This window comes from Ctenopharyngodon idella, chromosome 24 (assembly GCF_019924925.1).
Source record: "Ctenopharyngodon idella isolate HZGC_01 chromosome 24, HZGC01, whole genome shotgun sequence".
Taxonomy (NCBI): domain Eukaryota; kingdom Metazoa; phylum Chordata; class Actinopteri; order Cypriniformes; family Xenocyprididae; genus Ctenopharyngodon; species Ctenopharyngodon idella.
Genome location: NC_067243.1, coordinates 26,393,408 through 26,681,765, shown reverse-complemented (window position 1 = coordinate 26,681,765; position 288,358 = coordinate 26,393,408). Strand labels below are relative to the sequence as shown.

At 37.7% G+C, this 288,358-nt stretch overlaps 14 protein-coding genes and 2 long non-coding RNA genes across 20 annotated transcripts in view; 8 read left to right on the top strand and 8 right to left on the bottom strand.

Annotated features, from left to right (window-relative positions):
* The window catches only part of mafb (v-maf avian musculoaponeurotic fibrosarcoma oncogene homolog b (paralog b)), a 93,548-nt gene extending 60,516 nt beyond the window's left edge, over positions 1–33,032 (bottom strand). Inside the window, exons 1-2 of one of the 2 annotated variants that reach the window (XM_051883607.1) lie at positions 31,294–33,031; positions 23,208–23,275 (exon numbers count right to left, since the gene is read on the bottom strand). In XM_051883607.1, the coding sequence (XP_051739567.1) occupies positions 23,248–23,275; positions 31,294–32,258 (993 nt within the window). In that variant the 5' untranslated portion in view covers positions 32,259–33,031 and the 3' untranslated portion in view covers positions 23,208–23,247. Of the gene's footprint in view, positions 1–23,207; positions 23,276–30,350 lie in introns of those variants that run through there. The other variant, XM_051883609.1, reaches the window with a different exon arrangement.
* LOC127506955 (uncharacterized) lies at positions 23,798–27,177 on the top strand. The gene is made up of 3 exons (XR_007928190.1): positions 23,798–24,141; positions 25,282–25,518; positions 26,900–27,177. It is a non-coding gene; the product is annotated as an uncharacterized LOC127506955 (long non-coding RNA).
* A 41,744-nt stretch (positions 33,033–74,776) lies between the features above and the next one.
* Positions 74,777–77,217, top strand: LOC127506951 (uncharacterized). Its single transcript, XR_007928186.1, has 6 exons — positions 74,777–74,993; positions 75,076–75,149; positions 75,240–75,313; positions 75,743–75,796; positions 76,005–76,099; positions 76,843–77,217. It is a non-coding gene; the product is annotated as an uncharacterized LOC127506951 (long non-coding RNA).
* Positions 77,218–132,809: 55,592 nt separating this feature from the next.
* Positions 132,810–184,086, bottom strand: ankrd27 (ankyrin repeat domain 27 (VPS9 domain)). 2 transcript variants are annotated; one of them, XM_051883561.1, is made up of 29 exons: positions 183,932–184,086; positions 173,423–173,545; positions 168,588–168,698; positions 168,345–168,501; positions 167,679–167,833; positions 167,303–167,362; positions 167,173–167,226; positions 167,014–167,079; positions 165,523–165,599; positions 165,176–165,303; positions 162,938–163,019; positions 162,677–162,809; positions 158,416–158,496; positions 157,914–158,038; positions 155,028–155,110; positions 154,756–154,871; positions 154,494–154,586; positions 153,226–153,423; positions 150,659–150,718; positions 149,757–149,876; positions 146,560–146,604; positions 146,318–146,437; positions 144,780–144,977; positions 140,450–140,569; positions 139,868–140,041; positions 137,869–137,965; positions 137,141–137,219; positions 136,560–136,611; positions 132,810–134,512 (listed from the first exon to the last, which is right to left on the bottom strand). In XM_051883561.1, exons 2-29 carry the CDS (start codon positions 173,522–173,524, stop codon positions 134,210–134,212), a joined length of 3,189 nt encoding a protein of 1,062 aa, XP_051739521.1. In that variant the 5' UTR covers positions 173,525–173,545; positions 183,932–184,086; the 3' UTR covers positions 132,810–134,209. The 2 variants fall into 2 exon arrangements, with proteins under 2 accessions (XP_051739521.1, XP_051739522.1); XM_051883562.1 differs by lacking the exons at positions 167,014–167,079; positions 167,173–167,226; positions 167,303–167,362; ... (1 more) ...; positions 168,345–168,501; positions 168,588–168,698.
* A 12,162-nt stretch (positions 184,087–196,248) lies between these two features.
* Positions 196,249–218,112, top strand: LOC127506842 (histone H4). 3 transcript variants are annotated; one of them, XM_051883677.1, is made up of 6 exons: positions 196,249–196,563; positions 196,656–196,661; positions 198,433–198,451; positions 213,887–214,227; positions 215,739–215,743; positions 217,737–218,112. In XM_051883677.1, exons 1-6 carry the CDS (start codon positions 196,271–196,273, stop codon positions 218,057–218,059), a joined length of 987 nt encoding a protein of 328 aa, XP_051739637.1. In that variant the 5' UTR covers positions 196,249–196,270; the 3' UTR covers positions 218,060–218,112. The 3 variants fall into 3 exon arrangements, with proteins under 3 accessions (XP_051739637.1, XP_051739636.1, XP_051739635.1); XM_051883676.1 differs by lacking the exons at positions 196,656–196,661; positions 198,433–198,451; positions 213,887–214,227; positions 215,739–215,743 and having other exon boundaries at positions 196,249–196,577; positions 218,055–218,112; XM_051883675.1 differs by lacking the exons at positions 196,249–196,563; positions 196,656–196,661; positions 198,433–198,451; positions 215,739–215,743; positions 217,737–218,112 and having other exon boundaries at positions 213,875–214,364.
* On the top strand, positions 197,421–198,302 carry LOC127506904 (histone H2B-like). Its single transcript, XM_051883748.1, has one exon. It carries the CDS (start codon positions 197,435–197,437, stop codon positions 197,807–197,809), a length of 375 nt encoding a protein of 124 aa, XP_051739708.1. The 5' UTR covers positions 197,421–197,434; the 3' UTR covers positions 197,810–198,302.
* LOC127506800 (histone H1-like) lies at positions 210,047–211,635 on the top strand. The gene has a single exon (XM_051883630.1). The coding sequence runs from the start codon at positions 210,108–210,110 to the stop codon at positions 210,726–210,728; it is 621 nt and encodes a 206-aa protein (XP_051739590.1). The 5' UTR covers positions 210,047–210,107; the 3' UTR covers positions 210,729–211,635.
* On the top strand, positions 212,270–213,649 carry LOC127506862 (histone H2A). Its single transcript, XM_051883697.1, has one exon. The coding sequence runs from the start codon at positions 212,321–212,323 to the stop codon at positions 212,705–212,707; it is 387 nt and encodes a 128-aa protein (XP_051739657.1). The 5' UTR covers positions 212,270–212,320; the 3' UTR covers positions 212,708–213,649.
* Positions 218,113–218,841: 729 nt separating the features above from the next.
* On the top strand, positions 218,842–219,279 carry LOC127506896 (histone H2B). The gene has a single exon (XM_051883739.1). The coding sequence runs from the start codon at positions 218,859–218,861 to the stop codon at positions 219,231–219,233; it is 375 nt and encodes a 124-aa protein (XP_051739699.1). The 5' UTR covers positions 218,842–218,858; the 3' UTR covers positions 219,234–219,279.
* Positions 219,280–228,779: 9,500 nt separating this feature from the next.
* LOC127506895 (histone H2B) lies at positions 228,780–230,409 on the bottom strand. The gene has a single exon (XM_051883737.1). The coding sequence runs from the start codon at positions 229,569–229,571 to the stop codon at positions 229,197–229,199; it is 375 nt and encodes a 124-aa protein (XP_051739697.1). The 5' UTR covers positions 229,572–230,409; the 3' UTR covers positions 228,780–229,196.
* A 3,209-nt stretch (positions 230,410–233,618) lies between these two features.
* LOC127506844 (histone H3) lies at positions 233,619–234,130 on the bottom strand. The gene has a single exon (XM_051883678.1). The coding sequence runs from the start codon at positions 234,103–234,105 to the stop codon at positions 233,695–233,697; it is 411 nt and encodes a 136-aa protein (XP_051739638.1). The 5' UTR covers positions 234,106–234,130; the 3' UTR covers positions 233,619–233,694.
* Positions 234,131–234,198: 68 nt separating this feature from the next.
* LOC127506860 (histone H2A) lies at positions 234,199–235,715 on the bottom strand. The gene has a single exon (XM_051883695.1). The coding sequence runs from the start codon at positions 235,685–235,687 to the stop codon at positions 235,301–235,303; it is 387 nt and encodes a 128-aa protein (XP_051739655.1). The 5' UTR covers positions 235,688–235,715; the 3' UTR covers positions 234,199–235,300.
* Positions 235,716–236,394: 679 nt separating this feature from the next.
* Positions 236,395–237,983, bottom strand: LOC127506801 (histone H1-like). The gene has a single exon (XM_051883631.1). The coding sequence runs from the start codon at positions 237,919–237,921 to the stop codon at positions 237,301–237,303; it is 621 nt and encodes a 206-aa protein (XP_051739591.1). The 5' UTR covers positions 237,922–237,983; the 3' UTR covers positions 236,395–237,300.
* Positions 237,984–247,063: 9,080 nt separating this feature from the next.
* On the bottom strand, positions 247,064–250,703 carry LOC127506884 (histone H2B). Its single transcript, XM_051883725.1, has one exon. The coding sequence runs from the start codon at positions 250,658–250,660 to the stop codon at positions 250,286–250,288; it is 375 nt and encodes a 124-aa protein (XP_051739685.1). The 5' UTR covers positions 250,661–250,703; the 3' UTR covers positions 247,064–250,285.
* Positions 250,704–251,368: 665 nt separating this feature from the next.
* On the bottom strand, positions 251,369–251,844 carry LOC127506912 (histone H4). Its single transcript, XM_051883757.1, has one exon. It carries the CDS (start codon positions 251,820–251,822, stop codon positions 251,511–251,513), a length of 312 nt encoding a protein of 103 aa, XP_051739717.1. The 5' UTR covers positions 251,823–251,844; the 3' UTR covers positions 251,369–251,510.
* An 8,639-nt stretch (positions 251,845–260,483) lies between these two features.
* On the top strand, positions 260,484–287,780 carry LOC127506773 (ankyrin repeat domain-containing protein 27-like). The gene is made up of 15 exons (XM_051883601.1): positions 260,484–260,601; positions 270,988–271,110; positions 275,835–275,945; positions 276,032–276,188; positions 276,700–276,854; positions 277,171–277,230; positions 277,307–277,360; positions 277,454–277,519; positions 278,934–279,010; positions 279,231–279,358; positions 281,513–281,594; positions 281,723–281,855; positions 286,037–286,118; positions 286,501–286,625; positions 287,620–287,780. The coding sequence occupies exons 2-13, from the start codon at positions 271,009–271,011 to the stop codon at positions 286,115–286,117; spliced, it is 1,206 nt and encodes a 401-aa protein (XP_051739561.1). The 5' UTR covers positions 260,484–260,601; positions 270,988–271,008; the 3' UTR covers position 286,118; positions 286,501–286,625; positions 287,620–287,780.
* The last annotated feature ends 578 nt before the right edge of the window (positions 287,781–288,358 follow it).

Below are 288,358 nucleotides of genomic sequence, written 5' to 3'. Positions count from 1 at the left end.
TTGTACCGAATGACCTGATGTTTCGGGACATGCGTATGAGCAAGTGAAAACATGAATTTTTTAAATAGTTAAGAGAGAGTTAGTTACTTTGCTTCATGACCATGTGGTCCTTTGCAGGCGTCTGAATGATGTCACATCCTGTCACATGATATTGACTGCATGACTTGATCCAAAATGGTCCCTTTATATTGGTTACTCCGAATGACATCCATGAAATTAATTTTTCCGGACATTCTTTCTCATAACAAAGCAACGACTTCTACACATAATTTTAATACCATTTTGCACTATGTTGATATATGATGTTATAAAATCATGCCAGAATAAAAAATATGTACATTTATTACATTTTAAGATATTTTAATCACAAATGAAATGGCTGTATTGGCCTTTGGACGGTTAAACCAAATGACCTTTTGACACTTCAAAATTTTTAAAATACTTTTATATGTAGCAAAATATAATTAATACCTTTTGGATTTAATAAAAGAGATCTATTTGTACTACCTTACATAATTTGGATGTCATATCTTTATTTTTTATTATTATTATTAAGGCTTTTGGACAAAAAAAAATGATCTGTTACGTCATTGACCCATTTTCATCTGTGTTAAATTCAATATGGTGTCTACCCTGACTGATGTCTATTGTGTCTTATTTATTTCTCTCAGGGAATTTTAGGAGAAACAGCTGAGACAAAGTTGATACACAGATGAAACTTAACTGTGAGTGTCATTAAGTCTACTAAGCTAACATGAAATTCTGAGCAATACAATTTTCCTCTGCGAGTAAATGCATTATTTTTCTCTTTTTCTCTCAGTGTGTGTGTGTGTGTGTGTGGGTGTGTGTGCGTGTGTGTGTGCGCGCGTTTTAAGGAGAATAAGCGAGCAGAATTTCTCAGTTTTCCTCATCATAATTTACAGAACTGTCACACTCAAAAGCCTATAGATGCACATATAGATGAGAACACACACAAATATACATATATAAAGAAACTAACCCCACAGTCAGTGCTCAGTGCTCATAATTCATCATATTTAAATAAATGCTCTTCGTGTGCATGTGTATACGTCTCTGCAAGCACATGCTTCTATAGTCTTTGGATGTAGAGCATCATCTATATTCAGTGTGGATATATATAATATATTTGTATGCAAAGGGTCGAGGTGATACTCACAGCTGGTTTCCTGTTGTTTATGCGTTTCTTTATTTAAATTCACACATGTACTATTTTTGTTTTACCTATTCCTACATTTCTCAGACTCTTCTCCCTTTGTAGAGTTACAGGAAAGCAAGCAAGTTTTTAACAAGAACTATGGGATTCAGACTTCATTTATATGTATATATGTAAACATAAAAAAACATAAATGTATTTATTTGTTAGACAAATTGTGTGATATGAAGATGAATGTTTTTCAAAATTAGCTGCATGAGCCAATATCCACTTATCTTTCTGTATTATTGTCAGAGAGAATTTTTGCTATTGATTGGTGAAGGAATACACCCAACACACAAAAGTTTGTTGTGACCTTTCTTCAGGTCTGAACAGAGAAAGTAGACATCAGACATGCAGAGTCTGACCCCTGCGACCTTATACATTTTTCCCCTCATATTTTGCTACCCATAAACGAAAGCCACAGTGTTATATGTGTTATACACCTGTCTGCTTGTTCTAAACCAGTATTTCTCTCAGTTCAAACGGTGGGCTCTTATTAAAAATCCCCCTGTAACTCTAAACTCCACCGAGAGCTCCTTCAATTTCCCTCTAATTTCACGTCGCAGGACTCCCCAGTTTTACTCACAGCGTTTTTCTTCCATTTAACTCCATCATAATGGCTTTCGCTTAAGTACGTCTGCAAGGCGACACAATTAATTGTGTTTCTATTTTGTGCAGTTAATTTCACACTGTTAAGCGGCGTGTAAAAACACATGAATGAGCGAGTAATTACACAAGTGAAACCACAGAGACAAATGCACATGTAACACTGATACGAGACATGCAGGGCTCGCAGATAAAAGAGAGCTTCATGCAGTGGATTTTCACTCGCTCGTGTCATACTTGAGGGTAATTTTTGAATTACAAGAAACACAAGTATGAAAGGAGGACAGCTATTGGGGGAAATAATGGGCCTTTGAATCATCAACACAGCAATAAAGCGTTGCGGTTTAGGAAGCCACAAAAAAACTTAAAATGGAACATTTAAAGGAAATGGTTCACCTAAAAAAATGTTTAATCATTTACTCACTTTCATTTTCTTTCTTCACTGAAACACCAAATATAAGACATTTAACAGTTTTCAAATCTCACTTGTGTACCTTCAAATATGGCACCTCAAAATATGTCGCACCAGGTTTGTTGCCAGTAATGTCAAAGGGTAACAGTTCACGAGTCTTGTAAACAACGGCGATGTGGAGCTATAATGTCCCTTTCACAAGATGTAATATAAGTCTCTGGTGTCCCCAGAATGTGTCTGTGAAGTTTCAGCTCAAAATACCCCACAGATCATTTATTGATCAGATCAAATTGCCCCTATTTGGGTGTGAGCAAAAACACGCCATTTTTGTGTGTGTCCCTTTAAATGCAAATGAGCTGCTGCTCCCGGCCCCTTTCCAGGAGAGGGTGGAGCTTTAACAGCTCAACAACAACAAAGCTGGAGAATCTCACGCAGCAAAAATAAGGATTGTCAGTAACGGTGTTCAGCCTTACATTGTTCAAACTAAGGATGGGCATTTTTGGCAATTTTTCGTTTCGATCATCGATAGGTTTCAAAATGAGTAATCGAGTACTTGGGGTGTGGGGCGTGTGCGGGGGGCGCGGCAAGGCTGTCATGGAGATAATGAAAATATCTGAAGACTGTTATGAAAATGAATGTTAAAAATAAAAACATGACATTAAAACTTTGAATTCATGAACACGTGATTAGAACACTGTTAGATTATGATTATGATGCAGCAATGTTATTAATAAGGAAGCATCTAAAAGGAATAGCCGCCTGAGGTGAGTGATGCCAATAAACTGAAGCCCGTTCTATGACACATCCTATGATATTAATCAAATAACTTAGATACATAACATAGACATAACATTACAACTTGTATCGGCACAAAAGGATGCAAATGCTGGTGAACTTTAAGTTACGAGCTATAGCGAGAGAGAGAGAGCTCCTGCCGTGATTCGCTTTCATGACAGCACGCTGAAACACACGCTGAATTTACTATAGACTTCTATAATGTTCTCATTATAATGCTGTTTATGGCAGATTTGTGCTATATTTTCATCTACATTATTAAGTGATTCTATAAATCGCCTGTGCATTTTCGAAGCCATACGAATTATACGTATTAGCCTATGCCATTGCAAATGTGACGAAAAAAAGCACTGCTGCATTATTATAACATCACAATTTTTTTTTTTTTTTAAAGAAACATCTAAAAGCAATATGCCTGTCTCAAATAACTCAGATATCGGGCATTGCATTTGAGCATGAAACTAAACACTGATATGCAGTGCATTCAGCATGTTAATAAATGTTGATATCCCAACGCATCCTACAGTTGCAAGAAAAAGTATGTGGACCACTTGCAGAATTTGTAAAAATGTGAAAAATTTTAACAAAATAAGAGAGATCATACAAAATGCATGTTATTTTTTATTTAGTACCGTCCCGAGTAATATATTTCACATAAAAGATTTTTACATATAATCCATAAGACAAAAAAATAGCTGAATTTATTAAAATTACCACATTCAAAAGTTTGTGAACCATTGATTCTTTATACTGTGTGGTTACCTGGATGATCTACGACTGTTTTTTTGTTTTGTGATGGTTGTTCATGAGTACCTTGTTTGTTCTGAGCAGTTAAACTGAGCTCTGTTCTTCAGAAAAAATCTCCAGGTCCTGCAGATTCTTCAGTTTTCAAGCATTTTTTGCATATTTGAACCTTTTCCAGCAGTGACTGAATGATTTTGAGATCCGTCTTTTCACACTGGGGACAACTGAGGGACTCAAACACAACTTTTAAAAAAGGTTCAAACATTCACTGATGCTTCAGAAGGAAACATGATGCATTAATAGATGGGGGTGAAAACTTTTTGAATTTGAAGATCAAGGTAAATTGTACTTAATTTGTCTTCTGGGAAACATGCAAGTATCTTCTGTTGCTTCCGAAGGGCAGTACTAAATGAAGAAAATTTAATATTTAAACGAAATAAGAAAAATTTCAAAAGTTTTCTCCCCCTGACTCTTAATGCACCGCATTTCCTTCTGAAGCATCAGTGAATGTTTGAACCTTTTTTAATAGTTGTGTTTGAGTCCCTCAGTTGTCCTCAGTGTGAAAAGATGGATCTCAAAATCATTCATTCAGTCACTGTTGTAAAGGGTTCAAATATGCAAAAAATCCTTGAAAACTGCAGAGGAGTCTGCAGGACCTGGAGGATTTTTCTGAAGCTCAGTTTAACTGCTCAGGACAAACAAGGGACTCATGAACATCACAAAACAAAAAAACAGTCATAGATTATCCAGGTAACCACACACAGTATTAAGAATCAATGGTTCACAAACTTTTGAACTGGGTCATTTTAATAAATTCAGCTATTTTTTTTTTTTTTTTTTTTTTTGTCTTATGGATTATATGTAAACATCTTTTATGTAAAATATCTTACTCAGGACAGTACTAATTAAAAAATAACATGCATTTTGTATGATCTCTCTTATTTTGTTAAAATTATTAACATTTTCACAGATTCTGCAAGTGGTTCACATACTTTTTCTTGCAACTGTATATTAGATTAATCAGATGTAGCTATTACAACTTTAATCTGCAAAAAGTTGGCGAATGCAAACGTGAGCTTGACCGAAAATGTAACTCTGATTGCGCTTTAAAAACACAGCCAAAGAAAGCACAACAAATTCACAATCTATTAGGCTACATTAGTGTCATTATTGTATTTTTTTTTTTTTATTATTTATTGTAATATTTCAGCAATATTTTGGATTCAATTTGCACTTTCTGATCAACCAAAATGTTATTTTACAGTATGAAAATCACTGATGATTACTGCTAAATTAATTATGAATAGAATGTTTAAAGGATATTTTCAGCACAAGATAAAAGCTTGGCGCTGTGCAGCTTGCATTGAACTGTATTTTCATCTTGTCAAAGTGAAACCAGACATCACTACGTGACTTCAAGGCCATTCTCTCTCACGTCTTTTGACGTATGCTGTTGCAAGCTAAACAATTAGAGCTCAGGGCACAGCCCAAAGTGCTGCTAACCAATCAGGAAAAAAATAAACAAAATAACACTCTACTACAACTCTTCCTCTTCTCTAAAGAAGCCCCACATGGCCTCACCCCCTTTGTTGTGTTCCCGGGGGAGGGGTTTATGTAAATTTTAGGGTTAGTGATGTCACTATCCCGGGAAGAAGCTTGTTGTAGTCCCTACCAGCCGTTTGTTGTAGTCCTTAAACAGAATTCTGTAAAAGTAAATATCTTTCTTTGCATTGAACTTTGAGCGTCGTAACTTTGCAGATGTTGTTTATGCTCAAACAGCAACATTACACACTAAATAAAGTTAAAAAAATGAAATCATAATCAATCACCCATTTAAAACAATGTTTTAAAATGTAAAACTTAATTTGACATTATTACAAAATGCCCTTAAGTCATGAAACAGTCTTGAAAGTGTACTCTCTTTAAGTACACTTTGTGTTACTCCCTAAAAAAGTAACTAATTCTGTTACTTTTTTTTTTTTTTGGAAAGTAATGTGTTACTTTTGCGTTACTTTTTCTTACCTGGACTGGGCTGGCTTGTTTGTTTAAAAAAAAGTTCTCTTTTTGCAAATGTTAAGACCTTTTCACACCAAAAGTGAAATTAATAAGCCTCAGGCTAAAAGGAAATGCAAATTCATGGCTGTACAGTAGAGGGCGCAGCTCAAACACACCATTCAGCTGTGCTGTCATACTGGATTAAAGAAGAATAGATACAGGAGAAGAAAGTTTAACACTCTTACTTCAGCAATGAAAAAAAAAAGTGAAAAAAAAAAACAACACAAAAAAGTGATGTTTATCTGAAATCATTTTTGCTTTGTCTGGTTGAATTGAATCATCGAAAGTCAGCAGCAAAGACATTTCTGTTATTTAACATATTTAACTATTGCAGGTTTGCGTAATATTCTGAGTTTGCATTTCACTGTTTTTATTCATTTTGAGTAATACTGAATCTGTTTTTGTGCCAGTGAGAGGAGTAAATTAATGTTCACATTTAGTCTAGATCTACAGTAACCACCATGTTCACACACAACACCTCTGCACTTACTCTCGATTCTCTCAACATGACGACAGGACAGCTGTCAGTCAATACATGGGAAAACAAAGTAACTTGATGAAAAATCAGTTACTTTAATAGTTACTCGAAAAAAGTAATCTGATTACGTAATTCAAGTTACTTGTAATGCGTTGCCCTCAACACTGGTCACTATAAACTGTCATTGTATGGAAAAGAGCAGCATGAACATTCTTCAAAACATCTCCTTTTTGTGTATTCATGACAATGAATAAATGAGGATGGAGCTGATCATTAGAACCCTTATGTGGCCTACAGTATATGGATCTGATCATCATTTATCAAACACAAACATGCATAAACACATAAAGAATATATACTGACAACAATGACCTGAAAAGCTGGATTTTGAATTGTTGAACTCACTGGTGAAGCAATTCTAAAGCCAAACCTGATAAAAGAGACATCAGACACCAGATAAGAAAGACAATCAGTGTTTAAACGAGACGGGGGAAAATGACCTCGTCCTCTTCAGAGAGGAAATGCAGGTCTGTCATTGGCAAACGTCCACCCTCGGTACAGCCAAAGACCCGAATAACCACGCGGCCAAAGATCAAACACACGCATGTGGGAGGGTTTACTTAGCTAGGTTTGATGACAAAATTGTTCCTAGAAGGGAAATAAATCTGACAAAACCTCCCCTGAGGATGTAACAATGTTAAAAATGATTAATAAAAATGCCAGATTTAACATATAGTAATTACATTAAAGAAAATGAAGGTGTCTCTATATAGATAGCTAAAGGTGTAAGAGCCAGATTGTACAGCTCACTAGTAAATACTCCAGTGAGTGTGAGGGTATATTTGGTATATTTCCTGTGTGCTATAATAAGACCATGCACGCACGTGTGTGTGTGTGTGTGTGTGTGTGTACGTGTGTGCGTGTGTGTGTACGTGTGTGCATGTGTGCGTGCGTGCGTGTGTGTAATAAAGGACACAGGGAACACACTCTCTGTTTGTTTAACCAGCACAGTATGTTCACGCTGTGTGCCAACTTTATGTGCTCAGCCTCTTTCTCTCTCTTACACACACACACACACACACACACACACACACACACACACACACACACTCTCTCTCCTCCTCAAATGCCCCAAAAGGTATGTGCACACTTAAAATCACACTCAGAATGTCACTGTATTAGAGAACAAAGTATCAAGTATGATCAGCAAACAAATGCTGCTGAGCTTTTCTTTGAATTAACTTGACTCACATGACTTTTGTTCACATTATTCATTATTATAAACTGGTTATTAACATAAATAGGTGCAGTGGCGATACTATGCTGTGATTTTACATATTATTAAGTCTGGTATTAGACGGGATGGTATGAACCTCATGAATATCTAATGACTATGTTTTTTTTTAATCTCGCATAGAAAGCAATGTAATTACCACATTCAAGGTCCAGAAAAGTAGTAAAAACCATTGTTAAAATAGTCAATACAGCATAAGAGACTGACAGGGGAGAGAAGATATTGTTGAATAAAGTCATTATTTTTGTTTTGGTTTTGCACACAAGAAGTATTCTCATCTCTTCATAACATTAAGGTTGAACCACTGCAGTCACATCGACTGTTTTAACAATGTCTTTAGTACCTTTCTGGACCTTGAAAGTGGTAATTTTGTTGCTTTATATATATATATATATACACACATACATACATAACACACACACACACACACACTCTTACCCAAAATGATATTAATTATAGATTATACAAGCAGAAAAATCCAAGGGAGAAAACGGAAGTAGTTAAGCTACGATATATTGCTTACAGCAATCTAATACTCAGGCTGTGCTATAATTAAACACAGCAACCAGTGTGGGTATTTTTAAATAAACCTCTATTATAGGCACCATATTGTTTTCACTGTTTCTCTGTTTCTCAATGGTCAAGCGGATGAGGAGTGTGTTTTTTATAGTCGTTGTAATCTCATCCCAGGATATCGGAGGCTGTGCGTTCAGATTATCACAGAGCTAATCTAACAAACCCTGCCGTCAGATTTCATTTCGACTGACGGAGGGGACGCTCACTACAGACAGAAATTGATGAAACAATGAAAGAGGCTGAAGGCAGAAAGGCAGCGCTTCTGGGAATTGGAGTGTTGAATCGTTAAAAAGCCTCTTTTATCCACAGAATGTTGTGGCTGTAAACGAGGTGTCCTAGCGGAGGATCTGTGCACACGTCCCACCGGGGGAATCGTACCCATACACACACTAACCAGCCCGCGGCCGCTCTTACAGCGCCGGCTGCCTTTGATTCGCCTGTTTAATGTGAACAGTGGAAGAGGCTCTTTCATTGCTCTGGGGAATTCATGGAGATTTCAATTAAGTTTATTTAGGAATCAGCTTTGCCTTGGAATTTTTTCCTAAAATTCTTTAACTTAAAAAAAAAATAATAATGTGAATTGCATGGCTCAGATCATTTGGTCTGTTTGTTAGACATAGGTTGGGTTCTGAGGAAAGTCCTTTTAAGACAAGTCATTTCAAGCGGCGGCCATCTTTGAAATGCCTCTAAGTGCAGCTTTGAATGGGGAAACATCAAATTCTCCAAAGCTGTTTGCCAAGCTTTCGATTACATTTCATATTTAAAATCACCAATGAAATCTGACAACAACTGTCTCATAAATGTTGTTCCTAAATGCTCAAATCATGACAAAAAACTGCATTTTTCCGACTGGATCAAGCTAATGCGCATGCGCAGTCCTAAGCAGGCGTCTCTATAGGAAGAGCGCGTCTGACTGTTTCTATAGGAACCAGAGCTTCTAACGGCAGTGACGTGATGACTTTACCAATCAGCGATTGGCTCTTATTTAGAAGGCGGGACTTATCCCACAATATTGCACGTTGCACTTTCCCCTATTCATAATAATATGAGTGACGTGTCTTTCTATATATAAAGTCTTTGGTTCTGAGTGGTTGCTAAGATGTCATGGGGGTTGCTAAATATATAAATGAGGATATATATGTAATTTCATGTGCTTAATATATAAATATGAAGATATATATGTAATTGCAAGTGCTAAATTTATAAATATGAGAATATATATGTAATTTCATGTGCTTAATATATAAACATGAGAATATATATGTAATTGCATGTGCTAAATATATAAATCTGAGGATATACATGTAATTTCATGTGCTAAATATATAAATATGAGGATATACATGTAATTGCATGTGCTAAATATATAAATCTGAGGATATTCATGTAATTGCATGTGCTAAATATATAAATCTGAGGATATATATGTAATTGCATGTGCTAAATATATAAATCTGAGGATATATATGTAATTGCATGTGCTAAATATATAAATCTGAGGATATATATGTAATTGCATGTGCTAAATATATAAATCTGAGGATATATATGTAATTGCATGTGCTTAATATATAAATATGAGAATATATATGTAATTACATGTGCTAAATATATAAATCTGAGGATATATATGTAATTGCATGTGCTAAATATATAAATCTGAGGATATTCATGTAATTGCATGTGCTAAATATATAAATATGAGGATATATATGTAATTGCATGTGCTAAATATATAAATCTGAGGATATATATGTAATTGCATGTGCTAAATATATAAATCTGAGGATATATATGTAATTGCATGTGCTTAATATAAATATGAGAATATATGTAATTACATGTGCTAAATATATAAATCTGAGGATATATATGTAATTGCATGTGCTAAATATATAAATCTGAGGATATATATGTAATTGCATGTGCTTAATATATAAATATGAGAATATATATGTAATTACATGTGCTAAATATATAAATATGAGGATATATATGTAATTGCATGTGCTAAATATATAAATCTGAGGATATATATGTAATTGCATGTGCTTAATATATAAATATGAGAATATATATGTAATTACATGTGCTAAATATATAAATCTGAGGATATACATGTAATTGCATGTGCTAAATATATAAATCTGAGGATATACATGTAATTGCATGTGCTAAATATATAAATCTGAGGATATACATGTAATTGCATGTGCTAAATATATAAATCTGAGGATATACATGTAATTGCATGTGCTAAATATATAAATCTGAGGATATACATGTAATTGCATGTGCTAAATATATAAATCTGAGGATATATATGTAATTTAATGTGCTAAATATATAAATATGAGGATATATATGTAATTTCATGTGCTTAATATATAAATCTGAGGATATACAGTATCTCACAGAAGTGAGTACACCCCTCACATTTTTGTTAATATTTTATTTTATCTTTTCATGTGAAAACACTGAAGAAATGACACTTTGCTACAATGTAAAGTAGTGAGTGTACAGCTTATGTAAATTTGCTGTCCTCTCAAAATAACTCAACACACAGCCATTAATGTCTAAACCGCTGGACACAAAAGTGAGTACACCCGTAAGTGAAAATGTCCAAATTGGGCCCAAAGTGTCAATATTTTGTGTGGCCACCATTATTTCTATGGTATATATGTAATTGCATGTGCTAAATATATAAATATGAATATTATATATATATATATATATATATATATATATATATATGCCATTTCATGTGCTAAATATATTTATGGATAATACCAGCAACACTTGTGGCATCAAGGGGTCAGAATAAACAAAAGATGGAGCTGAAAGATCAATATTTTATTTTGCTAACGCGTTTCGGCACACAGGCCTTCATCAGGGCTAAAAGGTTACAGGTGTATATTATTTTTATTATTTTAATATGAAAAAAATATTTATTTTTATTAATTTATTAATTTCATTTTTAGTCATTCTAGTACATCAAGTTAAACTAGATGATATATATGTCATTTAATGTGCTAAATATATAAATATGATGATATATATGTCATTTCATGAGGATATATATGTAATTGCATGTGCTAAATGGTATATATATCCTCATATTTATATATTTAGCACATTAAATGACATATATATCCTCTAGTTTAACTTGATGTACTAGAATGACTAAAAATGAAATTAATAATTTGATTAATGATTAATTTCATATTAAAATAATAAAAATGACAAAAACACAACAAAAATGACTAAAATGTTAACTAAAATTAAAATATAACAATAAAAAAGATAATAGTATCTCAATGAGGCTAAAATAACACTGGCGGCAAGTTTCTCTTTTTCTCCATTAGGTTATCAAAATCATGTGTAAGTTTTATACTCAGATTGTTCAAATCCCCCGCAGTATGAGCAACAGAAATATTGATGAATGACAAATGAAATGACATTATGATCACTGGCACTCTTGTCAAACTAGAAAAGACCAAAGCCTTTAATGAGCTTTGATGACTGTTGTGGTGACAATAACGGAATTGAGGTTAAAGAGGACGCTTTGGTTTATTCGTCCTATTTACGATGTCTGATTTGGACAGAAAGTGATGAGTGCAGTGGAAATGATGATTGTGTGCGACTACAAAAAGCCAAAAGCCGCCGAATGGCTTTCCTTCCTCTGTTTGACATTTTCAAGTGGGCGGCACTTGAGGTTACGAGACGCCGTGTGGAACAAAACACACCCAAAACACTTCCACAATCTCTCCATCGCTCTCAGTTTGGCTGCACTATTAGATAATTATTAGATTACTAACATAAACATGGCTGCTGTTGCTCATTCTAACATTAAACTTAAATTTAATACATTGAAAAGTATTTATGAATTGCTTTTTAAATATACAACGACTTGAATCTGACTATGATGATGTTTTTTTAATTTATTTATGTATTTATTTAACTGCTTCACTGCTTATTAATATATGAAAAACTTTATTTGACAGACTAAAGTCATGTGGTGCGACCAACAAACATGTAGAAAAGAAAGAAATCTTAAATTATCATGTAATTTGACCTTTCTTTGACAAGGCAAGTTTAGTTCAGCTCATAAAACGTCATGCGGTGTGAAAAAATAACTTAATAGTATTTATGGATTAATGTTTCATGACATTTGTATAAAAAAAATACTTTAAAAATATGTGTAAAAAATGTTTAAACAATTTTTACAAATAACAACCGCAAGATGTGTGATGGTTTTTTACTTGATGGTTACACCACATGACATTTTTAAAGTCATTAAATGAAAACTTTTCTTGAAGGTTCTTTTCTTGAAAATGCTTTTTAAAACCATTTGTATTATTACTTTTCTAACAACATGCTAAACCACTAAACAACACCTTAGAAATGCCCAGAACAGCCTATAGCATCACACCGTGAGTTTTGCACGGGCAAGCACAACATATTTCCTTCAGAAAATGTGAAAATCTAGTTATCTTTGTGGGGCAAGGGGAAAGCAGCGTGGACAGCGTTGATTATGTACGGCAGTGTGTGTGTGTGTGTGTGTGCGGGGTTAATACACCACTGCATTTTGATTGATGTGGAAGTGCTTCCACTATGCAGATAAGCATGCACCAGAATCCTCATATTAATTTGAAATTATTCTAATTGCCGCAGAGCCGATGAACCTCCCCCCATTCCCATCACCCACCAACCCTCCCGCTCTTTATACATGCACAAGCACACAATTCATTTTTCATCTGGCTTTTACGCTGCATCCATTCAGGTGCAGAGCCGCTCAGGTCAGCTGACTCCAGGCTATCAGATTTTCTCAAGGTTAAGAGGTCTCAGCATGTCACCAAAGGTGCGTCTACACGAGGTCACACGTCTGCATCACTAAAGACCAAACATGACGTGAGACGGAGAGAAAGAGAGACTGCGAGTGGTGCTGTAAAGATGTCACACCGAGAGGCCGGAGTGAAACAGCAGGGGATTGTGGGATTGCAGAGGATGAAGGTTTGAATGGCTCTGTGGACTAAAACACATCCCTTACTATAAACACTGGGGCTCTTATTTTTACTTTATTTTTTTTTTAAGATTTTAAATATATTTTTTAAGATAAAATGGTCATATATATTATACATACATATATCTACATACATTATATATATATACATTATAATATATATATATATATATATATATTTATATATATACATTATAATATATATATATATTTATATATATATATATATATATATATATATTTATTATCATTAAAAAATAAATGATAAAAATGTTTTAATTAAGTTTAATTAGTGTGTTAAAAACATTATCATCATAGAAAATGTGTATTCTAGACAGTGTATTTATGAATTGTATTTTTAGTCATTTTGAATAAATTAAGACATCCAGAATAACAAAATACAAAAGGTAATTGCGACTTTTTATCTAACAATTCTAACCTCTTCTCGCATTTACAATTTTATATCTCACAATCTGACTTTTTTCCTCACAATAATGAGTAAATATTCTGCAATTCTGAGAAAAAAGAGTCAGAATTGCGAGATAAAGAGTCACAATTACCCTTTTTTTATTTTATTTTATTTTTTATTTTTTTATTATTCAGTGGCAGAAACAAGCTTCCATAATTACACACTTTAAAAGTTCAAATGAAAAAAAAAAAAAAAAAGGTAAAAAAAGGTAATCTCTTTACACATCAACACCTTTAAAAGGTAGGGTAGGCAATTTTCTGATAGCAATCAATAATAGAAGTGTTCTAAATATTGAAATACTAAATATTTTAATATTTAGGACAGGCAGGTAGGACATCCTGAATGACACTTGGTCACACTACCTTCCTCTCAACATATGCATTATGTAAAAACTCACACGTCATCAGCGCGTTCAATGAGAATATGCAGAGTTGTAAACGCAGTCACCAGGTGCCACAAACAAACAGCAGTCATCTTTTACAGTTTCTCCTGAACCAAAACAACGAGCTTATGTTGTGTTCACGCCATGTCGTAACCGTAATAAAGAGATGGCAACCCGTGATGTTCTACCAGAAGCTGTTCATGTCCTCAGACTCAGATTTATGCATTTCTATGTCAACACTATCAATGCCGAAATTAATCTGCAGCAGTCAGGCGGTACAAATAAGAGCTCTGTAAAGGCATCTTTACACAGAAAAAGCAGCACAGAAACCAACTCTGAAGTGGCATAAAATCACAAAAATGTGCATATACACAGACTGTTTAATGCTTCTCTGAAGCGGCATAAATGCATTTACACAGGAATTAAAATCGCGGGAAACAATGCGTTGAACATAACTATTTTAAAACTACAGTTTTAACAAAATGAATTTAAAAATAATTAAATAATAAACAATGAAATAAAACTCGAAATTAAAAAATATGAAATTTTAAATTAATTTCGTCTGCATGCTATAGCTATCTCACGCTTTGATGTTTCTCATAATTCTGTGGTACTGATAGTTATTTTCTATTCCTTAATAAAAATTGCTACAGTTGGAACAAATGCTACAAATAACCTATTCATTATTACACCGGGTAGATCACTACAGGATTAAAAGAGGTCGAACATTTATTTATTTTTTTTGCCAGAAACAACAAATGATGCTAGCGTTTGCGTGTCAGGCAGGACAGCAGATGTCACCAGACCGTCGTGTGTGGGTGAAATATCGTCCTCAAGGAGATGATTTTTGGAATATAATATAACAATGCACAATCACAGTGACGCCAATTGTGTTAAACATTTACCTCATCTGAGAGAAATGTGGCAGCACGTTGATCTGACAGTCTCTTCATAGGAAAATTACAAACGGCGAAAGCCAATTGATGACACACGACGATTCTCTGCTGTTATTTTGGTGGTTTGCTTCACGATGTGAGTACAGGACTTTTACTTCACTGCCCCTTGTTGGTAGACATTTTTTTTTTATTTGCCCTATATGTTTCGTCTCCTGCTTCTTGAATCTTGCGCCGATGATATTACGCAGCGTCTCTCACAAATGTCTCCATAGTTGCAAGGCACGCTCCCAGTGCAAGCAGGGGGGTCACAGGCGCTGCGTAATATCATTGCGCCTGCTGCAGCCATGGTACGGCAGCAAAGTTCCTTGATTATTACGCCAGAATGACAGTATAGTTCCTAGCCATATCGGCCTAGAAAACCACAACTTTTCATTTTCCGTCGGTCTTTGTACACGATGTAACTACAGAAGAGTCAAGTTTTAAATAGGAAAAATATTGAAACTCTTTGGTCATTTTTTAACGAGATGCTAACGGTCTAATCAGATTCAATGAACTATGCTAAGCTATGCTAAAAGTGGTACCGCCAGACCCGGAGATCGGCTGAATGGATTCGAAAACGGTAAAACTCAACTGTTTAACTCTAGGGGAGTTGGAAAATGAGCCTATTTTCAAAAAAAGTGGAGTGTTCCTTTAAGTTGTACATATATAATGTGATGTGCTATTGTGACACTTTGCAGACTCTGCTCTGGCTGTGCGCGTTCATGTGTTTTGGAGGAGGCGTGTCTTCTGAAGGGAGGGTGGAATCTCACGCTTTCAAATCTAGCTTGCTATTGCTAGCCTCTCTGAAATTACCTACCCTACCTTTAAATCTGAATAAGACCAACACAGTAAAATCACTAAATTCAAATTAACATATAATCCTAATTGTTTTTAAATTTAGTCTCACACGTGTAATGCAAGCGATTCCTCGTGCCACATGCTGAGTCTGCCTGGTGTTTTTTCCGATTTATCCCATGTTCTCTATTTTGGGGTGTTTTTGTCTTGTCCAGCCTCACACCATTCTCTCTACTGCAGCGCTGAGGGTGAAGGAAAGGGGATTTCTTTTTCTATCCTCTTTTGATGTGGCATCATACTGTAGGCCATCTGACAAAAGCTCTTTTCCGTGTACATAGAGACCAGTGTTGGGTAAGTTACACACAAAAAATAATTAACTACTAGCTACTAAATACTGTACATCTTTAACAGTGTAATCAGACTAATCACTCTCTTTAAAAAGTATTGCATTACTTATTACTAATTACTTTCTAAATCCCACATCAACCCGGACCAGTTGAACAATACAAGGACATTTTCATTTTAATTCTTTCAAATAAATAATATTAAATTGCATACATTATTCTTGAACTGACCAAAGTATTTAAAGAGAGAGGGTTACATTAAAAATATACATTTTACAGAAAAATTAAGAGTAATCCCTTATTTTACTTTTTCAGAGGAAAATTAAATTGCAGTAATTAATTTCTCAGTAAAACATTACACCCAACACCTAGGCCTGGGCGATAAAACGGTATCAATATTTATCGACGGTACGCCTTCATCGATAATGATAGAAAAAATGTTCGATATAACTCTCCATATAGTTTCACTTAAATGCATTAAAATGTAAACATACATAAAGTTCGGTTGCATGAACAACTCTCAAGATCGCTCCATCCCTGGACCACAAACAGGAGCGCTACGAGTGACACAAACAAGTTGCTGTGGAGTTCAGTTGCGCAATCGCATATCAGCTCGTCAGTGTGGCAGTTTCATGGTTTCCTTACATCTTACAGTTGATCTACTTCAAAGTTCGTCTTGAGAGAGCAGTTGTCATGTCGGTATAAACAGCTGCACAGTATTTTCAATCACACAGTATTTTTATTTCTGTTACAAATATTCAAATTATCACAGAAGTACTGAGACAAAAGTTTATAGTTCAGATATAAATAGTAATGTCTATGTTATCGATCAAAAATAAATAAATAAAGAAAGAAATTTGGCTCTGAAAATGATGCATGTATCGATTACATTGTTTCACCACCAAGTGGTGACAAGTGACTGTTAAAAAATGTATTTGAATCTTCATTCAACAGATTCTTTCAAATACACTGATTCATCCAGTAATGAAACAAGAGTATTTATGAGTGAGTCATTGAATCATACACAGATTTTTAAAAAATAATTAATTCAAATGAATTTAAAATTTTAAAACAGACTGCAGCAATTAATATTTTGTCAGAACCTCTGGTAAAGTACATGTTATTTCATTTAGTTGTCATTCAGAATCATGATCTCAGTTTGGAACAAACAAAAAAAAGTGTTTCTCAATTTATCCAGAATTGTGCAGCTCTAAGTTTCTTTAACACTTATTTATTTAATCTTCATATAAAATATAAGAAAGATTTGTTTACATTTTACTTTTTTATTTTGTTATGTTTTAAAATTATTTGTTGTTTGCCTTAATTAAAAAATGCATTGGTTTTGGACTGGTCTTTTTAAAAAAAAAAAAAAAAAAAAAGGAAAGAAAAAAAAAAAGTTATTACATTTTTTTTAATAATTATCGATACCGGTCAATATGAAATATTATATCGTGATAATTTTTTTAGCTGTATCGCCCAGCCCTACCAACACCAATATATATTAAAATAATAGACTTAAGTGTGCTTTTTTGCTTTTTTTTTTCCAATTAAGTAAGACTAAAGTACATCTTCATATGTGATTTCATAATTACTTCTATTGTCTTTGAGAAAGCAGAGTATAGAGTATGATAAACTAAAAATATACATTAATGTCATTTCTATTGATACTTATATGTCATGTATTTAAATATTACGCATTAATGATGAAATTGCAATTTAGTGCATTTAAAATATATTAATTACACTACAGTTAAAATGCACTTTACATGCTTTTACTTTACATCAAGTACTTTACATGTATGTTAGTCATCACTTAGATAAGTGTACTTTAAAACAAGACAAAAACATAATAATTTAAAATATACTTAAAAGTAACACTTTTAATTTAACATTATTGCAAAATGACCTTTTTAAAGTCTACTTAAGTAGTCATAAAAGTGGACTATTTAATACACTAAAGTGGTCTTTTATATTCATATTAATATTATTTAATTGCATTATTTCATTAATTATATTATCTGCAGGTATTTTTTTAAATATATACTTTACATACTAAGATTTGAAGTACACTACAAGTGCACATATAACACAATTAAGCACACTTCCTTTTTCACAAGGACAGCATTTTACAGCTGAAACACATCCTGCCATCTAAGATACATTTAAGCCAAAATTTAAAACAGAGAAGGCAATCCCAGAATTCATTGCATGACAGTTGAAGTTCTGAATAATGTTAACTATAAATATACTCCTATTTCTTTCAATACTGCAGAGTATCACTAAAAATAGTTGAATCTAATAATAAATAATAAAAAAATACTGGTGTTAGCAATGTTGCTAACATCAAACTAAAACTTTGCCTCATATTTCCTGATGATAATGACTTACAGAAGTGTGAAATTCAGGAGCTGTATGCCAGGCTGACTGCAATTTAGCTACCGCATGTGAGCTGTGGTGCATTATGGGAGTTCACTCCACCTCCACTGACCGGATGAATCGGAGGTGGCGATTGAAGCAGACGTTTTGGGTCAGTCAGGACGCTAATAAGGTACAGCGACAGTAAACTCAGGCCTCTCTGTGAGGATGCGACTGCAACAAGCCTTTAAAATACCTGTAAAACATTTTAAACACGCTTTTTAAAATGTTCACAAGCCCCTCGCTCCTCTTAACGGCTCTGTTGCACTTCCTGACATGAAAATTTAAACAAGCACTTACAGTCTGAGCTGGAGCCAGTGCGGATATTGGATTTCTAAAAGCACACCATACAGACAGGTTTTGGGGGATTTTTCACATCACTGCATCAGAATACATCCAGAGAATTTGTAAATGTGTAAACAATTTAACATTTCCAACTATATTCATATCCAAAATACAAGTTTTGAGCCTGTGAATAATATTTTTTAGCAATATTCCATTACTGTATAAGTTACATTACTATCATGCTAAACTTCATTTGTCTTTTGTTTTTGAAAACAATTAAGAATAGTACCACAATCAATTACGAATTGTAAATTGAAAAAATCTATCAAATCAATTTTAATTATGACCAGATTTCATGATCCAATGAACTGTTTCTAATTAAACATAATCGTTATCCTGCCAAATATCAGTGTTACTTTAGTATAATAAATATAGTTTTTGAGTTAGCTTTTTATATTTTCTGTTTTCATTTTAATTTTAGTTACAGTTTTTTGAAATTTTATTGTGTTTTGTCATTTCTATTTGTTTTGTCAAGTAATTCATTTTTTTAAGGTTTTAGTTTTAGTTAACCATAATAACCCTGTCAATTTTTTTATGTATTTAAAGTCAATGAAGGGTTAATTTCAGATACATTTGTTATTATTACATTATTAGCTAACTGCATTCTCTAAATTGTAACGTTGACATGCATTCTCTGTAAAGCTGCTTTGAAACGATATGTATCGTGAAAAGCGCTATACAAATAAATGTGAATTGAATTAAAATTGAATTATTGGTGTAAACTAAATGTTTATATCTATATATCTATATATATCTATCTATATATCTATCTATCTATATATATATATATAGATAGATAGATAGATAGATAGATATTTAACATGCTAAAATGTTTTTAACCTGTATATTATGAGCTCAAACACAGATCCAGCGGATACAGATGTGCGCCACATCCGTCAGCACATGAGGCGCGGTGAACGCATGCGTGTTCAGAAACAGCCCCTGCCTCCTCAGCCCTGTTATTTCCTTATTTATTTATTTCTGATAGTTAGTTCCCGCAGAGCTCGCAAAATTAATGTCAGCCGGCAGAAAATAGACATCGAAAGCTAAAATTCAGCACTTTCTGCCCATAGAAGTTATTTGTCAAGCTAACAAGGAGGCGAAGAGGCACCCTGTTCCTGTGCCGCGGCCCTGGGAAAATATATGCCATCGAATCTACTGCAAGGAATAAAAGAATAAAAGCCAGGCACTCGTGCAGAGAAGGAGAGAGGGTTATGGATGCCACCTCTGTCACAGACACATTCATCCTTACAGCCTGTCCGCAGACAGATGAACTGACCAGACGACAGACTGAAGCCACTGTAAAACACCAGTTATACGAGCCCGTAAAAATACAGTTATATACTGTAAATATCTCTAAACACCAACACTGCCGTTTCCCTCGGGGGACGTCGTGTGAGGACTGTGTTGGAGCTGAACGCATCTTTAAAAGAATATGTGCCGCTTGTCTGAAATGTGTTGCATTGTAAAGTAAAAAATATGATCAATAAATCATGACAACATGTTTTTACATTGCTTTAACTCATCAAAATAAGTTGAGAAGTTTTCAGCTTTTTTATAACACTGTAAAAAATATTTTCATGATTTGTTATCACAACATTTTTTCTTTTGTCAAATCAACTTCAATAATTAATGTGGTTCAGATGACATAATATTTTGAGTTTCTGTTGATTAAATCAATCGCCTTCATTGTATTAACTCAAATTTTTATTTTCAATGAACTCAAAATTTTAAGGCAACCAGATAACTTCTTTTTTTTTTTAAGTTAAACCAACAATTCTTTTTTACAGTGAAGTTATATGAGATTCAAGTCAGTTTACTATAATTTAAGTTGAGATGACTTGTACAGCCAAGTTGACTGTACTTAAAATGTAAATGTAACATTTGCATTTATCTTAGTTCCATGCATTTTTTTGAAAACCTCTTTATTATTCTAAATAAACATTTAGAAAACATTTAATAATTAAAAAACATAAATAATTTAAAGCTTAAATAAACGTTGGGTCTCTAAATATGTCATGTGGTGTAACCAAGTAAAAAGTAATAATCAAAATATATATATATATATATATATATAAATAATATTCGACATATGTTTTATGTCAAAAAAGGATTTTGAAAAGTATAAATGAATTTTTGAATCATAAATATCATGATATTTTCTTGGGGTTATTCCATTTGACGGCCTGAAATAAACTTGTCATGTCATAAAAAGGCTAAATTAACTGATATTTTTAGAGACTTGATTACCTTGATTATTTATATATATATATATATATATATATATATATATATATATACATACACATATATAAATAATGGGGGATTTCTAGAATGTCATTTTGTGCTTTTCTTGCCATATGACAACAAAATGGCTTCCTGCATGTTGGTTATTCCACACTGACTGAATAAAATTTTAAACCAAAACTTTTTCCATATAAATTATGGGGTGAAAAAAATGATTGAAAGTGTCTGATGATGATCTTAGTATGGTTACTCCACCCTGACATCCATCAATCAATCTGTCTATTTATACATCTATAAAAAGGATGAGAAAAAAGACACTGACCCTCTTTCTCTATTGCTATTCAACAGTGTGGATTACTACAAGGTTTAATTAAACACCAGACATAAAACGCTACAGAGAGAATGTTAGAGGAAAGACCAGGGGCAAAAAAAAAAGAAGTAGAAACCACGGATGGCGGTAGAAGGAGAGAGAGAGGATGGATGCTACAGGCTACAGGAAGCATTAATGACTTTGAGTGCTGCGTTTTGGTGGAAATGTATGCGCTTTGATCAGAGAAACAACATTAATAATCTCATAAATATAAAGACACAGAATGAAGAGATGTTTAAACGTCCTAAAACCCACAGCACAGTGAAGTTTTCCTATTATTAGTTTCCCCTGGTGTTTACTGAAGCTGTGATAAGCGTGTGGCGGGAGGTTTTTTCGGGCCTGAACTGAGCTGTAGGTCAGCGGGGATGACAGCGGGCAGTACAGAACCAGTTCTCCTTGAGTCTGGCTGTATTTTTATCCACGCGGGTTGAGCCGGTGTCTTCAGGAGGTGCTGCTAAATATAACCCATATCCTTACTGGCTTTGGTTACATTCAACATACAAACACACACACATATTTAGACAGCGGATGGGATGAGGATAGAGAAGGAATTTGTGCGTTTTGTTAAACAAGAAGTAACAAAAACAAAATCACTTTTCACAATCGCTAATGCAACAACTACATCCCACCGACGACACTAAGGAAAGTATCTCTGTACGCAAATAAGACAAACATGCCATGTACTTCCTGTGCCCTGATTATGACCCTACCTGTGTGTTTCAGTGCACCGGAAATGTGTGGTTTAATGCTGGAGAATCAACGCAGAACATCGATACCATCCTATCAGATTCACCCTCTGCTAACTACAACAAGATCATGGACACACACGCGTACACACACACACACTTAAGGCTATATTAGTCTTACAGATGCAATGCAATGCGTCTTATAATAATTACCAGAACTTAACCTAATCCTTAAAATAAACCTTCACAAAACCTATTCAGCAGTAGATTTAAAGCACTGGCCAATTTAATTTGGAATAGTTAAACTCACATGTCAGTGTTTCACAGGTTTCAGTATGTTAGAAAGGACATTTTCTGGTGGTCGGTCGGTCAATTTACTGTATGTTGGGATAACCGGTGACAAGATCAATAACACTCCGTTACAACACACCTAAAAACAAAGACATTCATACACACTGAACCGCCAACAAACCTGCCACATCTCCAAACATCACAAACTAACCTTTCTTTATTTCTGTCAGTAATGCTGCTGCTGATTAGTCAACTGCTGACAATTTCATGCAACATGAATGCTATATAAATATATGAGAATATGACTGTGTGAGAATAAAGCACGTCACAAGCACGTCACAAAACACTGCACATCAGAAGTACAGTTTTCACTGACGATCACAAAACAAATGATAATGTACTCATTACATAAACAAACCATTATTACAAAATTATAACTGGAATTATAGTTAATTAATTATGCACAATATATTTAATATTTGTTCAGTATTCCTTTACGTATTACGTATAACATTTTAATTATGAAAAGATTCAAGTAAAATGTATTTTACTTGTCTTTTCTTCTTTTTAAACAATACTCTGTTCAATTTCTTAAGTCTAAAAATCACATTTATTGATATAGAAAATTCCACTATTATTATATATACACTAGTATAATAGTACTATTGTACTCATAAATAAGGATTATAATCATTTTCGTCTGCACAGAATGAAAATCTTTGCTCTTACCTCAGACTGCAGGGGCAAAGGGCAGGGGTCAGAGGTCATATCACAGGTGTAGAAACTTTCGTGATGTCCTTCCATGATGAACAAAATGTGCAAAAGACAGAAAGATAAAAAAGAAAAAAGAATTACTATAATATAATGACCCTTTTTTCTTCTTATATACACTCAAGTGTAGTGCTTGTGTTAAACAAAGTTAAAGTTAGCAGTTGTTCTGCCACATGTCCCCTACAGACCGCTAAAAAAAGCCCGTTAAATCCCTCGACTCGACCCAGTTCAGTTCACAAAGACATTCATTCTGTTCTGTAATCACTGTGGGCCCGGCTGAGTGAACTTTGACCTCAGACACATTCTCTGCGCGTGACATTTGTGTTTAGAGCAAATTCTATTAGAGTAGGCTAAAATATCTCCTGAAAGATTAGAGAGCAAACGGTAGCATCTATCCTGTACGATCTCCACCTCAGGATGTGAACAACGTTTAAAAACAGTGATAACAGCTTTAAAAGAGAAAGCTCACCCACAAACCTGTGAGAACTTCTTTGCTGTCGTGCAGCTAGACTCCTGTTTGTAGCTATCGTCAAACGAACCACATTTGAAATGCTTTGGAAACACGTTTCTGTGGAAAACAGACGGCTAGATCTCCGTTGTGTTTCGTCGAATAAAGAAAACAATATGGGGTTTTAACATGAGTGACAAAATAATCACAATTTCTTTTTCCCCCCTCAACACAGGCTCGCTGGAAAAACGTGACTGTGGCGACATTTCTGCGTAATAATATGACATTTCTTTTTGCATGTTTCGCGGCACTTTCGATTTGAAACGTCCAGTAAGTGGCGCTAAAACCTTCCAGTATTATCCCAAACAGAGAAACGTGTATGTGGAAACCTTTTATTAAGTTGGATGTTGTGTGTATCGCCGCAGTTCGGATATGAAATGTCTGGTGAGTGGCGCTAAAAGTTTCTCTTCTCCAAGATGCTCCAACGTTTGAAAATAACGTACCACCTTCACTAAACCCAACCGACAGTGTTAACAAAAGCAAACGTGAGGTAAAAACGCATTTGCTGAAGCAACTCGGCCATTTTAGCTGGCTATCAAGTCTTTGAGCTCTTTTTATCGAGTGTCTTTTCAATTGCATTGCTGTATCAGATGGACTACGTACGTTATATTCTTTTACAAATCATGCACTGTGGTAAAATTGTTTTGAGGCCATACTACTGGGCAAGAAGAAACCACGCGAAAATAATTATTATTATATATAATCAGTAATATTCATCTGTTCTCATAATTTGTGTAAAAAGGAATAAATGTTGGTGTTTTACTTACACTAGCGTTCATTTCAGCTGGAAACTGCAGAGAATTGTATGTGTAGGTCAGTTTTTCCACTGAGCATGCGTTGTATTATTTATTTATTTGGTGAACTGTTTTATATTGTTTTAAATTTGAAGTTTGTGTGGAAAACAGCAGCCTGGATATTCTGCTATGATGGAAAAGGTTTTTAAAGTCACCATGAAATCAAAATTGATCATTCTTATTTTTTTATTATTTTTTTTTTTGTGCAATATTGCCGTATCTATTTTAACTTATCTATCTGTGCACATCATTACTGTTTTGAATATGTGTGCCTCGAAATCTTGAATCAAAATTACTTGCTCTCGCTCATCTCTTCTCTGATGACTTGTTTACTGGCGCAAGGGCGGGGCAACCTGTCACTCACATGAGATCCACCAATAGCAAACCACAACCATCCAATCAATTCTCCATGGATAAAATCAAGCCCCGCCCTACATTTGTTCTTGTTCCAGGAGCCATTTCATTGGATATACGTCACAATAGGCAAGAAAAGATGAGCACAACTATTGTTTCATGCTGACTTTTAACAAATCGAAAGAGAAAGAAATGTTTCGAGGGTGAATACACATGAATGACAAAATTGTAGTTTTTGTAATTTTAAGATAGACTGTGGTAGAGTGTTGTGAAACGGGACGTTGTGAAGGCGCATTATTGATACGAGTGGCACAGAGCAGCTCAAGGACTTGCTTTTGTTTTCATATTCACCTCACTGCTGTGCTCTCTGCCACAGGACATGACATCACTCGCCGGGGTCACGGCCCGCCACTGACTCCACGACGGAAAAAAAGGAAAGGGGGAGAGATGAAGACGAGAAAAGAAAGACTTGGGAAGTGGTGCTCTGTAGGTCACCTTGCCTGGCTGAGAGATCAATGTCGCTTTGACTCGCTGGTTAAAGAGAGAGAGCACGAGAGACTGCAGCCGAGACACCTTGCCAGTAAATCACCTTGCCAGCTTCATTGAGATGCAGGTATAACACAGGATGGGCACAAGGCCAATACCTACAGTACCAACACACACACACACTCGTCTATGGTCTCTTCCTTAAACTCTTCCGTACTTTTGCAATTAACGGGATAGTTCAGGTAAACATTACAGTACTCTCATGTCTTTCAAACTAAGCGATTTAGCTTTATTAGACTCAGAAAATATGCACAAAACATATGGACTATTTTAATCAGCCATGCTTTAGACGTTGTGTGTGAGACATTAAGGTATAGTTAATCAAAAAAATGGAGAAAAATAATGAAATATATAATACAATAATAATAAAATAAATGAAAACTAGTGTAACTCTGCTATATGTCAATGATTGAAATGTCAATTTGCATGAGTTGGACTGTCTGTGATTTCCTATTGTTGACCTCGGATTCAAAAAACAATATTGTGACCTCTATATTATTTGTAACCAATGATTTTATGATACTTTTATGGTGTTTTTTTTTTTTTTTTTTTTTTTTTTAATCAGCCATGGTGGCTGATTCTCAAAAAAAAAAAAAACACCATAAAAGTATCACCACTTTCATTTTATGTAAAAGAGCAGCAAGAACCTTCTACTAAATCTCTCCTTTTCTAGTTTTCTTTAGTGTTTCACTGAAAAATAACAATCAAATGACATGAGGCTGAGTATTTTATTGCAGATTTATTTTTTTTCTACACTTTTGCTGCTTGTTCAAATTACTTAATTAAAATTAGCTAAAGCAACACAGTTCCTACACATTTTGTCCTAACTTAATTTCATTGTGTTCAATTCACTTAAATATATGTCTAATATTGAAGTTTACTTAATCCGTTTGTGTTGGGATTACATGAATGAATTTTGTTGCATTAACTGAAAATGGGCGGTGCTTGTTAGTTCCCAGCATGCATTGCATATGGCTGGATCAAGATGATCATGATTTGGTTGAATGAATCATGAATCATGAACCTCACAAAATTCACTTTGAGACTACTTAATTGGGTCACTTAAAAATTACTTGATTTCATCATGTTTAAGTTACATGAACAAATTTTATTTGTGTAACTTAATTGATTCATGTGGGACCGATGTACACTGTATTAAATCATGTAAATTCAACACACTTATTTTTCAGTGTATTTATGTATTTTATTATGGTTCTGTTATATATTTTATTATTTTTCTGATGAACTCTGCCTTTAACTCACACCCGTAACAATCTAACGCATGGCTGATTTCCCAAAACAAACACTAACATCACGCGTGGTGTCTCTTTTACTACAAGGAAAGCTTCAAACCTCAGGCAATCAACAAAAACACATCCATTTCCTCCATGTAACGGTGGAGGGAAAGTTAAATTATTATCTTTTCAAATAGCTGCTCTATAACTCAGGTTTACAGAGGCAGAGAGGGGTCGGGGATGATGGACGCACATGGCAGGGACATAAACTCCCTCCTCTAAATCACTCTAAATGGAAATGTTTAGCGTGGAGAGATGCAGATGAGCTCGGATCCAACAGCACAGAGCTGCTTTCTCTGCCTCACAATGAAAAATGCCTGCGACGCTTCAACACCACAGTGTACAAAACACAAAATGTCTGGAAAACGTTGTAAGGAACTTTTTTATATGTTAGATAACACATGGCCTTGATTATCAGTTAAATATTTTAAAATAAAGTATACACTGTAAAAAAGAATTGTTGGTTTAACTTTAAAAAAGTAAGTTACCTGGTTGCGTTAAAATTTTGAGTTAATTGAAATTAAAAATTTGAGTTAATACAATGAAGGTGATTGATTTAATCAACAGAAACTCAAAATATTGTTATCTGAACTACATTAATTATTTAAGTTGATTTGACAAAAGAAAAAAAAAAGTGTGATAACAAAGTGTGTGTGTATATATATATATATATATATATATATATATATATATATATATATATATATATATCCAAATTTGTTAGCCTCTTAAATAAACTTCCCAGAATGCATTTGTTCAAATTATTTTGTCAACACAGTCGACTCCATCTTGACACTGGCATATTTCTTTGCGTTGCGCGAGGCCTTGCAGTTACGACGATCATTTTTAATCCACGCTGTGAGAAAATCACTCTGAGCGGTTCAAAAAAAAAAAAAAAAAGCCTCCCAAGCTAAACATCGACTCCCAACAGAGACAACGTCTGATATGATTAAAGATATTACCCTGTAACGCTGCTGTATGTAAATGATTGAAATGTCAATATGCATGAGTTGAACTGTGATTTCCTATTGTTGACCTCGGATGCAAAAGGCCGATATTGTGACAGAAGACAACTATATTATCTGTAATAACCTAATCAGGATTGCCCGCTGCCAATGATTAGGGCACATATGGTGTCAATATGCCGCTGCTGATTGAATTAAGTGGAATGGCGATGTGTGTGTGTGTGTGTGTGTGTGTGTGTGTGTGTGTGTGTGTGTGTGTTTTGTGCTAGATGCATGTCGGTTATGGAGCCAAGGTGTGAAAATATACAGGCTGTGTGTAATGAAATCCACTGGCTTCATTCACAAGCTGAAATGACATGTTTGCTTCGTACATGGTAATGTGGTGTTTCATCAGAAGCTGCTAAACAGGATGCATTTCAGGACATCATTAAATGTTTGATTGTGTCTGATAATACTGGTTTCTGATCTGCCTCAGGGGAAAAAAGAGAGTAAAATGAGAGTTTTAAACAGATTAGCTGCACATTTAATCACTGTAAAAAATAATTGTTGGTTTAACTTAAAAAAAAAAAAAAAGTAAGTTACCTGGTTGAAATTAAAAATTTGAGTTAATACAATGAAGGCGATTGCTTTAAGTTGATTTGACAAAAGAAAAAATGTTGTGATAACAAATCATGAAACGTAATCAGTTTGCGATACATACTGAATTCATATTGCAACATTTGAATTTTTGAAACAATATTGTAGTGTGTGACCAAACGAACAAGCAAACAGGCAAATCTCTAATGTTATTATACTTAAACTGTATCTACTTCTAATAAAAACAGTCTGGTATAGTGTGGTACAGTGTGCTGTCTGGTACAGTGTGAGTCTTCAGCTCTGAGTTGTTCCGGTGATGTCATTAACTAGTTATGCGTTTTGACCTCATCAAACAGAAAAGCCATAAATTACAGGCGGCGCAGCCACTCAAACGCAGTCCAACCCCAGCTGGGGAAAATCACCAATGATTCATCAATTTAAAGGAGCAGAAACAAGGTCTTTTCTCCACTATTAATCATGCAAGAAATCATTGTGCGTTTTCCTCGGCCTGTTCCCTGAGCTCAGAGCCGATCCTGCCTGTGAACGCGGCGTGTGCGTCATCCGCTTGATATTCAAATGATCATTGTGCTGATGAGCCACTACCTTTTCACTGAACGCCCTAAATTCAGACGTCCCACACACACTTCTTTTCACTTTCTTTCCAGCTGTGCGCCCACATCCTGTTTGCTGTGACAATGAGAGAGGAAGCTTGAGACACTCTGCTAATTATTTTGGGGCTGATAATAGTGATGGTTTGAGAGAAAGAATGACTGGCCCGAGATTGAGAAAGGATAAGATAGAGAAGCTGAAAATGTTACACTGAGAAACAGGCAGTTATTTGTAAGTGGAGGTTATGATGTAAAATCATTTAAGTTTATAAATTTTGAATCTGAAACACAGATTACAAACTTATTTGTTTTGGTGAACTCTTAAGCGGAAGTATAGTTCACTAAAAGGCCTGACTGGTAGTCAAGGGTGACAGGTAGAAAATAAATAGAGGTTATTAATTGTTAATAGTCTATAATGTCACCGTCAATATATGATAGTCTTAACCGTCATAATTTATCGAACTAAATACACTTCACTTTAGAGGCGAATCTGTTTATCAGAATCACAGTTTTGTTTTGCGGAATATTCCCGTTATTGAAATGACAGTTTATGCAAACTCTCTCTAAATTAATGATTAACAAGGGCATCGAAACTAAACTGATTGTGTGTGATAAGACGTGTTTAAACTGCAGGTTAGACGAAATGAGATTTTATTTTTGCGGAGCAGAAAGACATTTTAAAAACGGAAAGGGGAAAAAAGGTATTTCCCCCTTCCTGAAATCAAGTGCTGTTTAAAAAGACGTTTTGGGTTTGTAAATGAATATTTCTAAAATATCGAATCTGTCTTCTGTGAATTAACTATTGAAATATTCTGATATAAACTCTAATGGCTCGGGCAAACAGGGTTATCGCCTTTATCAGGAAATGTTGCTGTATATACAATGTTATGTTGGCTTCTTTCAAAGAAAAATAATTGTATCTTTTTAAAATATTATTTTAATTTAATTACAATTTAAGTAAATATGATTTAATGAGAGAATATTTTCTTCTTGAAACTCGAACGAACAGTCACGCGGCAACAAGTGAATTCGTGAACTTTCCTCAAAACTATTAGACATTAAAAATCAAAAACGCTTATTTCTTTTCCCAATCAGCATGTGATATTAAATACTCTATTCAGCAAGAATGTCACATTTTAGGCGTACTCTAATGAATAACACGAGAACATTTGATTTTACATTTTTAACATTTATTGATGAACTACGATGCTCCAGTTTGTACAGTCAATATTTGTCAATTAATCGATATCAAATAATAAAACATATATGTTAGGATACACTGGTATTATTACGTTTATGAAAGGTTTTATTTGCCACCTGATGCAAGTAAAATGTTTTAAAGCAACGAGCTCCAAAATATTTAAATATTCTATAATGTAATAATTTGAGGCAAATCCTAAAATATGCTAAGTTTTAAGTGCAGTATTTCGAGCGCGTGCCAAGACATACTCTTCATTCTTCATTGATACAAGATTCCTCTCTTTAATGAGAATAATTATAAACACTTTAGTCCATTGAACAGTTTGAAATCGCTCATTTATGTCACATATTTATGTGGAGTGACATATTTGTCAAATTAATCAGTCTTAAGTGTAAGTTACAGTTGTTTCAGTGGGGTTTATGAAATGTCTCTTCATCCGAAACAGGATAATCATACACAGAATCATTCTTCTTGCCAAAAACACACGTTTCATCGCTGAAGGTGTTGTACAAAAATGAAAGGCAATGTTTCATGTAGGATATGAAAAGATGTCTCACACTTTTTTGCTCATAGTCCCAAAAAAGTGGACGAAACCAGACAATGAGAAAATGAATGTAATGTCGGAGCATTTCAGTTCAGTTCGTTCAGGTAAAAGAAACAACAACAAAAAAAAAGGTAAAACATCGTCAGCCAACATGACCAGCATGTGGGGTCGATATCATACACAAATAAATACAATATTGAATGAGTTCTTCACAACAACACAGAATGTGATGTAGTTTCTAATGAACACAATGTCAGTCAAACACTCATTCAGCCAGTGTGTGCTCATGTAACCAGCATGTGTCACTTGAACTTTACAAAAATGTGAACTTAAAAGTTACGCAAGACGAGGCATAGGACAACATGGGAAATATCAAATGAAAGCACGTTCACATATTACAGTTTCAACAGAAAAACAACAAAAAATGGAAAATGTCCTATTGTCCAAAAGCTAAACTCTAAAGCTTGATTTCTTCATTGTTATCCGATTAAATTTACAATGCACTCCGTTATCTAAATTTTGCGAAAAAATAATACGAGTAATAAAAAAAAAGTTAGGCTACTGCCCCGCGCGCGCCCAATCCAACACAGCGAGAATAAAGCGCGTGCGAAACTTTTGCACATCGCTGCTCTATTAAGTGCCGATAAACTCACATGAAAAACTCCGGGGACGACGGGTTGTTGTCGCTGCTGGATCCGTTTTCTCGGAAGCCGCTGCTGATGAGCTTCTCGTATTTTTCTTTGTACGCGTCTCTCTCGCGCACCAGTCTGGAGATCTCCTGCTTGAGGTGGTCCACCTGCTGCATGAGCTGGGTCTTCTCGCCCTCCAGGACGTGCCTCTGCTGGACCCTCTTGTAGCGACACGACTGCGCATAGCCTCTGTTTTTGAGGGTTCTCCTCTTCTGTTTGAGTCGGATGACCTCCTCTTTGCTGACCCCCCGGAGCTGGCGGTTGAGCTCGCGCACGGACATGGTCACCAGCTGCTCGTCCGAGAAGCGATCGTCCAGGTGCATGTGCTGGTGGCCGACGGAGTTGCCGTTGGACTGCACCCCGGGCGTCGGATGGTGGCCGGCCGGGTGGTGGTGGTGATGGTGGTGGTGGTGCGGTGCCCCGTTCTGGGCTGCTGCTGCGGCGATGACCGCGGAGACCACCGCGGCGGCGGATCCCATCTCCTCGCCGGCCATGGCGCCTCCCGGGCCGGCTGCGCTGGTAAACTGCTGCCCTCTAGCATAGCCGTCGAAGCTCTGGAGCTGGTGACTGCTGTTGATCAGCGCCTCCACTGCGTCCTCGGGGCTGAAGCCCAAAGCCTCCGGGTTGAGCTGCTGTTGGTAACCGGTCATCCAGTAAAAATCCTCCAGGTGCGCCTTCTGCTCGCTCCCGGAGCCCGGACTGGGCGCCGAGAAGCTTGGGGAAGGGGGAACCGAGCTGCAAGGCGTGCTCATCGGGGTGGAAGACAGGGATCCCCCGGCGATCAGGCGGCTGCACTGGCTGATGCTGCGATCGGGCTCCACCGGCTCCTTTTTCACTTCAAACTTCATCAGATCGAAGTCATTAACATATTCCATGGCCAGGGGACTGGTGGGCAGGTCGGAGCTGCTCATTGCCAGTTCTGATGCCATCCTTTTGCTGTTGACAGTCCTCCAAAGGGGGTGAAGAGCAGCTGTCAAAGTGGTCGGGTTCGAGACAGCGTGAGCCAGCTTGATTTCTTTATTTAATTCTTCAAAAGCAAAGAAAAGGCTTCGCGAGCGCCGGTTTATTTTTTAAATTGACGCGTTTTCGCCTCTCGCGCACAGACGCAGGAGCGCGCGCGTCTCCAGTTCCCCTCTCTTTGTACGCGAGTGTCGACGCGTTTGAGTCGCGAACATTTAACACTGCATGGCTTCGGGTTTTTTGTTTTTTTTTCTTTTTTCAATAGTTTCGTTGAAACGAAGACCGTAACATGTATGTGATTGGCAATTGGATGCTTGGCTGGGGGAAAAAAAGTACTCCGGGCTTGTTCTAGAGTTTTTAAAGGATCACCGAGCATAGGAGTATAAAAGCAATGCTGAGTTTTATAGCCGCCCTGACGTCAGGTTTGAAATACGAAATTGACTCGGACTCGTAGCCAATAGGCTCGCTGAATCGGAGGGTCAATTTACATACTAGAGAAGAAACAAAAGTTTTCCGAACTGTCAGAACTGACAGAGAGCTTAACGACGACTTTAACTCTTTATGGACATTTGTTTTTCTTTTTTTGGTATGTAAAGCTTCTGTATTTCTTGTATTTTTTTCATATAAGAGTTTAAAATCTAACAGTATGAAATGATGCATGATCAAAACAACATGCTTATATTATTTTATATATCAATACCTACTCTTTAAAAGATAATTTACACTTACTGTAACTATACAAAAACAATGCTATGTTTAAAGGGTAATATTATATATATATATATATATATATATATATATATTCATATTTATATATTCATTATATATATATATATATATATATATATATATATATATATATATATATATAATATATATATATGAATATTATTAATAATATTAAGATTGAAGAGGAAGAATTTCACAACGAATATGTTAATGACAGATGTAACTGAACCAATTAAAATGTCCACATGGTCTCAACAGAGTACGCTTCTTTATGTTGTTTTAATGTGAATATATTCATTTATTAGATGTTTTTTTTTTTTTTTTCGACTGTCCCACAAAACGTGGTCGGGAAGCCCTTACATATGAGCGGACATGCGGTTTCAAAACTCAACAGCGCCGCCTTTCGGCCAAGCTTAACTGCATCTGTCCATTAGGGCAGCGTTTCATCTCCGTGTGTCAGTCACATGTTTAGATTGTTTTAACGGCACTGCAGGCGCTTGGGGAGCAGTTTTATGATGACATATCAATGCATCTCTCCATCGCTTACAACAATGTACATTAAGTGCATAGGTATTTGCCATCAGTGGGATCAAATGATCGTTTATAGAAAAGTAAAATAATAATAATAATAAAAAAACATTATTTAGTAATATAGCCTACTTAGGGTTATTATAGTAAGGGGTGTGTTGATGTACATGTTGATTACTTATGTCTTTTTATTTATTTTCTTTTCGTTTTTCATATGGTCACATTTTCCATTAATGCTCATGTCACAGTGTAGTAATCATATAGTTAAGTACTGTGTAATATTAATGGACAACATATAATTAATGTGTAATTATCTGAGCAGCTTGTAATTACACATTGTTCTTATTATTATTATTATTATTATAGTAATTGCATGTCATATATGTAACAACATGTTAATGTAAAGTATTGCTTGTTATACTTATTTATTTTACAGTTAAATAGGCTGTGTGCTCAATCGCTGTGTGCACGTCTTTCTAAGTGCTCAAAAACGGCTCTCATTGCTGGAGGGTTTCTTAATAAACAGGGATTCTCTCCTAGAGCAGCATTAGCTCATGAGAGCAGACAATAACGAAGGCTATTCTCACAGGAGATATTGAAATGTGCTCCAGCTCTCTGTGGAAAAGCCACACAAACTACAAAGCCGCCAGCGTAAAAATAAAAATAAATACAAGCCCAAAGTCCCAAAAGGAAATAAATATTCTCTTAGTCTCAGTGACTGTTCTTGGGGACCCAAACCTAGAAAATAAACATATTATTTCATTAATTAGATCACCCAACAAAAGCCTTCGGAGGCCATTCAAAAGCGCTGAATAAATATTGAATTTATGTCCCTTCTGACTGTGTAACTGCTCAACAATCAAGAGAAATAAAGACTACCAGATATAAATATTTTTAGAAGATTTTTTTTATTTATCTGATTCTTTAGGGTGATGCTAATGTAGTTTGCATTGCCCTGATGTAACATTACTGTCCAACAATAAAGTTTTCTGTCGTTTTATTTTTTTTAAGAGGTGTATAAATGTATTATATGATCATACATTACATAAACTCAGTATAGAACGTGCAGTTTTTCTAATAGCTATACTGGTTTGTGTTAATACTGTAAATGGTGAGAGATTTGAGCTTCAGTTTGGAGTAGATGTGATCCCCACTGTGCCCTTGAGCGGGACACTCACCTCAGGTCACACCAGGGGACGCTTCCCTGCAATTAGTGCACTTCAGATGAAATAATCTGCTAATTGGCAACTAACAGCTAACACTGATGGCATGAAATATGTATATTATGCTTATTCTAAGGGATGAAACTCAACATACTGTTTACATGAACAAAACAAATGAGATTGAGAGTTTTTGTGCTGTCATGATTTATAATTCTACAGAGTGTATGTGTGCATGTCAAAAGAGCTGCGTTTACTAGGTTGTGGTTGTCAGAGGTTCATTCATTTCATATATAAGGGTGAATTCTGATTAGTCATCTCAAAGTGTTCCAATCACCCTGAATTCACCCAATATATAGCCCGTCGAGGCATGGACTCCACTAGACCCCTGAAGGTGTGCTGTGATATCTGGCACCAAGATGTTAGCAGCAGATCCTTTAAGTCCTGGAAGTTGCGAGGTGGAGCCTCCATGGATTGGACTTGTTTGTTCAGCACATCTCAAAGATGCTCGATTGGATTGAGATCTGGGGAATTTGGAGGCCAAGTCAACACCTCAAACTCATTGTTGTGCTCCTCAAACCATTCCTGAACCATTTCTGCTTTGTGGCAGGGCGCATTATCCTGCTGAAAGAGGCCACAGCCACCAGGGAATACCGTTTCCATGAAAGGGTGTACATGATCTGCAACAATGCTTAGGTAGGTGGTACTTGTCAAAGTAACATCCACATGGATGGCAGGACCCAAAGTTTCCCAGCAGAACATTGCCCAAAGCTTCACACTGCCTCCGCCGGCTTGCCTTCTTCCCATAGTGCATCCTGGTGCCATGTGTTCCCCAGGTAAGCGACGCACACGCACCCGGCCATCCACGTGATGTAATCATCAGACCAGGCCACCTTCTTCCATTGCTCCGTGGTCCAGTTCTGATGCTCACGTGCCACTGTTGGCACTTTCGGCGGTGGACAGGGGTCAGCATGGGCACCCTGACTGGTCTGCAGCTATGCAGCCCCATACGCAACAAACTGATGCACTGTGTATTCTGACACCTTTCTATCAGAACCAGCATTAACTTCTTGAGCGATTTGAGCTACTGTAGCTCATCTGTTGGATCGGACCACACGGGCCAGCCTTCGTTCCCCACGAGCATCAATGAGCCCTGGCCGCCCATGACCCTGTCGCCGGTTCACCACTGTTCCTTCCTTGGACCACTTTTGATAGATACTGACCACTGCAGACCGGGAACACCCCACAAGAACTGCAGTTTTGGAGATGCTCTGACCCAGTCGTCTAGCCATCACAATTTGGCCCTTGTCAAACTCGCTCAAATCCTTACGCTTGCCCATTTTTCTGCTTCTAACACATCAACTTTGAGGACAAAATGTTCACTTGCTGCCTAATATATCCCACCCACTAACAGGTGCCGTGATGAAGAGATAATCAGTGTTATTCACTTCACCTCTCAGTGCTCATAATGTTATGCCTGATCGGTATGTGTATATATATATATATATATATATATATATATACACACACACACACACACAAGCATATGAACACTGTAAAAAGTGATTAACAGCTAAGAGCTATTTCTATCTGATTTAGCCCATACATAAATTTTGTTGCTAAAAATTAATATGCAGTGAAATTAAATCAACATGTAAGCATAGCATTTTTTCGGTGAATGCTTGTAAAGATGGTATGGGGTTCAGTCAGTTACACCTCTATTCTGTATTATTGTGTAATCATTGTGTAATTAGGGACACAAGGACATTTTAATGAAATGGGACTTGATTTGTTAACATTTCGAGAGCATTTGGTTGCTTTCAGCGCGTTGGGGGCAGGAGACCCTCTCTGATCAATGAGAGAGAAAGAGAGGTACTTCCTATAATCTACTAAGATTCATCATATCCCATTTCCTGGCTCTTCATGTTCATATGAGCACATTACCAAGGTCTTTGTTAATGAGAGATTTTATGACCTTTCTGAATTCAACCCCCCTCGAGAATATTGATGAATATTGTTTAAAAATAACTGGCTGTATGATTTACAGTTCATCCACATACATTTAATTATTGTAACCATTACTGAGTTCTCCCATTGTTTTGAGCAATGGCCTCATCTGTGAGCGAGAGCTTGCTATCTGTTTTTCTGCGAGTCTGTAACCCTGCGGATGTCAATGGGCCTCAAAACCTGTAAATCTTTGTTTTCCTCTCACTTAAGCGGTGATGTCCTTGCTCAGATTTACAAAGATGATTATATTCTGTCTGAACTGAAGATGAGAAAACTGTTTCATCACATTCTAAAGCCTCAAAAGCCTTTTAGAAGCTGATTCATATTTAAACAGCAATCAATATTTACTCCATTCAAAAACAGTCTGTATTGCAGTGGGATTTTGTCTGGTCAATAAAAGGGACAATAATGTAACATTTGAAGAAATTTCAGTAGTGTTTGCTGTGAAAGGCATTGTTGGTGATCACCAGGGTGATGCTATGCAATTGCTACGGCATTTCTAGGTAATTGTTTAATTGGCAGTATAGAGCCCACCACAAAGTCTCCATGATCTTCTTGGGTCCCTCTCTATCAGTGCAAGTCTATAGGATGGTTTTGCCCATTCCTCTTGGTGCTGCTGGCCATACTGGCTCCACAGCCTATTGTTATAGTGTTTCTTGCCTGAGCAAATACCTTTAATAACATAAATATATTTTTATACTGCACTTGTTTTATCAGAACTCACCTGATGTAGTAAAAAAAATTTAAAAAAAGCTCAATTGACTGCATTTTTGACAATGTCAGTCATTGATAAGCCAGTCGTCCACTACGGAAGCTCTTACCTCCAAACTCAACCTGCTGGACAGACTACAACTCTCTTTCCCACCAAATGCCAGCGTGATGTACTCCGATCTTCAAGCAGAAGGAAATATTCTGAATGATATCAATCCACAATCTGACTTGTGATGAAATTAAACCACAACATGTTGGTTTGTTGGCCAGAGGAGAACTGAGCAACTGAGCCTGGTTTCTCCCAATGTTTTTTTTTTTTTTTTTTGTCATTCTGTCCCCTGATGGAGTTTGGTTTTCTTGCCACTGTCGCCTCTGGCTTGCTTAGTTGGGGACACTTAATATTCAACAATATTATTGACTTGACTGCACTGACACTATCGGATGAGAACAAAACTTGAACTGAATTGAGCTGGATGAAGACATCACTGCAGAGCTGAACATTGACACTGTTATTGAACTGAATCAACATTGAACCGACTCGAGCTGAATAACGACACTGTTGTCTTTTGTAGAGCTACTTATAGCTGAATTAAAGTTATTTCATAAATGACACTGTGTTCTTCTGTAAAGCTGCTTTAGCAGAATTTGACTCATTTGATGAGGTTTGCATCGATTGTTATTTTGATTGCTTGACTTCACAATGGAAGTGAATGGGGCGAAATTTTAGAGGATTTGAAAGCAGAAATATAGTTTTATAAAAGCACTTATATTAATTATTCTTTGAGCTGTAAAGCTGTTTAAATAATCAATTTTACAATAGTTTTGGGTTTATGATATCCTGTTGTCATTGGAAACAGTTTGGGTACAAGTTGGGTATAACTTTACCAAACTGGGTTTAATTTTACACAGAAAGTAATGGTTAGAGATTTTTTTTTCACACAAAAATTATGTTAAATGGTTAGCTTCCAAAAATGAAACATTTTGACTTCAATTACTCAACCTCGTGTCCATTTATCTTCGGAGTACAGTTGAAGATATTTTAGTAACACTTTGTTTTGATGGTCCAATTTAGACATTCTACGAACTATAAGTAACTTTGCAACTACATGTCAATTACTAGAGTATTAGCAAACTGTCTACTTAATATCTGCTAACACTTTATTTTCATGCTCCTCGACAGACATTCTACTGACTATAAGTAACTTTGAAAATACATGTCAACTTATTTTAACCCTAACCTAACTGTCTGCTAATACTCAGACAGTTAGTTGTTAGTTGACATGTAGTTGCAAATTAATGAGAATTAGTTGACATGTAGTTGCAAAGTTACTTATAGTTAGTAAGAATGGCTAAAGTGGACCATCGAAATAAAGTGTAACCAAAATTTTTAATATACTTTCATCATTTTTGCCTATCCATTGGAAGTCCATGCCAGCAAAATTTGCTCGCTTCAAAAAGTACAGAAAGAAAATTGTGGAAGTAAGTTTAATACAAGTCATATATAAACGTTGATCAACGCACGTACATAAGGCACATCAGATATGCATAAGAACCGTTGAGGTTTCTTCTTTTTGTTCTTCTTTTAAAATTTTGGTTGCATGGTCTTTCAATGGATGCAAATACTGTACCAAAAATACCTTCATTTATGTTCCAAAATGGCTTGTTTTCACTGAGCGGTACGGTACAGTACAGTATATTACGCAATTATTTCCATTTCTATTGTCAGAAGTTGCGAATGGTACCAAAATACCAAACCGTACCATACCACTTTTTTGGGACCCTTCCGTTGGGGTACCAAGCACAGTAGTACTAACAGTACCGGTACTAAAAGGGTGGAGCTACACTCACTGCAGAACGTTGATTGGTGGACAGAGAAACGATCATTTGCACGTCCTACAAGGGGAATGACAACACAATACCGTTGCAGCACAATGTGTATTTTTCGGCTGTTTTTCCTTGCAGCATTCAGCCTTTGCTCAAACAATGCTGCTGTGCGTCCTTCATTGTTGTTTACTGTCACTTTCTTCTTCATGCGAGAATGACGTTGATCGCTCTCCGGCCTATCAAGTAAGAGTAAGACTGTTGGCTGTGGAAATGGAAGCCGGATTATGGTTTACCGTCCGAAACGTACTGTACTGTACTGAACTGTACCGCTCAGTGGAAATGAGCCTAAAATGAACAAAAGTGTAATGGGATTGGAACAACATGAGGGTGAGAAAATGATGACAGAATTTTCATTTTTGACTGAACTAACCCAACATAATCTCATGGCAATTTGTAACTCTTTAATGTTTTGCAGAATTGGTTGCTAATTTGTATGAATTTGTACGATCTGTTTACACCCCACTGAGGTTTAGGGTCATAGACAGGTTAGTTTGAGGGAAGATGAAGTCTGTTTGAGTCTTGTCATGATAGGTGTGCTAGACATAAACATCCTCCATTGAACTTTAATAAAGCTATTCAATGAAAAGTAATCCACCATTATCAGGATTATGGCGACATTCATTCATTATACAATCCCAGTGGGCGACTAGCTTAATATTCACTCACAATCCCTGTTTAACAAAGTCTATTAAATCCCAAGCTTAGCACAAATGAACGCCATGATTTCAATGAACTCATTTGAAGAACATTTAATTACCAGTTATGGAAAAATGAAATGTTTCTCCATAGGGTTTTTTTTTTTTTTCTTAACTAAGTGTTGTATCTTTTTGTAATAGAATGAAGGGAACATAAAAGCTATTACTAGGTTGGCGTTCACCGTGGCGTCTCTCTCTGTGCGATGTTTTATGAAGGGAATAAAAAAATGCAGATTAACATAGTGAGCTTCAACTCATGGAAACAAAGTGCAGTAATTGAGCAGCAGCGTCTTGCTTTTTAGAGTTAATATTCTCCTTTCACCATCTGGACTTTAATGTGCTCTCATTTCATCTGCAGACATGTTTATCATCACACATCCACCTCTCCCTCTCTCCATGAACACTTTATTACACATAGACCGGAGGAGGCCTGAATGACTTACAGTATTAGATTGGGTATGTAAACTGATCGCTGCCTTTGTTTACCTGGTATAAGATCCATGTTTTACACTTCCAGTAAGAGAATCTCCTGTAAATATTGTTTTTTACATTTGCTTGATTAAAATAAGGATTACATAGTATATTGCAATTGTCAACAGTGTCAATTCACCCAAGATGGTGGACAAGTTGAGAGAAATGCTGGTTATGTTGTTCTGTAATTTAGGGTACATTTCCCACCAATATTTTATGCACGCTGTTTTTCAGTTTTCTTAAAATTGCCTTTATGTCCCTTAAATTAGTTTTTGTAATGTCCGCTTTTTGAAACGAGTAGGTCTCGAGTTCAAAATAATGGATAAAAAATGTTGAAGTCAGGATTGTCTATATTAAAATTATCTATATACCTTAGAAAAATAAATTGAGTTTAAATTGAATTTTCTTTCAAATAAGAAAAAATTACATTTTATTAATGCCGGCAAAAATTCTGTCAACTATGTTACTAACCAAACACCCCCTAAAACTAAAAAATGGTTTATCCCAAAACCAATGTGACCAGCATCATGTGATGTCATTTTCTTTATATATTATCAGATATTTTGAACACATTATGGTAAATATCCTCATTTGTTTCTATATTTTATCTTCAATGAGCTATTGTAAAGGAGTATATTAATTGCCTGTCAAAGTTGGGTAAATTGTTATGGTTTGCAATATTTTTAAGATTTTATTTCAAGTAAATATTAAAATGTGAGGTTAACCTGATCAAGAAAATATCAATTGGTTGACCGGACAAGGCCTGACATTGAAATTATGAGGCAAAATGGTAATATTGTCAACTATGTTACCTATCAGCTATGTTACTATGTTACTGTCATTGTCAACTATGACTGATTTTTTTACATTTTAAATATTTAGACTGTTTTTTAAAATAATCACTGTACATAGAGCAGAATAGGCCAAAAACCATTGAATACTTGAGTCACTTAAAGTGTAGCGTTTCAGTGTATGTAGTCGCATACAGTTTGTCTGTAGCATAGTTGACAAACTCACCAGGGAAAACATTTTTTATTTTTTTTTGTAATATCAAAATGGTGTTTGTTAAATGAAATGAAATTAAATGATTAAACTTTGCAACTGGCAGATATGTTACACCTGATAAAATATACAAACTGAAACCAATAGTTGTTTTTATTGAGAAAGCATATTGTTTTTAAACTTTTTTGCTGATGTGAAATGTCCCCTAAATTATTGAATGACTCTTACTTATATTTCATTCAATAGTGAAATAAAAAACGACTGGTTGACCAAGTATTTGTGTTATGCTAGTTAGTGTCACAGTTAGCTTAGCGACATGTTAAAGACAAACACTCTTATAATATAGTGTGTTATGTTTATTTATGCTTATTCGAGTGTAACACAGCTTAGCAACATGCTAACATCAAACACTATTTGAAAAACTGGTAGGTGATTATTATTCATTTTTATGTTTATTGGTGTCACATGGTTAGCTTAGCAACATGCTAATGCCTAATTCTATGCATGAGGAACTCTATTTAAGTGTTGTGAAATTTTTGCATTTCAAATCAACCACTTCTGAGGTTCCTTTTTAGTCAGTCTATGATATTCTGGTCTCTGAATATGGGTTGGTTTCATTCAGTCTAAGTCTATGAGATTTTTACACCTGTTTTATCATTTGCCAGGCAAAATTGGTAAGCTTGATCACTTAGAAAAGTAATAGCACACCTTTCCTTAGCAAACCGCATGTTTTGAGTCATCATTCATGTGCAGTATGAGTTACGTGCTAAAGTTAAATACTAAGGGTGAGGGGTTTGCTCGAAAACCCACAGTCTAATATTTCATATTACTCACAGTGTTATTATTTAGTTTACTCATTGTGTTAACCGCGACCCACTCATATAAAACTCCTTAGTGCTAGCGTGGGAAAGAAAGCATGCAGATGATTCATTTTGTGGAGATGGGAAGCAATGTGCCCCGCTCTGTTATTTATGTGCCACGCATCGCCACAGAGACGCTCATTAATAAGCATCTCCCACCTGAGCTATTAGAGAGCAGGAGAGAGGCGAGATCTTACGCTCTGACCCCGTCACCGCCGTACTGCTACGGCAACAGGACACCTCACACACTGCATCATCCCCCGGTACACATAAATCCACTCTCTCCTGCTAATTAGTCTGAAATGAGAGGCACTGACAGCACCAGGCATGGCTAGAGCTGGGCTGAGACGCCAAGAAGGACAAATCTGTTGCAGCATTTCTGATGCGATTCCATACCAGCAGTGGGAATCTAAGGTGTGTTCAAATGTACTAGAACCTTTAGAAATGATCTGAACAACCTGATGAAACATCAAGAACTTTTTTTGTCCATCAAAGAACCATACAGCATCTCAAGAACCATATAAAGACAAACATGGTTCTTGATAAGAAGAGGTGGTACAAAGATATTTTTATTTCTTTTAACCTGTTAACCTGCTAACCTGCAAGAGGACGCCAGCACACTAATGCCGTACATTAGTTCAAATTTACTGTTGGTTTTAATGTAAAAAAAATAATAATAATAATTAAAGAATGACCTCTGTTTTACTCTAAAAATCTCATGGTGACAATGATTTCTTAAATTGTGTCAGTTATGAAAAAAAAAAAAAAAAAAAAAAACAGTATGAAATATGAGCCTAAACTCCAGTATGGTCGTCATGAACTTGTTAGACTCAACAACGTCCCTCAGGGCTTTTAGTTCAAAAGCGTGCACATTTGGAAAAATATTGATAGATTCTCATATTTTTACTTCAAATTTCTATAGAGGAGTAATATTTATTCCATTTTTACCCAAAATGAGGTGATGTGAGCATTATGGAGAGCTAAACGCTCTCATGTAATGTATGTTTCATTCATACTGGAAGCTGGAGGGCGCTCTCATGCAGAAAGTCCACAAGTGAAACTCATAAAGTCATAAATCTTATGACATTTCAGGAAATCCCTTATATGGACAAAGGCATCCAGAAATCGCTGCAGCTAAATAACATGCAGAGGGAAACATTTTGGGTTCGTCTCAATCAGCTCTCTAGTTCAGCAGTCAGGGCTCTGATCAGGGAGTCAGCCATTATAAGGGCTGTCTCGAATACCAAAATCCTTCCAGTGCACTGGAACATTCGCTTCCTAAAAAAATCCCACAGTGCACCGCAAAAACCAGGGAACATCGATGTTCACTATGCTCCCTTATCCAAAAATTAAGTCACATTTCTGAAGCGCGAAACATAAAACACACAAGCCAACTTAATAAATATAATGACACGTGATTGAAGATTTTTCATACAAATACATTTCTAATAACTTCACAATACATTTAATACATTTAAGTCCTATATATATATATATATATATATATATATATATATATATATATATATATGACAAAAATTAATTCTGACCTAATGACAAACTGCCGAGCTTTCAGATGAGACCACACATATATGCTTATAGTGCAAAGGCTTCAAGACATGGGGGTGGGGCAGGCTAACAAGTTAAATAAATTTAAGACAAATATATACATATTTGCTCAAGAACAATATAAAGCCAAAATTATTATTATTTATTTTTTTTCAAAATTGTCAGTGGTTCTGAATATCCATTGACAGTCGACCACAGGAAAGTTGGCATTATCGAATGCTTTATTACCTTGCAAAAAGACTAGAAAAAAAGACCAAAGATGCCAGGGCACACCAACATTTTAACACATGGCAGATGTCCAAGTTGGTCTCACAAAGCCTGTGTTTGACTCACGCTCGGCTCATGTGCGGGTTAGCTGACCTAAACACAATAGCGCATTATGAGGCAGCGCTTCAGGAAAGAACCAGAAAGGCCTGTCCCATTCAGGGTATGGGTGAGTTTCAGGCATACAGGCTTACACACACACACACACACACACACACACACACACACACTTGCACACAGATGCAACATCAAACACTCACAAAATCACTGAAACAGACTTACAAATGGACTTCTACTGTTTCACGTAATGATTTGCTTATATCCTTATGAACATCCTATCAAATAAGAAAAGTACAGATTTTTTCATGCATCATGTTTATTAGAATTGTCAGGTAGTCGTTTACAGTATATAATAACACTCTCTGTCTTTCTAACACTCTGCAAAATAGAATATTTTGAATGCATCAAAACTCTAAAATTTGAAGTATTCTTGAGTATATTTCACTACTCTCTTTATGACATGAAGTAATAGTTACAAACTTGGCCTGAAAAGTTTTGAGAGTAATTAAATTTGTGTTATGGTAAAGGCCAAAATCTTTATTACAATTTTCTTTTCTTTCCCTTAAACTTAATGCACCACATTTATAAATATTATATGCAGGTTTAAATAGTGCAGACACAAATGGCAAGTGTGTGTTCTTTGAGTTTAGTTCATTCCATATGTCTAGTCCCCATGTCATTTGTCTCTGTAGTTACTGATTTGGTTTCCATAGTTACCGATTACTTTCACCTGTTTCTAGTTTAATTCCTCATTTTGTCCTGTGTATAACCCTCTGTTTTGTTTAGCTTTTGGTCTATTATTGTCAATGTTAAGGTTGATTTAATTGCTTTTCTCCTGCATGTTCCCTGTTCTCCTGCATTCCAGAGTTTTTAGTTTTGTTTAAGAAAAACTGCTGAATTTAGATCCTCGCCTTAAATCACTCCTTTGCCTGCAACAACTTTTGACAATAACTGACCAGATGATGGATCTAGCAGCAGCCACCATCCACCCTACCCAGAGGGCCAGCTACTCTCCCTCCACCAGAATAGCCGTGCACTGGAGTATAATGTGGCTGCCGTGGACCCTGAGCCAGCACAGCAAACCGTCGACACCCACCACATTGTCTGTTCTGAAATTCTGAAATTAGCCATTGCCTGCCGTCATACCTATTCCGGAGCTAGCGCTCTCCCGCTGCCGTGTCTATCCTAAAGCAGGCACTTATTGGTCTGGATTCCCAGGGATGGACTCTCACCCCTGAGGTCTCTCCTTCCCTGCCGGTCGCGTCCGGCTTAATGGACACTTTGGTAACAACCAGTTCCCTGACACTTCCTTGTCCTCTGGTCCTGTCCAGGCCTTCTAGCTCCGCAGTCAACACTGGTCCTGTCCAGCCTTCTAGCTGCCCAGCTGGTAGTTCCCTGGCTCCACCTCCTTGGCTGGTTCTGGCTGACTCTCTGGCTCCGCCTCCTTCACTGGTTCCACAAAGTCTCCTGGCTCTTCCCCATTCTCCTGCTCAACCGGCACTCCCCAGTCCACTGGATTCACTGACACAACCATAGTGTCCTAGTGAGCCACAACTATATCCTGGGACTCATGACCCTTCTGCTCCACCTTAAACTTCCAAGCCAGGACTCCAACTTGGCCTTTCAACCCATCAACTCCACCCTGGCTCCTCACTCCCTCTGGCTTCACTGGGGTCCCTCGTCCTTCTGACTCCAACTTGGTCTGGTCCATCCCCCTGGCTGCACCATGGAGCCTAAGCCCTATATTCCTTTGGCGCCACCGGGTTCCTCCATCCCTTCTGGCTCCGCCGTCATCCTCCCTCCCATTGGCTCCACCTCGGTCTTCCAAGCCCCCAGTTCCACTTCAGTCCTTCAACTACACCTTGACCCTCCTGTCCAGTGGTGTCACCCTGGTTCTCCAGTCCTCCAGCTCTGCCTTGGTCTTTTGTCTCCCTGGCTTCCCCCTGGACTGCACATCCTAAAGCTCTGCCATGGGCCTTCATCTCTCCGGCTCCATTAGGGCATCCAACTCCACCAGCTCCTCCATGGTCTCTTCCTCTGATCTCTCACTCCCTCCCTCCCTCCTCTTTAGTTCAGTTCTTGATCTGTTATTGTCAATGTTATGGTTGGTCTGCTTTTTTCCTATGCGTTTCCTGTGCTCCTGTTATTTAATGAAGATGGCTGCTTTTAGATGTTGACCTTAAATCTCTCCTTTGCCTGCAACAACCTGACAGTGGACTGCTAAAATGGAATAAAATGTACTGTTGAGAATAAAAATTACACATTAAATTTGATGTTTTATAAACATACTATTCAATAAAATTACATTTGAGTCTCATTGGTTATGCTTGTTTAAACATTTTCGTATTTTTTAATAAAATAAATGTATAAAATGTACAGTCATTGGGTCATTGCAGAATCAACCCCTTTAGGGTGATTTAACACCCCTCCTGAAAGGATGGACAGATCGATAGGTAGATGGGTAGACAGAACAGCTGTAAACAGAATACAGTTTAAGAGAGAGAGAGTTTGTGCATTCTCAAACCTGCTAAACACAGAAAAGGGAAATGTCTGGGCAAAGCCCTGCTAAAGCCATGAGGCTGTGAAAGTAACAAGTTTGTGTAATAAATAGTGGGCTAGAATAGCATTTGGCAGCTGCTGGCATTACATTAATGTTTCTGAAACGTTACGAGTGATTTTTCGCTCGGACTATCTGTAAGAGACCCTGTTTGGCCCACTGCCATCGAGGGCATTTTAAAATGAGACTGAGTCCACAGGGAAAGGGATTTCATCCACTGTGTGTGTGTTTGTGTGTGTGTGTGTGTGTGTGTGTTTGTGTGTGTGTGTGTGTGTGTGTGTGTGTTTGTGTGTGTGTGTGGATTCATTGAGGTGGTGCAAAAAGAGAATTCCCACAGATGTTGATTGACATGTAAAGCAGCAACAGTATGTTCTAGTTTCAGCAAGCCAAACTACACACACAGTCACGCCTACACAAAATCAAACACACACACAACTGCAGATGGTTTGGACAGATACACTGATGTCTGAACATGAATGACTGATGTTTGGGTCCCGTCCAACCTCTGTGTGTGTGAACCACAGAATCCCTGAAGGCAAAGCCTGTGGAGCTCTTGGGTTACGGCACTTCTGCATCTGCTTTCTGGATCCTCTGCTATTTTTTTTTTTTTTTTTGCAGGAGAAATATATGTGTTGTGGCAGCTACTTTAGTCCTTTAGCTCCTCTTACACTGCCACTCCTGATTGGCCAGAGGAGTTTGGACTATGTCCAGATTGGACACTGAGATATGACTCTGAGAGCTGGCAAAGATCCCAAAAAGTAGCAGAAATGTCGTCCAGGGTGGAAATAGACTGATAGAGAAAGAGATGTGAGGGTGTGTCTTTGGGATCACAACAAGTCTTTAGTGAAGCGTCTAAGTTTGTAATTGTTAAAATAATCCCAGTTTAATATGCCTCACACAATTTCACTTCATTGATGTCAAGAAAACCAAACAAAACAAACCTCTTAAAACAGCCTAAGCTGGGGTGGTAGACTTATTTGGTTTAACCAGGTATCCCAACCTGCTGTTTAGCTGTATTATGCTTACTCTTTCATCACAAATCATATATTTTACTACAAATTACATCATAGTAGTTATACAAAATTTATACTTCCTAAAATACTTATATTTTAACATGAGATTTGGTTAGAAAAGTACCCTAAAATCTCTATAAAACCAGCCAACAGACCAGCTGTATTTTTTTTTTTTAATTAAGCGCATATACAAAATAATTTTTGAGCTATTGTATGGCTTTAAAAGTCTTAGAATATAGCACACAAGTAATATATACAACTGTTTGTATGATACTTTTATGGGACTTTGAATCACAAAAATAGTAGCCAGGACATAATGCTAATCATACTCATTTGTGTTAGATAGCCTTTAAATTTGTCTTCAGCTCTGAGCCATATTTGCATAAAGACAGAAATAACCATTATTCAAACCTTTAAAAGCTAAAGAAGGGACCCGTTTTAGTCTTAAATCAGACTTTGCACTTCACCATTAGTGTAATCTTGTTCATTTGGACAATAAACGGCAATAAACTTGTTCCTTGGTCACCTCACTTACCTCTGAAAATCTCATCCATATTCTCATAAAGACTCTTGTAAGTGCTGCGTCAGACACATGGCCAAGCTCAGCATGTGTGGCCGTGTGGCGGCCATCTATCACCTGCTAGCATGTGAGACTGTAACAGGACACATAAACAGGGGAGATATACAATCCGCAAATGCATTTGTGTCAGTCCTCAAATACTCCCCCATCGGCCATTTGAGCGGTCATTTAAAACATGGACAGGACTGTGAACAACAGCAGCAACAATGCGAGATATGAATCATATCACGCAGCGTGGTGTAAACATACACAAAGCCATTATTTATGGATTATGTAAGACATGCAGAGATGATTTAGGGTCTTTCCAGTATGGTGGGCTTGCATAATTGGAGACAAATGCATGTATAAACTGTTATTGTTGAAATTTATATTTGAATCAACTTCCCGAGAGCGGTGTGGGTTGGGTTTATGAATGCATAAAGAGATTCTAAATAGGGTTCTGCAGACTGATGGCATACTGTAAAAGACCTTTTAACATTTTATTCTCTAGCTCATAGAAAAACATTCATGGACCGGTGCTTTATTATTATAATAATTTATTTATTTGTATTATTTTTCAAAACAAACCTCTTAAAACAGCCCAAGTTGGTGTGCTAGACTTATCTGGTTTAAGCTGGTAAACCTGGTTTTGGAATGAACATGAATATACCAAGTAGAATGTGTTTGGATCTGTTGAGTTTTTAGATATTTTATTGGTCCTGGGACAACAATCTTGTCAAACAAACAGTATTCTGTAAAAAGACATTTTGTTGTTTCAACTTAAAAAAGTAAATGTCCATGCTGCCTTAAAATTTTAAGTGTAGTCAACTTGGATATTTGAGTTGACTAAACTTGCAATTTTAAGGCAGCACAAACACTTACTTTAAGTTAAAACAAAAGAATTTTTTTTTTTACAGTCCCTAACCAAGTTGTTTTATATCTCAACTCAATCCCATTGATTGATTGACTGATTGGTTGATTTGATTTGATTTGATTTGATTTGACTGAAATGTTGTTCCACAACCAACATGTTGTTCTATGAACTGGATGTTGGAACTCCCCATTTCCTTTTTTTCCAAAATTATGGTCAGCGGTACTTTAGCCACTGCAATTGGTCAAGGACCACCCACTTTAACAGGAAGAGGCTGTCTGACTGACATGTAAACTGACCATCCACAGTTTTGGGGGTATAAATGTGGCAGTATCCCATATCCCGTGGGTAAATGTGGACACATCTTGTTCTTTCAGCCTCAAACAAAGCCATTACCTTCACAAACCTTTTTGAATCCAGCATTTAGTTGCTCACCTGAAGCGCTCATTGCTGAAGTCCAAGAATTTGTAAACACAGCTTTTGTTTCCAGGCGGTCCATTAAAGACATTTTTCAAATCGCATTCTATATACTACTCTTTTGGCACACTGTTTTTGCAAACTACATAGAAGAGAAGTATTTGATTTCGGACGCAGTGATCGAGTTTCTTATGCGTCAGACATTCAGTGAATGGAGTGGGGGCGGTCCTTGGGTATAACGCCTGAGGTTGAGCCTAGCTTCAAAGAAAAGTGGTGCTTCAAACCTAAGAAACCCATTTATTGATTTTGAAGAAACGTAGAATTTAACATCAAGATCTTTTTGACTCTATTGACTCTCCATTTAGCCAATTCTAGAACCCAAAACACTGTAAATTGTGTTTGATAAGATGCATTTTGTTTCTGCAAAAAACATTGAAGAACCTGTATTTTTTTAGACTATGTGATACGTTTACTTACTGTATTAAACTTGAGTTGGCTTGAGTTAAGTGGCAGAAAGTACAGGAAATGAAATTTCCTAAACATCAAGTAGAAAGTCAACAGTTGACTCCTCACTTCACAACAACCTTGGAGTGATTATTGTCAAATAAGAAAATGTTCATTGGTTTTCAATCTTATTTCACAAGGATTCTGTGCATATCTTGAAGGACATGGCCCAGTCTAGTGTTGCTCACATAACTCGACTCTGTCATTGGGTAATTGAACCGCAGTGCTGTAGTGATGTTTAAATGATGAACAGGTTGGTTAAAGCAGCTGACTGTTTGATGATGGCAATATTGAGCAAGGAAGAGTCAAGGAGCAGTGGCGGCTTCAGAAAGCCGTTTGTCTGGGAGGTAAATGGCTCTTCTGGCATGTTGCGTCTGGTTGGTTCACGGCAGAGATTATTCTGGGAAGAGTTCACACATGCATGTGCTCGTTTTATCTGCCTCATTTCCTTTTCAGGCTCTCAAAATGTCTAAATCCCTACTCTGGATAAATAAACATTAATCAGTCTTAACATTTTTAATGCTTGTGCCATTTCACACAGACTTCTAGTCTCCTATTATAGACTCCTATTTCACATGATGTTATGTGTGTGCTTATGAATAACCCTAGGTCAGAGCCGTGGCCTAACAGTTACAGTAGTAACAGGTTTGAATTTTTACATTTTATTTTGTCCTATAGTTTTTTTTTTTGATGGCCGAAAAAGATCACTCTAGCTATTAGCTACCATTGTCCCAATGTTTTGAAACTGGGATATGTGTACAAATGTGACAGGAGATAGAACAGGAGTCATAAGTCGGATGTAACAGCTGTTTGGGGAGGATATTTTGTTCAGCAGGATATTTATCAGCATCAGTGGGGATATCCGTTGCTCTTCATGGCCATCACACATCTCAGGGGGAGACAGAAGCGAGGAAGAGAAAGAGAGAGAGAGAGATCGTGGCCCAATTACTGGCTGATAACTAATCGATACGCTGCTTATTCCTGGAGCAGGAAGTAAAAGAGTGGACCCCTGGGACATGGAGTTCAAATTACTCCTCTGTCAATGAGGGCCGCTATAAAAGCTGACAGAATGGAGATCTTTGGAATAATCTCAGTGGAGGCAGTTTTAGTCACTAGCTTATATATTTTGTGGCACATAACTGTTAGTGAAATCTGTTTTATGATGTGATGTTTCATGTTGTGTTGTGATATTAGCAATTGGTAAAATACAGGGAGAAATAATTAGCATGCAATCTTCAAACCAAATGAACCTGACTAGTGGAAACTCTCCTAGTGATCAGCTAAGACCAGCAAACCATTAAAAACAATTCCTAATGTTTTACATTTTGGTGGCTAATTCATCTGATTTGTACATTGACATACTTACACCCTACTGACGGTCAAGTTTAGGGCTGGATCTTCATGCTTAATTACAATAGATAATTCGCACTTTCCATGTAATCATTGGTGATCTTCTTATTATTATTCTTCCGTTTCCGCTCTGGAAGTCTATGGCAGCCCATAGAACCATATGTTAAAAAGTTGTGAAATATGGCACACCGATAGGGGGCAGTCTGAATTGTCACTCAAGATGATTTGATTGCACCCTAAGACTGCATTCCGGTTCGTTTTTTAAATGCCCTTCCCTCGCTAACTTCCCTCAATCTCATTGACTTGGATGTACGTCATTGCTTACGTTGCATGAGTGCCCACTACTGGCGGAACCTTTGCAGTGGGCTGAATTGGAACGCCCTAAGCCTTTGATCACTTGGAATCGCAATGGAGCTGATTTATTATTTATTTTTTCCCCTTACAAAATTGTTTAAAGCAGCATTCTATATGTATATATGTGTGTTTTAAATATTTTTAAAAATAGTTAATATATCATAGAGTTGTTTGTGGTGGGGTAAATTAAACGCGATATGTGGTGACATCACAATCGTGTTGCATTGTGGGTTATGGAGCTGCCTGAAGTGTACATATGAAGTAGACTCGCTTCCTCAGTCAAAATTGAGGGAGCGAGGGTCTGTCCATATAAACTTCCCTCGTCCACTTCACGAAGTGGAACGCACTTCAAAATGGTGGCAAGGATTCCCCCGAGGGGAAGTGCTTAGGGAAGTTCACGAGTGCGTGTCTAAAAGTGGAGTGGAACGCAGCCTATGACATCATTTTCCATCATGAATTCTTTACCGCCATTTTGAATTTTCCGAAAAACATACTTTTTTGAACTTCTCCTAGGCCGTTGGTCAGATCGAAAATTGTCACTAAAATTGAACCAGATCATCTTCGGAGCATGCCGACAAAAAGTTATGGAATTCAAGTTGATTCGTCAAACCGTTTTCGAAAAACACACAAACTAATTTTACATAGCCCTTGCGAAAATAGACACAAGCCAAAAAATGGCTATTTTTGCTCATAACTTCTGAACGGTTTGTCCAAAAATTATAAAAGTGGTCTCGTTAGATATGGGGTGTCATGCCGAGTCGAAGTTTCAAGCCAGTGTCACCTAGTGGTAAAATGGGTGTTGTCGACTCATTTTCACAGGAGTCATCTCTTTCTGAATCCTTGCCGAGTCCAACCATACTAAACATGCTAGGTTTTGCCTTATGATTTGTGCAACGTTGTGATTTAGCGTTAAAACAACTTTTGCCAATATCTTCGAAACCTTTAGTCCGATCGAGATGAAACAACTGTAGGAAATTCATAAACATAGGTCGTTGGCTACACGCTAATGGCTAACTGGCAAAATTTTGATAGTAAGTGGCAAAAAAAAAAAAAAAAATGCAAACAAAGCTGGCCATGGGTTATTTTTTATGTTCTCATAGATATAAATGTCTATAACTCCCAAACGAAATTAGATATTTTCACTAAATTTTACACATGTATCGGCTCACTGTGATGACACATAAATTTTTTTTTTTTTAAAAAATGGTGGGATTGTGCCTCTTGGTGGCGCTATAATCGAACAAAACATGAAATTGCCATTAACTACAATACAGTATTATGATATAAAATGCTATACTTTACGAATGCATTGGTGTACCATTATGAAACTCGGTATGTGTCATCAGGACCTTGCCCTGAAGGTTTAAGATTTAAGATTTAAACCTATTGTCATGAGGTCAGTTTTAATAGATTCCTTGGGTCATGCCGAAAACATAGATACCAGTGTTGTCATAGTTGGCCAAGCTTACTGTCCGCCATTTTGATTTTCTTTAAAAATCTATGATTTTCACCAAATTTGTGTCAGATCGCCTTCAGACCATGCCGGCAAAAGCTATGGATTTCGTGTTGATAGACAAAACTGTTCTCGTATAGCGCAGTAACAAATTTTGATTTTACAGCTATTTTGCCTAAAATGATCTTAATAGGTCTTTAATTGCTCACTGTTGCAGTTGGTCTGATGCTCACAGCCATGTTGTAATTGACTACAACAGCATTTCTTCGTCAAAGTGAGGCATGCAGGAGTATCAACAGTCTAGAAAGGTAAAAGCAGGTAGAAACAGTTCTCCATTTTACAAGTACAAAGTGAAGGCTATGTGTTACTGCTAGCTTTGGGGTTAGCGAGCAGGTTGATGGTTGAAGGATTTGTGTCCCACACTGAACTCGAACTATTCGTCCTCATTTCCCTTGACAGGTCATTCCAGAGCTGGATTCAGCTGGAAGTGTTTGCTCTCATGAAGAAATATGGTAGCCACTTCTTCTCCTTGGCCTTCCGTACACATACACAAAAAAGCTTTTACTGTTGAAACTAGGCACAGGTTCATTCTAAAAATTGTGTTTCTTTATTTATACAAAGGTTAAAGACTGGAGAATTCCTGAGTTGTTTTATTAGCTCCATGTATGAATGAAGCAAACGGATATATTTAAGCTTTATTACGCTACGCACAAATGTAAGGGCAAAAAGAAAAGCCTTATGCTAATCTATGATTGACTACATTAAACTCAATTGGCTCTGTGGTAAAAAAAGCATTCAGAATCCACTATTATTCAGATCAGTAATATTAAAAACTAACCTGCCAAAACGACAACGCCAGGCTTTTCAGCTCTGTCGACAGCCTTTTACCCGCATCAGTAGAGCTACTTACAGAGTGTGAGACAATTTAGGAAAAGTTTGAAATCATCACGCTAAGTGCTAATCAGACGTCGATGAATCAGGGCTTATCGGCAATACAGAGCCAGAAAACAGCATTTTTTAACTGATTAGCTGCCATCTACATAGATCTGCCAGCAGCAACTGCTTTGCATGTAAAGTTTATCGCCCCTCATATTTTTTCTGCACAGTGCGTCCAGCTCCAAAGTTTGACTCGAAGGAGAACAATAGTTCATTATGAAAATCGATTTGTAATACTTCTCACTCTTTGATGGCACCTAATCCTGGGATTTGACAAAAAGACGGTTCAGAGACGAGAGTGAGGCACAGTAGTGTATGTGTTCAAAGCACCTTGTATTTTTAGGCATTTTGTGTGTTTTTTCTTCCTTCTTCAGATTGGCCTGTGTGTTGTTAATCACTTTAGTCCTCTTGGCTAATGAAATGAGGTGGAGGAGGATTACAACAGCCAGTCGCCATCGAGTCTTACAGAAGCTGAGGAAAGCTGAAATCTCAATGCAGCATTGTGAATCAGCTCTCTTGGCACGGACTGAAGGTAGAAGGCTTTAACCAGAGAGCTTGTGCTCATGGAAGACTAGAGACTGGTCACAAACTCAATCCCTTACTTGAGAAACAATTAACTTGTTCTTCATGTGAAGGACTGGTTGCATGCTGAAGCCTGTTCAAGAATGTTAATTTTCAGTCGGCCAAAAGTAGATGCAGGGCAATGATTGAAGTGAGAGATTGTGTACACTTGATTTCCCAGAGTCATAAACATAGCAGAAGGTTCTTAACTATCCATAAAATCTTTAGAGATAATTGAATTAGTTTTATAACTGCCCTCTTTTATTGTAATTTTACATTTTAGTGTATAAGGGAATGTAATAAACTCAATTTATGTAAATGCATACTATTGATTACAGTATAATCATGCGTCATATAATTATTAATAATTTATGTAAATAACATTTTAACAGACATAAATTTATTATAAATGAAGATGACAAAAACTGGTGCTCTTCTTTTGTGGGCATATGGGAAATTGAGTATATTGATATATTGATACAAATTAAGTTAATGTATACACATGCCAACACACATACAATGTCACACAACCTTATAAATCTGGTTTTAAAGAATCCTCCTGGCCTTCTTTTGGGGCGGGGCTTACTATACAGAGCTTCCATGTGATTGGCCGGTTGCAGCGGTGTCGTATATGATGATAAATTTCTCACAGGTGTCACCCTCTCTCCTGCAGGTGAGGATTGATGGGATACCAGAGAGCGATCCATCATCTCAGGCAGGTGGCGCCGTATTGGAATTTGGGAAATCTGTTCCCAATCACACCTACAGGCTGGCGGCCATGTAAGAAACCCCCACCTCCACATCCACTGTACGCTTTCCTCCCCTCATCTGTGTGTCAGAACCGGAAATCAATGCGAGCCACTCAAGGTCAATACGCTGTTCGCCAGCTCCTCCAGGCTTTGATGGATACATCCCACTCAAAGAGAGTCGACACGAGGGGGAATTGACAGTTGCTCCGTCTGAGCTGTTAAAGGTACAGTGAGTCTGAGATGCTTGTCATAGCGCTTGTCTGCTGTCATTTAGACAATGGGCATCTCCTCAAGACAGTCCCAACAAAGCCAATCCTCGCCCAGGTGCACAATGTATTGGAAACCTGATCAAAGTATGGAGCGCAGATCCTTGCCTGATACTCTTATGGATTACCAGAAAGTCACCTTGCGTTGATTGGTTTGAGTGTTGAGTTTGAATTGAGCTTTGATTGTTGCTTGACAGCTTAGATTTTTTTATAGTAGCTTTTATAGTAGATTTTTTTATATCACGCTGTCCTCTGGAACTGGAATCTGTCATTTGTCTTGGACTGAGAAGCATGAAGGTCTTTGGAGAAAGTTTTAATGCTGTAAAAGCTTCAGCTGCTGCTGAAGACCTGGAACTGAAGATGATCAAAAAAATCTGCTTAAAAGGAATCACTGTCCCACTTTATATTACGTGTCTTTAAAGGATTAGTTCACTTCAGAATTAAAATTTCCTGATAATTTACTCACCCCCATGTCATCCAAAATGTTTACGTCTTTCTTTTATTCAGTCAAAAAGAAATTAGGGTTTTTGAAGAAAACATTCCTATATTTTTCTCCATATAGTGGACTTCACTGGGGTTCAAATGTCAGTTTCAGTGCAGCTTCAAAGAGCTCTACACGATCCCAGACGAGGAATAAGGGTCTTATCTAGCGAAAACAATCGGCCATTTTCTAAAAGAAATAAAAATGTATATACTTTTAACCACAAATGCTCATCTTGCACTGCTCTGCGATGCGGCACGCATTACGTAATCACGTTAGAAAGGTCATGTGTGACGTAGGCAGAATAACCGATCCAGTGTTTACAAAGTGAACGTGCAAAGACTAAGTCAAATGCCCTTTACAAAAAAAAAGGTAAAACAACGATGTCGGATGATTTTGAAGTTGGAGGAGAAAATGAGATAGTGTTTTTCGCCCTACCGCGGTACTTCCGCCTACGTCATGGGTGACCTTTCCAACGTGATTACGTAATGCGTGGCGCATCACACAGCAGTGCAAGACTAGCATTTGTGGTTAAAAAGTATACATTTTTATTTATTTTAGAAAATGGCCAATCGTTTCGCTAGATGAGACCCTTATTCCTCGTCTGGGATCGTGTAGAGCTCTTTTAAGCTGCACTGAAACTGACATTTGGACCTTCAACCCGTTGAACCCCAGTGAAGTCCATTATATGGAGAAAAATCCTGGAATGTTTTCCTTAAAAACCTTCATTTCTTTTCCACTGAAGAAAGAAAGACATGAACATCTTGGATGACATGGGGGTGAGTAAATTATCAGGAAATTTTAATTCTGTGAACTAATCCTTTAACTATGTACTAAAATATAAATGAATCATTTGTTACAGTGCACTTGTTGAGTACATACATGTTTTTACATTGTACTTATACCTAAAAATACCTGCATGTAATTACAACTGTAATCACATCTATAATTACACTGTTGACCCATCCCTTACCCCTTAACACACCCTTAAACCTACCCATACCACCAAACCAGTCCCTAACCTTACCCGTATCCCACCTCAATAGCAGCACAATTGTTTTGAGTCTTTGTTACAGTGTAGTTATATATTTAAGTAATGAGTAATATTAATTAACATGTACTTATTACCATATAGGGTTAGGTTTAGGGTTTGGTTTAGTGTTAGTCGCATGTAATTATGCATTATTTACTGTTATTACTACAGTAAGTACGTTACATATGTTACAAGGACACTGTAAAACAACTTTCCAGAACTGCCTCACTCATAGCACTGGTCCAAAGCATTTTAGTTCATTGTTTTAGTTCTTTCAAATAAATCATTTATTGTTCATTTAGTTATTGCAAAAAGTTAATACATCTTTTTTTTTTCTTTTCTGTAATAAAATTCAATTATATGTATTCAGTACATCATGTTATGACATATAAAATAATGCGTTTTTTTTTTTTTTTTTGGTGTATTTAGTCTACATTAATCTGTTCAATTTAATGTTGGCACCATAAATGACATCTTAATTGTTTTGTGCAGATAAATTCTACTTGAATTGCAGCATTTATTGATTTAATCTTTTTTAGATAATTAAAATGTACAATGTTAGCTTCAGTGTATTTAGCTTCTTTCAGGTAAGCAGTTTTTTGTGTAGCTAACTACGTTAGTAGCTTGCAACCTGGGGAGCAGTTTTAACATACTGTAGATTATATTAACTCACCCAAACCTCCACTTAAAGCTTATAAGAAGCACACTAGCTCTTTTTGCAGTACTTATTCACCAAAGAAAAAAAAAAGAAAAAAACGCTTGACTTTGGAGATCTCTAAACCAAGGTCGGCTTAAACAAACAACAACAGCCTTTTCACAAACCATAACACATCCCTCCATCTTAACCCAGACCCCTGATCATGGCCAAATTCTGGAAGGTGACTTTAGAGCAGCACAATACCCTGCTATCTCTTTTCCTTTGCTTTAACACACACACACACACACACACACACACACACAAATTAATCCTTAATCATTTCCATTTCTCAGTGGATTCATGACTACAACTTAAATGCCATTCAAGAGATATTTACAGTTGATTATTAGAGTATATTTTTTCTGTCTTTCAAAGTAAGCAAAGATTAATAGAAAAGTAAATGGACATAGAATCCATCCGCTGAAGGTCAGGGCACTTGAAATACTTCTTGTGTAGAAATGAGGAATCTTTCCTCAAAGAATAGTACAATTACATTACAAAGAATTTCTTGAATTGTGTGTGTGTGTGTGTGTGTGTGTGTGTGTGTGTGTGTGTGTGTGTGTTTGGCGTATTTGGAGGAAACCGGACAATTTTCTGCTCCACTGACTTGTTTAACTCAGGCTAAAATAATGTCCATTTAAATGATGTAATTATACACCCACTTTGCAATTTACCTCTAACCCCACTCTGAAAAAAGACAAAAAAGAGAGAAAATCAGATATTCAGCTGATCACTATACTCAGCTACATTAAATCATACCTATTAATATGATTTCTTTCTTTTTCATTTTGATTATGTTTTGACAAAGATCATACCTCAAAACAGACAATAATTGACCAAGAAATACAAAAAACCAATACAGCTAAAAAAGAAATATAAATCTATCAATAATATAATGATTTTTTAAGCTTATTGATTCATCATCATTTAAGTAATAAATAAATCTATAAAATTATTAATTCAAAAAATAATTTCATTATTTCCCTGAATAATTTCAGTTTTTTTTTTCTGAGAGTTGGAAGTAAATAGCGTATGTGTGATCACATCTGAATTCATTGCTCTATAAAAACAAATATATTACCAGAAGAGATCATTTAAAGACTAATTTACACACAGAGATCCTTAAAACCTTTCTTATCAGGATAGATTGTTGATCATAAAGCTCTGCAGAAGAACATGCCTCACTTGATACCTTGTTTATCCATAAAGCCATAAATCATTGCCCTATATGGGTGATAAATCAAAACCAACATTACTGAATTGTTGCATCCATTAATTGCTTGAAGTCCTTTAATGTAGATTTATCTGTGGAAGTTTGGTTGCGTTAAATTCCGATGAATTTTCATATATTTTACTGAATACAGGGGCTGTAATCCAGAGACTATTCAGATGGGCTGCTGGCATTGTGATAGAAGCCAAAAGAGGAAGAGAGAGCAGGTTCTTTAATAGTCATTTGAATGTAATTAACTGCACATATCAATGGTGAAGCGGTCATATTTGGGTGCACTGGAGTGTTAATTCTGAGTTGGTCACTGCAGAAAGCCACGGTACAGGAAGCAAAGCTTTGATTAGGCTGAGAGGCCCTCACTCGCTGCTCTCAGATCAGCTATTAAGATAAACGGGCCCGACGTAACGCAGCTTAATGCTCGCAGAGAAACTGCGCTCCATACAGCCTTGGATTTGCATTCTTGAAAATTTCATTAAATTACTTACTTTTATAGACTTTTGGTTTTAACATTATTTGATGGAACTGAACTGTGTGATTTGCATATTAGCACTATGCATGAAAAGTCGTGCCATGGAGTATTTGCATTTTCCATAGAAAACACAAATCAAATTTGGCCGTGAGCCAAAGACAGACACAGCAGGAATGGCAGTGGCATGACTTGGAGAAGCTTTTTTATGAATAAAATATTGAAAGAGGTGAAATGGAGTAAAGTGTGAGGTGGAAAGGTAGTGGAAGTCCAGTGGTGCCAACAAAACAGAAGCGTGTATCTTGTACTATCTGAGGGAAGAGTCAGTGGTGGTTGCGACATGTCCAAAAGTGCTGGTCATTTGACAACTCACCTGTCTGTTTGTACCCCTATCTGTACCTGGAAAAAAAGTACCTTTAGAGGTTTACAACAGCTTGTCACTGGGACAGTATCCTTAAAGAAATAACTTATCTGTCCTTAAAATGTGATAATTAGTACTACTGCAAACCTTTTAGGGGTAAATGTTTGCACAAACCGCTTAATGTACAATGTTTGCACATTTTTTTTCCTGACAGTGAGTGTATCTCTACCAACGCCCCTACCTTTAGCACTACCAGTACCATTACCTTTGAAAATTCTTCTACCTCTACCAATATATATGCTTCTAACTCTAACTCTACCAATAACTTTAACTTCACCACTATCACTACATCAGCCAATACCTCTGCTTCTACCTCAACCACAACCTCTAACTCTAATATTAACGCTACCAATACGTCTACTTTACCACTGCCTCTAACTCTAACTTTAACGCTACCAATACGTCTACTTTACCACTGCCTCTAACTCTACCTTTAACGCGACCAATACCTCTAATTTACCACTGCCTCTAACTCTACCTTTAACGCTACCAATACGTCTACTTTACCTTTAACGCTACCAATACGTCTCCTTCACCACTGCCTCTAACTCTACCTTTAACGCTACCAATACGTCTACTTTACCACTGCCTCTAACTCTAACTTTAACGCTACCAATACGTCTACTTTACCACTGCCTCTAACTCTACCTTTAACGCTACCAATACGTCTACTTTACCACTGCCTTTAACTCTACCTTTAACGCTACCAATACGTCTACTTTACCTTTAACGCTACCAATACGTCTACTTTACCACTGCCTCTAACTCTACCTTTAACGCTACCAATACGTCTACTTTACCACTGCCTCTAACTCTAACTTTAACGCTACCAATACGTCTACTTTACCACTGCCTCTAACTCTACCTTTAACGCTACCAATACGTCTCCTTCACCACTGCCTCTAACTCTACCTTTAACGCTACCAATACGTCTACTTTACCACTGCCTTTAACTCTACCTTTAACGCTACCAATACGTCTACTTTACCTTTAACGCTACCAATACGTCTACTTTACCACTGCCTCTAACTCTACCTTTAACGCTACCAATACGTCTACTTTACCACTGCCTCTAACTCTACCTTTAACGCTACCAATACATCTACTTTACCACTGCCTCTAACAATACCTTTATTTTTACCTCTGTCTTATTTCTACCAATGCATTTGATTTTGCTTCTAACTTACCAATACCTTTAACTCTACCACTATCACTACCTCAGCCAAAACTTCCAATACTTTTACCAATACCTCTACTTGTACCACTGCCTCTACCAAAACCTTTACCATTACATTTGCTTTTACTTCTAACTCTACCAATACCTTTAACTTTACCACTATCAACTACTTCAACCAATACCTCTACTTCTACCACCTTTTCTTTCAGTACTTCTACTTGTGCCTCTAAGGCCGTGTGTCCACCAATGCATTTTACCCAGTGGCTAGCATACTTGTCCAATTGTTTTCAGTGGGAGCGCTGCGTATTTTAAACAGCAGGAGCATGACAAGGCACTGAGCGTATTTCACGCTGAAGCACTGAGCGCTCAGCGTTTTTTACCGGTCGACATCAACAAGCAGAGAACGGAACAAAATGGATGAGAAATTAATAGTGCTGGTCTCCGACCATACATAGCAAGTACTTTACATTGTGTCGACATTTAAACCAGTTAAAAGTACGCTTCCGAAATGCTCTCAAGTGCTCACAGCTAGGCATTTTCAGCAGAGCGCCTAGCGTTTTCAACTGAAATTTAAACTCTACCTTTAACTCTACCAATAACGTTACCCTACCAATTTATTTACCACTATCACTTCCACTTCCAATACCTCTACCAAAACATCTGCTTCTACCTCTAACTCTACCAATACCTTTAACTCTACCACTATCACTACCTCAACCAATACCTCTTCTTCTACCTTTAACTTTAGCATTACTTTTACCAGTACCTGTACCAGGGGCGTTTCCTCCGAGGAGGCAAGGGAGGCAGTGCCTCCTCAAAAAAAAAAAAAAATAGGATGAGAAAATAATCCATATTACATATAAAACAACACAAATATTACAAATTATGACATTAAAAAGAGCGCAAGTCACTCGTATTTCTTAAGGAACACTGCCCAATGGTGACACCCGCAGGTAAAGTTACAGCAGGAGTCATGCCTCCCTTTCCACTCATAGAAAACCATAGAAAACCATCAGACCCCTGGCATGCGGTGGGTTTTGTGGGGGGTAATTGAGAATGAATGCGGGAAATTCACGTGAGAGGAGGCAATGTCTCCATCACGCTATGATTGGATGTAATTAGTTATAGTTGGATATGATTGGTTTGCGCGATAAATCCCGCCTCTTGTTTATGTGCACGTTCCGCGCGTCAGTTTGAATGAACAAATGATGGCGTCAATGGGAAGACTAATTGAAAAGTAAGTAAACAGATCACCCAGTTAGATATCACCGCTTTATGTCACGTCAAAATCAAACTTGAAATGGACTGAAAACACGATGACTGCGGGGTTTTTAGTGCAATCAGCTTGGTGAAATTAAAAATACAATTTGTGTCTGTGACAGACGGTGTTTACGGAGCATGACTGATGATCCAAAATAGCCTAAGTTAACTATTAAAAAGAAAAACATCAATACACAAATAAAATATTGTTTAAATTATTATTGCCTTTAGTTATTATTTTGGAATGAATGTAGAAATGCTTAAAACACTAACTTGATGAGATTGACTTGGTTTTGATAAATAGAACATTTATTACAATACATTGTTAATGTAAAATTACAAAACAGAATTGTATTTGGTGTCTTTTTTTCTTTTTTGATGTAATGTAAAGTAATGTTCATTTAACAAGGAAGATGTGTCAACGTTAAGAGTAATGCACATGAATTTACATTGATTCATAAATAAATAAAAAATTTGCCTCCTCATTTCAGAACACCACTGCACGCCACTGACCTGTACTTATACCTCTACCAATACAAGTGCTTCAGCCTCTAACTCAACCAATACCTTTATCTGTATTACTAGCTCTAACTCTACATTTAACCTTACCAGTACCTCTAACTCTACCAATACGCTACTACATTTAACTTCAACCATTTACCTGTCTTGGATACCTCTGTATACATTTACTGCTACATATAATACAAGTCTGTAAAATGTAGTAATCTTGACCAGATAGTCCAGTTGTAAACCTGAAATTTGAAAACCTGGTAATATGAGGCTCAAGAAGATAATTAATGGAAGGGGTACATTCCTTATCAGAAAAAAAAAAATAGTTAAATAATAAGATATGTATGAGTACTTAGGTAATAGTTACCTTAGAGAGGATACATACTGATATATAGTATGTCCTACATATTATTTATGTATTAGTCAACTAAAAATACCATGAATGAACAAGACAGCAGTGAGTTTACAAAAACACACAGCCTGTAAATCATGCGGAGCAGTGTGGATCAAAAGACATCACTTTACACTGAATGTTAAAGCAAACTGAGAGTGAATAAAGGTGCACTGCTGTCCCTGACTCAGTTAAATTAACTCATTGAGAATGAGGAGAGGACAAGAGCGCTATATTCTCATTAGAAATGAGAGAGTCCACAGCAGAGCCATATTTCACTGTCACTTCGCCCTATTCATAGCATGTGCTTCAGACTGCGGATGCATGTTGGAGTCACCGCGAACATATGTGTGTTTTCTTGGAATAAAGGGCAAACCAGAGGGGAAACTTTGCTTAATGTTAACGCCATCAATCTCTCCGTCAGCTGACATCATTAGAGGTGACAAGAGCTTCCAAGATTTCCCCAGATCTATTGAGAATTGTGGGTATTCCAGTGAGTTTTGTGTTTATAGTGTAGGGTATATTTCAAAGAAAGCCCAACTTATGTAACTTACAAGCTCCATCACTTGCAAACGTCCTGCTCATTTTTTTCTCCATTCTTTACAGGGAGTGGAACATTTTAAACAGGTCACAACAATAAAGCTAACATGGAATGTTCTCAGAACATCCCTAACGTTCTGGCAAGTTATGAACAAACCTTTTTTCCAGTTACGTTAACGTTTTGTTCAAAGTTATCTGGTCTTTAATAACATTAGCACAAAGACATAACACATTGTTCATGGAACGTTTTATTTATTTATTTTTTTTCTGAAACATTTTAGTTGGATGTTTGTCTAACATTTTTTAAAAAGTTACTTTTGTTAGCTGTGGCAGTACTTTTGTTAGCTGTGGCAGTAATTTACCCTCATGTTAATATTGTGATTCACTTCTGGATTTATGTTTGGGGTCCTGTAGACCCCATGATGTATTTGTAAAACATAGTAATTTTGAAATGAACCTTATTATCGAACAATGCTTTTGTTTGGAGCCCCTTTCACCCCAGCAAAAACATAAATATTTAAATAAAAATGTTAGCATGTTGCTAAGCTAAAAAAAAAATGAGTGCAGTTAGCTAGCTCAGAACAGCCAAATGTTAATAAATGCCACTTAATTTGATATTTTGCAATGTAAATGTGGCCTAAATGTCCAAATAATTTTTGGGGCCACTGTGTGTCAATCATAGGAATACAAGTAAATGAGAGAATAACCATTGAAAACAGCCCAAAGGAAATTCACTCTGGAAATGTAAGGATGAATCCTAGAGCCGAACACACACAGGAGGCAGGCCACTTTTTTATAATAGCAAGCAACATAATGGATTATATAGGTCAGCCGAATGCTGGTGTATTTTTCATGATCACTTTTAGCTGGGTGGCTTATTCTTTTTTTGTTCAGTCAAATTAATGAAATGTAAAGACAAATAGGACATTCCTTAACGAGCATAACCTTGACATATCTTTTGAAATCCCAAATTGGTGTGAAATAAAAGTAGAGACTGTTTACTGTATTTTTGAGCTGAAGAAACCGCAGATATGTATAGCTGGGTAATCGTCAATAAATACGCTGTATATGATAGTCTCCTGCATTTAACTCAGTATAACTAATCTACATTTTGATTTTACTGTCAAACACAAATCAAAATCCAATATGAGGTGTGAAATGCTCTATATGATACGTCCTGTTCTCATCATTTAAATGGAGATGCAGCAGTGTTTACATAACATTAAATACAACAGACCATATGGAGTCTTTAATTCACCCTGTGCAAGGTTTACAGCGGCAAATAAAAAAGCTAGTCTATGATTTTTACGACAAGATTACCAGTGCTTTTTCACAACACCCTGGTGACTGGAGCCTCTAAATGTGACAATCAAAACAGTGCCGCTTGACTCTGCAATGTAACGGCATTAAAGGAATGTGAAGTGGGCGACAGTGGGAGCGTGATATGCTGTATGTGTCATTAAACAGTTTGACGCTGGCTTAAAACCATCTGTCAATGGGCGTTTTCACCAAATTTCAAGGACAAGATCTACTGTAAATCATAGTGGATGTCTTAATTGTTCTACCGACGGATGTCTAGAATACCAAAAGTGGTTGGAAACGGCTTGAAATGTGAGGGCTGCAAGTGATTTATGGAAAGGTTTTTGTATTCAGAAGTGCTTGCTAATGCTACCGTCGCTATTGCTCATACTTAGTGATTTGAACAAACACCTTTCACTTACCTGTGGGTGGCCAGTAAGAAATGACCCAGAACACCATAAAAACCATCTAGCAAACACTTAAAATCCACATAGAGACAACACACTGTGAAATACATGTAAGTCATCAGATTTTACTGTCATACCCAACATGACAGAGGCTGTGTCAGAAACTAGTGAACTATCTATCTATACAATTTATTTTTTTTTTTTTGCTTTTTACATGAATTGAGTGTATAAACAGTGGCCAAAAAATGCTGTCTCACTGAACACTGGGTCTTCCTGTTGGGGGTCAGGTCTCCCCCGGCTTTGTGCACAGCTTAATTTTAATGCTTTTAGCTCTCAAACGGGCCAGTAAAATATTGATAACTAATATCAGGCAGGTTGTGAGTGTTTCTGGCTGTGGTTCAGCAGAAAGCAATAATGCAGAGCAATGAGGCTGGCTGAACTCCAGAAACTGATCTGACCACATACTGAGAGAGCCACATGTTACATTTCATTGATACAAAAACAACAGGCTTCCAGAAACACACACATACACACACACACACACCCACCCCCACACACACACATATATACTAGTTTTCATGTTATATCAATATCAAACATGATTTTTTGGGATTTGAGATCGGGGAGGCTCTGACTCGATCGGGAGCAGTAAATAATCATAATAACATAATAATAATGGATTTTTTTGGACAAAAAGTCGGTTGCAACAAGCCTGGAATCAGGCTCACACCGAATCACGCAGAGTCATTGCATTGACGATATGGGAATGCCTTCAGCATGTGCCGGTGTCTGAGTCACATGAATTACATGCCAAGCCATTGGCCAGAGATGAAGTCAGCATCATCAGCTTCTTGTTTTCAGTAGCCACTTGTCTTTGTCATTGTGTGCAAAACTGTCTGTCTCTGTTTTTGAGCAGGAGTTTGGTTAAAATGTCATAAAAGAAGTTTAGTAGATGTTTTGCCATGCCCCCGACCTATTCCTGGGAACAACAGACATGAGTTTTGTGTTCTTTGTTTGAGAGGGGAGCAAGCTCAATCCACTCTCGAGGGAGCTGATTGTCCTCACTGGCCCTCTTCGATGACGAAGGAAACCTTGTCTCTGTACCCCGTAGTTTGGGTTCTGCGTCCACTGAGGTGGCACATCGACTAAAGGGCTTTCGCACTGAGTAGTTATAGGAACTCGGTTATAGGAACTAGCCACCAGGGCGGTTCCCTGAGAACTAAATGTTCCCCTAGGGTTATTTTCCTGATTGCATTCATGCTGCCAGTAGGAACTCTGAAGTGGCGTAAGCCGGCCGACAGTGACGTCATTTCAGCACTACATTCAACAATGTCAACAACTGGAGAATGGAGGAAGCCGTGATGAGAGCTGTGTTTTTGTTGTGTGTTATGGGATTTGTGATCATGGAGATGGAATGTAGATGTACAAGTTATACAATGGAAAGAGCAAAAAGGAGGACTAAATCTCTTACGACATCTTGCGGTGCTAGATATCATTGATACTGAGAAAAGAACACAATGCCGCAGACAAAGGTGACAAGTAAATGCCGTTAACATTAGCTTTCTGTATGCTAATGTCTTGTAACACTTTACACTTTAAACACTTTAAACATGGCTTTTTAAAAATGATGGGTTCTGTTTCGTATGGAATGGATTCAACCAATCATCTTATACTTACATCACTGGTAGTTCCTATTGTGCTGGGTTAGACCCTACTCTGAAGTAGGAGCTAATTTAGACTAGTTACTCGTGTGGGTGGCTAACTCAACAATGAACCAGAAAATGAAAGCATCACATAGTAAACTGGATGAATGCTTCCTCATCAGTGTTCAGTGCCAGCCGCCAAAGAGAAACCTCCCCTTCTTTCCCAACCTCAACGTGATCAACGTATTCAGCCCATGTTCACAATCCCACAACTTTGGATTATTCCACTATTGTGAGGTTCAAAGAGCACGGGTATAAGTTGATGCCTCGGGTAAAAGAGACACTTGCGGGCTATCTCTCTCCTGCATCAGTTTCATTATTGAAGAGGCCAGCCTTGCCTTGTAGAATAACATCATCTCTGATTGGAAAGGCCTACGAGGCAGCAGGTCAGCCTGCTCAAAGAACTGGACACTGGAGAGGGCCTTAGCCCCAACACTGTTAAAGAACTCTGCATAGCCACAGATTTGTCTCTTCAGGCCACTTGCCAAGCTAACTGCCCGTGTCATTGGCTGTTCCATGGCTCCTTGGTGGCTATGGAAAGGCACCTGTGGCTTAACCTGTCATGGATTAAAAAGAAAGAAAGCTCTGTACAGTTGTCTATAGATTATAGGCGGTGAAGAAACAATCAGAGGCATCCCAGCAGTTCTTCCCTCACCAGGTCCAGCAGGCTGGGCCTTCCTCCTCCTGTTCTGCGCCCGGCTTCTGTAAGGGAGGAACAGAAGGCCAATGTGGCTGCCAGTACCCCCCTCGTAAAGATTGGGGGTCTGGGTGCTGCACCCACTCCCAGCCTGCAGGGGGCAGACCTGACCTTAGGATAGTCATAGCCACTTCTGTGGCTAAGAAAAAGAAGTCCTGATGCCAGGCGCCCCTTAGGGGGAGAAAGGGAGGTAGTTTGTCATCAAGCCTCCTCTCTCTCCCATTCCCTTCCCTCCTCTAGTGTCTCGGGGAGTGGCGGTCACTGGCAAGGTTTCCACCCTGTCTCCGCTCATACATAATTCCCATTCAATTCAGTTAGCTTCTGCCAACGAGCTGTTTCAGGGCAGGAAGTTGGTTCTTCCCTCCCCTCCAATTGAGAATGTAAAACTGGTTCCTCTTTTAGAGAGTTTGGTATCATGGAGACATTTGCCAAATGTCTCTCCTTGGGTTCTTCAAACTATAGAAAAAGGTTATAGGATTCAGTTCAGATCCTCCGCAATTCAACGTCGTGCTCCCCACTACAATGAAGCCAGAGCAGATTCCATTGCTTACACAGGAGACAAGGGGGCCATAGAGAATGTTCCCCTCCCAATAAGAGATTACTATTCTGCATTCTTGCCCCCTGTTCAGGCTGGTGCAGCAGATACTGCTCTGGACGGATGGCAAACAGCTCTCCCTGAATACGGGAGCAGACATCCTGTCGAGGCAGGGGCTGAGGCCCGGGGATTTGGCAACGCCATCCAGTAGTAGAGTCCATATGGCAGAAGTTCGGCTGAGTGGAAGTGGACTTGTTTGCCTGTCAACCCACTGTCATCTCTGGTTTTCCATGGTACATGGTGATGCCATGGTATAGACATGGCCGAGGCAAGTTCTGGTGAGGGTCCGTCAGGAAGGGGTACGCCTACTATTAGTAGCCCAGTTCTGGTAGGCTCGAGTATGGTTTACAGACTTAGGCCCTGTCCCAAATGGCACACCTCATGTGCACTTTTGGGCTTGTGGACTTACAATGGCTGCTGTGTACGGGTGTCTGTTAAGTCCATGAGACCGTAAGGTGGCCCAATTTTCATTTTAGGTTTCAGAAGGATGCTCACGAGCACCCCCTTTGCGGTCAATATGCGCCCTTGATGTGCACTTTTGCCGAGACCACACTGAAGCAAGCTCCACAGCAGACTTCTTCCCAACAGTCAAAGCGGCATTGCGTCACAAAAGTGAGACCGCGAGAGTTTAGGGTGCTATTTGGGACAGGGACTTAGTGTCTCTACACTAAGTCTCTACACCCGACCGGAGATCCCCTCCACCTTTTGAAAATCAGGAGCAGAAGAGGCTGAAAAACTTTATGTCCAGTCCAGCCCTCAGGATTTATGTCCACCACTCAGGCCAGTGGTGTAAATCCGATTAACTTTTGAACTGCTTTTGGGGGCGCAGCCGAGGTTCTGCTGTTTCCAAGCAGACTATATCCCACTGTGTTTCAGATGTGGTTTCTCTTACCCATGAGGTGTGCGGTGTCGCTTCACCTCTAGGTGTCAGGGCCCATTCTACCCGAAGTGTGGCTGCTTCAAAGGTGCTAATAAGAGGGGCATCTTAGAGAGATGTTTGTGCTGTGGCAGTCTGGTTCTTTCTGCACACATTCATCATATTGGGTGGATGTGGGTTCAACCCCAGAATCCCATGTACTTTCAGGTTGAATCCTTGCTGAATTTACAGTTTTGTGCTTGTGTTTACTTTTCACAACCTGTGATGCAGGCATCCTATCAGTATGGCGGCATGGGTATTCTCGTTCCCATACCGTCAACACAATGACGCGGTGTCGATGTTCCCTCAAAGGGAACATATTAGGGTTATGTATATAACCTGGTTCCCTGAGAAAGGGAACGAGACGCTGCATTGCATTGCCATACTTCAAGTGCACCTGCACGGCTTTTTCAGACAAGTGAATCTGGTGACGCTCTGGCACACATGTAATTTATTGACTCACAATGTTGTGTCACCTGACTTCCTCTCTGGCCAATGGCTTGGCATGTAATACACGTGACTCAGACACAGCCTCAAGCTGAAGGCATTCCCATAGTGTTAACACAATGACACAGTGTCTCGTTCACTTTCTCAGGGAACCAGGTTATATACATAACTCTGAGACATTTTTCTCCTCCTTATTGGATTATCTTCTTTGGTTTGGGTTGTTTAATAAATAAATCTGCAATTATATCCACATCTCCTTGTCCTTTGCCTGCTACCCATGACACAGCAATAGTGACATACAACAATATTAAACTATTGTTTTGGTCACCAAAAATTTAATTCATATTTAATAAATAAAATCACGTTAAAAAGGAACAACTAGCCCCTGTCTCCTATAATTGTGATGTGTTTATATGTATATGTTACTTTTAAAGATGCAATCTCTGTCGTTTTTCATATTACACACATTTTGACTGCTTAGTGCTTGAAATCATTATGACATTATTTTGTTCAGCATTGTTCGACTTCTAATGTCTCAGTGAAGGCCTGAGGGTGTGAGTCCACCTCTATAATCCCAGCAGACAGACAGTCCATCACTGCAAAACCTTCACTAAGCCCCGGGACATATTAAAACAGCTCATTCCTCACTCACAATTAACTTCAACGTTGGCAAACTGCTCTTAGTAGCTGAATTCAGGTGATGGTCATCAAATTGTTTTGCTCTTTCATCAAAATAAAAACATAACTTTGTTACTCTTAATAAACACCACATAAGGATTTCTACTGGAACAAGAATAAGCTACATAGCTCATGTCATGTTATGTTGCTCTTTAATGATATAATGCAGTCTCAGGTTTGTTTAACTTAAGTATCAACTTTGTCTCAAATGTTTCTCCTTATCTTCCTTAGGTGAAATAAAAATAGATGGAAAACACTACGACAATTATTGATGTACCATAGAAGTACAGAGATGTAAAATGAATATGGATAACATAACTTAGATCATATGCTCTTGGGAGGATTGAGATTTTTTAAAATTGTATTTCATTATTATTTTTATTTATTTATTTATTATAATTAAAATGTAAAATTAATAAAAAAAACAGACTTTATTTATATTTCGACTGATCAGAGTTAGTGAAGAGTTTACGATAGGTGAAATATGAGTTAAAATCATTTCATGAATAAATCCACTCATAAAGACACATATCTGTTTCTATTTCATATTTATCAAACATGTTCCTTTGCATCCCACTGAGCTGTTATCTATTTGTGTGCAGCATTTATTAAGAAAAGAAAAAAAAAATCTCTGCTAGCAAAGGAAATATGTCAGCAGTTTTGGACTCCTTCTGTCTCTGTATCAGGTCTCTGCAGAACAAACTCAGAAAGTCAAGCAGATAGACAGAGTTAAGCTTCTCCACGAAGACAAACATATTTAAGTGCTCAAAGATGCTCACATTTAAAGCTGATTATGATTCCTATCTGCAATAAGAGCTTTACAGATCAACTATTAAGACGCAGCCATCACAGACATTGGTAATGTGAAATAAAAGATGAATGATTTTTTTGGTGAAGCACAATGTTGTCCTGCACCTCTTTTGTCATACGATAGAATGGCTTTTTGTTTGTTACAGTGTATACTTCTTGTGTGGAGAAAACATTTCTACCTGATCTAACATTTAAAATGTCATTGGTTGTAGTAATAATGATTTAGTCATATTAAATAATATATCTGACTTAAATAAAACCAGTTAATTTAGATGTTATATGAAAACAATTTTAGGAAGCTTAAATATATTTACAGTGTAGGTTTTTATTATTTCTTTGCAAAATATCTATTGTGTGTGTGTGGTCCTGGTAAACCCTATGTTATGGGGAGAAATGTCCCTACAATGATGTAACATCCAAAATCCTTCACCTTGCGGCGACATTTTTTGGTCCCCATGAGAAAAAGCAGCTTATAAATCAGTGATTTTCAAGTGATTTTTTGAAAATGTAAAAATGCAGAAAGTTTTCTGTGATGGGTAGGGTTAGGGGAGAGAATATACAGTTTGTACAGTATAAAAATCATTATGTCTATGGAATATCCCCATAAAACATGAAAACCCAATGTGTGCGTGCGTGTGTGTGCGTGTGCACTTTTATTAAGAGGATTATTTATCAAGAACGCAATGAAAGGAGTATTAAAATGTTTTGAATTATGAATATGTATCTCTAGGGTTTAGCCATTGTTTCTTTTCTTTCACATTAAGGCTCTCTGTCCTTTGAGGACAAAAACTATAATTACAGAAATCCCACATTAACATTTGCATTTTATCTCTGTATATCTTTGTAGTATAACTCTAATTATTTATTTTTAATTTTAAATAAATAAACAGTTTTCATATGCAAATACTGTGGTGGTGCATTTGAGACTGTCTATAATCGAGTATTTCCTCAACTATAGACAGATTTATGTCCCAGTGATTGATTTTTATTACAACTATTTATTTATTTATTTCCTAGACTTAAAATTCTAAATTCTTAAAATTCAAAAATCCAACACAAAAATATTAACAATCACACTTAAAGATGCCATAGAATGGGAAATTGTATTTATCTTGGCATAGTTGAATAATAAGAGTTCTGTACATGGAAATGACATAATGAGCCTCAAACGCCATTGCTTCCTCCTTCATATGTAAATCTTGTGCGTGCAAAAGACCACCCAACATAACACCGTTACGTAACAGTCGGGATCATTATTATTTACGCCCCCAAAATTTGCATATACCAGCCCATGTTCTAGGCAAGGCAGTATTAATGTCGTGGAGCTGCACAGCCAAATCATCAGACGTTCTGCAGGTATTATGACGCAAACAAGAAAGGACAATAGCGAAAAAGACAGATGGATCGATAATAACTGTTCATGATCCATGATATCGATATATTTAGTGTAATTTGTAAATTGTCTTTCTAAATGTTTCGTTAGCATGTTGCTAATGTACTGTTAAATGTGGTTAAAGTTACCATTGTTTCTTACTGTATTCACGGAGACCAGAGCCGTGTCGTTATTTTCATTTTTAACCTGAAAACGCTTGCAGTCTGTATAATTCATAAACGCATCTTCATTCTTATTGAGTTTCTCCAACAGTGTGTAGCTTTAGCCACGTTAGCTGTGCAGCACACTATCAAACTCATTCAGAATCTAATTTTAGCAAACATACATGCTATACTTACATGATCTGATATGCTGCATCATGAACAGTTTGTAAAGATCCATTTTGAGAGTCATATTTGCTGTGTTAACTTCTGAATTATTTATGCAATGTTTAATGGAGTCGCGAGCTTGGGGGCGGGGAGCATGAGCATTTAAAGGTGTACACACACCAAATCAGCGCATTTTTCCTCCCACCCCAAAATAGGCAGTTTAAACATGGTATAATAAAAAATCTATGGTGTATTTTGAGCTGAAACTTCACAGACACATTCTGGGGACACCTTAGACTTATATTACATCTTGTGAAATGGCCATTCTATGGCACCTTTAACTAATAAAAATGACAAACAGTTAAATAAACATAAACCTTTTCAATATTTATAGTGTTGAAATCATTATATATACATTTTGGCATAAATCAGAACCAGTGCAAAGAACGTAAAATAAAATAGATACATGAATATATGCATATAAAAATTAAATAAAATTCACTACTCTTGTGGTGTCATATTACATATATATTTGCATAAATTTTGCATAAATTTCAACTGTCCCGCTCTTGTGGATCCCTCACAACCAACAATTTAATAAAGTTTTTGTCAAAATTCAGTGTACTTGTTTAGCAAGAAGATAACAGTTTAGGTGAAGACCATGTTTAAGATGAAATACGAGACATGCGATGTGGAGTTAACAAAGAAAAACCAAATGCTAAAAGTGCCCATGGCTGAAAAAATAACATAATTATGGAAAATATTCTACAAAATAATGTCTATTCAAATATTTTGAATGCTAATAGTTTAATGAACATGCCATGCACAATCCTTCATAACAGGATCTCATTTCTTAATCTTATTGTTGTAAAAATATGACAATACTATCCATTAAAGTTAAGCACATTCTGAATAAATGCATCAATAGGTCAGAATCAGCTAATAGTAGCACTAATGAAGCTAATAGAGTGTTAGAGGTCATGGTAGAGGAGAGATCAGCCATCAGCCAATCACGTTCAGCTTCAGCAGCAGGTGAAAGCCGCTAATCTTAGAATTGTGAGGGATTAGGATATAACAATATTGTCTGTCTGATGAGGGATTATAAACGGTAAATCCAGTTCTTCATATGGGATTCCTCATGTGAGATAGCACTGACATTTTTATTGACAAGTAAAGTTTCTTCACCAAACCTCCTTCATTGCTACACATGAACACACACACACACACGATTTCCATGTTCCATGACAATAAAAACGCTTTCTTCAATGTACACAAAAAAATAATTAACAGAAAACGTGAAGCTGAAGATTTTAATATATATTCAAAAACATAGTAAATTATATTGAGGCGAGAATGTTGTAAATATACACTGTAAAAAGTGATTCGTTGGCTCAACATCTATTACTTATCAAGATAAATAGAATAAACTCAAAAATATATATATATATTCATAACATTTCAAGCTCTACTTAACATTTTCTAGTGTATGCAACACAAAAACGTAAATTAAAAGGTGAACATAAGTGTATTCGTAAAGTAAATGAAAAAACTTAAGTAACATCAACTAGCATTAAAACTTGGTTAAAATTAAGTAAACCTAACATAAAATTGTACGTATTTGTGAGCTGCGTGATATGCAAATATTCTATCCAGCCAATGAGCGAAGCTGGAGCCATTTTGAAGCGTGATGTGGTGAAGTCAGCGAGTACTCTGTCAGGTAAGCTGTCTTTAAAGAAAACTAAATAAAATATTAGAGTTTGATTATTTAAACATTCATAAACACTTGTTTATTGTGTTAGTGGGGTGTATTCCTTAACCGGAAGCGCAACACAACATTTTCTGAAGTTCGATGTGGTGAAGACGGAGATAAGAGGTAAGCTAAAGCTTAGCTTTATATTAACAAAGTAAAACATTAGATTTTGACTTTTTTTTAACATTCATTAACACTCATTTATTGTGTTAGTGGGGTGTATTCGTAAACTGGAAGCACAACGCAACGTTTTCTGAAGCGCAATGTGGTGACGATGGTGAAAGGAGGTAAGCTAAAGCTTCGCTTTTTATTAACGAAATAAAATATAAGTGTGTCGTTTAATGTCCACTCGTTTATTGCATTTGTAGTCACTGGGGATTTGTTAAACTTGTATTTTTAATTGATATGAATTATTCAACAATCAGAAACATGTTACTTATGAATACTTTGCAACTATTTCTATATCGAGTTATATAACGTTATATATATATTTATAAATGTGCGTGCTTCATTCGAACGTATTGAGTGCTTATGCAGTGTTTGTATTCACGAAGACTGCTTAAGGTAAAAGTATCGAGTTTGCACTAATGCATATGCATTAATGCATTAAGTTTTCACACAGCTCCAAAAATAATACATAATAAAAATTGAAAAATCTAGCCTAATCATTTTTTATGTTGTTTGATACTGTTTTTTTTCTCTTTCTGTCTTTCCAGTGCAAACATTTGTGGTGCAACAACAGAAGGATATGGTGCATCCTGTTTTTGGAGGTATACAATTTTGCTAATTTCACACTTGACTATGAATTGTTTTTGACAAATTGGCTTTGCCAAAATAAAAGGTGAACCTGGCATATTTTCTGCATTTTGGGTGATTTGTCTGCTTTTAAAGGCATCATATTTCAGTCAGTTAAGATACAGTATAAAAGCTTGTGTAAGGACCATGAAAATCAACTTTTTTGTTTCATGTACTTTTCAGTCCAATGCTGTCTGCGGAAATACACAGAGAAGTTGATTCAGTGTTTAATGGTGTACATCTCTGACAATGCTGATAATCTCATCAGGCATTACCAGGTGAGTGTCTGGAATACATTGAACGCTATACATAAGGCAGTAGTATTTAAACCTGGTCTTGGGGACCCCCTGCTCTGCACATTTTTGCATGTCTCCCTTATTTAACACCCCTGATTCAGATCATCAGATCTGATACGCATTCTTTTACAGAGCACTCGCAGAAAACACCTTACCTTTGCATTGAAAAATAAGGTGGATAGACTAAACACGTAATACGCATGTGTGTGCTATCACTGTTTTCACAGATTTGTGTTTTTGCAGTTTATATGGAGATGACGATTGTATCGTTTTCAAAAACTTTTTGAAACACAAACTTTTAAAAATGGGTTTTCAGGCCACCAAAACACTGTTGTGTAAATGAACGGCCATAACGGCTAAAAAAGTTTTCCATTTTTTGTTGGAAATGGTGTTGTGTAAACAGCCCCTAAGTTAAGTGTGTTGCATCCTGTTCGCCTGTCATTTGGATTATTGTTATTAAAGCTTTGTGTTGGCACCTTCTTCTTCATCTTCATCTGTTTGCCTGCAACCACCCGTGACAGTTGTTTAGAGTAAAATAAAATAAAACCGAAATGAAACGATAAACTAACATTTATTTTATTTATTAAATATAAATGTGATTTCTGGTTATTTCAAAACATTCTATCTCATTTTGTGTTATATAAATACATTTTCCCACTGTAAAACAATCTGAAACTACCACGTAATGTTGTAAGTAAATACATATTTGCTATGCTTTTCTTTAGGATAGCCATGGTGACCTAAAGGAACTGGAACAGCACACACACTGAGGATTATCACAAAGGTGGCTTCATGGACGATCCTTTAGAGACTGTAACTTTCTTTTGGTCAAATTGTCACTTTTTTCAGAAGTACTACAGTCATGATTTTTGGTTTTAGACTATTTAAGTTGCTGTTTCCAGAGTAGTATTGCAATCTCTGTCAGAAAAACTAAAATGCTTTATTTTTGTACTGATTTTACTAATTGTACTAATTGTGTGAAAACCTTTTGTTGAAATGCTGTCCAAAAATGAAGTAAAATGCTGTTTTGTGTTTATTGTATGTTTTGCACTTATTTTAAGACATTGAATGTTCTAGAGCAGTACAGTAAGTTTTAATCAATAGCTCAAGGTTAAAATTAATTAAAATGTTAAGTTTGTTCAACTCAATTGACTGTCTTTTTTTTTTTTAATGTAAATTAGCTTAAATGTTAAGTTAACACAACTTGCTATTACTTGGTAAATTCAACTTGTGTTTTTAAGTAAAGAATGTTGAGTAAACAAATATATTTAAGTGCCTATAACAAAGGATTTCTTGTTAGTTTTACATAAATTTGCTTCAAGTTGGATTTACTTAAAAAGTGTGATGCAAAAATGGTGCATATGTATTTTAAGTAAATCCAACACATAATTTTTTACAGTGTAGAGCATTAAAATGAGAGTAAATGTTTCAATTTTAAATGCTTAAATCAAGAGGGAAAAAAGCATATATATATATATATATATATATTTTTTTTTTTTTAGTATATAACCATATATTGTTACCAATGGTAGGTTATTGCACACTATCAGTCATTATTTTGCTTGGTAATACATGTAAAACTGTGTTAAATCTTGTACCAAGTCACAAGTCAACCCGTTTAATCCAATACCAGTATAATTTTAAAAAATAAAAGTAAACCTCAGAGGTGCTCATGGGTAATTTTGAGCACATACCATAAGCTCCACGCTGAGCCACGCAGTAAAACACAAAGCTAATGTAATTATGGGACTTTTCCAGTGCAGACGGAGGAGAGAGAGTGTGTCAAAGTAATGAATGAAAGCCAACGTTAAATCAGCCGGAGATATTCCACAGTCTGCCAACTCCTCTCCTGCAAGCCAGCGCATGTGTTGACACTTTTTCCTCTGCGCCATTTAGAGCGAGTTGGCATCATTAATTGATGGTATTGCCAGTAAATTGGCAACAATGAAAAGACAAATTATGAGCAGGCAGCGCGGTATAGAAAGAGGATTTACAGTATTTGAATAATTTAGGTGCCCGTGGTTAATTTGACAGGATTGTTATTCTCAGGGAAGGCCCCGCTGCTTGAAGAATGAAGCGTGCGGGGAAAAGGGCCGGGCTGCTCCGGTAATCAGCCGCTCTGCCAATCAATAAAGAAGTGCACGCTGCAAATTAAACAGTAAATTTGGTTAGGGGGTGGTAAATATTTAGAGAGAGAGAGACAGAGAGAGAAAGAAAGAGAGTGTCAACGAATAAATCAAGAATCGTTCCGAAAATTGAATGAAAAAATCAGTGTGTTGTATGTTGAGGGCTTTTCGCTCTGAGTACCTTTCATGGAGGAGCCTAAATAATAATGTCACAACATTATTTAAGAGTGCTGGAACCCCAACCCTAATGTCAAAACAATCGTTCGGTTGTTGACCTTGACAGCATGAAGTGAAATTAGTGCTGGATTGTCACGCTACTATCATGAATGGATTGTGAAAGACATTCTATATGATGGTTTATTCCAATTATGAGTTGTGGCCTATTTATAAAATGAATTTATATGCACATCTAATGATCTTGGCGCACGGCAATGGTAAACAGAGACAGTTACTGCAGCCTAATGAACTATATTGCTTGGCAGTGTTTCCACACCTTTTTGCTGTTATTTGTGGTCTCATCTCACGAGAATTTGTAAGTATTCTACGAGTTGGCGATTTTCTGTGAATTCGTACAATCTATGAAAATGTACAATTTGTAGGTAAAATGAAGTTCTAACCCTCAGAAGAGTGTGAGCAGATTGTACAAAAACGTACCAATAATTTGCCAAATTGTTAAAGACCCCCTGTGGTGAAAATCACATTTTTAATGTTGTTTATATGTTTATGTGGTGTTTTTAATATGCTTTCAGACAAACCATGTGCAAATTCATCAGTCAACACCATTGCTGAGTATTTTCTCCTGAATCAAAGACAGTTTCAAAAACGCGGTTTGAAATCGCTGGTCTTTCTGATGTCACAAACGACCTTGTAACCAATCACGTCAACGTGTGGGCGGGCTTTAGCATATCATTAACTATGACCGCTCTGAAGTAGGAGAGTCTCAAGAGAAGTCATACCAGTATATTTTTCTGTTGATATGAAAAATCATGTACATTTAGCAATATAGCGGGTGTATGATGTATATGATATATATTATACGATGTTATGATCCACTTTCTCCAATGAAGTTCTATGAAGTTCAAAGTGTTTCTAAGGATGCAGATTGTTAGAAGGCAGCTGTCTGACTTGCGAATGGGAACATTAGCCATTACATGGTTTGTGTAACATTAGCAACACATTAATAGATGTTTGATAACGTAGTCAAGCAAAAGGCTAATCATTTTAATTACCATCATGTGTCCGACATTGTAAAGAGTGATACCATTGTGCAGCATTTACCTCGGTAAGTTGATCGAGTGGATCTCTGAGCTGGCGTGAGCAAGTGGCGGTGGGGCTAATGTGTAACCATAGCACATGTCAGAGCGCTACCCACGAGGCCATCGGCTCCGAAACCCCCGCATTTTGATAGTGAGTTTTGCATAGGCTAGCACAATTATTGAAAATAAATCTTGCTATTTATTGACCATTGGTGCCTTGTATCATATTGCTGTTGCTGCTGTTCTATTAACGGCATTATTTCCATTATTGCATCATTTTTTTTTTTTTTTTTTTAGAATTACTACAAATTTTGATTGTCATGAAATGTCATTTCCATGCTGAGGGCCGACAGACATACTGTACATCCAAATGGTAATACACACAGAACTGAAATCAAACCCCAAACTGTAGCGTCAAACTGCTGAGTTTGTCTGGAATCAGTCAGATGAATAGAACTGAATAGAATAAGTGTTGAATAGAAAGTGTTGATTGTGAAGAAATACCATCAAGCCTGATGGATGCCATTTTTAAACACTGAGTGAGCAGGTGATCTCATTATTTTATATGGCTTCATAAAAGCCTATGAAATGTGAAATGTTGTGTCCATAAATACATTTCTACTGCATTTTAACTGCAAGCACATAACTGGCCCTATCATACACCTAGCGCAATGCGACACCAGGCATGATGCAAGTGTTTTTTGCTAGTTTTAGCCCGACACGGTTATCATTTCAGTTATCATTTCATATCTGTTATCACGTCTAGCACCCTCGTTGTTTAAATAGCAAATGCACTCGTACCCATCTGTTCGCCCATAGGCATGCTGGTCTGAAAACGAGGTGTGTTCAGGCGCATTGTTGGCGTGTTGCTATTTTGAGGCAACTGAAAACGACTGCGCCATCGACCAACAAAAACCTGGTCTAAAGTCAATGGCAGAGTATTTTTTTTGTTATTTAAAGGGCGCGTTAGTAATATGAGCCTATATGCGGGTGCCCAACGTGCGTACACTCTGCTTATTACACACACAGGGATATGCAGCAGCACACAAACATGCCAAATATTAAAAATAAAAGGTTTACAACGCTTTATCCGTTTCCTCTCTGGAGAAGCGTTCAGTCTTTCCCCTTGCAAATTCCGCCATGTAAATAACGAATCCGCCATGGTACAAGCGCAACAGGCTTTTAAAGGGAATGGGAGATGAGACTCTGACTGGTTTATTGCACGTAAGGCCCAAAACACACCCATGACTCATTAAGAGACTAGGTAGAACCCTTTTGGACCATGCTCCTGGAGTGCCGACCATTTTTTCCGTTGTTAAACTAGCAAAAGTGCATTTGGACACGCCCTAAGTGCACTTGCACCATGCGCTTCAGACCATGTGCTTAGATCATTAAAATAGGGCCCTTAGTGCGGCAAAATATAAGCTCAAAGCTGAAACTCTACTCACTTGTGCTACGCTCCTTCTACACAGTAACATTTTCTCCGGTTTAATAAAAAGCAATATGACTTACCTTAATCCATTGCAGTCAATCTTTCAGTAAGCCAGATGCTGGTACAATGATTCAACATCTGGGCTGTTAACTCAAAGATCCATCCAATCTCCACTTGTTCAACAGACAATTTTAGTGTCACCAATTCACCTATTCTGCATTTTGGGAACCCAGGACACCTTGAAGGAAACCCAAATCAACTAGGAGAGAACTTGCAAACTCCATAGAGAAAGATGTCCTGGCTCAGCCTGTACTCAAACCAGGGACCTTCTCGCTACCACGCAGCCCTAACTTGACGATTCTAGGTTCAAGCTCACTTACTAGCACTGTACCCTTGAGCAAGACACTTAACCTCAGGTTGCTCCAGGGGGGTTACACCTGCATTCAGTGTATTGTAATTCACACTGGATAAAAGCATCTGTGAATGACTAATAACCAAATGTAAAGCGAACACCCATCCGCCCTTTTGTCTGTTGGTTTTAATAACAAAATACCAAGTCGTCTCAACTTGTCAAAGGCAGTAACTTAAATCCCTGACTTTTCAGTGTCTTTGTCCAAACACAAAACAATTAAAAGACAAAAATTGTGCAATACACTACTAGTTTTTTCTCGGCTCTCCAAACCCTTATCCACAAACTCAGCGTAGGTCGCATTTGAGGAAAGTAGGTGCTGGATATTTTTCCCTTGTCAGAACAATTGACAGACAAGGTCTTCCAATCTGTCCCCTTTAGCACTACCTAGGGACCCTCAGTGAGAAGGACAGGGTGCGGGCCCCGGAAAATCGCACTTCTATCTTTGTTCACACTTTCCATTTCAAGGGCTATTTATCTAATAAAGTCCCTGACTCTGTCTCTGCTCACCTCTACCTGCTGCTGTGCTTCGGTTTCTACCTGGCACCTTTAATTATTTCATGCCTAGGAGACAAGTTTTAACCAGAAGTGGCAGGGAAGGTTGTCCCTGACAGCTGGAGATTATTAAAGTTAAAAACGCAGGGCTGAGGTGTTGTAACAGGTCTCCACACCGCTCTCCAGCAATGGGAACACCGCGCTGTCGCCCAGCAAAATAAGGGCCGAAGCTTAATTTATTGACTGGAAGGAAACATCAAGGAGCGTCTAGCAGCGAGTGTCTCTTGAACACACATGCTCACGCAGGAAATGACACGGGGCTGGGGGACTTCTGCAGATGTACCTGGGGAGTAGCTATGTGTGAGGAAGCAAACTTCACTTTATTTCTCTCAGACATGGCCTTCAGTACAAGCGCACACACAGACGAGCGTACGGACAGCCGTGCGGAAAGGTGCTTCATTAGAGCCGTGTTTTTTGGTAGCGCTCAACCCCCTGGTGACACGGGCAACTGCTCGGTTTGACTCTGTCAGAAATAACAACAAAAGTGCTTGTAGCATTTCCTGTAGATAAGCGCGTTGAAGGAGGGTACTACACACATATCATAAATTTTGAATTCATGTCCCATCTGTGCCTCTAGACTAGCTCACGCCATGAGACTAATGACAAACACACTCAAGCCTCAGTTAAGGCTAAAATAAATAAAAAAGTACATTTATAGCAGTTTGGCAGATATACAAACAACTATACCAGTGAGACGGCAGCACTGCCGTTTTTAAATGTTGCGCTCTCCCGTATATATCAGAGCCGGATATGTTTGCATCTTCGGGCCGTACAGCTACATGAGGGTGAATGTTACAAAACCTGTCAAGAACATGTTTGGGATATTAAAAAAAAAAAAAAAAAAAAAAATGTTTATTTTGTAGGTAAGTATTTTCAAGAGATTCTCTAAAGGAAGTGGAAGTAAAAATATAGGGAATTTGGACAGTAAATTGTCGCGAAAATAATGCAATAAAAGCTAATGATGCTAAAACTACACTCTAAAAAATGAGTTGTTTCAACTCAAATTTGGGTCATATTTGGACAAACCCAACTGTTGGGCTAAAAATTTAATTTAAAAAGTCAACCCAATAGGTTTTTTTGTCCATTTTTGACCCAAATTTGGGTTGAAACAACCCAGCATTTAGAGTGTAGGCTTAATTTTCTTAATGCACAATTTAATGTCTTTTTTTTTCTCTTGATTTTGGGGTGAAACATGACCCGGACCCTGCTTCATGAGATTTAGCCATGAGGTGAAATATTGACACCAGTAAACATGTGGAAACTTGAACATGTGGCACACAGTATCACAGGCACGCGTTTGCCCAGAGGCCAGCATGTCAGTGATTTACAGACTTAAGCAGCGATCACGACATTACTGCATTCCACATGTCATACAATTACTAAAGCCATGATTTCTGGAGATCAGATAAGTTCTATGTCCTTTTCATCCCCAACTCGCCTAACCGCTCTTGTTTTTTCATGTTCTACAGTCCCCCCTCAAAAAGCTCATTTAATCCTCACTTAAAAATGTCTAAATGTCATTGCTTTAGTTAAATATCAAAGCAAGTTTCATCTGCAGATTAATGCTGCTAGAGTTTTTCCTCCTCAAAACTAACTGCTCAATGTCTTTTAATCAGCTGGTGTTTTAATGATTTTTCACAATTCACACAGATGTCCTAGTAGAGTAACAACAGGTGTAGTTGTTAAAGGATTAGTTCACTTTCAAATGAAAATGACCCCAAGCTTTACTCACCCTCAAGCCATCCTAGGTGTATATGACTTTCTTCTTTCTGATGAACACAATCAGAGTTATATTAATAAATATCCTGAAGCATCCAAGCTTTATAATGGCAGTGAACGGGACCAATGAAGTATGAGCTAAAGAAAGCGTCTCCATCCACATCCATCCATCATAAACATACTCCACACAGCTCCGGGGGGTTAATAAAGGCCTTCTGAATTGAAACGATGTGTTTGTGTAAGAAAAATATCCATATTTAACAAGTTATAAAGTAAAATATCTAGCTTCTACCTTTTGTATTCAACTTGCGTAAAAAACGTAACTGACACGCTTGTTCCGTAAGTTGAATAGGGAAGGCGTAGGACGTAGCGTAAGCGTTTTAATCTGCAAGAGTTTTACACTTTCTTTGTAAGTTGAATACGGAAGGCGGTCTGGCGGAAGCTAGATATTTTACTTCATAACTTGTTAAATATTTTTCTTACCCAAACGCTTCACCCCCCGGAGCCGTGTGGAGTACATTTATGCTGGATGGATATGGATGGAGACACTTTCTTGAGCTTTAAACTCGCTGGTCCCGTTCAAAGCCATTATAAAGCTCGGATGTGTCAGGATATTTATTAATATAACTCTGATTGTGTTCATCAGAAAGAAGAAAGTCATATACACCTAGGATGGCTTGAGGGTGAGTAAAGCTTGGGGTCATTTTCATTTTAAAGTGAACTAATCCATTAACTATGAACATAATTTGTCTACAAAGTTTCAAAATGTAAAAAAAAAAAATCCCCATGTTTAACAGTACTGTATCTACTGCATTGTTTTATTACTTCAAAACTATCAATTAGTATTTTTTGTCAAATGTTTTGCTTAAAAATTTGTTTTTGTTTTGCAGTTTTGTTTTATAATGGGATGGTATTCAGATATTTTAGATGTGGCTCAAATGTATCAAATATTGACCCTATTCTACAAAATTGTAATTGTGCCTCAGGGGTTTTCATGTTTTTTTTTTTTTTGTTTTTTGTTTTTTATGCCCCCCAATTAAATGACCCCCTGTGGGGGAACCCCTTTCTAAAATATAAAGATAATAATATAATTTAATGCATAGAAACCAATTTATACTGTGTGATGAAAATATTAAGTGTGTAAATATAAGGACAGGTTGTTTCCGAAACTAAATAATTGACTTTACAATTGCAATTATTTCCCACTACAGCCAAAAGATATTATTAAATTATTATCTGGAAAATATCAATTTTTATTTTGTTTTCCCTTTGGATCCCAGTTTGAACCCTCTAAATAAGTCCACACAGACTATTGAATGATGTTAATACAGCCTTTCTACAATCTTGCCAATAGTTAACACACTTTAATGTTGCTAACATCAATGCAATAAAGTATGCAATAAATAGTTTTATGCAATAAATAGTACTGTGCAATAAATAGTTTTTATTTATTGCATAGTACTATTTTAAGGTGTCTGTGTTACAGTGTAATTATATAATTGCGTACTGAGTAATAATAATTAACTACATGTACTTATATGGTTAGAGTTAGGATTAGGGTTTGGTTTAGCTGTGTGTATTTATGCATAATTTATAGTTATTACTAGAGTAACTACATGTAACGTGTAACAAGGAGACTGTAAAATAAAATGTTACGCTAATACCAACATAATCACATTACAGAAGTAAAACGTGTTGCAATGCTGTTTCAAGTGGACTTTAAGTGTCCAAATACTTGCAAGTGTATTTTTTCCCTTTTTCTTTAATTTGTTTGTTAGAAGCTTTTATTATTTGTTCTATTTTATAGATTTATTTTATTTATCACGGTGTTCTATTTTTGTTAACTTTAATGAATAATGCTGTACTAAAGTGTAAAATTAGTGTCTTTAATTACATGTGCAGCAAAGGAATGGGTGTAGAGTTTCTCATTGTATAAAATATCCAGTGATTATGGCCGAGAGAGGGAGGGAGAGAGCTCTATGGCCGAGTGTAATTAGATTAAATATAATTTAGTGTTATGGAGCACTGTTCAATAGGTTTCTCACTGGCTTTAATGAGCTGTCATCAGTACAATACAAATCCGTTTTTTTCTCGGGCGAGCACAGAGTCACATCACTATATTTAATCCCCTGCAGTTAGGCTAATATTATCGCCCCATTCCCACAGCACTGATTTAGGTGTGTGTGGGGGTCGTTACAATGAAAAATAAAACACCCCCCGCGCCTATTCATTTCACCCCCACTACATAGACAACTAACCTAATCTGACTCAACTACGCATTTAATATGGCAACTTTATGAGGGTAGTTTATTCACAAACATGTATACAGAATGAGTCGATTGCTGTAAGTCCAATTCTTATTCATAAAATGCTACCAGATGTGTGTAAACCAAGAGAGCTTGCTGTGTACGTCCAGACAGCAGTCTGATTTGGAAACCAGCAGAAAGTCTCATAGTTCTGCCTGGGAATTTGTGTCAGAGTGAAATGTTGCGACTTGCATTTGCCCTTGTTTGCAGAGACGCACACAGCCTTAAAGAACATTTTCTTCTATAAACCTCTCCAGCTGAACTCTTTGACATGAGCGCTTGGCTGTATCTAGTTTTAGATTATATGGCATGAGGACAGAAAAAAAAAAATACCTTGATTGAATTCTCTGCAATATTTTCTAAGCTTGTGCTTTTCACAAACATTTTATTTCCCACGCAGCAATAGGAACCCCTGTTGAATAGCACATGATTTTTGCAGATGTAGACTAGTGGTTAATAGATTGTGCTGTGGTGCTCATGTGGGCGACAGTTTCCCACTTTTCTAGACGTTCTGTTTTCCTCTCAATGTCAGTAAAATGATACATAGTTAAAGACATGAATTACAAAATTACAAAAAAGCCCCATGCTTAATTTTAATAACAGTAAGTATGTGTGTAAAAAACTACGAAGCTGCTTCCATAACCCCACCCGTCACTTCGATTAAAGCACGAAATTTTACGAAAAATTAGGTCATACAAATTCATACAAATTTGCAACAAATTAAAATAGTTACGAATTGTCGTGAGCCGGTGTTGTCCCACCACAAAATCCCCAAAGCAGTTCTGTTAGTTGAAAAAATGTGTTTTGTATACTCTATTTGGTGCAAGATTGGACATTTCTTTCAACAACATTTCTTGATGATTTAAGCAATCCTCAAAATATTTTTATGCAAATGTATGCAGTTCATCAAAATGTTAATTCATCTATTTAATGTAAAATTATATATTTATATTTATATATTATCTATGCTAAATACGAGTTAATCTAAATTACGTACACTCTAAAAAATGCTGGGTTGTTTAACCCATGTTTGGGTCAAATATGGAAAAACCCAACTGTTAATTTGAAAATTTTAACCAGTGGTTGGATTTGTCCACATTTGACCCAAACATGGGTTGAAACAACCCAGCATTTTTTTTTTTTTTTTTTTTTTAAGAGTGTAATCATGTTAACTCTTCTGAAAAAAACAAAAAACAAAAAAAAAAAACATCTTAAACCAGTCTAAGCTGATTTGCTGGTTTAAATTGGTCACCAAGCTTGTGGTCAGCGGGTTTAGCTGGGAGGACAGCTGGTCCCCAGTTACAGCTTTTTCCTGTATTAAAATACTGTTTGATTAATACTGTATTCATAGCTACAACAGGAAATCCTGACAGACACTTCTGATCAGGCATTACAAACAGCAACCCGTTGGCATCTAAGAGGGTGTTCACACTTTGCAGGTTTGGTTCGATTAAAACGAGCTCTAGTGCGAATGCTCTGTTAATGTGGTTCATTTGAATAAGTGTGAACGCTGCCATCTGAACCCTGGTGCGCACCAAACAAGCGGACCAAACATATTTTCAGTAGGTTTCGCCCACTTTCAAATGAATTCTGGTGAAGTTTGACTGAAATATAAATGCAACTCGGACCAAAGACATCTAAATGAACCAAAACAGGACGTGATGTCATAAGATGTGATAAGCATAGAATGCTCAAACATACCTGGTTCTTCTCGTCATAACAGCTACGTTGCCCATCACAGTTCAGTACAGGCATCAGAAATGCTTTTTCATTGCAGCATATTTTTGTTTGTGTGTGACGGGGGAATTCCTGCCGCTGTGTACAGTGTAAATGCTAAGCGAACCAGGAATAAATGCATAATTTTCCTTTTTTTCCAAACCAAAAGACCCGAAATACAAGTGTGAACACGTCCTAAAGGGGGTCAGATTCCATCATGACTCCCTCTTGTGCGACTCCGGAAGGGTTTTTCCCATTTAGCATTTCAACAGCTTCTTCAATTAAGAGTTCGCCCTAAACCAAACCAACCAGATGCAACATTAGATTGAAAGCAAACAATGTAAAGATAAATGTACATGAATGGTTTCAAGTAAGTTAGAGAAAGGTAAAGACACACAAGTAATAGCATAATAGCTCCTGAATATCAGTATTATGGTAATTCTGAAATAAGGAGGGAGAGGCAGGTAAAGGTAGTGTGCTTTGCAGTGCAGTCGGTGTGCCAGGATACTCAAATCAGTGACAGCCTTTTGATGGTAAATCTCCTATGTGAAAGCGAGAGTGGACCCTTCACCAGAGTGTCTAACTAATCGTCATCTTCGTCCAATCAGCTGTCATCCCTCTCTGCGGCGGTCTTAAGAGCCTGAACCCCACGCCTGTAGTCAAATTGCTCAGCTTCACCGGACTGTCCAATTACATCTAATTGTTATCAGTAGGGGGGTGCTGGAAATCGTGGGGTTTGGTGCCTGTACCGGCTGACAGCGGGGCTTATCTCGAACCGCTGCTGTCATGTTCTGCAAATGCCCCCCCAGCCCACCTCTCACCAGCACATCACTTCACCATAGATCCTAAACTTTCAATGCTCTCCAGTGCACCGCTGAACACTTGGATGGGAGAGAGACAGTGATCTAATTGAAGAGCTCTAATGACAGGGTTTTGCATCGAGCATCACTGTCAGAATGAAGGTTCTCTCATATTAGGCTCTGTCTACATTTAGAGCTTCTCTTCTCTTGTTTCTGTGACTGCTGTCTTGAGACACTTTGTTTTAAAGAAACGCTTTGAGAATGGAAAACAGAAAATTACAATTCAAAGTCAAATTATGCTAAATATATCCATGCTTCATTAAAAACAAAAAGGAGAAGTGAAGCAATATTATGTGAATGAAATAAGAGATATTCACTTTTTCTTAACTTTTGAGTGATACCAGAGACTGTATAAGGTGGTGGAAACAGTTGGAAAATGAATATGGCGGCTGTAGGAATGGAAGTCTCGGCTTTCAGTTAAAAGAGCTGTGAGAGCGAGTTTTACAGAGGCCAGCTGGTTTGAGCTGAGCAGGTAATTGAGGTAAACCTCACTCCCCAAGCCTCAAAAGCTTAGCATGCCCCCCAGTCCCAGCTGTCGTTGGCTCGAGTTGGTGAACTGGCCATCGAATGTACTAACTTGCCTTTATGGGACCTTGTTACCATGTGGTTGTCTCAAGGTGTTTATTTACCAGAAAGAATAAAAAAAGCCTAGAGGCCTGGACCCCTCCATGAATGCAGTCTATAAGATTTTTATTTATTTATTTATTTATTTATTTGTCGTTCTCCAGATGAAAATTATCTTTTGTTATATTGCTGTTGTTGCCATTCTTAAAGCAATAAGCCACTCAAAACTGTGTATTACACGTGACTCTGTTTTGTTTTGTTTTTTCACAGCTAAGGAGGCTTCAACACCAAACTGTGGTAAAATCAGACATCTCTTGTGAGTACTGCTTTATTTTCCAAATATCTCAGGTAGCTACACGATCAAACTGCAGGCACGGAATGACAAAATGATTATAAAAAAGGCATATTTGGAATATAGAGCACTTTGGAATTAGTTTGGAGCTGGGCTCTAGTAAAGCAGATGAAAAGGGGGTCGCAGTTTTACATAAGCTACCATGTTACTGTATTAAAATGTATTTTTGAGAACTTCACTTTCAGAAAAATGCTGACAAAAGGCATAGGGCAAACATGCTTCTTTTTTTGTTTTGTTATTAATGAAAATACAATAAGAAATACTTTAGGGGGAAAGGAACTAATTAGAGCACAGATCAAAGACCGCATGTAATTCAGAGTCTCCACGAGAACAAGAGGAAGTAAACACAAAATAGTATCACTGTTTCCAACATCTCTGAAACACGTTTTACAGAGATGTTTGAGGTATAATGATGATGTCTGGGTGTCCCAAAAACTCCAAAGGGTGTAGCTTGGATGCTAAATCTATGTCATACAGATATGGTGCAGACGGTTGCATTAGCATAAACAAATAGCCTACAACAAACTTTCAGTTTTCCGACAAGCTGCTCTATAATATCTCTGTAAACACAACAACAATCAATCTCCTCAATCTCTGTTGTCTTAATCCATAGCTGGCAATCAAAAATTAAGATATTGTGTTACTTAACAATTCCATTAATTAGTGAAAACTAATTAGCATATCAATTAAGCAGAGATGCAGATGGATTCCTCACCCGCTCTGAGGGAATTGCACATTTAATCTGCTCCGTCATTCCCAATAATGGTGGTGAAAATCACACTATGTGAGGGGTGTGTGAGCTGTCAATTCACATCAGCACACACTAGCGTTAAGCTAACGTTGCAGAAACACTCAAATAACCCACTGCATTTCACTCCTGCATAAGTACTGTAATGCTGGAGGATGAATGCAGTCTTTATCATCAGTTACTAAATTTCTAACAGATTGAATATTGTACAGTTTATTTCTACATGTCCCGTTTGAATGTCAGATGAATTCAGGCATGAGTGTGCTGAATTTCTTCTCTTATTATTATTATTTTTGTCTTTTTATAGTTCTGTCATCTGATGTCTGTGCTAGACCAAAAACAAATAAATAAATAAATGATTTTGTTCCCTTTCAAAGTGCAACTCAACACTGCGTCATGGAGTTGACGATATGGGAACCCTCTGCGTGAGTCGAGAGAGAACGTTATCAGCTTCTTTGTATTCAGGAATCCGTTTGTTTGTCTGTGCAGTATGATTTTCTGTGTATGTAGTGAAAGAAAAACTATGTCTAGCACATTTAGGATATGTGTCATGCCATATATCACCAGCTGATTCTCATGATCTGTGTGTTATATGTCTTGGAGCGGAGCACGCTCAGGGAGCCCTTGAGGGGGATGAATGTACGCACTGCGACCGCTTCACAGTGAGAAATCTCCGCTCCCACCTGGCTCTTTTCAAGAGGGATGGATTGAAGGGAGGGATGAAGTGGTGAGATTTTGGGTCACTGTATTACGAAGATGCCCCGGGTTGAAGATTCGCACGTGAGCTATCTTGTCCTCGGTGCAGCGTCCTCGTGGAAGGATCCAGCCCTGCCATCGAAGCCATGCCAAATGACATCCAGGCTCATTGGCAAGGCTTATGTGGCAGTGAGCCATGCCGTTGGAGCTTTGCACATTATATCGGTGCTACAAGCTTACCAAGAAAACTTACTAAAGGAGAGGGTGTATCTCAGGAGCTCCGCCACACTACAGATCTTGCACTCCATTCCACCAAGCAAGTGGCCCATGCTGTGTGCTGCTTGACTGTTGCCATGTTAGCCACCGAGAGGCACTTATTGCTTAACCTCTTGGGGCTGAAGGAGAAAGAAAGAGCTTTTCTCCTTGATTCCCCAGTGTCGCCTACTGAGCTTTTTGGCACCACTGTTGAGGTTGTGGTCCAGAAGTTCAGAGAGGTGAAGGTCAAGTCAGCTGTGTATTGAGCTGTATATCCCCCACCACAGTCGAGTGAAACGGTGGGCGAGGTCAAGTTTGTACTCCCTCCCATGTACATATTTCACCCTGCCAGAAATGGATGTGGAAATTCTGTTGCAGGGGTTGGTCCTCATGTGACCTATATCAAGCATAATTGCTGAGAAGTAGAAGCATGAGCTCTTTCCAGCATTCAGCTAGGAGATTGAGATTCTTGGATGACAATCAGACTATTGCAGTACTATTGGCTCAGGTATCATCCTTCTCTGAGCCTGAGAAGTACAGTTGCCTTATATGAAATAAGTGGCTGCACATTTGCCCCACTTTTCAGTCGATTTCAGTTGGTTTATGGTTATAAATATTGTGCTTCCCTTGTAATCACACTCTTCAAGCAAAGTTGGGAATTAGGTATGTTCACATTAGTGACCCTCTTTTCTATATATAGATTGTGTTTAGACTATTGTAGAGGAGGCAGAGTGATTGTTACAATCACTCCCTTATTTGTCTCTCCTAAAGCTTGCGCTATGGAAATGATGTGGACATGCTTCCCCTAAGTATTAGGTGTTGCAGGTGTAGAGTTTGTGCTCTAACACTATTGCGTCCCACTTCAGGATGGGCGATACAGTGATGAAGAGAATATGACAGATTGCATTTCACTTTTTCATATGTCGCCTGTTCCAGTACTAGGAGTATGGAATCGATTTTGATGTGCCTCCCTGGTGGCACATAAATAGCAGACATAGACGAAGAAATTGGGCATTTCACGCTATCACCCATTTTTTCATCTGGTACCCTCCGGTAAACTGGGTATAGAGGCAGTTTCAATATCCTTCATATTTCATATACACAGAAAAAGGAAATATGGGCAATTCCACTGCTTGTGCCCCATGCCTCTGTCTGTTATTTCTGGTGTCGGGAGTTTAGAGGTAGTAGCAATATGCTCCTTCTATACTAGCTGGGCTGTGATAAAAGTGGATAATGGGCAATACTGCAAGTTTCGTCCAACTTTCTCATTGGTCACACTTCCCCCTCTGGTACCTGGAGTGCAGAGGTGTTAGCAATGTGCTTCTTGTGTGATCACGTCAAATAGGCTAGACAGGACATGAAGAGCATTAGCATCCCACTTCCTCTTCTATTGCCTTCTAGGCATGGGGCTTGGAGAAGTATCAATATGCTTCTCGTTGAATTGCATTCATATTGGAAATAGCATTTTGGCACTTCCTTTGGGAAGGGAAGGGGCAGTTCTCTGAAGCCCCCTCCTAATAGGAGGCTGCATCAGTCTCTTTCCTAATGCTGCATTCACGACAGTGACTGTTAGGGACAGAATGTAGGCGTGTCCAGCGACGTGACAAAGTTGAGACATGTTAAACTTTATGCAAATGAAGAGCATTTTATGTACTGATTATATGGATGGGCAGTATGGCAAGGAAAATTAGCTTTCCACTTTGTCGCCCCTCCAGTCTACACCTGGAGGTGATAGTGTGGACATAGTGGGGAACTATGTTAACACATTTCCTAATGGTTCTTGAGGAGTATTGGGACAGAGCATAAATGTAGACTTAATCGCAGTTAGTGACCCACTCTCTGTTGTTCACTAGAACTGTAGGAATGGGCAACCATCAACCGATAAGAGCTACTTGGTAAGGAGTAGTATGAGAGCGCTATGGCATTCTGCTCTCTTAGTAGCCCCTCAGGTTCATACTGGAGGTAGTAGTCGGACGGTTGTACATTGACTAGTTCCCTAGGAGACCTGTTTATCGGGTAGAGCACTTCCCTAGAGGTTCGATGGCGAAGTTTTTCGGCCTTAAAAGAGGTTGGGCAGTCACACCTCTGTAATGATCGGTGATGGAGAGCATGAGGATGTAGAGCTGATGTGGCGCTCCACCCCAATGCTCTCTCGCCAGGTCTCCCAAAGAACGTTGCCATGTTCCTTAGGTAGAGCAGGCAACTGAGAGAACAAGGTTCTCTCCTGAGGCCTCTCCTGGTCCTTAGGACGGGATGCTGAGTACTTCGCTTATACCCTTTGAGAAGGTTTCCCCTTTGGAGCTGATGGCCGAGGGTCCATGTAACAGTGCTCTTGTCTGCCCCTCCTTATTGTTTGGCAGACGCAATGAGTCTACCCAGTTCTATCCCCGGGTCAGTTTCAGAACAGGAAATATGGGTGGTATTGTGCTGCGAACTTGGCACTTCAGGCTATTTAGTTGCGGGTCACTAGGTGCACCGTATAGCTGTTTTTTTTGGCTACAGCTTAGATCGCTGGGTAATTTCACAGGACAGAAAGCAGGCATTTGTTCAGTATGGTGTAGTGGGTATTACGTTCCCATAGCATCAATTCCATGATGCAGTGTTGAGCTCCACTTCAAAGGGAGCGTCTCGGTTACATCTTCGGTTGCTTCAGACACCGGCCCAAACGGAGTGTTCCCATAGCGTCAACTTCATGATGCAATGTCTCGTTCTAGTTAACTAACTGACTTGACTGACTGAAAAAATAAATAAATAAACAAAATGGTTCTGTTTTTTGGTTTTCCTTGTTGAACTTTGACATATATCTATTATGTATATGTATTATATCCAGTGTTTCTCTTCTTCCACAATCACTCACTCTTTGTTCATTGATATTTGATATACAGTTGCAATCATGCTATGGTTTGTATGCAAATATACAAGAGGAAAAAAAAAATACATCAATAATAAAATAATACATCATAATAATAATAAAATCAAAATATGGTTTCTTGCTGCTAAAAAATAATTATGGCCACTAAATATTGTAATTTCAATTGCCATTGGTAATTTTAGACTGTGCCTTCAACGGTTGATTTGAGGATTGGTTGAAAGTATTCATGAGTATCAATATGGACACATTTTTGGGCTGACTTACACCAACCAAAAGAAGCTTTTATCTTTATAATTACTGTTATGACAGTCTTTACATATCTCTGAGCCTGTAGCTGGTTACGGCTGTGGCCCGGGCCATGTCTGCTGCTGACTTTAAATTAAAGAGATGGTTCTATGAGGTTATCGCACGGCACTAAGTGATGAGGTCTGGTCCTAAAGTGACACAGGATCGAGTGTCTCTTCAATAGGTCACATTTCCCTCTCCTTTCCCATTTACATCACATCCCTTCCACTCCCAAATCAATTCTACCCTTATACATACATTAGCATACAATTAAAGATTTCGTTTTAATCAAACGTAGTGATCACCAGAAGTTCTGACAGGAGTCCTTTTTCGTGTGCTGGTTCTGGAATGCAGACAGCAAAAGAAAAAAAAAAATATTATTTGATGATGTGTTTAATTAAATCATTAAAAATATAACTTTGTGATCTGTGATTGAGGAGTAGCCAGGGGATGTCTGCTAGAGCTCGAAAACAGTTATGATATGATAATATTCTGGCTAATTAGAATGGAAATGTTTGCCTCTTTTAAAGAAAATCTGAGTGATATTTGCCTATGCAAAACTTCAACTAAAATTACACTGTGTTTGGCTAATTGCCACACTCACACACACACACAGGTTTGTTTTGCTATCAAAGTGAGGACTCTCCATAGGCGTAATGGTTTTTATACTGTACAAACTGTACATTCTCTCCCCCTACACTACCCTTACCCCTAAACCTACCCATCACAGAAAACATTCTGCATTTTTACATTTTTAATAAAACATTGTTTAGTATGTTTTTAAAGCTATTTTAAATATGAGGACTCATAAAATGTCCTCATATTTCATGTTTACGTCGTAATACCAGTGTAATACCCATGTCATTATACAAATTTGTGTCCTAATAAATCACAAAAACGCACACAAGCACACACACACACACACACACACACACACACACACACACACACACACACACACACACACACACACACACTCCTGGATGTTATCAGTAGCGTGAGATAATGTGACGGAACCCCTGTGAGCAGGTCTGACCATCTTGCTCTATTTATCCAGCGCTAAATTCAATAACAGGAACCATATATAAGAGAGTGGAAATAACATGGCAAGTCCTGAGATGTATCATGGGATGGGAAGTCATTGTTGCGCTTATCTTTTCAATGGTGCGCTATTTCCAGCGGGTAATGACTTACAGCTCTCCCTCGCGTCCTCTCTCTCTTTCTCTGTCATTTCTGCACACATGTTGGTAACAAGTGCGGGTTCAATGTCAAGGGAATCATTTTGAGCGCTAGCATTAGATTGGGTGATTCTGAGGTTAAACTCGCAGTCCTACACTCAATGTCACCATGTGTTTAATGAGAGTTTCATACTGTGGACTTCCTGTACACACACTTAAAAGCATCAAAGTTCAATTTCTTTATGTACACTATAGTAAATCGAGTACAAGGATAAAATTAATGCAAGTGACATGTTATTCAGATATTAGTGTAGGAAATTACACCGTGAGGTAAACTAATCAGCTGTCTGTGTTTAGCTGTTATTAATAACAATAATCACAATACACAATTAGTCTTCCAGGTAATATAGGCTTAATTAATTAAACTGACTGTAGATGTTATAATTGTCGCATTAATAAGGAGATCTATTAACATGCAGTCACGTCTATGTATAGGATATTTTACAACTGCTTTGAATGTGGATTATCCAGTCGGATTGCAAAGACAGAACTATGCATTTTGTTTCTTATTTATTCTTATTTTGTTTCTTATTTTATTTTAAGCATAAACCTCACTAAATTTTGTTTACTTGTTTATTTAAAAACAATTTTAAAATGTATTTATTTATTTATTTATTTTCAATGAGTTAAATGCCACTTTTACAAGATGTAAAATAAGTCTCTGGTGTCCCAAGAGTGTGAATGTGAAGTTTTAGCTCAAAATACCCCACAGATCATTTATTATAGCATGTTAAATATGTCACTTTTTGAGGGTGAGTCTGTTTTTGTGTGTGTCCCTTTAAATGCAAATGAGCTGCTGCTCACAAGAAGAGGGCGGAGTTTCAAGAGCTCATGTTAGCACATAGTGTTAGCTCCAATTATATCAGACAGACTCACTGAAAATGTCAGAAACTGTTCAGCTTTTTACGTTCAAAACGGATCCGGACAATGATAGAGAGACTCAAGATGTGACAACATGTAGAATGCAACAGGACATTTCTGAACGGTTAGTTGATGAATTCATGTAGCTGATGTGGAGTTAACTATCTTAAAGCAAAGCCACTGGAAGGCAAGCCTGCAACCTTTAGCCAATGAAGCGGCGGTACACAGGGAAGGAGACCAGAGGCTGTTTTTTGAATGGATGTCAATGGATGAGAGGCTTCACTATGCTGATTAAACAGCTTTTGTGGAGAAATAGCTAATCATTTAATTAATCGACAGCCTGTTTGCTAATCTTCAGCATGTTTTACACTAAACAATACTTTCGTTGGGAACTATATGTAGATTTTAGCTTGATAAAAATGTATTTTTTTAAGAGAAGGCAGACTATTAAATGTTGCGACTGATGTCACTGCCATTACACGATAGGCTGAGAAGTGCCGCACGTGATTAAGTTAGCCGTTACGCTTTCTCCAATGGTAAGAGATACAGACCCTCTTATCTCCCTATTATATACAATCTCTGCTTAAAGTCATTGATTAGCATATTTTGTCATGATAATCTATAAATCGCTCATGTGGGAACTGTTGTAAGATCCTACAGAGCCAGAGAATATATGCTGCATGAAGACAGAACAGGTATAGTTTAGTTTAATTACAGTTATAACTTGTCATGTTATCACCTTGCTTTTATGACATGCTATTTCATTTGTGTTATGTACTGTATTGCAATAACATGGCCTCGCCCCCTTTGTTGTGTGTTCTCAGGGCGGGGTTTATGTAAATTGTAGGGTTAGTGATGTCACCAATCCAGGAAGAAGCTCGTTGTAGTCCCTACCTGCCGTTTGTTGTAGTCCATAAACAGAATTCTTTAAAAGAAAATATCTCCCTTTGCTTTGAACTTTGAGCGTCGTAACTTTGCAGATGTTGTTTATGTTCAAACAGCAACATTACACACTAAAAAAAAGTTAAAAAAAAGTCAAATCATAATCAACCAGCCCTTTAAGTCTCACATCTTCAAATTATATACACATCAAAACTGTGATCGTCATTATTTATGAAATAAAGGCACACAAATAATAGTTTTGTGTTGTAATCACACAAGTGAGGAGAATTGCTCTATTTCAGAGGCCAGAACAGCAGGAACTTGAACAGCAGAAGAGAGCGATTAGCCATTAGAGTAACTACTCCCTAGTGTGTGTGTGTGTGTGTGTGTGTGTGTGTGTGTGTGCAGCGCTTACTGGAATTTCAGTATGTCAAACAGGCCAGACATCCTGCCTCACTGTCGACTAATTAACCCTGACAATACTGCTGCTTAATTTCCTATTTATATGTATCAAAGCAAATAGGGCTCTTTTATTCTGTCTTGTCACTGAGGATTTATCAATCAAATCAAGGGCTGGAAATTGGCTGCCTGTGTCATCCCACAATCCCACAGGAAAAAGGGAGTTTATCTGTTTGAGATCTCAGTGACAACGCAAAGACAGATGCGCAATGACATGAAACATAATAGACATTGTCTTTGTGCGTGTTCTTTCTAAGTGTTTAGATTTTTTATCTTTAGCCATTAATGAGGCAAGAACATAATGTCTGTCTGTCACACGTTTTCAACACACGGCTTGTACTTACACACAAAAACATGCATGTAAGGTTGTGTTCGGAAGGTTGTGTACAGTGCACAGATTACACATGAAATACTCAGATGACCTACTACATTTACTAAAATGTGCAGTATATAACAAAGTACGTGGAATATTGTGTCCCAAAATGCTATGTGCACAACTTGACCTTTCACAACCTGAAAGTAATATCATCCATGAATATGAACATTTGAATCTTCTCGATTGATTATTTGGTCCGACTACCAGATGTGAAGACATTTCTACTAGGGCTAAATAAATAAATAAATAGTCAAGGTTTTGTCAGTCTCACTGTTTTTTCCTGTCTTGCATCATGAGCATCATGTGTTTAAAGGGACAGTTCACCCAAAATTCATATATATATATATATATATATATATATATATAATAAAACAGTTATTTAGAATTGTATGTATATATATATATATATATATATATATATATATAATGCTAAATAACTTTTATTTTCAGGTCATGTGACAACAATGTAGCATACTACTGTTTAAAACTATTAACTATTAGTGAAACATACTGTACTGGCATACTGTGATGTGTGTAGATAATGTCTGTAAATGTCTATAAGTACACAGCAGTCTGTTTTCAGCCTCACACTAGTGCATTAGACCTCACTAACCTCCAATTTGAAGCAGTTTAGTTCACGTGTCAAATTAGTGTATCGTGGTGACATGACAGGTTAAAATGGTGGAAAAATACCACTGATAAATGGTCAGCTACAAGAGTGGATACTCTCACACACACACACACACACACACACACACACACACACACACACACACACACACACACACACACACACTGCTCGGTACAGCACCGTAGTGTCACGACAATGTCGTTGTCACAGGTGTCAGGTGCTGCGCTGGGCTGTCAGTCACTCACTCTGTCTCTCTGACATTGCTGACAGACAGACAGACAGGCCGCTGTCTCTCAAAATGAGTGAAAGTGTCAGGCCAATCAGTGAGCAGAACAGTCATTGTGTCACTTCTGCTCTGACTCTCACATGTTTTGGCCCAGCGCTTAGTTTGCCCAGAGAACTGCAACAGAACGCCAGCGGTGACCACAGCAGGCCCGCAAAAATACAAAAATGTACACATAAACTGCAAAAATCATTCTCCTAATCTTTTTGTCTTGTTTTACAGTAAAATTACATTTTACTTCAGGAGCAAAATTGTATAAAACCTTAGAACTTCACTAAACTAAACACAATGTATTCCACAAGAGCAAGATACAGTGGCTGCATTTGAAATAGCATACTTTCCTGCTATATAGTAGGCGAAAAACAGTATGTGAGTCAAGTGGTATGTCTGAATTCACAAGAACTGGCAAAAATACCCGGATGACTGACTACTTCCGGTGAGATTCTGAAGTGTGCATATGATGGACACTTTACTATCCCATGAGGACACGGGAGAGGATTTGTGAATGACAGTGAAGTGACAACAACTGATGCTGATAGGCAGTGTTCCCTGTAATTTTTTTTCTTGCTGAGCAAAACTTTTCTTTATTGAGCGGACATTTTTGGCACCTGAGCAAAAACATTCTTTATACCAAACCTGTACAGTGTACGTAAACACACACAAAATGGTTTCATCATGCAATTGTAACTGGTAGGTCATATGACAATAGCCGTGTTTCCACTGTCGGGCCAAAAGCGAGCGTGCTAGTGCGTGCCAAGGCCAGTTGTGTTTCTACTGTCACGTCCGGGGCTTGATTGGGCCTTGTCAGGGCTTCCTCGGGGCCAACAGCCAGGTTTTTTGGCCCACCGAATACCTTGGTCCAAAGCGGGCCAACTGAGGCTTGAGGAGTGGTCATAAACAGAGGCGGAGTTTACCTGAGTCAGGAGACACTCAATACCGCTGCTCATTTCCCATTTTATTATATCAGGCTATCCGCTAACTTCAACATTTAAGACATTTTAAACAACTTTCAGCTCAAAGCTCACTTTTAGACACCAGAGAGTGTTTGAAATAACTTCCTTTTGATCCGATGGGGATTCTGATCACTGTATGAGGCAGAAATATATGCAATGTTGAAGGCTACTTATGCTAATCATTGCGATAATAAATAAACGTATGTTAATGGAAAATACCAGAGACTGCTTAATTAATAAGCTAAAATGAATAGAAATGCTCACTCTTTCTAAAGAAATGTGACGTGAACATGATATTTTATCAGTATTTTTCTAAGGGCCAGATTGCAACTTGCGCCAGCGAAAACCCTCTTTTGGCATTAAAAAACTACTGTCGGGATTTACTAAAGTCACGCAGTGTAAAATTAGCACTGAAAAGGCGTCGACTGAGTTGTTTTTGCGGCTGACCTTATTGGATATGCATTTGTTGGAGTTTCCCTTTCAGACGTGAAATTTATGGGAGGAGAGTATTTAAATGAATCACGCAACGTGATTTACTAATGTTTGCGCTAGTCAATTTACCTGTATTTGCGCCATTATTTAACGCCCAAAAAAAGCATGTCTTAACCCATTTTACGACATGGCTGCAATTGTTGCTGCTAGGAGGAGACACCGCAGAGAACAGAGGGCGCGTGGTAGAAGGGAGAAAATATTTTCCACTCGTATTAATTTATTTTGAATGCCAGAGGAAGATGTTATCCGTACATTACATGTAACAAGTTGCGCCTGTGTCAACCTGCACCTGATGAGAGCATGCTTATTTGTGACCCAACGCTAATTTGCACAGCTCTTGGTAGATTGCGCTGGTCATTATGTAAATGATTTGACTGCGTCTGTGTTCTTTCATTTGCGCGTAAGCAGTAGATCATGCGCAAAACTTGCCACTCCCATCGGGCGCGCATTTGTGCGCATTTTGAACACAGCCAAAATCTTTACTTTTTCTGCAGAAAATGTGAGTGGTGCTTTATGGTTGCCATCTTATGGTTGCCAGGGTGTTGCTATGCAGATAGCAGGTTGCTTAGTGACCCTTTAATTTCAATGTCAAAATCTATGTTTGTTTGTTTTTTTCCCCACAAGGCAAAATCTTAAGTGTGGTCAGTGGCCAATAGTAATATTGATGCCTTGGCATGCATTGACAAGGAGTAAATACTGTAGTAGGGTTTTCTGAGCATTCACCCTCAGATTTTAGCCCATACAAAGCCATTACATGAAAATAGGATACTTTATACAATTAGTCAGCGCTATTGTGCATTTAAATGTTACTTTTCTGGCTGAATTATGGTCCGGAGAAGAAGAAGTGGAAAGATTTTATTTCTTGTGATCAATCCTGGGGAAATTTGGGCACTTTTATTGAATAAGGGCTATACACACAGACCGCTGGAAGCTCTTTGCAATGTGCTAATGGGTGCTTAAGGGTGGATGCTGATGGACGGGTGCTTATATGCTGGTGCTCACAGGTGGCTTCAGATGTGTGTGTTTGCTGATGGGCAGGTGCTAGTATGATGGCACAACAACAGCTTCCTGAGACTTTAGGGCTCTACTTCATTTAAAATTAAAACGACTGCCACATTCACCCCATCTGTGAATCAAAAGGGCAAAAGCAGCCACTTTAAGCTGTCAGGGAGGAAGATGGATGAGCAGTCTGTCGGTCCACCGCACTACAGAGACGAGTGTTACTGCGTTCGCCTGGTGTTTCAACTCACTTAACTTCACAAACAAATCCTGTACATTTTAAAATGCCAAATGAACATCATACCTTAGTGCATCCTACATGATTCAGAGATGTTTCAAGAGTATTCTCAAAAGAGGTAATGACGTCACCGGAGAAACATCAGTCTCTCTGCTAAAAAGGTTTCGCTGGGGTCGAATCCTCCCCCTTGTTTGAACAAACTGATACAAAGTCATTAGAAATGCACATTACACGACAACTACTGCATATTAACAACACTCAGGAGCCAATTAATCATTATGGCATCAATATCTAATTAACATAAAATTATTCTCTTTTTAAAAGTCCATGTTGGAGGTGACAGGGTTACCTCATCGATAATGCAAATGATCCATTAGCTAGACAGAGTCCAGACAGAGCTCACAAAAAAAGACTGCTTTCAAGCACACGTTTTGAGCCCAGAGATGCCAGTATAACTTCTTACAATACACTGATTTTATTTATTACTTAAGTTTTAAATGAATAAAATAACACAAATATAATCATTTCAGAACGCTATTCAAAACCAACTTAATTTAGAATATTTTTGGTCCTCAGCTGTATACTATATAGCTGTTGGGTAACAAGTGAACATAACAAAACCACATTATGATTCATAAGACAAAGATCAACAATATAATGAAGGTGGATTGTATTTTTTCAGTTTCAGTTGGACAAAAACTGAAATCTAATACATATAAATGTCAGGTTCTCACAAACTTTACACATTTTTAATGAGCAAAGTTGTTACTTGTGCTTTAATGTTATAAAATTATACTTACAAATGTTAATAACAACCCCTGGTTTCACTCATATAAGCAATAGTGTGGTTTTAGAAGTTTCCTAGAGCCTCATACTGGCATGAGTGAGTTACTGCATCACCTCACTTCTACATTCCCTCATGTTATCACACCACCGCCCATCATCTCAGTTTGTTCTTGAGTCTGAGCGACAGGCGAGATCGCAGCTTAATACCAAACATGAAAAGGGTTTCCCAAGTTCAAGACTCCTCATTGATTAGCCCTTCCTCTCCCTCCTTCCCCTTTTCTCATATCATCTTCAGTTCTGCTGGCCGATCCAGTCCCTGCAGAAAACACTATTGATTGCCGTGTCTGAACAAGACAAGCAGAAGATCCTCAATGGCTTTTGAAAAATGTCAATGATGGTTTAAAGTCATGGAGTAGATAACGATGACACACATTATCAAGAACTTTTTAGCATTTAGCTTTTTTATATCTAGAGAGTGTTGATAGATGGGATTCTTTAATTACACGGGCTTACGCTTTTATTTTGACTTAGAATTAGGGGATGCACCGATACCATTTTTTAAGGAGTACGAGTACCGATATTTTTTTTCTGGTACTTGCCGATACCAATGAAATACAGATTGCAAAAAACGTTTTTTTTTTTTTTGGTGATGTGGCAGTTTTCTAGGCAGAACACAGTGAAACTAATGAATGTAGGGCAACTTCTTTATTATTACGCCAATGAAAAAAGTAATAATTTTTATGTGTTTGTCACAAACTTAAAGAACAAAAATTTCAGTGTCCAATAACCTTCAAAGGGCATAATTACCAAAGTCAAATTAAAAAACAAAATCAAAAAATCAAAAACAAACATCGTCTTCTGCCTTTAAAAAAAGTGTTAAACAAATATTAGGCTACAAAACAAATGTTTATAACATATTACTGTAAACCAATGTAAACACAACTTGGGGTTGACCAGTAGTGGTTCAGCGGATCACAAAACTCACGGTTCGGATCATATCACGGTTATTAAGTCACGGATTGGATCATTTTTCGGATCACCAAAAAAAAAAAAAAAAAAAAAAAAAAAAAATTGGGGGGTGGGTGGTAACTTTCCATTTATTACTTAGCCCACTTTAACTACTCCGATACCACAGCAGAAACTACTAGCCTAACTAATACATTATTAAAGGCAAGTGAACAGACTGTAAAAAAGAACAAATACTGTACACCAATTACAAGCATAGATAAATACATTATAAAGTTACAAATAAAGTATAAGGTCTAACTGTAGTATTAATTTTCGTGTACAGAAATGTAGTAATTAAATGTAAAATGACACTGATCACTCTATAAATTTAATATAGATTAATCTTTGTTAAAGCTGTGTTTTGCTGTTTGATTTACATGACACACAACTGCAGCTATTTTGTAGGTTGCTGTCACTTTAAGAATAAGACCCCATGCACGCACACATCCGATAGATACACTTCCGAATTCTCACCTTGTTCACTTAAGACATAACCGAACGTTTTTACGAGAATACTTGCTGAGAGGGGTATTTTGACTGACATAATGCATGTATGTGTCCATCCAAGTGCATTTAGGACGCGAAAGAGAAATCAATTTGGAGTTCGCGAACTATTTGTAGCGCGCCTCTCTCTGTGTGTGTGTGTGTGCGCGCGAGCCTTGTATGTATGTGCGTCTGTGTGCACCGATAACAGCGTGGCGTGCGATACCGAATTAAACCCTCTTTTGCCTCTTCTAGCGCTGGAATGGTTTTATATCTATTTAATGTGTAAACTATTAAGACAAAACACATGCAAATGATAACCTTTCACTCTATTGCGGTTAAACTTGCAATTGATCCGCGAATCACATGCGTGCCGAACCGTGGGTCTTGGTCCGTACGGATCACGGATCAACAACGATCCGTTTAACCACTAGTGACCAGGTTTCTCATGGTGGAATACAGGACGAGTGGGCAATATGACCATGATATGAGAAATTTTATTTCACTATATATATATATATATATATATATATATATATATTCATTTAACATCTTTTGTTGTTTTATTAACATTAATGACAGACAAATATTTAATTAGACTACTGTCATTTTAAGACCGCATTCATGGATGTTATATACTGACACATATCCTGTTTTCACCTACCTGTTTACATCCACTGAAGAATTAACCGACTGTATTTACGTGAAATACTCCACATGATGGACAGTTTGACAACTATTTGTGCATTTGACCATTCAGGCGCAAGGAGAACTGATCGCGCGCTTTCTGAGAGAACTGGGATTGTGCGCAAGAAAGAGAGAGAGCGCTTCTGGTCTGTGTCGTTCAGTGCGATTTGCATGCAGTTCGCAATATGTGTGTTGTCATCATTATTTTTGAAGTATCTCCACACCTCTGAGGCTGACATTGTTTCTGCTGCTGCAGCTGGTGTCACTTCCTATTCACACAGTTCATTTCTAAACTCCCAGTTAAACCATCATAATTCATTATCAACACCCTTGTCAATCTCTACAATCCTACTTCACCCACCAGTTCACCCTTCAGAGTCTCAGTTAATCTGTCCAAACCCAGTTCCCAATTTGCCCAACACACCCCAATCTCTCCCCCATCTCCTCACTCTCAGTCAGTCTCTACAATCTTTGTTTACCATCTGCATTTGCTAGTTAATCTTTGTACTCTTAATTCGCCATCTATTCTCAGTTAATCTTTTTACAGGCTGTTCTCCCTCTATACTCCTAGTTAATCTCTATATTCTCAGTTTACCTTATACAATCTCAGTTAATCTGTACACCCCCAGTTTATCTTCTACACATCCAAATAATCTTTGCACCCCAGTTTATCTTCTACGCTTCTAGTTAATCTGTACATTCCCAGTTTTTCTTCTATACTTCCAATTATTCTGTACATTCCCAGTTTATCTACTGCACTTCTAGTTAATCTGTACACCCCAGTTTATCTTCTACGATTCTAGTTAATAGGTACATTTCCAGTGTATCTTCTGCACTTCTAGTTAATCTGTACATTCCCAGTTTATCTTCTGCACTTCTAGTTAATCTGTACACCCTAGTTTATCTGCTACGATTCTAGTTAATAGGTACATTCCCAGTTTATCTTCTGCACTTCTAGTGAATCTGTACATTCCCAGTTTTTCTTCTATACTTCCAATTATTCTCTACATTCCCAGTTTATCTACTGCACTACTAGTTAATTTGTACACTCCCAGTATATCTTCTACATATCTAGTTAATCTGTACATTCCCAGTTTATATTCTACACTTCCAGTTAATCTGCATATTCACAGTTTATCTTCTGCACTTTTCGTTAATCTGTACATTCCCAATTTATTTTCTGTGCTTCTAGTTAATCTGTACATTCCCAGTTTATCTTCTACACATAGTGAATCATTTCAAAAGAGTCCATACACCATACTCCACCAAAGAAGAAAAAACATGAAATGCAAGACAAAAAAAACAAAATTTTACTGAAAAAAAACCAAAACAAAAAACATTTCGGTCACATGTGACCTTTGTCAATGCTAAACTTACAATGCTTAGTCCAGGAACCATCTTAATTTAAGGAGTCACATGGTTACATAGATGACATGATTAATTGAACCAAACTATAACAAATAATCCAAACAAATGATTTACCATATTGCATGAAAATAATCCAACATCAAAGAAAGAAAAATTAAAATTATGTATAACATACTAAATTACAAAATAAATCAACTGTAAGTCTAAAAATATGTATACAAAATTACTACAACATATTTTGTAAAAATCATCATAATATAAATAAATTACATCAAGTTAGGGAACAATAACTGTATTTTGGAGTAAAAAAAAAAATATAATTCATAGAAAACATGACAGTTTATCTTCTACACTTCCAATTAATCTGAACATTCCCAGGTTATCTTCTGCACTTCAAGTTAATCTGTACATTTCCGGTTTATCTCCTGTGCTTCTAGTCAATCTGTACATTCCCAGTTTATCTTCTGTACTTCCACTTAATCTGTACACTCCCAGTTTATCTTCTATGCCTCTAGTTAATCTGTACACTCCTAGTTTATCTTTTACACTTCCAATTAATCTGTAGACTCCCAGTTTATTTTCTACACTTTTAGTTAATCTGTACATTCCCAGTTTACTTTCTGTGCTTCTAGATAATCTGTACAATCCCAGTTTATCTTCTACACTTCAGGTTAATCTGTACATTCCCAGTTTATCGTCTACACTTCTAGTCAATCTTTACATTCCCAGTTTATATTCTACAGTTCACTTTAAGTTTAGCTTCTACAGTCCCAGATAATCTTTAGTTTAACTTCTACACTTGCAGTTATTCTCACAACTCACCCTCCACAAGTTAATCTTTATTCTCCAATTCAGTCTCCTACTGCCAGTTGATCTCTATATCCCCAATTTACTCTCACATTTTATCTAATCTCTTTACTGCCACTTTATTCTCTACACTCCCACTTAAGGTCCCAATATATTCTTGGCAAAGTTCTTCTTCGTTCTTCACTTATACAGTTATTCTGGGTAACCAGAAGTTACTAAATAAATAAATAGCTGCGCACCACTATACTACTTGCGAACATACAAGGTCGTCTACTGCTAGCAGTGGTTCTAAGAAGAGTATTTATGTGTAAGCGGTCACAAAAGAGCAGTAATGTACACTAATCGTCATGAACCAATGGTAGTGTGGAGGTGTTAAACAGCCGGCACAACATTTTCTAGAACATTTGCACTGCGTAACTGTTTTGAAACTTCCGATACAAACTCCAAAACATCTTAATTTTGACCAGATTTTGTTTGCAATTACATCACACCTGTTTATTCTTAAATTTAGTTTGAAGTATACTGGGACTTTTTATCTCCACACTCCAAGCTCACCCTTACACATTGGGCACAAACACTGTCATATTGTGTCGCGCTGCATCTGCATATTGTGACTGTCTCCACTGACTGACAAGGTGACTGTTGCTAATCCATTTGTCCTTCATGTCAGAAGTATCACAGGTGTGTGGAGTAAGTCATAAATATAAATACAACAGGGCATCAGTTTACTGACAGAATCACTGATTATAATGGGTTCTGGCCTTTGTTACCTCGCACTGCACTGTTGCGTCCAGTATAGACACTGGTTATACTGCCAGTTAATGTCTTTACTTCCTGTTCAACCTTAAGACTCCCAGTTGATGCCCACACTCCCGGTTATTCCTTACGGTCTCATTTCACTGTTTGCACATTCTGCACTCAGTTAACGTCTAAACTGCTGGTTCACCCTCAACACTCCCTGATGATGCCTACAGTACACTCCCAGTAAACCATTAAAACTCCCAGTTGATCTCTGTACTCCTGGTTAATTCTTCCACTCCCAGTTCGTCCCAAACATGTTCAGTTCAAATCACATCTTAATTCACTCTGAAGAGGGTTCACCTGTTCTTTGCTTTTGTTCAGTTATAAGGATCCTTCTGAGATCTCATTAGTCTTGTCTCGTAGCTGCGCAGGGATGACCCTAATGATGTATTCTGAAGAAGAAAAAAAGGCACCAAAATTTAAACGCAATATAAGTGAAATTGATTAATGAGAGGCACTTGCAGGAGGAAGAGAGTTACAATGATGCTGGAAATAAAAAATGATGTATTAATCCCCTACAATTACAGATGGTTCAATCCTCTCGACAACCGCTATCCATTTGAGATGCTATTAGCATGCATAATTATGCTAATTAAGCCGTAATTAAGTGTTACTCCTTCAGAGAGTCTACCCTTTCTTTGTGCGTAATTTTCTGCAAGATGGCAGTAAGCAGTTTTCCCAGGCTTTTCCATTTTCTGAGCTGTTCTTTAAGACAACAGAGATGGCTGGATATGATTCTTTTTCAATGGCACCTATTCTGCTTAATTGGTTATCTTTAAAAAGCCCTTTGAGGTTTCATTAGTTTGAAAAATCAATTGTCCTTTATTGACTTGATCCATGCCACCATTTTACAGTTCTTCTTACACACATTCATCCATTTAAATTATATTGGCCATTGTTCTTTTTACAGTAAACAATAATTATCTTGTATTATATCTTCTAATATGGTAATTTACAATGTAATTGGACATGCTGGTAAAATTATGATATTTTGAAAAATGTACAGTTTTATTTTGGTGAACTTTATCTTACCTGAAATTTTCAGTGTAAAGAATGCAATATAAAAGAATTAATGTAAGTCTAAGTCATAACCGAGTGAGGAACTGAACTGGCTGACAACTATTTATTTGTACATGCTTTGTAAAAGCAGCAGAATACCACAATCTAGCATACCCTAAAAATTAAATTAAATTAAAAAAAGAAAAACATGTAAATTGCAATTCATTGTAATAAGAACAGAGATATTACAGTGCAGACCAGGTACACCTCTCTAACTAAGGCCTTAGGGAAAGACAGATACCCTATAGAGCAACACAGATTCATTTGCATGACAATTATACACACATAAAAATGAAGCCCTTTTGTTTTAGGGAGCACTAATGAACTGTGCACATGTTTAATTACAGGCAATTCATGTACAACTTTAATTAGGAACAATTAAGCTGTATCTCAGGTGAGCTATAGAGCTGTGTGGGTGTGTGTTTGTTTGTGTGTTTGTGTTGACGAGCGACAAGAGTGCAGTGTGAGTTCACTTACACAGGAAATGACACGACACCTGGACTCCACTGACCTGTCGGGACCCTCACGGCATGAGAACCAATCAGCTCATCCGTTAAAACATTATTGGCCTGTAGATAACCATTAAATATAACTAAGAATATGACAACTAAGAAAGTATACTTCTCAGGTCCTGTAAGCACATAGTAAAAGGGAAAGTGGACAGACACTTTTTAAAAAAAAACAGAATATATATATATATATATATATATATATATATATATATAATAAATGAAATATAACAAACATTTTATCAATGGGTTTCAAAGAGGGAAAAAAAGCAGTGAGGATTAACCTAATTTACACCACAGTACTTTACTGTTAAAGCGTCAGTATAAAAATAATTAAGTGCAATGCTAAGTAACTTCAGAGTCCATGCCAAAATGTAATTAGAGATTCATCCGCTCGTATATATCAAAATTAGTGCGTGTCAACAGGGGGCCATGCATCAGAGCCAAGCAAAGAAGCTTCCGGACTGCCTCCCTCTCGCCTGTGAAATACAGCCTGGGGTTCAAACGCTGGAATTAAGGGATTTTAATTAAAGCTAGAGAAGTTTACCACCTGGTTTTGCTCATTGCTAATGCACACCCCACTCAGGAAAGCCCTCCTTGGTTCATTTAATGGACTGTTCTCAAACAAACAGCAGCTATACAGTTATGAGTTCCTACAAGGATACCAGCAGCCAACCGGGTACATTTGGATTCATAAAAAGGTATGAAAAGATACTAAAATTTAGTTAGTCAAGTCAATACCAACAATTATTGTGCTTGGTTAACCAGTTTCAAGTGGTGCATACTCTTCAGTAAATATCTAATATATAGTGGTTTTTACTCAATTAAAAAGACGTATTCCTTTGAGCCCATCCAAAGAGTGGCTCAATCCAATCACTGCCCATTAATACAGCAGAAAACAGGTTATTGATCCCTTGTTTTCTTTTATATATTCCAGTCATCCATCCTCTCCTTAAGCACCCAGCATCATGGAGTAAGGCAGAACTCACAGGTCAGAGTCTGCACATGGTAAAACTGAAGAAATAACTACAATTAGAGTCGTGCACAGAATTTTTTTTTTTGGGGGGGGGTCTACAGAAACAGTTTTTGTTATACTGGTTGAAAGTCTCCTCATATGAAAACTAGTGGCAGTAAAACACCAACAACTTTTATTCTTTTTCCACACAAAATATGGTTACAAGGGCAGACTATCGATTAATAAAGACATATTTTTGTGTGGTTACTTACACAATAATTTATGACCTCAAAACACTTTTACCATAGTGCATGATTTGTAAACTAATACATTTTGATGTTTGCATCACATAATCAGCTCCATATGTATGTATTTTCTGATGTAGTAAACTTGCTCAGTAAAACATGAGTCACGATAAAAAGAGCTCAAAGACTTGTAGAAGCTAAAATGGCATTGTTTCCTCAGAAAATGCATTTTTATCTCACGTTTGCTTTTGTTAACACTATCGGTTAGGTTTATGGTAGGGTGTAGTGTAGGTGCTACTTTATTTTCAAATGCGAGCATTAACATTTTAGAATTACAAACTGGACATTTAGGGCCCTATTTTAGCGATCTAAGCACATGGTCTGAAGCTCACTGCGCCGTGATTAAAATGCACTTAGGGCGTGTCCAAATCCACTAGTTTTACGACGTGAAAAATAGTCAGCGCGCTCGGTGCATGGTCTAAAAGGGTTGTCCCTATTCTCTTAATGAGTAATGGGTGTGTTTTTGGCATAACGTGCAATAAACCAATCAGAGTCTCGACTCCCATTCCCTTTAAAAGCCAGTTGCGCTCGCGCCATGGTGGATTCGCTATTTACACAGCGGAATTTGCAAGCGGAAAAACTGAACGCTTCTCTAGAGAGTAAACGAATCTGCTCGTGTGCGAGGTTAAAGCACACGAGAAGACCGTCTATGGGAAAAGTCGGATTCCACCAAAGCATTTTTATCTTTATGCACACAATAATAATCTTTTACATTGTAATCCTTTTATTTTTAATATTTGGCATGTTTGTGTGCTGCTGCCCTGTGTGTGATAAGCAGAGTGTACACGCGTTGTTCACCCGCACATAGGCGCATATTACTAACACGCCCTTTAAATAACAACAAAAAAAATTGTGTCATTGACAAAAAACAGGTTTTTGTTGGTCAATAGCGCAGTCGTTTTCAGTTGCCTCAAAATAGCAATGCGCCAACAATGCGCCTGAACACACCTCATTTTCAGACCAGCATGCTCATGGGTGCACAAATGGACGCAAATGCACTTGCTATTTAAACAACATGGGCGCTGGACGTGAAAATGATAACTGCGTTGGGCTGAAACTAGCAAAAAACACTTGTGTCGCGCCTGGTGCTGCATTGCGCCACATTGCGCCAGGTGTATGATAGGGTGCTCACACTCTTACATTAAGAATAAGGTGGTTATGACAAGTGTTTGGAGGCAAAGGGTTAAAAAATAGGAGTGCTTGTTGGAGCCAATAGGCTAATGGGCAGAAAACCGACACACTGTGGGGTTGCACTTTGGGTGACCAGAGTTTGAATCCCGGCATTACTTCCTTTCGACTGTAACTCTCCTCTCAATAAAGACAAAAAATGCCAAAAACTAATAAAAAAATAGGAATAGTAATAGTCAGAGGCAGAGCAAGTAATTGACCCTTCGCCAGGAGTTTAACCAATAATAATGCCGAATCCGCCATTTTGTCCGACAAAGCAGTCAGGGGAGTTAGTAGATTAAGGTCAGTGGACTTGAACTTGAAAAATGGTGTGTACTGACATCTTTCCGCGGTTGAAACAACATTCCTTATGATGTTCATTCATGTTTATTTGATGCTATAAATTAACTGAAGAGATGATTGGTTCATGAGCCACTTGAACTGAGGTGGTACAGCGATTTGTCATGACACATTAAAGAGCCACAAAACGGCATTTATTTTTTAAATTTCTTTAAAAATGACAATATTTGAAATTTGAGACTTTGTTTCATATCAAAAGTAACCTGCTCTGTCTTGTCTGTCGACGCGTTGTCAGTATCCTCTTTGCTCCGCAATGTATTTTTCACTGTGTGAGAACATGTGTGGTGTGAGAGCGGCATGGCTTGTCGGATGTAGCAACAGTAACTAAAGGGGGCGGGTCTTTGCGAACGGTCAATTATATTTCAACCATCAAAACTCTCTGAATAGTTTTAGCATGCTAATCGATATGACGATGTTAATGCATTTGACCTTTCAGACTATCTGCTACATATACCGCTGCTGTGAGCATGTAAGATATGTTGCTGCTGCATAAATAGGCATACATAAATTCCATAGCAGATCTAGACAGGTGGAGCTGGGGGAGGTGGAGGGGTTCAGAGGAACCAGGACCGCTGAACCAGAGTATTCAAGCAATCTTGTTAGCTTCAGGATTAGTAGAAGCCAGTCAACTTGTGCCATGTAGGAAATTATTGAGATTGCATGTAGGAGATTGCATGTAAAGGACCTATCAGCCTGTGCCATCTAGAGTTTCATGACTGAACTAGATATTTACAGACACAACCTTTATTTGGAATAACATGCCTAGTAGATGAATAAGACCAGGGGCCTCATTTATAAAATGTTGCGCAGAAACTGTCCTAAATTTGATCTTAGGATAATTTCTCAGATGTGCGTACGTGTGATTCATAGAATGAACGTACACACAGAAAACGAGCTTATACCTCTCTTTCAGATGTGAAATCTATAAATCGCAAATGATCTTGAACTTGCGCACAGCTGAATGGTTTCAGTTCTCCTCGTTGTAAACGACACCTCATCAGTCATAGTCCAAATCCTTTAATTTAGAATGGCGAGCTGCAAGAATAGCTTAGATTTCCAAAATCCTGCAGTAATCTAACAAGGAAAAGTGTGTACGTCTGCTCAGACCCTGACGCGGCGCTAAGCACTTTTCCACGTCAGACCATTTCTATAAATATGAGCGTTGGCGTGGACTTAAGCGTACGCATACTTAAAATCTGTGCGTACGCACACTTTATAAATGAGGCCCCAGGAGTGTTTACTACTAAACTAAGGGGCTGTTTACATGACTCTGTTTTCAAGTAAAAATGGAAAACTATTTATGTGTTATTTCTATTTCACTATTTCACATGTTTTGGGGGCCTGAAAATGCAAACTTTTGAAAACAGGTTATTTGCAAGTTATTGAAAATGATACCGCTAAACGGTAATGTCATATGCATGCGTATTACATGTGCATGAGTACTTGACAACCAAAACAACAATGACGGACTACATGACTGTGTTTGGGCTGCTCAAGATACTGAGTTTATTACCGCATCTCTAAACTATAGGTGAAATACAAAAAAAAAAAAAAAAAAGATTTTTCGAAGCTGTAAATTAAACAAGAAAAAAGATTATTAAAGTATGTTTTACAAGAAAATACTATTTCAGTTTTCTACCTCAAAATTTTAATTCAATGTGTTACTTGCAGTTACCTGCAATTTCTGAGTGAATTTTTTTTTTTGAAATAGTGAAATTTTTTTTTAGTATATTGTGATCTTTTTAAAAACAATCTCCAAATTAGTTTTCCAAACACTCCTCCTCTTTGCCGTTTGGACAAACAGCTGGTCCTGCTCTAAACTCTGGCCGCTCAAACAAACTGCAATGATTTGAGAACGCCACACAATCCTAGTGTTTACTTTTTCTTCGGGGGGAAATCAACCTACAAATGGCTTACATACATTTCTCTGCATTTTAAGCTAGGGTAGGAGAAAGTATTTTAACATCGAAAAATTGCACACATCACCTTTAAATAAAGCATTATACGTTTGTCCGAGTTGGAAAGTAGAGGATTATGGGGAATGAGCACATTTCTGCAAGGGCCCGAACAGTCCGGTGGAAGTTTAAGGGTACCATTGCTGCTACCGTAGGGAGCTATGTCTATCCAGAGTCCAGAGAAGAGAGCGAGAGAGGCCAAACCCCCTCCTGGGGCTACCGGCCATGCTGTAATAATGAGCCCTGGAGAGCAAGACAGTCCGTGCCACAAACCAGCCATGCCCACAGGTCCTGACCATAATAACTGCCCCTGGGAACGCTGAGGGAGAGAAAGCACACGAGTAATAACCAAGTCTCTTTTCTCATTCTCCTACAAACAGCATCCTCTAGAAAAGTGCTGTGCCCAAAACACATTGTCTACTGGATTCTCTGTCCTGTAATTGAAGTGAATGTCATACACTGTAGAGAGACAGAATAAGTGCCGCTGAGATTTGATCATTTCGGATAATAGATTTCCCCTGCACAAACAGGTGGAGGCTGGCACGGAGGAGGCTGTCGGTGTTGCGGAGGGGAACGATAAAGACACGACACAATCGTCTGAGAGTGCACTTAACTAAAACTAATCGATTAGAGAGACCTCAATACACAGGCATCAGAGAGCCCATCTGTCAAATCACATCAGCCCCCGCGTTGATCCCATCCGCGTCACCACTTATCAGCATGATACTCCGCTCTCGTGCGCGCGTGTGTGTGTGGTGGGAAAGCCCTTTTGATATGGCTCACCAGGGCACTTCATTAAGATCTGACTCTTCAGGTTGAGACACACACACAGGAGCTGTTCCAAATCTTAGTAAGCTGCCTATGTAGGCAACCTTAAAGGCATCATAAGCGTGCTCACAACATGATGAATGTTTCAAAAGGTAGGCCGCAACATTGCTTTGCATTTTCAATTGCGTTTGCAGTTATAATATTATAAGCTTCAAGTTACAATATTTTATAGTTTATAATATTCACATATACACACATATTTGGGCCATTCTACAGAATTGGTGCAAACTGCTGTCCCACAACCAAAAAACACATTTAAAAAGCATTGAAGTATTCAAATTTTAGATGTTTACTAAGATCCTTCTATTATCTATTGATAATACACAATAATATTTAAAGTATCATATTATATAAAATCATCTTTTATTGGGTACTTTCATTTGGGAGGTGGCTGTCCTAAATTTAAACTTGTGAAAATGATATTGAAATAATCTTTGCAAATTTTCCATTGTTGTTTTTAAAAAAAAAATTAGATTTTTTTTTTTTTTTTTAAAGTGAAGTTAAAAAACATATATACATTTATTTATATATATAATATTTATTCATGAAACTTTATGTAAAAAAAAAAAATGTGTCCCGCATTTGTCATGTCACTACTGAAACAGTGTATGTTTTAGTCCATTGGCTGAGACTGATTTTAACACACTTCTACATTTTGTGTTCCTCCCTCTCATAGCCTCTCTTTCATAGTAGATAGGGCCCATCGTTTTGAGTTAAATGTGTTCAGATGTCTGAAAATATGTGTGTAACTTTAAGGAACATCACTATCAAACACCTTTTTTCTGCAGTTAAGTAAACTTTGAGTGTTATTCCATAAAATGTAGTATTTATGTGTGTACAACAGTTCACTGCGCTAGCTAACCATGTGCTGATTAGCATCTTTGAGCTAGGCTCAAAAGTAGCTAAAATTGTCACTACCGAAACAGTCACAGCCGAAACGATATCAGTTTTTGGGGGGTTATTCGATCAAATTTAGTTTTTATGTGTGTACAACTGTTTAGAACTGTGCTAGGTAACCATGTGATGATTAGCATCTTTGAGCTACACTCAGTAGTATCTAAATTTGTATCTAAAATTGGCAAAACCGAAACTTCACCACATGTTTGGGTAGTGACACCATTGTTTTGGTAGTGACAAAAGGGAACACATAATCGTTTATTTGGGGGAAATAAACTAGATTTTAGTACAGTTATGCAAATCATTAGAATTTTAGCATGTTTTATTATGCAAATCATTAGTGTTTTAGTGATGTGAGTTAAAATTCTGTAATGTGATGTGGTCACTACCAACACATTACTGTCACTACCGAAAATGTGCAGTCACGACCAAAACATGGGATGTTTTGTCAAAAATAAAGTATATTGAATTATCAAATAAGATGTTATTATAGTGTTTGGTTCAATGTATATTCAAACTAATGAATCCTTAACTTTGAAATCAGTATGATAAACTTTCTGCCTTTTACAAAGAAAGATTGGATTAAAAAAACAACAAATCTCACAAATTACACTTGAAATATTGTTAAAATTGTAATTGTTATTGATTTACCTGTGAAAACTAAAAAAAAAAACTAACTGAAATAAGTTATAAAATGAAAATTAAGATACAAAAGTTAAACTTAAACTTAAAGGCAATGCAACATTTCTCAAATTCTTTTAAATTTGAAGAACCAAAATAACTAAAACTAAATAAATTAAAAATAAAAACTAAAACTTAATAATAATAATAAAAAAAAAAAAATACTACAATTTTTAACTAAAATTGAAATGAAAACAGAAAATATAAAAATACAATTTAATTCCAAAGATTAACATAAAATAGTACATCAATGATATTAAAATAACACTGTAATTGATCATATTCATCTGCATTATTTCTATTGTTATCTTAACAATATGCTAATGGCAAACTCTATTGAAATCTAGTGAGCTGAATCTTGTGTGCTTCATGTGAGGAGCGTTACATATATGACACACAAAGTTGCTGCCTATGTAGAGCACTTAAATTCAGATTTTGGAACAGAGCCACGCAGTAGGTGGAGGGGTTGATCCATACAATACAGCAAAGTCCCATTAAACATCTCCACAACAAACACCATCAGATAATTAAAGCGAGAGGGAGAGAGACAGAGAGAGAGAGAGACATGCTGTCTGTTTGCAGGCTTGTGTCATTTAATCTGGTTAATTGAATGCTTCAATAATTCTGAGCAGATTATACTCTGACAAAGTGGCACTTTAAGGTCAGGGTTAAGTAAGGCCAATTATCTATTTGTCAAATACATAAAGCTCTCGTCTAATTTCCGCTCATTGAAATTGATTGTGGTGTAAAAACGGATCCCAGATGGCTAATAAGATTTGGTGATGGAAAAAGGCAAAGCAAATATTATCTAAAGGTAAGGGATGACGCTTGATTATTTAGAATAACAGAATCCGCAAAGCTGATTTTCACGCAAGAATCGCCTTTAGCTGACAAGATCAGCCAAAGCTGTTTATCGGAGAAACCAGAAATGAGAAACACCTTGACATGAATCGAACCTCAAGGAATCTTCTGAACATTCTAGATGCTGATTGGTCAATGCAGCGTTCCAGGTGTCACAATATATATATATATATATATATATATATATATATATATATATATATATATATATTATTCAATTGAATTGAATAAAATTATTAACAGTAAAAAAAAAAAAAAAAAGTAGTGATGCAAACTTCATTAAATTCAAGGCAAATATAGTCATATACTGATACACTCCTCATAACTACCCATGACAATAGTCATCCCTTCAATAAGCACAGCAGGAAACAGCAGGACTGACAGACTCGCTGGAATTCTTCTAGATCTAATTAAATAAACAGCACACATTCAAACTGACAATTAAGCCAATATTTGGCGCCGTTAGGGTCGGTATGACACGGCTTTCACTGCCTGACGATGGCCTGCCAATCTCTACAGGAAGCCAGATATTGCCAAATCAGCCAGCAGGAAACAGCACAGTTAATAAGCATTCACTCAAGCATGAGGCTGACCTCTGACCTCACATTCCACATCACACACTGACCATACTGACCCTGAAGTAGCACTACACAGACTTATCAGGTTTAGCTTAACCAGATTTCAAATGTATAGTGAATAGTGTAATAGCTCTAGAGAATATGTTCACAGAGCTGGTGGCAATTACTGTACGATCTGAGTGACTAAAGCACAAATTTATTCCAGTAATCAATGATTATAAACTTTTCAACGATAAACCTTCAGAAATTATTAAATATATATATATATATATATATATATATATATATATATATATATATAAATATTATAAAATATTTTTTATAAAAAATAGCACTTAATGAGCTTTATATTACAATGACCTTACAAATACTCATATCACCATTTGATGACATCGTGTCAATCTCTACAAAAGCACAAATATTGCCCAATCACCCAGCAGGAAACAACAGTTAATAAGCATTAATTAAAGCACAGGGCTGAACTTTGACCCTTACATTCCAAATCACACACTGACCATACAGCACTATTTAGGCTAAGTTTTGCAAATTGATATTGGAAATAACATGTAAACCCTAACGCTCAAAATAATTAATTTGTTTGAGTAGGACAAACTTAAATTAAACAAATTAGTTCAGTCAAATTAACTTTTAGCACTTTCATTTTCTTTCAAGTTCACAGAACTGATATATTTTAAGTAAACTGAACTGTTTCATTGCTTTAAGTTTTATGAACTCATTTCTTTTAATTTAGACAAACTTAAGTTTAACTGAAACTGGGCTGGGATTTCTATTTCCCAGCATGCTTTGCCCATGGAATTCAAAAGAGAGAGTAAATGCTAAAATGAAGTGTTATATAACATTTTTTGTGCGAGATTAATATTAAGTGGCTGATTTAGTAGTTATTAATGTTTTGCTATGCTAATTTAGAAGAGTTTCTGTTAATGTGGGTTGTTGGAGAATTACCATCATGGTGACAAGTGGTGCATGTGGCTTGGTTTGAGAGCAAGTATGTTAAATGTTTTATATTGTTGTGCTAAACCATTCTATTATTAACATGTTAGCAAATTAGCAAGTTAGCATTTTTTGAATTAGCTTGTTATACCTAGCTAATTTTACACTAATAAAAATGTTTGCATTGGGGTTACATGATAATTTTAAGTTAAATGTATGAGTACAAAATACAAATCTGCAAGTTCTGCTCACTTAAACTTTGAATTTCTTAAATTAAAAAAATGAGGCAACTGATTGCCTCATTTTTTTTTTTTTTTTTTTTGAGTTTTGCCAACTTATACTGGTTTACAGTATATGTATACTATATATTTATACAACAGCCCTGACCCGTCGAGGCATGGACTCCACTAGACCCCTGAAGGTGTGCTGTGATATCTGGCACCAAGATGTTAGCAGCAGATCCTTTAAGTCCTGGAAGTTGCGAGGTGGAGCCTCCATGGATTGGACTTGTTTGTTCAGCACATCTCAAAGATGCTCGATTGGATTGAGATCTGGGGAATTTGGAGGCCAAGTCAACACCTCAAACTCATTGTTGTGCTCCTCAAACCATTCCTGAACCATTTCTGCTTTGTGGCAGGGCGCATTATCCTGCTGAAAGAGGCCACAGCCACCAGGGAATACTGTTTCCATGAAAGGGTGTACATGGTCTGCAACAATGCTTAGGTAGGTGGTACGTGTCAAAGTAACATCCACATTAATGGCAGGACCCAAGGTTTACCAGCAGAACATTGCCCAAAGCTTCACACTGCCTCCGCCGGCTTGCCTTCTTCCCATAGTGCATCCTGGTGTGTTCCCCAGGTAAGCAACGCACACGCACCCGGCCATCCACGTGATGTAAAAGAAAATGTGATTCATCAGACCAGGCCACCTTCTTCCATTGCTCCGTGGTCCAGTTCTGATGCTCACGTGCCACTGTTGGCTCTTTCGGTGGTGGACAGGGGTCAGCATGGGCACCCTGACTGGTCTGTGTCTATGTAGCCCCATACGCAACAAACTGTGATGGACTGTGTGTTCTGACACCTTTCTATCAGAACCAGCATTAACTTCTTGAGCGATTTGAGCTACTGTAGCTCATCTGTTGGATCGGACCACACGGGCCAGCCTTCGTTCCCCACGAGCATCAATGAGCCCTGGCCGCCCATGACCCTGTCGCCGGTTCACCACTGTTCCTTCGTTGTACCACTTTTGATAGATACTGACCACTGCAGACCAGGAACACCCCACAAGAGCTGCAGTTTTGGAGATGCTCTGACCCAGTCGTCTAGCCATCACAATTTGGCCCTTGTTAAACTCGCTCAAATCTAAACGCTTGCCCATTTTTCCTGTTTCTAACACATCAACTTTGAGGACACAATGTTTACTTGCTGCCTAATATATCCACCCACTAACCCACTAGGTGCCGTGATGAAGAGATAATCGGTGTTATTCACTTCACCTGTCAGTGCTCATAACGTTATGCCTGATCGGTGTATATATATCTTCACATTAATGAAGCCTGTGAAAAATTCTCTGCCAAAATGTTAGTTTTACAGTGGTTAGCAGCACTCACAAACACGAAAGAGTTTCAAAACACAAACAGAAAGCATTAGGCAGGAATAGTTACAGCAAACCACTCTTTTACAGAAACCTAAACACTGATAAGAACTGAACTCCTAAACAGAAATTATAGGGCTAAATATACAAGGGTATGCAAAGGAAACTAAAAGAGACACAGGCGAAAACAAACAGGGGCATAATAGGTAACATAGGAAACTGGAACTAACAAAGAGGAGAAACAGGAACCAAAGGAAGCAAAACTAAATGTCAAAATCAACAGAACTAAACATTTCCCTAACAGTTGGGGGGTTGAGGGTGGTTGCAAGTGTGTTGCTATGGCATTGCTAGGGTGATCTGAGTGGTTTTAGCATGGTTACAAAGTGTTCTGGGACTAAATTTTATCTGGGACTAAATTTTTTCCCCTTTGTTTTAGTAATTGTTATATTTGAAGTAATGATAACAATAATACTACTACTACTACTACTAATAATATCATACTGATATATAATCACAAAAGTATGGCCAAATTATGCAGCCCTACAAACAAGCACAGCAAACATGGATTGTTTTAAAATCAGAATTTTTATCAGAAAAATTGCAATTCGATTTCCCCCCAAATCATGCAGTTTTTGCTCTACCATAAAAACTTTAAACAACATTTTGTTGGCATAAAGATTGATTCAGTCATATTTAAATAATGTTTTGACCAGTTAATGTAGATATTTCAACATGACACTTTTTTTAGGTTACATGACAAATCATTTTTTGTGATGTAACACAAGCGGTGCAGGAGCAGTTACGATATACACCAAAAAATAATACTACTTTGGATTAGAGGTTTGTTCACATCCTACATATGATCAATACTTGACTTACAGCAAACAACACTTAAAATGACCAGCATGTCATGCGCTTGAGTTTTGCTCGTCCGTGTCTTTCACATCGGCCGGTGTTTTGTCATTGCTGCTCACTTCTGGAGTTTTGGGCAGTGACTCAGAGTCATTGATGATAGGTGGAGTGGACAGTGACTGCTCACTTTAAAGCCCGTCCCTTGTCTCCTGTTCTCATAATCTCCCACACAATCGTGGACGATCGTCCGTCTGCCGCGCTCGATCAGCCGTGACTGGCTAGGTTTGACGCATCACAACACGCCTCTCCCTGCAGGGCGCCCGCGTAGGTTCATAAGGTCAAGACCCCGGCTGGTGCTGTCGCTCGTTACCCATCATGCTTTGTACCGAATGTGCTCCTCTGCCTGCCTGATGTTCTCTTCCTCAAAGTTTGTATGCCGCCGCTACCGTGTCATGATCGGACAAGACAGCGGGGGGTGGACGGGGCGCGCCTGACTGCTCTTTTTTGACTTTGGAGCGGCTGGAGTGACGCTTTCACAAGCGTCGCGGGTCTCAGGCTGAGGAAGTCATCAGAGTGGCAGGCCTGTCAGATCACGGAGGGCCGGAGGTCTGATCACCGCCATGGCAGGCAAAGAGACAGCGAGCGCCGACTGTGCCGCACTGACAGGGAATATGTTCACACAATTGGCAAGCTGGTGGCAACTGAGTGACTGAGACTTCAAGAGGCATCATCGCGTGAGGATCGCTGCTGGAGGACAGGCGCTTTGAGAAGAGTACGAGAAAATACCTCATTTAACGCAAAATATCTTTTGTGTTCGAGTCAAATCAATCATATAATTACGCATCTGAACATTTAAGTGGCCTTTCGTTTTAATACAAATGCATAAACATATCTATGGTTTTTGTTAAGTCACTTATATCAGTGGTTCCCAACTTTCCAACACAATATTTGAAGGGGGGAAAAAAAGGGTCTGCATTTAGATTTTATGTGTTTTGTAGCGTTTTAATTTAGATTAGGGGTATCAGGGGTTTTATAACATCACATATCAACATAGTGCAAAATGGTATTAAAATTATGTGTAGAAGTCGTTGCTTTGTTATGAGAAAGAATGTCCGCAAAAGTGAATTCATTGATGTCATTTGGAGTAACCAATATAAAGTGACCATTTTGGATCAAGTCATGCGATAAATATCATGTGACAGGATGTGACATCATTCAGACACCTGCAAAGGACCACATGAAGGAAAGTAACTAACTCTCTTTTAACTATTTGAAAAATTCATGTTTTCACTTGCTCATACGCATGTCCCGAAACATCAGGTCATACGGTACAACCGCAATAAAACATGGAAGATGTTGTAATATTTTAAAAACTTGTATTAAATATAAAAGGTTTGATTGTCATTTTGCTAGCTAGCTAGATATCAGCCTGTTAGCATTGTTTGAAAAAATATCGTCATTCGGTATAACCAAAAGTGTCATTCGGTAAAACCGAAATTTTGGTTAAACCGAATGACTTTTTTTGGTGACAAATTTTGTCCGTCTTGTAAAAAATGACAAAAGCAGTGTTAATTGATTATAAAAACAACATAATCTCATTGTTAACACTTAATAAAACTTCAAAATTAATTATACCTCCACCTTTTTTACTTAAACTTAAACTATGTCTTTATAGTTTTTATGCACTTTATCACTTTTTGAATTCCTTATACCTTCACACTGCATCATTACAGTAATTAATTCAGCCGGCAACATGATTTAATTCAGGTGTAGCCAAACCTGTCTCAACTGCCAACCGGCCTTATTTAACATTACACACCGGAGAAACTTTTCCTGAATAATTAATACATTTATTTGCAATCATATATTTTCATCAGTCTTATAGGTGATATGAATTAGTTTTACCATTACACTAATGACTGACACCTCATTTGAATTTCCCAGCATATATTGTGACATGTTTGCAGTCTCTCTCCAGCATTGTGAAGTAAACCTCCGAACACTTTAACAAACATGACAGCCATGTAGAGAGAATAATGAATAATCATTACCTAAAGGTCCACAAATTATTGATGTAAAATAAGCAATGATATTTTTTTCCTCTATGCAATTTATTGCCATTAACAAGTAACTTGCAATCCAATAAATGTCAGTGTGGCTTTCAGTTAATTAAAGGAATAGATATTATATAGTAATGCAGGGTGGCACTTAGATCCCAATTGCCACAGACTGCAATTTACAGTCTGAGCTTTATTTGAAGGGAACCACAAATAATGACCATTAAGCTGTCAGCCAATGGACAGGAGATCACATTAATGAAATTAGATAAGCCGAGCGGTGATCTACACAGCCATCTCGCTAAAGAGACGAAGAGCCTGGAAAAAAAGGGTCAGGACCAATTAACTAACAAAACAATGCCGCGGTCCACTGGCGGTGTGCGGGAAATCTCCCTGTGTTTTCAGGCTGTAGTGGTGCGGTGGTGGTTACATGTGTGCATGGAGACGTGTGTGTGTTTGGTGTGTAGGGATGTGACATGATATGATTTCCTGGACCTCTGTGTGACGCTTCAACCTTCATGCCAAAGGGCTTCACATGCATCTGTACAAGTTTAGACACATACATCTTCCTGTTAAAGAAATCATTTACTCACCCACACGTCATTACAAACACACATGACTGACTGACTTCTGTGTCCGAGCAGCGCTTTTTCTTAAGAAATCCTACAAAAAGGACTTAAAAACAGCATAAAAGCAGAATAAAAATCATCCATATATGCCATATTTTTATTTAAAAATATCTAAACTACCATTCAAAATTTGTGGTCAGATTTTTAAATGTTTTTGAAAGTCTCTTCTGCTCACCAAAGCTATTAAAAGATAAATATTTTGAAATATTATTACAATTTAAAACAGCTGCTTTCTATGTGAAAATATAGTATAGTAAACTGTAATTTATTCCTGTGAATTTTCAGCATCATTACTCCAGTCTTCAGTGTCACATTTATGAGTATTATCAATGTTGAAATTAGCTGTGCTGCTTCATATTTTTGTAAAAAAAACATGATACATTTTTTTTCAGGATTCTTCAGTTAATAGAAAGTTCAAAAGAACAGCATTTATTTGAATTAGAATATAATAAATAACTTTTAATCAATTTAAATCCCCCTCTAGTAAATAATTTTATCTCTTAAAACTCATCTTTGATCCCCAAAATGACATATTTAAATGTTTTTTCCTGTGAAAAAAATTCTTCCTGCCTTAAAATAGCTTGAATGTAACTCTACACCCTTGCTTCATTTAGTATACGTGGATCTATGCATATGCAAATTAGCCCCGCCTCCACTCACTCGCATGAGCTCAGAGATCCACTTGGTCAACTTACTGTGGTAAACTCTGCACAATGGGATTGCTTTTTACAACGCTGCCTTCTAACAATCAGTATCCTTACAAACACTTAGAACAACTCAGAACGTCAGTGGAGAAAGGCATATAGTTCATCATAACATCGTAATATATATATATATATATATGAAGTCATATGATAGCTTTGTTTCAGAAACAGACCAAAATGTAAGTTGTTATAAAGTGAAAATCTCACTTACATATGCATATATTCAAACTTCTTATGCCACATTGCAAACGGCATTGGTTTCATTTGTCTCATACGAACCATTTTATGATACTTTTAACATTTTATGACACTTTTATGGTGCTTTTTGGCCTCTTTTGGAGCTTGACAACCCCTGATCATTATGCTTTATATATGGAAAAGAGCAGCGGAAACATTCTGCTAATCCTCTCCTTTTGTGTTCTACAAAAGAAAGAAACTCGTATGTGTTTGAACGTCATGATGGTGAGAAAATTTCATTTTCTTTTTTTTTTGGCTAAGCTTTTCCACAAATGTCTATTGTGGTCTCCTAGTGCCAGAGCTGGGTATACTTACAAATTGTAATCAGTTATTGATTCCAAATTACATGACAAAAACTGTAGTTAGTAACCTAATCCATTACATTACACATTTATGGTAATGTAATCTGACTACTTTTTGATTACTTTTAGATTACTTTTGACTAAACTCATTTATCACATAGATTTGAATAGGATAATCTTGTACCATATTGATATAAAAATACAAAGAAAATGAAAATATATTCCGCTCTTTATCAACATCATGTAATGTATTAAAAATTACATTAAGTGAGGGTTTCCCAGACTGGGGTTTGTGAGTTTAATGAAAAGCCATTACATAATTAAATCATACAAATTTAACTTTTAAAATAAATAATTTTAAAATAAAAAGCAATCAAAATAAAATACTTACTAAAAAGATTAAAAAAAATATACATTTTATTTGATTACCTGCATGTCACGTGACCATTAACTGACATCAGAGAATTTCATTATTATTATTATTATTAAATTAAAATTAAAATCTCAGGAGGTTCAGCTGACAAAAAAGTTGGCGAACCCCTGCATTGCATGTTAATATGAAATGATGTGAATTTGTACATTTTAATGTGTTTGAAAGACAAAAGCCTTCCAAAGACACTAATACATGATTAAATGACTGAGTGAGTGATAATTCAAATAATAATTAATGTGTTCGTCAGGAGTTGATTAGATATGCAGTGCTGCAATGTTGAGAATACACTTTTTAAAAGTGAAATGATTTCTGTAAATCCAGTGATCAAATGCTGTGTTTTGCTCAGTTTTCAGTGATAGACACGTGACTAGTGGCTGGTCACAAACCTGGAAGACCTTCTGAATGGATATAAGCAGCAGACTCTTTTAGAAAAAAAAAAGAAAAAAGAAAAGATAAACAAAAGAAGTTGTGGTGAGAATCAATGAATTATGAATAATTTACTGCCATTGTGGGAATAACAGGTAATCATGGAATCAATAAAAAAGTAACTGTAGTCTGATTACGAGTATTTTAAAATGTAATATAATCTAATTACAAGTACTTAATTTTAAGAATCTGATACGTAATCCAGATTACATGTAATCAGTTACTACCCAATGCAAATGCCACATATCTCCCATTTTTAGATGTGAAACAAGCCCAGGAAGTTAGTAGCCTAATTGTTTTGATTCGACCCTGACACTAAAAGACATGAGCCGGGCTGCAGAGCTGAGCAGAGGTTCATCCTGTCCTGTCCGCCCTTATAAGTGTGTACACAGCCTTGCATTCCTGTGTATGTGCCCCCCGGCACAATGCCATGGCTGGCACTAAATTAGTGATTAGGGACCCTCTCCTCCGCGTCCCTCCCTCTCCAGAGACGCCCCTAGACTGGACAGCTGGATGCATCAAGAACTGTCACCTTGTCAGAGAAAGTTTTCTCTCCGTCCGCCAAAACTTTCGTCAGTCCGTCAGCCGGTCGTGAGGGGCCGCGTGCTTCCAGTGACGGATGTGCGGAGGGAGGGGGAGGCAGCGCCGGAGTGTGTGACATTTCTGACGGCTCCCCCTCAAATGAGCGTCTCTGCTGCTGTCAGTGCAAGCCTCGCCCCCCGGCAATGACTGTCAAGCCACATGCTCACAGCGGCATGGAGAGGTAGCCGATCACGGAGACACACACACACACACAGTTTTTTTGTTGATGGCTTCTGTGGTCAAATGTTTACGCCGAGGAGGCTTTAGGTTACAAGGCTAATCTGTTGCAAATAATGAACTACTGTTTCATCATGGGGTGTTAAATCCACACATCTCTCCTCTGAAGATAAATGGCCAAAATGACATTTCCTTTTTCCGTCAAGATATTCCTTCCATTCTTAGAAAAGTTCAAGACTGGGACTAACAGTGTATGAATGTGAAATAAACTCAACCTTCAACATGAAGGCAAGTTTTGAGACAGGTTCACCCAAAATTAAATTCTCACCCTCATACCATCCCAAACCTTCTGTTGAACACAAAAGACAGCACTTTTGCTGCATGGAAGGATTGACTGGAAGATTATTAGTGAATAATGACTTAAAGGGACAGTTCACCCAGAAATGAAAATTCTGTCATCGTGTCTTTCCAAACCTATATGATTTTTTTTTTCAGATTTTGAAGAATATTGGTAACCAGTTTTGGTGCCTTCCATTTCTCAAAATATCTTCTTTTATGTACCACAGAAGAAAGAAGGTTACTCATTTTTGGAGCGACATGAGGGAGAGTAAATTATGACGGATTACTTCTGTGTAATTTGTTTCCACCGCAGGAACTTTCCTCAGGAACTAGGGACTTTGGGGTGGTACTTGGTGTGTTTCGACTGCAGGAACAAGGGTCTAAATGAAGTTCCGCGTAAAAATTCACCTCTCAGAAAGTCCCTGCTCACGAGGTAGTACTTTTTCAAAGTTCAGGAAGTTTCGGAAGCAGGACTTGGTTGCTGGACATGTTGATTGGTTGCGTTCACGCAGCTTTTTGATTGGTTGACTCCACGCAGCATTTTATATCAACCAGGTTTGCCAAGTCTGCGGTTTTCCAACATTGTTGCTGCAAGTTGAACAACCCCAAATAACATGATATTTATCCCATGGAATGTGAATTTTACCAGGGAAATCCGCCAAAAAGCAGATTTTACCCCCCGGAGCACGCTTTTTACCGGGGCACCCCCCACGAAACACAATTGGGCTAGTTTTGAGTAGCAATTGGGCAGGTTTTGTTGTGAAAACCTGGCAACCCTAAACCACTATTCTTAAAAGTCTGTTACGATGTGTGCAGTAAGAGTTGTTTGCTATTCGAATCAACGAAGGAGTTTAAAAAATACAACCAATGGAGGTTCAGGCTTTATTAAGCTTTATATGTGGAGGACGAAATCCAGCAGGAACTGGAAAGTCGCGCACAGTTCTACTTCACCGCCTTGCCTAATCTTCATGGTGTTTTAGACCGCGATGGAAACGCAGACAGCAACAGGTCTGGGGGGAAAAAGTTCCTGGGACAAAGGCTCCTGGGCTAAAGTGAATAGAGTGCACTGCTGGACTGCTAGCTTTGTGAGATGATTTTATGATTTCATGATACATTTATGGTGCTTTTGTGACATTTTTGAAGCTTAAAAGCTTCAGTGAACTGTAAAAAATGATTTTTCGAAGTTGTCAAAAGATTATTGGAATACGTTCAGAAAATACTACTTGAGTCATTTCATGTTTAATTTATTGTTACATGCTATTTCTTTGTAATTATTCGTGAAATTTACTATCAGTTTCTGAGTGAAAATTGTTTCAAAATCAGTTTTTTTTTTCATTGTACACATTTACTGTAACTGCATTGACAAGAACAACCAACACATTATTCACAATATCTCATTTTGTGTTCTACAGAAGAAAGAAAGTTATAAATGCTTTGAAGGACATGAGGGTGAGTAAAAACAACACAGTTTTAATTTTAGGTTGAAGTGAACTCTATTGACTGTGTTTCTGGCATAATGTCAGTCACCACAGAAAATCATTTGGATAGTAGATGTAAATGGGTCCAGCATGACAGTTAACCATTTGCTCTGCGAATTTGTTTAAATTATTCTTTGAAGAAGGGAATACTATTGAAAGAAATTGAAAGACTGTGCCATATTGTAACCATAATTAACCACACACACACACACACGGAACAGAACAAGAGTTAAAAGCTATAATAATTTTCTCTGGTAATCAACAGTATGGCATGAATGCTGTCAATAGAGCTTAACTGCACTGAATCTGGATCTTTCCTTAAAGAACAAATTTGGATTATTTGTTAGAACAGATACAAAATTAAACTACAGTTGTATAGCTCATATGCTTACAGTCCTAACTGAACTGAGAACATTTAAATTCATACTGAACTGATATGGAATTCTGCAAAAGTCTACGACGGATTTTCCAAAGCCTGAGATGAATTTGACATTTAACTGTTGAAATTACCATAACGTCAAGCATAACACACTGTGACTTTTACATGAGGTGTATAATTGAAATTCCTCTATCCATCTTCTCAGAGTTCCTCAACACATAACATGCAGCACTTAATGAACATATCATAATAATACAATGTTATTTTACATACTAGAATTTCTAGACATCACACTTTAGCTCCCTCAGGGTTTCAAACTTTAACCTATTGTAGCTGAGCTAAACCCGATAAACTTTAATGGGATTCTTCCGGGTGGATCTATGTGTGTCTGTCATGTTTGTTGGGGTAAACACGGATGGGACATATGCCTGGAGACGGGACGAGCTGCCAATACTCTGGTCATGTGACAGAGACTCGTGTCTGCACACTGAGATGTTGTCAATACGGGGCATGTTGACATGCTCTGCTCATTGTCATGTAATTCTTCTTCTTTGTTGGTGTGCTTCTGAAATGCAGTATTGCTGCACATCCTCCTCACATAAGAAGTAAAATAAGTATTTATTTAAAATCTATTTATATAAATTATATTTTTTAAATATATTGATTTACATAACATGTTTTGGTATTTAAAGGAATATTAACATTTATCTGTATCTTTTTTATATTGTTATTAATTTATCCTGAATATGCTGTCATAGCTGTGTAAGTTGAACTGAAGTCGTTTTTCAGGTAGCTCCTTTAGTCAACAGACGACAGTTCAAGGCTCTCGAGCGTCAGTGAATGTGTGTGTTGTTGTGCTGCTGTAATGTAATACTGCCCCCCAGTGTCTGCTTTCACACACTGATGAACAAACGAGAAAATAAGGTCTGTCCACCTATTCATTCTGTTCAGAACAAGATTTGCCGATCCGATCTGAAGGAAACATTACAACTGAAGGATAAAATATAAAGAAAGCAGCAATATGACATACTAGCCTACAGCATAATTACATAGGTATTTTTAATGATTGAATAATTATAATGCAATGTTAAGCCATGTTTTAATTTTTTTACACCATATTACCATTTAAAATCCTAAAAAATATGTGAATCCAAAAATATAATTATAACTGTGAATAAGGAAATAGTGACAGGACCTATAAGATGTACATTTTCTCTAAAGATTCATATAAATTTAAACCTAAAATCTTGATGTTAAATATACTACTACTACACTGTGAACCCGAATAAGGTTTTAAATGTAGGCAATCAGTTGCCTCAAAAATTTTAAGTTAAGAAATTCAAAATTTAACTGGCAGATTTTTATTTTGTACTCATACATTTTAATTGTTCTTAACTTGAAATAGGCCTATTTGAGTACACTAATTCATACATTTAACTTAAAATGATCATGTAACCTCAATGTAAACATTTTTATTAGTGTAAACTTAGCTAGCTATAACAAGCTAATTCAGAAAATGCTAACTTGCTAGTTTGCAAACATGTTAACATGGATGGATGGATGGATGGATAGATAGATAGACAGATAGATAGATAGGTAGACAGACAGACAGAGAGACAGATAATTTATCACAAAAAAACGAAAACTATGATATTACAGTAAAATAACAGAAAATACAGAAAGTGACATATAAAACAAGACTAAAAGAAAAAGCTGACACACAGGAAGTTTCCTGTTTCTGTTCTGAGTGCCACATTTCATCCTGATATTTGCCTAATGTGTTGATTGATGAGCCATTCTGCTTTCCATATGAACATTTACTGTACACTGCACCACCATCTCAAGCACACCTGAACCACCGCGATCCTCAAGGCGAAACATTTCTGGAAAATCTTCTAATCATTTAATGCACTTTTATATGCGCGCGCTCTCTTTTCTGTCCGTTTAGTGTAAGTGCTTTAATATCTCTCTGTGGTCTTGATGCATGGCTGCCTGTGAAACCGCTCCGTGCTTAATAATGGTAATGACTATATTTCCCTACATCTCTTTCATTAAATCAAGCGGGCTGTAAGTTTTCACATCTGTCCGGCTCCAGCCATCAATCCCTGCAGCTATCAGCGCCGCGCGAGCCCAGACACACTAGGTGCCATTTTGGCACGAGACGAAAGTTTTATATGTGTAAAGGAGCAATCCATTACTGCCGCAAACAGGAATACTGTCATCCCAAGAGTTAGATCAGAACCCAAAAGAAGATTTATGGCTTTAGAGTTAACACATAACATAAAACTGTTGTTATGGCAATTCCTCTAAAGTCCTGCTGGTTGTAGGATGTATTCAGATTTTAACATGAGCAGAATAGCTTATGACTGTTAATAATTGTACTACTTCTGCAGTATGTATAGGGGGAGACCGGGGAGTGTTTTAAGACGGGAAAGTCAGAAAAGATCTATGGTGATGTCATTAATATCATAAACTCCCATCACCCTTTTGAGCTCACAGGAGAAGTGGCGTGTGACTGTGAGCAACACTGTAGATTTTATGACCAAAAAAAAAAAAAAGAAAATTATAGAGAAGATTATATATATACACACAATATTGCCAAAAGTATTGGGACACCCCTCCAAATCATTGAATTCAGGTGTTCCAATCACGTCCATGACCACAGGTGTATAAAATTAAGCACCTAGGCATGCAGACTGCTTCTACTAACATTTGTGAAAGAATGGGTCGCTCTCAGGAGTTCAGTGAATTCAAGCGTGGTATCGTGATAGGTTGCCACCTGTGCAATAAGTCCATTCCTGAAATTTCCTCACTACTAAATATTCCACATCAACTGTTAGTGGTATCATAACAAAGTGGAAGTAATTGGGAACAACAGCAACTCAGCCATGAAGTGGTAGGCCACGTAAAATCACAGAGCGGAGTCAGCGCGTGCTAAGGCTCACAGTGCGCAGAAGTCGCCAACTTTCTGCAGAGTCAATAGCTACAGACCTCCAAACTTCCTGTGGCCTTCAGATTAGCTCAAGAACAGTGCGTAGAGAGCTTCATGGAATGGGTTTCCATGGCCGAGCAGCTGCATCCAAGCCTTACATCACCAAGTACAATGCAAAGCGTCGGATGCAGTGGTGTAAAGCACGCCGCCACTGGACTCTAGAGCAGTGGAGACGTGTTCTTTGGAGTGATGAATCACGCTTCTCTGTCTGTCAATCCGATGGACGAGTCTGGGTTTGGCGGTTGCCAGGAGAACAGTACTTGCCTGACTGCATTGTGTCAAGTGTAAAGTTTGGTGGAGGGGGGATTATGGTGTGGGGTTGTTTTTCAGGGGTTGGGCTTGGCTCCTTAGTTCCAGTGAAAGGAACTCTTAATGCTTCAGCATACCAAGACATTTTGGACAATTTCATACTCCCAACTTTGTGGGAACAGTTTGGGAATGGCCCCTTCCTGTTCCAATGTGACTGCGCACCAGTGCACAAATCAAGGTCCATAAACACGTGGATGAGCGAGTTTGGTGTGGAGGAACTTGACTGTCCTGCACAGAGTCCTGACCTCAATCCGATAGAACACCTTTGGGATGAATTAGAGCGGAGATTGCGAGCCAGGCCTTCCCGCCAACATCACTGCCTGACCTCACAAATGCGCTTCTAGAAGAATAGTCAAACATTCCCATAAACACACTCCTAAACCCTGTGGAAAGCCTTCCCAGAAGAGTTGAGGCTGTTTTAGCTGCAAAGGGTGGGCCAACTCCATATTAAACCCTACGGATTAAGAATGGGATGTCATTAAAGTCCATGTGCACGCAAAGGCAGGTGTCCCAAAACTTTTGGCAATATAGTGTATATACATATGGCTGTTAGAGTATGCAGATTCTGTTGACGTCACCAATAAATTAACAAAATTATTTTGTTTCTTGTTATATGGTTTTATTACATTATGTTGGCACAAATTAAATAAGGCACATTTACTGCATTGTTACAGAAAAAAAAATCATACAAAAATAATTGCTCTCTAGTTCTTTAGATTGCCACAAAGAACCCTTACATTCAAAGACACGTGACATTTGATCACAAACCAGCTGTTTTTATTTCATGGTCAATTTATGTGAAGATATTTAATTACTTCCTGTCCAGCATTAATCCTAACCTTGCCAACACACTCTTTCAGTAGAAAATGCACTTATGCCTGTCACTCAAAATGTGTTGTTAGTAAACTGCAGTCATATTGGTAAACCAAACAAACACAGTAACCTTGCAAGGGAATAAAGTGCATGATTTAAATAGGGCCGTGGTCCAGAATACTGCCCCTGCTGAACCCAGATCACATTTATTCTGCAGGAAGTCTTCACTTGTACAAATGCAACATTCTCACCTTGTGATAAAAAAAAAAAAAAAAAAATCCACAAACCAAATATAATTTCTCTGCATTATTATTAAAAGTGATTTATCAGCTTTAATATCAGAGTAATGAATTGTTTTGTTTGAGGGACAGAGTTTATAGAGATTCATACCATAAAAGACCAATGGAAGTAATCAAAACAGGAAAAAGGGAAGACATTAAAAGAAAAGAAAAAATACACTATTAACTACCCATTGTAACAGCATCTAATCATGTGAAAAAAGTCACCATTAGTAAAGTCACCTACAAACAGAGATGTTTAGCAAATGTAAATATGATTAAAGAAAAAGAAACACAGTTTTGTAAAGAACAAACTAAAATCTTGCTACATCATTTTATCCTTAATTATCCCTTTTATATTGTGACATTCTGAAAGAAAATTAAGTGCTAGTTTAAAAACAAAACAAAAAAACCTTCCACATTCTTTCTGTACAGGTTATTCTAAATGTCTCCCTTTAACCTACATGTTATAAAATACGAAAGTTTCTTCACACATCCGAAATATTCACTAAAGCTGGTTCCTGCCTTATACTTTTCATTGCTGTTTTTGTCATTTCACCCTTCAGTGTTGACACATGCAAAACACCGTTCTTATATATTGTGATTTAAGAGCAACATTTGTAAGTGGAATTAAAAAAGCAACTTCCTCTTCTTGCTATGGAGCACTTTGTGTTTTCCACATACAGACTCTTAAAACCTCTAAAACAGTTTTTTTTTTAACCATCTCATAAACCAAAGGCATGAGGAAACATGTTCACCTTGGAAACCATAGTTCTTGCATTGTCAGGTCAATCAGTTACTTCAACACTCAAACACAATACAGACCAGGACGGGGTGGCGGAACAGATTTACTATGAGCGATTTATATTTAGTCCATTAAGCAGTTGTTTGACATCAGGGGCATCACAACACAACACTGTCCATTTCTGTGGCAGCAGGGTCCACATGGCTTCCTCTGGACTGGGCGTCTTCCTCCTCCACATCCATTGCCACTGCAGAGTCACCGTTGACCTGTGGAGGGCTGGCTGAGGGTTCGGGGTCCTGTGGGGTGTGCAGCGAGTGCTGTGTCAGGTCCTGGCTGATGGTGTGGCAGCGGGTCAGGCTCCTGGACTGGCTGTGGGGCGACTGTGGGTGGCAGAACGGGCCGCTGCTGTCCACCGTTTCTCCTCTCGTCAGTCTCCGTCTGTCACTCTGACTGTCTGGAGTCTGTGATGAACCGTTGAATCAGGAGTCATGTTAGCATTAAAAAAAAGACAGACAAAACCTTGCTATTTAAAATGCCCTTATTATATATATTTTTTTCAGATATTTCCGCAAAGAGAAGAACACAGACGCGCCAGCAGAGCAAATGCTGTACCAGGCTAAGCTCACTGTTTGTGAAATATAGGAAGAAAAATAAATATTGAATTGGGTTTTATATGAATGTAACTGTCTTTAGAAAAGTTTCGATCTCCGTATAAGTAGCCTATTTTATAAGCGCAGTGCTGCTTTGTGTACAGTGGTAACCAAGGAAATGCTATATCGCTGCTGTTCCACAAGTGCCACCTACTGTTAGAGAGTGAATTTGCATTTTCATTCAGTCCATCTAGTTGTTTTGTGCATGTCTTATGTAGCATAATTCCACAAAGCTGTAAAGTCAGACCATGCTGTTTTTTTTCTGTAAATCTTGAAATTATACAATCTAATTTAAATCAAAAACAACTGCTCATGCTCAATGCAGTGGTGCCTATATACCAAATGGCTACACGTATTTTGTTTAAGGCCATTTTGGCCTGTTATAGAACAAATAAAGAAAATAAAGAAAGAAAAGAAACCGGAATCAAATTTGCTCCAAAAAAAAAAAAAAAAAAAAAAAAAAAAAAAAAATCAATAATAAAAAAAAATATTAAATAAAACATTATTTTAAAAATCTAATAAAGTCTTTTCACAGTAAAAACAAGTGCAGTTTTCAAAGAGCAGTGTGTTTTTCTCTCATGTGTAGTTTGTATGGTTAATATTAATGTAACTGTCAGCTCACGAAGGTTTATAAAAAAAAAAAAAAAAAAAAAATTCGGCCCGCACATGGTTATATTTTTTCCCATCCGGCCCTCAACCTAAAATGAGTTTGACACTCCTGATCTTAGCACATGGTCTGAAGCACATGGCGCAAGTGCACGTCCGAATCCACTTTTGCTAGATTAATGACGGAAAAAATGGTCGGCGCCCCCGGTACATGGTCCAAAAGGGTTGTCCCTATTCTCTTAATGAGTCATGGGTGTGTTTTGGGTGTAACATGCAATAAACCAATCAGAGTCTCATCTCCCATTCCCTTTAAAAGCCAGTTCGTTTTCAGTTGCCTCAAAATAGCAACACGCCAACAATGCTCCTGAACAACTTGTTTTCAGACCAGCACGCCCATGGGCGAACAGATGGGTGCGAGTGCATTTGCTATTTAAACAACGTGGCACAGGACGTGAAAATGATAACTGCGTTGGGCTGAAACTAGCAAAAAACACTTGCGTCACACACATTGCACCGGGTGTATAAGACCCTAGCTGTGTCCCAATTCAGAGGCTGCATCCTACGAAGTCCACGAAGGTCAGACCGAGCGTTGCTAAATGGGACGGTCTAGCCTACGGAGGACTGTTTTTGTCGCCTAGCAAATCGTGTCTTACTTACTTAACTTTATTTATTTGTAAAGGGACCATGTACAATTTTTAACATAAATGTTTCCATTCCATGCATTGTACCGGATTTAGCTAAAAGCTAATTTTCACCTGTAGTCACCCCATCTACCAGTATATAGCCCACCCCTAGGCTAGGCTGCAAAGGATCAACTCGTTCTATCCTTCGCAGCCCAGGAAAAGGACGACGCATTTGTAGGCCGCATCTGAAGGAGCCTTCGAACTGAGACTTCGAACTGCTGTGATGTATTTGGCCCTCGAAGGATGCAGCCACTGAATTGAGAAGCAGCTATTGTGAGAAAAGAGCTGGTGCTGCAATGTATATTATGAGAAGTGTTTTCGGACCTTGGATACATGTAAACGTATTATAGGAGACTCTAAAACACAATTAGGAACCTTTAAAATAGCATGAGGTAGACCAAATCATTTTTAAATACATTTTATTATATAAATGATTATGGTGAATAATAATAATAATAATAATATCTAAAAATGCATGATGACTATTATCTTCTTCTGCAAGATAGAATACAAAATAATTTTACTGAAGACAGTGTGAAGAGTAATTTGTGTGAATGAGGAGAACAGACCTGGTCTGCCACTGCTGAGGTGGTTGCTGCTCTATCAATCCTCTTCTGACTCCTGTCAAGAGCAAAAGCTTCTCATAAACAGCTTGAAATGATATTGAGGAGAATTTAATCTAGTCAGCAAGTGAATAATCACAATGGGGATCTTTTAAGATTTTTAAGAATTTAATCCTTTAATTCAGCAAGGATGCATTCAATTGTTCAAAAGCGACAGTAAAGACAATTATAAGTTTACAAAAGATTTTCTATTTCACATAAATGCTGTTTTTTTTTAAACTTTCTATTCCTCAAAGAATCCTTAAAATAATATTAGATATTAGAATGCTTTCTGAAGGATCATGTGACACTGAAGACTGGAGTAATGATGCTGAAAATCCAGCTTTGATCACAGGAATAAATTACAGTTTACTATATATTCACACAGAAAACAGCTATTTCACAATATTATAGTTTTTACTGTATTTTTGATCAAATAGATGAAGCCTTGGTGAAAAGAGACTTCTTTCAAAAATATTTTGAACAGTAGTGTATGTATATTTCACAATGTTATGTCTAAACAAGCCATTAATTGATAGTAAATGTACCTTTGTTTGGTGTGGTCTATGTCTCGTCTGCCACTGTTGGGACTCTCACGTCGTTTCACTCTTTGCACTATTGAGTTTCCTGTTGGAGATGATCATGAGATGCATTATGAATTCAAGTGATGTAATTAAACTGAACTCTATGTATGTCATTTAACACTTACTATGTTACACATTAGGGCTGGGACAATACATTTTTTTAATCGATTAATCTCGATTTGTTAATTTTTTTAATGCATCGTGATTCTCTCTCGAATCGTTTAACAGCAGATGGCACTCTGGGGTAGTTTTTAACAGCATGCTCAAATGCTCATGAAGAAGAGCACTCGTGTGTTCGGCTGAGTCTGAGAATGTATTTGCACCTCAGAATGCTTTTATGATGCAAAATTAATGTAAATACAGCTCACTGCAAACACCCTTCTGATTCACTTCAACCTTTTTGAACTTTATGAATGATTACTTTAGGTTTAAGTGGTGTGTGTCAGGAATTGGAAGCAAGCAGAGTACGGGTGTTTCTAAAGCATGCAGTACCATCTACTGTTAAAAACTAAGCTCAGAATCGATTCGAGAGAGAATCACGATACATTCGGCAAATCTCAGAATCGATCCGGAATCATTTCTAGATTCAGGATGCATCAATTTATTGTCCCAGCCCTATTGTACATCACAGCCTACTACAGCATTTCTGGAGATTAAATAAAACAGTACAAATATATTTCTCGGATTCTTACCCACAATGCCCTCTGGTCCTCTGGAGTGTGGTTTGACCAGACGGACATCCGGGGCATCAGCACAGGCTTTCTGCAGGAGTCTCTGAATCTCTGTGTTCTGCAGAAGCATACACATACTGATGAAACATTTATTTCCAGTGACACGATTTGCATTGTGTGAAAGAAATATCTAAAATAGGGCTATCAATGTATAATAATAACAGAGTTGCCAACACTCACACATTTATGCTCTGTCTCAAGCTATCACCCACTGGCTGGTACCCCTCAAGTAATATTAGGTAGTAAACATCATGCATTTGAATACCTAGAATATTAAAAATCAACCGCAGGCAGTAGATCCTTCTCCTATTTGGCACCTAAACTCTGGAACAATCTTCCTAGCATTGTTCGGGAAACAGACACACTCTGTCAGTTTAAATCTAGACTAAAAACGCATCTCTTTAACCTGGCATACACATAACACATTATCAATTTATATTTTCAAATCCGAAAAGGATTGTTGGGCTGCATAAATTAGGTCAGCCGGAACCGGAAACACTTCCTATAACACCAGATGTACTCGTTACATCAGAAGAAGAATGGCATCTACGCTAATATAATATACTCGGTTTATCCCGAGGTTTACCGTAGTCAGCCGGATCTGGGCCATATCCACGTGAGATCGAGGACCTGCACCTTGACACGACCACAACAGAGCAGAGATTGAGTCAACTAGATCATCCACTCTGAAAGCCTCATCGACACGACAGCCAGTGGCACAGTTCCTCAACAAACCGTCCATACCGGCATGATGAATACAATCCTCAACTGGATGGAACTGGAATAAATACTTTGACTGTTGCGATCCCATCGGACTTATTATGATTCAGGCAGCTATCATAAAGCACTGTTCGCTGTTGGCCAGAGGAGAACTGGCCCCCGACTAAGCCTGGTTTCTCCCAAGGTTTTTTTCTCCATTTTAACACCTGTTTGCCACCTGATGTCTGCTGCCGCTGTCGCCTTTGGCTTGCTTAGTTGGGGACACTTGACATTTGATATTCAACAGTGTTTTGATCTGCCTGCATTGTATGCAAACTGAACTGAGCTGGATGATGACATCACTGTTTACTCCAGTGATGATATAGACAAATTAACTAAATTAATAACTATTGATTCTTACATCAGAATGAATCAATACTGAATTTACTTAAGATGGATAATGACACCATTTTCTTAAAGAGCTGCTGTGCAGCCAAAATTATATACAAGTTATCACTTTGACACAATCTGCATTGTTAAAAGCGCTATATAAATAAAGTTGACTTGACTTGACTTGACGACATTTCCAAAAAAAAAAAAAAAAAGGAAGTGTCTTGTGTGACAATAACTTTAACCTGTTAACTGTCAGCCAGCGTTTTGATTTATAGATATATATAATGGTTTTAATTCCTTAATGCTTTGGAATACAGACCTAATATTGGTCTTTTTTTAAAGAAAACACTGAAATCACCAATCACACCAGACTGGGCTGTCTGACTAATCAGAGCAGAGCAGGCTCTCGGAAAGGAAGGTTTAGACTGAATCTTCAAACGAACCGTTTTCAGACTCTTTGAGAAATAAGGTGATGCTGCAATGTATATTATGAGCAAATTAAAGCGATTTTTGAACTTTTAATGCATCTATTGTAGGAGACTCTAAAACAAAATTAAGAACATTTAAAATAGCATAATGGGGCAATTTAAGATGAAATTAAAAAATGAGTTGTTGTATTTTCACAACCTCAAATGTCATCAAAATCTCACTCCACCCAGGAGATCAAAGCTATTATCAACCCTGATAATAATAATAATAATAATAATAATAATAATAATAATTTATAACAAAAGTTGAATTTACTAATATATGCCCCTAAAAATGTTTTTCTTTCAAAATGTAGTGCATCTTTTAACTAATTACTGTTTAGGAAAGTTTTTATTTTTCATTTTCCGAGAATTGCAAAAATAAATGAATAAACACACACCTTTCCAGCAGTCTCATGAGCGCAGTCGAGGGCGGTCCTCTGTCTCTTGTTGCGCAGGTGCACCAAAGCCCCCCTGTGCAGAAGCAGCTCCACCAGCTGGATGTGTCCCCCCCTCACCGCCTCATGCAGCCCAGTGTTACCGTGGTTATTAGCCAGATTCACCAGCGCACCGCTCTGATGGACAGCAAGGGTGTTCAAGAAGCATTCATTTGCAGAGTACAACAACAATTCATTAGTTATGCAAGTAATAAAAAAAAAAAAAAAACATGACAATGTATAGTAATATATTATAATACATAACAAAAATTATATTTCTGTAGATTAGACCCATATTATTAGTGATATAATATGATATAAATCTGATTATATATATATATTAGGGCTGGGACAATACATCGATTCTCGATACGTGATCCAAGTACATTCTCAGACTAAGCCAAACGCACAAGCGCTCTTCTTCATGAGCATTTGAGTGTGCGGTTAAAAACTAGCCTAGAGCGCCATCTGCTGTTAAAACTAAGCTCAGAATCAGAATCATATATATCAATAGAGAATCTCAGAATATACATATGAATAGAGTACCTCCAGCAAGACAGTGGCTATCTCCAGATTTCCCTTTAGACAAGCATGAATCAGCGCTGTATTTCCATAATGATCCTTCTTATTCAGTTTGGCATTACACTCCAATAGAGCAGACACCACCTGGAACAACACACACACACACACACACACACATTACACTTTTATGGTACTTTTGCATCCTTTTTGAAGCTTGACAATAGGCCTGTCGTGATAGTCGATATATCGACTTATCGCACGATATATGGACATGACAATTTTTGGTGATGCAATATATTGCCCATTATATTTACACAAAAATAAATGTCACCGACATTTTGCTGATCGTGCTGCTTGTCATCTCTCCAAGGCGAAAGCGGGGTTCAGGCAGCTCCTTCATACAGAGCTGACATCGACAGGCGGAAAAATGTGCCATTCGAGTCATCATAGTGTTTTCCTGACAACTACAGACAGTTTGGAAGAATAAGTGCAAATGCACTCAGTTTCCGCAATCCACTGGTGCAAATATAAACATGACAGCGCGAAATGGTGCACGCTCACAGCTAGTTTCACACAGGACGCGGCAGTCACGAGTGTCTAGTTTGTTTTCATAGAGAATGCGTTTTTGCATTCCACAGCGCTGTTTTTCCATGGAAACGTGTTTGTTTGACTGTCGGACTCTCGTCTTTTGCAGCATCTTGTGCATGACGCGGCGCTAAAGTTAAAAGAAGTTTTTCAAACACGCCTCTAGAAAAACAGATACCTCAACAGGCCATACCTGACTGCTAAATCTGTGTCTTTGTTCATATGGACATCTGACAAAAGCGTGCACTCTTACTTTACTGAGAAAATAAGGTCAGGGAAAAACCTATAGATGGAAAATCTCCATATAAGTGCCTTTTGTGCATTTGCAAGTGTTTTTTTCTGCTTGTTATTTAGCAAAGGTTTATTTATTATTTATTCAACATTATTATATTTTTGACGCCTCAATTCCAGTATCTAAATATTCTTAAGAGTTAAGTTCATTGTCATTTGAAAGTGTGTAGGGCTACTTGCATTATTATGCTGTTATGATTATATATTCAGTGGCATAAAATGGTCTTAATATGACAATAATATCGCATATCGCAATTATTTCTGGGGCAATATATCGCACAACAAAAAGTAGTTATCGTGACAGGCCTACTTGACAACCTCAGTTCTTACAGTCTGATATGAGTGAAACTGGATATTGAAACTGGAATAAGAAAAATGAAGGCATTTTATTAATCTGCATTTGATTAGATTGAAAAATATTATCAGAGTTGGGCAAGTTACTTCCAAAATGTAATACATTATATATTACTACACTGTGTTTCAAATTATTATGCAAGTGACATATCAGTAGAATTTCAGTACAATAAACATTCAGATTTTAGTTTTTCTAAGAAAGTGTTTGTTTGTTTATTTATCCATGTCTTTTTAGATAACTGGTATCAATCTCAGACAAAATAATTTGCCAGGTACTTAGGAAACCCTACTTAGGGGTCGTTCCACATTATTAAGCAAGTCACAGATCTCATGCAATATGATATGAAAGATCTTTCTGAAGATGAAAATCATGAAATGGTCCAATGTTGTGCAAAAGGCATGAAAACAACTAATATTGTGTGAAAACTGAATGCAGATGATTGAACTATCATAAGATTTGTGAGTGATTTAGAGCACAGCAGAACTCGGTCAGATAAAGGCTTATTATGTAAATTTTCTGTCAAACAACTTAATTGTATTAAAAGGGCAGCTATAAAAAAGCCAGTGTTGAGCAGCAAACAGGCATTTGAAGCTGCTGGTTTCTCTGGAGTCTTGAGAACCTCTCCATGCAGGCTGGCAGTTATGTATAAAATTGCGTTTTAGCCACCACTAACCATTTACACCATAAACATTTACAGTGGGTGTAGAAATACATTTTCATACAGTTTTATTGCTGTGGTGTTTTTTTGCAGCATGGGATAGTGCATAGTGCATTGTATTTCAGAAGGCACTATCCTCCTTTTTATACCATAGCTGAAAATGGCCAGTTATGAACTCCACATATCTTGCAAAAGTCATTTTAATACCCTCAGAGACCCTAAAGGGACCTTCCATCTCACTTCCCAATATTCCAGCCCAAATCATCACCCGCCAGCTCCCTGCTGACGTCACAGTCTTGTTGGAACGTGGTAGCCATTCACCAACCATCCAGAAATCCATCCATCTAGACCATCCATTGTAGTACGGCATTAGTCAGTGAATAAAACTATTTAAAAATGAGTCTTCATGTATTTCTAAACCCACTGTAAATGTTTCTCTTTGTGAGGTTTGGTTAGTGGTGGCTGAAATGCATCTTTACGCAGAACTGCCAGCCTGCATGGAGAGCTTCTTGAGACTCCAGAGACACCAGCAGCTTCAAATACTTGTTTTCTGCTCAACACTGGCTTTTTTTTTTTTTATAGCTGCCCTTTTAATACAATTAATTCTTTCCTTAATAAGCCTTTATCTAACAGAGTTCTGCTGTGCTCTAAATCACTCACAAATCTTATGATAGTTCGATAATCTGCATTCACTTTTCACACATTAGTTGCTTTCATGCCTTTTGCACAACATTGCACCATTTCATGCTTTTCATCTTCAGAAAGATCTTTCTTCCTCCCCATATTGCATGAGAACTGTGACTTGCTTAATAATGTGGAACAACCTCTTTAAGTAGGGTTTCCATAATTTGGAACACAGTGTAGTTACACTACAATATTACTGTCTCTGAATTGTAATGCGTTACACTACTTTTGTTTATTGCTACTGAAGGGGGTGGATTCTGGAATCCACTGCCGCTTAAATACATATATTTTGAGTGATTTATAATCAAGTTATTAATCAACATTTATCTTTCTAAATATTAAATTATTTGAATGACTTCTTCAACTTATGTTAAAGCATTTATTTTCCTTTTCATCTTCAAACACTAGAGAATAATGATGTATATTGTCTGTACCTCTCACTGAGAGAAGTACAACTTAGCAGTATGTTTTGAGAAACTTGGGCCTGGACCAACTTCAACCTTGAAGAAGCTGTGAATCATGTGTATCTGTGTATGTGCGTTAAGTGTTCTGTGCAGATCCTGTATTGGTACTGGTGGACAACTGGCACTCTGCTTGAGACCTGCAGACACCTTTTCATGACTTAACAGGACATCCTGTGCCTAAGTTCAGGGACCGATTGCCAGCATCCTGACGAATGGAGATATGCTTCTGACTATCTGTCCATGTGTGGAAGATTACTAATTTTGTCTATTTTTCTTAGCCAATCAGAATCGTTTAACCTGAAGTAATGATGTATTTAGTGGACTCTGTTAGAGTATAATTGTTGTGGAAATGTGAATGTACGCAGAGCGGCCTACGAACTTTTTGTGAGACTTAAAGCTGGCTTCTGCTGATGAAACTGCAAACTATTCTTCAGTAACATTTTCTTCAATTTACTTTTTTAAACTCTGACTCCGGGTCTTTATTTATCATATCTGGTCTTTTGGGTCTTTAACTGTAAAATTCCCCTACACTGCTCATTATACATCCAGCGGAGGACGATGTGGTATAGCGTAACGACTATGTAGGCCAGTGATCCTCCAGGGGGGCTTTTTTTTAAATAACTTAAAATTAATTTAAATATAGTAATATAATTTTTATATTATATTACATATTATGACTCATTTTCTCCTCCAACTTCAAAATCATCCGATATTGTTGTTTTATCTTTTTTTTGTAAAGGCCGTTTGACTTAGTCTTTGCACGTTCGCTTTGTAGACACTGGATCGGTACTTCCGCCTACGTCACACATGACCTTTCTAACGTGATTACGTAATGCGCGGCTCATCGCAGAGCAGTGCAAGATGAGCATTTGTGGTTAAAAAGTACATAAATTTTATTTTTTTTAGAAAATGACTGATTGTTTCTCTAGATAAGACTCTTATTCCTCGTCTGGGATCATGTAGAGCTCTTTGATGCTGCACTGAAACTGACATTTGGACCTTCAACCCGTTGAACCCCAGTGAAGTCCACTATATGGAGAAAAATCCTGGAATGTTTCCTCAAAAACCTTCATTTCTTTTCTACTAAAGAAAGAAAGACATAAACATCTTGGGTGACATGGGGGTGAGTAAATTATCAAGAAATTTTCATTTAGAAGTGAACTAATCCTTTAACATACTCTTTTAATCATTTACACTGCAAAATGGCACGTACACACAAAAACTACTTGTTAAATCCAAACTGTTTGCCGACGCTTTTCAGAGCAGTACTGTTGATCTGTAAGAGAGGTGATCTGTGATTGGTCAGGATGTGCCCACCTGTATGTGGCTGTTCTGGCAGGCCAGGTGAAGTGGAGTGGCGCTCTGGTTGTTGCGGGCGTTGATGTTGGCACTGTGGTGTGTGAAGAGAGACACCAGAGCCGTGTGCCCGTGCAGCGCTGCCACATGGAGCGGTGTGAAGCCGTCGGCACTGCTGCTGTTCACACCGAGACCAACCGGCTGCAGATGGGCTGCTTTCTGAACACACACAGACTCCAAGTTCAGTTAGCACACAGTGTTTCTCAGTTAATTTCATCGTCTTGCAATAGTAACCTACTTTTGTTTATATCAGAAATGGACTGCCTGGGTGCTAATCTTAAAGGGTCAGTTCACCCAAAAATGTCATTTCTGTTATTAATTACTCACCCTCATGTTGTTCCAAACCCCTAAGTCCTTTGTTCATCTTCAGAACACAAATTAAAATCTTTTTAATGAAATCTGAGATCTTTCTGTCCCTCCATTGACAGTCTACGCAACTACCACTCCATGTGACTCCATTTGTTTAACCTCAATTTTATTAAGCTACGCAAATGCTTTGTTCGTGCAAAACAACAAAAGAACAAAAAAACAATTTACAGCTGTATTTACAAAATATTAATCTCAAACGCATGTTCACGAGAGCACCACAACACATGCGTGTTGTGTTGATGTGAGAGCAGACGTTGTGGGAGATTAATATTTTGTAAATAAAGTGGTAAATTATGTTTTTTTCCCCTCCCGCAAAGCACACTTCATAAAATTGAAGTTAAACAAATGAAGTCACATGGATTACTTTAATGATGTCTTTACTACCTTTCCAGGGCTTGAAAGTGGTAGTTGCGTAGACTGTCAATGGAGGGACAGAAAAATCTCCGATTTCATTAAAAAGATTTTCATTTGTTCTTCATTAATGACAGAATTTCCATTTTTGGGTGAACTAACCCTTTAAAGGATCATTTAAGGGAAATTTTAACAGAGATACGTGTGTTGCACAAAAGACAATGTTACCATCCGTTAGTTTTAATTGTAGGAGGAAACTAGTTCATTTCAAGCTTTTTTGTGGTATTTTCATCTTCCAGATTTAAATTCAGCATCACTGACTGAGTCATATAATTATTCATGAGACTGCGTGTCCTTATCCTATGAGAAATGTCTCACTGAATTATTCACAGCAGCACGCTCTGATTTCCTATGACAGACGCTGCAAACTGTGATATCGCATACAGTCAGAGATACATTAATGGGTCAAAAATTAGTGTGCGTTTTTAGCTTTGTAAGAGTTTCTGCATCGCATAAGTTCTCTTCAATAGATCCTGAGTCTTGAGTCACTGATTATAACGGGTTCTGTGTGTCGCTCCGCTCGCGTAAAGGGGTTACCCTTTATATCAGGTGTCTAACTACTGTTTTATACTGTTTACAGTATAAAAAACTTAGGTAAAAACATGCATTTACACGATAAGTGCGCATTGCATCAAATAATTCATTTAAATATATATATATATATATATATATATATATATATTTGTCTGATGTTCAGGTGCATGAGTGTGTGTCCAGACCTTCTGTGTAGGTTCACAGCTGGAGCACTGGCACAGAGGATGGCACAGCTCTGTCTTAACTGGCACTGTAACTTCCTCTTCTTCTGGCTCCTCATCCAACCATTCCAAAAGATAACGCACCTAATATACACACACAGACACACATACTGCCATTCTGTGCTGAACTGTTATTATCATTAATAAAGCAAGATTATAGCAAGACTCCACTTTGGCAAGGTTTATGTGACCCGAAATGAGCTCACCATCTCCACATCTCCATCAGCCACAGCTCTCAACAACTTCTCCACCTGTTCATCAAAAACAAGACAGAAAAGGCATAATAACAGGGTTACATGAGTAAAATTTACAAAAAAAATTCTCCACAAACACATTGATAGTTAAGTAATGATGCATGCTTTTTTTCAACAGTCAAATTCCCATTATAAATTACACACCCACATTTTCTTTCACTTACCCTCTCTAATACTCTGATGCATCCATCAAGCATTGACTTTACATAATTTTCACAACTTTGCATTTGCGATAATTTTTGGTGCTTGAAGGGGAAATCAAATTTACCTTGATCTTTTGTCATGTACAGTAGGAGGTCTTTGTACCATTAAAACATCATTACATAGTTTAAAACAACATCTTCTGTACAAGCCGAGAATTTATTTAAACAAGCTCCAAAAATGGCTTGTTTAGATATTGTGGGATCTGTGATGTCACACAGGCAAATATATTTGCATATGACTGCCTCTAGAGCAAGACATTGACAAATACTTTACTTCATCACACCATATACCCCGCCCACTGGCTTTCAGTAACTGTCACCACATGCCCGTTCAATTTCTGACATATGCATGAGCTACTCCTGACAACAGGACAAATGGAAGAGTAAAGAAATGTTTGCTTGACGTGTCCGGTTTAAACAGTGTGTTTGTGTCTGTATTGTCTTCAGAAACAGGAAGATGGTTCATTTTTAATAAACCTCCACTCAGATTGTGTCAGAGGATATGTTTGTTCAGACCATTTGACTGCAAACTACTTTGTAAACGAGGCACAATTCGAAACTTTTACTGAAAGAAAAGAATCCAACTGTTTTGGACATCTACATCACAAACTGTAAGTTAACAATTTCATTATGCTTTGTCTGTAAATGATGGTTTTATTCATAGTTTTTAGTCATGTGACTGGCACGGAGACCTGGAGGGCAAAACATCCACTGAACTGCAGGCCTGTGAATTTCCTATCTCAAAGGAAGAAAAAACAAAACAAAGAAATGAACAAAATTTGAACAAAATGCAAGTCTTGGCCACTTGTGTTTGATATACAGCACCAGCTGCAGTATTTCAATCATTACAGCGGGACATTCTGAAACACTTAACGTGAAAAACACTTGCCTTAATGTACTAAAACAGTACAATTTAAATTCAAATGCATACTATATACAGGCGAGATGAGCCCAGAATATGAATGCAACATGCTAAATGGTTAAGCGTTTTCTTTTTTAATGGTTTTCTATGGAATAACGCTTAACGAGAAACTGCAGATTGGGTTCATCTGCTTGCCTGTACATAGTATGTGTCTATTGAATTTGGTCTTTTAATATCACTATCTTACTACATTAGTACTTTCTACAAACCTGGTAAAAATGACTGGCCGGGAATGGAGGAAAGCCTAGTTTTGCCCTTCAGGTGGGCCTGACATCACGTGAAAACTATGAACATGGATAATGTTTTCAAAACCCATACTCACATGCAACAGCGAGAGGCCTGTTGATACTGTATTTTTTTCATGCAATTGTGTCAGCCATTTACAGTGGCCATTCACTGATATACCCCCTAAAATTTCAGACCCAGGGCCAGAATACATTCATTTTTGGGATTATATGACTGTTTTTCTGTGCAAAAACAACTTCATTAACATTATGCAGTACTCCGCATAAACAAGTACACATCCTCTGAAAAAATTTCAGCAATTGTTCTTTACTGTTTACGTAAAAGACATATTAAGGTTCCTTAAAGATTTAATTTTCCAAAGCAATGTTTTTAAATGTAAAAATATAGCAAAAGTAACACAGAAACTCAGAGAGTGGACTTGTGACAAAGTCCCTGAAACACTCAGGCCTTCACTTTAAGATTGTAATATATTGTAGAAATGTAGAGAAATTCTGGAATTCACTGCTGCTTCAATATATATCTTTTGAGTGATTTATAATCAAGTTATTAATCAATATTTATCCTTCTAAATATTAAATGACTGAATGTTGATGGGTGTTGAGAACATGTTATCAGTATGTTTTAGGGAAGTATTCTGTTCAGCCAACTTCAACCTTAAAGAAGCTAAGTGTCTGTGTATGTGTGCTAGTATTTTTGTTACAGATCCTGTATTGGAAAGGTGGACAAACTGGCGCCCAGAAACGCATATCTGTGACCTAGGTCACTCCGTGCCTAAACCAGGGTCCTGGTGTCAGCCGTATAATCGATGGAGATGTGCTTCTGCCAAAAAATTCATTTAGTCTTTGCCAAGGCCTATATTAAAGGATTAGTTCACTTCTGAATGAAAATTTCCTGATAATTTACTCACCCTCATGCCATCCAAGATGTTCATGTCTTTCTTTCTTCAGTCGAAAGAAACACATGAACATCTTGGATGACCATGGGGGTGAGTAAATTATCAGGAAATTTTCATTTCAAAGTGGACTAATCCTTTAACAAAATATATACTTCTGGTAATCCATACTCTGGTCTCATGAGACCAAAGTCATTCATTCTAACAGCATCAGTGGTAGTGAAGTTCTTATATAGGGGTGAATGAGTGCTGAAGGAGTGGGAGTTGTGCTTTATCAATGCTGTCATAAATTCACACACCATTTTGTTATGTAATACAAAATCTTTGCACAGAATATGCTCCCTTTTCTTTATTCCCTGTGTTAGGCACTTTTTCAACATGACATTGACAATGACATTTTCTCAAAGTGGAAATCCTTCAGTGGACGAGTATTTCACCTTAACATTACACTATTGGGCAGCTGTGGTTGAGTTGAGCAACTCTTCCCATCACACACCAGGGCACTCAAGGAGGTCACACACCAGTTCAATAGAAGATATGTGAAAAAGATATGGAGAACATACGGTGTACTAGAATATTACATGTTTGTTGAATATAATCAACGGCGTACTCATTTTTGCAACCTTTCATTAAAGCAAAATTGGCTAATTTACCTATTTTACAGATGTTGATGACATTGATGTGTATATATATATGTTTAATACATTTCAATTTTGCCATCTTTCCATGAATTGTAATAGAAATAGAATTTAGTTTCCCATTAGTTTCAGATGGGGTGTGCTCATTTATTCCGAGCAGTGTAAGTGATCCTCAAGGAACATTAAAATGATCTCATCTTGGAGAAGTGTAATGCTAAGATGTGTCCTCCAGATGGCGATGCCAGTACCTCTTTGTGTCGGGTGCGTTCGGTCTCTGGCGGTGTGACCTCAACACTCCATGATGATGTGCTGGACATAGACGAACGTCTACTGCTGCAATCAGACGGCTGAGGAGAGCGACTCGGAGACTGCAGGAAGAAAGAGACTACAATTTGATCAACAGGTCTGCTGCTAAAATACTTTCCCTGTAAAGATTTCTTCTAGTCAATTGGACATCTTTCTCTGTTGCTCAAGACATTTTGAAATCTGTCAGAATGGGTTCATCGGTTGAGACATGGATGAGTGGCGAAATGTCTAGAACGGGGTTTCTCAAAGGGGTTTGTGAGGGAACTGCAGGGGATTTCTGTGATGATGAAACCCTAAGAATTCATTATTTTGAATGAAATTTAAATAATTAAAAAGGGATGCACGATAATTGAGATTATAGCATTTTACCAGTATTATACCAAAATAAAAGCTTGATGATTTAAAATGTTAAAAGCTCAAGGGTTTAAGAAATCAAGAATTTAAGACATAGATATTACTATTGTAACTTATAGTATAAAATAAAAGTATTATTATTATAATTATCAAATATTAATTTATTTTATTTTACAGTACAATTGTAATTTGCATCAGCAATATATTTCGGTCTTAAATTTTATAATTAGACTTAAAATATAATTGGACTTACAATAGTAATAAATAAATAATAACAATGATTTAATTTGATTGAGTTCCTAAAACACCAGTGTGAATGTGATGTAAACTGAGATACTATCACAACTAAAGAGAGGTTTGAGTCAGCTACAACGTGAACATGTCATTACATTTGTGAAATATTAACTTAAAATCTCAATGGAAACACGTCCAACTGACAAGAACTAACTTTACTACACATTTAAACAATTAGTTTCAATTTTAAGCTCACCTCAAATCCACTTTCCCTTTTACTGGAGTCATTCTGTTTGCGCTCCAACAATGACAGAATCTATAACATAGATAATACAGCATAATTTACAAAACTCTCTGATAAAAGTAAAACAACATAATTCTGTTAACTTACACAACCAATTCTAGTTACAAGCTGATGAGTAACCTAAATGATCACAGACACCTTCAATCTTTTTGCTCCACTGAGATATGTTTGAAGGTGATGCCATCAAAACCAAGGCACACAATCTAGACCAGGGGAGTCCAATCCTGATCCTGGAGGGCCACTTAACTGTTTATTTTATTTTTTTTTTTTGGCTATCCAGGCAAGTTCGAGATTAGTTTGAACAATCTTTGTTTTTTTCAGGCTCAGGAAGGTGGATTGGTGTTTAGCAGTGTTAATAATATATACATACAAATACAAGCTTCAATATATAAAGCTTTTAAAATGACTAAGTTTATGTTTTCTTTTGAGCTCTTTGTGGACCTATATAAATGAATTAAATTCAGTTAATTCACTTGCATTGACATAGTCAGACATTTTCTTTCAGCTGCCTTTTCGAACTCTTGCTGCAGCAGCAGCATTTAAATGCGTTTAAATTCACAATATTTTTCATAACAATCACCTAGTATCTTCAACAGAGAGGTGATTTGTGCTGGCTCTCTCATGAAAAGTGAATCAAACCGACTCTCTCCATGCTCTGTGTTAAAGATTAGTTCACTTTCAAATGAAAATGACCCCAAGCTTTACTCACCCTCAAGCCATCCTAGGTGACTTTCTTCTTTCTGATGAACACAATCGGAGATATATTAATAAATATCCGCCTTCCTTATTCAAAGAAAGTGTAAAACTCTCACAGTTCAAAAAGCTTATGCTACGTCCTACGCCTTCCCTATTCAATTTAAGAAACAAGTTTAACTGACGCGACGCCAGTTCCGTTTTTTTCATAACTTGTTAAATATGGATATATTTTTTTACACAAAAGCATCGCTTCGCTTCAGAAAGCCTTTATTAACCCCCGGAGCCGTATGGATTATATTTATGATGGATGCACTTTCTTCAGCTCATTCTCGTTGATCCTAGCTCATTTCCATTATAAAGCTCGGATGCGTCAGGATATTTATTAATACATCTCCGATTGTGTTCATCAGAAAGAAGAAAGTCATATACACCTATGATGGCTTGAGGGTGAGTAAAGCTTGGGGTCATTTTCAATTGAGAGTGAACTAATCCTTTAATGGCTGTTCGCTGCACATCACACTATCAGATGCACGCGCTTCAGAGTTAATCACTGAACCTAATCTAATCCAGGTTGGATTTGTCAATTCTAAACCTTAGCTAGCTTCATGCAAAAAGCCACTGCAGAGTTTAGCTCCAACACACCTGCCTGGAAGTTTCTAATGATCCTAAAGACCTTGATTAACTGGTTCAGGTGTGTTTAATTAGGACTACAAGTAAACTCTGCTGGATCGTAGCCCTCCAGGAGCAGGACTGCACACCGCTGGTCTAGACTGTACCAAAGAGCTTAGAACTCAAGAGGCAACACTTTGATACTTTTTGGGTAACTAGATGGCACTCCGGTAGCGCGGTCGCCATTATGGGGTGAAAATACTAACTGGACCATAGAATCCTTCACGTCTTACGCACCCAAAATCGGCGAATTTCACTGCCAAATCAGAAGCGCAAAAGAACATTTTTCAAATGAAATTATCAGTAAATTGTATGGCTCCTACAGTAAATGTTGTATTGTCTTATATGTTTTATTTTACTAGTTGTGGAATCCAACCATTCAACTATCTGAGGTAACGGATTAGCTTACTTGATTAAGTATTTCCATTTTATGCAACGTTATAAATTTATTAATAGTAAATTAATAATTAATAAATTTAAGATGATTATGTTTGCATCAAACAATATATTTCAGACCTAGTGGAGTAATAGTAATAGTATCTAGGTCTGAATTGAAATAGGCTATGTTGTACGTTTTAATGGATCACGCTACAAACATAATGATCTTCTAATACATGATGCATTGCTGTGTCTGTTATCGCATAATTCACACTTTTGGATACTTTTGCTTTAACGGACATTAGACAACACTGCAAAATCAAGCTGTTATATTCATATATTTATTGTCCAACATTCCCAATTTTTCTGATGCATGTCCTTAATTTAATTTCATATGTTGCTAATAATTCATTGTTTATAAGCCTTTTAAAGAATTTTAACCCAGACTGACTGGGTTTCTAGAGAGCAAAGGTTTTGTGAAAAAAGTGGAAGACTTAAACACAGTGTGTAAAATAAACTGTTAAAAGAATTTGATGATCACTAGTGATAGTATTTTATTCTGTGTTGTCATCATTCAGGTTGGATTTCAGCTTTAATGTACGTTTTTTTTAACAAAGCAGCTGATATTGCCATAGAAACTAGTGGACTGCCGACTCGCTTTCACCACAAAATGGCGGAAACGCAGGGCCGCTGCTGGGCGCCGGTGTTTCAATGGAACGTTCTATTGAGTGTCGCTTCTTGTTAGTGTATATTCTTTGACTGTACGTAATTCTAACCTTGGAGTTGAGGGCACAGTGTAAAGGAGTCTCCTTGGCTTTGTTATGGATGAGTGTTGATGCTCCATTCTCCAGGAGCACTTCCATGATGCCCTCGTAACCCCAGCGAGCGGCGATGTGGAGCGGCGTGTCTCCCTTATCATTCTGAACGTTCAGTCGACAGGAGTGCAGGTCAAAGTACACCAGTGCCTTCACACACTGAGACAGACATTTACATTAAGAATGAAATACCTACATTACATACACCACACAGTCTATCAGTTTTAAAACTAAATGTTCACAAATGTAGTTACTAGTTAGTTTAATATAATTTCTTCTATTACAGCTTAAAAGGCTCAGTTTAATATGATCTCTGGTTCTTTTTGGTCAAAAATGACAGAAAATTTTACGTTTTGAAATTTTTACATTTTTTGCTTCACTCACTTACACACACACTCACAGGCACACACATACACAACACACTATTATACACACAAATGAACTGGTGTGGCTGTAACAATGGTAAAATTGAGCCAAAAGACTCAAATAAGAGGTTGAAATCAGATCAGACCCAGATTTATTAAGCTGTGATAAAACATACCTGTTCATTTTTGTTACATTTTAATTGAATTTTGATGTTATGTGTAACAAAATGATCTCTGTGTTCAGGTTTGACTGTAGTAAAATGAATGCAAAAACCGACACTTCAAATCAACATTAACAAAAAAAATCTAAACCTTGAAAAAGGTAGTCTTTGAGAATGTCTGAGTATAAATCCAAATCCACAACTTAATAAAAATAAGTATTTATGTCTAAAAACGCTAGATAATTTATAAGCCACATTATATAGACCTATATAGGAATCTAGTGGTTACACAATGGCATTACATAAGTTTTTCTCTTTTTACTCCCACCAGATGGCACTAATCTACCTTCAAAAAACTGAATTTTAAATGCCTTGTCTCTATTTTAAATTGAATACTGTTTTAATTGAAAAATAATTTTAAAATATATTACAAAAAAATTGTGTATTATTTTCAATGGGGAAACATAGCTAATAAAAACTGTATAAATAGTGCATAGTATCATAAAATACCCTCAAAATTTTAAATAATAATCAAAAAAATATTATTGAGCAAAAATATATTACATTGGTTTTCCTGAAAAACAAAAAAGGTTACATATCAAGGCTTCTGTCATTTTTGACTGCGAAGGAGCCAAGTGTGACCCCTAAACGAAGAGGACCAGAGGGTTAAAAGATAATAAAACTACTATGTACTGTGTCTTACATCTTCGTGTCCATACATGCAGGCCAGGTGTAGAGGGGTGTTTCCATTGTTATCCTGAGCATCTGTGTTTGCCTTATAATCCAAGAGCAGCAGCTACAAGAGCAAACAGGAAGACCAATGAAACAACAAATATAGGACAATGTACAGGAGTTTTATGAAATATGATGAAAAAAAATAAAAACTAACATAAGATACTAGGAACTAAACACACAGTTCTGTAACTACAACATAATTATTGACACAAGCTAGATTAAGTTCTGACCGTGACCCCCTGGTAGCCCTTCTGGCAGGAGAAGTGTAACGGTGTGAGCGCATGGTAATCCGTGGCATTCACCACAGCTCCCTTTGACACCAGCAAATCAATCAGCAGGGACTGACCTGGTTACAAGCACAACATCTGTGTGAAATCTGAAGATTCATGTGGCAACATTTAAAATAAAAATGACAAAAATACAACAAAATCTACCCCATTATAAAATACCAGATCTATCATGTGAAAACAAATCAAACAAAAACAACAAAGACAATCCTCACCACAAATAGCAGCAACATGTAGAGGAGTATAGCCTCTGTCATCCCGAGAGAATGGAGTGACTATGGATGGGTCATTTAATCTCCTGAACCAAGAAAGTGACAAGAAAGACAAGCAATGCAATACTTTAACACTTCACGAGGAAAATAGATTCAAAGTACATTCATCACTTTGTGGTGGTCATCAGCCCAACATATTGTCATTTCTGTGTCAAAATTAATTTGATAACAAAATTAAAGATTGCAGTGTTAAAGGGGCTATATGTAATAATTTTCATGTATTAATCACGTTTTTATTGCCAATGTGTGAACAAGTACTAATGAAACTTAAAAAAACGAGACCTTCCACAACTTCCTAGCAGTGTTAATTTCGTTGACGAATAATTTGTGTCATAATTTTCGTCAACGACATTTTTTCACGGACGAAAACAAGACGATGACTAAATAAAAATGTGTTTTGAATGACTAAAACTATGACTAAAATCCACTCTAATTTTCGTCAACGAATAAAAAAGAGATGAAAATGATAGAGAGGGATGATTTGGGAAGATATCCAGTCAGGACTGCCGTCCTGTGTGGAAGATGAGCACATTTGAAGTGTAACGTGCTCATCTAACCACGGGAAAAAGCGGCGCTGTTGCGAGCTCTACAGGCTCGCGCAGCAGCACTTCAGACTGCTTCGCAATTAATGAATAGCGCACATTTATGCCAAGCGATTGCTTATAAGCTAATGTTAATGAATTCTGACAATGTTTACTACACAATGTTTATATGGTAGTATGTTTTAGATGGCTGTAAGAATGCATATTTTATCTCCCTCATCTGAACTTAAATGAGCAGCCTGCTACTGCTACAGTGCAGACTGCAGACATTTCAGAATAAGAGTCACGGTGTATTTCGGGATGGTTTATAGACCTAATGGCGCCAGAGAAACAAGCGCGCCGCCATCTTTATAATATTGTCTCTGAACTTCCGTTTTTGCGGTAGCTCTGTATATTTCTATGGCATCGCTGTCAAAGAATAACTAGCTGGCGAAGTGGATTTACTTGTTGTAGAGTTAATAAAAGTTATCATGAGCATTGTAATGTTTAAAGCAGATGTCTTAACAAATGTCAGTAGACCGGGAAGATTTTAAAATGAGCAATAAAAAATAAAAACTATATAGACATTTAAAAGCAAAAACAAAGACATAAACACAAAAAATTACTAAATCTTTTAACTAAAATTACAATGAAAGCAGAAAAACTAAGAAACAAATCTAATCAAAATTTTAAACAAAAACTATAATAGTACCTCAATTATAAGTGTCTCAATCCCTGACAAGTACTGAATTGAGCTCTTTCGTGTCTTTTTGCACTTGAATGGTCAAAAAACGTCCGCTTTGGTGAGTAAAGTACAGTTGGTTGTCTCAAGTGAACATAAACAGTTTATAGAGTATATCAGATGTATATCAGTGTATTGGATCTGTGAATTGTTAGAAAAATGCTTACTTAATGTATTACAATTTAACTAAATTAGATTTTAATTGAATAAATCTACTGTAGATTTAGTCGACTAAAACTAGACTAAAACTAAAACAATTTCCGATGACTAAAATATGACTAAAACTAAATGGCATTTTAGTCAAAAGTCTATGACTAAAACTAAATCAAAATTTGCTGTCAAAATTAACACTGCTTCCTAGTTTGTTTATGAAAGGAAATGTAGGTGGGGGGAGTGAATGAACAACGCTCTCTTCCACTCTCATTACCCACAACTGAGGTGCCCTTGAGCAACCCCCAATCACCCGTCGGACGTCACAGCAAAAACGGCTGCCCACTGCTCTTGGTGTGTGTTCATGGTGTGTGCACTTGGATGGGTGAGTATGGGACACCATACTTGGCTGTACGTCACTTCACTTTAAAAAAAAAAAAAAAAGTATGCCAAAAGAGCCATTCTGTACTGTAATGTCAATGTGTCATACAAAGAAAAGGGATTAATTCAAACTATAGTCACACATAGCCAGATCTGAAAGATTATGTGTATTTTCAGTCAACTTTAGTCAGATGCATTTACATTGTGACTGTGCCTCAGATGCAATCAACTCTTTCTGTGTCTGTAAAGGTGTAAACCAAATGGCCCATATTGACAGAAACTGATGGGTGTGAATGACAAAGAAACAGCATTGCTCAGAATAGATTGCAGGTACTGCCTGTGACCCTGCTTGCACAGGGAGCGTGCCTTGTAACCATGGAGACATTTGTGAGAGACGCTGCTTAATATCATTGCGCCTGCTGCAGCCATGGTACGGCAGCAAAGTTCCTTGATTATTACGCCGGAATGACAGTATAGTTCCTAGCCATATCAGCCTAGAAAATCGCAGCTTTTCATTTTCCGTCGGTCTTAGTACACGATGCAACTACAGAAGAGTCAAGTTTTAAATAGAAAAAATATCAAAACTCTTTGGTCATTTTTGAGCGAGATGCTAACGGTCTAATCAGATTCAATGAACTATGCTAAGCTATGCTAAAAGTGGTACCGCCAGACCCGGAGATCGGCTGAATGGATTCGAAAACGGTAAAACTCAACTGTTTAACTCTAGGGGGGTTGGAAAATGAGCCTATTTTCAAAAAAAGTGGAGTGTTCCTTTAATTGAAATGAACCTTCTTTTACCTGTTAAGACCTGCACAAGTAAGAGCTGTGTTTGTGATCTTTGAGTTGGGAGAAGCACACGGAAGGGGTGTTTACAAAATATGCTCTATTTTTGTAATTATGCTAGATGCCACTAGTGTCGCAGAAACTACATACTACACAGATCAGGTAATGTTTAAAAGGCATTCATGCAAAATTTCAGATCACTTCAAAATGCATTTATTCTGTGGATGATAAATATGTTTGCTCAGTACTGACCCTGAGATGTGGAGGTCACAGGCATCACAGGAACAGAGTGGGTGACATAACTTCCTCCCATCCTCCTCACTCTCGCTTTCACTCAGCAAACGCTGAACTTCTGCCTCATTTCCGCTCACAATGTGCTGTCCATACACATACACAAACACACACACACACACACACACACTTAGTATCAATGCATCACTGCTAATGTTCTCGTAAATCATATATTTATTCCATCAAGAACCAATTTGAGACACTTGTCTTGTTTTGCATCTAAACTAGTGTAAGGTTTTACTTCCTGTTCTCGATCCAGCCAAAAATAAGGCTGCCAGTCTTATGCCACTATCTGACACCATCTGCTTTAGGTGTGCAGGTCAATTATGAGAAACAGTTTTTGGCTTTTCGTGAAAGCTATTACTATGAGAACTAAATGTAATATTACTTAACATGAAGGGGGGAGTAAAGTTGATACTGTTAGAAAAACAGCCAAAGACACGGCATAAATAGTGGTGCTCACCTCAAACAGTTGATCTATAGGCGTAGCATTCTGGGACAGCAGGTCCACCTTCTGTCTGAAGGACAGTCTATCTCCTGACCCCTGTGGACCACAGCACACATTCACCAACAATCAGACTCTAGGATCAAGTACCCTTGTTTAAGGTTACATGGGGTGACTACTGGTGAAATATTGGTCCTGGTGCCTAAAATGTTTTAGGTTCAAGCCCTGCAGTGGTTGATCACAGGACTTCCAAATATTCAAAACAATTGCTCATATAAAATGTTAAATTAATTAAAGTTAATCTTGTTATTTAAATGAATAATAACTTAAAAAGTTCTTTGCACAACACTATTTTTGGAGCTTGACCCTTGCATGTAGAGCTGGGCGATATGACCAAAATTTCTACCACAATATGAGTAATTTTATTTCACGATAACAACATATCGCTTTAAAGTTATTTTTGCTTGAATTTATGTCTCTCCGTGCTGCGGTTGATCGGTTCACCCCACATTAAAGAGTGCCAAACTGATATTTGTTTGAATTTTGTTATAAAATTGACAGAAGCTAAGACTTTGTGGCATGCACTCTACAAATGCTGGGATTTAAAAATCAATATCTTTTCATCGAAATAAGAATCAATTAAATTGGATAAATCAATATTTTCAGGTCGGTATATTTATGAGAAATAAGAAATTCTACAGAAAAGGTTTGTGTGCGTGCACCCAGAAAATACCTCTCAGACAGCATGAGAGTACCGTACTAAACCGAACAGTTTAAAATCGCTTGTTTCACAAGACCAAAGTGTATGTAAATTAGGGGTTGTACCGACTAATGGACTAGTCAACTTTAATGCTCTGCCATGATGCTTTAAGTATGATGTCGACTAGTCGCTGGTCATGGCCTATAGAGGGTGCAACAGGATAAGAAATCTGTGAAGTCCACATTTACACTCCATCAATGACAGTTAACCCCCTGGAGTCGGCGGTATTGCCGGCGATACCACCTCGGTTTTTTTCTTACCAGTGTGAAAGAGACTAAACATCCTCAATTTTGGACATATCAATTAAGAGTTATACACCATTCTAATCTGTGAAATGTCCTCTTTTATTTGTGTACACTAAGAGTAAAAACAAAATGTTGAGCTTTTTGCAAAATAAAGAAAACTAACATGATGCGCGAGCCGCAGTCTCTCTTTGAATGAAGTCCAATCTGATGCTCCCTCAGAAAATTAATTGTAACGTAGTGAATACTAATGACACAAAAATGAGACATATGTCTAAAAAAAATGTTGAAATGTCAGGTTTTAAATCATGTAAGTCAAATCTAAAACAAATATTCTCTGTTTATGTAATCTGTATGAAAAGAGAGACATGTCAGATGTCGGCGGCTCAGCTCATTATCCGCTAATGCGGCCACACCCACGGACCGCTTGTGCTATTCAGACGCAAATTCTGAGGCGATCAATGCAGCATAGTGAACGCATCAACAGCTTGGAAAAACGCATCAAGTTTAGTCAGTTTCATACTTTTCATCGTTTTGAGATGCGGTGAGGAATAATTCTAAAAGGACTTACCTCAGAGGAAGAGCTGGTTTCACTTTCATTTCGAGGATCAACTATCGAGCCGATGATTGTGAAAGGTAAGTTGTTTTTTTATTCTTAAGTTCTTTATTCTAATCGCGATATAGTGTCTGTGAATATTAAATAGCAAAAAAACTGTTTAAATATGAATCCTGCAAGTTTTGTTTGTCTCAGTGTGAATTATTGGGGCAGATCGACGTGCAGTTCCGTTTACTGCACACAACTTACATTAGTAAACTGCCTATTCCCAAACTATATTGCTATACTGAGATGAGTAAAATCGACTGAAATACGTAATAAATACTGAAATAAAATGTGTTAGCAATGTATTATGTTATACATAAACATTTAGGCTCTATATATATATATATAAAATAAAATACCATAGAGGTAATATGAATGTTTAGGCGCTTTGCATCACAGAAATACATTATTTTTTTTAAAGTATATTAAAATAGAAAAACATTATTTTAAATTGTAATAATATTTCACAGTATTGTGTTTTTTTTTTTTCTGTATTTTTGATCAAATAAATGCAGGCTTGATGATTATGAGACTTCTTTCAAAAACATTATAAATAGTAATGTGTCCAATCTTTTGACTGGTACTGTCATTTTAAATTTATGCCTATACAATCATGTTTTCTTTTAAGAGTGGACGTTATATTAACGTGATATGATCCTGTTGCTCACTGAGGGTTTTTTTTTTTTCTTTTATCTCACAGATCTGAGAATCATAGTGACCAGATATTAGCCCACACTGGACATTCTGAATGAATATAATGGTGAGAATACTGACTGAAAGCAGGAAAGGTTTTTTTTTTATCTCCAGTGCAGAAACACCAGACACATTCGAATGCCAAGTAAGTGATGTTCACATATATCTTTGAACAGGATTTATTTTCAGGTAAAACTCTATATCAAAATGTGTCCTCATTTATTCAAAATGTGTCTCATTTATATTGTTAACTATATTCTGAATAAAATACCAAAAAAAAGCTACTTTGTACTTTGATTTTTTTAGTGTCCTCTCACATAGCCCACCTGACTGAAAGGGCTCATTATGCAGGTCATTATGCAGGTCATTATGCATGTTTTTATCTTCTCAGGTCTGAATCACAGCATTATTCATGAAGATTCACGCCTCCCGCATACGGTCTTTCTTGACAAAAAGTGTCAAAATTTAAAATCAATATTAAAAACAAAATTTAAATCAATATATTGTTTTATATGAACGAGTAGGCAGGATAATATTTACATCATTTTGAAGCAAAATTCTAGTCTACAACCTCCAATACCTAGAAGTCTTGCAAACACATATTTTGTATTTGTTTGGTGGACGTATTTCAGTGACTTAAGTTTTCTGTTTTTTCAATAACCACACATAAACGTTATTCTCTCAAAAATACAAACATGTACATACATGTTGCTCACATATTATGGTAGCCTTGTTTGTGCTGAATACAGTGTAATGACACTTTTTCCATTAATATGTTTATAAGCAACTCAAAAAAGCACAAATGTCAGGGCATGTTAAAACTTCTCCAAGGCCCCAAAAATCCTCAGACCCCAGAGGGTTAATGACAAATAAATGCATACTATGAGAGAGCTCCACAAGATGTTTGATTATACCATCTGGATTCTTAATATTCATCGGGTGAATGCACGTTTTAAACAGCTTATTGACAGGTAGCCTAAGTTAGTCACCATTCTAAACTGTGCGGCTACATAACGCACGCACACAGACAGTAACAGCAGTTTCTTAGTAACTAAAACACACAGCTTCACTATTACTAGTGAGAGGCTGCCAGGTAGAATTAATTCACACGCAATTGCTCTCTCACTAATGCATTCATATACATGTAATCTTACTGTGCTACTTTATCTGTATCTGATTTAGAACGAGCATAAATCTGTGAGAAATATAATGACATAAAGACAAAAGAACTGATAAAATAAACTTATGTAGGAGCAATAGGCTTGTGGGCAGCGCTGTGTCATGTGCCATAGTTGCGCACAAGGCAACCCGCGTTCCAGTCTCGAGGTCATTCACAAAGAACGATTTTTACTTTCAAAATCGCAAAACACAGGCAGTGGAATAGGGGAAAAAATGCAAGGTCTCAAGATGCGTTTTTTAAAAGTTGAACTGATTTGAATTTGAGCGACGCATATTTAGAACGCTGTATCATGCGTGAGACGTCGCAAAAGATGCAAGACGCGAATGCAATGGTCATATACATGTCCATCTAGCGCGTATTTACATAGAAAAACAATGGGAAAGGAGCACATTGGAATGGAAAAATGCAGTCTGTGTGAACGGCCCCTTATTTGTTCATTAATCACATAAATGTCAACTTTAAAAAATCTGAAGTCGTTCAACCCCTAATGTAAATAATAAACCTTTGTGAGGGCTCAGCACTAAATCATTACATGAATGTAACTGTAATAAAGACGATAATCCCAAATCTCTATAGGTTCACAAATTTCTACTGGTTTATCGCCCACCCCACTTACATTATATGGAATAGAGCAGTGTAAGCTTTCTGAATTTTTGGGTGGGTTGTTCCTTAAACCCCTTGTTACTGAATTATGAGGAGAACTTTGATCTCAGCAGCCCATCAGATGTTAGGTCATCGTCACTATTATAAACTGAACCAAAACTTGATTTTCACAAGCATTATGTAAGCACTGAGGCTCTTACCAGAGTGATCTGTGTGAGGTTCCCCTGGCTGATGTACTCCACAGCAGCCTCAAACGAGGTAAGACAGTAACTCAGATCATCCTTACTGGAGTTACGGAAGCGGAAGTTTTTTATATAACTCAGATTTGCCATCCTGAAGAACAAGTCAGAATATCAACATTCTGCACATATAATAAATGCAATCAATAGGTTGCTAAAAACATTCAATTAACAATACAGTCACTTTCCCTGAGACTATGATGCAGAGAATATAACACTCACCAGTTCGGAATTTCTGTTTTGATTAGCAGATAGAGAATGACTAACAGAAGATCATCAGCACACATGGCCTCAATGCTCACCGCTAAAAGAGACACAGACAATCAGGTCATCACAAACCTTCTGATGCATACCAAAGTCCCTTTAAGACAAGTCATTTCACTCGGCGGCCATCTTTGAAACGCCTCTCGGGCATGCAAGTGCAACTCCTATCTCTTTGAATGGGGAAACATCAAATTCTCCAAAGCTGTTTGCCAAGCTTTCGATTAAATTTCATATTTGAAATCACCAATGAAACCTGACAACAACTGTCTCATAATTTTTTTTTTCCAAATGCTCGAATCATGACAAAAAAACCTGTATTTTTTAAGCTATATCAAGCTAATGCGCATGTGCAGACCTAAATGCGCGTCTCTTGTGCCTCGTATCGGAGGCGCGCGTCTGACTGTTTCTATAGAAACCGGTGCTTCTAACGGCCGCTGCAGTGACGCGATGACTTTACCAGTCTGCGATTGGCTCTTATTTTGAAAGCGGGACTTATTCCGCCATATTGGGCGTTACACTTTCTCCCATTCAAAACAATACGAGTGACAAGTCTTGTGTTATTCTATAGTCTTTGTGCATAGTTTTTACGCGTCGGCACCGCTTTCTCCTTTCCAAAGCTTGTGCTCCGGTGGCGTCTGTCATTACTAAGCAACCATGAGCTGTGCTCTCCATGACGACGCGGTAGTTTGTTTCAGCAAAGGATCTATGGATTTCCAGCACCGAAAATCACTTGCAGTAGCTCTGCTACAGCAGATTTATTTAAAAATGGTTATCCGTGCACAGCTCTGATCAAATATTCCTACATCTTGCTGAGCTTTGTCCTGCAGATGGCGCCGCGTGGCGCGCTTTCGTGCAGCGCTCCCTGGACCATTCCGTCGATGACGTATTAGAAAACATAACCCATATAAAACATATAAAACATCTTTCAACAATTTTCGTCGCATTACCGCAAAAGATGCATTTAGACGCTCTGCGTGTGCGTACCGCTTTGATGCCCATTGTACCCAGTTTCAAACATTTTCTACAAACGGCGCAGTTTGCCTCGTAGACATTTCCCGGCACCGGCCTCAACCACCACGGGAATTCATCTTTCTCGAGCCATTTATCATTAAATTTGCACTTACCCATTACGGCTACCTGCTACCTCAATTCTCTCTGATGACGCAACGCAATAACTACCGCAAGAAATAAAATCCTCTGTCCAATGATCAGTCATTTGGTCTGTCAGACTATAGACATTTTTGCGGTAATGCGACAAAAAATATTTAAGACCTATCGAATCTGAATTTAAGACTTTTTAAGGCCTTTTATTAGGAAAAATATATTTAAGACTTTTTAAGGACCCGCGGCTACCCTGCTATAATAATCAATGTATATTTAATTCATACACTGAATACTATGTAGTGCTTCATTTTTATATTTTGATTACTTTATTCAACTTCTGTATTATTTCTTGCTTGAATGCTACTGTTAAATAGACCTGTACCTGAAAAACTTAAAGCATTGTTTATTTCATTTGTGTCTGTTTTATTGTATTTGTCCTGTTTTTTGTTACTTGCATCTATGTTCTTGCTATTAACAACTAAGATAAAATTACAAAAAGAACTATATCACGATATATATTGTTATCAGTATCTCAATAATATAAAAATAACACGGCATAATACTTGACCAAAAAGTTCTAAATAAAATCTTTCCTGAACAAAAGCAGCATTGAACACATGTATAAAAAATGGAAAGAATCGCCTGTGCCTGTTTTTCTGTCTGCCTTCAGTGCCCTGTTATGGCAAAATTGGGAAAATTACTAAACAAGCTGTTTGACAAACAGACATTAGGAGAGCATTCCTCTAGTTTACACATACTGGAAGTGTTGCTGCTCTGCCAGGGCTCTGCTGCATGAAAACTAAGTTGAAACAGAGGACTAACTGTTGTAAGAATAAGCGCAAGCTGGATAATCCGGATACAAGAGCCATGCAGAAGGAGCTCTGTTTGCAGGAGGAAATTTAGACAAACCTTCACACACACACAAACACCACGATGGGCAAAGTTCATCATCGTACTGAATAATTACAAGATTAATTTACCATGGTATTTCCATGGTACTCCTAAATAGTTGCAAAATTGAAAGTACCATGGTAATACCATGAAGTAAATACAGAATGTTTTGATAGAAAATAACGGATGTGGTCACAACACCTGTATCTCGGCGTCTGGTTGACTGCATGATGGTTAAAATAACTTTCCTTATGCAGAGCAGTTTCTGCAAGGGAGATGTGCAGATGTTCAGCTGACTCAATTCCCTCTTAGCCCGAGGAATATTTATACTACAAGAGAGAGAAGTGACATTTTTCATTTTTAACAGTAATTTATTTTTCACAATTTAGCATGTCTCTATGATATTCTAGTCTCTAAAAAATGCCTCAGGTCCTTAAATTGAATCTACAAGATATTTTAGCTGTCTGAACACTCAAAATATTAAACTACAGTAATTTGGCTAAGCAAACACTAAATAAAAAGACATACATACAGAGATAATAATTCACCTGAATTCTGACTTCACACCAAGTTCTTTCTGTTGTAGATCCTGTAAGGATCGTGTTGTTTTGTTGAAAGCTGCATCCTGTCAAGACAAATATAAACATATAAAACAGTGAACAGTGGGCGACATGCATGTAAGCTAGTAAATACATAAATAAAGGAGAATTATGGCAAAGTCATTTCAAAGTGCCCCACTTCCTGCTGGCAACAAGTGACGCTTTGACTGTAACTGAATATTGCAATGTAGACGTCTTCAGGCCAGGACGATTATCGAACGTGAAGTTTGGAGCAGATCAGACATTGTATGCCTGAGTTACTACAACTTCCTGTTTCATGCCGTTATTCGCATACATTAGCACTTAGCCAAGTGTTGCATGATTTAACATGTTTCTAGTATGTCTGGTACTTTGTGGCATACGGAAATGTGTTTCAGGGAGTGAATTACAGTGTAAAGCATGCCATTTCCTGTTGCCCGCAGGTGGCGCTATGACTAACTGAATATTGGCATGTAGATGTCTTCAGGTCAGGACTGTAATAAAACATGTGAAGTTTGGGGCAGATCGGACACTGTGCCTACAACAACGTCCTGTTTCATGGCGAAACATCAGACTTTGTCAGGCCGCCACGGAAACGCCCTTCAGCGAAAACTCAAGATCTTCGCAATTTAACGTCGCAAAGTCCTTTAGATTCGACTGACCAAATATGATGTTGATCTGATTAAAGCTCTAGGAGGAGTTAGTTAAAGTACAACATCTGGAAATGGCAAAAACTGCAAAAATTTTGCAGAGAAAACTCAAAATATCTCACTTCCTGTTGGGTTTACAGATTTTGCACCCAGGGCTTTCTTGTAGGTATTGGGCTGTTACATCTGTCTACCGAACTTCATACTTGTACGTGAAATGTAGTGCTTAATTAAAATTTTGTAGGTGGCGCCATCGAGCCATTTTGGCACACCTAATTCTGAAACCCATATCAGACGTAAATTTTCACCACTTCTGACGCATGTGCAAAGTTTCATGAGTTTTCGAGCACGTTTAGGCCCTCAAAAATCATTTTGGAGAAGAAGAATAATTGACTGAGCAATTACAATAGGGTCCTCACACCACCGGTGCTCGGGCCCTAATAACAGAAAATAAAATGCAGCTACAGCAATGACCAACTTTTAAAACTGTTAAAGTTTCTAACTTAAAAAACAAACAAAAAAAACTTTATTTTTTCTTTTTTTTAAAGCCATGCCATTATTTTCTGATAGTTTTCTCCTGATAGTAATAATTTGTGTGTTAGTCTTAAGTGTCCTATCTGGCATCTTGTATAAACAACTTGATTCCAGTGATTATTAAAAGGTAATATATGTTTTGTCCCAACATCCAGATTTAATTCATGTAATTTGTTATTTAAGAACTGATCCCATTCTGACTGCAACAATAAACAAACAAAATAACAAACAAACACATTAAGGTGAAGGTGAGGTAATTAATGGTATGGTTAATCAGTACCCGGCTTGCTTCAAGAGTCCCCACATAACTAAAGAGTAGATCATGGATGCCATGATGGATGTACATCTGAAAATGGAGGAAAGAAATGACAAATTAATTCTTAACTCAAGGTTAAGTTTAAAAGGCAGAGAACAACAGAATGATCGGTTTTTAACTGACCTCCACTGCTTGTTTGAGTAGAGTCATCTGTATCTCCTGTCTCGCCAAAAGCCTCTGAAATGAAGACATTTTACCCAATCAGCATCACAAGAAAGTCTGTATTAGAAAGATCCGTTCTTAAACAGCTTACCAGACGAGAGTCCCTCAACAGCCACTGAAGACATTTTGTGTAAAGGGTATTTACAGAGTCCTAAAGGATTGGGAGAAAAAATAAAAAAAATAAATAAACAATATCTAAAAGGGATTGTGGTTAAATATGATATTGTTACTTTAGACCAGGGGCTGGTTACACCAGCTGTGCGTAAGTCACAACTTAACCTAGTTTTGACATACAGTAAATAAGCACCAAGTAATGACTTACGCAGTACTACATATTTTTGCATACCATTAAATTTAGTTGAAGAGTAACTCTACGTATAAACAAAATATTTACGGAAAATATTGGAATAAAATAGCAGACTGACTGAACTGCATCAATAAGTTCTTGTTTTACCCGACAGACTCACTATGTGATGTCGTAGGCCCTTCCTCTCTTGTTCTTTGAAGGACTGACAGAAGGTTGCCACAAACTTGTCCAGTTTTTCAGCATGGCGGCCCAAGAATTCCCTTACTTCCTCAATATTCTTCAGACAGTACAGAGCAGAAACAGAACTCAACTCCTCTGCGAAAAAAAAAGAAAATCACCAAATTTATACATTTTGAACAGTTGATCAAATGAAATGAATCAGTCCAGCAAACAATCCATTTACATGAATACAACACTGACATCTGTAACGGTTTAGCTTCGTCCTAACCAGGTATGTTCAGACAAGGTGTCAAGCAATAAATCACTAAATCTCTAAATGTTAATCTACAATCTTTGTCCGAATCAGTTATGTTGAAGTGTGGTCACATTGGTGAAATTCAATTTAGTGATCTCAATAGAAATTCACACCATATGGAATTTTGCCAAAATATTCCACAGATTTAACATCGAATTTAAGTTTGTGAAACTTTTAATGCAAATTCTCTGCATTATCAATATAAATCTGCATGATTTGGAAGTGACCTCGGAGTAAGTGCATCATGTATTTTTACACTATTGACATCAGACCAGCTTTTTCTGCTAAAGTTCACTGGAGTTTTGCTAATATTACTGCACCTTTAGCTTGAACCTATTACAAACAAATTACCAGGGCTGTGGTCAGAATTGAAGGGTCTTGTGATGCATAGTATGCTGTAGGCCTGCTCTTTGTCATTGTAGAAAGTCTCCTCAAACAGGATGGGGACAGAGGTGGGATTGGGAAACCCTTCCCCCAGACGGACCTGGTTATTGTCTATAGACACTTCCTAGAAGACACGTGACACAAAACAGCTGCAGTCAATCAGTTACAGTCAGCATCCTTCTGCGAGAATACATGTGGGATTTTGCATACCTTTCCATCTAGCGTCTTGTAACCCTGTTCAGCAGGCTGAAGCACGTATTCGTCAAACTGAGCTGCTGTAAAAGAGCCCGTTGGTAAACTTCCACAACACGGTACCAGGATCTAAATTAAAGAGGGTTGTATATATTGAATTGATCAAGTACAAACAAACTCACAATAAGCTTTACTATGGCTTCAGGGGGCGTGGAAAACAGCACACAAGTCATATGGACTACTTTTATGGTGTGTTTTGTCCTCTTTGAGCTTGATATATTGTCACTATATGCTTCTTTTGAGTTCATAAAAGAAAGAAAGTCATATGGATTAAGAAAAACATGAGGGTGAGAAAATAATGTCAAAATAATAAAGCAATTAACCATGTGGATTATAGTGTTTTTACCACTCTGTTTTGAAAAGGATCTTTATACAGTACATGTCATTGTAAAGACTGTATGCCTATCCTTCAGCCTCGTTTTCATTCACAAAAAAATACACCCTGACTAAGGTCTATAATCAAATCAACAATTCTCCCGCTGAGTAATATAGTTCATTAGTCTAACTGAAAGCGGTTTATGGCTGTCAGGCAACACAGAAACTTCAATTGGACAGTATTATACAGCAGCTAGTTCTGATCCTGGGTTTTGATTGGTCGAGCAGTGTTCCAAGAGTGCTATTCAGTCCAACAGCACTGGCAGGGCTACAGACTGTGACCAAATGGTCACATTTTGCGACCTTTTTTCCCGCCTATATATTTGTGAGAGGTTGCACTTGTGCCGCCACCACTTTGCCCAAATGATAAGAGCTGCCATATGAGAAACATTAAGCGGCAATCGAAACTAAAGTAAATATTATCAAATTTTAATGTTATTTTTAATGTGATGATTTGTAAAATTGAAAGTTTAAAGATGTAGGAAAACTAACACTTTGTGGCAAATGAACACTTTTATTTAAGAAAAACAAAAATACATGAAATTACCACTATAACCAGTAGATGGCGGCAGAGGAGCGCTTATTGACTTATTAGCCATTTTCACTCCCTAATATATGGAATAAGTAGGAAGTCACAAAGTCTCATGAAAAACAAAAACTTTGTCAAATTGCGACTGAATTACACAGAAAGCAAGTAAAAAGCACTCTTTTTATAATCACTGAAGCTGTCGGTCAGTTCAGTATGATGCTATAAAACAGGGCTATTCAAGTAGTTTCATTCGAGGGACAGATTGCCAAATCAAAAAGTTGAGCTGGGCCGGGGACTTATTGGTAATAATTATTAGGGCCTGAGCACCGATGGTGTGAGGACCCTATTGGAATTGCTCCATTTATTATTATTCCACTGCATTTTTGAGGGCCTAAACATGCTCGAAAACTCATGAAACTTTGCACACGCCTCAGAAGTGGTGAAAATTTACGTCTATTATGGGTCTCAGAATTAGGCATGGCAAAATGGCTCGATAGCGCCACCTACAAAGTTTCAACGAAATGCCCCTCACACCACGTTTCACGTACAAGTATGAAATTCGGTACACAGATGTAGCAGCCCAATCCCTACAAAAAAAAGTCTACTGGTGCAAAATCTGAAAACCAACAGGAAGTGAGATATTTTGAATTTTGTCTGCAAAATTTGTGCACTTTTTGCCATTTCCAGATGTTGTACTTTAACAAACTCCTCCTAGAGCTTTTATCAGATCAACATCATATTCAGTCAGTCTAATCTTAAGGCCTTTGCGACGTTAAATTGCGAAGATCTAGAGTTTTCGCTGAAGGGCGTCTCCGAGGTGGCCTGACAAAATTCGATGTTTCGCCATGAAACAGGAGGTTGTTGTAACTCGGGTATACAATGTTGGATCTGCCCCAAACTTCACGTTTTATTAGAGTCCTGGCCTGAAGATACCTACATGGCAATATTCAGTTACAGTCATAGCGCCACCTGCAGGCAACAGGAAATGACATGTTTTAGATAAACACCATATGTTGTCAGTCTAATCTTAAGGCCTTAGTGATGTTAAATTGCGAAGATCTTGAGTTTTCGCTGAAGGGCATGTCTGTGGCGGCCTGACAAAGTCTGATGTTTCGCCATGAAAGAGGAAGCTGTTGTAACTCAGTCAAACAATGTCCGATCTGCCCCAAACTTCACATGTGTGATAAGAGTCCTGGCCTAAAGACATCTATATGCCAATATTCAGTTAGTGATAGCGCCACCTGCTGGGAACAGGAAACGGCATGCTTTACACGGTAATTCACTCCCAGAAACACATTTCAATATGCCACAAAGTACCAAACATACTAGAAACACGTTAACATTTACACTTAAATTTATTCACTTGGCAGACACTTTTATCCAAAGCGACTTACAAGTGAGCAATACAACAAGCGAATCATCATGAAGAGGCAAATAGACACAAGAAGTGCTCACAATACAAGTTTCAGACATTGCTCAGAGTATCATAAGCTACAATAGAGAGGGATTAAAGGAAGTGAAAGGATAGGTAATGAAAGGATAGGGCTTTTTTTTTTTTTTTAAGATGAGGTTAAATCTTGCAACACCTGGCTAAGTGCTAAAGTATGTGATTAATGCCACAAAACAGGAAGTTGTTGTAACTCAGGCATACAATGTCCGATGTGCTCCAAACTTCACATTTTTGATAATAGCCCTGGCCTGATGACATCTACATTGCAATATTCAGATAAGGTCAAAGCACCACCTGTTGGCAGCAGGAAGTGTGGCACTTTTAAATGATTTTGCCATAATTCTCCTGTATTTACTCGCTTAAACGCATGTTGCCTACTTTTCACTGTTTTTCTCAGGCCAGCGGGTGGCGGTGAGTCCAGGTGCGAGGGCCCTTTCATCGCTGCTTGCAGCTTTAATTTTATTTATAGTTATTATAGGCTTAAATGAAAATATTTTGACAGTGAGACTTGGTAACCACAGGTAAAACCATACATGACATGGTATATGGTATTTTGGGATTTAAAAGTCTTCTATCTTCATTCATGGCACAATGTTTCTCCTGTTTTCCTCATCAGTCTTGTTGGGAATGTTGAGGCTGTTTTATCCGATTTAAAACTAGTTTACTCATCGAGTGATTTGTGGTTCGTAACCGAGAGGTGTGTGTCGAATTGAAACGCTTCTCACTGGATGTCGCAACGCTGTTTAATAATGGAATCCCCAGGACCGGGAATAAATGCAGCTCCTCTTTGTTCTGTATTTGTTGTTACTGACCGAGAAACCACTTCAGATGATTCAGAGACAGAGCGGTCCGAACAAATCCAAATCGTTTCAGATCATTATGCAAGTGCGTTTGGTCAATTCACGGAAAAGAAAGAATCGAGCCAAAAGAATGATTAAATCACAAATGATTGGTATCGCTGGTTCAGTTGACAGAAATACGGGACACACATAATAACCGCTGAAATATTTGCACAGAAAACGTTTCTCAGGTCAGTAGGAGGAGCGTGCATGGTACGAACAGTGTGTATCGCCACATATCTAACCAAATTTAGCCGCCAGGAAAAGAGGAGGAGGAAGGTTGGGGTGCCCTCGGGCCGGATGAAGATGATAAGCGGGTCGGATTTGGCCAAAAGGCCGCCAGTTGAATAGCCCTGCTATAGAAGAACAATAGTACATTTAATAAGAGTAGAATATTTACATTTTCCCTATAAAAATTAGGTTTTTGCATGCTACTTTTGTTAATAAAAGTTCATTTTATCTGCTTCTCAATTCAAGCTCAAGTGCTTTACTGTCAAATTCCCAAAAAACAAACGTAATATTATTAGTAAGTGTACTTAATGCAAAACAATAGCTTTTTTTTATTATTAAATTAACTTTATGATTAAAATCCCCCCATTTGTAGAACTTAGTGGCACCAGTGCTACTGCTCTCAAATGTTAGTCTGGAGGCCTGACTGGGACGTTTCACTGTCACTCGGTTTGTCACTTTACACTATGGTTGATCATGTTTTGGATTTGTTTGGAAATACTATCACAGAGTGTTACAGGAATGAGTCCTAAAACCCAGAAATGAGTTCACTTTTTTGCATACCCAGTTCCATTAAGCCAAAGTTATTTTTTTAATTTTTTTTTTTTATGGGTTTTGGTTAAATTATATAAATAATACAAGCTTAAGTAAACATAAGCTCAATATAGTCACGTTTTATTCTACCCATAAAATATTAGGTTCCAAAATTCATAAAAGTTGTGCATATACTTTTCCATTGGCGGAGCAAAAATAGAGAAAGTAGGCTAACTTTAACTTGTGTTAAAATTCTAAATATCAACTTCTTGATTATTGAACAGTGGTATAAAAGCAATATCACACTAGTAATTATGTTGTTGGTCTAAATATCAGCACAGCTGCGATCTGGTCACACACATAAGGCTACAGCCCAAATGAAATCACAGATGAGCTGATACCCAGAACAATAGAACAATGTGATAATATAGAATGTGCATAACATGTTCACATTTATCAGCATTTTATCAGCATTTGAAACACAGCTCACTCAATCATTTTAGGAGTATTCATTTAAGCATTGTTGAATGACCTCAATACAGCATAGAGCACTGTCATTATCATCTGATTAGCAGAACTTCTAACATCTCCCAACATAAAAGAATCAGTTCATACACACAGAACCTCTTTCTGGCCGCATGTGAACTGACCACAGTCACATGAACGAATACATGACTAATTCTGTTCCACAAATAAATCCGTTCATCGTTTCAGTCATCAACACGCAAACAACATTCACTTTTGCTCTGTTTCAAGGCTGTTTAAATGAGTAAGAACTTAAACAGCATTACTGATAAAACACATACAATCCTGAGAAATGTGGAAGTGGGTGACTCACAATGCCATGAAGTTCTGCCACCCTGCTGCACAGGTCCGGTCGGTGTTTTTCCAGGGCCAGGTAAAAAGGGTTCTTTAGGATATTCTCATCATACACAGCCATATGTGTCCCAAACTCCACTTCCTAGGAGAGAGGCAGGAGGAGGCAAAAAGAAACAGATAAAGAGAAAGAATGACACGAAAAGTGGGAACATACAGAGAAAAGGAATTTTAGAAATGTCAAAGGACGTGGGGGTTGAACTAAACAGGATTAGTATTAATAACTACTTTTGCTCAGCTTACATTTTCTCTCCTGATTGTATTTTGAACTTTACAAAGCTGTATTTATTTCATTATAATTTATAGTGGCATTTTGCCAATACAAGCATGACTATCACTCATACTTAAGATTAGTGATTTGAACAAACCCCCATTCCTAAGCATTGAAAGCCTGTTCACACCAAGAATTATACCTATAAAGATCAACAATAACTATATTAGCGTCCACATTAACACATGATAACGTCCTGTTCATTATAACGAGCTGCAGTTTTTGTCGACTCCAGCTTTAAATGATTGAGTGCTTTAAGGCAGGATGGATTCTTATTGGCTGTCAATGTTTTTTTTTATCGTTCATCAGCTGGAAAAATTATTATTAAAGTGATTCCAGCGATATCGTTCCTCTGTGCCGTTATCGTTATAGTTGTGGTGTGGAGTCTGCTATGCTTTTACATTTAAAATGATTTTAAAAACAATATCTTTACCGTTATAGTTATTGTACTTCTTCGGTGTGAAAATTCGGTGCAATAAATGTTTAATTTGAATGAGTGGTAGTTAATGTGTCTGTTCAGACCAGCACAAACATTTGCATGCCGTCAATGCAAGACATTTTATTTTATTTAACGGAGAAATGTCCTTATCTCATTTCCATCTCACTGAGAAGAAAACTGGCCAACCAATATGATTCTCGCATTTAGTCACATGCCCAGAGCTGCTGCCGTTACATAAAACGGTGACTTGGTGGTGCTCACAAACAGACTATAGTGAATAGCAGAGGAAGAATCCAGAACCATTTCTCTTGTCACTGTACTCTTGTATTTGGTGTTATTTAATTAACACCATAGTGAATACAAATATCTGAACAGGTGTTTGAAAACATGTAAATACTGTTTGATTTACATCCTTCTGTCACAATTGGCTTAGAAACAGAAAACTGTGCAGTGCTGCATATATTAACCAGGGTAACCGCTGTATTTCTGCTTTAATATTCACCACCTATTGTCAAAAAAGTAAATGTGCATGTTAATTTAGCCCTTCTGCTGTTTTTATTTTAATTTTTTTTTTTTTATGCATTGGTCTGAACAGAAAAAAAAAAAAAAAAAAAAAAAAAAAAAAAAAAAAAAATCACAAACATTTGTGTTGATGTGAACAGGCCTTTAAACCTTGATGTGTAACCCATCCCACAAAGTGACATGAATGATACTCCCGATAGAAAAGTTCTCAACAAGCTGCACTAAGTGATTACATTTCTGAAGAGGGCCTGAGCTATATCAGAGACTTGAGGTCATTACTTTTGACATGGGCTACTATGTCTACATGGGCTACTCACCTTGCAACCACCTTAGTAACTGCATAGCAATGCCTCGAAAACTCTCTGAATGCCTTAACAACTGTATATCAATGCCCACACCATTGTGTTGGTGAGTTTTTTTTCAGATACAAGCACCACTTTACACAAACGCCACTCGCATTCACTCACCACTCACACAGACAGACAAAAAAGCCTTTCTTCTTCTTTCACTCTTTGTCCAATCAGTTGAAAAATTCAGCTGAACTCATTAAGGAATCCTGAAAATGAAATTAACTTCAAGACACTCCAACGTACAGTAAACATGACCGTATCCAAGTAAACAGAGGCAGACTATGAGGAGGCAAAGCAATTAACAAGAAACTTTCCTCTGACTGACTGATGAAGAAGAAATTCATGTAACTGAGGAAAATATATCTTGATTTCATCTAGACATTTCCACCCACAGTTGTATTTTTGAGCCAGTCTTGGTTCAGTATCTCACTGCAGGAAATCCCCACCATGTTCAGAGTGGGAAATAAATACACAGTCTATTCTGCTCGCTTCCTTAAAATGTGTGTGTGAATTCTGACCTGTAAGATTGTAGACCTCATTGGTTGAATCTCACAAAACATCTTAAGGACATGTCAAAGACATATCGTAACCCAAAATTAACAGAACAATTTAAGAAACTGCACTCAAGAAAATGAATGTTTTTAAGGCCATTGCGATTTTTTGCATTGTGACATTATTTTCATGACAACTACACACAATTTGCTTACCAATTCTTTTGCATTAATGTAATTATTTTAATTGTTGTTGACTCATTGTAGTATTTTTGTATTGCATTTACACTCAAACGCCATTGATTTACAGCAATTTGTACAGTATGATAAAAAACAAAAAAACAAAAAAAAAAACAACCAGTGCATCGTGTTCCACCTTATTATTCAACCACGAAAGATGATATTCACGTTACAATTAGTTGGAAAAAACTTCAAGGCCATGAAGTTTTTGTTTTACTAGGAACACCTTCAGTCTAGAACTCTCAGCTTCAAGTTTCAACCAGAAAACATGTAAAAACAGCTAAAGTTTGAACGATTCTGCTAAAGTTTTACTCACATAATTATGATGGTTAAAGAGAGTTTGCGACACCATTAATAATTTCATCTTCAAACCCTTCAAATGACGGATAAGGAAGAGAAAAGCCATGCAGATGAAGAGGCTCAGGGTGTCCAGGCGAAGATTAAAGAATCACATGGCTGCTCTGAGAGGTCAAGTCCAAAAGCCTGATAATATTCAAGAGTCAGGCCACCACCCCTCATTCTGGGCATCATAGGAAGATTGTCTGGATGACTGTCTGCTGAAACCCTCAAGAATGTGAAATCTGCCATGTGATCTGCTCCTTCAGGCCATAACAAACTGGGCTGAAGGGGAACCACACTCCTGTGATCCTTACAGGGATTTCATGGAGCGTGTTTTCCGGTTGACATTAAATTGAGCCATGCCTCCCAAATATCCAATCACTGGAAATGGGGCATGCCTTTCCATATAAAATTATTTCACCAAAGAACTTTTAGCTTGCCCAACACCAGGCCTCAAATGATTCAAGCAGAATGATTTATTTACTTTAAACAGATGAAACAAAAATGGGAATGTTATTTGTTTGCAACAAACACAGATATTGTCCAAAAATATTGAACATGTCTTAAATGTATTATTATTATCATTATTATTTAGAGATTCTCCAAACTATCAGCCACAGATTGGTATCGGTCAATAATCACATTCTATGAATCGATCGGGAGTCACAAAATTTGGCCATTCTCACGAACCAATTGCAATTTATTGGCGTAAAACTGGTGCCCATGTAAACAGTATACATATGAGGCTTTTGCGCCACGTTCTGCTTTGTAACTTTGTGAAACATTAGTAAACACATCTTTATTTAGAGCAGGTTGTCCCGATTCAAACGAGCCTACACACAAAATAACTTGATGCGTAGATCTTGAGAAAATCCTCATGGAGTAACATGACATGCTGCTTAGCTAAAGCTATAGGACTTCCATGGATCCAATCGCGTTGCAATCATGACACAGTGTTTTCCAACGTCATTTGAAAGTTCAACTAATGGTCTTGATTTACCGTGTGCCATAGAATAACTAATAATGACGCAAAGATGAAGAAGTGCAAATAATTCAAAAACCTCAAGTGTTTGTCATGTTCTGACAATAAAGGGTAGTTTAAAGCCACAATTAACGCTCTAATTTCTAGAACTTTCACTTAGGAGCAAAAATCTGCCTTTAAACTTAAAAAAAAAAAATAGATTTGACATTTATTGTGATAATTATCGATATCGACTGATATGAAAATTTTTATTGTGATAATTTTTTTTTTTTGGCCATATTGCCCAGCCCACTCTCTAATAGTCATCATGTCAAGCATAAATAATAAAATAAATCAATAAATTGCATAGCTTTTTCAGTGGTTTTCTCAGCAGTGTTGTAACATAAGAACATGATCAAAATCTATGCCACTTAGATGTGAAATCATTAAAAATGGGTGTAAGAGGTTAACAGTGACAGTCAACAGAGAGCTTATCACTTAGAGCTTGAATGATTGCAGGGCTCAACATTAAAGTGCCCCTATTATGCCTTTTTAAAGGTTCCTAATATTGTTTTGGGAGTCTCATACAACAGGTTTACATGCATGCAAGGTCAAAAAAACACTTTCGTTTACTCTTAATATACATTTAATTTCACCTCAATGAATTTCACCTCGTAAACTAATTGTTTGAAGCAGTTCAAAGAATCAGTCTCTCTAAACCCCTCCTTTCCGTGAGCTTACACTGCTCTGATTGGTCAGATGGCCCAATCCTTTGTGATTGGTCTACTGCGAGCACCGCATGCCCATTGCTATAACTGAATGACAGCTATCAATTCGCAAGACATTGTATACAATGTATGGACAGAAAAGATAGCATCGATTTTACCGTATCAATTCGAGCCCGACGATGAAACGTCTGAAGTAGTCGATCAACAAGAAACTGATTTGCAATCCCAACTGGAGTAGGACGTTTCTCTATGGTAAGTGTCACCTTTGTTTGCGTTATTATTTATAAGACGTGATAGCAGCGTCACTGTTATACTTTATGTAGGTGCACCTGTGGGAACTGGATCAGAATGCCAAGCGAAGCTGAAAACCTCTAACATAAGATACACATTTAGGCCAGATGTGTACACAGACTTTTTCGTCATAACTATTAACAAAGTAAAAAATGGTGACATTGTTAGACATTACAATGAGTGTTTACTGTTTACAGAGAGAATACTTCAACTAGTTAGGATGTTAAGATGCTAGTCCGCGCTATTACAATACAGATAGAGCTCCACACTACTGTAATAATAAAAACGCTGAGGAAAAAACAGTTTGTTTTACAGTTATGTAAGCGAACCGAGCCCACAGCTATGTTGTAAACTCCCACGTTAGCTGAGCACAAACGTGAATAGCTGATAATGCATTACACTTCATAAACAAAAGTTGTGCTCCATCCTTGATCATTACTCCAAGTGACAGACAAGCTGCATTAATCGACACATTTTTAGACAATATTGGACCCACATCTGAATAGCAGAACTACAGAAACATGAGTTTCTGTAGTTCTGCTATTAGCAGGTTAGCAGGAGACATACAGACTAAGGGTGTACATTATACAACATAACATACAAAACTACAAATTTTAAACGATCGCTAGAAAATATAAACATCAATTATTAATCATACTTAGGCTACAGGTTGAGATTCAGAGGAGCAAGCTGGTCCAAATAAACTGGGCATTGATCCATATTTTAAGACCAAGAGTTTTATAAATCCTGCGTTAAACTCCCCGAGGTTTGAGAAGTAGTCATCAGTAAAATGAAGGGAACACAACAAAAGATTGTACTATTTTCCATGGCATCTGCACGTGCAATAAGTGCAATATGCTAATGTTTCATTGTGACGTCACAACGAAACAGCTTGGGATTCGTTTTACAAATGACTCGTTTAATCAGAGTCGAGTCTTAGGCCGGTTTCACACCGCACGCGTCAGCAGAGAGTAAGCAGCATGTTTTTTTTTCGGCGCCCATGTTAACAGATGAGAGCATTCACACTGCACGCAGAGGCTGCGCGGCAGCACGTAGCAGGAGCAGAGCAGAAGCAGCAGTGCCGCGATCGTTTCGGCACTTGGTCTATTTTTGCTGCACTGCTAACGCTCAATTAAACTGAAAGAACATCTTTGATGGACAAAATAAATATGATTTCACACAAAAAGTGCTCAAAATGCACAGAATAAGCATATCTAGTGTGTTTTAACAAGAATTGGAGTATGTCAGGAAAAAAAATAATATTAAAAAATATTTATAGAAGATTTACTCATTTAAACTTGTTTTTAATTATTCAGTTTGGGTTAAAGTATGGTGTATTATAAAAAAAAAAAAAAGAAAAGTAAACTGGCCAGAAAATACGATACATAAACATTTTAGTTATAATACAGACAGCTGTATAGGCTCTTGCATACCCAAATCAAACCCGAGTTTGCCGGCTTTTTTCGCCGAGTTTGCTGTGTTGTAAACGTGCACTCGGCAGATGATGTAAAGCACAAAGCTTACCTCATTCGTGTCCAGCAATGGATAACACAAGGCGTTTATTTATTTATTTTTATTTATTTTACGTTTATATGCGAATGTTGTACACCTCCCCATGGTAACGAACTTTTAAGACTATCAATTTTATAAATGACCAACTTGTAAATACTAATTTATAGTTGTCTTTGTAAAGAAATGCTCACTTTATATGCAGCTTGTAGCCGCTGCTGTGACGCTACACAAACGCTTCCAGTGTGAATACTCGCGCGTCTCTGCAGCTGCAGTTCATGCTCACGCGCCGCTGATGCTTGCGGTGTGAAACCGGCCGTACTTTGAGAGACAATAACTTTATACAGGGCTCCAGACAAAAAAATTCATTAAGGGGGGAAAAACAGGCGCCAAATAATTTTTTTAAGAGCCACACAACAATGAACATAAAATTTTAAATCACTTACTTTTAGTCATCCTGTTGTGTTTATATATCTCCCCTTTACAGTTTCAGCTTTTTCATCTTGTGACTTTTCTGGGAAATGAATGTCACTATTTTCACTTAATAATATAGTTTTTGTTAATATTTTGAATCCGATTAGATTTTTGTATTTTCTGCTTTCATTTTTTAAGTTTTAATTTTTGTTTTTAGTTTTATTTTTTGTTGTTTTTAAACATGTCTGTTTAGTTTGTATAGAATTTTATTTTAGTATTAACATTTATTTCAAACAATAAAAAATGTTTTTAATGGTTTTAGTTGACAATAATAACTCCGATGCTAGTAAAATCTTGAATAATGTGTGTCAAACAATGTTCTTAGCCCTTACTTCCTGAAGCTACAATAGTTTACTTTGAATCAAATGAAAATAAATATAAATATATGGAAAAAATATATAAATATATTAAATTTAATTTGTGTAACCAAATAACAAACGGGCAATTGATATACATACTGCTTGACTTTGATTACTTTGAAATACAGTGGGACTCTTATTTTGAAATGTCTGTGCTTTACTTTTGCTACTCATTCATTAAAAAAATTACATAGCTACAACCGTTTACAACACAATATAATATAAATAATATAAGGTAAACTTTGTGATAATTGATCAGCATTAGTTCATAAGCAATCGTTGACAAATGTGCGCTAATCACTGAATGCGGGCTGCTCTGAAGAACGCGCAACAGCGCCATCTTTTGACTTTAAAACATGCAGTGCTCACATTTATAATAATCACATTAGGGAGTATCGCGATTCGTTTTTCCATCCACAAAATATAAGACGCCTTAAAATGATCGTTTATACTCTTGTTATACTGTTTAAGGCACTGAAGACTTTTAATGACCTTAAATTTATCTGATGAGCATGAGCGGAGTGGAATAATGAAAGTGATCAGCATGATTGATATTCGAAACGGTAAACACGTGATGCATTGTGTGTGTATCTGCAGTCTGTAGAGCCAGTTTCCCCTTTTGAATGACGAATATAGACAAATTTATATGAAGAAATAGGCAGTTGTCTCCTTTACGCAGGAGCAGAACGGTGTGTTCAAATGCAGCTGTTTTGCACCGACGCAGGCGATGTGAGGCAAGAGCACAGTCAGCTTTCATCACCTCTAGTTCTTTGGCGTCTGTTTGGTGTGTGAAATTTTTCCCTACCTGTTCATATTTCGCAGCTATAACTCAGTGAAACATTCACATGCAGCATCTCGTTTAATTACGTCAACACAGCAAATGATGTGATAGGCTACTGGTCACGGAACACGCAAATAACATGCAAATTTTACAGTCATAACGTGTAAATTTGTATGGTTGCCAATGGCGACCTCAGCAAAAATATCACTTGCAAATTAATATTTTTAGTCGCAAATGCGACCGTTTTAGGCGCAGTCTGGAGCCCTGTTATATACGGTGCACTATCAGATTTAAAACTTTGCAGGATGTTTTCATTCACTTAGAGCTATGTTACACACTACATGAAAGGTCATTTTCAAAAATCCATAATAGGGGCACTTTAAGCCTTGTCATGTGCTCAATCAGTCATTCACTTGTCTGAATAAAAATGTTAATATTAGTTAACTTAATACTAACTACTTCTTTATTGAACTATAAAAATCAATGTAACATTAGCAATCATGATAATATTCAGCAAAACAGTTCCCTTAGTTGAGTTATGTTAGGTAACTATATCATTTGTTATAAAAAAAAAAAAAAAAAACGAAACAGTATTTTTACCTCAGTGTGTTTCTTCTGTGAGTTTCTTTATGTGTGCTGTCACGCTCATTTGTTTTGATTTCTCCTAAAGTCTCTCACAAAGAGACAGGCAGCGAATGTAATGAAACCTGAATCATTCTTGCATTTCGATGCTTCCCTAGTTATTTTTTTGTGACTGAGGTTTTAATCAGGCTACTTGTCCGGTTGGGCAAGTAAAATTCTTTTTCGCTTGCCCGTTCAAAAAGTGGATAAGCATTAATGTCGAGCCCTGGATCGGGATTGGTAGTTGGTATCAACTGCAAAAATATTGATCGGAGCATCCCTACTAGTATTAACATTTTCTATACTTACAAACAATGTATGTTGTAAAACTGGGTAATTACCTATCAAATAAAAGCTATACCATCTTCTTCTGTCAGTGTGTGGTGTATGCTGCCTGTGCAATTTTAAAGCATGATACAGAATTTTGACTTTCAGCTCTTATAGGCAACTGCACTTTATTCAAGGCTGTTTTATTTGCTAGACTTTAAATGTTATCAAGTAAGTAAATGTTTCTAATTTTTAATTGGAAAAATCATCCTTCATAGCAGGTATCCCTCTAGCATTAGACACATTTTACTGCATGCTCTGGTTCCTGTTAACCGCATCAATGATTCTAAACGCAAGTGAAAGTGTTGTACTGCAGCTTGAGCTCGATTACAGTGCAGGTAGTGCTGATTCACTCTCACTCTTTTGTGAAATTACAGTCTAACAGAAATTATTGCTTTGATCTGTTCATCTGTGTATTAATTTACTAATTCAACCCACATCGCTGTAATGAATGTATTTTGGGGGAACTTCCTGCATTATAAGCACCAAACTCGCAAGAAAGCTTAAAATTATGTGCAATACTCGCAGTCCCATGCTAAAATTCAGGACCTGAATGTGGCCTGATACCATCTGAATTTAATGGCATTAAATAGGCAGCTATTATTATGAGTGGACCTCAGTGACTTGTGGAGTGCTCCAGGGATCTATCCTTGGACCTCTTCTGATCAATCTCCCACTAGGTCAAATAATGGCATTAATGTTAAAAGCAGATGAAACTCAAATCTACCTAGCTCAATTATCAAGCGACTACAGTCCCATGGACTCCATTTCAGACACAAACTGTGCAGTAACGATGCAAACTGACCACACTGCATAATTTAATTTTAAAATGGTTGCATGTTGCCCAACATTGTAAACAAAATCAATACTATTTTGTTAACAGTTATTTAAATGTGTGGGGGGATTCACAAAATCAATTTAAATGGACAATCTACAGTGAATTCTTAAAAATCTTGTCAATAAAGACTACAAATGTTGAAAAAGTGCATGGCAATGTCCATTTGCCAACAACTCAACCTAACTCCCTGCTGAATGTTTTTACAGATTTCTTTCTTTTTTTATTTCTAAAAAAAATAATTTTGCTCAGCAGTAATTCAGTAAATAATAAAAAGAAAACAACAGACAATTATGAAGTTTCAAAACATGATCACGTGCCTCACTACAAATCAATATGAGCATTACAACAGTTATGCTCATGTTCTACAATCATGAACACTGTATTTACTGTAAACACTTACATTCGTTAAAACAGATGAAGGCACTAGAATAAAAGGCTGATAACATTTGATAAAAGTAAGCACACAACTGACAATAACATGAGACTCAAAACAACAACGTTTTAATACTCCTATACATGGCATGCATAGGTTCAGTCTGGAATCCGTATCTGACTGATTCAGATCACACATAATTTGACATTCAACACTATGCTTAATAAAACAAGAAAACAAACATGATCTGTATTTCATGACTAATGGTAGAAATAGCAACCGAAGCTAACTAGCCATATGCGAACCCCAAAAAACACAAACTGCAGGGGTCAGTCGGTTGGTCAGGGGTAGTATTTGATTTGTTGCAATTATTTGTGTATAAATGCATGTTTCGTTAATGCAGTATACAAATAATGACAATATGAGTGCTAATATTAGTGCTCATTTTCTGTCAGTCTCTCAGACTTGCTATTGCTAACAGCTTTAAAACAATAGAGCAACAACACAGAAGACATAACTATGAAGCCGTTTTAAAAGAGGAAGGAGGTTAATCTTACCTCATATGATTATGTACAAGATGGTAAAGTGGTGAACAGAACATTTACTGGAGTTTGGCAACGAACGCAGGAACATTTCAGACAGCTATCGTCAGTAACAAACTGATGATTACACTGACATGATACACACCAATCAGAGCAGTACTCGATGAAGCATTAGCCAATCACAAATAGTCTTTCAGTTTGCGATCGTGACACAAGGAAGCGTCTTGTTGGTTGGGCAAAATCTTCTTTAAATTATTTACATTTGTGAACAGGTGCGCAAACATAATATTACTGAATTTTGCAGTCAAAAATAACAATAAAATAAAATAATTGGATTTTTTTTTATTTTTATGAATTACCTGGCATGAATCTAGACAACAGCGTGCTCTAGTGGAAAACTATAGTGATGGGAGAAACGAAGCTTTTCAAAGATTCGAATCAATTGACCAATGATTCACTATTTCGAAGCGTTCGGAACACCACGCTGGTGACCCCTGCTGGTCAGAACAGTTTAAATCAGGGGTGCCAAACTCATTTTAGGTTGAGGCCCGGATTGGAAAAAAATAACCATGCGCAGGCCGAATTAATTAATTAAAAAAACAAAAAACAAAAACAAACAAACTAGTACACTGCTCTTTAAAACTGCATTTGCTTTTACGGCGAAAAAAACTATTAGATTTTTTAAAATAATGCCTTATTTATTTATTTATTTATTTATTTATTTATTTATTTTTTATTAGTGATGCACCTATTTTGATTTTTCATGGCCAATTCCAATTTTTTTAGAAGCAAATTAGCTGATTCTAATACTGATTGCAGATTTTTTTTTTTTTTTTTTTTAAAGCAAATTTATTTGTTGTTTATTTGTTCAAAATATGTGTAGCTCTTTGATATTTGAGGCAAACACTGCATGTTTATCACAATCCCAACAAAGATGATATGCACATGAGCATGAGCAGTTGTTTTTAATTTAAATTATTGTATAATTTCAAGATTAACAGCAAAAACAGCATGGTCTGACTTTAGTTTTGTGAAATTATGCTACATAAGACGCTTGCAGAAAACACAATCAGCTGACGGACTGAATGAAAATGAAAACTCACTCTCTGACAGTAGGTGGCGCTTGTGGAACAGCAGTGATACAGCGTTTCCATGGTTACCGCTATACACAAAGCAGCATTGCGTCGATAAATAGGCTACTTTATACTGAGATAAGAGGAAAAGCCATCAAAACTTTTCTGAAGACAGTTCCCTTTAGAGATACACATCAACCCCAATTTAATATTTATATGATTCTTCCTATTTTTCGCGAACAGTGAGCTTGTGCGTGGTAGAGTATTTGCTCTGCTGGCGCGTCTGTTCTCCTCTTTGTGTTCGTATTCAGCTTGTGCCTGTATTAACGTCCTGTTTACGGACTTAATAGATATTTCCACAAATGAAATTTTGGGAAATTATTACAAAGCATTTTGTTTGCAAGCCCGGAATAAAGATTGACCAAAATAACTAAAAAACGTTTGGATTTATGACCAGTGGATCAGTGCATCTCTCTCTCTCTTTTTTTTTTTTTTTTTTTTTTTTTAAATATATATATAGTTCAAATCATCCCCCGGGCCGGATTGGACACCTTTGTGGTATGTTTGACACCCCTGGTTTAAATGGAGAAACATGCATAAAAACAGCTTTTACAAACCAATTGCAAATGTTTTATTGAAAGTATAATCCATCAAATGCAATCATGTAATAAAATGTAATCAACTAATGTCATTAAATAAGTGTCTGTATAATATGTGTTCATTTTATCATTTTATCAATTTTCAGGGCTTGTTTTGTTTGTTCTATAGATGGCTCATCTAAACAGGCCAATAAGAGACTATTAACTAAATGGCTGCCCACTGCTCGGTGTGTGTGTTCACGGTATGTGTGTATGTCAGTTCAATACTCACTGTTGTGTGTGTGCACACAAATTCCTAGAATGTGACACCATACTTGTCTACATGTCATGTCATGTCACTTTCACTTTCAGTTTTATTCCTTTTAATTATACAAATGTCTCGTTAAAACGTCAGAGATCAGGTAAAAACCAAATTGTTGGTGAGTTTCATGTTTTGTTCATGTGTTTGCCACACCACACCATGGCAAGCCAAGTTTATGTTATGTTTTGTTTATGTTAGATCATTTATCTGTAAAAGAAAACTTGCTTAATAATTATACACACCTGAATATGAGGTGTTTTTCACTTTCAGCCTTCATGAACAATTATATACCACTTATAAATGATTAAATACAAAATGAATAGTAATTATTAAGCTGATGTGGTTTGGAATTGGCAAAATGTGTTTGGAAAAAAAATATGATCAGAAAATCAACTTGCATAATAATTATGCACGCTCTGTATAATGTAGAGCAATTTCCTTGTAACTTTCAATAAAACTTTGAAAGTTTATAAAGATGAATATTGAAAGATTATACTTTAATGTCTGATGTTACAGGATCATTCACATACTTTACATTGTCACAGTTATGTCTTAGTTATCATGGCCGTTTAGTTTGTTTTCATTCATCTCATGTGCTCCTTTGTTTGATTTTCCCTCCACTGATTATTTACTATGGACACTAACCCAATCATCACAGCTGTTCATCTTTTAGTTAATCACCATTTGTATTTAAGTTCCTCTTGTTCACCCTGTGTTTGTCCGGTCACCTTTGCATTTAGTGTGTGTTGCCCTGCCTGTCTGCCTGCTATTTGGATTATTCCCATTAAACTTTGTGTTGGAACTCTATTCTTCGTCTTCTTCTGTTTGCCTGAAACCACCTGTACATACACACAAAAAAGCAAACAGCTAACATCTAAAAATATTTAAGTTTTTCCAAATTAATTTATTACTTTTTATCAACTTAATTTTATTAGGTCTGTAACGATGGGTCGGCAGAGCAGGGATCCATTTGCAAGCTTTATTAAGAACAGTATTTACACAGGTAGACAGGGGCAAAGGCAGGAACATAAACAAGGACAGGCAATGGTCGAGGCAGGCGGCAGACAAGCAGTATCGGGTCACAGGCAGAGATCAGGGCAGGCGGCAAACAAACACAGTCCAGTACACAGGCAAGGTTCAGGGCAGGCAGCAGAGAATCACAAAGAATAAACAATCCAAACGGAAACCAGGAAACAGTCCACAAGAAAACGCTTAGTAATGATCACCACGGCAAATCAAGACTTCGCAAAGGGTGTGTGTGTGTGTGTGTCTTAAATAGTCCAGGTAATGATCTGCAGGTGTGTGTGGCAATTGGTGATTGGTGCATGTAATTGGAAGGGAGGATTATGGGAAGTGGAGTCCAGGAACTGACAGGAACAGACAGTGATCGTGACATAACGCCCCCCTTCCGGAAGGCGCGTCCTCGCGGCGTAAATGGCACAGATAGGGAGGGGGGGTGGGTACATTGGAGACCTGTTGGCAGACGGGAACGGGGTCTCCAATGCAGGTCCAGGAACTCGGGCAGCCACGGGGGGTCAGGTGCCACGGGCAGCCACGGCGGGTCAGGTGCCACGGGCAGCCACGGCGGGTCAGGTGCCACGGGCAGCCACGGCGGGTCAGGTGCCACGGGCAGCCACGGCGGGTCAGGTGCCACGGGCAGCCACGGCGGGTCAGGTGCCACGGGCAGCCACGGCGGGTTAGGTTCCAAGGGCAGCCACGGCGGGTCAGGAGTGTCGGGAGGCCACGGCAGGTCAGGTGGCTTGGGCGACCACGGCAGGTCAGGGTCCGTAGCTGGCCACAGCAGTTCACAGGCGGTTGAAGGCCGTGGGCGTGTAAGGTCCCCACCCGCAAGCTCAAGCAGTTCGGAGGCTGCTGATGATCGCGGCCATGCAGGGTCCCCACCCACAAGCTCCCCACCCTCAGGTATATAGCCCCCCCCAAAAAAGTTCTTGGGGATTTCTACGGTGGCCCTGGTGGGTTCGTGGGCAAGGAGCTTGAGCGACGCCGGTAGGGCAGAAAGCTTGGGTGGCGCCGGCAGGGCAGAACAAGGGGGCTCCATGACCATATCAGGGAGAGCGGGCTGCTCGGTAACGGCAGCGGGCTGCTCGGTGACGGCAGCGGGCTGACAGACTGGTCCAGGGTCAAAAGAGCTCGAGTGCAACCTCCAGGCACGCAGGACCGCCAAAACATAGAAGGTAAAGACAGCCCTCTTGGCCATGACAGGACTGACAGGAAGAGCATGCAGGGTTGGAGCGGATTCCCAGGCTGGAGCGGGCTCTGGAGCGGGCTCTGGAGCGGACTCACTGGCTGGAATGACCCCTATGTTCCCCGACACTGGAGGGGCGGCCATCTTGTCCATATCATCCAGAGAGCTTGAGGGCGTCGCAACCGGCGAGCTTGAGGGCGTCGCAACCGGCGAGCTTGAGGGCGTCGCAACCGGCGAGCTTGAGGGCGTCGCAACCGGCGAGCTTGAGGGCGTCGCAACCGGCGAGCTTGAGGGCGTCGCAACCGGCGAGCTTGAGGGCGTCGCAACCGGCGATCTTGAGGGCGTAGCGGGCAGCGGGCTTGAGTGCGAAGCGGCCGGCGGAGGCTTAGGAATGCCAGCCGCTCGTGCTGAAGTCAGCGGTGGATCAGCCACACTGGAACGCAACCCACTCCGCTCCCAAACAGATCCAGAGACGTAACGTGACTCTAGAAGAACAGCAGGGACATGACGTTGTTCTGGAAGATCAGAGGAGACGTGACTTGGTTCACGGAGGTCAACTGTGACTTGACTTGGTTCAGGATAATCAGCGCTGACTTGACTTGGTGTTGTTATTATGGTGGCCGCCATTTTGTGAGCGTCATCTGGCGCGGCGGCCATTACGTGAATGGATGAAGTGTCGCATTTCTCCACGACACCCACAGTAAACGGAGAGCCAACAGTCAATAAAGCATAATCCAAAAACAGACTTAGAGATGAACGGGGTCCCTCACAAATGAGTTGTTTTTTAAGTGTGCTGATTGATGCCCTCACAGAAAAAGTCTATGAGCACGCAGTCCGGCAGATCTGACCAATAAGCAATGTTCAAATATTCAGTGATATAATCCTCTATCGATCGTGTGCCCTGCGTGAGTCCTAATAACAATTGTGCGATATTCCTACCGGGCCATTGTTCTTCAGGAAAGCCGCTGGATCCAGGTGTTGCCGAAGTCTTCTGTAACGATGGGTCGGCAGAGCGGGGATCCATTTGCAAGCTTTATTAAGAACAGTATTTACACAGGTAGACAGGGGCAAAGGCAGGAACATAAACAAGGACAGGCAATGGTCGAGGCAGGCGGCAGACAAACAGTATCGGGTCACAGGCAGAGATCAGGGCAGGCGGCAAACAAACACAGTCCAGTACACAGGCAAGGTTCAGGGCAGGCAGCAGAGAATCACAAAGAATAAACAATCCAAACGGAAACCAGGAAACAGTCCACAAGAAAACGCTTAGTAATGATCACCACGGCAAATCAAGACTTCGCAAAGGGTGTGTGTGTGTGTGTGTGTGTCTTAAATAGTCCAGGTAATGATCTGCAGGTGTGTGTGGCAATTGGTGATTGGTGCATGTGATTGGAAGGGAGGATTATGGGAAGTGAAGTCCAGGAACTGACAGGAACAGACAGTGATCGTGACAGGTCAATTGCAATTATTTGAGTTTGTTCAATCCTATAATTTACATTAACTTAGTTTTACTGCATTCCAACTTAACACTTTAAAGGGTTAGTTCACCCAAAAATGAAAATAATGTCATTAATTACTCACCCTCATGTCCTTCTACAGCTGTAAGACCTTCGTTCATCTTCAGAACACAAATTAAGATATTGTTGATGAAATCCGATGGCTCAGTCAGGCCTCTAGAGCAAAGCCATTCAAACTCTCAAGGTCCATAAAGGTACTAAAAACATATTTGAAACAGTTTATGTGAGTTCAGAGGCCTAACTGAGCCGTCGGATTTCATCAACAATATCTTAATTTGTGTTCTGAAAATGATCAAAGCTCTTACGGTTGTAGAACGTCATGAGGGTGAGTAATTAATGACATTATTTTCATTTTTGGGTGAACTAACCCTTTAAAGGAACACTCCACTTTTTTTGAAAATAGGCTCATTTTCCAACTGCCCTAGAGTTAAACAGTTGAGTTTTACCGTTTTCGAATCCATTCAGCCGATCTCCGGGTCTGGCGGTACCACTTTTAGCATAGCTTAGCATAGTTCATTGAATCTGATTAGACCGTTAGCATCTCGCTCAAAAATGACCAAAGAGTTTTGATATTTTTTCTATTTAAAACTTGACTCTTCTGTAGTTGCATCGTGTACTAAGACCGACGAAAAATGAAAAGTTGCGATTTTCTAGGCCGATATGGCTAGGAACTATACTCTCATTCTGGCGCAATAATCAAGGAACTTTGCTGCCGTACCATGGGTGCAAAAAAAGTGGAGGGTTCCTTTAAGGCCTGGACTGGGATCTTGGGTGGTTTGACCACAGTTGGATGGGCTGAACAGAAATCCGTGGCCATCTCCAGTGGAGTCAAAGGGCAGAGGGGAGCTGGTGAATCAGGAGGACGAGGTGGAGCCAGGAAGCTGGATGGAACCAGTGGGGATGAAGAAGTTTGGAAGCTGATGGTGACCTCGAGTAGCTCACCATGGTGGTGTTCATTATTTAGAAGGAAGTTAAAGTTTTTAATCTTTTCAGTAGATTACAGTAAACCTACAGTGATGATGTTTGAATGTGTTCATGTCTAGTCTGTGTTTGAAAGAATGTCTCAGAGTTTATTTGATAGATTATAATTCAGAAATAATACAAATATAGGCCTAATACTCTTAAGCAATATTAAGTTTGGGAAAAAAAAATGTTATGAAGTGACGAGACTGCTCTTTGTGCGCAAAAACAAAACAATAATGACTTTATTAAACAAATTTGTTTCTCCCCTGTCAGACTCGTACGCTATGTTCGTTGCAGAGCTTCCAGGTTCTACGTCAGAATGACGGCTCAGTATTGGCCGACGCCTGTTCACGTGAGCAACATGATGCATGCGTGTGTTGCTGACGCAGGAGCCGGCTAGTATTGAGTCGCCGTTTGGACATAAACACGGAAACGCTGCAATGAAATATAGCCTTCACATGGGGAGTGAAGGCTATTCTCTCTGGTCCAATCAAACAGAAGAGCTACTGTAGCTCAAACTGCTAAAAAAAACGTAATGCTGCTCATGATAGAAAGGTGTCAGGACATACAGTGCATCGCAGTTTGCTACATATATAGGGCTACATAGCCACAGAGCGGTCAGGGTGCCCATGATGACCCCTGTCCACCACAAAGTGCCGACAATGGTCATGTGAGCTTTAAAACTGGACAATGGAGCAATGGAAGAAGGTTGCCTGGTGTGGTGAACAACACATTTCAGGGCCCAGTTTATGGACAGGCCCCTCTCTGTCTGTAACAGCGGACAAAGGTTTGATTAATTTTGATTGGATCTTGGTGGACTAACACAAACAAACTGTCTAACGCCATGAGATAGAGATGCTAGGACAACATCCAGACACCTCTTAGAGGGCAAGAAGAAGACCTTTTAGTACCAAGCTCGGGAAGGACAGGACTTCTCATTGGTTCACATGCAGTTTCTGCCATTCACCTATTTACAGACTAACTCCTAAGGTTTTGGCCTGTGACCGCCATACAAATTCCTCAGGACCTCAGCATCAGTGGGTGAAACAAAGAGAGGCCACAGTTATTCATCCAAATCCATTCATAACTATGTTTGGAAACCTTAAAACTGATGAAAACTACACACATCCATTTCATACTTATTCAGAGAAATAAGTATTCTCAGTGACAGCTATCTGTAATGCAACATCTTACACAAATTCAGCTGTTAATGTACATGAATGCATGACAGTTCAATCTTTTCCCATCTTGAGAGAGGCAGAAGACACACATCTGCAACAAGGTTAATCTCAGGAGAGCAAACCTTCTCTTCAAGGTTCCTTTGCATGTTCCAGATTGTTAAAGACCTTCTGCACCTACTTCAGGGCCTCATCTGCGTGTTCCAAATTTTAGGACCCTTTGGTGCTCCAGGAGATCAGCATCCCACAGAGCTTTGTGTTCAAGGCTGTTGAAACAGATTTCAGCTCTTTTCCCCACTTCATTGTTATGCAGCAACCAGTGGAAGACGTCACTGCCATCAGACTGCTCACTCAAGTACGTGGAATGTAAATATCACTTTGCCAAACCTCTTTCCAGAGACCTTGGAATTGCTGTATATTGTCAAGATATAATTTTCTAATTTACATTATAGGTAAGATAGCTGATGATAGTTAATAACAAATAATGTTTCATTTATTTGTTTGGTGTATAATAAGATTCTTCACCTTATTAGTTTCAGAGAAACAATAGTTTATCTTTCCATAAGATGACGTAACTCTGCCATAGCCACACCCAACTTAATCACTTGTATTTTATGCATCTTATGCACTTTATTCATTTATCATTCATAGTACGCACCCATACTCATGTATGAAGCAAATGAGAACAGTAAATTACTTTATTGTGGACATTGTCACATAGTTTAAAAACTGCACCTTAACAGCTTTCATTCAAATAAATATAAGCCTAAATTCAATGTTCATCATATAGAGCAATTGAGTCTCTTCAGAAAATTTTGACTAAACCACTCAATTCATATGGATTAGTTTTGCGATCTCTTTATGAACTTTTTGAAGCATCAAAGTCATAGTTGCGTAGCTGTCTATGGAGGGACAGAAAGCTCTCAGATTTCATCAAAAAGATCTTCATGGGTGTTCCTAAGATGAACGAAAGTCTTACGAGTTTGGATCCCATTCCAACGTACACATCCTACACTGACACCTTATTGTAAATGTAAAGTTTGACCAAATTGTCTTAGTCAATATATTTATCTTTCAAGATATAAATATGAAGATATCTTTAATTATGGACACTTTAATAGAGTTTAACGATTGCTTTCAGATCAAAACTTAGTGAATTAATGCTTTAATAGAGCAAAAACATCTGCCAGTGGGTTATGAAAATTACAATAGAGAATAGTATATTGCTAATAATAATATTAGTAATAATAATAATAATAATAATAATAATAATAATAGAGAATAATAATAGAGAATAAACACTTTTCTGGGCTGGCATGTTTTAGTTCAGATTAAAATGCAAAAAAAGAAAAAAAAAAAGTGTAAACACATGTTTGAAAAGTATTTAAGTATTTAAATATTTGGAGTTGTTTATAAAAAAATCTGAATGGCTGTTTGAAAAATGTAAATGCTGGTTACCTTTTTTCCTTGTCCGTTACTAGCAGGCATAGATATGATGTATACATAGATGCCTCATTGGCGGGCGTTTCAATGGGCCACTATGTGTAAGTCGTCCGCCATATTGGAGCGGTCCATATTGGAGAGCAAGTTGACAGCGTTTGCAACCGTATAGATACATGTATAAATATCTTTCTGTTTATGAAGTAGACATTAGCAGATGATTTCACTAAACTAAACAATACAACAAGACAAAGGCGTCAGCTGACATGACATTAAAAAGTTCCTATAGTACAAATAAAAACCTTAAAAGTATAGTAAAAACATAATATTGAGTTAATACATATAAAAACATAAACCAACACATCCTCACATGTGAAAGGTTATCCCATCCCAATCTCGGCGGTTTCACAACCAGAAGCTGCGCAATGTTGTGCCATCATTCTTACTGTGAGTGACGACACCCGTGTCTGGAGTGGTGGAATGAGGCATATACATATATATATATATATATATATATATATATATATATATGTGGCAGGTATCACAAACAGAAAGTTGCATATGCTTTGTGTACAGGAGTAACCATGGTAACCGCTGTATTTCTGCTGTTCCATAAGCTCCACCTCCTGTCAGAGAGTGAATCTGCATTTTTATTCAGCCTGTCCACTGCTTTTGTTCAGATCAATGCGTAAACCAGACCAAATTTTCATGCAGCAAATACGCATTATTGTTTAATTTAACTGGTCGATGGAAAAGAAGCTAACATGTGTTCTAAAAATCTAAACAATGCGGATAATAAGGTATCTAGAATTATTCAAGTATTTTGAAGTGTCCACAATAACAATACCATGCATGGCACTGATACCGTTGTTACATTGGCTGAGCGTTTTCGAAGCACTTGCAAATGCCGAATTAAACCAATGAAACAGTGCCTTTTTAAAATTCATCATTTAACCTTATCTTGCTCACTTTTTTCCTATTTTCCTTTTCTCTTTTTCGTAAGTTGAATAAGTTGAAAGTGTAGGACGTAGCATAAATGCATATGCGGACCAGACAAGTAATTTGGCAAATATCACTTTTAAAAAAAAAAGAAAAAAAAAAAAAGACCAAGCTTCTGCGCACATACACACTCAAACACGTAAACCTATAGACTAAACATGTAAATGAACGGCAAGAATGCATTAAAGGTATTCGGTTTTCAGTAGGAAAGGTGTCATTTAAGTGGCCCCTAAAGTAATAATTAACAATTTTTACAACGGAAGTGATTCAATCAAAAACCAATTTTAGCTCGATAATAATTTTCCTATTGTCACTGTGAAGCTGCTTTGAAACAATATGTATTGCGAAAAGCGCTATATAAATGAAGATAAACGTTTTGAACTTGGAGAGGCTTTACACTTTCTTCATAAGTTGAATACAGAAGGTGGTCTGGCAGAAGCTAGATATTTTACTTTATAACTTGTTAAATATGGATTTTTTCTTACACAAAACGCATCGCTTCGCTTCAGAAGGCCTTTATTAACCCCCCTGGGGCCGTGTGGAGTATGTTTATGATGGATGAATGTGGATGGATGCACTTTCTTCAGCTCATACTCGTTGGTCCTGTTCACTGCCATTATAAAGCTTAGATGCGTCAGGATATTTATTAATATAACTCTGATTGTGTTCATCAGAAAGAAGAAAGTCATATACACCTAGGATGGCTTGAGGGTGAGTAAAGCTTGGGCTAATTTTTATTTTAAAGTGAACTAATCCTTTAATTGCAAAAAAAAAAAAGATGTTTGGTAGTGACGTTCCTTAAAGTTACACACAGATTTTCAGACTTTTGAACACATTTAACTCAAAATGATGGTAGATATCTACTATGAAAGAGAGGCTATGAGAGGACACAGAAATATTTCTTGAAATGTAGGGGTGTGGTTAAAATCAATCTCAGCCTATGGTCTAAAACATTCACTGAAACTTTATGTAATAAAAAAAAATAATTGCGGGACAATTATTATTTTTTTATTACATAAAGTTTCATGATACAAAGAAAATATAAAATAAATTTTTTTTGAACTTCACTTTTTAATATACATATGTATTTTTTTTTTTTTTTAGGGGTTAGGCTTCAGGACAGCCACCTCCCAATTGAAAGTACCCAATAAATTATGATTTTATATTAAGCTTACAGATATTTTAAATATCTTAGTAAATATCTAAAATTTAGATGTGTTTTTGGTTGTGGGACAGCAGTTTGCACCAACTCTGTAGAATGGCCCATTTAGTTGTCTTTTTCTGCTCAGACGGCTAAACCACCCTTGGAATTTTAGAAATGGGAGAATTGTGTTTGTCTTCATGAAACGCTATGTAGGACACTACTGTTCTGTAGCTGTATGTCAACCAATAGTGAATACCACAGCAGATATTTCATCAAGGGTCCATATGGGTAATACCTGAATATAACTTTACATATAAATTCACAACAACATATATATCACACGTCTGCTGTATATATGAAAAACTACTGAGAATATAACTAGGCTACAGTAGATCATATATCATTACATTGTCCATCTGATCCAATTATCTGTAATCTGTATTAGTAATTTTTCATTTCACAAAAACACAGTCAAATGCAACTCAATTGTCTATGTAGGCTATGCATGAAGACCAACAGTGAATTATCTACAGATATTTAATCCTTAGTGCAGCTCATTATACTATCTGATGTCTTAATGTAACGTTTATATTAATTTATAAAAATAAAAAACTCAATAAATCATCGTCTATAGACGGGACTAACGTGTAAGTTTCGAGCGTCGATTTAATGATGTTTTTCGCCTTATATCCTCCTCCTCTATTGTCTGCATCAGGAACAACAGAAGAACAAAACCGCTGGTTCGTGTATCTGAGAATCTGCCTGCTCCAGATCTGCAGCATCCTCAAACATGGAAAGACGGGTACCGTATGACGTTGTATAGCACCGCCTTTGCATGTTTCAACAAGGTCCTGTAAGCGATTGTAAAAGCTCTTCTTGCACAACCTACTGGCATTCAAACGTCCAGTGCAAAGAAATCTTGTTAGTTGCAGCTATGTCAGGAAGAGGCAAAGGCGGTAAAGGGCTCGGAAAAGGAGGCGCCAAGCGTCACCGTAAGGTTTTGCGCGATAACATCCAGGGAATCACCAAACCCGCCATCCGTCGTCTCGCTCGCCGTGGCGGTGTTAAGCGTATCTCCGGTCTGATCTACGAGGAGACCCGCGGAGTGTTGAAGGTGTTTCTGGAGAACGTTATCCGCGATGCCGTCACCTACACCGAGCACGCCAAGAGAAAGACCGTGACCGCCATGGATGTTGTGTACGCGCTGAAGCGACAGGGACGAACCCTGTACGGCTTTGGAGGTTAAAAACCTAAAATCAAGAAAAACTACTCAAACCCAACGGCTCTTTTAAGAGCCACCCACACTGTCACATAAAGAGTCCGACGTTTTAACCGTGTCGACCACACGTGTCACTATAAAAAGACTTGTTTTCTGAATCCAGCATGAACTTCACCAAAGTTAAATAAACTCGTAAATAATGTTTAACAGCATTGCATCGAGACTCTAATGCAAAAACATTTGTCGGCTCTTCTTTGACAGCAATGATTCCCGAAATATTAATGTTGCTTTAAATAGCGCACGAACACCATTTGTTTTTGTATTAAACAATCTTTATTAATTTAATAGATACTGTGTTTTACAAAACGAACAAAAGGGCATTAATGTGAAAATAATAGCAAAGTTAGCAGAAGTGGAAATGCAGAAAACAAAAATGTTATTTTAGACAAAAGGTTGTTTTCAAAGACGTTTGTAGGAAAAGGTGTTTGTAAAGGTGGTCTGACCATTATTTTATTTCCTCCCAAACTCCCTCAATGGCTCTATAATGGTGTTTTAATTACACGATGGTTCACGATATTTGTCTAGAACCGCTTGTTTTCTCAAACTAATAATAAAAAGAGCGGGAAACGAAACCAAGGAAACAGTCAGGGTGTAGTTCAAACATTGAGCGGTTGGCGGCGGCGCATGTGATTGGCTCTCATTCTGCTAGTAATGCTTTGAGTTGTCCAATGAAATACGAGTTTATGGGTTTGGCCTATTAAAAGAGGCAATCAGATAGTTCCCGTATCTCTTTGAAAATTAGCATAGGGCAGTGAATAAATATCGCTATATTGTTCTTGAGTTCACATTGCTTCGTGCAGTTTGAGATCACGCAGTATCATGCCTGAACCAGCAAAGTCCGCGCCTAAGAAGGGCTCCAAGAAGGCCGTCACGAAGACCGCCGGTAAGAGTGGAAAGAAGCGCAAGAGGTCCAGGAAGGAAAGTTACGCCATCTACGTCTACAAAGTCTTGAAGCAGGTTCATCCTGACACCGGTATCTCTTCCAAGGCGATGGGCATCATGAACTCTTTCGTCAACGACATCTTCGAGCGCATCGCCGGTGAGTCGTCTCGTCTCGCTCACTACAACAAGCGCTCCACCATCACTTCTAGAGAGATCCAGACCGCCGTGCGTCTGCTGCTGCCCGGAGAGCTGGCCAAACACGCCGTGTCCGAGGGCACCAAAGCAGTGACCAAATATACCAGTTCCAAGTAGAGATTTAACCGAGACTCTCAGCGACCCAAAGGCTCTTTTAAGAGCCACCTATCTTCTCGTTAAAGAGGTTCTGTTGTCCGTAGAATCAGTTGCCAAGTAAATGTTAAGTATCGAAACTTCCATGACCGTAATTTGATCCGAGTCTAATCCAAAGCTAGTTTTCGTGTTTATTCAGCGACCTGTTTTCCAAAAAGTATGGCAGTGTGGTTTTAAAAAAGCTATTTAGTTTACTTAAGATTAATTATTGCTAGGTTATTGAGGTAATTGAATGAAGAAATTTAAAGCGTTAGTTAACCCAAAAATGAAAATGTCACTTATTACTCACCCTCATATCGTTCTACACCCGTAAGACTTTTGTTCATCTTCGGAACACAAATTAAGATATTTTTGACGAAATCCGATGGCTCAGAGAGGCCTGCGTAGACCGCATTGGTACTTTCTCTCTAAAAATCTAACTTATCAACCTTAATATTATAAAGCGACGAGAGGTGGGTTGAAGTCTTTTTTTTTTTTTTTTTTTTTTTTTTTGTGCACCCCCCAAAAAAAAAAAAAAAAAAAAAAAAAAAGAATTCAAAAATACCTAGCGATGGGCGATTTCAAAACACTGCTTCATGAAGCTTCAGAGCTTTACGAATCGAGTCAGTGGTTCGGAGCGCCAAAGTCACGTGATTTCAGTAGTTTGGCGGTTTGATACGCAATCCGAATCACTGATCTGAGACAAAAGATTTGTAATGCTCCGAAGCAGTGTTTTGAAATCGGCCATCACTAGATATTGTTAAAAAGTCTTTTTGGCGCACAAAAAATATTCTCTTCGCTTTATAATATTAAGGTTGAACAACTGTACTCACATGAACTGATTTAAATGTGTTTTTAGTACCTTTATGGATCTTGAGAGAGGAAATACCATAGCTGTCTATGCAGGCCTCACTGAGCCATTGGATTTCATCGAAAATATCTTAATTTGTGTTCCGAAGATGAACAAAGGTTTTATGAGTGTAGAACGACATGAGGGTGAGTAATAAGTGACATTATTTTCATTTTTTGGGGTGAACTAACCCATTATGTCTAGTTAAACTCATTTCCTTGCGTTATATTTGGGAAAAAGAAAGATCACCCAGGTAAGTTATAGGGATTTGGGATGAAGAAAAAAAAAAAAAAAAAAATTGATGATGGACAAATTATTCAACACTCATGTGAAATCTCAATTTTAGTTCCAAATCGTGTACTTTTCCCACTGTTAAAGCACTTCAAAACTTGAGCCCATTAGTAACTGTTTCTACATCATGAGAATGTAATGTTCATAACGCCGCATTCACACGGGGCGTCAGCGTTAATGCTTCTCGTTTACTCTGAATTGGTGACATCATGCGTTGCCGAACTGAATTGTAGGTTCCATCGCGTCGCGATGCAAGTGGCAGAAGTTGAAGATTTCTCAACTTTTCAAGCGCCAACGCAGGCGTCAGCCAATCAGATCGCCATGCAAACACTCTACAGCAGTCGCTAGCCACTTGCATTCATGCAACACCGGAAAGTAAGTTGATTGGCTGTTATCGCTATAACGGTTGCGTCAACACAAGCTTCAGACACGCCCTCTGTCAAGTGTTGACGTTCCGCGTGAAAGCAGCGTTACTGTAGACAGGAGCATTTGGGTTTAGTCGATTTCTGATTCATTTTACTAGTCTCCGCTAATAAAATTATTTTAGCGAAATTCACTTGCCAGTAGGGTGTTTTTACAAGTCTGATAATAATTCTTTCAATTTTTGGATTTCTCATTGTCAGCTTATACGGACTAAAGCCCTGCAGCTGTCTGAATATGTTATTTTTAATAAAGTATCTTCCAGCTGACCTGTCAGATGATGATGACTGCAGCATCTACGACTGAAGGACAATAAGAAGAACTCTGAATATTACACAGCTGTCACTGTACTGGAGCAGCTATGATGCTTTTTAAATAGTACTTAACCCTCTGGTTGTGTTAATGTTATCGCAGTGGACTAAAACTTACCATGTGTGGTAATATTGGAAGGATGAATAGATATTGGGTGCAGACAGTTCAGAATAGGATGAAGTTAATCTCTGTGAAAAGAGGCTTACAATCATTCAGATCCAAAGAAATATAAAACCTGTGCTAACTGAAAGAAATCAAGTTGACAAATATTGGTAATAATATAGCATACTGAGAGGTTTACAAGCAATTTTGAGTATGCCGGTTATTTTTGACCTGGAACACCACAAGTGAGACTTTGTACCATTTTGTACAAAATAAAAGCATTTCAAAACAAACTTCCTAGTTAAACATTAAAACTAGTGCGAATAATTGTGTAGAATATTTTAACATTTTATTTAATTTTGCCAAAATTACCCTTATAATGCTTGTTTCAGTCCCTTTGTTGTGTTTTCTCAGGGCAGGTTTATGTACATTGTAAAAAATATTGCCTTGGTTTTGACTCAAAAATAAAAATAAATAAATAAATAATAATAAATTAAATAAAATTGAGGCAACTATTTGCATCAGACTTTTAAGTATTTTGAACTCATCTAATTTGTGTTTGACCAAATAGCCTTTACATGTCTTCAACATGCACACTTAAGTAATTTCAACTCAGTTTTCCTTGTAAAAACAACTCAAATTCAAACTCAAAGGGTTTCTCCCTTCTCCCACTGCGCTCCGTGTCCATGTTTTTGGCAGGGTTCTCCTGGTAAAATTCTCATTCCTGGGGCTAAATATATTATTTGGGGTCGCTTCAATTCGCGGCAACAGTGTAAAAGTAGCCCAATTGCGCGGGAAAACCGCACACTTGACAACACTGAACAGCTGCTCATTCATTAAAGCATTTCATATGATGCGATGTGCTACATCCTAATGTCAGGCTCCATTTGTCACCACAACGGTAACTCCCAAAACTCCCAACATGAAAAAAAAAAAACCTTTCTAAACCCCACCTTAATAGAACATTAAACAATAATAAATCTTCTTATTTATCTTGCTTAAAACACATAAAGATAAACAAATTCAACATTTTCTCTTCCAGTTAAATCCCATGCAAAGCATTCTGGGAACTAGAAATCTCCTTACCTCCAGTAAGTAGATTATACACAATAAAATTAAGTTAATGCTAATTTAAATATAATATTGAACAAGCAGCAAACATCCTTGTTTTGAGTGAGTGCTTCCATTTCAGCCAAGCGGCAACCTCCTTCAGTTTCTAATGAAGCCAATACGGAAGTGAATTAAACTGCAATTCATCAACTGGCCGCTAGGGACAAGCTCCAAAAGAGAGCCGAATCTCATTGAGTCCCATGTTAAAATAGCAAACTTTATAGCAGAAAAAAAAAAACATGTTTACAGTTGGTACAAATTGTGGTTTTGGCCTATACTGTTAATTTTGCCCTTCATCACAACTCTGAGGGGGGTGATTTTTTTTTTATAACTCATCCGTTTAAATTATATCAAGTCTTAAAGTTCTGCATAATTAAGGGCGTGGTCATTTGAGTGACAGGTCAATTGCCGCTGCTGTCTGTGAGCCGTCACTTTACCTCAGCTAATTCCAGCCGCTGAATTTGGCATCTCTGCTGTGTTTGTGCTTTTTTCTGAATTATTTTATACAATTATAAAATAATATGGTTTGCTGCGTCAATGGTCGAGACTCGAGACAGATGTGTGTCTGTGTACATGTGCATGCATGCGGAAGATAAACAGAACACACGTTGTTGGATCGTGGCATTGGCTAAAAGTTTTGTTCCTGAGATTTACTACAATGACAATGGCGGGAGAATATTAATTTGTTTGTGAGAGTCTAATGTACTATCATATACAGTTTTACATCATAAACGCTGCTCAGGTTGCATCATTTCTTGAAGAACGATGATGGAGAGCAGATCATTCAGAAGAAATGTGATGCAAACAATGGATAATATATCTATTTCATGCATTTAATGCTTTTGTGGACAAAAAGTACTGTTTTTTTGTTTTGCAATGGACAATTTTCATGTTATTTCCACACTCGACACAGATTAATTACTGGTGTTGGAGCATCTATATCGTAAAAAAGACACCATAGATTGACAGTAAATCTTTAGAACTTTCTAATGATATAACTTGTTATCTTTATTAATATTTTAGATAGTATAGATAGATAGATAGATAGCTCCTTTGCCTGCTAACATGATCACGTCGAGCTAGGCTGGCGGGCGTGGTTTCAGCAACCAGTCACCTCGGTTCCAACCACGTCCCGCCTCTATGGCCATTTTCAGTTATCCGGGAGTGACGTGCGGTAACGCGGAGCTAAGATGGCAGCGGCCTCATTTGCGCTTCAAAAATGCTATTCAGAAATCTACGGGTGACGTCACGGACACTACGTCCATGTTTTTTTAGTCTATGATTTCAGCAGCAAAACTAAAAAAAATCCATGACTTTTCAAACAAGGAAATAAATTAAGACAAGTTTTCGGCAAGGTGCGAGCAGCACATCGCTACGCGTCAAAAGCAAGAAACCATTACAATCAGTGAACTATACTGGATGCGATGCAGCGCGATGAGACAGTAAACGGATGCCCTGTATACCTGAGGTAATCCACACGGTTGTGAAGCTTCCAACAGCAGAACTAATGGATTTGTAAAGTTCGCTTTGATGCGTCCAGTATGTAGACTGATTCAAGCTGTTGCGGTGCGGTGTGAAACGACAACGGTCACGACTGTTGTAGACAACGCTGCTATTGAATTATAGTGAAATATGAAATATGAGAAAAATTGCTAGATTTATGTTGCAATATAAAAAGTACATGTAAACTTAATAAATGAAAATTATCATGACAGAATAATACAAACAATTATCAATCAAATTCTCTGAAATATTGAAGTCCAAAATACAAATAATATCAAATAAAAATGTTAGTAAAAATCTTAATAAAAGCTTAGTAAAATCTTAACCCAATCTAAATATGTTAATCAAAAATCTAAGTATAAATCTATGAGTCTGAGTGAAATGCTCTTGCCTACGAAGACTAAAGTTTGATGAGATCTCGTTGGTATAAAATGCAAAGAGCAATAAATTGAGAAGGTGTCAGATCGAGAGATCGAGAAAGGTGTCAGATCGAGAAAAGGTACCCTAAAACTAGACATCAGCAAGTTCCTCTTTTGGGCATAGCCAACACCAGTAAACCACAAGAGCTATTAAAGCAAATCTGCACTTTATCACCCTTGTATTTACATATGCCAATGGAAACTTTTAGACAATGTGTGCATGTGTGAGTACAGCTTTAGGAAAACACTCTGGTCAGCAATGTAACCCTAAAAGACTCTTCATGAGAGAAACAGTGTACATTTGGCATAAAAGAACTGTGTTTTGTCATAAAATCATAAAAACATAAAACAATAACTGATTACAATATAACTTGATTCAATGATTGATTATGGGCAAGAAAAACATCTTCATTTTCAATCTTCACTCAAAAATATATGATTTCTATAAAAATATAATTAAGATGTTAAAACATAAACATTAATCTTCTCATCAGTTTTAGTCTTTAAACTTCTTTGTATATCTCCCTTTGCACTGAACTTTGAGCGTTGTAACTTTGCAGATGTTATTTATGCTCAAACAGCAACATTACACACTAACTAAAGTTAAAAAAGTCAAATCATAATCAACCACCCCTTTAAAGTCCCCGTGAACCTGAAGTTGCAAACTACTTTTCTCCAGTGTTGTGACATTTTTCCAAGTGAAACAGAATATTCAATAGAGGGTGGGTTTTAACTTTAGCGCTCCTCCTCTCCATCTCTCGCTCATAGCAGACTAACGGTTGGAGGGGAGTGGTTTAAGCGTTTTCAAACCAAGCCGTCAAACTGACGCCATTCCAAACCGGAAGTAACTTTTCAGATTTTGATTATCATGGCAAACTTTTTTTTTTTCTTTGTATTAACTTGCAAGTATTAATTGTTCACCACAAGATTAGTATTATATGCTAACAAAGTAAATAGGGTCAATTTTTATTTCATGATGACTTTAAATAATGTTCTTAGTCTTTCCAACCTGTGACGGGCGGCCGCACGTTTACCTTGAGTGAAATGCCAGTTACGGTTTGTGTAAATATACTACAGTAATGTCCAGAAAAGGTTTAATTCTTTTCATTTTAATTATAAACAAGCCTGAAATTCACTGGGACTCTTATTTTGAAATAGCTCTGCTTCTCTACTTCCAGCTGCTCATTCAGAAAGATTAGGGAGGCAAAATATGCACTTTTACAACCATCTAAACCATATTACAATATTAAAACCATGAAGGAAACATTGCCATAATTCATAAACAGTATAAGATCATAAGTCTAATAATGACTAATGACTTATTGACTTTTGTGTTTTGACTTTCAATGAACAATGTTCATGTTTAATAAAATCATAGCCTTTTGAAGTTAAATGAAATTGACTCTGGTCTATGCTGTGTTCATATTTCAGTTGAACCACACCAAAGACATCTAAACAAACCAAAAACAGGACATGATGTCACAAGATGTGACCCTAAAATGCAGAATGCTCAAGCATACCTGGTTCTTCTCATCATAGTTGTGATGTTGTTTATTACAGTTCAGTATACAGGCATCGGAAATACTGTCTCCTTGCAGCAGATCTTTGTTTGTGTGTAATTCCAGCTGCTGTTTTGACTCCTTTACACATTTTATAAAATCGTCGCAGCTGGTAAAAAAATACCATCATATATGCGCATTTAGCCCAGAACACAGCACTGTTTTGGATGTTCAGCAAGTTCCGTCGCAAAAATGTCATAACTGTTTATTTTTAAGTTTTAAGTTTTTTTATTTTACTGTTTTATTTTTTTGTTTGTTTGTTTTGTATCTTTAGGTTTGTTGTTTAAAATGACAGTGTGAACGCTAAGTGAAACACAACTAAATGTCAAAATCATTTTATTTTTTGGTCTGGACCAAAAGAAGCAAGAGAACCGAACTGAACACACCATAACTCTACATGGCTTAACATTTTGGCATGGTTTACTTGGTTTATTAAAAGTTACATCCGTTGATGGGATTTCAACCCGAGAACATTAGAGCGAAAGCATGATTTATACCACATATTAGATTTTGTTCTCCCACCTCCAAAAATCACAATTCCTGGTTGTCACTCCCCAAAGTTATATGGCCATAAAGACTTCAGGCTGAGCTCCGTTGACCTGGCATAGTAAGCAACCAACGAAAATCCACATAGCAATGCTTTAAAACCCCTCAGAACATATTTGTAACGGGCTGACAACCACACACAATCCTTGTGGGGTAGTGGGTTTTTGCACCGACAAGCACTTCTTGCATTTTTCTTTGCAGAAAGTGTTAACAGTGTATCTTCTTGCTGTAGGGCAGGGGTTCCCAAACACATTCCTGGAGCCTCCCCAACACTGCATGTTTTCCATGTCTCCTTAGTCAAACACACCTGATTCAGATCATCGGTTCATTAGTTGAGACTCCAAGACCTGAAATGGGTGTGTCAGAGGAGACATGCAAAATGTGTAGTGTTGGGGAGGCTCCAGGAATGTGTTTGGGAAACCCTGCTGTAGGTGATCCATGCATCCTGGTCATGTCTCCAGCTCAGTCTCATGGCCTGCCAAAGTTCAGTCATCTAACTTCAGGCACACTCAACAATTCAATCCCCAGACTCAAGAATCGCAACAGCACCACAGGAGTGAGTTGTTTTTGTTAATAATAACTTTTAATAATAGATTTTATTTAAATACTTAAAAACTTACAGTTGATTTTGAAAATGCAGCAAAAAAAAAAAGGATGAATAAATCAATAAATAAAAATCTCACTTCCTAGCGCAGTGTTGGTGTTTTGGCTATAATTTCATGGGTCAAAATCCCACAATAATATTTAAAATATCAGTAAGCTTAATATATATAAAATCATAATTTATTGGGTACTTTCAATTGGGAGGTGGCTGTCCAAAACCCTAACCCCTAAAATTCAACTTGTGAAAATCATATTGAAATCATTTTTGCTATTTTTTTTCCATTGTTGTTTTTAAATATATATATTTTTTATGTTTTATTTTTATTTTTAAATGTGAAGTTAAAAAAAAAAAAAAAAAATCATGAAACTTCATGTAAAAAAGTGTGTCCCACTGTCACGATTGAGTCAACTGCACCAGATCTCCCGAACCGCCAGAGGGAGACGTCACCGGAGTATTAGTTTACATTGGACTTAATTTCCCATACACCCACATACCTGGGACTGATTAGTCTTGCACCTGCCACCAATCATCTCCACGCACACTCACTATAAAGCTCTCACTCACACTCAGTCCTTTGCGATGTCTTGATTAGCCACGGTTGTCATTTCTGAGCGTTTATTCATGATTGTTGTTTTGTTGCTGACTTGGACTATACTTTGGATTGTGATTGCTGCCTGTCCCGACCTCTGCCCGTTCATTGTTTACCCCTGCCTGCCTCGACCCTTTGCCTGTTACTGTTTATGCTGTCTGCCGCCTGCCACAACCCTCTGCCTGTTTCCTGGTTTATGTCATCTGTATTGTCTGATTTATTGAATAAACTGCAAATGGATCAATACACTTCTGACTCGTCACACCTGCATTTTCATGTCACTACTGAAACAGTGTATGTTTTAGTCCATTGGCTGAGACTGATTTTAACCACACTTCTACATTTTGTGTCCCTCCCTCTCATAGCCTCTCTTTCATAGTAGATAGGTACCATCATTTTGAGTTAAATGTGTTTGAAAAATCTGTGTGTAACTTTAAGGAATGCCACTACCAAACACCTTTTTTTCTGCAATTAACTGTTTTGGGTGTTTTTCCATAAAATTTAAATTTTATGTGTGTACAACAGTTCAGAACTGTGCTAGCTAACCATGTACTGGTTATCTTTTTTGAGCTAGGCTCAAAAGTATCTAAAATTGTCACTACAGAAACCATTGTTGTTTTTGGGGGGTTATTTGATCAAATTTAGTTTTTATGTGTGTATAACTGTGCTAGGTAACCATGTGCTGATTATCATCTTTGAGCTCAAAAGCATCTAAAATTGTCACTACAGAAACAGTCACAACCCAAAAAAACAACATCATTGTTTTTTGGGGTTTATTCGATAACATTTATTTTGTGTGTGTGTGTAACTGTTCAGAACTGTGCTAGCTAACCGTGTGCTGATTATCATTTTTGAGCTATAGGCTCAAAAGTATGTAAAATTGTCACAACCGAAACTTCACCACATGTTTTGTTTTTTGACTGTTTCGGTATTGACACCATTGTTTTGGTAGTGACAAAAGAGAACACATTATCGTTTATTTGGGGGAAATAAACAAAATTTTAAATTTTTTTTACAGTTATGTAAATCAGTTAAAATTCTGAGTTAAAATCAGTTAAAATTCTGAGTTAAAATTCTGTAATGTGATGTGGTGGTTGTAATGTGATTACTGTCACTACCAAAAACATTGGATGTTTTGTCAAAAATAAAGTATCGACTTTAAAGAATTATCAACTAAGATGTTATTATAGTGTTTGGTTCAATGTATATTCAAACTAATGAATCCTTAACTTTGAAATCAGTATGATAAACTTTCTGCCTTTTACAAAGAAAGATTGGTTTCAAAATACAACAAATCTCAATATTGTTAAAATTGTAATTGTTATTGATTTACCTGTGAAAACTTAAAAAAAAAAAGCAAAAAAAAAAAAAAAGCAAAAAATATATTTACAAGGTAGATGCAAACAAAATCATAATAGGTCAATGTAACCCTTCTTATTAAATTATTTATTATTGTGTTTCGGTAGTGACAAATTTGGGGAGAGGATGAACTGTACAATTACTAGAAATGTGTACCTTGGCTATGATACAATTTGCATACATACAAAATTTGTGGAAAAATACATTTTTTTTAAGACGTTTCCAGCTCTGACTTTGAACCAGTTCTGTAGAATGGCCCATAAAGTAGTTTAATGTACTGCCACTGAAGCTCTGTCAACCTTTTTTCTCACACAGTAAAATGGCTATTCCCTAAATTTAACCCCTTAGCATTCCTGTAAAATGTGCATGCTATTCTTGAACCATTTGGTGTATATGCATGGTTTTGGTCTCTTTTGAAAGGTATGTGTACCGTGGGCGGTACAGTGGAACGCTAACATGTTAAAGAGTTAGTTAATCCAAAAATTTAAATTCTGTCTTCATTTAGGCCTACTCACCCGTGTTGTTCTCATATGTCACACATGCACATACATTTGAACTTCCATGTTTATTACAGTATGTGTGTTGCTCAGTTTATCATATAAAGCTTTGTCTCTTCAGAAGACTTGGATTTTGCTGTTTAACTCTCTTTTATTTGTTAATGAACTTGTGAAAATACATAAGCTAAGATTTCTCTCAAGTTTATTGTCAAGTACATTAACCTGTTCTCACTCCACTGACTCCCAGTTGCTGCCAGATTTAAACTGAAGGCTTCGATGCCGACTTTCAGGACCGCCACTGAAACCGCACCTCCCTACCTCAGTTCACTCCTATTGTCCCTCCCTCAGCTCCTCATTGATTCATCACTGATGCACCTCCATACCATGAAAGATGTTTGTTTTTGCGCCTGTTGCTGATGAAAGTCTGGATGGTTTTGTCTTTGGGACTGAGAACTGGATTTCCAACTACAGCACACATTTCCACTGTCTTTTGGACAATCTAAGATGACCCCGACCCAGAAGATGCAGCATCTCTGCATAGAACAGGTTTTTCCTTGTGTAACAGAGATTCAAATTGCATTTCTTGATCCAGCGGCAGACTTTATTAAGTGACAACAGTTTTCCAAAGTACTCCTGAGCACATGTGGCTATTTTTATCACAGTAGCATGACAGTTTCTCATGTAATGCCGTCTGAGGGCTCGGAGGTCACACACATTCAGTGGAGGTCTCCCGCCTTGTCCTACACAGCCTGAGATTTCTCTGGATTCCCTGAATCTTTTCGCAATATTATATATGGCAGATGGTGAAAGACCTAAATACTTTGCAATCTTGCATTTGATAAATGTGATTTTTGAATTGTTTGACAATTATCTCATGAAATTTGGCACAAAGTGGTGAGCCATGACCCATCTTTGCTTGCAAAGACTGAGCCTTTGGTGGATCTTTTATACCCAAACACCCAAAGTTTTCTTACAGAACTTTCTGTCTCTGACCTGTTTGCATTCAGATTGTGCCTTCGCTTATCCTTATTATATATAAATATACGAAAGTATATATATATATATATATATATATATATATATATGTGTGTGTGTGTGTGTGTGTGTATATATATTCAATCAGTTTTAAGAGCAAAATTATATCTATTTAAATTCAGCAGTGTCCAAAGTATGTTGTTTTAGGCTGAGACCTTTTCTCAGTTTTGGATTAGGGTTAAAGAGAGATGGTGTATGTTTGGTTTTACGTGTGAGGCACAAAACATCAATCTTGAGGAGGCAATGACATAAGAAATGCTAGCGTTGCAATACAAAGTTTCAAACATTGTCCAGAAAATTACAAGCTAGAACAAGAAGAGAAAAAAGAAACAGTGATAATAAGTTGTATTTAAAGTAGATATTTAATAAAGAGAAACAAAGATGACGATTTACATTTTCATGGTGTACATCAGCTTATGAAAACGTATTTAACAAGTTAAAATATTAATACTTGAGTGATGAAACGTATATATTTATTATTATTATTATTATTATTATTATTATATGGACTGATCATCTGCTGGCAGAAGATGAGGGCCAGACAGGAGAGTCACAACACTCGGATCCTCAGGATGATGTTCGTGTGTTTCAAGCTGCCCAAAACAACAGCTGTATGAAAGCCTCCTCACGCCCCTCACTAATGCTGAATTCATTAAAGTCACCTTCAGGCTGTTTTCTGAACACACAGCGGACGCGTTCAGGCTTTTATCAACTTTTCCATTAAAACTATCCATCAAATTTACACGCGGCTTTTCCCCGTGGCTGATGGTCGCCTTGGATTTGGTCTGACGGAGGCAAAAGAAACATTTCCTCTTCGCGTATTTTAGTCTCCAGTGAAAGCTCAGTGCCTCTGCTCGGTGCTCACTTTGTTTTGACTGTGACAAACTATTTTACCGCTTCAGTTTTGTCCCAAATGTAAGAGAAGAAAACACAAGCGAGAGGAGCTCGTGGAGGCGCAGAGACACCGAGCAGAGCGGGTTGAGTCTATAAGGTTCTCATGTGTTATTTAAGAGCGCAGCGCCGCTCGAACGCTACCATTGTTCAAGCCAGACAGCGTTTGATACAGCACAGATCCGATTCGAGAGAGATGGCAGAAACCGCTCCAGCACCGGCCGCTGCAGCCCCGGCCAAAGCGCCCAAGAAGAAGTCAGCTGCGAAAGCCAAGAAAGCAGGTCCAGGCGTCGGTGAGCTCATCGTCAAAGCCGTGTCCGCATCCAAGGAGAGGAGCGGCGTGTCCCTCGCCGCTTTGAAGAAAGCTCTCGCTGCCAGCGGTTACGACGTGGAGAAGAACAACTCCCGCGTCAAGATCGCCATCAAGAGCCTGGTGACTAAAGGCGCCCTGGTGCAGGTCAAAGGGACCGGCGCCTCGGGCTCATTCAAGCTCAACAAGCAGCAAGCCGAGACTAAGAAGAAACCGACCAAAAAAGCAGCTCCTAAAGCGAAGAAGCCCGCGGCCAAGAAACCCGCTGCTGCCAAGAAGCCCAAGACCGCAGCGGCAAAGAAGCCCGCTGCAAAGAAATCGCCCAAGAAGGCCAAGAAACCCGCCGCAACAGCCGCTAAGAAGGCGACGAAAAGCCCCAAGAAGGCAAAGAAGCCAGCAGCCGCTAAGAAAGCAGCCAAGAGCCCCAAAAAGACCAAGGCGGCTAAACCTAAGGCGGCAAAGCCTAAAGCCGCCAAGCCTAAAAAGGCAGCGCCCAAAAAGAAATAAATTCTTAACTGTTTTTCCTCAACGGCTCTTTTAAGAGCCACCCAATAACTCTGAATAAAGAGCAAAACTCCGATGTTATTGATTTGACCTGCAATTTCAATAGCTAATGGAAGTAAATTTTTGTAAAAGCTTAAAATTCGTTAACATGCGTGTTCTGGGCGCAGTATTTAAATCACAAAAAAGCAAAGGAACATTCTACAATGCTTGACATTTAATTGCCTCATGTACTTACTGGTTTTAAAAGCTGAAATTCAGTATACACCTGCAAGCGGACAAGCCCGGAAATTTAGTATTAATGCTTGGTACAAAACTGTTTAATTTATATATTTATTTATTTTAAATAATAATGGCGGGCCTCGTTTACCCTTCGAGGTGGACGTAGGAAAAAAAAAAAGTTTTGGAGGGAAGTTAAGTGATTAGTTTAAAGTCTTAACAGGCTGTAAACCAATGGGCGACTGGCACTGTTTCAACCGGTTTGACCCCCGGATTCACAGACAAGGCTTAAGCTAGTCCTAGACTAAAATGCATGTTTGAGCTGTTAACTGAAAGTAATTTGCACTGACATATCTTAAAGTACGTCAGCGCCATTGTTTTGTCTTGAGATGCACACAAGTGATGTTTTTTTTTTTTTTTTTTTTTTCTAAGGTACATTTATAAAAGCTACTTAAATGTCCTAATAGAACCAAGGCCAAATCCTGGCTTAGTCTAAGCCCTTTCTGTGAAACCGGGCCTATATCTTGGCAAAGTAAATTATTTGTAAAACTTATGTTAAAATATTGTTTCACCACTTTAGTTTTACTGACAATGTTTTACACATGCTGACTGTGTATTTAGAAATGCTATAAACTATGACAGAGGTTATTAATATTTATCTCAATAACCTTAATAAATAATTAACCTTACTTTATTGAGGTTTACTGGTGTTTTTACTCCGCTCCTGTTAAATAATAAGGAGGTTCCTAGTTCATGGAAATTATCAAATATTATTCCGGTACATAAAATATCTAATGCCACTCAGTTATTGGGAGCATTGGTTGTTGTCAGAGGAGTTTTCTCATCCCTTACATTCTCAATCTCAGTCGTTACCATCAAGGAGAAAACCTCGGAAGAGTAAAACTGTGTACTAGATGTCGTTTGTGCCAACATACAGTTAGAATTTTAAATGTTGAGACATGAATATGAGTAGGTGTGGACATGGATGGATATATTATATATGTACACATGGGAATGTCATTTTTTAATTGTTTTGTTTCTTTTTTTATATATATTGTTGTGTTGGTGTCCTCGTGTATGGTGTATAGTGAAGCCAAAGACAAATTTCCACTTGTGGACAACAAAGGAAATAAACTCTTTCTTTCTTTCTTTCTTTCTTTCTTTCTTCCTTTGTCTAAAGTCTATACTGCATAACCCGGTCACTAAAAGGGGGTGGGGTTTGGAGGTGTGTGTTGGAGGGAAGTCCAGTGATTGGCTTGAAATCTTAACAGACTGTCAACCAATGGGCGACTAGAACGTTCGCTTAAAGGCAGTACCTCGAAAACTCACTACTTCATTCTCTCAGCGTTGTTTTGAAAGAACAGTTACTTAAAGTAAAAATGAGCGGCAGAGGAAAAACCGGAGGCAAAGCAAGAGCGAAAGCCAAGACTCGCTCATCCAGGGCTGGACTGCAGTTCCCCGTCGGCCGTGTTCACAGGCTTCTCCGCAAAGGCAACTACGCCGAGCGCGTCGGTGCTGGTGCTCCTGTTTATCTGGCGGCTGTGCTCGAGTATCTTACCGCTGAGATCCTGGAGTTGGCTGGAAATGCCGCTCGGGACAACAAGAAGACCCGCATCATCCCCCGTCATCTGCAGCTGGCGGTGCGCAACGACGAAGAGTTGAACAAACTTCTGGGCGGAGTGACCATCGCTCAGGGCGGCGTGCTGCCCAACATCCAGGCTGTGCTGCTGCCCAAGAAGACCGAGAAACCCGCCAAATCCAAATAAGTGGACTCAAATCTGTCTTATTGAAACCCAAAGGCTCTTTTAAGAGCCACCCACTTTTTCTGATATAGTGCACTTTTCTTTAATTGTTCTGGAACAATTATGTATCATGCACCAAATAGACTAGCTACTAATACAAACTATTCTCTTTTAAAGTGGACATAACTACATACAAGACAGGAAATACACTGGTATACTTCTATTTATAAAGCCTTGTCAGGGTTATTACCTAAATATCTCCTAAAATTGCTGAAACTTAAAACTAACACATACAACTAGATCTGATCATATCTTTTTGATTTTATCTAAAAAGAAAACTACTTATGGTAGTTTTTGAATTTACTGCCCCAAATGATTGGAATGTGTTACAAGCTGTTGTATGTCTGCGCATTTAAAACATACTGGTGAGTCCTTTTATCTGAAAATGTTTAAAATTGTGTATGTGTGTTTATATATATATATATATATATATGTGTACACACACAATTGTACTGTATGTGTATTGCAATGTATGGTTGTTTTTCAGGAGATCTTTACTCTTTTGCCAGGCTGTTACTGAAAATAAGAACCTGCTCTTAATAACTTCCCTGGTTAAATAAAGGTTAAAAGAAAAATGAAAAATAATTTAACACCATAAACGCAGTTGGTTGATTAAAAAAAAAAAAAAAAAATCGGCAAATTACCCTGAAAACAGTTGAATATACGATTGCAAATACAATAGCAGCAACAAAGTGTTACAAATGCATGATAATCCCTTGTTTGTTTGATAGAGATGTTTTTTTTCTCTCTCTCTCTCTTTTTGGCTAGTGTGTTCTGTTTGGTTGTAGTGCTTTTATACAGATGAAGCGATTTTGTTTGAATCCGAGATATGTACAACCATTAGGAATAAGGTGAATATTTCAGAACAAATAAATACAGCATGTGAGTAAAAGGCCTTTGGGTGTGTGTTACACGGAACAAAGTATTAAACAGATCAAAGCACATTGAGCGGGAAACCCTCTGCTTGTTTGAAAAGAGGGAGCGTTCAGTCATTGGCTAGCAGTCATAAGCACACGTCACACATTAGCCAATCACAAGCCTCGGCACCCTCGCGACACTGTGAGCTCGTGGCCGCGCAATGCCTTAAAAGCAGGCGTGTAACAGAAAATCGCATTTCCAGCTCAAGCAGGTTAGAGTAAGAAGTACACCGCAGCAATGGCAAGAACCAAGCAGACCGCTCGTAAATCCACCGGTGGTAAAGCCCCGAGGAAGCAGCTCGCTACCAAAGCCGCCCGTAAGAGCGCTCCAGCCACCGGCGGCGTCAAGAAGCCCCATCGTTACAGGCCCGGGACCGTGGCTCTTAGAGAGATCCGCCGTTATCAGAAGTCCACCGAGCTGCTGATCCGCAAACTGCCCTTCCAGCGACTGGTGAGAGAAATCGCTCAGGACTTCAAGACGGATCTGCGCTTCCAGAGCTCCGCTGTCATGGCCCTGCAGGAGGCCAGCGAGGCTTATTTGGTTGGTCTGTTTGAGGACACCAATCTGTGCGCCATCCACGCCAAGAGGGTCACCATCATGCCCAAGGACATTCAGCTGGCCCGCCGCATCCGCGGAGAGCGCGCCTAAACCCGCATCAGCCACATCAAACCCCAAAGGCTCTTTTAAGAGCCACCAAAATTACACTGAACGAGGGAATTTCCAGTTTAACGCTTAATATGGGTCGAAAGTTGCACTAACACTACCTCAAAATCTACAATTACTATTTATTAATAAGAAAAATTAAGATTTTGAAGCGTCAAATGTTCATTGTATTTGTTTTAGTATGCCTTTCAGAAATCGAGTTGATTATATATTTAAATGAATAATGTTTGTACAAATAGTAAAAAAAAGTATAATTACACAAAGTTTTTCACAATTTTTACAGACGCTAGGACACATTTCTCAATATTTAGGTCACTTTTGCAAAACTGTTCACACAGTGAGCACAACAGAAGTCTGTGGGCTAAACTGAGGATCAATTATCATTGCTTTGGCACAAAATGCATTCAATGACTACATCTCTCAAATTTCATGAATTCTTTTCTCAGAACAACTGCTAAAACTCTTTGTACGTACAGGCTAATTAGCAAATGCTTACATACTGTTTTCAAAACTGTTAAACTTAAGTTCAAAACAATAACATAATACAAAACTGAATAAGACAGAAATTTGCTACATTTCTACAGTAATATAGTTATGAAATATATTCTGAATCTAAACAAATCAAATACTATCAAAACAATTAGATGAAACTGAACACCTACACAAGCATTAGTCTTTCAATTTCATTACCATCAATTCAAAAGGGGAAACTTAGGAATAATTTTGTTCTGTAATGTAAACATGGATCATGTAATATAAACTGCAGTGAATAAGCAGTAGAGAGTGTCATTCTTGTTTTGTAAAAAAATTAAAAAAGAAAACATTGTATAATGCTAACTGATGTTAGTGTTTTTAGGTCGATGTTTTATGAGTGACAAAGTGTGTTTGCTCAGTGAAAACCTTTGCTAGTGTTCTGGAAGAATGAGTTGATTTGAAACATGTATGAAGTGTTTTGGTAGATTTAGTGCATTTTGAATGTGAAGTTAACCTCTGTGCCAAGATGAAAGTTGGTTAGGAGAACTGTGTGAAGAGTTTTGAAAAAGTGACCTAAGTATTGAGAAATGTGTCCTAGCGATTGTAAAAAACTGTAAGACATTTCTTGAAACCTTCACCCATTTCCTCAGCATTAAACACATATCCAAATCTTTAAATTACATTTACAAAACCCCCTGACTCTTCTGGCAAAATCAGTCGCCTCAAAATCATTTCACCTGTTCTCAAAATCAAACAATGCTTTCAGATCAATATATTAACACTACAGATCATTCCTTAGACACCACATAAACAGCATCCAGAGCAGCTGGTTTGATCACATCATTTTTGAGCCGTTGTTTGTAAACAATGATAACTGTGTTGTAGTTGTGTTTAATTTTGCCACTTGTGTTTACTGTTTTCTAACACAAGTGCATCACAGTGCGAGTGGGTCAGAATGTGTTTAGAGTTTTGCAAAAAGAGTGCACGAGATGTGCAAACAGCGTCTGTCTTACAGAAAGACTGATTTTTTTTTTTTTTTTTTTTCTTCGATAAATGGGTCTAGGCTGGGCCATTGAGCATTTGGTTCAGGTTCAGGTTAGTGTTTTAGCAATTGTGAAAAAAAAAAAAAAAAACTCATTTTTATACAGTTTTTAACCAGTGACCTTCTACCCAGGTGTTTGACACTTCTTTTTACAGTTTTTTTTTCAACTGCTTATACACAAAAACCTTACTTGTCACACAATTTCTGAAACCTGACACTCAAACACCAGAGCCACACACCAGTTCTGCAAAACCATACACTAATCCTCGGCCTTCGACTCATTTTTCAATTTCATAAAACACTTTTTGCAAAACACAACACATTATTCTCTACATAACACACACAAATCTAACAGGAAGTATCTTGATTTTCTTTTTCAAACACAACCAATCAAAATGCCACACTAATTCATCAGTGCCTCACACGAACTCCTCACATGTGCAAACACTCATTGCAGCAAATCATGGCTTTAGAATAGGCCTATAAATAGGCCAAAGGTCAAGTTTTAGGTTTTGCCCAGCTTATCTGTTGTCTACTTGCTTCCATACTCATTCTTTCTAAACCTTATTGAGGTTTTTTTTTTTTTTCTCCACATGGTGCTGGAAAGTGCATGATCGTCATCCCTTTGTCAACATAACACTTCTCCAGGCAATGGAGAAGGCATGTGGAGACACTGACGCTGCCTCCATCCAAGGTTGGATACGCAAGAGAGAACATATACCCAAACATCTCGCCCACCAAAACACACACACACACACACACACACGTTGGGTTTCCATGTTTTATGGGGACATTCCACAGGCGTAATGGTTTTTTCCTGTACAAACTGTGTATTCTGTCCCCATACACTAACCCTACCACGAGACCTTCACATGACATTCTACTATTTTTCAGAAAACATCATTCTGTATGATTTACGTATTGCTTGTTTCCTCATGGGGACTTGCTGTAAAAAATGTCCCTACAAAGTCAAAAAACATTTGGTCCCCTACCAGGACACACATACACACCATTCCTTTGGAATATTCACCTTTTTCAAATGATGCTAGTTTTTTTTTTCCTTTTCTTTTTTGGTCCAACTACACATGGTTGATGTATTTCTTTTCTTTCGTACTGTGCAATACTGTATTCACAACCACAAATGCTTACAGTAAAAAAAAAAAAAATAGTTTGGTTTCAGTCTTGCTTTCATGCTTACCATGAATTTTTCATCTCAATGCCAATTACTCTCAATCTTGTACAGAAATGTACATAGGAGCTCATGAAAGAAGAGCTTTAGGTTTTGAATATTAGTGTGTATATGATATATCCAAAAATATAATATTATGGTAAATGTGTTTGCAAAGTAAGATAAATGTTTGCTTTTGAGAGGTGTTTGTGATATTTTGAATGCAGTGCTTCATTTTGCAAGAGATGTGAGGCATTTTGCATTTTTGTGTGCAATTCTTGGATTTGTGTGTAAAGTTTTGAAAAAAAAAGAGACAAAGTTTTGAAAATGTGTGTAAGCAGTTGAACAAAACTGTATCTTCAAACAGTCTGCCGAAACATGTACAGTTGGCTACTGTACAACTCTTTTGAAATAGTTCAGTCTAGACTAACACATTTCATTGTCATTCAGTATCTCTGTATATGATATGATGATATTATAATATTCTCTTTGTAAATCTTATAAAATAAATCTTATAAAACTTGATTTTAATGTTTAACAAAGGACAGGCCTCGTTAGATCAGTGTTAGGGTTAAATCATATTGTTTTGTGCTCGAACCATATTGAGGAGAGGGGAGGGGCTTGTTGCGCCTTGTGACGCGGCGTTGGTTTCTCTCAGGTCCTGTAAGCAAATGTAAAAGGCCGCCTAGAAACGCTCATGCTCCATTCTTTATCATCATTTGATAGAGTTGTACTAAACATGTCTGGAAGAGGCAAAGGCGGTAAAGGGCTCGGAAAAGGAGGCGCTAAGCGTCACCGTAAAGTTTTGCGCGATAACATCCAGGGAATCACCAAACCCGCCATCCGTCGTCTCGCTCGCCGTGGCGGTGTCAAGCGTATCTCCGGTCTGATCTACGAGGAGACCCGCGGAGTGTTGAAGGTGTTTCTGGAGAACGTTATCCGCGATGCCGTCACCTACACCGAGCACGCCAAGAGAAAGACCGTGACCGCCATGGATGTTGTGTACGCGCTGAAGCGACAGGGACGCACCCTGTACGGCTTTGGAGGTTAAACTCTTAAAATCAGGAAAAACTACACAAATCCAACGGCTCTTTTAAGAGCCACCCACTCTGTCACATAAAGAGTCAATGAAAATTAAATTTTTAAGAATAAAAATAAGCGTCACTAACGAGTTTATAAACAGCGTACAGTGTGTATAGGAACTATCAGTACCTTTCCTTTCCGTTTTCATTAAACGACAAATGATACCTTTTGTGTTACACGATGTTTAGCGATGTAATGAACTTTAAATATGGTATTTCACAAAATAATAAAAAAAGGCAAGTTAGCTCAGAGGAGACCAAAGTTAACATAAGTGAAAATAAAGCAAACATTAACGAAGATGATATTTAGTTCACCCAAATGGGTTTATATTTATTATCCCTGTGGTTAAATGGTTCAACAGTTTTGTGAATGAGGCTCCGATCAAAAACTGCTTTTAAAGGGTGTCTGACTGTTAATGGTCTTTTTCCTTCAAAACTCCCTCAAGGGTTTCAAACTTATAAGATGGTTCACAATAGTTGTCTAGAACCGCTTATTTTCTCAAACTAATAATAAAAGAGCGGGAAACGAAACAAAGGAAACAGTCATGGTGTAGTTCAAACATTGAGCGGTTGGCGACGGCGCATGTGATTGGCCCTCATTCCGCTCGTGATGCTTTGAGTTGTCCAATGAAATACGAGTTTATGGGTTTGGCCTATTAAAGAGGCAATCAGATAGTTCCCGTATCTCTTTGAAAATTAGCATAGGGCAGTGAATAAATACCTCTGTGTTGTTTCTGAGTTTACGTTGTTTTGTGAACGAGCAGTATCATGCCGGAACCAGCGAAATCCGCGCCTAAGAAGGGCTCCAAGAAGGCTGTCACGAAGACCGCCGGTAAGGGAGGAAAGAAGCGCAAGAGGTCCAGGAAGGAGAGTTACGCTATCTACGTCTACAAAGTCCTGAAGCAGGTTCATCCTGACACCGGTATCTCTTCCAAGGCGATGGGTATCATGAACTCTTTCGTCAACGACATCTTCGAGCGCATCGCCGGTGAGTCGTCTCGTCTTGCTCACTACAACAAGCGCTCCACCATCACTTCTAGAGAGATCCAGACCGCCGTGCGTCTGCTGCTGCCCGGAGAGCTGGCCAAACACGCCGTGTCCGAGGGTACCAAAGCAGTGACCAAATACACCAGCTCCAAGTGAGGTGTGATGTGACTTTAACCACCACAAAGGCTCTTTTAAGAGCCACCCATTTTCTCAGATAAAGAGCTTTCAGTGTTTCAAATGCAGCATGTCTTATGACAAATTTAGTAAAAGTGTTGGATTCCATAATTTCATTTTGGTGGTACTCAAGGACCGGTTTGAGGACTGCTGCAATAAGTAGGCTAACATACAAAAATACAATAATGTACATATGTTGATGTGTTTATTCTTGATGTGAGTTTCTAATGGTTTACCAATAGTTTAGTGACTTGAACAAAAACTTCTAAAGTAAGCTATATGCAGGATAAAAGTATTTGACAATCACAGATCGCAAATGACAGCTGGCCCAGATGACTTAAACAATGACTGAAATTTGGGCTAAATATGGCTTGCATGTACAGGTGCTGGTCATATAATTAGAATATCATCAAAAAGTTGATTTATTTCACTAATTCAATTCAAAAAGTGAAACTTGTATATTATATTCATTAATTACACACAGACTGATATATTTCAAATGTTTATTTCTTTTAATTTTGATGATTATAACTGACAACTAAGGAAAATCCCAAATTCAGTATCTCAGAAAATTAGAATATTACTTAAGACCAATACAAAGAAAGGATTTTTAGAAATCTTGGCCAACTGAAAAGTATGAACATGAAAAGTATGAGCATGTACAGCACTCAATACTTAGTTGGGGCTCCTTTTGCCTGAATTACTGCAGCAATGCGGCGTGGCATGGAGTCGATCAGTCTGTGGCACTGCTCAGGTGTTATAAGAGCCCAGGTTGCTCTGATAGTGGCCTTCAGATCTTCTGCACTGTTTGGTCTGGCATATCGCATCTTCTTCTTCACAATACCCCATAGATTTTCTATGGGGTTAAGGTCAGGCGAGTTTGCTGGCCAATTAAGAACAGGGATACCATGGTCCTTAAACCAGGTACTGGTAGCTTTGGCACTGTGTGCAGGTGCCAAGTCCTGTTGGAAAATGAAATCTGCATCTCCATAAAGTTGGTCAGCAGCAGGAAGCATGAAGTGCTCTAAAACTTCCTGGTATACGGCTGCATTGACCTTGGACCTCAGAAAACACAGTGGACCAACACCAGCAGATGACATGGCACCCCAAACCATCACTGACTGTGGAAACTTTACACTGGACCTCAAGCAACGTGGATTGTGTGCCTCTCCTCTCTTCCTCCAGACTCTGGGACCCTGATTTCCAAAGGAAATGCAAAATTTACTTTCATCAGAGAACATAACTTTGGACCACTCAGCAGCAGTCCAGTCCTTTTTGTCTTTGGCCCAGGCGAGACGCTTCTGACGCTGTCTGTTGTTCAAGAGTGGCTTGACACAAGGAATGCGACAGCTGAAACCCATGTCTTGCATACGTCTGTGCGTAGTGGTTCTTGAAGCACTGACTCCAGCTGCAGTCCACTCTTTGTGAATCTCCCCCACATTTTTGAATGGGTTTTGTTTCACAATCCTCTCCAGGGTGCGGTTATCCCTATTGCTTGTACACTTTTTTTCTACCACATCTTTTCCTTCCCTTCGCCTCTCTATTAATGTGCTTGGACACAGAGCTCTGTGAACAGCCAGCCTCTTTTGCAATGACCTTTTGTGTCTTGCCCTCCTTGTGCAAGGTGTCAGTGGTCGTCTTTTGGACAACTGTCAAGTCAGCAGTCTCCGCCATGATTGTGTAGCCTACAGAACTAGACTGAGAGACCATTTAAAGGCCTTTGCAGGTGTTTTGAGTTAATTAGCTGATTAGAGTGTGGCACCAGGTGTCTTCAATATTGAACCTTTTCACAATATTCTAATTTTCTGAGATACTGAATTTGGGATTTTCCTTAGTTGTCAGTTATAATCATCAAAATTAAAAGAAATAAACATTTGAAATATATCAGTCTGTGTGTAATGAATGAATATAATATACAAGTTTAATTCCATTCACTTTTTGAATGGAATTAGTGAAATAAATCAACTTTTTGATGATATTCTAATTATATGACCAGCACCTGTACTTGCCTAGCTAAAGGGCAAAATCATATCATAAACTAAAGATACTGAAGAAAATATTCATGTAGCCTACTTTGTATATTTGTATTTGTAGTCTATATACATGAAATGATACATTGTTGAATAAGTCAGGCTTTTTGCAGCAGAGAATTCAAATCAACACACTTTTATTTGATAAACAACTCTGATAAGTAGCTGGGTTGCCAAGTACCCAACCAGAATTTGCAATTTAAATATTTGTACAACTTGGTGTTAATGAGTGTTGATTATTAAATGTTTCATCAATCACTTTATTGTTAAATCGTCTTTATTTTCATTTTCCACCTAAATGAAAATTTCAGTTTTGTTGTTTCGGTAAAAAAATTAATTTAGGTGCATCACTAGTAGCTTCACTAGCCTTGATATATCTGGACTAGATCAGCAGAGACATTTCAAAACGCTGTTTCAGATTTGAGAATCACATTTGTTTGTGTAAAATAAAGAAAAGGGTGATTTCATTTTTTTCTGCTTTTAAACCACACTAAATCCAGTCAACATTTGAAACCACTAAAAATAGACTTATCATATTTATCATATCGGAGTTAATATTTTATTAGCTAATTAAACGTAAAGCTTCCGCGAAGAAAAACAGTTCTAAAGTTGTTACTTTAGAAAAACAAAAACAAACATTTTAATTACAGTCACTAACTGAGAGGCTAGATGACACTAGTTTGAGTAAAACTAGAGCGCATTCATCCGAGGTGTGATAAGAGATAGGGGAGAAGGGCCGGATGAGCGGTCATTATAAAGCCTTGCTACTGACCACGGTCATTATCGGTTATATAATGTTGCGACTGACAAATCAGAATCAAACATTTCGGAGAGTAATAATAAAAATTTTAATGTACACTTAATTTCCAAACCTGGCCATATTCTGCTGCCCCTGCTGTGCTTTCCCAGCCCCAGGGGTCCTAGGGCCTTGACTGGCTTCCTCTCTGAGCCTGCATTTCATCTACATAATGAAAACATGTAGAGGCTGAGTAGTGGATGGCCCTTACCACAGTAACAAGCTGTTTAACTATCTGACATCTAGCTATCTATATGCTAACCATTTTGTGAAACACTAAAGTTCCTTTCAACATTAGCGTTAGATGGACCTGCGTTCAGTGTATCTCTTAGCAGGTACACTAAATGCCTTGCAGCGTATTTCAACCTATTTACAGTTATTATCAAAGACAGAAAGCACACACACACACACACACACATATATATATATATATATATATATATATATATATATATATATAAATATATCTTACAGCTACAAGAAATTAAGTAGGAATTTAGAAAGAAACCGTACCTCTTTACTGTCTGCCATTTTGTCGATTCCCAATCTTCCCGCAATCTGTCTGTCCTTGTCCAACAACAGCCATCACAAGAGACTCGAAGAGATGCAGCCAATCAATACAGGATTTGGCCAGCAGCCAATAGCATTTGTTAACAGGAAGTTTTTTTTTTTTTTTATGCCCCCTCCCTGAGTGTCAAAACTGACTATTGTATGTGAAGATTTCAGCTGCGTGTGTGTTTAGATCAGATCCCTGTGCGTGTGCAGAAAGGAACTCACGCGTGTGTTCAGATCTGCGCGCGTGTGGGACCTATCAGGACTCGTCTCGCGGCTTTGTTATTTCTGCTCACGACTCGTGTAATTTATGTGCACAATCATTTGTTTTGTGCTCGAGTTTGGGATTTGCGAGTTCTGCAGGTTTATATTTTACGTGCGAGCTTTGTCTCGGTGCTCACACTGTTGTTATTCACTTGCGTGTTGTATTTATGCACGTGCCCTGTTTTGTCCATCATTTAACGCCATACAATGGAGACACACACGCTGGAAGAGACACATGCTGGAAACACACACACACTGGATACACACAAGCTGGGGAGACACCCGCTGGAGACACACAAGCTGGGGAAACACACTGGAGACACACACAAGCTGGAGACACACACGCTGGAGACACACAAGCTGGGGAGACACATGCTGGAGACACACTTGATACACACAAGCTGGAGACACACACGCTGGAGACACACAAGCTGGGGAGACACATGCTGGAGACACACTTGATACACACAAGCTGGAGAGACACACATTGGAGAGACACACACACTTGAGAAACACACTGGGGAGACACACTTGAGACACACAAGCTGGGGAGAGAGACATGCTAGAGACACATGCTGGAGACAAACTGGAGAGAGAGACACACTTGAGACACGCTGGAGACACACAAGCTGGGGAGACACCCGCTGGAGACACACAAGCTGGGGAAACACACTGGAGACACACACGCTGGGGAGACACACACTTGAGACACACAAGCTGGAGAGACACGTGCTGGAGACACACACACTTGAGACACACACACGCTGGAGAGAGACACACAAGCTGAAGACACACATTGGAGAGACACACATTGGAGAGACACACACACTTGAGACACACAAGCGGAGAGACACCCGTTGGAGACACACATGCTGGAGAAACACAACACTGGAGATCTGGGTTCATATTCACAAAACACCTTAAGGCTAAAAGTAGCTCCTAACTTGTCAGTTTTGGAGAAACTATTAAAAAAATATGTTTTATTAACAAAGTTCAGGAGGAGCAATGTTCAAATGATCTACCCAGTCAGCATAAGAGGAGGCCTATAAATATGTAACAGACTCACCAATGTTCCTCGACAGTTTTGTCAGCATCACTCCACCACCCTGTCTCCTCACACTCACCTGGTTACTATCCTAACCAAAGATACAGGGGGAGTACTCTGGGTTCGAGCCAATACCAAACTCAGAGCCCTCTCCTCGGACAGCACACCAAATACACATTGTTTTACTCTATCTGATTATTTGTAAGTGTGAACTCGTGAATAATGGGCGTGTCAGTCCTAAATTTAGCACTACTAAATTTTTGCTCTAGTATTTCACAAAGCATTTTAGCACTAAATCTAGCTCCTAAATCTGTGAAAATTTAGGAGTAGTCAAGAGGACTCCTACATCACTAAGACCAAATCACAAACAATCCTAAAATGGCTGTGGCCGGCAATCTGCCACAGCAATTGGACCAAAGACACTGTACACCATTGAGGTAAGAGAGACTTGGGTGCTGAGCGTGGTCTTCATGAATGTGATAAATATTTTTGATTCATAGATTTTAATCTGCGAAGACATAAAGGTTCATTTATGTACAGGCAAAATGTATTGAATAATGGAGAATAAAACATTGTGGTTAAGTTGAAAATAATGTCCCATTGTCTGCGCCAACAGCCTTGTGGGGCAGCTCGGGTGACCCGAGTTCAGTTCTGGCTCATGGACCTTTCCCGATCCCTTCCCCCCTTTCTCTCTCCCACTTCGCTTCCTGTCTACTCACTGTCCTATCATAATAAAAAGGCAATAGTGACAAAAAAAAATTTTTGAAAAAAAAAGAAAAAGAAAATAATGACACTGATGTCAAATGATTGAACAGAGTAAAAGAGTAAAATAAGCGTATTTGGCGTACTGTCTGAGGTAAGGCTCTGAACTCAGAATTTAGCCCAAACCCAGAGTACTCCCCCCATATCCTGAGAATAGGAACCAGCTGAGAGTGAGGATTCGGCCTGGCAGAAGGATGCAGAAAAATGTCAAGGTAACTAGATGAGTTGACATCATGTTGACATCATCCTTAGAAACGAGGTCAAAAACCCCTTATCTTAGCTTAAAGGGATAGTTCACCCAAAAATGAAAATTACCCCATGATTTACTCACCCTCAAGCCATCCTAGGTGTATATGACATTCTTCTTTCAGACAAATATAATCAGAGTTATATTAAATAATGTCCAGGGTAATCCATGCTTTATAATGGGAGTGGATGGTGCCCCAAATTCTAAAGACAGAAAAAAATGCACTCATCCATTATAAAAGAAGTCCACGCGGCTCCGGGGGGGGAAAAGGCCTTCTGAAGTGAAGCAATGCGTTTGTGTGAGAAAAATATCCATATTTCAAACTTTATAAACTCTAATCTCTAGCTTCCGCTCACTGTCATACGCGCGTTCACGAGAGAGTGGGGTCCCAGCTTGTGACGTAGGACGCACGCGCAGTGTGAGCTCCGGTGACGAACACATAAGTACAGAGGAAAGAGCAAAACTATGATTTCTTAAGAAAAATGTTGGAGGATTTCGATATACGCCAAGAGAAGACTTTTTGCCCAGCCATATTTGTTTGAACCGGAGTATACCGACCAGGAACTCCGGGAGATGGAGGAGGCTGCAGCAGCAAAACAAACTGAAAAACTGTTGGCCGAGGCATGTTTATATTGTCGGAGTAAATGCCAATCACTAGCGAAAACCACGTTAGCCAAACCCCGTAAGTCACATTACCAAAAACAGCAGGCTAAGAGGGAGACAACATACCCAGATAGCAAGCAGTAAACAAACCGCACAACTGATAGAGAAAGCGATAACTCACCCATCTGATGAGCCGAAAGTGGTGGAAGACGCAACAGGGTAGAGAGCTCGCAGCAGCCCGATGACAGAACTTGCAGGCAGTAAAAATTGCAGTCAACAATCAAGTCCAAAGCACCAACAGTTAGAATTGGAGTAATCTGAAAAGCACAGTAATCCGATGGTGATATAGAAATACAAATAAAGCAGTAATCCGATCAGTGCAGAAAAGCATACAAACAAACAATCCAGGTTTGAAGCATCAGCCAGTCACGCACAGCGCTCTGCATCTCCTTTTGATGTCAGCGCACATAATCTCAAGACTTTAACTTTGTTGAAGCAACCCGGATATTCACAAGAAATCAGCATTTTAACACTAATAAAATGTAGAGTATAGCTCAAATAATTTGCTTCTTCACATGGATTTCCTTTGCTGTACACAACTTGGTTCTCACGAGACTAGCATATTCTCACCGGAGCTCAGGCTGCGCATGCGTCCTATGTCACAAGATGGAACGCCACTCTCTCGTGAACGCGCGTACGACAGCTAGCGGAAGTTAGAGATTACAGTTTATACAGTTTTAAATATGGATATTTTTCTTACACAAACGCATCGCTTCACTTCAGAAGGCCTTTATTAAGCCCTCGGAGCCGTGTGGACTTCTTTTATAATGGATGAGTGCATTTTTTCTGTCTTTAGAATTTGGGGCACCATCCACTCCCATTATAAAGCATGGATTACCCTGGACATTATTTAATATAACTCTGATTATATTCATCTGAAAGAAGAATGTCATATACACCTAGGATGGCTTGAGGGTGAGTAAATCATGGGGTAATTTTCATTTTTGGGTGAACTATCCCTTTAAGACTTTTCTCTATTCCTTAGTAAAAGTTGATAATCAGCAGCTTTGTGGATAGGTTTTAAGAGAAAACTCTTAGCTATGAACTTTTACTGCTATTTAGGAGAACTCTAAGGGGTAAGATAAAATGTTTTGTGAATACGGCCCCTGGTATGTAGTCCACTCTTTATAAACAATACCAAACAATGAACTGAGAAGCATTTATAAGCTGTCTTGATAAGAGGCTGGATGGGTTGTAGGTGCAGGTGATTGAGGAGGTGTAGGTGGGAGTCAGGAGGGATAATGGGAGATGTAGGGCACAATTGACAGGAGAGATTGTGATAGTTTATATGACTCCCCATTTATTTTAATGGGAATTCCTAGATGTTATATAGTTATATAGTCTTGTGTGTGTGTGTGTGTGTGTGTGTGTGTGATATGATAAATATGATAAGTCTATTTTTAGTGGTTTCAAATGTTGACTGGATTTAGTGTGGTTTAAAAGCAGAAAAAAATGAAATCACCCTTTTCTTTATTTTACACAAACAAATGTAATTCTCAAATCTGAAACAGCGTTTTGAAATGTCTCTGGAGTGTCTCTGCTGATCTAGTCCAGATATATCAAGGCTAGTGATGCTACTAGTGATGCACCTAAATTAATTTTTTTACCGAAACAACAAAACTGAAATTTTCATTTAGGTGGAAAATGAAAATTAAGACGATTTAACAATAAAGTGATTGATGAAACATTTAATAATCAACACTCATTAACACCAAGTTGTACAAATATTCAAATTGCAAATTCTGGTTGGGTACTTGGCAACCCGGCTACTTATCAGAGTTATTTATCAAATAAAAGTGTGTTGATTTGAATTCTCTGCTGCAAAAAGCCTGACTTATTTAACAATGTATCATTTCATGTATATAGACTACAAATACAAATATACAATGTAGGCTACATGAATATTTTCTTCAGTATCTTTAGTTTATGATATGATTTTGCCCTTTAGCTAGGCAAGTACAGGTGCTGGTCATATGATTAGAATATCATCAAAAAGTTGATTTATTTCACTAATTCCATTCAAAAAGTGAAACTTGTATATCGTATTCATTCATTACACACAGACTGATATATTTCAAATGTTTATTTCTTTTAATTTTGATGATTATAACTGACAACTAAGGAAAATCCCAAATTCAGTATCTCAGAAAATTAGAATATTACTTAAGACCAATACAAAGAAAGGATTTTTAGAAATCTTGGCCAACTGAAAAGTATGAACATGAAAAGTATGAGCATGTACAGCACTCAATACTTGGGTATGTGCCAAGTCCTGTTGGAAAATGAAATCTGCATCTCCATAAAGTTGGTCAGCAGCAGGAAGCATGAAGTGCTCTAAAACTTCCTGGTATACGGCTGCATTGACCTTGGACCTCAGAAAACACAGTGGACCAACACCAGCAGATGACATGGCACCCCAAACCATCACTGACTGTGGAAACTTTACACTGGACCTCAAGCAACGTGGATTGTGTGCCTCTCCCCTCTTCCTCCAGACTCTGGGACCCTGATTTCCAAAGGAAATGCAAAATTTACTTTGATCAGAGAACATAACTTTGGACCACTCAGCAGCAGTCCAGTCCTTTTTGTCTTTAGCCCAGGCGAGACGCTTCTGACGCTGTCTGTTGTTCAAGAGTGGCTTGACACAAGGAATGCGACAGCTGAAACCCATGTCTTGCATACGTCTGTGCGTAGTGGTTCTTGAAGCACTGACTCCAGCTGCAGTCCACTCTTTGTGAATCTCCCCCACATTTTTGAATGGGTTTTGTTTCACAATCCTCTCCAGGGTGCGGTTATCCCTATTGCTTGTACACTTTTTTCTACCACATCTTTTCCTTCCCTTCGCCTCTCTATTAATGTGCTTGGACACAGAGCTCTGTGAACAGCCAGCCTCTTTTGCAATGGCCTTTTGTGTCTTGCCCTCCTTGTGCAAGGTGTCAGTGGTCATCTTTTGGACAAGGTGTCTTCAATATTGAACCTTTTCACAATATTCTAATTTTCTGAGATACTGAATTTGGGATTTTCCTTAGTTGTCAGTTATAATCATCAAAATTAAAAGAAATAAACATTTGAAATATATCAGTCTGTGTGTAATGAATGAATACGATATACAAGTTTCACTTTTTTAATGGAATTAGTGAAATAAATCAACTTTTTGATGATATTCTAATTATATGACCAGCACCTGTACATGCGAGCCATATTTAGCCCAAATTTCAGTCATTGTTTAAGTCATCTGGGCCAGCTGTCATTTGCGGTCTGTGATTGTCAAATACTTTTATCCTGCATATAGCTTACTTCAGAAGTTTTTGTTCAAGTCACTAAACTATTGGTAAACCATTAGAAACTCACATCAAGAATAAACACATCAACATATGTACATTATTGTATTTTTGTATGTTAGCCTACTTATTGCAGCAGTCCTCAAACCGGTCCTTGAGTACCACCAAAATGAAATTATGGAATCCAACACTTTTACTGAAATTTCTCATAAGACATGCTGCATTTGAAACACTGAAAGCTCTTTATCTGAGAAAATGGGTGGCTCTTAAAAGAGCCTTTGTGGTGGTTAAAGTCACATCACACCTCACTTGGAGCTGGTGTATTTAGTCACTGCTTTGGTGCCCTCGGACACGGCGTGTTTGGCCAGCTCTCCGGGCAGCAGCAGACGCACGGCGGTCTGGATCTCTCTAGAAGTGATGGTGGAGCGCTTGTTGTAGTGAGCAAGACGAGACGACTCACCGGCGATGCGCTCGAAGATGTCGTTGACGAAAGAGTTCATGATGCCCATCGCCTTGGAAGAGATACCGGTGTCAGGATGAACCTGCTTCAGGACTTTGTAGACGTAGATAGCGTAACTCTCCTTCCTGGACCTCTTGCGCTTCTTTCCTCCCTTACCGGCGGTTTTCGTGACGGCCTTCTTGGAGCCCTTCTTAGGCGCGGACTTCGCTGGTTCCGGCATGATACTGCTCGTTCACAAAACAACGTAAACTCAGAAACAATACAGAGGTATTTATTATACTGCCCTATGCTAATTTTCAAAGAGATACGGGAACTACCTGATTGCCTCTTTTAATAGGCCAAACCCATGAACTCGTATTTCATTGGACAACTCAAAGCATCACGAGCGGAATGAGGGCCAATCACATGCGCCGCCGCCAACCGCTCAATGTTTGAACTACACCATGACTGTTTCCTTTGTTTCGTTTCCCGCTCTTTTATTATTAGTTTGAGAAAATAAGCGGTTCTAGACAACTATTGTGAACCATCTTATAAGTTTGAAACCCTTGAGGGAGTTTTGAAGGAAAAAGACCATTAACAGTCAGACACCCTTTAAAAGCAGTTTTTGATCGGAGCCTCATTCACAAAACTGTTGAACCATTTAACCACAGGGATAATAAATATAAAACCATTTGGGTGAACTAAATATCATCTTCATTAATGTTTGCTTTATTTTCACTTATGTTAACTTTGGTCCCTTCTGATCTAAATTGCCTTTTTTTATTATTTTGTGAAATACAATATTTAAAGTTCATTACATCGCTAAACATCGTGTAACACAAAAGGTCTTAGTATTCCACTTATAGATAGGAATCATTTGTCGTTTAATGAAAACGGAAAGGAAAGGTACTGATAGTTCCCATACACACTGTACGTTGTTTATAAACTCGTTAGTGACGCTTATTTTTTGATCTTTAAAAAAAAAAAAAAAAAAAAAAAAAAAAATTTTCATTGACTCTTTATGTGACAGCGTGGGTGGCTCTTAAAAGAGCCGTTGGATTTGTGTAGTTTTTCCTGATTTTAAGAGTTTAACCTCCAAAGCCGTACAGGGTGCGTCCCTGTCGCTTCAGCGCGTACACAACATCCATGGCGGTCACGGTCTTTCTCTTGGCGTGCTCGGTGTAAGTAACGGCATCGCGGATAACGTTCTCCAGAAACACCTTCAACACTCCGCGGGTCTCCTCGTAGATCAGACCGGAGATACGCTTGACACCGCCACGGCGAGCGAGACGACGGATGGCGGGTTTGGTGATTCCCTGGATGTTATCGCGCAAAACTTTACGGTGACGCTTAGCGCCTCCTTTTCCGAGCCCTTTACCGCCTTTGCCTCTTCCAGGCATGTTTAGTACAACTCTATCAAATGATGATAAAGAATGGAGCATGAGCGTTTCTAGGCGGCCTTTTACATTTGCTTACAGGACCTGAGAGAAACCAACGCCGCGTCACAAGGCGCAACAAGCCCCTCCCCTCTCCTCAATATGGTTCGAGCACAAAACAATATGATTTAACCCTAACACTGATCTAACGAGGCCTGTCCTTTGTTAAACATTAAAATCAAGTTTTATAAGATTTATTTTATAAGATTTACAAAGAGAATATTATAATATCATCATATCATATACAGAGATACTGAATGACAATGAAATGTGTTAGTCTAGACTGAACTATTTCAAAAGAGTTGTAAAGTAGCCAACTGTACATGTTTTGGCAGACTGTTTGAAGATACAGTTTTTTTCAACTGCTTACACACATTTTCAAAACTTTGTCTCTTTTTTTTTTCAAAACTTTACACACAAATCCAAGAATTGCACACAAAAATGCAAAATGCCTCACATCTCTTGCAAAATGAAGCACTGCATTCAAAATATCACAAACACATCTATCTCAAAAGCAAACATTTGTCTTACTTTGCAAACACATTTGCCATAATATTATATTTTTGGATATATCATATACACACTAATATTCAAAACCTAAAGCTCTTCTTTCATGAGCTCCTATGTACATTTCTGTACAAGATTGAGAGTAATTGGCATTGAGATGTTGAAAAATTCATGGTAAGCATGAAAGCAAGACAGAAACCAAACTATTTTTTTTTTTTACTGTAAGCATTTGTGGTTGTGAATACAGTATTGCACAGTACGAAAGAAAAGAAATACATCAACCGTGTGTAGTTGGACCAAAAAAGAAAAGGAAAAAAGAACATACAGAATGATGTTTTCTGAAAAATAGTAGAATGTCATGTGAAGGTCTAGTGGTAGGGTTAGTGTATGGGGACAGAATACACAGTTTGTACAGGAAAAAACCATTACGCCTATGGAATGTCCCCATAAAACATGGAAACCCAACGTGTGTGTGTGTGTGTGTGTGTGTGTGTGTGTGTGTGTGTGTGTGTGTGTGTGTGTGTGTGTGTGTTTGTTGGTGGGCGAGATGTTTGGGTATATGTTCTCTCTTGCGTATCCAACCTTGGATGGAGGCAGCGTCAGTGTCTCCACATGCCTTCTCCATTGCCTGGAGAAGTGTTATGTTGACAAAGGGATGACGATCATGCACTTTCCAGCACCATGTGGAGAAAAAAAAAAAAAACCTCAATAAGGTTTAGAAAGAATGAGTATGGAAGCAAGTAGACAACAGATAAGCTGGGCAAAACCTAAAACTTGACCTTTGGCCTATTTATAGGCCTATTCTAAAGCCATGATTTGCTGCAATGAGTGTTTGCACATGTGAGGAGTTCGTGTGAGGCACTGATGAATTAGTGTGGCATTTTGATTGGTTGTGTTTGAAAAAGAAAATCAAGATACTTCCTGTTAGATTTGTGTGTGTTATGTAGAGAATAATGTGTTGTGTTTTGCAAAAAGTGTTTTATGAAATTGAAAAATGAGTCGAAGGCCGAGGATTAGTGTATGGTTTTGCAGAACTGGTGTGTGGCTCTGGTGTTTGAGTGTCAGGTTTCAGAAATTGTGTGACAAGTAAGGTTTTTGTGTATAAGCAGTTGAAAAAAAAACTGTAAAAAGAAGTGTCAAACACCTGGGTAGAAGGTCACTGGTTAAAAACTGTATAAAAATGAGTTTTTTTTTTTTTTTTCACAATTGCTAAAACACTAACCTGAACCTGAACCAAATGCTCAATGGCCCAGCCTAGACCCATTTATCGAAGAAAAAAAAAAAAAAAAAAAAATCAGTCTTTCTGTAAGACAGACGCTGTTTGCACATCTCGTGCACTCTTTTTGCAAAACTCTAAACACATTCTGACCCACTCGCACTGTGATGCACTTGTTTGTGTTAGAAAACAGTAAACACAAGTGGCAAAATTAAACACAACTACAACACAATTATTGTTTACAAACAATGGCTCAAAAATGATGTGATCAAACCAGCTGCTCTGGATGCTGTTTATGTGGTGTCTAAGGAATGATCTGTAGTGTTAATATATTGATCTGAAAGCATTGTTTGATTTTGAGAACAGGTGAAATGATTTTGAGGCGACTGATTTTGCCAGAAGAGTCAGGGGGTTTTGTAAATGTAATTTAAAGATTTGGATATGTGTTTAATGCTGAGGAAATGGGTGAAGGTTTCAAGAAATGTCTTACAGTTTTTTACAATCGCTAGGACACATTTCTCAATACTTAGGTCACTTTTTCAAAACTCTTCACACAGTTCTCCTAACCAACTTTCATCTTGGCACAGAGGTTAACTTCACATTCAAAATGCACTAAATCTACCAAAACACTTCATACATGTTTCAAATCAACTCATTCTTCCAGAACACTAGCAAAGGTTTTCACTGAGCAAACACACTTTGTCACTCATAAAACATTGACCTAAAAACACTAACATCAGAAATTCATGAAATTTGAGAGATGTAGTCATTGAATGCATTTTGTGCCAAAGCAATGATAATTGATCCTCAGTTTAGCCCAGACTTCTGTTGTGCTCACTGTGTGAAGAGTTTTGCAAAAGTGACTTAAGTATTGAGAAATGTGTCCTAGCTTCTATAAAAAAAACTGTAAAAATTGTGAAAAACTTTGTAATTACACTTTTTTTTTTTTTAAACCATTTGTACAAACATTCATTTAAATATATAATCAACTCTCGATTTCTCAAAGGCATACTAAAACAAATACAACGAACACTTTATGCTTAAAAGTCTTATTTTTCTTATTAATAAATAGTAATTGTAGATTTTGAAGTAGTGTTAATGCAACTTTCGACCCATATTAAGCGTTAAACTGGAAACTCCCTCGTTCAGTGTAATTTTGGTGGCTCTTAAAAGAGCCTTTGGGGTTTGATGTGACTAATGCGGGTTTAGGCGCGCTCTCCGCGGATGCGGCGGGCCAGCTGAATGTCCTTGGGCATGATGGTGACCCTCTTGGCGTGGATGGCGCACAGATTGGTGTCCTCAAACAGACCGACCAAATAAGCCTCGCTGGCCTCCTGCAGGGCCATGACAGCGGAGCTCTGGAAGCGCAGATCCGTCTTGAAGTCCTGAGCGATTTCTCTCACCAGCCGCTGGAAGGGCAGTTTGCGGATCAGCAGCTCGGTAGACTTCTGATAACGGCGGATCTCTCTGAGAGCCACGGTCCCGGGCCTGTAACGATGGGGCTTCTTGACGCCGCCGGTGGCTGGAGCGCTCTTACGGGCGGCTTTGGTAGCGAGCTGCTTTCTCGGGGCTTTACCACCGGTGGATTTACGAGCGGTCTGCTTGGTTCTTGCCATTGCTGCAGTCTTCTTCTTACTCTAACCTGCTTGAGCTGGAAATGCGATTTTCTGTTACACGCCTGTTTTTAAGGCATTGCGCGGCCACGAGCTCACAGTGTCGCGAGGGTGCCGAGGCTTGTGATTGGCTAATGTGTGACGTGTGCTTATGACTGCTAGCCAATGACTGCGCGCTCCCTCTTTTCAAACAAGCAGAGGGTTTCCCGCTCAATGTGCTTTGATCTGTTTAATACTTTGTTCCGTGTAACACACACCCAAAGGCCTTTTACTCACATGCTGTATTTATTTGTTCTGAAATATTCACCTTATTCCTAATGGTTGTACATATCTCGGATTCAAACAAAATCGCTTCATCTGTATAAAAGCACTACAACCAAACAGAACACACTAGCCAAAAAGAGAGAGAGAGAGAAAAAAAAAACATCTCTATCAAACAAACAAGGGATTATCATGCATTTGTAACACTTTGTTGCTGCTATTGTATTTGCAATCGTATATTTAACTGTTTTCAGGGTAATTTGCCGATTTTTTTTTTTTTTTTTTTAATCAACCAACTGCGTTTATGGTGTTAAATTATTTTTCATTTTTCTTTTAACCTTTATTTAACCAGGAAAGTTATTAAGAGCAGGATCTTATTTTCAGTAACAGCCTGGCAAAAGAGTGAAGATCTACTGAAAAACAACCATACATTACAACACATATACAGTACAATTGTGTGTGTACACATATATATTATATATATATATTACACACACACAATTTTAAACATTTTCAGATAAAAGGACTCGCCAATATGTTTTAAATGCGCAGACATACAATAGCTTGTAACACATTCCAATCATTTGGGGCAGTAAATTCAGAAGCGGAACTACCACAAGTAGTTTTCTTTTTAGATGAAATCAAAAAGATATGATCAGATCTAGTTGTATGTGTTAGTTTTAAGTTTCAGCAATTTTAGGAGATATTTAGGTAATAACCCTGACAAGGCTTTATAAATAAAAACATACCAGTGTATTTCCTGGCTTGTATGTAGTTATGTCCACTTTAAAAGAGAATAGTTCGTATTAGTAACTAGTCTATTTGGTGCATGATACATAATTGTTCCAGAACAATTAAAGAAAAGTGCACTATATCAGAAAAAATGGGTGGCTCTTAAAAGAGCCTTTGGGTTTCAATAAGACAGATTTGAATCCGTTTATTTGGATTTGGCGGGTTTCTCGGTCTTCTTGGGCAGCAGCACAGCCTGGATGTTGGGCAGCACGCCGCCCTGAGCGATGGTCACTCCGCCCAGAAGTTTGTTCAACTCTTCGTCGTTGCGCACCGCCAGCTGCAGATGACGGGGGATGATGCGGGTCTTCTTGTTGTCCCGAGCGGCATTTCCAGCCAACTCCAGGATCTCAGCGGTAAGATACTCGAGCACAGCCGCCAGATAAACAGGAGCACCAGCACCGACGCGCTCGGCGTAGTTGCCTTTGCGGAGAAGCCTGTGAACACGGCCGACGGGGAACTGCAGTCCAGCCCTGGATGAGCGAGTCTTAGCCTTGGCTCTTGCTTTACCTCCGGTTTTTCCTCTGCCGCTCATTTTTACTTTAAGTAACTGTTCTTTCAAAACAACGCTGAGAGAATAAAGTAGTGAGTTTTCGAGGTACTGCCTTTAAGCGAACGTTCTAGTCGCCCATTGGTTGACAGTCTGTTAAGATTTCAAGCCAATCACTGGACTTCCCTCCAACACACACCTCCAAACCCCACCCCCTTTTAGTGACCGGGTTATGCAGTATAGACTTTAGACAAAGGAAGAAAGAAAGAAAGAAAGAAAGAAAGAAAGAGTTTATTTCCTTTGTTGTCCACAAGTGGAAATTTGTCTTTGGCTTCACTATACACCATACACGAGGACACCAACACAACAATATATATAAAAAAAGAAACAAAACAATTAAAAAATGACATTCCCATGTGTACATATATAATATATCCATCCATGTCCACACCTACTCATATTCATGTCTCAACATTTAAAATTCTAACTGTATGTTGGCACAAACGACATCTAGTACACAGTTTTACTCTTCCGAGGTTTTCTCCTTGATGGTAACGACTGAGATTGAGAATGTAAGGGATGAGAAAACTCCTCTGACAACAACCAATGCTCCCAATAACTGAGTGGCATTAGATATTTTATGTACCGGAATAATATTTGATAATTTCCATGAACTAGGAACCTCCTTATTATTTAACAGGAGCGGAGTAAAAACACCAGTAAACCTCAATAAAAACACCAGTAAACCTCAATAAAGTAAGGTTAATTATTTATTAAGGTTATTGAGATAAATATTAATAACCTCTGTCATAGTTTATAGCATTTCTAAATACACAGTCAGCATGTGTAAAACATTGTCAGTAAAACTAAAGTGGTGAAACAATATTTTAACATAAGTTTTACAAATAATTTACTTTGCCAAGATATAGGCCCGGTTTCACAGAAAGGGCTTAGACTAAGCCAGGATTTGGCCTTGGTTCTATTAGGACATTTAAGTAGCTTTTATAAATGTACCTTAGAAAAAAAAAAAAAAAAAAAAACATCACTTGTGTGCATCTCAAGACAAAACAATGGCGCTGACGTACTTTAAGATATGTCAGTGCAAATTACTTTCAGTTAACAGCTCAAACATGCATTTTAGTCTAGGACTAGCTTAAGCCTTGTCTGTGAATCCGGGGGTCAAACCGGTTGAAACAGTGCCAGTCGCCCATTGGTTTACAGCCTGTTAAGACTTTAAACTAATCACTTAACTTCCCTCCAAAACTTTTTTTTTTTCCTACGTCCACCTCGAAGGGTAAACGAGGCCTGCCATTATTATTTAAAATAAATAAATATATAAATTAAACAGTTTTGTACCAAGCATTAATACTAAATTTCCGGGCTTGTCCGCTTGCAGGTGTATACTGAATTTCAGCTTTTAAAACCAGTAAGTACATGAGGCAATTAAATGTCAAGCATTGTAGAATGTTCCTTTGCTTTTTTGTGATTTAAATACTGCGCCCAGAACACGCATGTTAACGAATTTTAAGCTTTTACAAAAATTTACTTCCATTAGCTATTGAAATTGCAGGTCAAATCAATAACATCGGAGTTTTGCTCTTTATTCAGAGTTATTGGGTGGCTCTTAAAAGAGCCGTTGAGGAAAAACAGTGAAGAATTTATTTCTTTTTGGGCGCTGCCTTTTTAGGCTTGGCGGCTTTAGGCTTTGCCGCCTTAGGTTTAGCCGCCTTGGTCTTTTTGGGGCTCTTGGCTGCTTTCTTAGCGGCTGCTGGCTTCTTTGCCTTCTTGGGGCTTTTCGTCGCCTTCTTAGCGGCTGTTGCGGCGGGTTTCTTGGCCTTCTTGGGCGATTTCTTTGCAGCGGGCTTCTTTGCCGCTGCGGTCTTGGGCTTCTTGGCAGCAGCGGGTTTCTTGGCCGCGGGCTTCTTCGCTTTAGGAGCTGCTTTTTTGGTCGGTTTCTTCTTAGTCTCGGCTTGCTGCTTGTTGAGCTTGAATGAGCCCGAGGCGCCGGTCCCTTTGACCTGCACCAGGGCGCCTTTAGTCACCAGGCTCTTGATGGCGATCTTGACGCGGGAGTTGTTCTTCTCCACGTCGTAACCGCTGGCAGCGAGAGCTTTCTTCAAAGCGGCGAGGGACACGCCGCTCCTCTCCTTGGATGCGGACACGGCTTTGACGATGAGCTCACCGACGCCTGGACCTGCTTTCTTGGCTTTCGCAGCTGACTTCTTCTTGGGCGCTTTGGCCGGGGCTGCAGCGGCCGGTGCTGGAGCGGTTTCTGCCATCTCTCTCGAATCGGATCTGTGCTGTATCAAACGCTGTCTGGCTTGAACAATGGTAGCGTTCGAGCGGCGCTGCGCTCTTAAATAACACATGAGAACCTTATAGACTCAACCCGCTCTGCTCGGTGTCTCTGCGCCTCCACGAGCTCCTCTCGCTTGTGTTTTCTTCTCTTACATTTGGGACAAAACTGAAGCGGTAAAATAGTTTGTCACAGTCAAAACAAAGTGAGCACCGAGCAGAGGCACTGAGCTTTCACTGGAGACTAAAATACGCGAAGAGGAAATGTTTCTTTTGCCTCCGTCAGACCAAATCCAAGGCGACCATCAGCCACGGGGAAAAGCCGCGTGTAAATTTGATGGATAGTTTTAATGGAAAAGTTGATAAAAGCCTGAACGCGTCCGCTGTGTGTTCAGAAAACAGCCTGAAGGTGACTTTAATGAATTCAGCATTAGTGAGGGGCGTGAGGAGGCTTTCATACAGCTGTTGTTTTGGGCAGCTTGAAACACACGAACATCATCCTGAGGATCCGAGTGTTTGTGACTCTCCTGTCTGGCCCTCATCTTCTGCCAGCAGATGATCAGTCCATATAATAATAATAATAATAATAATAATAATAATAAATATATACGTTTCATCACTCAAGTATTAATATTTTAACTTGTTAAATACGTTTTCATAAGCTGATGTACACCATGAAAATGTAAATCGTCATCTTTGTTTCTCTTTATTAAATATCTACTTTAAATACAACTTATTATCACGGTTTCTTTTTTCTCTTCTTGTTCTAGCTTGTAATTTTCTGGACAATGTTTGAAACTTTGTATTGCAACGCTAGCATTTCTTATGTCATTGCCTCCTCAAGATTGATGTTTTGTGCCTCACACGTAAAACCAAACATACACCATCTCTCTTTAACCCTAATCCAAAACTGAGAAAAGGTCTCAGCCTAAAACAACATACTTTGGACACTGCTGAATTTAAATAGATATAATTTTGCTCTTAAAACTGATTGAATATATATACACACACACACACACACACATATATATATATATATATATATATATATATATATATATATATATATATATATACTTTCGTATATTTATATATAATAAGGATAAGCGAAGGCACAATCTGAATGCAAACAGGTCAGAGACAGAAAGTTCTGTAAGAAAACTTTGGGTGTTTGGGTATAAAAGATCCACCAAAGGCTCAGTCTTTGCAAGCAAAGATGGGTCATGGCTCACCACTTTGTGCCAAATTTCATGAGATAATTGTCAAACAATTCAAAAATCACATTTATCAAATGCAAGATTGCAAAGTATTTAGGTCTTTCACCATCTGCCATATATAATATTGCGAAAAGATTCAGGGAATCCAGAGAAATCTCAGGCTGTGTAGGACAAGGCGGGAGACCTCCACTGAATGTGTGTGACCTCCGAGCCCTCAGACGGCATTACATGAGAAACTGTCATGCTACTGTGATAAAAATAGCCACATGTGCTCAGGAGTACTTTGGAAAACTGTTGTCACTTAATAAAGTCTGCCGCTGGATCAAGAAATGCAATTTGAATCTCTGTTACACAAGGAAAAACCTGTTCTATGCAGAGATGCTGCATCTTCTGGGTCGGGGTCATCTTAGATTGTCCAAAAGACAGTGGAAATGTGTGCTGTAGTTGGAAATCCAGTTCTCAGTCCCAAAGACAAAACCATCCAGACTTTCATCAGCAACAGGCGCAAAAACAAACATCTTTCATGGTATGGAGGTGCATCAGTGATGAATCAATGAGGAGCTGAGGGAGGGACAATAGGAGTGAACTGAGGTAGGGAGGTGCGGTTTCAGTGGCGGTCCTGAAAGTCGGCATCGAAGCCTTCAGTTTAAATCTGGCAGCAACTGGGAGTCAGTGGAGTGAGAACAGGTTAATGTACTTGACAATAAACTTGAGAGAAATCTTAGCTTATGTATTTTCACAAGTTCATTAACAAATAAAAGAGAGTTAAACAGCAAAATCCAAGTCTTCTGAAGAGACAAAGCTTTATATGATAAACTGAGCAACACACATACTGTAATAAACATGGAAGTTCAAATGTATGTGCATGTGTGACATATGAGAACAACACGGGTGAGTAGGCCTAAATGAAGACAGAATTTAAATTTTTGGATTAACTAACTCTTTAACATGTTAGCGTTCCACTGTACCGCCCACGGTACACATACCTTTCAAAGGAGACCAAAACCATGCATATACACCAAATGGTTCAAGAATAGCATGCACATTTTACAGGAATGCTAAGGGGTTAAATTTAGGGAATAGCCATTTTACTGTGTGAGAAAAAAGGTTGACAGAGCTTCAGTGGCAGTACATTAAACTACTTTATGGGCCATTCTACAGAACTGGTTCAAAGTCAGAGCTGGAAACGTCTTAAAAAAAATGTATTTTTCCACAAATTTTGTATGTATGCAAATTGTATCATAGCCAAGGTACACATTTCTAGTAATTGTACAGTTCATCCTCTCCCCAAATTTGTCACTACCGAAACACAATAATAAATAATTTAATAAGAAGGGTTACATTGACCTATTATGATTTTGTTTGCATCTACCTTGTAAATATATTTTTTGCTTTTTTTTTTTTTTTGCTTTTTTTTTTTAAGTTTTCACAGGTAAATCAATAACAATTACAATTTTAACAATATTGAGATTTGTTGTATTTTGAAACCAATCTTTCTTTGTAAAAGGCAGAAAGTTTATCATACTGATTTCAAAGTTAAGGATTCATTAGTTTGAATATACATTGAACCAAACACTATAATAACATCTTAGTTGATAATTCTTTAAAGTCGATACTTTATTTTTGACAAAACATCCAATGTTTTTGGTAGTGACAGTAATCACATTACAACCACCACATCACATTAAAGAATTTTAACTCAGAATTTTAACTGATTTTAACTCAGAATTTTAACTGATTTACATAACTGTAAAAAAAATTTAAAATTTTGTTTATTTCCCCCAAATAAACGATAATGTGTTCTCTTTTGTCACTACCAAAACAATGGTGTCAATACCGAAACAGTCAAAAAACAAAACATGTGGTGAAGTTTCGGTTGTGACAATTTTACATACTTTTGAGCCTATAGCTCAAAAATGATAATCAGCACACGGTTAGCTAGCACAGTTCTGAACAGTTACACACACACACAAAATAAATGTTATCGAATAAACCCCAAAAAACAATGATGTTGTTTTTTTGGGTTGTGACTGTTTCTGTAGTGACAATTTTAGATGCTTTTGAGCTCAAAGATGATAATCAGCACATGGTTACCTAGCACAGTTATACACACATAAAAACTAAATTTGATCAAATAACCCCCCAAAAACAACAATGGTTTCTGTAGTGACAATTTTAGATACTTTTGAGCCTAGCTCAAAAAAGATAACCAGTACATGGTTAGCTAGCACAGTTCTGAACTGTTGTACACACATAAAATTTAAATTTTATGGAAAAACACCCAAAACAGTTAATTGCAGAAAAAAAGGTGTTTGGTAGTGGCATTCCTTAAAGTTACACACAGATTTTTCAAACACATTTAACTCAAAATGATGGTACCTATCTACTATGAAAGAGAGGCTATGAGAGGGAGGGACACAAAATGTAGAAGTGTGGTTAAAATCAGTCTCAGCCAATGGACTAAAACATACACTGTTTCAGTAGTGACATGAAAATGCAGGTGTGACGAGTCAGAAGTGTATTGATCCATTTGCAGTTTATTCAATAAATCAGACAATACAGATGACATAAACCAGGAAACAGGCAGAGGGTTGTGGCAGGCGGCAGACAGCATAAACAGTAACAGGCAAAGGGTCGAGGCAGGCAGGGGTAAACAATGAACGGGCAGAGGTCGGGACAGGCAGCAATCACAATCCAAAGTATAGTCCAAGTCAGCAACAAAACAACAATCATGAATAAACGCTCAGAAATGACAACCGTGGCTAATCAAGACATCGCAAAGGACTGAGTGTGAGTGAGAGCTTTATAGTGAGTGTGCGTGGAGATGATTGGTGGCAGGTGCAAGACTAATCAGTCCCAGGTATGTGGGTGTATGGGAAATTAAGTCCAATGTAAACTAATACTCCGGTGACGTCTCCCTCTGGCGGTTCGGGAGATCTGGTGCAGTTGACTCAATCGTGACAGCGGGACACACTTTTTTACATGAAGTTTCATGATTTTTTTTTTTTTTTTTTTTTTAACTTCACATTTAAAAATAAAAATAAAACATAAAAAATATATATATTTAAAAACAACAATGGAAAAAAAAATAGCAAAAATGATTTCAATATGATTTTCACAAGTTGAATTTTAGGGGTTAGGGTTTTGGACAGCCACCTCCCAATTGAAAGTACCCAATAAATGATGATTTTATATATATTAAGCTTACTGATATTTTAAATATTATTGTGGGATTTTGACCCATGAAATTATAGCCAAAACACCAACACTGCGCTAGGAAGTGAGATTTTTATTTATTGATTTATTCATCTTTTTTTTTTTGCTGCATTTTCAAAATCAACTGTAAGTTTTTAAGTATTTAAATAAAATCTATTATTAAAAGTTATTATTAACAAAAACAACTCACTCCTGTGGTGCTGTTGCGATTCTTGAGTCTGGGGATTGAATTGTTGAGTGTGCCTGAAGTTAGATGACTGAACTTTGGCAGGCCATGAGACTGAGCTGGAGACATGACCAGGATGCATGGATCACCTACAGCAGGGTTTCCCAAACACATTCCTGGAGCCTCCCCAACACTACACATTTTGCATGTCTCCTCTGACACACCCATTTCAGGTCTTGGAGTCTCAACTAATGAACTGATGATCTGAATCAGGTGTGTTTGACTAAGGAGACATGGAAAACATGCAGTGTTGGGGAGGCTCCAGGAATGTGTTTGGGAACCCCTGCCCTACAGCAAGAAGATACACTGTTAACACTTTCTGCAAAGAAAAATGCAAGAAGTGCTTGTCGGTGCAAAAACCCACTACCCCACAAGGATTGTGTGTGGTTGTCAGCCCGTTACAAATATGTTCTGAGGGGTTTTAAAGCATTGCTATGTGGATTTTCGTTGGTTGCTTACTATGCCAGGTCAACGGAGCTCAGCCTGAAGTCTTTATGGCCATATAACTTTGGGGAGTGACAACCAGGAATTGTGATTTTTGGAGGTGGGAGAACAAAATCTAATATGTGGTATAAATCATGCTTTCGCTCTAATGTTCTCGGGTTGAAATCCCATCAACGGATGTAACTTTTAATAAACCAAGTAAACCATGCCAAAATGTTAAGCCATGTAGAGTTATGGTGTGTTCAGTTCGGTTCTCTTGCTTCTTTTGGTCCAGACCAAAAAATAAAATGATTTTGACATTTAGTTGTGTTTCACTTAGCGTTCACACTGTCATTTTAAACAACAAACCTAAAGATACAAAACAAACAAACAAAAAAATAAAACAGTAAAATAAAAAAACTTAAAACTTAAAAATAAACAGTTCTTATGACATTTTTGCGACGGAACTTGCTGAACATCCAAAACAGTGCTGTGTTCTGGGCTAAATGCGCATATATGATGGTATTTTTTTACCAGCTGCGACGATTTTATAAAATGTGTAAAGGAGTCAAAACAGCAGCTGGAATTACACACAAACAAAGATCTGCTGCAAGGAGACAGTATTTCCGATGCCTGTATACTGAACTGTAATAAACAACATCACAACTATGATGAGAAGAACCAGGTATGCTTGAGCATTCTGCATTTTAGGGTCACATCTTGTGACATCATGTCCTGTTTTTGGTTTGTTTAGATGTCTTTGGTGTGGTTCAACTGAAATATGAACACAGCATAGACCAGAGTCAATTTCATTTAACTTCAAAAGGCTATGATTTTATTAAACATGAACATTGTTCATTGAAAGTCAAAACACAAAAGTCAATAAGTCATTAGTCATTATTAGACTTATGATCTTATACTGTTTATGAATTATGGCAATGTTTCCTTCATGGTTTTAATATTGTAATATGGTTTAGATGGTTGTAAAAGTGCATATTTTGCCTCCCTAATCTTTCTGAATGAGCAGCTGGAAGTAGAGAAGCAGAGCTATTTCAAAATAAGAGTCCCAGTGAATTTCAGGCTTGTTTATAATTAAAATGAAAAGAATTAAACCTTTTCTGGACATTACTGTAGTATATTTACACAAACCGTAACTGGCATTTCACTCAAGGTAAACGTGCGGCCGCCCGTCACAGGTTGGAAAGACTAAGAACATTATTTAAAGTCATCATGAAATAAAAATTGACCCTATTTACTTTGTTAGCATATAATACTAATCTTGTGGTGAACAATTAATACTTGCAAGTTAATACAAAGAAAAAAAAAAAAAAGTTTGCCATGATAATCAAAATCTGAAAAGTTACTTCCGGTTTGGAATGGCGTCAGTTTGACGGCTTGGTTTGAAAACGCTTAAACCACTCCCCTCCAACCGTTAGTCTGCTATGAGCGAGAGATGGAGAGGAGGAGCGCTAAAGTTAAAACCCACCCTCTATTGAATATTCTGTTTCACTTGGAAAAATGTCACAACACTGGAGAAAAGTAGTTTGCAACTTCAGGTTCACGGGGACTTTAAAGGGGTGGTTGATTATGATTTGACTTTTTTAACTTTAGTTAGTGTGTAATGTTGCTGTTTGAGCATAAATAACATCTGCAAAGTCACAACGCTCAAAGTTCAGTGCAAAGGGAGATATACAAAGAAGTTTAAAGACTAAAACTGATGAGAAGATTAATGTTTATGTTTTAACATCTTAATTATATTTTTATAGAAATCATATATTTTTGAGTGAAGATTGAAAATGAAGATGTTTTTCTTGCCCATAATCAATCATTGAATCAAGTTATATTGTAATCAGTTATTGTTTTATGTTTTTATGATTTTATGACAAAACACAATTCTTTTATGGCAAATGTACACTGTTTCTCTCATGAAGAGTCTTTTAGGGTTACATTGCTGACCAGAGTGTTTTCCTAAAGCTGTACTCACACATGCACACATTGTCTAAAAGTTTCCATTTTTCATATGTAAATACAAGGGTGATAAAGTGCAGATTCGCTTTAATAGCTCTTGTGGTTTACTAGTGTTGGCTATGCCCAAAAGAGGAACTTGCTGATGTCTAGTTTTAGGGTACCTTTTCTCGATCTGACACCTTTCTCGATCTCTCGATCTGACACCTTCTCAATTTATTGCTCTTTGCATTTTATACCAACGAGATCTCGTCAAACTTTAGTCTTCGTAGGCAAGAGCATTTCACTCAGACTCATAGATTTATACTTAGATTTTTGATTAACATATTTAGATTGGGTTAAGATTTTACTAAGCTTTTATTAAGATTTTTACTAACATTTTTATTTGATATTATTTGTATTTTGGACTTCAATATTTCAGAGAATTTGATTTATAATTGTTTGTATTATTCTGTCATGATAATTTTCATTTATTAAGTTTACATGTACTTTTTATATTGCAACATAAATCTAGCAATTTTTCTCATATTTCATATTTCACTATAATTCAATAGCAGCGTTGTCTACAACAGTCGTGACCGTTGTCGTTTCACACCGCACCGCAACAGCTTGAATCAGTCTACATACTGGACGCATCAAAGCGAACTTTACAAATCCATTAGTTCTGCTGTTGGAAGCTTCACAACCGTGTGGATTACCTCAGGTATACAGGGCATCCGTTTACTGTCTCATCGCGCTGCATCGCATCCAGTATAGTTCACTGATTGTAATGGTTTCTTGCTTTTGACGCGTAGCGATGTGCTGCTCGCACCTTGCCGAAAACTTGTCTTAATTTATTTCCTTGTTTGAAAAGTCATGGATTTTTTTTAGTTTTGCTGCTGAAATCATAGACTAAAAAAACATGGACGTAGTGTCCGTGACGTCACCCGTAGATTTCTGAATAGCATTTTTGAAGCGCAAATGAGGCCGCTGCCATCTTAGCTCCACGTCACCGCACGTCACTCCCGGATAACTGAAAATGGCCATAGAGGCGGGACGTGGTTGGAACCGAGGTGACTGGTTGCTGAAACCACGCCCGCCGGCCTAGCTCGACGTGATCATGTTAGCAGGCAAAGGAGCTATCTATCTATCTATCTATCTATACTATCTAAAATATTAATAAAGATAACAAGTTATATCATTAGAAAGTTCTAAAGATTTACTGTCAATCTATGGTGTCTTTTTTACGATATAGATGCTCCAACACCAGTAATTAATCTGTGTCGAGTGTGGAAATAACATGAAAATTGTCCATTGCAAAACAAAAAAACAGTACTTTTTGTCCACAAAAGCGTTAAATCCATGAAATAGATATATTATCCATTGTTTGCATCACATTTCTTCTGAATGATCTGCTCTCCATCATCGTTCTTCAAGAAATGATGCAACCTGAGCAGCGTTTATGATGTAAAACTGTAAATGATAGTACATTAGACTCTCACAAACAAATTAATATTCTCCCGCCATTGTCATTGTAGTAAATCTCAGGAACAAAACTTTTAGCCAATGCCACGATCCAACAACGTGTGTTCTGTTTATCTTCCACATGCATGCACATGTACACAGACACACATCTGTCTCGAGTCTCGACCATTAACGCAGCAAACCATATTATTTTATAATTGTATAAAATAATTCAGAAAAAAGCACAAACACAGCAGAGATGCCAAATTCAGCGGCTGGAATTAGCTGAGGTAAAGTGACGGCTCACAGACAGCAGCGGCAATTGACCTGTCACTCAAATGACCACGCCCTTAATTATGCAGAACTTTAAGACTTGATATAATTTAAACGGATGAGTTATAAAAAAAAAATCACCCCCCTCAGAGTTGTGATGAAGGGCAAAATTAACAGTATAGGCCAAAACCACAATTTGTACCAACTGTAAACATGTTTTTTTTTTTCTGCTATAAAGTTTGCTATTTTAACATGGGACTCAATGAGATTCGGCTCTCTTTTGGAGCTTGTCCCTAGCGGCCAGTTGATGAATTGCAGTTTAATTCACTTCCGTATTGGCTTCATTAGAAACTGAAGGAGGTTGCCGCTTGGCTGAAATGGAAGCACTCACTCAAAACAAGGATGTTTGCTGCTTGTTCAATATTATATTTAAATTAGCATTAACTTAATTTTATTGTGTATAATCTACTTACTGGAGGTAAGGAGATTTCTAGTTCCCAGAATGCTTTGCATGGGATTTAACTGGAAGAGAAAATGTTGAATTTGTTCATCTTTATGTGTTTTAAGCAAGATAAATAAGAAGATTTATTATTGTTTAATGTTCTATTAAGGTGGGGTTTAGAAAGGTTTTTTTTTTTTCATGTTGGGAGTTTTGGGAGTTACCGTTGTGGTGACAAATGGAGCCTGACATTAGGATGTAGCACATCGCATCATATGAAATGCTTTAATGAATGAGCAGCTGTTCAGTGTTGTCAAGTGTGCGGTTTTCCCGCGCAATTGGGCTACTTTTACACTGTTGCCGCGAATTGAAGCGACCCCAAATAATATGATATTTAGCCCCAGGAATGAGAATTTTACCAGGAGAACCCTGCCAAAAACATGGACACGGAGCGCAGTGGGAGAAGGGAGAAACCCTTTGAGTTTGAATTTGAGTTGTTTTTACAAGGAAAACTGAGTTGAAATTACTTAAGTGTGCATGTTGAAGACATGTAAAGGCTATTTGGTCAAACACAAATTAGATGAGTTCAAAATACTTAGAAGTCTGATGCAAATAGTTGCCTCAATTTTATTTAATTTATTATTATTTATTTATTTATTTATTTATTTATTTATTTTTATTTTTGAGTCAAAACCAAGGCAATATTTTTTACAATGTACATAAACCTGCCCTGAGAACACACAACAAAGGGACTGAAACAAGCATTATAAGGGTAATTTTGGCAAAATTAAATAAAATGTTAAAATATTCTACACAATTATTCGCACTAGTTTTAATGTTTAACTAGGAAGTTTGTTTTGAAATGCTTTTATTTTGTACAAAATGGTACAAAGTCTCACTTGTGGTGTTCCAGGTCAAAAATAACCGGCATACTCAAAATTGCTTGTAAACCTCTCAGTATGCTATATTATTACCAATATTTGTCAACTTGATTTCTTTCAGTTAGCACAGGTTTTATATTTCTTTGGATCTGAATGATTGTAAGCCTCTTTTCACAGAGATTAACTTCATCCTATTCTGAACTGTCTGCACCCAATATCTATTCATCCTTCCAATATTACCACACATGGTAAGTTTTAGTCCACTGCGATAACATTAACACAACCAGAGGGTTAAGTACTATTTAAAAAGCATCATAGCTGCTCCAGTACAGTGACAGCTGTGTAATATTCAGAGTTCTTCTTATTGTCCTTCAGTCGTAGATGCTGCAGTCATCATCATCTGACAGGTCAGCTGGAAGATACTTTATTAAAAATAACATATTCAGACAGCTGCAGGGCTTTAGTCCGTATAAGCTGACAATGAGAAATCCAAAAATTGAAAGAATTATTATCAGACTTGTAAAAACACCCTACTGGCAAGTGAATTTCGCTAAAATGATTTTATTAGCGGAGACTAGTAAAATGAATCAGAAATCGACTAAACCCAAATGCTCCTGTCTACAGTAACGCTGCTTTCACGCGGAACGTCAACACTTGACAGAGGGCGTGTCTGAAGCTTGTGTTGACGCAACCGTTATAGCGATAACAGCCAATCAACTTACTTTCCGGTGTTGCATGAATGCAAGTGGCTAGCGACTGCTGTAGAGTGTTTGCATGGCGATCTGATTGGCTGACGCCTGCGTTGGCGCTTGAAAAGTTGAGAAATCTTCAACTTCTGCCACTTGCATCGCGACGCGATGGAACCTACAATTCAGTTCGGCAACGCATGATGTCACCAATTCAGAGTAAAGGAGAAGCATTAACGCCGACGCCCCGTGTGAATGCGGCGTTATGAACATTACATTCTCATGATGTAGAAACAGTTACTAATGGGCTCAAGTTTTGAAGTGCTTTAACAGTGGGAAAAGTACACGATTTGGAACTAAAATTGAGATTTCACATGAGTGTTGAATAATTTGTCCATCATCAATTTTTTTTTTTTTTTTTTTCTTCATCCCAAATCCCTATAACTTACCTGGGTGATCTTTCTTTTTCCCAAATATAACGCAAGGAAATGAGTTTAACTAGACATAATGGGTTAGTTCACCCCAAAAAATGAAAATAATGTCACTTATTACTCACCCTCATGTCGTTCTACACTCATAAAACCTTTGTTCATCTTCGGAACACAAATTAAGATATTTTTGATGAAATCCAATGGCTCAGTGAGGCCTGCATAGACAGCTATGGTATTTCCTCTCTCAAGATCCATAAAGGTACTAAAAACACATTTAAATCAGTTCATGTGAGTACAGTTGTTCAACCTTAATATTATAAAGCGAAGAGAATATTTTTTGTGCGCCAAAAAGACTTTTTAACAATATCTAGTGATGGCCGATTTCAAAACACTGCTTCGGAGCATTACAAATCTTTTGTCTCGGATCAGTGATTCGGATTGCGTATCAAACCGCCAAACTACTGAAATCACGTGACTTTGGCGCTCCGAACCACTGACTCGATTCGTAAAGCTCTGAAGCTTCATGAAGCAGTGTTTTGAAATCGCCCATCGCTAGGTATTTTTGAATTTTTTTTTTTTTTTTTTTTTTTTTTTTGTGCACCCCCCCAAAAAAAAAAAAAAAAAAAAAAAAAAAAAAAAAAAAAAAAAAGGACTTCAACCCACCTCTCGTCGCTTTATAATATTAAGGTTGATAAGTTAGATTTTTAGAGAGAAAGTACCAATGCGGTCTACGCAGGCCTCTCTGAGCCATCGGATTTCGTCAAAAATATCTTAATTTGTGTTCCGAAGATGAACAAAGGTCTTACGGGTGTAGAACGATATGAGGGTGAGTAATAAGTGACATTTTCATTTTTGGGTTAACTAACGCTTTAAATTTCTTCATTCAATTACCTCAATAACCCAGCAATAATTAATCTTAAGTAAACTAAATAGCTTTTTTAAAACCACACTGCCATACTTTTTGGAAAACAGGTCGCTGAATAAACACGAAAACTAGCTTTGGATTAGACTCGGATCAAATTACGGTCATGGAAGTTTCTATACTTATTTACTTGGCAACTGATTCTACGGACAACAGAACCTCTTTAACGAGAAGATAGGTGGCTCTTAAAAGAGCCTTTGGGTCGCTGAGAGTCTCGGTTAAATCTCTACTTGGAACTGGTATATTTGGTCACTGCTTTGGTGCCCTCGGACACGGCGTGTTTGGCCAGCTCTCCGGGCAGCAGCAGACGCACGGCGGTCTGGATCTCTCTAGAAGTGATGGTGGAGCGCTTGTTGTAGTGAGCGAGACGAGACGACTCACCGGCGATGCGCTCGAAGATGTCGTTGACGAAAGAGTTCATGATGCCCATCGCCTTGGAAGAGATACCGGTGTCAGGATGAACCTGCTTCAGGACTTTGTAGACGTAGATAGCGTAACTCTCCTTCCTGGACCTCTTGCGCTTCTTTCCTCCCTTACCGGCGGTCTTCGTGACGGCCTTCTTGGAGCCCTTCTTAGGCGCGGACTTTGCTGGTTCAGGCATGATACTGCGTGATCTCAAACTGCACGAAGCAATGTGAACTCAAGAACAATATAGCGATATTTATTCACTGCCCTATGCTAATTTTCAAAGAGATACGGGAACTATCTGATTGCCTCTTTTAATAGGCCAAACCCATAAACTCGTATTTCATTGGACAACTCAAAGCATTACTAGCAGAATGAGAGCCAATCATATGCGCCGCCGCCAACCGCTCAATGTTTGAACTACACCCTGACTGTTTCCTTGGTTTCGTTTCCCGCTCTTTTTATTATTAGTTTGAGAAAACAAGCGGTTCTAGACAAATATCGTGAACCATCGTGTAATTAAAACACCATTATAGAGCCATTGAAGGAGTTTGGGAGGAAATAAAATAATGGTCAGACCACCTTTACAAACACTTTTTCCTACAAACGTCTTTGAAAACAACCTTTTGTCTAAAATAACATTTTTGTTTTCTGCATTTCCACTTCTGCTAACTTTGCTATTATTTTCACATTAATGCCCTTTTGTTCGTTTTGTAAAACACAGTATCTATTAAATTAATAAAGATTGTTTAATACAAAAACAAATGGTGTTCGTGCGCTATTTAAAGCAACATTAATATTTCGGGAATCATTGCTGTCAAAGAAGGGCCGACAAATGTTTTTGCATTAGTCTCGATGCATTGCTGTTAAACATTATTTACGAGTTTATTTAACTTTGGTGAAGTTCATGCTGGATTCAGAAAACAAGTCTTTTTATAGTGACACGTGCGGTCGACACGGTTAAAACGTCGGACTCTTTATGTGACAGAGTGGGTGGCTCTTAAAAGAGCCGTTGGGTTTGAGTAGTTTTTCTTGATTTTAGGTTTTTAACCTCCAAAGCCGTACAGGGTTCGTCCCTGTCGCTTCAGCGCGTACACAACATCCATGGCGGTCACGGTCTTTCTCTTGGCGTGCTCGGTGTAGGTGACGGCATCGCGGATCACGTTCTCCAGAAACACCTTCAACACTCCGCGGGTCTCCTCGTAGATCAGACCGGAGATACGCTTAACACCGCCACGGCGAGCGAGACGACGGATGGCGGGTTTGGTGATTCCCTGGATGTTATCGCGCAAAACCTTACGGTGACGCTTGGCGCCTCCTTTTCCGAGCCCTTTACCGCCTTTGCCTCTTCCTGACATAGCTGCAACTAACAAGATTTCTTTACACTGGACGTTTGAATGCCAGTAGGATGTGCAAGAAGAGCTTTTACAATCGCTTACAGGACCTTGTTGAAACATGCAAAGGCGGTGCTATACAACGTCATACGGTACCCGTCTTTCCATGTTTGAGGATGCTGCAGATCTGGAGCAGGCAGATTCTCAGATACACGAACCAGCGGTTTTGTTCTTCTGTTGTTCCTGATGCAGACAATAGAGGAGGAGGATATAAGGCGAAAAACATCATTAAATCGACGCTCGAAACTTACACATTAGTCCCGTCTATAGACGATGATTTATTGAGTTTTTTATTTTTATAAATTAATATAAACGTTACATTAAGACATCAGATAGTATAATGAGCTGCACTAAGGATTAAATATCTGTAGATAATTCACTGTTGGTCTTCATGCATAGCCTACATAGACAATTGAGTTGCATTTGACTGTGTTTTTGTGAAATGAAAAATTACTAATACAGATTACAGATAATTGGATCAGATGGACAATGTAATGATATATGATCTACTGTAGCCTAGTTATATTCTCAGTAGTTTTTCATATATACAGCAGACGTGTGATATATATGTTGTTGTGAATTTATATGTAAAGTTATATTCAGGTATTACCCATATGGACCCTTGATGAATTATCTGCTGTGGTATTCACTATTGGTTGACATACAGCTACAGAACAGTAGTGTCCTACATAGCGTTTCATGAAGACAAACACAATTCTCCCATTTCTAAAATTCCAAGGGCGGTTTAGCCGTCTGAGCAGAAAAAGACAACTAAATGGGCCATTCTACAGAGTTGGTGCAAACTGCTGTCCCACAACCAAAAACACATTTAAAAAGCAATTAAATATTTAAATTTTAGATATTTACTAAGATATTTAAAATATCTGTAAGCTTAATATAAAATCATAATTTATTGGGTACTTTCAATTGGGAGGTGGCTGTCCTGAAGCCTAACCCCTAAAAAAAAAAAAAAAAATACATATGTATATTAAAAAGTGAAGTTCAAAAAAAAATTATTTTATATTTTCTTTGTATCATGAAACTTTATGTAATAAAAAAATAATAATTGTCCCGCAATTATTTTTTTTTATTACATAAAGTTTCAGTGAATGTTTTAGACCATAGGCTGAGATTGATTTTAACCACACCCCTACATTTCAAGAAATATCAAGAAGTGTTTTCTCATAGCCTCTCTTTCATAGTAGATATCTACCATCATTTTGAGTTAAATGTGTTCAAAAGTCTGAAAATCTGTGTGTAACTTTAAGGAACGTCACTACCAAACATCTTTTTTTTTTTGCAATTAAAGGATTAGTTCACTTTAAAATAAAAATTAGCCCAAGCTTTACTCACCCTCAAGCCATCCTAGGTGTATATGACTTTCTTCTTTCTGATGAACACAATCAGAGTTATATTAATAAATATCCTGACGCATCTAAGCTTTATAATGGCAGTGAACGGGACCAACGAGTATGAGCTGAAGAAAGTGCATCCATCCACATTCATCCATCATAAACCTACTCCACACGGCCCCAGGGGGGTTAATAAAGGCCTTCTGAAGCAAAGCGATGCGTTTTGTGTAAGAAAAAATCCATATTTAACAAGTTATAAAGTAAAATATCTAGCTTCTGCCAGACCACCTTCTGTATTCAACTTATGAAGAAAGTGTAACGCCTCTCCAAGTTCAAAACGTTTATCTTCATTTATATAGCGCTTTTCGCAATACATATTGTTTCAAAGCAGCTTCACAGTGACAATAGGAAAATTATTATCGAGCTAAAATTGGTTTTTGATTGAATCACTTCCGTTGTAAAAATTGTTAATTATTACTTTAGGGGCCACTTAAATGACACCTTTCCTACTGAAAACCGAATACCTTTAACGCATTCTTGCCGTTCATTTACATGTTTAGTCTATAGGTTTACGTGTTTGAGTGTGTATGTGCGCAGAAGCTTGGTCTTTTTTTTTTTTCTTTTTTTTTTAAAAGTGATATTTGCCAAATTACTTGTCTGGTCCGCATATGCATTTATGCTACGTCCTACACTTTCAACTTACGAAAAAGAGAAAAGGAAAATAGGAAAAAAGTGAGCAAGATAAGGTTAAATGATGAATTTTAAAAAGGCACTGTTTCATTGGTTTAATTCGGCATTTGCAAGTGCTTCGAAAACGCTCAGCCAATGTAACAACGGTATCAGTGCCATGCATGGTATTGTTATTGTGGACACTTCAAAATACTTGAATAATTCTAGATACCTTATTATCCGCATTGTTTAGATTTTTAGAACACATGTTAGCTTCTTTTCCATCGACCAGTTAAATTAAACAATAATGCGTATTTGCTGCATGAAAATTTGGTCTGGTTTACGCATTGATCTGAACAAAAGCAGTGGACAGGCTGAATAAAAATGCAGATTCACTCTCTGACAGGAGGTGGAGCTTATGGAACAGCAGAAATACAGCGGTTACCATGGTTACTCCTGTACACAAAGCAGCACTGCGCATATGCAACTTTCTGTTTGTGATACCTGCCATATATATATATATATATATATATATGTATGTATATGCCTCATTCCACCACTCCAGACACGGGTGTCGTCACTCACAGTAAGAATGATGGCACAACATTGCGCAGCTTCTGGTTGTGAAACCGCCGAGATTGGGATGGGATAACCTTTCACATGTGAGGATGTGTTGGTTTATGTTTTTATATGTATTAACTCAATATTATGTTTTACTATACTTTTAAGGTTTTTATTTGTACTATAGGAACTTTTTAATGTCATGTCAGCTGACGCCTTTGTCTTGTTGTATTGTTTAGTTTAGTGAAATCATCTGCTAATGTCTACTTCATAAACAGAAAGATATTTATACATGTATCTATACGGTTGCAAACGCTGTCAACTTGCTCTCCAATATGGACCGCTCCAATATGGCGGATGACTTACACATAGTGGCCCATTGAAACGCCCGCCAATGAGGCATCTATGTATACATCATATCTATGCCTGCTAGTAACGGACAAGGAAAAAAGGTAACCAGCATTTACATTTTTCAAACAGCCATTCAGATTTTTTTATAAACAACTCCAAATATTTAAATACTTAAATACTTTTCAAACATGTGTTTACACTTTTTTTTTTTCTTTTTTTGCATTTTAATCTGAACTAAAACATGCCAGCCCAGAAAAGTGTTTATTCTCTATTATTATTCTCTATTATTATTATTATTATTATTATTACTAATATTATTATTAGCAATATACTATTCTCTATTGTAATTTTCATAACCCACTGGCAGATGTTTTTGCTCTATTAAAGCATTAATTCACTAAGTTTTGATCTGAAAGCAATCGTTAAACTCTATTAAAGTGTCCATAATTAAAGATATCTTCATATTTATATCTTGAAAGATAAATATATTGACTAAGACAATTTGGTCAAACTTTACATTTACAATAAGGTGTCAGTGTAGGATGTGTACGTTGGAATGGGATCCAAACTCGTAAGACTTTCGTTCATCTTAGGAACACCCATGAAGATCTTTTTGATGAAATCTGAGAGCTTTCTGTCCCTCCATAGACAGCTACGCAACTATGACTTTGATGCTTCAAAAAGTTCATAAAGAGATCGCAAAACTAATCCATATGAATTGAGTGGTTTAGTCAAAATTTTCTGAAGAGACTCAATTGCTCTATATGATGAACATTGAATTTAGGCTTATATTTATTTGAATGAAAGCTGTTAAGGTGCAGTTTTTAAACTATGTGACAATGTCCACAATAAAGTAATTTACTGTTCTCATTTGCTTCATACATGAGTATGGGTGTGTACTATGAATGATAAATGAATAAAGTGCATAAGATGCATAAAATACAAGTGATTAAGTTGGGTGTGGCTATGGCAGAGTTACGTCATCTTATGGAAAGATAAACTATTGTTTCTCTGAAACTAATAAGGTGAAGAATCTTATTATACACCAAACAAATAAATGAAACATTATTTGTTATTAACTATCATCAGCTATCTTACCTATAATGTAAATTAGAAAATCATATCTTGACAATATACAGCAATTCCAAGGTCTCTGGAAAGAGGTTTGGCAAAGTGATATTTACATTCCACGTACTTGAGTGAGCAGTCTGATGGCAGTGACGTCTTCCACTGGTTGCTGCATAACAATGAAGTGGGGAAAAGAGCTGAAATCTGTTTCAACAGCCTTGAACACAAAGCTCTGTGGGATGCTGATCTCCTGGAGCACCAAAGGGTCCTAAAATTTGGAACACGCAGATGAGGCCCTGAAGTAGGTGCAGAAGGTCTTTAACAATCTGGAACATGCAAAGGAACCTTGAAGAGAAGGTTTGCTCTCCTGAGATTAACCTTGTTGCAGATGTGTGTCTTCTGCCTCTCTCAAGATGGGAAAAGATTGAACTGTCATGCATTCATGTACATTAACAGCTGAATTTGTGTAAGATGTTGCATTACAGATAGCTGTCACTGAGAATACTTATTTCTCTGAATAAGTATGAAATGGATGTGTGTAGTTTTCATCAGTTTTAAGGTTTCCAAACATAGTTATGAATGGATTTGGATGAATAACTGTGGCCTCTCTTTGTTTCACCCACTGATGCTGAGGTCCTGAGGAATTTGTATGGCGGTCACAGGCCAAAACCTTAGGAGTTAGTCTGTAAATAGGTGAATGGCAGAAACTGCATGTGAACCAATGAGAAGTCCTGTCCTTCCCGAGCTTGGTACTAAAAGGTCTTCTTCTTGCCCTCTAAGAGGTGTCTGGATGTTGTCCTAGCATCTCTATCTCATGGCGTTAGACAGTTTGTTTGTGTTAGTCCACCAAGATCCAATCAAAATTAATCAAACCTTTGTCCGCTGTTACAGACAGAGAGGGGCCTGTCCATAAACTGGGCCCTGAAATGTGTTGTTCACCACACCAGGCAACCTTCTTCCATTGCTCCATTGTCCAGTTTTAAAGCTCACATGACCATTGTCGGCACTTTGTGGTGGACAGGGGTCATCATGGGCACCCTGACCGCTCTGTGGCTATGTAGCCCTATATATGTAGCAAACTGCGATGCACTGTATGTCCTGACACCTTTCTATCATGAGCAGCATTACGTTTTTTTTAGCAGTTTGAGCTACAGTAGCTCTTCTGTTTGATTGGACCAGAGAGAATAGCCTTCACTCCCCATGTGAAGGCTATATTTCATTGCAGCGTTTCCGTGTTTATGTCCGAACGGCGACTCAATACTAGCCGGCTCCTGCGTCAGCAACACACGCATGCATCATGTTGCTCACGTGAACAGGCGTCGGCCAATACTGAGCCGTCATTCTGACGTAGAACCTGGAAGCTCTGCAACGAACATAGCGTACGAGTCTGACAGGGGAGAAACAAATTTGTTTAATAAAGTCATTATTGTTTTGTTTTTGCGCACAAAGAGCAGTCTCGTCACTTCATAACATTTTTTTTCCCAAACTTAATATTGCTTAAGAGTATTAGGCCTATATTTGTATTATTTCTGAATTATAATCTATCAAATAAACTCTGAGACATTCTTTCAAACACAGACTAGACATGAACACATTCAAACATCATCACTGTAGGTTTACTGTAATCTACTGAAAAGATTAAAAACTTTAACTTCCTTCTAAATAATGAACACCACCATGGTGAGCTACTCGAGGTCACCATCAGCTTCTAAACTTCTTCATCCCCACTGGTTCCATCTAGCTTCCTGGCTCCACCTCGTCCTCCTGATTCGCCAGCTCCCCTCTGCCCTTTGACTCCACTGGAGATGGCCACGGATTTCTGTTCAGCCCATCCAACTGTGGTCAAACGACCCAAGATCCCAGCCCAGGCCTTAAAGGAACACTCCACTTTTTTTGAAAATATGCTAATTTTCCAACTCCCCTAGAGTTAAACAGTTGAGTTTTACCGTTTTCGAATCCATTCAGCCGATCTCCGGGTCTGGCGGTACCACTTTTAGCATAGCTTAGCATAGTTCATTGAATCTGATTAGACCGTTAGCATCTCGTTAAAAAATGACCAAAGAGTTTTGATATTTTTCCTATTTAAAACTTGACTCTTCTGTAGTTACATCGTGTACTAAGACCGACGGAAAATGAAAAGTTGCGATTTTCTAGGCCAATATGACTAGGAACTATACTCTCATTCCGGCGTAATGATCAAGGAACTTTGCTGTCGTACCATGGCTGCAGCAGGCGCAATGATATTACGCAGCGTCTCTCACAAATGTCTCCATGGTTGCAAGGCACGCTCCCTGTGCAAACAGGGGGTCACAGGCGCTGCGTAATATCAAACTATTTGGTCATTTTTTTAAGGAGATGCTAACGGTCTAATCAGATTCAATGAACTATGCTAAGCTATGCTAAAAGTGGTACCGCCAGACCCGGAGATCGGCTGAATGGATTCGAAAACGGTAAAACTCAACTGTTTAACTGTAGGGGAGTTGGAAAATGAGCCTATTTTCAAAAAAAAGTGGAGTGTTCCTTTAAAGGGTTAGTTCACTCAAAAATAAAGATAATGTCATTAATTACTCACCCTCATGTCGTTCTACAACCATAAGACCAAGTTTTCTTTTACAGATAAATGATCTAACATAAACAAAACATAACATAAACTTGGCTTGCCATGGTGTGGTGTGGCAAACACATGAACAAAACATGAAACTCACCAACAATTTGGTTTTTACTTGATCTCTGGCGTTTTAATGAGACATTTGTATAATTAAAAGGAATAAAACTGAAAGTGAAAGTGACATGACATGACATGTAGACAAGTATGGTGTCACATTCTAGGAATTTGTGTGCACACACACAACAGTGAGTATTGAACTGACATACACACATACCGTGAACACACACCGAGCAGTGGGCAGCCATTTAGTTAATAGTCTCTTATTGGCCTGTTTAGATGAGCCATCTATAGAACAAACAAAACAAGCCCTGAAAATTGATAAAATGATAAAATGAACACATATTATACAGACACTTATTTAATGACATTAGTTGATTACATTTTATTACATGATTGCATTTGATGGATTATACTTTCAATAAAACATTTGCAATTGGTTTGTAAAAGCTGTTTTTATGCATGTTTCTCCATTTAAACCAGGGGTGTCAAACATACCACAAAGGTGTCCAATCCGGCCCGGGGGATGATTTGAACTATATATATATTTAAAAAAAAAAAAAAAGAGAGAGAGAGATGCACTGATCCACTGGTCATAAATCCAAACGTTTTTTAGTTATTTTGGTCAATCTTTATTCCGGGCTTGCAAACAAAATGCTTTGTAATAATTTCCCAAAATTTCATTTGTGGAAATATCTATTAAGTCCGTAAACAGGACGTTAATACAGGCACAAGCTGAATACGAACACAAAGAGGAGAACAGACGCGCCAGCAGAGCAAATACTCTACCACGCACAAGCTCACTGTTCGCGAAAAATAGGAAGAATCATATAAATATTAAATTGGGGTTGATATGTATCTCTAAAGGGAACTGTCTTCAGAAAAGTTTTGATGGCTTTTCCTCTTATCTCAGTATAAAGTAGCCTATTTATCGACGCAATGCTGCTTTGTGTATAGCGGTAACCATGGAAACGCTGTATCACTGCTGTTCCACAAGCGCCACCTACTGTCAGAGAGTGAGTTTTCATTTTCATTCAGTCCGTCTGCTGATTGTGTTTTCTGCAAGCGTCTTATGTAGCATAATTTCACAAAACTAAAGTCAGACCATGCTGTTTTTGCTGTTAATCTTGAAATTATACAATAATTTAAATTAAAAACAACTGCTCATGCTCATGTGCATATCATCTTTGTTGGGATTGTGATAAACATGCAGTGTTTGCCTCAAATATCAAAGAGCTACACATATTTTGAACAAATAAACAACAAATAAATTTGCTTTAAAAAAAAAAAAAAAATCTGCAATCAGTATTAGAATCAGCTAATTTGCTTCTAAAAAAATTGGAATTGGCCATGAAAAATCAAAATAGGTGCATCACTAATAAAAAAAAAATTAAATAAGGCATTATTTAAAAAAATCTAATAGTTTTTTTCGCCGTAAAAGCAAATGCAGTTTTAAAGAGCAGTGTACTAGTTTGTTTGTTTTTGTTTTTTGTTTTTTTAATTAATTAATTCGGCCTGCGCATGGTTATTTTTTTCCAATCCGGGCCTCAACCTAAAATGAGTTTGGCACCCCTGATTTAAACTGTTCTGACCAGCAGGGGTCACCAGCGTGGTGTTCCGAACGCTTCGAAATAGTGAATCATTGGTCAATTGATTCGAATCTTTGAAAAGCTTCGTTTCTCCCATCACTATAGTTTTCCACTAGAGCACGCTGTTGTCTAGATTCATGCCAGGTAATTCATAAAAAAAAATAAAAATCCAATTATTTTATTTTATTGTTATTTTTGACTGCAAAATTCAGTAATATTATGTTTGCGCACCTGTTCACAAATGTAAATAATTTAAAGAAGATTTTGCCCAACCAACAAGACGCTTCCTTGTGTCACGATCGCAAACTGAAAGACTATTTGTGATTGGCTAATGCTTCATCGAGTACTGCTCTGATTGGTGTGTATCATGTCAGTGTAATCATCAGTTTGTTACTGACGATAGCTGTCTGAAATGTTCCTGCGTTCGTTGCCAAACTCCAGTAAATGTTCTGTTCATCACTTTACCATCTTGTACATAATCATATGAGGTAAGATTAACCTCCTTCCTCTTTTAAAACGGCTTCATAGTTATGTCTTCTGTGTTGTTGCTCTATTGTTTTAAAGCTGTTAGCAATAGCAAGTCTGAGAGACTGACAGAAAATGAGCACTAATATTAGCACTCATATTGTCATTATTTGTATACTGCATTAACGAAACATGCATTTATACACAAATAATTGCAACAAATCAAATACTACCCCTGACCAACCGACTGACCCCTGCAGTTTGTGTTTTTTGGGGTTCGCATATGGCTAGTTAGCTTCGGTTGCTATTTCTACCATTAGTCATGAAATACAGATCATGTTTGTTTTCTTGTTTTATTAAGCATAGTGTTGAATGTCAAATTATGTGTGATCTGAATCAGTCAGATACGGATTCCAGACTGAACCTATGCATGCCATGTATAGGAGTATTAAAACGTTGTTGTTTTGAGTCTCATGTTATTGTCAGTTGTGTGCTTACTTTTATCAAATGTTATCAGCCTTTTATTCTAGTGCCTTCATCTGTTTTAACGAATGTAAGTGTTTACAGTAAATACAGTGTTCATGATTGTAGAACATGAGCATAACTGTTGTAATGCTCATATTGATTTGTAGTGAGGCACGTGATCATGTTTTGAAACTTCATAATTGTCTGTTGTTTTCTTTTTATTATTTACTGAATTACTGCTGAGCAAAATTATTTTTTTTAGAAATAAAAAAAGAAAGAAATCTGTAAAAACATTCAGCAGGGAGTTAGGTTGAGTTGTTGGCAAATGGACATTGCCATGCACTTTTTCAACATTTGTAGTCTTTATTGACAAGATTTTTAAGAATTCACTGTAGATTGTCCATTTAAATTGATTTTGTGAATCCCCCCACACATTTAAATAACTGTTAACAAAATAGTATTGATTTTGTTTACAATGTTGGGCAACATGCAACCATTTTAAAATTAAATTATGCAGTGTGGTCAGTTTGCATCGTTACTGCACAGTTTGTGTCTGAAATGGAGTCCATGGGACTGTAGTCGCTTGATAATTGAGCTAGGTAGATTTGAGTTTCATCTGCTTTTAACATTAATGCCATTATTTGACCTAGTGGGAGATTGATCAGAAGAGGTCCAAGGATAGATCCCTGGAGCACTCCACAAGTCACTGAGGTCCACTCATAATAATAGCTGCCTATTTAATGCCATTAAATTCAGATGGTATCAGGCCACATTCAGGTCCTGAATTTTAGCATGGGACTGCGAGTATTGCACATAATTTTAAGCTTTCTTGCGAGTTTGGTGCTTATAATGCAGGAAGTTCCCCCAAAATACATTCATTACAGCGATGTGGGTTGAATTAGTAAATTAATACACAGATGAACAGATCAAAGCAATAATTTCTGTTAGACTGTAATTTCACAAAAGAGTGAGAGTGAATCAGCACTACCTGCACTGTAATCGAGCTCAAGCTGCAGTACAACACTTTCACTTGCGTTTAGAATCATTGATGCGGTTAACAGGAACCAGAGCATGCAGTAAAATGTGTCTAATGCTAGAGGGATACCTGCTATGAAGGATGATTTTTCCAATTAAAAATTAGAAACATTTACTTACTTGATAACATTTAAAGTCTAGCAAATAAAACAGCCTTGAATAAAGTGCAGTTGCCTATAAGAGCTGAAAGTCAAAATTCTGTATCATGCTTTAAAATTGCACAGGCAGCATACACCACACACTGACAGAAGAAGATGGTATAGCTTTTATTTGATAGGTAATTACCCAGTTTTACAACATACATTGTTTGTAAGTATAGAAAATGTTAATACTAGTAGGGATGCTCCGATCAATATTTTTGCAGTTGATACCAACTACCAATCCCGATCCAGGGCTCGACATTAATGCTTATCCACTTTTTGAACGGGCAAGCGAAAAAGAATTTTACTTGCCCAACCGGACAAGTAGCCTGATTAAAACCTCAGTCACAAAAAAATAACTAGGGAAGCATCGAAATGCAAGAATGATTCAGGTTTCATTACATTCGCTGCCTGTCTCTTTGTGAGAGACTTTAGGAGAAATCAAAACAAATGAGCGTGACAGCACACATAAAGAAACTCACAGAAGAAACACACTGAGGTAAAAATACTGTTTCGTTTTTTTTTTTTTTTTTTATAACAAATGATATAGTTACCTAACATAACTCAACTAAGGGAACTGTTTTGCTGAATATTATCATGATTGCTAATGTTACATTGATTTTTATAGTTCAATAAAGAAGTAGTTAGTATTAAGTTAACTAATATTAACATTTTTATTCAGACAAGTGAATGACTGATTGAGCACATGACAAGGCTTAAAGTGCCCCTATTATGGATTTTTGAAAATGACCTTTCATGTAGTGTGTAACATAGCTCTAAGTGAATGAAAACATCCTGCAAAGTTTTAAATCTGATAGTGCACCGTATATAACAGGGCTCCAGACTGCGCCTAAAACGGTCGCATTTGCGACTAAAAATATTAATTTGCAAGTGATATTTTTGCTGAGGTCGCCATTGGCAACCATACAAATTTACACGTTATGACTGTAAAATTTGCATGTTATTTGCGTGTTCCGTGACCAGTAGCCTATCACATCATTTGCTGTGTTGACGTAATTAAACGAGATGCTGCATGTGAATGTTTCACTGAGTTATAGCTGCGAAATATGAACAGGTAGGGAAAAATTTCACACACCAAACAGACGCCAAAGAACTAGAGGTGATGAAAGCCGACTGTGCTCTTGCCTCACATCGCCTGCGTCGGTGCAAAACAGCTGCATTTGAACACACCGTTCTGCTCCTGCGTAAAGGAGACAACTGCCTATTTCTTCATATAAATTTGTCTATATTCGTCATTCAAAAGGGGAAACTGGCTCTACAGACTGCAGATACACACACAATGCATCACGTGTTTACCGTTTCGAATATCAATCATGCTGATCACTTTCATTATTCCACTCCGCTCATGCTCATCAGATAAATTTAAGGTCATTAAAAGTCTTCAGTGCCTTAAACAGTATAACAAGAGTATAAACGATCATTTTAAGGCGTCTTATATTTTGTGGATGGAAAAACGAATCGCGATACTCCCTAATGTGATTATTATAAATGTGAGCACTGCATGTTTTAAAGTCAAAAGATGGCGCTGTTGCGCGTTCTTCAGAGCAGCCCGCATTCAGTGATTAGCGCACATTTGTCAACGATTGCTTATGAACTAATGCTGATCAATTATCACAAAGTTTACCTTATATTATTTATATTATATTGTGTTGTAAACGGTTGTAGCTATGTAATTTTTTTTAATGAATGAGTAGCAAAAGTAAAGCACAGACATTTCAAAATAAGAGTCCCACTGTATTTCAAAGTAATCAAAGTCAAGCAGTATGTATATCAATTGCCCGTTTGTTATTTGGTTACACAAATTAAATTTAATATATTTATATATTTTTTCCATATATTTATATTTATTTTCATTTGATTCAAAGTAAACTATTGTAGCTTCAGGAAGTAAGGGCTAAGAACATTGTTTGACACACATTATTCAAGATTTTACTAGCATCGGAGTTATTATTGTCAACTAAAACCATTAAAAACATTTTTTATTGTTTGAAATAAATGTTAATACTAAAATAAAATTCTATACAAACTAAACAGACATGTTTAAAAACAACAAAAAATAAAACTAAAAACAAAAATTAAAACTTAAAAAATGAAAGCAGAAAATACAAAAATCTAATCGGATTCAAAATATTAACAAAAACTATATTATTAAGTGAAAATAGTGACATTCATTTCCCAGAAAAGTCACAAGATGAAAAAGCTGAAACTGTAAAGGGGAGATATATAAACACAACAGGATGACTAAAAGTAAGTGATTTAAAATTTTATGTTCATTGTTGTGTGGCTCTTAAAAAAATTATTTGGCGCCTGTTTTTCCCCCCTTAATGAATTTTTTTGTCTGGAGCCCTGTATAAAGTTATTGTCTCTCAAAGTACGGCCGGTTTCACACCGCAAGCATCAGCGGCGCGTGAGCATGAACTGCAGCTGCAGAGACGCGCGAGTATTCACACTGGAAGCGTTTGTGTAGCGTCACAGCAGCGGCTACAAGCTGCATATAAAGTGAGCATTTCTTTACAAAGACAACTATAAATTAGTATTTACAAGTTGGTCATTTATAAAATTGATAGTCTTAAAAGTTCGTTACCATGGGGAGGTGTACAACATTCGCATATAAACGTAAAATAAATAAAAATAAATAAATAAACGCCTTGTGTTATCCATTGCTGGACACGAATGAGGTAAGCTTTGTGCTTTACATCATCTGCCGAGTGCACGTTTACAACACAGCAAACTCGGCGAAAAAAGCCGGCAAACTCGGGTTTGATTTGGGTATGCAAGAGCCTATACAGCTGTCTGTATTATAACTAAAATGTTTATGTATCGTATTTTCTGGCCAGTTTACTTTTCTTTTTTTTTTTTTTATAATACACCATACTTTAACCCAAACTGAATAATTAAAAACAAGTTTAAATGAGTAAATCTTCTATAAATATTTTTTAATATTATTTTTTTTCCTGACATACTCCAATTCTTGTTAAAACACACTAGATATGCTTATTCTGTGCATTTTGAGCACTTTTTGTGTGAAATCATATTTATTTTGTCCATCAAAGATGTTCTTTCAGTTTAATTGAGCGTTAGCAGTGCAGCAAAAATAGACCAAGTGCCGAAACGATCGCGGCACTGCTGCTTCTGCTCTGCTCCTGCTACGTGCTGCCGCGCAGCCTCTGCGTGCAGTGTGAATGCTCTCATCTGTTAACATGGGCGCCGAAAAAAAAACATGCTGCTTACTCTCTGCTGACGCGTGCGGTGTGAAACCGGCCTAAGACTCGACTCTGATTAAACGAGTCATTTGTAAAACGAATCCCAAGCTGTTTCGTTGTGACGTCACAATGAAACATTAGCATATTGCACTTATTGCACGTGCAGATGCCATGGAAAATAGTACAATCTTTTGTTGTGTTCCCTTCATTTTACTGATGACTACTTCTCAAACCTCGGGGAGTTTAACGCAGGATTTATAAAACTCTTGGTCTTAAAATATGGATCAATGCCCAGTTTATTTGGACCAGCTTGCTCCTCTGAATCTCAACCTGTAGCCTAAGTATGATTAATAATTGATGTTTATATTTTCTAGCGATCGTTTAAAATTTGTAGTTTTGTATGTTATGTTGTATAATGTACACCCTTAGTCTGTATGTCTCCTGCTAACCTGCTAATAGCAGAACTACAGAAACTCATGTTTCTGTAGTTCTGCTATTCAGATGTGGGTCCAATATTGTCTAAAAATGTGTCGATTAATGCAGCTTGTCTGTCACTTGGAGTAATGATCAAGGATGGAGCACAACTTTTGTTTATGAAGTGTAATGCATTATCAGCTATTCACGTTTGTGCTCAGCTAACGTGGGAGTTTACAACATAGCTGTGGGCTCGGTTCGCTTACATAACTGTAAAACAAACTGTTTTTTCCTCAGCGTTTTTATTATTACAGTAGTGTGGAGCTCTATCTGTATTGTAATAGCGCGGACTAGCATCTTAACATCCTAACTAGTTGAAGTATTCTCTCTGTAAACAGTAAACACTCATTGTAATGTCTAACAATGTCACCATTTTTTACTTTGTTAATAGTTATGACGAAAAAGTCTGTGTACACATCTGGCCTAAATGTGTATCTTATGTTAGAGGTTTTCAGCTTCGCTTGGCATTCTGATCCAGTTCCCACAGGTGCACCTACATAAAGTATAACAGTGACGCTGCTATCACGTCTTATAAATAATAACGCAAACAAAGGTGACACTTACCATAGAGAAACGTCCTACTCCAGTTGGGATTGCAAATCAGTTTCTTGTTGATCGACTACTTCAGACGTTTCATCGTCGGGCTCGAATTGATACGGTAAAATCGATGCTATCTTTTCTGTCCATACATTGTATACAATGTCTTGCGAATTGATAGCTGTCATTCAGTTATAGCAATGGGCATGCGGTGCTCGCAGTAGACCAATCACAAAGGATTGGGCCATCTGACCAATCAGAGCAGTGTAAGCTCACGGAAAGGAGGGGTTTAGAGAGACTGATTCTTTGAACTGCTTCAAACAATTAGTTTACGAGGTGAAATTCATTGAGGTGAAATTAAATGTATATTAAGAGTAAACGAAAGTGTTTTTTTGACCTTGCATGCATGTAAACCTGTTGTATGAGACTCCCAAAACAATATTAGGAACCTTTAAAAAGGCATAATAGGGGCACTTTAATGTTGAGCCCTGCAATCATTCAAGCTCTAAGTGATAAGCTCTCTGTTGACTGTCACTGTTAACCTCTTACACCCATTTTTAATGATTTCACATCTAAGTGGCATAGATTTTGATCATGTTCTTATGTTACAACACTGCTGAGAAAACCACTGAAAAAGCTATGCAATTTATTGATTTATTTTATTATTTATGCTTGACATGATGACTATTAGAGAGTGGGCTGGGCAATATGGCCAAAAAAAAAAAATTATCACAATAAAAATTTTCATATCAGTCGATATCGATAATTATCACAATAAATGTCAAATCTATTTTTTTTTTTTAAGTTTAAAGGCAGATTTTTGCTCCTAAGTGAAAGTTCTAGAAATTAGAGCGTTAATTGTGGCTTTAAACTACCCTTTATTGTCAGAACATGACAAACACTTGAGGTTTTTGAATTATTTGCACTTCTTCATCTTTGCGTCATTATTAGTTATTCTATGGCACACGGTAAATCAAGACCATTAGTTGAACTTTCAAATGACGTTGGAAAACACTGTGTCATGATTGCAACGCGATTGGATCCATGGAAGTCCTATAGCTTTAGCTAAGCAGCATGTCATGTTACTCCATGAGGATTTTCTCAAGATCTACGCATCAAGTTATTTTGTGTGTAGGCTCGTTTGAATCGGGACAACCTGCTCTAAATAAAGATGTGTTTACTAATGTTTCACAAAGTTACAAAGCAGAACGTGGCGCAAAAGCCTCATATGTATACTGTTTACATGGGCACCAGTTTTACGCCAATAAATTGCAATTGGTTCGTGAGAATGGCCAAATTTTGTGACTCCCGATCGATTCATAGAATGTGATTATTGACCGATACCAATCTGTGGCTGATAGTTTGGAGAATCTCTAAATAATAATGATAATAATAATACATTTAAGACATGTTCAATATTTTTGGACAATATCTGTGTTTGTTGCAAACAAATAACATTCCCATTTTTGTTTCATCTGTTTAAAGTAAATAAATCATTCTGCTTGAATCATTTGAGGCCTGGTGTTGGGCAAGCTAAAAGTTCTTTGGTGAAATAATTTTATATGGAAAGGCATGCCCCATTTCCAGTGATTGGATATTTGGGAGGCATGGCTCAATTTAATGTCAACCGGAAAACACGCTCCATGAAATCCCTGTAAGGATCACAGGAGTGTGGTTCCCCTTCAGCCCAGTTTGTTATGGCCTGAAGGAGCAGATCACATGGCAGATTTCACATTCTTGAGGGTTTCAGCAGACAGTCATCCAGACAATCTTCCTATGATGCCCAGAATGAGGGGTGGTGGCCTGACTCTTGAATATTATCAGGCTTTTGGACTTGACCTCTCAGAGCAGCCATGTGATTCTTTAATCTTCGCCTGGACACCCTGAGCCTCTTCATCTGCATGGCTTTTCTCTTCCTTATCCGTCATTTGAAGGGTTTGAAGATGAAATTATTAATGGTGTCGCAAACTCTCTTTAACCATCATAATTATGTGAGTAAAACTTTAGCAGAATCGTTCAAACTTTAGCTGTTTTTACATGTTTTCTGGTTGAAACTTGAAGCTGAGAGTTCTAGACTGAAGGTGTTCCTAGTAAAACAAAAACTTCATGGCCTTGAAGTTTTTTCCAACTAATTGTAACGTGAATATCATCTTTCGTGGTTGAATAATAAGGTGGAACACGATGCACTGGTTGTTTTTTTTTTTGTTTTTTTGTTTTTTATCATACTGTACAAATTGCTGTAAATCAATGGCGTTTGAGTGTAAATGCAATACAAAAATACTACAATGAGTCAACAACAATTAAAATAATTACATTAATGCAAAAGAATTGGTAAGCAAATTGTGTGTAGTTGTCATGAAAATAATGTCACAATGCAAAAAATCGCAATGGCCTTAAAAACATTCATTTTCTTGAGTGCAGTTTCTTAAATTGTTCTGTTAATTTTGGGTTACGATATGTCTTTGACATGTCCTTAAGATGTTTTGTGAGATTCAACCAATGAGGTCTACAATCTTACAGGTCAGAATTCACACACACATTTTAAGGAAGCGAGCAGAATAGACTGTGTATTTATTTCCCACTCTGAACATGGTGGGGATTTCCTGCAGTGAGATACTGAACCAAGACTGGCTCAAAAATACAACTGTGGGTGGAAATGTCTAGATGAAATCAAGATATATTTTCCTCAGTTACATGAATTTCTTCTTCATCAGTCAGTCAGAGGAAAGTTTCTTGTTAATTGCTTTGCCTCCTCATAGTCTGCCTCTGTTTACTTGGATACGGTCATGTTTACTGTACGTTGGAGTGTCTTGAAGTTAATTTCATTTTCAGGATTCCTTAATGAGTTCAGCTGAATTTTTCAACTGATTGGACAAAGAGTGAAAGAAGAAGAAAGGCTTTTTTGTCTGTCTGTGTGAGTGGTGAGTGAATGCGAGTGGCGTTTGTGTAAAGTGGTGCTTGTATCTGAAAAAAAACTCACCAACACAATGGTGTGGGCATTGATATACAGTTGTTAAGGCATTCAGAGAGTTTTCGAGGCATTGCTATGCAGTTACTAAGGTGGTTGCAAGGTGAGTAGCCCATGTAGACATAGTAGCCCATGTCAAAAGTAATGACCTCAAGTCTCTGATATAGCTCAGGCCCTCTTCAGAAATGTAATCACTTAGTGCAGCTTGTTGAGAACTTTTCTATCGGGAGTATCATTCATGTCACTTTGTGGGATGGGTTACACATCAAGGTTTAAAGGCCTGTTCACATCAACACAAATGTTTGTGATTTTTTTTTTTTTTTTTTTTTTTTTTTTTTTTTTTTTTCTGTTCAGACCAATGCATAAAAAAAAAAAAATTAAAATAAAAACAGCAGAAGGGCTAAATTAACATGCACATTTACTTTTTTGACAATAGGTGGTGAATATTAAAGCAGAAATACAGCGGTTACCCTGGTTAATATATGCAGCACTGCACAGTTTTCTGTTTCTAAGCCAATTGTGACAGAAGGATGTAAATCAAACAGTATTTACATGTTTTCAAACACCTGTTCAGATATTTGTATTCACTATGGTGTTAATTAAATAACACCAAATACAAGAGTACAGTGACAAGAGAAATGGTTCTGGATTCTTCCTCTGCTATTCACTATAGTCTGTTTGTGAGCACCACCAAGTCACCGTTTTATGTAACGGCAGCAGCTCTGGGCATGTGACTAAATGCGAGAATCATATTGGTTGGCCAGTTTTCTTCTCAGTGAGATGGAAATGAGATAAGGACATTTCTCCGTTAAATAAAATAAAATGTCTTGCATTGACGGCATGCAAATGTTTGTGCTGGTCTGAACAGACACATTAACTACCACTCATTCAAATTAAACATTTATTGCACCGAATTTTCACACCGAAGAAGTACAATAACTATAACGGTAAAGATATTGTTTTTAAAATCATTTTAAATGTAAAAGCATAGCAGACTCCACACCACAACTATAACGATAACGGCACAGAGGAACGATATCGCTGGAATCACTTTAATAATAATTTTTCCAGCTGATGAACGATAAAAAAAAACATTGACAGCCAATAAGAATCCATCCTGCCTTAAAGCACTCAATCATTTAAAGCTGGAGTCGACAAAAACTGCAGCTCGTTATAATGAACAGGACGTTATCATGTGTTAATGTGGACGCTAATATAGTTATTGTTGATCTTTATAGGTATAATTCTTGGTGTGAACAGGCTTTCAATGCTTAGGAATGGGGGTTTGTTCAAATCACTAATCTTAAGTATGAGTGATAGTCATGCTTGTATTGGCAAAATGCCACTATAAATTATAATGAAATAAATACAGCTTTGTAAAGTTCAAAATACAATCAGGAGAGAAAATGTAAGCTGAGCAAAAGTAGTTATTAATACTAATCCTGTTTAGTTCAACCCCCACGTCCTTTGACATTTCTAAAATTCCTTTTCTCTGTATGTTCCCACTTTTCGTGTCATTCTTTCTCTTTATCTGTTTCTTTTTGCCTCCTCCTGCCTCTCTCCTAGGAAGTGGAGTTTGGGACACATATGGCTGTGTATGATGAGAATATCCTAAAGAACCCTTTTTACCTGGCCCTGGAAAAACACCGACCGGACCTGTGCAGCAGGGTGGCAGAACTTCATGGCATTGTGAGTCACCCACTTCCACATTTCTCAGGATTGTATGTGTTTTATCAGTAATGCTGTTTAAGTTCTTACTCATTTAAACAGCCTTGAAACAGAGCAAAAGTGAATGTTGTTTGCGTGTTGATGACTGAAACGATGAACGGATTTATTTGTGGAACAGAATTAGTCATGTATTCGTTCATGTGACTGTGGTCAGTTCACATGCGGCCAGAAAGAGGTTCTGTGTGTATGAACTGATTCTTTTATGTTGGGAGATGTTAGAAGTTCTGCTAATCAGATGATAATGACAGTGCTCTATGCTGTATTGAGGTCATTCAACAATGCTTAAATGAATACTCCTAAAATGATTGAGTGAGCTGTGTTTCAAATGCTGATAAAATGCTGATAAATGTGAACATGTTATGCACATTCTATATTATCACATTGTTCTATTGTTCTGGGTATCAGCTCATCTGTGATTTCATTTGGGCTGTAGCCTTATGTGTGTGACCAGATCGCAGCTGTGCTGATATTTAGACCAACAACATAATTACTAGTGTGATATTGCTTTTATACCACTGTTCAATAATCAAGAAGTTGATATTTAGAATTTTAACACAAGTTAAAGTTAGCCTACTTTCTCTATTTTTGCTCCGCCAATGGAAAAGTATATGCACAACTTTTATGAATTTTGGAACCTAATATTTTATGGGTAGAATAAAACGTGACTATATTGAGCTTATGTTTACTTAAGCTTGTATTATTTATATAATTTAACCAAAACCCATAAAAAAAAAAAATTAAAAAAATAACTTTGGCTTAATGGAACTGGGTATGCAAAAAAGTGAACTCATTTCTGGGTTTTAGGACTCATTCCTGTAACACTCTGTGATAGTATTTCCAAACAAATCCAAAACATGATCAACCATAGTGTAAAGTGACAAACCGAGTGACAGTGAAACGTCCCAGTCAGGCCTCCAGACTAACATTTGAGAGCAGTAGCACTGGTGCCACTAAGTTCTACAAATGGGGGGATTTTAATCATAAAGTTAATTTAATAATAAAAAAAAGCTATTGTTTTGCATTAAGTACACTTACTAATAATATTACGTTTGTTTTTTGGGAATTTGACAGTAAAGCACTTGAGCTTGAATTGAGAAGCAGATAAAATGAACTTTTATTAACAAAAGTAGCATGCAAAAACCTAATTTTTATAGGGAAAATGTAAATATTCTACTCTTATTAAATGTACTATTGTTCTTCTATAGCAGGGCTATTCAACTGGCGGCCTTTTGGCCAAATCCGACCCGCTTATCATCTTCATCCGGCCCGAGGGCACCCCAACCTTCCTCCTCCTCTTTTCCTGGCGGCTAAATTTGGTTAGATATGTGGCGATACACACTGTTCGTACCATGCACGCTCCTCCTACTGACCTGAGAAACGTTTTCTGTGCAAATATTTCAGCGGTTATTATGTGTGTCCCGTATTTCTGTCAACTGAACCAGCGATACCAATCATTTGTGATTTAATCATTCTTTTGGCTCGATTCTTTCTTTTCCGTGAATTGACCAAACGCACTTGCATAATGATCTGAAACGATTTGGATTTGTTCGGACCGCTCTGTCTCTGAATCATCTGAAGTGGTTTCTCGGTCAGTAACAACAAATACAGAACAAAGAGGAGCTGCATTTATTCCCGGTCCTGGGGATTCCATTATTAAACAGCGTTGCGACATCCAGTGAGAAGCGTTTCAATTCGACACACACCTCTCGGTTACGAACCACAAATCACTCGATGAGTAAACTAGTTTTAAATCGGATAAAACAGCCTCAACATTCCCAACAAGACTGATGAGGAAAACAGGAGAAACACTGTGCCATGAATGAAGATAGAAGACTTTTAAATCCCAAAATACCATATACCATGTCATGTATGGTTTTACCTGTGGTTACCAAGTCTCACTGTCAAAATATTTTCATTTAAGCCTATAATAACTATAAATAAAATTTAAAGCTGCAAGCAGCGATGAAAGGGCCCTCGCACCTGGACTCACCGCCACCCGCTGGCCTGAGAAAAACAGTGAAAAGTAGGCAACATGCGTTTAGGCGAGTAAATACAGGAGAATTATGGCAAAATCATTTAAAAGTGCCACACTTCCTGCTGCCAACAGGTGGTGCTTTGACCTTATCTGAATATTGCAATGTAGATGTCATCAGGCCAGGGCTATTATCAAAAATGTGAAGTTTGGAGCAGATCGGACATTGTATGCCTGAGTTACAACAACTTCCTGTTTTGTGGCATTAATCACATACTTTAGCACTTAGCCAGGTGTTGCAAGATTTAACCTCATCTTAAAAAAAAAAAAAAGCCCTATCCTTTCATTACCTATCCTTTCACTTCCTTTAATCCCTCTCTATTGTAGCTTATGATACTCTGAGCAATGTCTGAAACTTGTATTGTGAGCACTTCTTGTGTCTATTTGCCTCTTCATGATGATTCGCTTGTTGTATTGCTCACTTGTAAGTCGCTTTGGATAAAAGTGTCTGCCAAGTGAATAAATTTAAGTGTAAATGTTAACGTGTTTCTAGTATGTTTGGTACTTTGTGGCATATTGAAATGTGTTTCTGGGAGTGAATTACCGTGTAAAGCATGCCGTTTCCTGTTCCCAGCAGGTGGCGCTATCACTAACTGAATATTGGCATATAGATGTCTTTAGGCCAGGACTCTTATCACACATGTGAAGTTTGGGGCAGATCGGACATTGTTTGACTGAGTTACAACAGCTTCCTCTTTCATGGCGAAACATCAGACTTTGTCAGGCCGCCACAGACATGCCCTTCAGCGAAAACTCAAGATCTTCGCAATTTAACATCACTAAGGCCTTAAGATTAGACTGACAACATATGGTGTTTATCTAAAACATGTCATTTCCTGTTGCCTGCAGGTGGCGCTATGACTGTAACTGAATATTGCCATGTAGGTATCTTCAGGCCAGGACTCTAATAAAACGTGAAGTTTGGGGCAGATCCAACATTGTATACCTGAGTTACAACAACCTCCTGTTTCATGGCGAAACATCGAATTTTGTCAGGCCACCTCGGAGACGCCCTTCAGCGAAAACTCTAGATCTTCGCAATTTAACGTCGCAAAGGCCTTTAGATTAGACTGACTGAATATGATGTTGATCTGATAAAAGCTCTAGGAGGAGTTTGTTAAAGTACAACATCTGGAAATGGCAAAAAGTGCACAAATTTTGCAGACAAAATTCAAAATATCTCACTTCCTGTTGGTTTTCAGATTTTGCACCAGTAGACTTTTTTTTGTAGGGATTGGGCTGCTACATCTGTGTACCGAATTTCATACTTGTACGTGAAACGTGGTGTGAGGGGCATTTCGTTGAAACTTTGTAGGTGGCGCTATCGAGCCATTTTGCCATGCCTAATTCTGAGACCCATAATAGACGTAAATTTTCACCACTTCTGAGGCGTGTGCAAAGTTTCATGAGTTTTCGAGCATGTTTAGGCCCTCAAAAATGCAGTGGAATAATAATAAATGGAGCAATTCCAATAGGGTCCTCACACCATCGGTGCTCAGGCCCTAATAATTATTACCAATAAGTCCCCGGCCCACCTCAACTTTTTGATTTGGCAATCTGTCCCTCGAATGAAACTACTTGAATAGCCCTGTTTTATAGCATCATACTGAACTGACCGACAGCTTCAGTGATTATAAAAAGAGTGCTTTTTACTTGCTTTCTGTGTAATTCAGTCGCAATTTGACAAAGTTTTTGTTTTTCATGAGACTTTGTGACTTCCTACTTATTCCATATATTAGGGAGTGAAAATGGCTAATAAGTCAATAAGCGCTCCTCTGCCGCCATCTACTGGTTATAGTGGTAATTTCATGTATTTTTGTTTTTCTTAAATAAAAGTGTTCATTTGCCACAAAGTGTTAGTTTTCCTACATCTTTAAACTTTCAATTTTACAAATCATCACATTAAAAATAACATTAAAATTTGATAATATTTACTTTAGTTTCGATTGCCGCTTAATGTTTCTCATATGGCAGCTCTTATCATTTGGGCAAAGTGGTGGCGGCACAAGTGCAACCTCTCACAAATATATAGGCGGGAAAAAAGGTCGCAAAATGTGACCATTTGGTCACAGTCTGTAGCCCTGCCAGTGCTGTTGGACTGAATAGCACTCTTGGAACACTGCTCGACCAATCAAAACCCAGGATCAGAACTAGCTGCTGTATAATACTGTCCAATTGAAGTTTCTGTGTTGCCTGACAGCCATAAACCGCTTTCAGTTAGACTAATGAACTATATTACTCAGCGGGAGAATTGTTGATTTGATTATAGACCTTAGTCAGGGTGTATTTTTTTGTGAATGAAAACGAGGCTGAAGGATAGGCATACAGTCTTTACAATGACATGTACTGTATAAAGATCCTTTTCAAAACAGAGTAGTAAAAACACTATAATCCACATGGTTAATTGCTTTATTATTTTGACATTATTTTCTCACCCTCATGTTTTTCTTAATCCATATGACTTTCTTTCTTTTATAAACTCAAAAGAAGCATATAGTGACAATATATCAAGCTCAAAGAGGACAAAACACACCATAAAAGTAGTCCATATGACTTGTGTGCTGTTTTCCACGCCCCCTGAAGCCATAGTAAAGCTTATTGTGAGTTTGTTTGTACTTGATCAATTCAATATATACAACCCTCTTTAATTTAGATCCTGGTACCGTGTTGTGGAAGTTTACCAACGGGCTCTTTTACAGCAGCTCAGTTTGACGAATACGTGCTTCAGCCTGCTGAACAGGGTTACAAGACGCTAGATGGAAAGGTATGCAAAATCCCACATGTATTCTCGCAGAAGGATGCTGACTGTAACTGATTGACTGCAGCTGTTTTGTGTCACGTGTCTTCTAGGAAGTGTCTATAGACAATAACCAGGTCCGTCTGGGGGAAGGGTTTCCCAATCCCACCTCTGTCCCCATCCTGTTTGAGGAGACTTTCTACAATGACAAAGAGCAGGCCTACAGCATACTATGCATCACAAGACCCTTCAATTCTGACCACAGCCCTGGTAATTTGTTTGTAATAGGTTCAAGCTAAAGGTGCAGTAATATTAGCAAAACTCCAGTGAACTTTAGCAGAAAAAGCTGGTCTGATGTCAATAGTGTAAAAATACATGATGCACTTACCCCGAGGTCACTTCCAAATCATGCAGATTTATATTGATAATGCAGAGAATTTGCATTAAAAGTTTCACAAACTTAAATTCGATGTTAAATCTGTGGAATATTTTGGCAAAATTCCATATGGTGTGAATTTCTATTGAGATCACTAAATTGAATTTCACCAATGTGACCACACTTCAACATAACTGATTCGGACAAAGATTGTAGATTAACATTTAGAGATTTAGTGATTTATTGCTTGACACCTTGTCTGAACATACCTGGTTAGGACGAAGCTAAACCGTTACAGATGTCAGTGTTGTATTCATGTAAATGGATTGTTTGCTGGACTGATTCATTTCATTTGATCAACTGTTCAAAATGTATAAATTTGGTGATTTTCTTTTTTTTTCGCAGAGGAGTTGAGTTCTGTTTCTGCTCTGTACTGTCTGAAGAATATTGAGGAAGTAAGGGAATTCTTGGGCCGCCATGCTGAAAAACTGGACAAGTTTGTGGCAACCTTCTGTCAGTCCTTCAAAGAACAAGAGAGGAAGGGCCTACGACATCACATAGTGAGTCTGTCGGGTAAAACAAGAACTTATTGATGCAGTTCAGTCAGTCTGCTATTTTATTCCAATATTTTCCGTAAATATTTTGTTTATACGTAGAGTTACTCTTCAACTAAATTTAATGGTATGCAAAAATATGTAGTACTGCGTAAGTCATTACTTAGTGCTTATTTACTGTATGTCAAAACTAGGTTAAGTTGTGACTTACGCACAGCTGGTGTAACCAGCCCCTGGTCTAAAGTAACAATATCATATTTAACCACAATCCCTTTTAGATATTGTTTATTTATTTTTTTTATTTTTTCTCCCAATCCTTTAGGACTCTGTAAATACCCTTTACACAAAATGTCTTCAGTGGCTGTTGAGGGACTCTCGTCTGGTAAGCTGTTTAAGAACGGATCTTTCTAATACAGACTTTCTTGTGATGCTGATTGGGTAAAATGTCTTCATTTCAGAGGCTTTTGGCGAGACAGGAGATACAGATGACTCTACTCAAACAAGCAGTGGAGGTCAGTTAAAAACCGATCATTCTGTTGTTCTCTGCCTTTTAAACTTAACCTTGAGTTAAGAATTAATTTGTCATTTCTTTCCTCCATTTTCAGATGTACATCCATCATGGCATCCATGATCTACTCTTTAGTTATGTGGGGACTCTTGAAGCAAGTCGGGTACTGATTAACCATACCATTAATTACCTCACCTTCACCTTAATGTGTTTGTTTGTTATTTTGTTTGTTTATTGTTGCAGTCAGAATGGGATCAGTTCTTAAATAACAAATTACATGAATTAAATCTGGATGTTGGGACAAAACATATATTACCTTTTAATAATCACTGGAATCAAGTTGTTTATACAAGATGCCAGATAGGACACTTAAGACTAACACACAAATTATTACTATCAGGAGAAAACTATCAGAAAATAATGGCATGGCTTTAAAAAAAAGAAAAAATAAAGTTTTTTTTGTTTGTTTTTTAAGTTAGAAACTTTAACAGTTTTAAAAGTTGGTCATTGCTGTAGCTGCATTTTATTTTCTGTTATTAGGGCCCGAGCACCGGTGGTGTGAGGACCCTATTGTAATTGCTCAGTCAATTATTCTTCTTCTCCAAAATGATTTTTGAGGGCCTAAACGTGCTCGAAAACTCATGAAACTTTGCACATGCGTCAGAAGTGGTGAAAATTTACGTCTGATATGGGTTTCAGAATTAGGTGTGCCGAAATGGCTCGATAGCGCCACCTACAAAATTTTAATTAAGCACTACATTTCACGTACAAGTATGAAGTTCGGTAGACAGATGTAACAGCCCAATACCTACAAGAAAGCCCTGGGTGCAAAATCTGTAAACCCAACAGGAAGTGAGATATTTTGAGTTTTCTCTGCAAAATTTTTGCAGTTTTTGCCATTTCCAGATGTTGTACTTTAACTAACTCCTCCTAGAGCTTTAATCAGATCAACATCATATTTGGTTAGTCGAATCTAAAGGACTTTGCGACGTTAAATTGCGAAGATCTTGAGTTTTTGCTGAAGGGCGTCTCCGTGGCGGCCTGACAAAGTCTGATGTTTCGCCATGAAACAGGACGTTGTTGTAGGCACAGTGTCCGATCTGCCCCAAACTTCACATGTTTTATTACAGTCCTGACCTGAAGACATCTACATGCCAATATTCAGTTAGTCATAGCGCCACCTGCGGGCAACAGGAAATGGCATGCTTTACACTGTAATTCACTCCCTGAAACACATTTCCGTATGCCACAAAGTACCAGACATACTAGAAACATGTTAAATCATGCAACACTTGGCTAAGTGCTAATGTATGCGAATAACGGCATGAAACAGGAAGTTGTAGTAACTCAGGCATACAATGTCTGATCTGCTCCAAACTTCAGGTTCGATAATCGTCCTGGCCTGAAGACGTCTACATTGCAATATTCAGTTACAGTCAAAGCGTCACTTGTTGCCAGCAGGAAGTGGGGCACTTTGAAATGACTTTGCCATAATTCTCCTTTATTTATGTATTTACTAGCTTACATGCATGTCGCCCACTGTTCACTGTTTTATATGTTTATATTTGTCTTGACAGGATGCAGCTTTCAACAAAACAACACGATCCTTACAGGATCTACAACAGAAAGAACTTGGTGTGAAGTCAGAATTCAGGTGAATTATTATCTCTGTATGTATGTCTTTTTATTTAGTGTTTGCTTAGCCAAATTACTGTAGTTTAATATTTTGAGTGTTCAGACAGCTAAAATATCTTGTAGATTCAATTTAAGGACCTGAGGCATTTTTTTAGAGACTAGAATATCATAGAGACATGCTAAATTGTGAAAAATAAATTACTGTTAAAAATGAAAAATGTCACTTCTCTCTCTTGTAGTATAAATATTCCTCGGGCTAAGAGGGAATTGAGTCAGCTGAACATCTGCACATCTCCCTTGCAGAAACTGCTCTGCATAAGGAAAGTTATTTTAACCATCATGCAGTCAACCAGACGCCGAGATACAGGTGTTGTGACCACATCCGTTATTTTCTATCAAAACATTCTGTATTTACTTAATGGTATTACCATGGTACTTTCAATTTTGCAACTATTTAGGAGTACCATGGAAATACCATGGTAAATTAATCTTGTAATTATTCAGTACGATGATGAACTTTGCCCATCGTGGTGTTTGTGTGTGTGTGAAGGTTTGTCTAAATTTCCTCCTGCAAACAGAGCTCCTTCTGCATGGCTCTTGTAACCGGATTATCCAGCTTGCGCTTATTCTTACAACAGTTAGTCCTCTGTTTCAACTTAGTTTTCATGCAGCAGAGCCCTGGCAGAGCAGCAACACTTCCAGTATGTGTAAACTAGAGGAATGCTCTCCTAATGTCTGTTTGTCAAACAGCTTGTTTAGTAATTTTCCCAATTTTGCCATAACAGGGCACTGAAGGCAGACAGAAAAACAGGCACAGGCGATTCTTTCCATTTTTTATACATGTGTTCAATGCTGCTTTTGTTCAGGAAAGATTTTATTTAGAACTTTTTGGTCAAGTATTATGCCGTGTTATTTTTATATTATTGAGATACTGATAACAATATATATCGTGATATAGTTCTTTTTGTAATTTTATCTTAGTTGTTAATAGCAAGAACATAGATGCAAGTAACAAAAAACAGGACAAATACAATAAAACAGACACAAATGAAATAAACAATGCTTTAAGTTTTTCAGGTACAGGTCTATTTAACAGTAGCATTCAAGCAAGAAATAATACAGAAGTTGAATAAAGTAATCAAAATATAAAAATGAAGCACTACATAGTATTCAGTGTATGAATTAAATATACATTGATTATTATAGCAGGGTAGCCGCGGGTCCTTAAAAAGTCTTAAATATATTTTTCCTAATAAAAGGCCTTAAAAAGTCTTAAATTCAGATTCGATAGGTCTTAAATATTTTTTGTCGCATTACCGCAAAAATGTCTATAGTCTGACAGACCAAATGACTGATCATTGGACAGAGGATTTTATTTCTTGCGGTAGTTATTGCGTTGCGTCATCAGAGAGAATTGAGGTAGCAGGTAGCCGTAATGGGTAAGTGCAAATTTAATGATAAATGGCTCGAGAAAGATGAATTCCCGTGGTGGTTGAGGCCGGTGCCGGGAAATGTCTACGAGGCAAACTGCGCCGTTTGTAGAAAATGTTTGAAACTGGGTACAATGGGCATCAAAGCGGTACACACACGCAGAGCGTCTAAATGCATCTTTTGCGGTAATGCAACGAAAATTGTTGAAAGATGTTTTATATGTTTTATATGGGTTATGTTTTCTAATACGTCATCGACGGAATGGTCCAGGGAGCGCTGCACGAAAGCGCGCCACGCGGCGCCATCTGCAGGACAAAGCTCAGCAAGATGTAGGAATATTTGATCAGAGCTGTGCACGGATAACCATTTTTAAATAAATCTGCTGTAGCAGAGCTACTGCAAGTGATTTTCGGTGCTGGAAATCCATAGATCCTTTGCTGAAACAAACTACCGCGTCGTCATGGAGAGCGCAGCTCATGGTTGCTTAGTAATGACAGACGCCACCGGAGCACAAGCTTTGGAAAGGAGAAAGCGGTGCCGACGCGTAAAAACTATGCACAAAGACTATAGAATAACACAAGACTTGTCACTCGTATTGTTTTGAATGGGAGAAAGTGTAACGCCCAATATGGCGGAATAAGTCCCGCTTTCAAAATAAGAGCCAATCGCAGACTGGTAAAGTCATCGCGTCACTGCAGCGGCCGTTAGAAGCACCGGTTTCTATAGAAACAGTCAGACGCGCGCCTCCGATACGAGGCACAAGAGACGCGCATTTAGGTCTGCACATGCGCATTAGCTTGATATAGCTTAAAAAATACAGGTTTTTTTGTCATGATTCGAGCGTTTGGAAAAAAAAAATTGAGACAGTTGTTGTCAGGTTTCATTGGTGATTTCAAATATGAAATTTAATCGAAAGCTTGGCAAACAGCTTTGGAGAATTTGATGTTTCCCCATTCAAAGAGATAGGAGTTGCACTTGCATGCCCGAGAGGCGTTTCAAAGATGGCCGCCGAGTGAAATGACTTGTCTTAAAGGGACTTTGGTATGCATCAGAAGGTTTGTGATGACCTGATTGTCTGTGTCTCTTTTAGCGGTGAGCATTGAGGCCATGTGTGCTGATGATCTTCTGTTAGTCATTCTCTATCTGCTAATCAAAACAGAAATTCCGAACTGGTGAGTGTTATATTCTCTGCATCATAGTCTCAGGGAAAGTGACTGTATTGTTAATTGAATGTTTTTAGCAACCTATTGATTGCATTTATTATATGTGCAGAATGTTGATATTCTGACTTGTTCTTCAGGATGGCAAATCTGAGTTATATAAAAAACTTCCGCTTCCGTAACTCCAGTAAGGATGATCTGAGTTACTGTCTTACCTCGTTTGAGGCTGCTGTGGAGTACATCAGCCAGGGGAACCTCACACAGATCACTCTGGTAAGAGCCTCAGTGCTTACATAATGCTTGTGAAAATCAAGTTTTGGTTCAGTTTATAATAGTGACGATGACCTAACATCTGATGGGCTGCTGAGATCAAAGTTCTCCTCATAATTCAGTAACAAGGGGTTTAAGGAACAACCCACCCAAAAATTCAGAAAGCTTACACTGCTCTATTCCATATAATGTAAGTGGGGTGGGCGATAAACCAGTAGAAATTTGTGAACCTATAGAGATTTGGGATTATCGTCTTTATTACAGTTACATTCATGTAATGATTTAGTGCTGAGCCCTCACAAAGGTTTATTATTTACATTAGGGGTTGAACGACTTCAGATTTTTTAAAGTTGACATTTATGTGATTAATGAACAAATAAGGGGCCGTTCACACAGACTGCATTTTTCCATTCCAATGTGCTCCTTTCCCATTGTTTTTCTATGTAAATACGCGCTAGATGGACATGTATATGACCATTGCATTCGCGTCTTGCATCTTTTGCGACGTCTCACGCATGATACAGCGTTCTAAATATGCGTCGCTCAAATTCAAATCAGTTCAACTTTTAAAAAACGCATCTTGAGACCTTGCATTTTTTCCCCTATTCCACTGCCTGTGTTTTGCGATTTTGAAAGTAAAAATCGTTCTTTGTGAATGACCTCGAGACTGGAACGCGGGTTGCCTTGTGCGCAACTATGGCACATGACACAGCGCTGCCCACAAGCCTATTGCTCCTACATAAGTTTATTTTATCAGTTCTTTTGTCTTTATGTCATTATATTTCTCACAGATTTATGCTCGTTCTAAATCAGATACAGATAAAGTAGCACAGTAAGATTACATGTATATGAATGCATTAGTGAGAGAGCAATTGCGTGTGAATTAATTCTACCTGGCAGCCTCTCACTAGTAATAGTGAAGCTGTGTGTTTTAGTTACTAAGAAACTGCTGTTACTGTCTGTGTGCGTGCGTTATGTAGCCGCGCAGTTTAGAATGGTGACTAACTTAGGCTACCTGTCAATAAGCTGTTTAAAACGTGCATTCACCCGATGAATATTAAGAATCCAGATGATATAATCAAACATCTTGTGGAGCTCTCTCATAGTATGCATTTATTTGTCATTAACCCTCTGGGGTCTGAGGATTTTTGGGGCCTTGGAGAAGTTTTAACATGCCCTGACATTTGTGCTTTTTTGAGTTGCTTATAAACATATTAATGGAAAAAGTGTCATTACACTGTATTCAGCACAAACAAGGCTACCATAATATGTGAGCAACATGTATGTACATGTTTGTATTTTTGAGAGAATAACGTTTATGTGTGGTTATTGAAAAAACAGAAAACTTAAGTCACTGAAATACGTCCACCAAACAAATACAAAATATGTGTTTGCAAGACTTCTAGGTATTGGAGGTTGTAGACTAGAATTTTGCTTCAAAATGATGTAAATATTATCCTGCCTACTCGTTCATATAAAACAATATATTGATTTAAATTTTGTTTTTAATATTGATTTTAAATTTTGACACTTTTTGTCAAGAAAGACCGTATGCGGGAGGCGTGAATCTTCATGAATAATGCTGTGATTCAGACCTGAGAAGATAAAAACATGCATAATGACCTGCATAATGACCTGCATAATGAGCCCTTTCAGTCAGGTGGGCTATGTGAGAGGACACTAAAAAAATCAAAGTACAAAGTAGCTTTTTTTTGGTATTTTATTCAGAATATAGTTAACAATATAAATGAGACACATTTTGAATAAATGAGGACACATTTTGATATAGAGTTTTACCTGAAAATAAATCCTGTTCAAAGATATATGTGAACATCACTTACTTGGCATTCGAATGTGTCTGGTGTTTCTGCACTGGAGATAAAAAAAAAACCTTTCCTGCTTTCAGTCAGTATTCTCACCATTATATTCATTCAGAATGTCCAGTGTGGGCTAATATCTGGTCACTATGATTCTCAGATCTGTGAGATAAAAGAAAAAAAAAAAACCCTCAGTGAGCAACAGGATCATATCACGTTAATATAATGTCCACTCTTAAAAGAAAACATGATTGTATAGGCATAAATTTAAAATGACAGTACCAGTCAAAAGATTGGACACATTACTATTTATAATGTTTTTGAAAGAAGTCTCATAATCATCAAGCCTGCATTTATTTGATCAAAAATACAGAAAAAAAAAACACAATACTGTGAAATATTATTACAATTTAAAATAATGTTTTTCTATTTTAATATACTTTAAAAAAAATAATGTATTTCTGTGATGCAAAGCGCCTAAACATTCATATTACCTCTATGGTATTTTATTTTATATATATATATATATAGAGCCTAAATGTTTATGTATAACATAATACATTGCTAACACATTTTATTTCAGTATTTATTACGTATTTCAGTCGATTTTACTCATCTCAGTATAGCAATATAGTTTGGGAATAGGCAGTTTACTAATGTAAGTTGTGTGCAGTAAACGGAACTGCACGTCGATCTGCCCCAATAATTCACACTGAGACAAACAAAACTTGCAGGATTCATATTTAAACAGTTTTTTTGCTATTTAATATTCACAGACACTATATCGCGATTAGAATAAAGAACTTAAGAATAAAAAAACAACTTACCTTTCACAATCATCGGCTCGATAGTTGATCCTCGAAATGAAAGTGAAACCAGCTCTTCCTCTGAGGTAAGTCCTTTTAGAATTATTCCTCACCGCATCTCAAAACGATGAAAAGTATGAAACTGACTAAACTTGATGCGTTTTTCCAAGCTGTTGATGCGTTCACTATGCTGCATTGATCGCCTCAGAATTTGCGTCTGAATAGCACAAGCGGTCCGTGGGTGTGGCCGCATTAGCGGATAATGAGCTGAGCCGCCGACATCTGACATGTCTCTCTTTTCATACAGATTACATAAACAGAGAATATTTGTTTTAGATTTGACTTACATGATTTAAAACCTGACATTTCAACATTTTTTTTAGACATATGTCTCATTTTTGTGTCATTAGTATTCACTACGTTACAATTAATTTTCTGAGGGAGCATCAGATTGGACTTCATTCAAAGAGAGACTGCGGCTCGCGCATCATGTTAGTTTTCTTTATTTTGCAAAAAGCTCAACATTTTGTTTTTACTCTTAGTGTACACAAATAAAAGAGGACATTTCACAGATTAGAATGGTGTATAACTCTTAATTGATATGTCCAAAATTGAGGATGTTTAGTCTCTTTCACACTGGTAAGAAAAAAAACCGAGGTGGTATCGCCGGCAATACCGCCGACTCCAGGGGGTTAACTGTCATTGATGGAGTGTAAATGTGGACTTCACAGATTTCTTATCCTGTTGCACCCTCTATAGGCCATGACCAGCGACTAGTCGACATCATACTTAAAGCATCATGGCAGAGCATTAAAGTTGACTAGTCCATTAGTCGGTACAACCCCTAATTTACATACACTTTGGTCTTGTGAAACAAGCGATTTTAAACTGTTCGGTTTAGTACGGTACTCTCATGCTGTCTGAGAGGTATTTTCTGGGTGCACGCACACAAACCTTTTCTGTAGAATTTCTTATTTCTCATAAATATACCGACCTGAAAATATTGATTTATCCAATTTAATTGATTCTTATTTCGATGAAAAGATATTGATTTTTAAATCCCAGCATTTGTAGAGTGCATGCCACAAAGTCTTAGCTTCTGTCAATTTTATAACAAAATTCAAACAAATATCAGTTTGGCACTCTTTAATGTGGGGTGAACCGATCAACCGCAGCACGGAGAGACATAAATTCAAGCAAAAATAACTTTAAAGCGATATGTTGTTATCGTGAAATAAAATTACTCATATTGTGGTAGAAATTTTGGTCATATCGCCCAGCTCTACATGCAAGGGTCAAGCTCCAAAAATAGTGTTGTGCAAAGAACTTTTTAAGTTATTATTCATTTAAATAACAAGATTAACTTTAATTAATTTAACATTTTATATGAGCAATTGTTTTGAATATTTGGAAGTCCTGTGATCAACCACTGCAGGGCTTGAACCTAAAACATTTTAGGCACCAGGACCAATATTTCACCAGTAGTCACCCCATGTAACCTTAAACAAGGGTACTTGATCCTAGAGTCTGATTGTTGGTGAATGTGTGCTGTGGTCCACAGGGGTCAGGAGATAGACTGTCCTTCAGACAGAAGGTGGACCTGCTGTCCCCAGAATGCTACGCCTATAGATCAACTGTTTGAGGTGAGCACCACTATTTTATGCCGTGTCTTTGGCTGTTTTTCTAACAGTATCAACTTTACTCCCCCCTTCATGTTAAGTAATATTACATTTAGTTCTCATAGTAATAGCTTTCACGAAAAGCCAAAAACTGTTTCTCATAATTGACCTGCACACCTAAAGCAGATGGTGTCAGATAGTGGCATAAGACTGGCAGCCTTATTTTTGGCTGGATCGAGAACAGGAAGTAAAACCTTACACTAGTTTAGATGCAAAACAAGACAAGTGTCTCAAATTGGTTCTTGATGGAATAAATATATGATTTATGAGAACATTAGCAGTGATGCATTGATACTAAGTGTGTGTGTGTGTGTGTGTGTGTGTGTTTGTGTATGTGTATGGACAGCACATTGTGAGCGGAAATGAGGCAGAAGTTCAGCGTTTGCTGAGTGAAAGCGAGAGTGAGGAGGATGGGAGGAAGTTATGTCACCCACTCTGTTCCTGTGATGCCTGTGACCTCCACATCTCAGGGTCAGTACTGAGCAAACATATTTATCATCCACAGAATAAATGCATTTTGAAGTGATCTGAAATTTTGCATGAATGCCTTTTAAACATTACCTGATCTGTGTAGTATGTAGTTTCTGCGACACTAGTGGCATCTAGCATAATTACAAAAAATAGAGCATATTTTGTAAACACCCCTTCCGTGTGCTTCTCCCAACTCAAAGATCACAAACACAGCTCTTACTTGTGCAGGTCTTAACAGGTAAAAGAAGGTTCATTTCAATTAAAGGAACACTCCACTTTTTTTGAAAATAGGCTCATTTTCCAACCCCCCCTAGAGTTAAACAGTTGAGTTTTACCGTTTTCGAATCCATTCAGCCGATCTCCGGGTCTGGCGGTACCACTTTTAGCATAGCTTAGCATAGTTCATTGAATCTGATTAGACCGTTAGCATCTCGCTCAAAAATGACCAAAGAGTTTTGATATTTTTTCTATTTAAAACTTGACTCTTCTGTAGTTGCATCGTGTACTAAGACCGACGGAAAATGAAAAGCTGCGATTTCTAGGCTGATATGGCTAGGAACTATACTGTCATTCCGGCGTAATAATCAAGGAACTTTGCTGCCGTACCATGGCTGCAGCAGGCGCAATGATATTAAGGCAGCGTCTCTCACAAATGTCTCCATGGTTACAAGGCACGCTCCCTGTGCAAGCAGGGTCACAGGCAGTACCTGCAATCTATTCTGAGCAATGCTGTTTCTTTGTCATTCACACCCATCAGTTTCTGTCAATATGGGCCATTTGGTTTAACACCTTTACAGACACAGAAAGAGTTGATTGCATCTGAGGCACAGTCACAATGTAAATGCATCTGACCTAAAGTTGACTGAAAATACACATAATCTTCAGATCTGGCTATGTGTGACTATAGTTTGAATTAATCCCTTTTCTTTGTATGACACATTGACATTACAGTACAGAATGGCTCTTTTGGCATACTTTTTTTTTTTTTTTAAAGTGAAGTGACGTACAGCCAAGTATGGTGTCCCATACTCACCCATCCAAGTGCACACACCATGAACACACACCAAGAGCAGTGGGCAGCCGTTTTTGCTGTGACGTCCGACGGGTGATTGGGGGTTGCTCAAGGGCACCTCAGTTGTGGGTAATGAGAGTGGAAGAGAGCGTTGTTCATTCACTCCCCCCACCTACATTTCCTTTCATAAACAAACTAGGAAGCAGTGTTTATTTTGACAGCAAATTTTGATTTAGTTTTAGTCATAGACTTTTGACTAAAATGCCATTTAGTTTTAGTCCATATTTAGTCATCGGAAATTGTTTTAGTTTTAGTCTAGTTTTAGTCGACTAAATCTACAGTAGATTTATTCAATTAAAATCTAATTTAGTTAAATTGTAATACATTAAGTAAGCATTTTTCTAACAATTCACAGATCCAATACACTGATATACATCTGATATACTCTATAAACTGTTTATGTTCACTTGAGACAACCAACTGTACTTTACTCACCAAAGCGGACGTTTTTTGACCATTCAAGTGCAAAAAGACACGAAAGAGCTCAATTCAGTACTTGTCAGGGATTGAGACACTTATAATTGAGGTACTATTATAGTTTTTGTTTAAAATTTTGATTAGATTTGTTTCTTAGTTTTTCTGCTTTCATTGTAATTTTAGTTAAAAGATTTAGTAATTTTTTTGTTTATGTCTTTGTTTTTGCTTTTAAATGTCTATATAG

Excerpts from the sequence above, each read along its gene's own strand:
- LOC127506884 (XM_051883725.1), bottom strand. The coding sequence starts at position 250,660 with ATGCCTGAACCAGCAAAGTCCGCGCCTAAGAAGGGCTCCAAGAAGGCC.
- LOC127506896 (XM_051883739.1), top strand. The coding sequence starts at position 218,859 with ATGCCGGAACCAGCGAAATCCGCGCCTAAGAAGGGCTCCAAGAAGGCT.
- LOC127506895 (XM_051883737.1), bottom strand. The coding sequence starts at position 229,571 with ATGCCGGAACCAGCGAAGTCCGCGCCTAAGAAGGGCTCCAAGAAGGCC.
- LOC127506904 (XM_051883748.1), top strand. The coding sequence starts at position 197,435 with ATGCCTGAACCAGCAAAGTCCGCGCCTAAGAAGGGCTCCAAGAAGGCC.
- LOC127506801 (XM_051883631.1), bottom strand. The coding sequence starts at position 237,921 with ATGGCAGAAACCGCTCCAGCACCGGCCGCTGCAGCCCCGGCCAAAGCG.
- LOC127506844 (XM_051883678.1), bottom strand. The coding sequence starts at position 234,105 with ATGGCAAGAACCAAGCAGACCGCTCGTAAATCCACCGGTGGTAAAGCC.
- ankrd27 (XM_051883561.1), bottom strand. The coding sequence starts at position 173,524 with ATGGCTGTGTATGATGAGAATATCCTAAAGAACCCTTTTTACCTGGCC. Across the intron at positions 158,497-162,676 it reads ACCTCACACAGATCACTCTG|GGGTCAGGAGATAGACTGTC; the intron begins GTAAGAGCCTCA and ends TGTGGTCCACAG. Across the intron at positions 146,605-149,756 it reads AACGCACCCGACACAAAGAG|GTGGAGAAGTTGTTGAGAGC; the intron begins GTACTGGCATCG and ends TTTGATGAACAG.
- LOC127506860 (XM_051883695.1), bottom strand. The coding sequence starts at position 235,687 with ATGAGCGGCAGAGGAAAAACCGGAGGTAAAGCAAGAGCCAAGGCTAAG.
- LOC127506842 (XM_051883677.1), top strand. The coding sequence starts at position 196,271 with ATGTCAGGAAGAGGCAAAGGCGGTAAAGGGCTCGGAAAAGGAGGCGCC.
- LOC127506773 (XM_051883601.1), top strand. The coding sequence starts at position 271,009 with ATGGCTGTGTATGATGAGAATATCCTAAAGAACCCTTTTTACCTGGCC. Across the intron at positions 277,361-277,453 it reads TACTCAAACAAGCAGTGGAG|ATGTACATCCATCATGGCAT; the intron begins GTCAGTTAAAAA and ends CTCCATTTTCAG. Across the intron at positions 281,856-286,036 it reads ACCTCACACAGATCACTCTG|GGGTCAGGAGATAGACTGTC; the intron begins GTAAGAGCCTCA and ends TGTGGTCCACAG.
- LOC127506912 (XM_051883757.1), bottom strand. The coding sequence starts at position 251,822 with ATGTCAGGAAGAGGCAAAGGCGGTAAAGGGCTCGGAAAAGGAGGCGCC.
- LOC127506800 (XM_051883630.1), top strand. The coding sequence starts at position 210,108 with ATGGCAGAAACCGCTCCAGCACCGGCCGCTGCAGCCCCGGCCAAAGCG.
- LOC127506862 (XM_051883697.1), top strand. The coding sequence starts at position 212,321 with ATGAGCGGCAGAGGAAAAACCGGAGGCAAAGCAAGAGCGAAAGCCAAG.